This window comes from Corvus hawaiiensis, chromosome 9, assembly GCF_020740725.1.
Source record: "Corvus hawaiiensis isolate bCorHaw1 chromosome 9, bCorHaw1.pri.cur, whole genome shotgun sequence".
NCBI classification, from domain to species: Eukaryota; Metazoa; Chordata; class Aves; order Passeriformes; family Corvidae; genus Corvus; species Corvus hawaiiensis.
The window spans coordinates 8,640,651-8,928,211 of record NC_063221.1 but is presented as its reverse complement, the minus strand read 5'-3'; the positions used below and the strand labels follow the sequence as shown (position 1 = coordinate 8,928,211).

General features: G+C 47.8%; 5 protein-coding genes and 1 long non-coding RNA gene across 12 annotated transcripts; 1 reads left to right on the top strand and 5 right to left on the bottom strand.

The window, feature by feature from the left end:
* Window positions 1-2,537: 2,537 nt before the first annotated feature.
* TMEM121 (transmembrane protein 121) lies at window positions 2,538-37,622 on the bottom strand. The gene is made up of 2 exons (XM_048312984.1): window positions 37,520-37,622; window positions 2,538-5,090 (listed from the first exon to the last, which is right to left on the bottom strand). Exon 2 carries the CDS (start codon window positions 4,453-4,455, stop codon window positions 3,517-3,519), a length of 939 nt encoding a protein of 312 aa, XP_048168941.1. The 5' UTR covers window positions 4,456-5,090; window positions 37,520-37,622; the 3' UTR covers window positions 2,538-3,516.
* A 320-nt stretch (window positions 37,623-37,942) lies between these two features.
* On the top strand, window positions 37,943-47,068 carry LOC125330125. 2 transcript variants are annotated; one of them, XR_007205375.1, is made up of 3 exons: window positions 37,943-38,362; window positions 40,721-42,155; window positions 42,541-42,614. It is a non-coding gene; the product is annotated as an uncharacterized LOC125330125 (long non-coding RNA). The 2 variants fall into 2 exon arrangements; XR_007205376.1 differs by lacking the exon at window positions 37,943-38,362 and adding an exon at window positions 46,798-47,068 and having other exon boundaries at window positions 41,177-42,155; window positions 42,541-42,909.
* A 49,389-nt stretch (window positions 47,069-96,457) lies between these two features.
* TEDC1 (tubulin epsilon and delta complex 1) lies at window positions 96,458-164,251 on the bottom strand. Its single transcript, XM_048312928.1, has 8 exons — window positions 164,093-164,251; window positions 163,091-163,169; window positions 157,535-157,737; window positions 145,261-145,431; window positions 139,601-139,699; window positions 120,527-120,613; window positions 117,302-117,514; window positions 96,458-97,705 (listed from the first exon to the last, which is right to left on the bottom strand). The coding sequence occupies exons 1-8, from the start codon at window positions 164,249-164,251 to the stop codon at window positions 97,346-97,348; spliced, it is 1,371 nt and encodes a 456-aa protein (XP_048168885.1). The 3' UTR covers window positions 96,458-97,345.
* A 7,550-nt stretch (window positions 164,252-171,801) lies between these two features.
* CRIP1 (cysteine rich protein 1) lies at window positions 171,802-175,792 on the bottom strand. The gene is made up of 5 exons (XM_048313027.1): window positions 175,682-175,792; window positions 172,844-172,938; window positions 172,677-172,734; window positions 172,503-172,550; window positions 171,802-172,155 (listed from the first exon to the last, which is right to left on the bottom strand). Exons 1-4 carry the CDS (start codon window positions 175,719-175,721, stop codon window positions 172,510-172,512), a joined length of 234 nt encoding a protein of 77 aa, XP_048168984.1. The 5' UTR covers window positions 175,722-175,792; the 3' UTR covers window positions 171,802-172,155; window positions 172,503-172,509.
* An 8,660-nt stretch (window positions 175,793-184,452) lies between these two features.
* On the bottom strand, window positions 184,453-199,011 carry CRIP2 (cysteine rich protein 2). The gene is made up of 8 exons (XM_048313026.1): window positions 198,889-199,011; window positions 189,280-189,374; window positions 187,369-187,426; window positions 186,771-186,911; window positions 186,536-186,604; window positions 186,056-186,150; window positions 185,716-185,773; window positions 184,453-185,553 (listed from the first exon to the last, which is right to left on the bottom strand). The coding sequence occupies exons 1-8, from the start codon at window positions 198,929-198,931 to the stop codon at window positions 185,486-185,488; spliced, it is 627 nt and encodes a 208-aa protein (XP_048168983.1). The 5' UTR covers window positions 198,932-199,011; the 3' UTR covers window positions 184,453-185,485.
* An 8,215-nt stretch (window positions 199,012-207,226) lies between these two features.
* Window positions 207,227-286,366, bottom strand: MTA1 (metastasis associated 1). Of its 6 annotated transcripts, none has more exons than XM_048312328.1 (21): window positions 286,202-286,366; window positions 270,730-270,797; window positions 268,228-268,321; window positions 260,635-260,761; window positions 260,403-260,466; window positions 255,028-255,145; window positions 253,325-253,427; window positions 251,216-251,315; window positions 249,579-249,767; window positions 248,401-248,475; window positions 239,527-239,585; window positions 233,078-233,193; window positions 232,079-232,230; window positions 230,237-230,426; window positions 229,805-229,894; window positions 227,810-227,962; window positions 226,943-226,978; window positions 221,173-221,184; window positions 216,208-216,239; window positions 213,198-213,349; window positions 207,227-208,910 (listed from the first exon to the last, which is right to left on the bottom strand). In XM_048312328.1, the coding sequence occupies exons 1-21, from the start codon at window positions 286,227-286,229 to the stop codon at window positions 208,772-208,774; spliced, it is 2,097 nt and encodes a 698-aa protein (XP_048168285.1). In that variant the 5' UTR covers window positions 286,230-286,366; the 3' UTR covers window positions 207,227-208,771. The 6 variants fall into 6 exon arrangements, with proteins under 6 accessions (XP_048168285.1, XP_048168283.1, XP_048168284.1 ...); XM_048312326.1 differs by lacking the exon at window positions 286,202-286,366 and adding an exon at window positions 273,649-273,878; XM_048312327.1 differs by lacking the exons at window positions 221,173-221,184; window positions 286,202-286,366 and adding an exon at window positions 273,649-273,878.
* Between the last annotated feature and the right edge of the window lie 1,195 nt (window positions 286,367-287,561).

The window sequence follows — 287,561 nt, the reverse complement described above, 5'->3', positions numbered from 1 at the left end:
CTCCTCCAGGGGTGGTCACTCAGAAGGAGGCATAGCCTCAGCACTGCCCAGTGGGTTGGTAATAGGTAGGACAGCACCAGCTGAGTCCCTGAAGCACCACCAGCCTTCCCCTGCCAAGGGCACGGGCTCCCTTGTGCTCGTGGCCTGGTTCTGAATGGCAGCAAGGGATACCACCCCCATGGATTTTCCACTGGAATACAGAGAATTTGCATCCCTTCTGCATTTTAATTATGCAGCTTTTGCTTCATCAGGTGGGATTCTACAGCTTGCCAGGAGGATTTCACTGTTCACAAAGGAGCTCTTTTTCTTCTCAGCAGAAAGCTGAAAAATTGCTCGGTTCCAGCCTATTTAGTTTTAATTGTTTCCTTTAGTTCTCATTGCCCACAGCAAAATATCACCTTCCCCTAACAACCAGCCAGGCTGGGAGCCAGTCACCCTGCCCAGCCACTGTACCATCCCTCCTGCTGCTCCCATGGCTCCCAGAGGTCTTGTCTCTGCTGGATTTCGGGGCAGAGGCATCACCCTCAGCAAGCACCGGGCAGGGAAGAGCTGCAGTGCTGCCACTGCTGTGCTGTCCCCATGGCCCCAAGGTCTTTGCTGGCTGCTCTGGTTCTCCCCTCTGCTTGCAGACACCCGCCTTTCCCAGCTAGCTCAGCTCTCCCCTGCTTCCCAGCCTTCCTCTGGCAGCTGCTGAGGAGGGGCCAGCTCATAATTCTTGCTTCCAAGGTGGCTTTGAAGAGAAAGGGTTGCGTTGCTGAGGCAGAACATGATGCACGCTGAGCCCTGGGGATGATGAACAGCAGAAGATGAGAAAAGCCTCTTCTCCCTCCCTTCACCAGAGTGGGCTTTGAGCACCTGTGGCTTTTTGGGAATGATGTGGTGCACTGCATCCCAGGTGAGCATCACCTCCAGGACCTCTGCTCCTGCTCCAGCTCCTAATGCAGCCCTTCCACAGGGACACGCCACCCCACAAAGACAAAAACCTCATGTCAGCAGTGGAAAGCAGGGTCTTGCAACATCAAGAAAAACTTGTGGGGACTCCTAAACCTTCTTGGAAGTTATGGGATCAGGAGGATAAAGCAATATTCCCTTCCCATGTTCAGGGAGCACAGCCAGACATCCCCCAAGCAACCTTAGCAACAGATCTGGCTCAAGGGAATATTAACTTATTCCAATATAAGGCAAGGATGCAGAGCTAGCTATGAGGGTGAGACAGAACAAAAACACACCCAACCTGTTCGAGTAACCCACCAAATCACTGGTTTTATACCCAGGATAAAAGATCTCTGCTTCAGCGTTCAGCCTGATGCTGGGCACTGCCTCAGCTGGCACATCCCAGCCCCCAGGGTTCACAGCACCATGCCAGAGGTTTTCCTGAAGGTTTTCATGGAGGTTTTCCTCTGCTCAGTCCTGGGGAAGAACTATAAAACAAAGGCTCATAAATTAATTACCTAAAAGAGCAGCAGAATGTTATTAGATACTTGGGAGTTAATTGCACTGATGCTAATCGCATGTATTTTAAAGGCACCAGCAGAGATGTAATATGTATTTCCATAGGTATTCCAGAATAATTAAGCAATTTAATTAATTTCTGCTAATACCTTTTAAATCACCTGCCCACTTCCTCTCATGTTCCCTGAGGGCAAGGGGGAAGAAACTTTTCCAGTTGGCTAAATCTGTTGCAAACTCACTTTTGTTGGCAAAGATACTGTTTTATTTCTCAGTGGATTTAATTAACATTAGAGTTATCACTGGGTGACAGGGTGGCCAAGCAAGACTGCGATTGCCTGGTCCTAAAATTGGAAGTCTGGAGCAGGGATGGCTGAAATGTTTTGAACAGATTGTGATGGGCTGAGAAGATGAAAACTGAAATGATTTGTGGATTTAGGTCAAATTCAGTGAGCAGAACCAGGGGAAAATGTGGAAGAGAAATGTAAACAGTACCAGGCATTTTATTCCATCTCCTCAAAATGAAATATTTTGTTTAAAAAAAGCAAAAATATCCAGTTTCAGCATGTTTGAGATGCAGGTTTTCTGCTTGTCTCCTTGTGCCTCCCCCCAGGGTCAGGCAGCAGAGGTGCACCCAACCCTGGGGCAGCATTTCGGCTGGAACAATGATTTATTTCCTTTCTGCGCCCACAGCTCAGTGAGTGCAGAGCACAGAACCTCGGGACAGCACTTGCGAGTCCAGGGGAGGTGGATAGGAGACAAGTGATTTGGGCTGTATGAGAGCTGATCCCCTCCCTCCGCACGCTGGCAGAAAAGAGACCACTAGAAACCATTGCTCTCACGGGGCTTTTATTGTCCGGCTAGCCCTCGCCTCCCCCCCTGCTGCCCGTGGCTGAGCCCCTCACCACCACCCACACCTGCAGAGGACACCCCAGCCCAGCTCAAAGCCCAGCCACCTGCCCAGGGCAGCACATCCTTCCCAGTTCAGCCCAGCTGCCTACCCAGGGCAGCACATTCTTCCCGGCTCTTTTTGGGGGTTGGGGTTTTTTTCCCCCCCGTTGTTTTTTTGTTGTTTTTTTTTTTTTTTAAATATTTATTTTAAAAATATAGTAGCTGTGGAAAGCAGCCCTCTTTATAAACGCTCGATGCCGGAGTGAAATGCATCATCGCCATCCTTGTTCCTAATCCCTCCTGGGTGCCCATGCCTGCCAGCAGCAGTGCCAGGGGCTGGGGAGGCTGCTCCGGCTGCTGCAGGCAGGCAGGCTCTCGATGGCAGGGAGAGAGGAAGAGAGAGGGACCCTTCTAAAAATAGAAACATTGTGCTGAGTCGTTTGGAGTGAATGAATTACGTAAAACACCAGCATTAGATTAGCTTTAGCTTGTCAAATATTGCTCCCGGCAGAGTCGGCGCAGTGCGCTGGTGGAGGCTCAGTCCCCCTCGGCCCGGGGCAGGGCAGCCACGCCATCCCCCAGCCCCGCTCCCCACTGCAGGGCTCCCTGCTCTTGCCCACCACAAGGACATCGGTCCCCAAGGCAGCCTGAGAGTCTCCGGAGCCGATATAAATAGGAAACTGTAAACACAACCATTGGGGATAAGAGACATCCACAATCACAGGGTTTACTGCTTCATCCCACCCTCCCCCCCCCCGCAATCCGCATCCCTGTGCCCCTGTCCCTGCTCCGTAAAAAGGTCTCCAGTAACAAAATCTTCGATCCAGGCTTGGAGTAAAGGTGAGGTGCTCGGGAAGTAAAAAGGGACATTGCAACCTTAGCGGTCTTTGCTCGGGAGGGGAGATGGTGGCAGGACAGGGAGAGAGGGTCAGCTGGTTCAGGTCCTTTGCAAGTCCATTTGGTTTGTCTGGAGGACTCCTAGGGCTATACCTGAGATGAAGACGTCTAGAGGACACTCCATAGCTCAATTAAAACGCAGTTGGTGTTTTTGTGCCTAGAAGAGCCCTCACTGCCGGGATTTGTCTGTCGCGCTTGCACCGGGCAGCAAGAAAGCAGCATCATCCCTCTTCCACTCGGCACGGGGCCGTCTGAACCAATGCTTGGCTGGGGGATCCCTCATGTGTCCAGGATCTCGCTGGTGGGCGACGGCTCGTGGGGGATGCCCTGTGCGCTGTGGAGGGTCTGGTTGTGCGAGAGGGAGTTCTGCTGGAGCTCCAGGGCGATGGCGTTCTGCGGGAACTCTTTCACCTGCCGCTTGTACTCCAGGAAGGTGCACACCTTGGTGGCGATCGCGATGATGTTCTTGCCAATAAAGATGGTGGAGACCCTGCTGTCCTGGAACAAGATCATGTTGATGGCCCGGATGAAGATGGTGACGGTGTTAATGGTGACCAGGCTGAGGACAGGGTAGAGCATCATTTTTTGTGGGGCAATGTGCTCCCCTTGCATGCTGATCTCACTGAGGGACACGCAAGGCAGGATCAGGAGGAGTATGTAGCAGTAGAAGAACATGAGCCCCTCTGCCCAGATGGGCAGGCCGGTCCTGTGTGGCTCCCACAGGTTGGCCTGGATGTCTAAGATATCCAGCAGGTCAAGGGCCACCCAGAAGAGGCGTCCCCGCAAGTCCTCTTTCTTCCGAAAGGTCCGTATGTACTCCATGCTGTCCAAGGCCACCAGCACCAGGTAGAGCCCCGGCACACAGATGGAGAGCAGGAGGGTCAGAGCTTTCCTGGCCACTGTCTCCAGGTTCTTCTTGTCTGCTTTGTAATTCTGAAAGATGAAATACAGCTTGATCTCCAGCACGAAGATGTAGAGAAACCACAGGATCATGGCGTAGCCCCGCTTGGCCGTCTTCACCTCGGCCCCCACCCACACGGCCACATAGCGCAGCACGATGAGGAAGCAGATGTCCCCCACCAGCACGATGATGCAGACGCCGATCTTGCGGGGCCCCTGGTTCTGCTCCACCAGGTAGGCATCCATGAAGGCCATGCTGGTCATGATGACGATGGTGGTCAGGCAGACGTGGCGCTTGTCGGGCGGCGGCAGCACCATGGTGAGACGGGCGGCCCTCCGTGCCTCCGCGCCGGCACTAGGGGAGCGGTCCCGCCGGCGCTGCGCGGGGGCACATCCGCGGTGAGCCCAGGGACCGAGGGCCACTCTGTCCCCCACCGCCACCCCAGGAAGAGGTGCCTGGAGGAGCAGTGGCTCAGCTGGCAGCCCCGCTGTCCCAGGGCTCGGGGCCGCCCCTGCAGCCCCCGCCCCAGCCCTTCGCCCCTCAGTGGCTGTGCCCTGCAAGCACCGCGGCTCTGCCCCCAGCCCAGGGCTGGCTGAGCAGCCCAGCCCCAGGCACCCTCCGCCACCAGCAGCCAGGGCTCACGGGTGTGCAGGGCCTCCTGGAGGAATGTCCCTCCTCTGTGGTGGGTCCCCCATCGCTGCCAGGCTCTCCAGCAATCCTATGGCGCTAATATGCCTCCAGGCACCAAGCCCCAAATCCTGGTATAGATCCCTGGAAACACGGCAGGTGACAGGGCAGCAGGGGAGCTCTCCCTCTTCCCAGCGAGACCCCACGTTCTTCCAGGGTCTGGGGGGCTCCTGCTGTATCCTCACAGGGAATCACCTTCACGCCTATCCCCACAGGGCTGTGCTGGTCTCCTGCTGCTGCCAGCTGTACATGCATCCCTCCATTCCTGGAACAGAGAGCAGAGAACAAGTGTTAGGGTCCCTCTGTGTGCTAATCATGGAATGGTGGCAGTGACAGCCCCCTCAGCTCCCATCACACATGGGCTGGGCTCCCACCAGGTACCATCCCACCCCTGGAGTATCCATCACTGTGCATGACGATGCAGAAGAGCTTTTTACGGAGTACAAACACAGCACGGGGTGTCCCACACGGAAACACAGCCTGCTGCCCTTACACGGGCACTCCCTGTCCAGAACTCCTCAGCAAGCTCATGCCCTGGGTGTTTCTGCTATTTCTGCAGCACAGACACAAAACCACAGCCCCGGTGGGGACACACAGCTCACAGCATTCCCAGCTCCAGGTATCCCAGCCTAGCTGGTGTCTCAGCTCCAGCAGGGAGACAGACCCATGTGCTCTGCAGAGGTCCCAGCCTGGGGATGGTTCTGCTTAACTATGGCCATGAGATTTCACCAGTTACAGAGCAGCTCACAAGGGGTGGGGTACGTCCCTCTTCAAGTAGGATGAAGTTAGGGCTGGCACAGCTGTCCCCAGGGTGTCATGAGGTCCCAGCAGCTTTCTGGACTGGTTCAGCTGCTCATGGCCACAGCTCCTCCTCACCATGCTGTGCTTGCCTAATTAATTTGTTAATCTTTTCTGCACAGGGAATGCACTCCCAGAAATGAACAGGTAGGTCCCAGTGCACTCAAAAATGTCATTGAACTGCTTACGTGGAGACAGACCATGACCGCAGCCACAGAGGCTGAGGGGAAGAAGCCAAGCCCAAGGAGGTGTAAGCCATTAAAAACCTGCCCTACTTTGCAGCTGTTTATGTTTATAGGGCCTCATTTAAATAAAAGCTGGATTCTCTCCTGCTTCAGGGAGACAAGAAGAACAAAGAAGAGAAAGTGGGAAGCAGATGAGTCAGAGCCAGCCCTGCCTTGTGCCTGAGTAGGTGGACAGCAGGGATGCGTGTACCTGTGCCCTGGTTTCCAAAGGATGTGGCAGGCAAGGATGTGGTGCTCAGGAAACGTTAGCAAGGGACTTAAAGCTGCTGCCCCACCCAGGACCCTCAGGATGCTCTTCTGAGTCTCCTGCCAGCAAGGAAAACTGGCATGTTAAAATAATTTCTCAAGCAGGAGTTGCTCAGAAAGAAACCAAGATGTGGTGGGAACTCATGAGAACTGCTACATGGTGCTTCCCAGGCAAGGCAGTCCCTGCAGCCCCGCTCTCACCAGTGTGGCTCTCTGCAACAACTCAGAGCTGCCGTTTGGGGCTTCAATTTGTTCTTTCTCGAGGTTTTGGATAAAAATATACAGTCATTGCTGTAACTGCCTTAAAACTCGTGCCAAGTTTTACAGGGGATTTATAGCCGAGGATAGATAATTCCAGATAAATTAGGTCTTTCAGGAGAGAATGGTGGCTTTTTTTCTTTCACCCTGTAAGTATTTATGCCTTCAAAAGACAGTGGTTATTTAAAGGGCAGTGGGTTGCATCACAGCACAGCAAGGTTAGGAAACAGCTTGCTTGTAAATCCTGCCCCCCTGCCCTGTAAGTTAATCGTGTGGTCAGGGGAGCTTGGGGAAGGCACAGCTCCCAGCCCAAGCTCTCCTCACGCCTGCGTGAAACCAGTCAGAAAACCCTTTCCTGCCTCCTGGTGAACACCCAGGGCACCGAAAGGTGTTAACTCACGGTGTTTACAACAGCATCCAGCAAGTCTTTAACCACCGGTGCTGAGCAGATCGTTTTCAGCAAAAGAAATATGCTCAAACGGCAGATCCTTCCCTGGCACCTGCCCCTGAAGGGTTCACAGCAGCCCGGGCTGGGTTTGACAGATGTGTTCACTTGCTGTGGTGTCCTTTCCGAGTGGAGGAAGGGGACTGCGGGGCTGAATGACAGAGCTCAAGCTCTGCTTCCTCCCAGGTCAAATCACGCATTACCCACGGTGAGCACCTCTCTTGCCTTTTGGAAATTGTTTCCAAGCACTTGCTGCAGTGCAAGCTCTTCTCCTTATGTTCCAAGAGCTGGTGTTTTCCCTACCCATTGCAGCCCCGCTGCTGTATGGAAATACGGAGTTCTTTGCAGATCCACGGAGCAGAGCTTGCCAATTTGAGTGATCCCTGACCATCCTGTCAGGGAGAGGGCACATAAAACTCTCTTTGGATGACTATTAGAGAAATGCAGGTAGTTTTTAAACAACCATTACTTCATAACTTTTAAATGACTGCATCTAACAGTACATTCAGAAACTGCCTGAGAACTGTGCTGAGTAAACAACACAATAAGCATGTCAGAGAGCCACAAGTGCACACCTGAGGCAAATATTTGTTTGGACAAGTATTCACAAAACTTTCTTCCTGCAGGAATTCTTGTAAATAAAAGGCAGCCCACCTGAACACAATGAGCTTGGAGCGTTATGGATGTCAGTGAGCCAGGCTGGCAGTTTCCTATGGGAAGGGATCTAACAGCTTTTGCATCCCTTTTGGTGCCAGGACTCCCACGAGTAAGTACTGAAGCGATGCTTCAGTCTTGGCAACTCTGGGCCTCCTTACCAGGACAAAATGCAATCCCTAATTGCTTATTCTCCTCTACTTCTACCCTACACAAACAGCTCCTTTGCACTGGAGTGAGCGAATGCCCTCGGTAACGCCCACAGCAGCATGTCCCCTCTGCATCTCTGGGGTGTGCTTGGGGATACCTCATTTCCCAGCCCAGCCTGCCCTTTCCCAGCTTCCCTGCAGGATGGGAGAGGCTTCAGTGGGAATGGAGGGGGCTGCTGATTTGCTGGAGAGATTCAGGGGTCCTGAAGATGAGTCCAAACCCAACTGAAGGGCAGGGTTTGCGCTCTCACCTCTGCCCTGCTTCCTCTCGTACCGAGGGAAAGGGAGCAGCTCTGGTGCAGCCAGCCCTTGCCCTGTTCCTCTGGTGCCTCTTCTCTGTCTGAGAAGTTATTTCTTGGTCTTTCACCTCTTTTTCCTGGCCCTCCCAGATGCTATAAAGCACTTGTGGTTACCCAGGGATGTGTGGTCACAGACTTGCTCCACCACCAGCCCAGGCAGTTTAGAAGAAAATTAAACAGTGCTTTTCCCTGTGATGCCGGTGGCTCGTTGCCATAATTACCGCTAGCTCTGCCCTTTCCGGCGCCTGCAGCCCGCAGCCACCCATCACAGTGCCTTCCTGCACCCTCTCCTGCCTCTGCTCAGCGCCTGTGCCCGGCACCTCCTGGCACAGCAGCCGGCACCACACCCAGGAGCCGTGCGGATGCAGGAGCTGCCGGTACCCCCCCACAAACTCCATCGCCCCCGCCTGGGGACCCAGAGGCGGCAGACAAGCCCGGAGGGCTCGTGGAGCCATTGGCAAAACACAGCCTCATTAACGCCAGCAGGCGCTTCCCAAAGCCCAGCTCTACCTGGCAAATTAATTTAAATTATTTATGTAATTTGAACTCTATTTTAAAAAAGGGAGTGAGGCAGAAGCATACACAACGCGCTTCCCAGGTAATTAGGATGCCTCATTGTTTAAAGCTTCATTTGCACTTTAATTGCTTTGATTTATTCCAGTTTTCCTGAGTGTAAATCCAAAGCTCCTCCTCACTTAGTCCTTCAGCCCCTCAAGAGCTGCTGCTCCACCAAGCAGTGCCCACCCTGTCTCCAGCGTGGGGACACCCACCTTTGCTGGGGACTTCAGGACAGCTGTGGCAGAGCCACCCAGGTGCTGGCATCACTCCCTGGCAGCTGGCTGTGCTCCAGGGAGCCACTGAAGTGCAGTCAAGTGACCTGCTCTCGGCAGAGGCCGGGGAGAGCAAGCGGCTGTTCATTGCTTACGTGATTTGTGACCCCCTGAATTACCTGTGACTGTGCACCACATAAGGATGGGGCTTGCAGGCAGGGCAAACTCTGCTTTGACTGAGAAAAGCTCTAAATCAGGTCATCCCCAAGCCATTGCATGTTCCTGCCTCACCTCAGTGTCAGTCGGTGCCTGTGCGTGTCCAGCTCAGCCTCACTGACCTGCAGGCTGAGGTTTCACCTTCCCTGCCCCGGGCAGTCCCTGGGGGCTAAGGAGGGAGGGAGGATGCTCCTACCCTGAGGAATAGGGAAGGTTGCTCTGGGCAGTGGCTGTGCCCTGCCTCCTCCAAGGCAGTACCGGGCTCTCAAGTGCATCCTGTCAAGGAAATGAGATTGAGGAAGATTTTTCCGGACCCTGCCCACTAATTGTGTCTGAAGGAGGAAGCAGCCCACTTGCTAATGATTACAGATAATTTACTGTGTAGGCACATCAAGAAATGGGGAAAGAGTTGCAAACTCTTCCTAGAACCTGCTCAAAATAAACAATGCAATATCAGATGAAACCAGCTCCTGCTTATACCAGTGAGTGCATCAACTGCACTCCCATGCTGCAATCCCCCTCAGTCTCCTCTGGGGTTCATTCCAGCCCCCTTTCCCAGGAACAAACACAGGCAGAAGGTATCAGAACTGTTGCCAGAATAGGAAAAAAATAAAACCACCCTCTCAGTTACATCACTTTGGTGACAGGGTGGGGAAAGGCTGCTTGCCCAGAGCAGAGTCCTGCATGGGCTGGCTGGCTGGCCTTTTTGTTCCCAGTCCTGTCCCCCACAGCAATCCTGGTCAGGGCTTTCCTGCTGGCACAGGCAGCTGCAGCTGCCAGGAATATCTCCCCATTCACAAACACACTGAGTTTGATGATATTTGACAGACGTGTCAAAAAGAAAAAAAAAAAGCCTTTTCAGATGTTTCAGGTGTTTAAAAATAGTTAAAGAAGGTAAATGATTCATTTTGACTTGTACATAAAACGTGAAATTATAATACTACGTTTTGACTCTACCAAAACAATTTACCATTTTCCCAGCAAACTGTTTCTGCAGAGGAATTTCTTGGCGTTTCCAGTTGGGTGCATTTTCAAGATTTTGATCTAATCTGGACCAAACCCCAGATATAAAAGCATTAAAATCCCCCACAGTTTGTTGGTTTGTTGCCAAAAAGGGCACATTTGGCAAACATCTGTCTGAATGTATGTTTGCCACGGTGGGAGATGCATGCGGAGCTCAGTGGAATGCAGGTTCTGCTCACAGAGCTCTATCCCCACCCTCCTCTCACTATTGCAGGCTCCTTGCACCCTTTATCACTCTCCAGCAGAGCTTTCCCCACTGGTCCTGGGGCATTTCTCTCTCTGCTACCTCGGGGGTCCTCCTAGGCCTGCTGCTCCTCTGCCAGATCATCAGCATTTTCCCTATCCCCCTGCCCTCCCAGTCCCAGTGCTCCTGCAAATGCTGGGCTCAGCACTGGCTCTCCCAGCTGTGTCAGGACCTGCCCCTGCTGGGGGAATTTCACCCAGCTATACTCTCCTTTTTGTTTGTTGCTTTGGAGTTTTTTTGGTTGCTTTGTTTTGTTTTGTTTTCCAGAATTTCCCCCCCACTTTTTTGGACATGCTGTTGGATTTTGTGTGTTTCCTCCAGCATGCTCCCTGCTCACCCCAAAGCGTGCTGTCAGTAGGTATAACCAACATCCTCACTGGTCCCGTCTGCTGCCTAGGAAACTGTTTTGTTTTCATCTGAAGGAGCTGTGCCACCCTTGTGCTGGGAACAAAAGTACTTCCTGCCCCAGGCATGGCAGGGCTGACAGCGCACCTGCAACTCGCAGTTGAACAAGTCATCTCACTAAAATACAGCAGCACACCACCAGCTCTGACCTCTGCTGGTCCTTCCCGGAGAGGAAGGCCTCACACAAGTGGTCAACAAGTTTCACCTGCACACAAAGACCACAGCTTGGATTTTTCCTGTGTCATCAATAGGCATGAACGCAAACACCAGGAGCAAGCCAGGCCAGGAGCATAAAACTTGGATCTGACTTCAGTAGCCTGAGGATGTAGTTTTGTGTGTGACTCACAACCATGTCCTCAAATAACCTCACACTGTCAGTACTGGGGGAAAGGAAATCATGGAGGCAGAGCAGAGTCCTCACACAGATGCTTTCCCCTACTGCCTGCTGGAAATCCCTACAGATGGAGGATGGAAAGCTCCCTGCTCTTGCTCATCGTTGTCCTCAGTCTCCTGGGTGCTGGCACAGAGGCACAAACTTTCCTGAGTGCTGCTCCCAGCATCCCCATCCAATTCACTAGGTGCCGGAGAGCCAGGTGGGAGAGGGAATCAGCTAATTAAAATAAAATGAAAACTGGAGTGTGAGGCTATAAATAGGACAGTGCTGGGAGTTTCCTGATGCTAAAACATGCTTGTGGGGAAGGAGATGCAGGAAGCTCTGGGGCAGAACTCTGGAGATCTACCAGGGAAGATGCATCTGAGATTTGCAGACACCTCCTGCGTGTGAGAGGGTGTTCAGACAGGGATGACTCTGCACTACTGGCTGGAAGGATGAGGGGCTGGCTTGCAGGCTCTTGTAGAGACCTGGGAGAGAGTCACCTGCTGGTTCCTCTGACCTGAGGCCAGGCTGGCTGTCAGACTTAAAGCAGCAGGTGAGGGACCTCTCCTCTCCTCTCCTCCCTCACCCACACAATGCAAGGAAAGGCTGTGGGCAGGAAGGGCCTGATGCAAGCAGAGCAGGGCAAGCTGCAAAGGGAAGAGTTGGTAGGGCAAAGGGGTCTGACTCTCAAACTACAATCCCAGAGACCTCTGCTCTACTAGATGGTGAAGGTGTTGAGCACTTTCTGCATTTAAGTAGCTTTTGGGAGGTGCTGCACCAGCCCTGTGTTGGGGTGGCAGGACAGCAAGAATGACCACGTGTGTCCTGCTGTCACAAGAACACTTACTCCCTTTGAGTCCCCAGTCGAGCAGAGGGGCCAGGTCCTCGAGGAGCTGGCTTCAGCATCACATGGCTAGGGAGATGCCTCTGGAGGCCAATCAGCTCCCACACAAAGCAAGTGGCATCTCTGCCCTCCCTGGGAGCTGTCTTCAGCTTGTCCCTGCTGCCAGGCTGGGGTGGCACACTGCAGCCAAGAAGAAATTGCACAGAAACTTTTATGCCCCTGTTATTCCCTCTGCCCGGAGCACAGGGTTAGTAGAGGTGGGATGAGCTCAGCAGGCTGCTATTGCTGCCATCAGTCTGGCCTTTGATTAAGAGTGATTGTTCTGCTCTTAATTAACAGGAGCCAGCTGCTGGCTGTTCTGGTGGAATGGAGCAGCAGAGCCCAGTGGCTGTGATAAAAGGAGGTTGTGTCTGCTGGTTCCCACTGAGCCTGGCAAGGCCACTTTCTGCCCAGCCACACAGCTAATCTGTGTGCCATGTCACTGAGGACCCTGAGCCCAGAGAGGGGGATGCAGCCCCACCAGCACTGCCAGGGTTCAGCCTCTGCACGAACCAGCAGCAGACACGGGGGATCCAGATAATCCCTGGGGTGATTTTGCTGCTCTCTGTTCTCCCAAGCCACCCTGAGGTGGTACTGCTGGCAATGCCTGACTGGTTCCCCCACGGTTTAATTCCTGGTCTGCTCCTCAGAGACCTGCCTGGGGCAGAGCCTCTCCTGTGACAACAGGTCTCATCCTTTGGTGACATCTGGCATGCTGCTGCTCCTCGCCCAGGTTTAAGGCAGCCATCTACCCTGCACGAGGCTGCCCTAGGAGCAGGTGTGCTGCTGCTCAGCCTGTTGTACTGACAGCTGAGCCAGCTCCCCAGGAGATGAGAAGGCATCTCCGCTGCTTCTGCTCCGCAGGGCAGTGACTCTTGAGCAGGCAGCAGGGTGTATCCCAGTAAAAGCTTCACCAAGAACATCACACCATTTTTCTGAGTAGAAAGCTCACCTCAAACCTTTGTAATGCAGGGACAGCACACAAGACAGAAGTGACGGGTAACTTGTAAAATCAAGGGACCTTTGCCTTGCCATACAACTGCTGAATTTATTTTGGCAAGGCTGGTCCAATGTTAATTATTGATGACAGTAGCTCGATGCTGGTTGTCATGAACTCTTAGCAGCGTGAGAACTCTGCTGGGGGTGGTGCTCCCCTCAGCAGACAGTCATTAACTTGTCTGAAATCACAGTTGAGTCATGGTAGGGGCTGGTGGTGCCACAGGCTGGAGATGGCCCTCAGTGGATTCTGCTCTACACTTGCTCTCCATCATCTAAGTCCATGCCACTGCCAGTTCCTCCTGGAACAGCTCTGTGGCACTAATCTCAAGGTCATCCTCCTCATCCTGCACAGCCTCAGCCTCTGGGATGGGGGCAACACTGGCATCTGCTGCTCTGGCATCACCTGGGAGATGAACGCTGCACCCATCTGACGCAGTGCCAAGAAAAATAATGCAAGCCCAGAGGTCGCTGGGGAGACACTTCCCTTCCTCTGGTTTCTAGCCTTCTCTCTACCAGCCATCTAATAAATCTAATAAAATCTGTCTTGTTGATGTCTAATTCAATTCCAGCACCCAGAGACCAGGCTCCTTATATCACTCACAAACCTAACCAGCTCCATCCTTGGCACATGAGCCAGGCCAAGGGGCTGCTGCAGGCTACTCCAGAGGAGGGCAATTACCTGGGATCAGGACTCACTCTCCCAATAAATTATATGTTTATAGGTTTTCCTCAGGTCACATCTAATTGAATTTTTAGGTGCTTGAACACCGTGGTCAGAGGCAGCTGATGACTTCGAGGCTGAAGTCTGGGAACTAAATGAGGTGCCCTGAGTGTCACCTCAAAGACATGTCACCACAGCACCTCCTGCTCATACCCTCACACAGCATCAGCAACCTGCAGTGTGTTCAGCCTAATGCCATCTTCAGTGAGCAGCTGGCCTTTGATCCCTGCTCTAAAGGGAAATTACTTCCAAGGTCCCCATATTTGCTGGAGCATCTGGAAGCACCAGGGCAGGATGGTGGCTCTGCTCCATGGTGCATTTTCTGGTTGCTCAGTCACAGAGTCAGGGCTGCAAATGCCTTGATCTGAGCTTCAAGAAGTGCGTCTGACAAAGGCTTCTGGCACCATCACCAGGAGGATCACCCATGCTGTGTCACAAGCTGCTCAGGAACCACAGCAGAATTCCCAGAGGAGGGATTTGGGTTTCCACAGCGCTGCCCTCCCAAAGATCCTCCATCCACCTTCCAGGGATGCTCCAAGCTGTCTGGGAGCCAGACTGGAGTGGTGCTGGGAAGTGCCATTGCCCCTTGCACACGTGCCAGCCAGCATGCAGCAGAAAGGGGTTGGGGTGGCTGAGATGAGCATGACCCAGGGGATTTGAAGTAATAACTTGTGTATTCCAGTATTCCCTCTCCTTTTCATCCATTCCCAGCCAGGTGGGGACACTTCCATGTACCCCATGCAGCTCAGACCACCTGCAGGTGCCCTTGCTGCTGGTTAGACAGCACCCCAAGGTGCAGGAGTGTGTGGTGCTTCTTGGGACTAAGCCATTTGTTTGCACAAACTGTTGGTTTTTCAGGCTTTCTTTGCTAATGAAATTCTTTCCCTCCTTCAAAAAAAAAAGCCAGGAGCAGGGGCCATGCCCATGGTGTGGGAAGCTCCCAGACTCCTCGCTGCCAGATCCCAGGCGAGGAGGGAGCTCAGCATGGAGGCAGCACGGAAATTGGGTGGCTTCCCCATCCGACAGCACGAGCAGGCGTGCTCTCCCCCAGGAGGATGTGACAATTTGCTGTGCTGGAGCTTACTGCCAAAGAGATAAAATATTTATGGCTGCTCTCTCTAGCTTCCCATTTCCAGCCACGGTGACTTATTTGTTACAAATTTACATGCATGTTTAAAGACATCTTTATGTTCCTTCTAAGTATAAAAGGTATATTTCTCCATGTAGCATTTTGCCAGGCAGAATCAGCCGCCCCATCTACTATGTGACTGCATTTGTGCCCGGCCTCAGTGCTCATTTTCCTCTTGGTAATGATTATCATTATATGAAGAAAAATGGGTCATTTACAGCGGTTTCTCCCCAAATGAAAGGCTGTGGGATACAGGATATCATTAAAATTCTAAACGTGACTTCCAACCTCAAAAGCAGGCTCTTGCTATTCGGGGCTCTCTACCGAGGGAGGGAGGAGGGGAGGTGGGGAGAAGGCGCACGATGAATGTGCTTTGGCCATGAAATCACTGGCTGACATCTGCACTGGCATTAACCCGGGCTGAGGTTATCCCTGCTGCTGACACATGGACACCCGGCTGGCCCTGGAGGGCAGAGGCTGCCTCCCAGTCTCTCCAAGACTTTCTCCTGGCCAGCACATCCCCAGGGCTCTGGTTCCAGCCATGCTGTGTGTGGGACAGTGCAGCCAGAGCAGGTGACGGGAGTTAATTCCTACCATAAAAAGAGCAATTTAGCTCCTGCCAGAAGGATGTGGCCGGGTGAGGTCCCCTGCAGAAGGGGAAGCTGGCGAGCTTAAAAACTGGTGCTTGGACAAGGCAGAGAGCAGGATGAAGTCCTCAGACACGGTACCCCTGGAGGCAGCACTTGCCTTGTCCTTACCCACTGCTAGGGCTTGAACATCCCCCCTGTGAGGGTGTCGCTGCTGTCCCACAGGCCAGCTGTCCAGGACCTGCCACCAGCCCCTCCAACACCCCTGTATCCACCACTGCAGGTGTCTGGGGATGGATGAGATGCTTGCCAAAGGACTCTGCCCACCTCCTCAGCCCTGGATCCAGGCTTCCAGCACCAGGGTCCTCGCTAGGCTTCGGCTTGACTCCTTCCCTCCTCACTCCTGATGACAGGAAAATGTGTCCTGCCCACATTCAGTGCCAGCTTTTTATGTGGGAGCAGATCTCCCACCTCCTGGTGTTCTCCACTCCCTGCTCCCCAGCATGCTGCTACCCCAGAGTCCTATTTCTATCTCCTGGTATCCCCAGAAGGGGATTCATGGGAAATGTTTTGCTTGGAAAAGCTATGCAACTTCCGTGCAAGCCTGAAATTGCTGTGTACAGAGCTGTAAGGCAAAGCTAATCCGTTTTGCAGCTTAGCCAGCTGCTGAAAGCTGCTATTTAAGAGTGAGGAACTGCTAACTGTTTTTCTCCCCTCCATGAAATGGGAGGGACAAGGGATATTCAGAGGATGAGAGATGGAGACTGACCCAAAATGGCTAATTTAGAAACATCTTTTAAAAAAGGAGACTTGCCCTGAATTGTTAACTTTTGAAGTCATTCCTTTCAAAATGTGCTCAGAACAGACTTATTTTTCATTCTCTTTTCCTTCATTTTAAATCAAACCGTGCACAGAAAGCTCTCTTGCTGCTGATCCCAGCCAAGCCAATATGCCATGGCTAATGCCAAGCCTCATCATGGGGCTCAGGAACAACCACACCAGCCCATCCCAGTGACTGCATTAACCAGCTCCATGTCACAGCATTGACTTTGCACGGTCACAGCCATGGAGTTACGAGTGTGCTTCCAGGCTGGCCATGCCCAGCTGGGCAGCCCTCCAGGTGAGGGTCCCCAGGCACCCAAAAATCATGGCAAGGATGGAGACAGGGAAGCACAAGTGGGATTTGGGGCAGGGAGAGCATCTCTCCTCCTTGGGGCTGGTCTCTGTTAGGGGTGTCAGAATGACAAGTTACTTTGGTCTGGCAGACAGGCTGAAAACCCAATATAAATTATTTCTGTTTGGCAGTCATTTAATTGTTTTCACTCGGGGTTTTGAGCAAAATAAAAATACTACAAAGAACGGCTAGGAGCAATCCTGGGATGCTTTGTTCAGCCTCAGAAATATGTCCTTTCTCTCTGGGGTCGTTTTACCCTCCTCCTTCCCTCCCCTCTGCTGATAACTTTAGATTTAGTTTAAAGTAGCAAATGGTTTGGACTTTTCAGGAACAATGAATGTGGTTTGCTAGAAAACATAGATTTGAGGGAAGAGGATTCAAACCTCATTCCCAACTGATGCCAGACAAAGGGAAGAGCAATAAAACTCCTTTCTATCCACTAATGGCCACAAAATCATCACTCACTGGGAGGGAAGCTCATGCCTGGGAAAGTGGGGATAAAGTGTGGAATGGAGCAGACATCTCCCAGTTTTCCAGAAAAAACCTGAAATGTGGTAAATGGCAGGTGTTTCTCACTGAATTTGCAACTGTATGAGGCATGGGAAAATTGGTGTTTGCAGAGCATCCCTCCAGTACAAAACAGGCAATGATGAAACCCTGCTAAGGATGAGATTTGGGGAGGTTGGGGGAGACTGGGGGCTGTGGCAGCCAGGGCCACTGCTGGGCTGGCAGAAAACCCACCTGGCTGCAGAGGCACAGTGAGTGCACTCGCAATCAGCTGCTATTTTAATTTGCATTCTGAAACTGCTCCTGGAAGCCCTCCCTAAGCACTACACCAACATCTTGCACTGACTTTTGCACCACCATTTTCCCTCTCCCACCCTTGCTCAGCCTTATCCTTTTCCACCCTCTGGCTGAGACCACCAATGCTCTCCCATAGGATCCGCCGTGGCCTCATTAGGCGACCATTTCTCATTAGGATTCCTGGAAGCCCACGTCCCCCTGGAAGCATGGGAGACCCAGGGGATCCTGCACCACCACAGCTCCAGGGGTGCCTGTCTGCTCTGTGTCCCTGTGCATTACAGTTCTTCCCTGTATTTACACACTTGCATGAAGTGAGGATGGCCCCGCTCTGGGTGCTTAATTCCTGTGTAATTAGGTAGCCAGTATCTGCCACAGTGCCACATCAAGCCTGCACCTTGTAGCCACCACCATGCTCAGCTCCTCCCCGTAGGGATGTCCCCATGTCCTGTGCAGCCCAGAGGGGCTGGGTATGAGCACAGAGGCCAAATATGGGACAGAAAATCATGAATTTCTGTGGTCTGAGGGATGCAGCAGGAATTGTGCAACTGAGGGGGGGATCCTCACAGCCCCTGGGCTGCTATTGTCTGACACCACAGCACTTGTGCCTCCTTCCCCATTAGTGCCATTAGCTCTGTCCCACTCTGCTGCTCTCCCTGACAAGCGCTGGCCCAGGGATGGGACATCACTCAGAGGAGATCTTGGCCAGCAGGGATGTATCCCTGCTTCAGGGAGATGCTCTTTGGCCTGCTTCCCTCAGCATTTTGCTTCAGCTCAATTTTGGGGGTTTCTTCCTGCTTTGGGAGCACTTCCCTGAACTCCCTTCTTTCCATACCTCTCTTCCTGGCCCCTTTGTGTGTCGCAGATATCACCCGACTCCTGTGTGATGGCTGGGGCTGGTGGCTGTCCACCTTGCCTGTGGTGCCAGATGGAGGTTTCCAACCACATCACTAAACTCTGACATCCTGCTGGAGAAACAGAGGGATGTCCTGCCAGAGTGAGCTGGCCCAGCAGGACATGTTTTCCACCTCCTGGACTTGGTTGCCCACAAGAAGTGAAGGCAGCTCCAGCTTGCAGTGTGAGCTGAGGGGAGTACGACCCCCCTCCAGTGCTCAGCCCTGCCTTGTGATGGGGTGGGGGTTCCTCTGACTCTCCAAACCTCCCTGGTGCTGGGCGGATGAGGAGCACACTGGTTTGAGTGTTCCTACAAGAATACTGAGCTACCTACGGCTTTTTGGGTGCATCTTTGTATTCTCTTCCCATGGAAAGCCGATTTCTTTGTGCTGCACTCCAAAACAGCTCAAGTACACTTGTAGGAGAGGCTGCAGAGAGCTGACTTTTCTCTCCTGTGAGCTGGAACACGAGTGACATTGTGCATGATGTTTGTGTGAGCTACACCCTGCAGGATACCCTGTAAGCCTTGGGGCCCGGGCTGTGGCAGGATGGGGATAGCACAGCTAGATTCAGACTTGCACTAATTTGATCTCAGTTCAGCTTTGAACTGATTAGGACACACACAGTGCAATGTTGAATCACTCCAGTTTATGCCTAAATAATAACTATATACAGATTTCTGCTGAATGAATTACACATGTACAAACACACCCGTTCTGTAAATTCAAACAAGGTCTTGAAACACAACTAACCATTCATCACCACACAAATCTGCCACTTCAGACTGCTGCTAATCCTGGGATTCCCCTTCTCTGCTGAGCAACAAGCCAGCCCTCCAGTTCGTACATGGCTCGGCCTACAGCAGCCAGCTGAGCATCAGCGGCAAGAAAACAATGCAGATAAGCAGGAAGGAAAGAAGGAACCTTGTACAATAAACACATGGCACATCTGTCCCCTCCCTGCCACCTGATCGACATGCCACAGCAAACAGCAGCTCCTAGGAAGTCATCACTTATCCATGTCCTGCTAGACAGCATCTGCTGCAGGCGAGATTATGGATGGCGTGTTAGAAGGGGTCGTAGATGGTAAGATCCCATTACAGGTGTCATTTCTTCTGTCAACACATGGAGAGCTTGTATCTGCAGCTTCTGTTTGGCAATGGTGAGCTCCAGGGACAGGGAGGCTCCTCAGTGTCAAGCAATACACATTTCTGTGGGCTGGAGATAACCCACAGCAGCAGGGAGCGTTTTGGGATCCTGCAGCAAGAAACAGCATTACTCATTTTGGGCAGTCCCTGGAAAAGTCTCCATTTTTGGTACAAACACTACGTATCAGGAACATGGAAATGATTCATGAAGTCTAAGCTGAGCAAGGCCACTCCACCTTCCCTTCCTCTACTGCAGTGAAAGTAATAGAAAACAGATTTTTTTCTTTTTTTCATTATCTAGCTGGAAAAAAAAAAAGCCAAAACTAAACAACCCATGCTAGGGTCCTGTTCAGCTGTGGGCCCTGAACCTGACTCTTGCACTGCATCCCCAATTTACCCAGGAACCAGCTCATTGCCTGAGAGCACCCAGCAGCCAACAGGGTTTTGCTGGCAGCAGCTGCCTTTGGTTCTCTATATCCCTGCATACTAATATGAAGTAAAATGGGATGGTAATTTAATCCTATGCCACTAGAAGCAAAGCATCACACAAGCCTGCTCATCCTCTCCTCTAAGTTTAGCCCAACAGTGTATTAAAAAGCTGCTACTGGATTCTCGCCAGCCCCTACTTAGCTAAACTACCTGACTCTGCAGAATAGCAGAAAATTCTCCACTCTGTGTTATTTTTGATCCTTGGGAGAACGACCCACATCTATCAGGGAACTTGACCCCCCACAGGGCCTGCAGGAAGCCAGTGTAATTTGGAGAAATGTGTGGAGTGACGAAGGCTTTCTTGTGACATTGGGCATGTTTCCTGCTGCCTGGAGCTGGGCTGCTGGAATCTCAGCTTGGAGCTCCTTCCATGCCTCCACTGCAAGCCCATACACAGTAATGAATAAATCTGTCCCTGCTCACTTATAAATAGTTTATAAAAGGCTCATAAATAATTTCTAGATGTTTTAATGAATAGTTAATCAATTGTTGCCGGGCCAAACAGGTCAGCAGATTGCTTATATCCATCCATTACAATGGCTGCTGATGAGCTTATAAGCATCAGTAGGACACCACAGATGTCTGTGATGGGCTTGTAGTGTCTATAAAGGGTTAATAAATAATTAATAAATGATGTGGGTGCTCTTTTAATTAAAAGCCATAGAAGGCCATTGCAAAATGCATTCTTGGAAAGCTACGGGCAACACAGCAAACAAACATCTGGACCTGGTTTTGTATCCCTGCCTCTGAGGAGCAAAGCTGGCAAAGAGGTGCCAGCCTGGCCCAGCAGGCAACCTGGCTGCCTGAAGTGCAGCAAATTTCCTTTGTTCAAGGCAATCCAGCTGATTCCAGAGAAGCATGGGCTGTTCCTGATCCCCTCTTTGAGCCTGGATCCTGCACCAGGGAGCTCATCCACCTCATCCCCAGCTGCTACAGAAGCATCCTCCATGCTCTGGCTGCTGTGGGCAAGGTACCAGAAAGGCAGGGGACAAGGATGCTTGGGAAAACAAGACAATTCCCATTTTGTGGCGCTCTGGCCTTGCACCTGTGCTCTTCCCTCCTCGGGGGTTTGGGGTGAGCTGCTTCTCCCCTGGCCTCAGCATCCCCTCTGCCCAGGGGGTGGGTAACACACGAAATGCCACACCGAGGAGTTGTGCTCTGGAGCACCACAAGGCAATAACATACTTGTGGTGTTTGGCCTCTTTAGCAGAGGCTCTTTATTATCATTAAGCACTGAATATTTCTGGATGATAAAAGCAATTAAGTGTAAAAAAAGGTAATGATCCATCCCATATTGCATCCAAAAGATATGAAAATCCCTCATAAAATTATCACCCTAGCACAGAATGGGACATAAGTATCTTTATAATGTAAGACAGAGAACTTTGCTTACAGTCAGAACATTTATAAGGCATTCAATTAGCCACCGGAGGGTTTCTTAGTATTCCCAATTCTCCACGAGCACGGAGGCAATTACAGGAGATTCTAACTTTTTAAAAGAAAGACAAAAGACAGGAGAATTTGGATAAAACCTGTTCCCAGGTTCACCCTGGAACACACATGCAGAGGAAATTTCATGCAGATCAGGCTTAATTTGCTGCACAATTTAGCTCAGAGCCAGAGTGAGACTCTTCCTACTCCTTTGCTGGAAGATCCTTCTGCGTGGCAAGGGGACCAGTACATGATGTACTGTGCCGTGAGCTGATCCTGAGGATGCTGGGGCAGGGTGCCACCCCTCATCCCACCACCTTTGCAATGTCCCCAAGCCCTTCAGCGGGGTCCCAATGCCAGCTGCTCTGGAGTATCCATCATGGGGACCCCCATCCCCTGTTCCTGGCCTGTGGGTGCTGGCAGTGGGTGTCTGTGCCTTCAGCCTGTACTGGCCCAGGGTCACTCAGCCCCTGCACACTCCCCCATGCATGACTGTGCGATGCTGCCGTGTCCAGGGACTCATTTAGGTTGGAAATAAGGTGTGTATCTGTAACGGGCAGTTAATGGTGAGGGTAATCAATCACAGCAGCAGATTAACCAGGGACATGATGGATTTCCTGATTCTGACACCTTTAAATCACGATCAGTTTCTCCTTCCAGAACTGCTTGGGCTGAGCCAGAAGTGATGGGCTCAGTGATGCATCACCCAGTCAAACCTCCCCACAAACTGGTGCTGTGGTGGGAGCCCCCCTTCACATCCACCCCGTCCACATCCACCTGCCACAGGGTACCGGGGCTCTCCTGCCCTGGGAGAGGCCAGCAGCAGGAGGAGAAACTCTCCCTGCACCAGGGGCTTTGGGCGCTTCCTCCTGATCTATATTTTGAGAACATTTCAATGGATCAAGGTGCCAGGTCTGTAGTGCTGCCAGGAAACATTATTTTCTTTTAATAAGGAGAGAGCAGCAGGTCATTTCATCTGCTCTGCTCCTCCAGTGGGGAGGTAGGGCTGCACCTTCCCAGCACCAGCACCTCTCTTCTCCTTTCAGGGTGGCTGTGGCAGCCCTTTCCCCCTCACCAGGAAGGCAGCAGCATCCCAGCACAGCCCCTTCCCTGCAGCTTCTGAGGATCCACACCCCCCTACACATTCCTGTGGGTGCTTGCTTCTCCAGAGCTGCTCCACACCACCATGGCCTCACACAAGCACCAGTGGCTGCTCCCAAGCAGTTGTGCTCTCCATGACAGACGTGTTGTGAGTGGCTTCACCATCAAGGCAATACTCTCTGAAGAGATCCAAAGCCATGCCTTTCACTTTGCTTTTGGCTTCCGAGCCTAGTTTGGCTCACAGGCAGAGCCTTGTCTCCAGCCACCAGCGCCAGACACTCCTCACTGGCTGCCAGTGCAAGCCAAAATCCTCCCGCAGCCGCACGTCAGCCTGGTGCCTTCCCAGGCGGCAGGGACCACAAGGCTCCTGGTGCAACCATGGGGGCCACCAGTCCCACGCTCACATCCCAAAGGATGCAGACAGGCAGAAGCATCACGGGGAGCAGCTGTGAGAGCCCCAGCGTGGCTGTGGTTGTGGGGTGTCCTCAGGGCCCCTCACAGCTGGCTGGCACAGGCCACTGTGAATCACTGCATGGTTGGGAAGGAATGAGACAGGCTCCTGCTGACACCACCCTGCTGCTGCACATCCAAACTCTTCTTATAAAACCAGCACTGGTGGAGGAGTCTGGGCTGTTCCTAGGATAAAGTGTGTGGGGGAAGGAAGCAGCACGAAAAGGTGAAGTGAAAGTTAATACAGCTGCATAAATGAACTCCGACACCACACGGGGAGGATGCAGGAAAGCATAATGCCAGAAAGGACTTTTATTTTTTTGCTGAAAAGCAAAGCTCTCCACTACTTTTTCCAAAGCACTTGGAAAGCCTGAGCATATCATGACTCCCTTAGGGCATTCCCTCACAACCTCTGGCATTCTCCACTCTCTCTCTCCGAGGGTATCAGACAAAGGGCATGCACACTGGTGAATCCCATGCTGCAGAGCATTTTGATGCTGCTGTTTTGCCACCACTGAGATCACTCCAGCAGGGCCGGCTGTGGCCAGTGAGGGAGGCAGGGCTGCAGGCAGCATCCCCTGCCAGCATCCCCAGGGCCTGACACCCATCAGCATTTTGTTCTATCCAGTTGATCCCAGTCAGCACTAAAGCCATGCTTTGGCATTTCTTAGCTGCTGCTGCCCAGACAAATCACTCTGTGTAATATGGCAGGGCTGGGTGCCCGTGCTGCCTTCCCTGTGCTCAGGCAAGGGAGGGAAGGATTGTGAGTGTGCAGAGAGATTCCCCGCTGAGACAGCAAGTTCTGCCTCTTGGGGCACTTGCATTCAGCAAAAAAATAGGGGGGGAAAGAGTATGTTTACAAATATATATATTCATACCTATATGTATGTCATTATGCTAACTCATGGTGAGACAAAGTGGATTGGCCACAGTCTTGACGTGCTAAAATTAGGTTTTATGTAAAATAAGTATTTGCTTCATGTAGGGCATGTTGGTATTAAGATTTATTTTCATCCTGGCTTGTATTACTGCTTGGTATGATTGGGCAAAGCCCAGGGCACATGCATATCGTTTCCATTCATAACATCTGCATGGATTCATGACCTTGCTAGAGAGCTGAATTGCCTTGCAATCTTTTTTCCACTGTAGAAAGCTTAACAACCGTATAAGTCTTAGAGCAAAAAAAGACCCCATGTATTTGCTCTGCAAGAAGAGCTCTTGAATGGAGTTGTAGGAGGCAGGGAAAGCATCACACCAACTCCCTAACACTCATTACCCATGTGGGCTCATTTCCACGAGCAGGTCCCCTCATGTCTGTGGGACTAACAGTGGATGCCAGGGCAGTAAATGTTAGTGGAGTGCTTGCAGAAGCTCCAGGACAGCCCCTGACTTTCCCAGGGAGAAAAAATTCCAGTGAGTTTATTTACTTCAACTCTTTAACTAAATGCCTTTGGCAAAGGCACTTCACTGTTATGAAGAAAGCATAAATTGAATGCTTACAAACGTGTGTGTGAGGGCCCCCGTGCTCCTGCAGCAATAGAAATGCTGTTGCCATCAACAGGTGGAAACAGTGAGTTAAATAATGACTTTTATGTCCCCTGGGGCTTTCCTGAGGAACGTTCCCTCGCTGCGGCTGTCTTGGGGATACAGCGTTTACCTCATGGAAACAAAAGGTCCAGCGCTAACAGCAGCCAGGAACTAAGGCTGCCCATGGGGAGCAAGGAGAGGAGACAAGAGCAGGATGGGAAGAAGCACCTGCTTATCTGCATAGGATGGGAGAACAGGCACAGTTTGGTTTCTGCTGCAGAGGAGCAGGGATGATGAGAAAGGCACTGTGAGCACCAGGACACTGCTGAGAAAGGAAACAGCCCCTTTCAAGAGACTTCTGCTCATCCTTAAGATAAAAAACTCCTGACTACAGATGGGAAAGTCACAGTTAGTTTAGTAGAAGGAAGATGTAGGTTTATAGAAGGCTTTTCTCAGACAGGGAGAGAGATGCATGAAGGACTGGCTAAAGCCCTGGATTTCTGGGGTCAAGGCTGAGCTGTGACACTCTGATGCAGGTGAGAAGATGAAGATGTATCCACTGAAAGAGCCTGGCCAGGCATTTGGAGGAACTGGGATCACTGGCTCAGCTGAGAGACCAGGCAGTTTGTAATAAAAGGACCACACTGAGGGTTTGCTATACATCTCACTGAGAGTCATTTTGGAGCACTGCTGCTGGAGACAGCAGTGCTGCTGGGAGTGGTAAGAGTTTTGCAAGGGGCTGCTTTCCAGGTGGAGGCTGAGGTGCAGATGCTCGAACCAGCTCTGCTTGGATGTGGCTGGAGCAGGATTTTTATGTGCCAGTTACAGAACTGACATGACGAGATGCTGCTGTTGTTTACTTTTTAAGAAGAAAGAATGTTATAAGAAAAGTCACCTGTAGAAAGTAAGCTTCTCTTGGATGCTTGTGGAGCAATCACCACTGGCTTCATTATAATTAAACAGAAAGGTAGGAAAAACAGGCTGGTAAGTGAGGGCTTCATCCTGAAGAGGAGAAACCACATGAAGGGATCTCCAGCCTCTTCCACATGAGTACTTTTGTCCCCTTTGGCTTATTCCCCACTTCCCCAAGGAGATGCCAGGATGCAGCACCCAGGGCACCAGAGCTATGGGCTCTACAACCCCAGAAGCCTTAGCCCACAGACCTGCTATTGCCTGCCATGTCCCCTTCCCCTCACCCCACTGTCCTGGGGCTGGGGGCTCCCTGCAGGACACTGTGCCCTTGTCTCCCAGCTCCGCTGGAACACATAAGCACCACTTCATCTCATACACGTGGCTTTCTAAAAACATACGTGGTGTTCCCTCCCAAGTGTCAGTATCGACCTTCACAGCTGCCATGGTGATGAGCACCACAGAGAAGCCTATAAATAACATCAGTGTGCCACACACTGGCCCTTTTATGAGCCCCACTCTTCTTGATTTACTTATATGCAAGATATTTTACAGGACAGCCCAATTAAGCATGACAGATGGCTGACGACGAATTCCCAGTGATGACTTGCAAACACTTTGTTTTAAACCAAATAAAAGGATGCAGGACACCAGTAGAAGCTACTGGTGTGATTTTGTATTACCCTAAAACCTCCCACTGGAGAATACCCCAGTGGAGGAGGGGGGCAGAGCTCACCAGGCTGCACCAGGCTGAAAGTTTAGGAGGGTTCTTTAACTCCCCTGCGGCGTGTGTAGGGCAAGCACTCAGGGCAAGGGTCCCAGGGAGTTTCTAGGATGCTACAAGAACCCTGCCACCTGATCACACACATTTTGTCTACAACTCGATCTGAGCAGGTGGCTCTGCTGTCGATGGAATGCAAAAGTGTGGTCGGTCACCCTGTGCTGTACAGTGGCCATGAATTTTGTGGGGGGCCACTGTGGAACTGAAAATCCTTGCTCAGGGGTGCTGTGGTGGCATCAGCACTCACTGTGCATCCAAACTCGGTCATTTTGCCTGCAGCCAGGCAGCTCATCCAGGCTTCCACCACTTCTTCCAAGGTACGCACTCCTCACCCAGCATCCACTGAAAGTAATGCTTTGCTTGGCAGCTTTCACCTGACACTCTGCCATCCCAGGCAGTAATTTCTATATTCCAGATAAGCAACCCAGATCTAAAACAGAAGGCCCAGGGCTTGCATGGCATGTCTCTCTCAGCCCCTGACGAGTCATAGCTATCCTGGGAAAGCCTCTTTCGCTCTCTGGACCCGCTTCCATTTTCTCTCCTGAACAAATGAACAGCCATGATAGATGACCCTCATCCCACAGCTACTCGAGCCAGACAATTTTCCCAGCTTGATGGCATCTTTCTTATGCTCTCCCTGTGCACTCCTGTACCTCCAGGTCAGGGGAGAGCATTCCCAGCAGATACAGGTGAAAAAAAAAGGTTATTCACTGTAGAAATTATTGAAGTTGCTTTCTATGTTGCCCTCTGGGAAAGGAAGTGCCTGGATCCTGCCTGAGTTCTCTGTGAGGCAGGGGCAAGAAAGGCCCCATGGCACATGGGGAAAAATACAGGTTCCTCACTTACAAATAAACACAACACCATTTTTTCAGCTCTTTATGGCTGGAGCCCAGAACTTGATTCAGGCCCAAATATCCATTTTCCGATTTTTGATATTGAATGATTTAACAATATTGAGGAAGGCACAGATCTCATAAAATCACATTCAGTCACCTGAAAATGCAATTACCCCACAATTTTTCAAGCAGAGGAAGTTTTGATCGGCTATGGTTTAATGTTGAGTTGACATCTGAACCCAGGTGGCTGGAAGGTTAATGAAGAGCAATGAGTCCCAATAGTCACCTCTACTACCCAGGCTCTGTGATTACTTGGCTTCAGGTTTATAAATTCCCCCCAAGTCCACATTAAGGCTGTCAGTTCTCCAGTCCCATTCAGCATTTTATCCTTTTATGTCTGCAGCATTTTTCTCCACTCTTTACTCCCTTTTCCCTGCATGGTTTTATTTTTCTTGGCATTTTCCTTTGCCAAGGAAATGGAGCATAATGCAACTTCACAAAGTTCTTTTGCAACTATAAATTTCCTATACTCCCCCTGCTAGACTTGGTGTGAAGGAGTTCAAAGCAATGCTACTCTCGTGAAGTTCCCGTGAATTTGAGGCAAGACCCATGTAGGACTGCAAGGATTCATTGCCAAAGCCTGCTTATAAGGAGGACAGAATTAATTACGAGGTTATTAGCCCCACCATGACCTCCACTCTGAGCGAGAGAGGCACAAGCAATGCCCAGGGTCTAAGGGCACATGATGCTACCTGAGGTGAAAAACTGCTGGTCATTAGTTTGGATGAGTTGTGTAGCTGCAGAAAATGTGGGAAGATCAGAAAAGCCAAGAAATCAAAGGAGGAACCAAAGAAAACACGAGATTGATTTCTGTCATGGAAATAAGAACTGAACAAACCAGTGATTATATTGCTGTAACTAGCAGAGGGATGGGGAGGAGTGGAAGGAAGACATTCCCATTACCAGGGAGCCCAAGGTGGTTTGCTGCTGCGCTGCACACTGAAAACCAGCAGTCATGCTCCCCGAAATTTAAGACACGTCAAGGGAACTCAAACAAGAGTAAATGAGAAGCTGGATATTTCACAAAGCAATTAAAAGAAAGCTTCAAAACAGGAGCCAGTAGCTCCACAGGTAAATTAATTATGTGGAAGCTACCCAGGAAAAGGATGTGTAGCAGCAGCATAAACTTCGGTAGCATCCCTGGTGAGCGGTACCAGCAGACTGAGGAGCCAAAGTGCACAGGGCAAGGGGAGGTGCTGCTCAGCAGAGCCACGACGCAGCAGGTTCTCCTGGAAATGCAGAAAACCAAGGAAGCTGTTGCCAGCCAGGATCTTGCTTGCAAAGGCAAACTTCAGCAGGAGCTTAAAATCCAGCTCCAGAAGAGAATCACGAGGTTACAGTCCACAGCAGGGAGCACTCACTTGGACATAGATCTTGACCAGCCTTAGCATGAGGTGCTGCTGGCACATCTACAGGAATTTCCTTTGCTTTTTAAATGCAGGCATGCAAGTCCACAAGGGCCAACCCAGGCTGTCCTACCTTTAATAACTCAAGAACTCAGGACCTTTAATAATAAAGTTGATTTCAGACTACAATTTAACCTTGCTGGGTAAATGATGGGCAAAGGCAAGGCGTGGCTATAAAAAAAGCAAACCTGCATCTCCTGGCTCTGCTGCTGTTGCAGAAATGAAATGTTCCACAGGGAACAGAAAAGTCATCCCAGGGCAGCAGTAGTGGCAGCTGGAGCTAGTTGCTAATTGCTAAGGGCAACCATAGACCTGCCATTTGCTTGCTGCCTTGCTGTGTCTGGTGTGTGGGAAGGGTGAGGGCACGCTCGCACTCCGCCTGGTTTGCAAACAGCACAGGGGGAAAAGTTCAGCTGGAATGCTTCAGCTGGAAAAAAGCAGCTATATATGAGGATTAGTAACACAGCTTTCTTCTTAACTGGAGCTACTAGCAAGACTCCAGAGATGTGCTTGCCTAAGCAAGTAATGCTATGAGCCATTTAATGGTGCTGGCCCAAAAGCACCTGGAGCCTGGAGTGAGCAAGGCCAGACTGCCTCCAGCACACACAGCCCCTGCTCCCAGCTATTCCAGCAGGGTATAAATACCAGGAATATGGCATGGCCTGAAAACACACGTGTTCCCATCTACTTGTGCAACAGCCAGTGCAGTGCTGGGACAAGGAGAGGCTTCTTTCATTGGGGGGGCCATAGTGTTCCTCTGAACCTTCCAGCCCTGAGACCATAAGAAGTCTGCATGTTTCCAAGTTGCTCATCTGTTCACTCCAGCCTCGCAACCTGAGCAACCCACTTCATCCCAGGGAAGCTGAGGATTTGCTCCCTCCCTGGGTACAAGGACCTGGATCTGCATCCAGATGCTTCCTATGGGAGAACGAAAAGGTGTGATGGGCTCATGCAAAGCAACAAAGATTTCCTTATGTATCCCAAACATCAAATCCATGTTCAAAGCAGGTTCTCTGTGGATGCTCTGCACAGCTGGACTCTCACATGGGTTTGTCTGCAGAGCTGTCACAGTCTGAGCCTCTGCTTTGCAGCCAGATTTTTGTATTCTGTGCTGATTTCCCAAGGGTCTTCATTTGGGCTTATCATCCCCACAGGGATCAATAGGACTGCAGCTGCTGTCCTAGCATCTGCAGCCAGCTTTGCTGAGCAGCAGTGTGGTCTGCTGGATAAAGCAGGGGCTAGGAGCCAGGAGCACTGAAAGCCAGCCCAGCTCTGTCAGGAGCCCCCGCCGAGGGCTCAGTCAAGCCAATCGGTATCCTCAGAGACATCCAAGGCATGTCCCAGCTGGGCATTGACACCGGTGACCTCGTGTCTGCCTGATCAGCAGGGAGAGCACTGAGGAGCCCCATGGGCCCAGCAGGCAGAGGAGAGCAGGCAGTGGTCCACTCCCTCCACATCCCACCCCAACTCTTCCCTTGGCTCTGACTTGTTGTGAATCTGAGTGCTGAAAGTCTGCAGCATCCGTGGCCAGGATCAACTGAGAGGAATGTAATTAAAACAGCCAGTGTAGGCCTGCATTGTGGCAATGGGCAGGTGGCTGGAGATACCTTCTCTGCCCCAACTCCACAGCCAGTGACACGCTTGGGAAGGAGTCCTTCTGCAGAGAAGCCTGGTGGCTGCAGAGCCAAGTGCTGCTCGCTAACAGAGCCTTTCCAATCTCCCTGAGTGCCTCTGGTCTTTGCCAACCTCTTCCTCGAATTCCATGGAATTACAGGTCCAACAGCAGGCTGGAACAGCCATACCAGAGACCAGTAGCCATCTAAGATGATGCGGACCCATAACTCTGGGTTAAAATCTTGATTAGCATCAGCTGCATTCCTTTTTGTGGTGATCCTGTGATCCACAACTGGTGCACACTTCATGTTTTGAACACCACCTTCTAAATATCTGTATTAATGCCTGCTTGTCCTCCTTCACGCTCTGCTTTGTGGTCACTGTGCTCGGACATGCAATACAGGCATTGCCCAGCACAGGGATTCAAGCTTGATTAGCAGCAACAAAAGCTCTGTTAATACAACCAGATAATGATGCCATCCTAACCCCTTCGATCTGGAGAAGCCAGACCCACAGGAAAGTACCCTTGTCCTCCTGATCACTGCACAAGCTCAACAACATCACCTGTGGTGCCACTGGAGCCAGACTGACCGGCACATTTCCCTGCTACCATGCTCCTTCAGCTGTAATAACACTCCAGTGGAAAAATTATGGATGCACTTTGCCAGGTGCCTGTGTTTGCAGCGATGGATTCTGCATCTGGTTATTAACCTCTTGCAAAAGCTCAGTGTTATCTTACATGGAAGTAATATGAAGTTAAACAGCTGTTGATAACTTATCTCCCATTATCCACAACTTCATTCAAGGCCAATATTTACTCACATCCCAGAAGCATTGCTGTATTCCCAATGGCACTGTTTGTTGAGTCAAATGAGAGCAATTTTTAATAGGTCTTAGGTATTTAGAGGGCCATGTTACCCAAGTGCCTCCTAATCCTGAATGTGAGACACAAGAAAACTCTGCAGGAGTACAAGGCCTGGACACGGTGCACAATCTGCAGAGGAAACCTAATCTGGAGGAAGAAACCTCACTGGGGGAGGAAACCCAGCTTGGGGAGCATCTCCTGCAGGTACACAGGTGCTGGCCCAAATTTCCCACCTCCTGCATTCTGCACCAACCACTTGCCATGCTGCTGTTTCTCATCCTTCCTCCCTCAGAAGGCAGATCAGCCATAGGCTAGCAGGTACCAAAAGGTCCCAGCCGTCAGTGTGACCCTTTCCCTTCCCTTTTTCATCCTCTAATTCAATCAAGGGATCAGAAGAGACATCCCCTGCCACTTCACTCCATCATTCAGACTACTGTAGGTAGGCTACTCTTAGCTGAAAAAAGTAATTCTCTGGGCTTTCACTGTGGACACTGCCAGGAGTGTGTCAGTGGTTTGCTTCGTGGTATTTTTCCAGGGAGTCCATTCTCTTCTTTATTACTTTTACTGATGCTATAACAGTATGGCAAAGCCTTAGGCAGACTGAGACCCTGCTGTGCTGGACATGGCAGAAGCAGAATTTGCAGAGAGCAGAATTTGCATCCGAAAAAATAAGATCCCTGCAGTATAACTTTTCCCACCTCTATCAAAAGGACTGGGGTGGAGACTGCACATTCTGGGAGGAGTTCCCAAGCACTTCCCATCTGCACAGGAGCTCCCATGCACACAGCTCCTGCTGTTCCTACCTCAAGTTATCAGGTGTGAAGGCAGTTTCCCCATGAGCTACACAGCCTGGGCTCCACTCACGACCTCTCCTCTCCTCCACACCACCACTGGTCCACACTGTAATGAGTAATTAGACCTTGGCGACCACTGGGCTGTTTTACGATGCCACTGGAGTTGGTGGAGTCAGCAGAGCTGAACCCCTGATCTGTAAACAAGTGGCAGCCCTTGGAATGGCCAAGGACTGGCAAGAGACCACAGTTAATGCTAAGTCTAAGCTGCAAGTGGCAGGTACATTTTAAGTGTGTCCCCTGACTCAGTACCCAGTTGTGGTGAGTTTATAGCCTTTGATATTGTTACATTAATCATAAGGAATCTCCCAGTTCCTTGGAAACACAGCGACAAGCTCTCCAGGGCTGGTTTCAGTGGTTTTATTCCTAGGTAATAGCCCTCTCCCTCAGTTATAGCTATGTCTAGACACATAGTGAGGAAAGTGCTATAAACATTTGATGGAAAAACCCTGTCTACCTCCTAATTCCTGCATTTCACATCCCGACCCTGCACTGAGTACATGGTTGTAAAGTCTGTGCTCACACACCTTCCCATGCCACCAGCCCTGTGCGACAGCAGCTTGCTGTCCCTGGCACGGGAACACACAGCTGGCCCAGCCCAGAGGGTTCCCAGGGGCAGGAGGCTGTTTGCTCAAGTCCTACAGTCTGCCTCAAGAAAATGGCCAGGTGGGAAGGCAAGAAGGAAGAGGCGCTGCAAATCCCCTTGGGAAGCTGCAGCAGGAGCAGCACTGCTCCTCGTGGCATTTCTCAGCACTGCCCTTCCAAGCACTCTGACCAGGCAGGACAGTGTGAAGGGGGAGAAATCAAACTCACACACAAACAAGAGGAAAGAGAGGACGTGTCTATTCCTTTGGGGAGGAACACTAATTCCTTATCAATCAAAACCAAGAAAATTAACATAATGGGATGAAATCCTATCATGTGCAAGGCCTCTATGAAAGTCAAAAAAGCGTTTACTAAGTTTAAAGACTGTGTTTAATGCACCCATAATTCCAGTGGCACCGTTCCAGTTATACTGGAACTCTGGGGACTCTGACTACCTATTTTACATCTCCCCGGGGTGCTTGAAATAACTGAGGCCTCTGAGGAGGATGAGAGTGGCCAGGGTGAGTATATGCTGAAGCCTGGGGTTGACCCATTGTCACCTGGCACACATCACAGGGAAGGAGAATTCAATCACAGCCCCGTGGCTGTGATGTTGACCAGGACCAAGCACACAGGGAAAGGGGCTTGGGAAGGCGCTGATAAGCAACATCACACCTCAGCCATGGAATCATAGAAGCATAGAATCATTTAGACTGGAAAAAGCTGCTAAGATTGTAGAGTCCAACCACTAACCTGACACTGCCAAATTCACCACTATGAAGTCCCTAAGAGCCACATCTACACATCTTTTAAATCCCTCCAGGATGGTGACTCAACCACTTCCCTGGGCAGCTGTTCCAATGCTTGACAATCCTTTCCATGAAGAAGTTCTCCCTAATATCCAACCCAAACCTCCCCTAGCAAACCTTGAGGCCATTTGCTCTTGCCCTGTCACTTACTACCTGGAAGAACTGGGCAACTCCCACCTTTTCACACCCTCTTTTCAGGTGGTTGTAGAGAGCCATAAGGTCCCCCCTGAGCCTCCCTTTCTCCAGGCTGAGCCCCGCAATTCCCTCAGCTGGTCCTCATCAGACTTGTGCTCCAGACCCTTCATCAGCTTTGCTGCTCTTCTCTGGACTTGCTCCAGCACCTCAATGTCCTTCTTCAAGTGAGTGGCCCAAAAATGAATCCAGACAAAGCAGAGAGGCAGTCAGGGACCGATGGTGAGTGAGCCAGTGACCTGCCTGGGGTGACTCTCCTGCCGGCAAAGGTGGTGATGCCAGTTGTTGTTGATTATTTTTCAGCTCTTGTGTGCATGCACTGCACAGCACTTGGAGCCTTCAAGATAAAAGGTACTTTCACCAGCACTTCAGTGGCTTGTTTCCTATTATAGGTCTGGTTTTGACACTCCCCCACCCTCTTATCTAACTTTCTCTACAAAGCTTTTCTCACTTTTTCATGTCTCTTCTGTGGTCCCTAGCCAGGGAAAAAGCATAACAACAAAAACAATACCAAAACCGTATTTATTTCCTTTTTGGAAAGCTTGAGTTTAGTCAGACAGTGATCTGGAGACAGGAGACTTTCATAAAGGTGATTCTATAACAAAGAAATATGCATACTTTGCTGTAAACTCCTCTCTTCAAAATGGCTTGGTACTTAAGGAAAAAAGGCCTTTGTTTTGTCTTTTTTTTTATTTTTAACGAGCCGAGTGAATGTTTTAATTTAGTTGGATAGAAATTTTCACGGTTTCTTGATGTGAAAATGTGAGCCTGTAAGAGTCGCCTTTGATGCTTGAGTTACGTTTTAAACACTTGATGAGTCCTGCAGAGCTGTTAATCCTTTTAGCATAGCTAATAGCTGTTGCTGGAGTGCTCCTGAAATCCTGTTTTGTTTCTGTCTTCTGGGCTGGAGGCTCCCTCCGGAATGGCAGCAGTCCACCCTGGAACTGTTTGCAGGAGCCCCCCACACCACTGAGGACACTTGAGAACCCCAGGGCTCGTGGATCTTTGATGGGAGCCACAGGAGTCTTCCCACATATATAACAGGATGATGCTGGACAGCTCCAGCATCCACTTGCAGGAATGCATAAAACCCAGTGTCATTCCGGAGTTGTGCCAGGGGGAGGTCAGAGGAATTTATGAGCCCCCCTTCTCCCCATCACCCTTCTGGATGGGTCACCTGCATGAAATGGTGCAGCAGGAGCTCAGGAATGGCGCCCCGACCCTGCACTCAATAGTGGAGCACAGACCGCAGTCTGTGTGTGCCATCCCCTGCTGTGTTCAGTGTTGCTACCTTAAAATAAGGCTTTTCATTATCAAATATTTTGAGTTCAGCTCTCTCCAGATTTGGCAAGCCACCCCACACCTTGTAAACAGGCTTTCCTCTGCTCTCTAGCTCTGGATTTGCTTGAAGGATAGGTAGCAAACGGACTTTGGGGAAATGCAAATGCCTTCCACAAAGGATGCTGCAGGGAGAGATGAAAGCCAACTCCATTTGCATTAGTTCTGTAACTGGATGTTTTCCCTCTCCCGTTTAGACTGTAGTTCACACACACACATTTTTGCCACTAAGCTATTTGTTGTCAGCTGCTCCTCCCAGGAGTTTTGAAGAAATCCCCATTTACACACAAAGTTACTTGTCAGGGCACCAGCAGTGAGCTGCACAGGTAAAAGGAGCACCCCGGGAGCTGGGATTCAGCAGAGCCCTGCCATGGCCTTTTGGGCCAGTGCCACCTTGCTCTGTACCCCTGTGCACAAAGGAGGACACCCCGAGCCTGCAGCAGGACCTGCCGGACCCTCCTGCCACCACCCCCAGGCAGCATTACTGTCAGGATAGCTACAACAAAACCAGCAGGTTGATGAGCTCCAACCCCATGCACAGGACGTACTTTTAGGTGTCCCACAGCAAAATAGCAATCCATTTGTTAAAACACAAAAGCAGACACGGGAAAGCACTCTCTCTCTGGGTCCATGTGCTAAAGAACAGAGTAAGCAGGGCTGTCTCCCAGGTGGGTGTGTGTACACAGCACTCCTGGGGATGGGTATTCATCCCACTGTTGCTGCTGCGCCTCCACAGCAAGGGCCCAGAATCTCCACCGGGTTTCCTCTGAAGAGCTCCTTGGAGAGCCTGCAGTGCACAGCAAGGCACCCAGAGCTGGATGAGGACACAGGGAAGCAGCACTGGGGACTCAGCGCCAGACTAGAGCTCCAGCTGAGACGCTGTGCCAAGCCATGCTCACTTCCTCAGCACATCACTCTGAGACCCTCCTCCACCATTTGCACGGATTTTTGTATATATTTCCCTTATTATCCTTTAAAGGGAGCAGGGGAAACCTCTCTGGCAGCAACCAGAGCAGTTTAAGAGCAGTTATGCTCAGGCAGCCTTTGAAGCCACTGAGGTAAATGGGATGGGGCTGGAGATCCTAATACTGCTAGTGTCCTAACCAGAGGCATTTCTGGCTTAAACAGGCAGCCAAACATCTGTTTTCATTCTGACAGCAAGAGTCTTGCATTGGGAAACAGATAAAAACCCAGGGAAACCGATAAAAATCTGGTTTATATTCAGCCCCGTCTACTGTTGGTTGTGGCAAAACTCATAGAGAGCCCTAAAACTGCAGAATCTGTGCTTATTTCACCTTATGTCAGTGATGCTTGGGAGAAGGGGATTTCTGGAGGAGGATTTTTGCACACAGCAATCAGACTCTTGTACTCACATCCATTGTTGCAGATAAACCCAGGGCACCCTTTGCCACACAACAGGCACCTGGGGGAAGCCCAGTGCCACCTGTGATCTGTAGCCACAGGGTGGGCACCCCGCAGCCAGGATGCAGCCCAACTCAGCATCAGTGCTGGCACAGCAAGGAGCTGCGCAGGACCCGTGGGGCACAGCAAGCCTGGGAGATGTGGAGGAGATTGTACTGGGACTGTGGGCATTACTGCGGGCCTCTGTGAAGGGGGCTCACAACTAGAGGCATCCAAATTCCTGGCATAAATCACCACGGGACACCTAAAACCTCGTGCCAGCTGCCCGGCTGCCCAACGAGAAGTGTGACAACGGCATGTCCAGAGCGAGGACTCCAGATCTGACATCTCTCCAGAGCAGGAGCACAGGACCGGGCTCCCCAGGAGATGCGCTGGGCTGAGCACACCTTCCCTTTCGCAAGGCAGAGCCACAGATCGATGCCCCCACGCCCATGGGAAGTCACAGCTCAGCCGCACAGCCCGTCTGCACGACCGATGGTGACAGTCTGCCACCGTGCAGGGAAAAGAGGGAAGAGGCTGCAAACAAGGATCTTCCACGCACAGGGAAGCACCCCGGTAAAATCCGCCCCCGACAGCAGCGGCAAGGCAGGACGCCCAGCAGTACCCACGTCCCCTGGTGCACATCAGGGGCGCAGGTGGGCAGCGTCCCTGCCACCGGGCTAGGAGAGGGAAAGTCTCGCTCAGAACATGTTCGGCACTCTCAGGGAAACCTGCCCCCTCCTCACGGCCCCGGCTGTGCCACCTCGCCCATGGGCTATGTCCCCTCTCCCACACTCGCATTCTGAGGTCGACTGCAAAGGGGACGTGTTTCCAAGGTGGAAACGGGAGCATCCCGAGCCTCCCCAACACTTAGCCCTGCCAGGAGGCTGGAAGGACTCCCCGTTCCCTGCGGAGAACCGAGCTCCAGCACGATGGTCATCCTCCAGCCAAGGCCTAGCGGGGAGCATCCCCGGGAGCGGGACGGACCCCGTGGGGCGAGACACCCGCACCCTGAGCAGCGGCAGGCTCTGGGCATGCCCTTCGGGGCTCCCCCGTCCCACGGGTCCCTCTCGGAGCTCCCACCCCGAGGCCAGGTTCCCCGAAGCCAAGTTTGGTCCAAGAGCAACAGAAGCTTCTCCCGCACCAGCCCGAGCAGCCGGCTCCGCTCTCCCCCCACCACTGGCTGCGTACCCGGCTCCTCGCCACTGCGGCCGGTCCCGAGCGGGATCCCGGCCCTCGCCGTTGTCCCGCCGGAGGGCTCGGCGGGTGCGGGCGCAGCGGGGAGCGGAGGGGAGGACGAGCGGCCGGCGGAGGGGCGCAGCCCGGGGCAGCCCCATCCCTGCAGCATCCGCTGGCGGAGTGGCGAGGGGGCGAAAGCGGGAAGCCGGTGCCCGGTGGGACCGCAACGGGGGAAACTTGCGCCGCGTCCAGAGCCCGGCGAGGCGATACCGCGGCGGAGGAGGGGGGATGCTCGGCGCCGCGCGGCGGGGGCGGCGAGGCCCCCGGGTGCCGCCGGCGTGCCTTACCTGCCGGGCCGCTCCGGAGGCTGCAGTCCGCGCCGTAAATCCGTGTGCCGGGTGCGGAGCCGGGCGCGGCGCCGGGCGGGCGGGCGGGTGCCCCCACCGGGGCCGAGGAGCCCCGGCCGCCCGGCGCTCAGCCCCGCGGCGCCCGCCGCCCCCGCCGCGCTGCCCGCCGCCCCGCCTCGCCGCCCGCCGCCCCGCCTCGCCGCATCGCCGCCGCTGCCGTCGGGGGCTGCGGCCGCCCCGCCGCCGCTCGCCGCCCCGCGTCGGCCCCGCGGCCCCGCGCCGCGCTCCGCCGTCCGCGGGAGGCGCGCTGGGGGCGGGCGGGGGGCGGCGCGGCGAGGGGGCCGTGCCCACCGCCCCTCCGCCCCGCGCCGCCGCCGCTGCGGGCACCGGGAGCCGCCGGGAGGGGCCGGCGCCACCCCCGAGCCCGCCGCTCCGGCCGCAGCACCCGGGCGCAGCCCCGTCCCCCGGGACCCCCTATGCCGGGAACCGGGGGTTCTCCACCGCCATCCTGCAGCCGGGGTCCCCCATCCCCGCTCTTGGCACCCGGGAGAAACCCGTCCTCCGGGATCCCGTCCTTTTGTCGCTGGGTCAGGGACTTGTCCAAGACCTCGGGACAGCCGAACCCATCCCTGGGACCGAAGAGCAGCATCAGAATCCAGAACCCTTGCCTTCTTCCTCCTGCCTCCATCCCTGGACGCTGCGGTCGGTCCCTGAACCCCGGAGTCCTCAGCGCCGACCTCTGGAGCTGATGCCGCTCCCAGAGCCCAGGACTCCCTGTCACTGCCCTGGGGAGCTGTCAGCCCCAGAGCCCAGGACGCTGGGTGTCTCCTGGCTGTGCCCCAGGTATGGCTCAGCATCTCTAAGGGGAAATGGAAAGGGGGCTGCCCAGACTTTTCCCACACCACATAGCCTGCCCCACATCCCCCATGGCAGAGGTCCCACAGCATCCCACGGGTAGCCCTAGTCAGGCTCAGGTATCCATTTTGCAGTGCCCCTCCTGCCACAGCTCTGAACTTCCTACCTCTCCCAGCCCTGCCTAGGCGCAGGTACGATGCTTCACCGGCAGCACTGCTGCAGCAGCTCCAACCTCAGAGGCACTGAAACCACCCTGTCATAGGTGGGCTTTGCGTGTGGGTGACGGGGATGGGAACTGATGCTGCAGGAAATCTCTTAACTCCACAGATTTGGGCTTTTGACAGCACTGGCTGAAGAGTGGAGAGCCCTGTCCTAAACATCCAGCTTCAGTTTGAGTGTTTTCCTGGGGTGCAAAACCAGTGATCCAGGAGAATTGACTCCTTGGTTAGCTGTCCTCATCACCAGGATGTGCAGCACTGGAAAGTGAGCAGAGGGACGCCAGCCTGAGCCCTGCTTGCACCCTCTCACCCGCAGGCTCACAGCGCTTCACTGAGAGGGAACCGCTTCACCTTCACACCTTACAGAGGGAAGAACTGTCCCTTCGTGGCAGCAGTGGGGGACCCTTCTGGGATGCAGAATTGTCTGGCCCAGAGGCTCCAACTCCTCCCAAGCTGCAGCTGCCCCTGTCATAGCTGACTGCCCCAGCTCCCTGATGTGGCTGCAGTTCTGAGATGCCAACTACTGGGATGCACTGGGATGCTAACTATGTGAGAATTAGCAAACCCAGAGAAACCAAGCACTTCTGGAGGTAAGGCCGGGAGGCTGCTCTGCACCAGGTCACCACACAGAAGGAGAGTGTCTTCACAGCCTCTTTCCTGTAGCTGAAGCAGCTCCAAATGAACAAACCCTGTGGAGTTATGGATGGGACTTTGTGAGAAGGGAGCCCTCCCAGGCAGAGGGATGAAAGCAGATTAAGGCTCCAAGTGTACTTAGATGAATATGAGCTTAATCCACTAACCAGATCAATCAAAGCTGCAAGTGATGCTTTTCCCCTGGAGTGTCTTGCTGTTCCTGTGCCTGATCACTGCAGGAAAAGAAGCTCTGCCTGGCATGTACAGCAGCTGCCCTCATACATCTGGACTCTCTTTATCTGTGCAAGCCAGCCACAACCCGAATTTCCAACCATATTAACAAGCACTGCTGTAGATTGCCATGAGGGACCTGTGTCCATGCCAAATATGGCAGGCAGGCCTCACTTCTGAGTTGGAGCACCAGCATGGTTGGAATGGGAAGTGTTGCAAAGCAGGGCAATTTGGAGATATCTCTGCGGTTCTGGTCACTTATCACACTTATGCTGAATTATGCTTCACTTACATGAACTCTAATGATGTTACTCCAGCGAGGCAAAGCCAGCTCTTATGCTAATTTGACTATTTGTTAGTCTAATAACTCTTACTTACATTTACTGTGCAGCTTAATATTGTCAACACTTCTTAATTTTGGTGTGAGAGTGCTTTTATGGTGAATTATAACAGTAGAGGTTAAATTGCATAAATGCAACTTCCCAACAGGTCCATAACTGTGGAGTTTATAGCTGAAGAGATTTGTACATCATCACACCTGACCTTATGCACATCACTGGTTACTTCTGCATCAGGCCTTGTGTTTGACTTGGCAATGTCTACTAATTTATTCATCAAGGAGCATGTCTGTGTTTCCAGATCACTTGTGAGCCCTGCTGAACCCCCTGAGACTGTGTCTCTCCACGCCCTTTGCCCACAGGTCTACTCTGCCTCACCTCCCAAGTGCGCTGAGTGACAGGAGACTTTACAGAGCAGGCAGCACACAGGGCATGAGCTCAGAGAGTTTAACTGTGAGTCACAGCTCTGGGTCATTTGAGCCAGTCCAGAACAAGGTTTATGGATCTTAAGGGTCCCTGTTTGGAAACACACATTATTTGGTTGTCTGTGTCATAAATCTCCCCATTTATCCCGCTCGAGCTGGATGAATAATTGGAGAGAGGTTTGTGGCTAATTGATTTGCTGATCAGTGGAAAGGAGTCATGAATAATTTATTTGATGAATATTCCTCAGCCATCCGTAAAGCTGGTCAGTTACTGAAAATAATTAGTTGCAAACACTCAATTTTTCTGCCAATGGCTTCGTTCATTTGCAAGAGCACCTCACAGTTCTTGTCCTCCAGAGTGGGTCCCCACGGATTTCTCCTGGGCTCCGTGCAGAGGCTGTTCTTCAAAACAATTTGAGGACTTCATCATGGCTGTTCTGTCCATCTACTACTTTGTAGCTCACATAACAAAGTTCTCTTTTCCTCCCCGTGTCCTTGCAGGTACCGGTCCTCCAGAGCGCACAGAACTTTCAAAGTGGGATTCTGCTAACACCCTCCACTTGGGATCAGGACATTGAGCAGTTTTGCCATGGAAGGGGAAGATGCAGATGCATGTGTCTGTGACACCACCAGATCCTGGCTCTTTCTGCGTGGCACTTTTGCTGTGTTGGATTAGTCCCATACAAATCACCTGTGAAGCCAACCTTTGAAGCAGAGATGCTGCCTCACCCACACGGCTGGGCCAGCTAAGAGATGGAGCAAAGGGCTGGGACAAGCACAACAGAGGAGGAATATCCTACACCAGCCAAGCCCTAATTCCTTTCTTTAAGCATAAACCCTTAAGCAGACCACCTGCTTACCCTTAAGTGTGTCATTTTTCCCGTATCTGCATGAGTCCTGGTCCTCCGTTTGCAGGCATCCTTGCAGCACCTGGCACAGTAATCAGTCAAGACCTGCATGGCTGCTTCTTCTGGGTTCTAAAAAACAAAGGAGGAAAAAAAGAGACTCTTTGGTTTCTCTAAAATCACTGTTTATTTGCCAGTTCTTGCATGTTAAGATTTCTGAGAAAACAAACAATCTCCAGGGGCTTCTTGACGTTATTTGCCTTCTAGCAGAAATCCTATCAGCTTCTCCTGTGGTTCTCAGATCTGGCAGGGGCAGCTCCCCTCCCTCCTCTTTTTTCACCCCTAAACAACACGCAGACACCCTCCCCATTGAATTAACATCATCTTTCCCCTGCAATATCATGTTGGAGTGACTTCCTTGGCTCACAGTTGCAAATTTGGTCTCTCCCGTGCTGGGGATTCCGAGCAGCAGGAGTCAGGAGCTGCCTGGAGTGTATGCAATCCTGTGCCAGGCTGCACTTGTTCAGGAACGAGAATCTCCTCTTCCCGTTGAACGGGGTTGATTCAGAAACCCCTACAGAAGTCCTGCTGTGTTTAAGTTTAATGGGAATAGGACACTTGAGAGCACATGAGCTGTCCCTGATCGGGCGGGGAGAGCTCCCTCCCTGTCGGAAACCCATGAGTTTGTGCCAGCATCCGCAAGCCTTGTGTGGTTTTGGGGGGCGGTGATTTTTGTGGGAACTCAGCAGCTGCCCAGCCTCGAGCGGGGCTGGTGAATGTCCCGGAAGCCGAGCTGGCACTGCTGCGGGAGCCTCGGAGGGCTGCTGCTGCTGCTGCGGGCTGTGCCCGCCTGCTCGGCAGGAAGTCCACCGCCTGGGACCGAGGGGCTAATTGCATTATGCAATCTTTGTAGCCAGAGTCAGGACTTTAATTATGTCTTTCCTCTCCTTGCTGGCTCTCGGCAAAGTCACGTCGGCTCTGCTCTGTGCGATGCTCAGCCATGCCTGTGAGAAAGTGGGATTGTTACACAGCGGGGAGGTGGGGACGGAGGCTGCACATCCAAGGGTTTGAAGCTTGAGTCCCCGCTTCAGGTGCTTACCCCGGTCACTGGTCACTGACGCCGGGCTTGGAATTTGCATGTGCTCCTTATGACCCAGAGAGAGGGGATGTGCGCAGATGTGCCTCTGGGACCGCAGCTCCCTCTCGGAGCATCCCCCGCGCTAGGCTGCAGCAGCTCTGTTGCTGTGTGCAGCACACAAGGGTGGGGATGCAGCCCGGGACGCATCCCCACTCACAGCAGGTGCCAGGGGACCAGCCAACACCCCTTCTCCTTCCTTCTCTCGGGGCTGTCCTCCCCCGGGACTCTTGTTGCTTCCAGGGATGGCCAAACCCTGGCTGCTGGGGAGGGGGGCTGCCGGGGCTGCTCCACCACCTGGATTTACCGGGCTTTAATGTATTCCTCCCTTCCCCTTGCAGCAGATGCTCCGTGTAAATCAGCGCCGCAGATGAGCCGCGTCGTTCTGCACCAGCTGGGACTTTCGGCCCTGGAAGACTTTGCTGTGGCCTCCAATAAATACACCAAGACATCAATCCAGGCTGAGCAGGGAGGGCAGTAGCTTCCTGCCGGCACACCCCACACACCCAGAGAGGATCCTGCAGCCTGTGCCAGGGTTGGGCGAGCCAGGGTGGTTCCCAGAGCAACGGAGAGGAGCTGTCTCGTGTGTGTGCATCCTTCCTGGGGGGAAAAGGGCTCTGAGAGAGACGTCCTGGATGCCCACCCTGCCTTGTCGCCTTTATCTTTGCAGCACTTTGGAGAGAGCTTGCCTGGAAGCAAAGCACTGATGCGTGGGTATTTTTCACCTTCAGATTTGCTGTTGAGCTTGTTTAGGTGGAGGATGGGCTTAATGGTCCAGGCTTAGCAGAAAGAAAGGGGAAAGTTTGCTCAAGACTACCTAATTGATCTTAATGAGACAGGAAGGGCTTTGTGCTGCAAACACCAGTGTTTGTTTTGTGAGTTTAATGCATTTTCTGTCTGGGTTTGATTACCCTGGGGAAGTCCTCTGGCCTAATAAACGGAGCCATAGGGAATTAGAACTGATAATTTCAGTTGCTGCTCTCAGCCCAAAACAGCGCAGCCTTCCAGGGGGGAAACTGAACTGGGGAAAAGGTAATTGGTATGGATTCAATTAGCTCCCAATTACCAGCCAGCTTTGGCTCTGGTGGGTGAGCAGCAGCCAGGGCTGGGTGCCGAGGGACAGGGCACATCGAGTGGTGTCCTCCAGTGGGGTGACACCGAGCCCATTTGGGCACCCAATAGCGGAGCTGGTGCTCTCAAAGAGCCAGGAAACTTTGGATTTGCTGCTAATGATGAAAACAGTTGTTATCAGAGGGAAAATTCTATTTCAAACCCTGGGCATTTGGATCGTGACTTTCCTAGAGAATGGTGTGATTTCTGCTTTCCTCTACACTGAAAAATGGAGCCACAATGTGGTTTTGTGCTTTTTATTGGTATCTCCTTAAATGGAAGGGGGGAAAATGACTTTGAATCTCACAGCTGCTGCTGAAAAGGTGGGTCTCTAGAGAGCAATGTTTCCACGGAGAGATTTCTTCGTGCCTGTTAACATCTGCCTATCCTCATGGGTTTCCTGGGGGAAAACCATATCCAAATCTGTCCCAAGCAAGAACTGGGACAAGGAGGTGCTGAACTCATGCTAGTGATGCACCTTGCTGCTGCAGCCATGGCTGAGAAATGCCCCTGGAGATACCAAGACCTGGCATGTTCTTGGCAAGAACAGGGCCATGCCATTCCTGGTACCAGTCACTTCACTCTGGCTGAAGAACTCCACGCTCGTCCTGCTGGGCATGGCTGGCATGGGTCAGCAAGGACAGACCCTGCAAGTGAGGGACAGGCAAGGCAAGGCAAGGGAGGGATTGGCAAGGCAAGACAGGGGAGCGGTAGGGGAGTCAAAGCACAGCAAGGAGGGGTAGGCAAGGCAAAGCAAGGCAAGGCAAGGTAGTGGAGGGGCAGGCAAGGAATGGTGCCAGAGGAAGGCAGACACACCTCCCACAGCATCCCTCCAGCCACTGGAGTCAAGTGAGGCCTTCCTATGGCAAGGGAAGGAGTTGGTGGAAACACAGCAGCTTCTTAGTGCTTCCCTTCTACACAAGCAAAACATCACTGCAAGCTCTGCTCGCTTCCATCAGTAGGAGGGAAAAGAAAATGCTCATTTGTCTTCTTTCCTTCCCTTTCTTCCTTTCTTCTGTTTTTTGCCTTTGCAAACAAAGCTCACTTAAAAGGGCCTTCCTCCCTGAAGCTCCTTCCCCTTGCTCCAAATCTATCCCTGTGGGATGCAGCATGCGGCCAATTCACAGCTCTGCACAGCTGTAGGGACAAGGCAAAGCCACCTCCCCGTTGTCTCCAGCCTGTCCTCGCTGCTCAGCCACCTGGCAGAGACATGCCAGCACCCCAGGGATAGGGAGAGTCCCGGGGACAGGGGCTGAGCAGTGCCGAGGGGCTGAGTCACAGGGACGCCATGCCTCTGCATCCCAGGGAACGTCATGGGAAGAGCAGAGAGGGAGAGGAAGATTATTTATAGCCGCAAGAGCAATTATACGGAGCTGGTGTAGAGGAGCTGGCAGGCTGCTGGCTGTGCAGGCACAGTCAGAGCAGTGGGATGGGGGGCTGGGAGCTCATGGTGGGATGGAGGGAAGGGCTGTTCCTGACAGGTCATACTTGACCAACTGGCTGGCTGCACTCTGTAGAAAAACCAGGCATAGTCCCTGTCCATCTCTGCCTTTTTCACCTGAGCACAGCTCTGGGTTCCAGTCCCCAGCACCACATCACTCAACTTCCTTCAGAGCTTGGAAAATCCCCTTTGCTGCTTTCTTGCCCTCTTGGACCAGAGATTTGTTCTGCTCATCGCTTCTGCTTCCCAGATCAATTTGCCGCTTTTCGCATTGGTTGCTGTTTATTTTCCCCCTCTGCCTGTTGGTGGATTTGGGGTTTTTATTGCTAATTACTCTTCCTTCTCCTCTGATGGGGAAAATACTTCCCAGTCCATTTTTAACTGATGTTAAGGGCATTAAACAATATTTATTACAGATAAACATTTTTAAATCAGTCCATCTGGACAGGCTGCTTTAGCTTGCAGCCCTTGTCAGAGGCTAGTGATGCCCTGAAATACTCTCTTGTACCCAAACCTGTCAAGGCTGAGACAAGGCACAGTCTCACTGTGCAATTTATGGTTGGAGACCAAATGGCTGTATAGGGAATGCACGGCTGGAGACCGTGTGGGCGAGACAAAAGCTCCCTGCAGAAGCCCAGGCAGCTGCAAAGTTGGGCTATATTTAATTTCAAATGCCTGGAGGGTTCCCGTTTGATTTCTGGGAGGATTTCAGACTGAGAGCTAATAGGGATATAGTTGAGGTACATCTAAGGCTCCTTGCAAACAGCGTACAGGCACCCGCTGAGCTTTTCAGGAGAAGCTGGGATGGTGCTGACTTCTCTGCTCAGCAAGGAGAAGTCCCAGGCAGGAGGAATGCCAGGGAAAGGGAGGTTGCAGAGGCCATGGTGACTCCAGCACCACGTGATCCCCAGGCAGGGCAATGGGCACTTCAGCTCTGGCCGGACAAACTGCCCAGAACAGCTTTGGAGGCAACTGGTGGCCTTTTGATGCACTTTACAAAGAGACAGATGATTCAGGCCCAGAGCTGTTTGGATCACAAGAACTCCTCTTTGGGGAGAGAGATCCATCAGCTGAGGTTTATTAATCCAAAATCCTGGCTGAAGCTGTGAGGTCAGCCGAGCCCTGGAGCTGCTGGCCTTGCTCCTTGGTCAGCTTGTCAAGGCACAAGCCCAGGAAGGCTCTGCACATCATCACTCCTGTCCCTTGGGGGTTTTACAGTCATTGGAAAACTTTAAAAAAAGAGGTTGGGAAATCTCACCAAACTGTGTTAGAAGGTTGCAAGCCCAAGCATCAGAAATTAGGCAGGGCTAGTTTTATGCTAGTTGGTTTGACCTCTGTTCTTCCCCCATCTACATTACCATGAAGTGTTTAGTTAAATGATCACTTACTCCTTCCTCCTGGGGCTTTTCACTCGTTCCAGTGCACATGGAGCAAAATTAAAGTTGTGCAGCAACCACAAATCTGGCCTTTCCCAACATTTGAGTACTTATCTTGCTGTCTGAGCAACATTTTTTTAACGGAGCTTATTTGTCTGTAGGATCTTAAATAATTTGGTGTCAGTTCCATTCCCACTGAATTCACTGGATAATTAGCTCCTGGTTGTAAGTGAGGAGCACATGGCATCGTTACCTTGTCTCCCCAGATGCGAGGCTTTGCGTGTCATGGGGTTTTTATATTAAAGCAGCCTGGCTGGTAAATGCCTCAAGAGGCTCTTGGTTCACATGCTGCAGACCAGGCTTCTACATTAAAAACCCATTTCAAGTTCCCCAGCAAAATGTGTGAGTCAGAAAAGTTAAATTGTGTTAATTCTGTCTCGAATGTCCCAAGGATAAGCAAGGCCAGGATGCTGCTCTTGGGTTCCATCCCCTGCTCTGTGCTAATGTGCACTAATTTTCCTGGGGAGCTGGAGATATCGCTGTCGAGCAGGGCTATTACAAATAGGTTACTGGAGCCTTGTGCAGGGGAAAATGGGTTTATTTTCTGCAGAGAGAATGGTGAATTTGCATCTCAATGAATGCTTTTTCCTTAAAGGAATTTTCCATTATAGGAGAAATAAATTCTTCTTGTGGGTAAACTGCTTCAACCACCTCACCTGTGGGATGTGTTTTCCCAGACCTTGCAGCCTCATCAAGGAGGTGCTGGCGGGGAAGCCCTGGCCTGGCCAGAAGGTGCTGTGAAGAAGGAGGGAGTGAAGCCAGCCCTCCGTGCTCTGTGATCTGGCTGCACTGCACAAGTGGCTGGGCTGGAGATGACTTCTCTGATGGGCAAAGCTACCTGATGTCTACCTGAGGCTGAAAATATCACAGCAGCTGGAGCCATGGGGGGCCAGAGGGAGGGGGGGTGGGAATTTTAGCTATGGCTCTGGAAAGGAGCAGATAATTGTGGTGGTGATGAACTGCATGAATCATTTAGAAGGATGTAATCTCGTGCCGTATGTTATGTGTGAGTACGTGGAGAATGTGTCACATCCATTAGGACAATGATTGCACAGTTCATCTTTTTTTGGAAAAAAAAAATTCAAAAATCATTCCTAGACTCAGCAGCACTTGCAGGGCAGAGCTAGTGTTCCTGCAGTGGAGAGACTGGGTACCGAGGGCAGGCACCTGAGGAAGCATTAGTCTGTGTCAAAGAAGAAGAGAAAGAAACATCTGGGTGGGAAGGAGGGAGAGGAGAGGAAATACTGCTTCAGTAGGCCAAGAGGGCTAAATAAAACATGAACCTTTCCCTGGGCATCTTCAAGGAGGTCAGGATGGATGCCGAGCCCTGGGTGTAGGAAAGCCAAAGGCTTTGGAAGACTCACATCTTCCCCATTTCCAGCCAGCAATGCTCCAGACTCTGAATTTTGTTAAGGCTTTTCTGTGAGATAAAAGCACCCCTGCTTCTAGAGATGCCCCCCTTGCTAGGTAGGGCTCTGCAGCCATGAGGTGTCCCTGCCCTTCTGCAGCTCCCTGGAGTGCTGTGCTGGAGAGCCCTGGGGAGCAGGATGGGTGACACAGGCACGGCTCTGTCCCCAGAGGACCTCACGTGCTGTGGGGCAGTGTGTGGCTGGCAGCTCCTGTGGGCAGCGTGTCCAGCAGGGATGGCCACGCTTGTGGCCGAATTGCCTTCCCAAGGCGTGCTGGGTGCCAAGGCTCCGGCCAGGAATTAGTTTTCATTAGCAGTTTTCCAGGCTTTTAGGCAGCCAAGCAGCCATGCCTGAAAGACTCCGGGGTGAGCTGTCATTACTGCACAAAGGTAGCTAAGCTCCCAAATCCTATTAGTGCAAAGGAAAGAGACACTGAGAATGACCTGAGGCAAGGCAGAATCCAGCTGCAATGCCTGGGAAGGGCAGCATCTCCTTCCCTCACATCTCTCACCCCACACCAGCAAGGCTGATGGTTCTTTCTGCCTCAGGCAGCTGACCTGGTGCAGCCTGCATCCTTCCAAAACTACCTGATCTCTGTGGTACCCACCATCCACACTGGGACTGCTCTTACCACCCACGTCCTGACACCATTCCCCAGGATCCTCTGTCTGCTCCTCCCTCCACAAGTGCCTTTATACACAGAGGAGCTAAAATCCAGCCCCAGGCTCCCCCATCAAGCAAAGTCCTGGCTCTCCTGCTGACTAACATTGGCTTGGCATGTGAAGGTTACTGTGCAAATTACCTATTTTTAGCCCCCCAAGTTTTTGCAAGACACTTGATTCAAGCATTGCATGACATTTCTATTTTTAAAAAATAATGCTGCCTTATGTCAATGAAGCTTAAGTCAAGAGGCAGAAAAATTGGCCAGGCTGGAAATTGCCATGAGCAGGGAGTCATCACCTGTGGCTGCTGCCACCGAACCAGGGAGGCCTCTGGGATGTCCCAAACCATGGGCAGGGGGCAATGCCAGGCGATGAGCAGTGCCCAGGATGGTCCTGTGGGCATGCACAGGCCCTCACACACACACAGACACACACACACAGATGCTCGATGGGTCAGGGGCACATTTTCACTCTCCAGGAGGCAGAAGGAGGGCTCTGGTGCACAGCCTCTCCTGTCTTGTGCTGCCCATCCCACTGCAGCAGCTTCCTGCCCTTTGTGCAAGTCCTGCCAACAGCACTCACTGAGATACTTCAGATTTCACGGGTCTAATTCATCCCCCCTGCTCCTCCTCCTGTCCAACAGTATAAGCCCATAAGGCTTTTTAAAGTGCTGCAGCATCAAGACACCTTCAAAGCAACACATTCCCTGCAGCAAGCAGGCAACAGCTCCTCTTCCCAAAAATCACAGCAGTGAGAGATGCTGAATCCCTCCCAAAATCCCTCCCTGTGGGACAGGGCTCTGCTGAGCTCCCACACTGTCACCTTCCACTCTCCAGCACTGACTTTTAGGTCCAAAGGGCTGAAAATAGTCACGAAAAGGTATGGTGGGCTGACTTTTGTCTTCAAGCAACTTTCCTACTTCTCAGATTTCCTGCAGTGTCCCTTGGACCTTTAAGTGATAAACTGCCAAAAAAAAAAAAAAAAAAGCTAGTGAGGTTTGCATTTTTGTTTCCCTCTTCATGGCAGAGCATTGCAAAGGGCTTAACAAGGCAGCCCACATGGCACAGTGGAGCAGTGTCTGCCCTGCATCTCAGCTCCTAAACTGGGGAGACTGGGAAACTTTTCATCCACCAGAAATTCCAGCAGAATTTTGAAGAAGAAAATGCCGTTACCCAGGAGGGACCGTGGCTGTGACTGGAGATGTAGAGCAAGGAAGGACCAGCTGGGAAGTTGCCAAGGAATTGCTTGCTTGTCAGAGACATGCAGGGCTTCCTTTTGGGTCCAACACCAGACCAAGATTTTGGGGAGCAGATGCCGATATCACACCACCCAGAGCCCTTTAACTTTGCATTTCCCACCTGACAGTGCAGTTGGGGCTGGAGAGGGGATGAAAAAAGCACAGCCACGTCAAGTGAGCTTTCTGACACTTTCTGCATGTTATACTCTCTGTCAAGTGATTTTCACCCCCAGCAAGCTCGAGGCAGCGTGGTGTGCAGTGAAGAATACAATAAAATTGAATTATTCTGGCGCAAGAAATTTTCCTCCTCCCGTTTGTCAAGCTTTCTGCATCTCATTGCAGAGCAAAGAAAAATCACCCAGTGATCCATCAGGAAGGGGAAAAAACATAAAACCTCCCCAGTTGGATGGCACTGCATCTGAGCAGTCCCTGGGGTGCTCAGGCTCCCTGCCAGGTTCCTGGATTTCCCCCAGCCCGTCTCCCTGGAGTTGTGCCCCTCTGTCCCCAGTGCCAGGTGATTTCTGACAAAGTACTCTTCAGCAGAACATCGGCTGAGTGATGCAGGACAGTCCCAGGCGAGGCTGTTTCTAGGGGCAGGTTTCCATTGCCCCCAGGGGGACTGGAAGTAGGGTGGTTTTGTAGAGGTTGTGCTCTCTGAGCTCCCCCTCTGCATGCAGCGTGCCAGGGAACTCAGCTGCAAAGATGAATTTCATATTGATTTCTATAGCTCTGCCAAAATTCTTTGTTAGGGAGCTGAGCAGCACACAGTGATGGAAAACTTCAAGAATGGCTTGAACTGCTGAAGGATTTTCTGAAAATCCAGGAGAAACTGGAAAAGACACTGAGGAGGAGGAAAGTACTCTGCTCTAAAAGGGACAAATGGGGAGATAAAGACTTTTGCAGGCTACGTGTTTCTTCTTTCTTCTGAAGGGAAATTATACCCAAGTTCACATCTCCAGAAGCTTTTGATGAAATAGCAATTTTTGATTGAATGACTGCATTAAAAGGTGTCCCGCCAACTCTATTCTGCTTTAGCACATCTGTTTTATCTGTGAACACAGACCAAGGACTTTCTTTCCACTCCCTTTTTATTTTTTGGGGACTAGAAAAGGTCAAACTCATAGTCTGTTTGAACTTCATAGAAGAAGCTGTATTGAACTTAGCAGATGTCATCGGGGCGAAGGAAGCAGCAAGACGTGGCTCAGGGGCTGGATGGGTGAAGGGCTGGGGAACAGGACAATTCAGCCCTCAAGGCAGGGCCAGGAGTTGGACTTGATGATCCTTGTGGGTCCCTTCCAACTCAGGATATTCCACAATTCTGTGATTCTTTAAGTAGAATATCAGCGATGCCAGAAAACTTCATCCTTTCCTTGCAAAGGGCCAACTTTGCCTCCTAAGAGTTTTTTCCCTGCCTACCCTTCCAGCTCCCAGTGCCTCCTGCAGTGCAGTTCATCTCTCTTTGAGCCGAGGCTGCCTGCACTCTGCCAGCTGGCAGGAATTCCCTTTGACAGCCCAAACCTGTCAGCAGCCAAATACCTTGAACTCTGGAAGGTATCGATATAGACATTAAAGAAAAATAAAGGGGCTGTCCTTCCAAAGAATTTATTTCCTTAAAAAAAAAAAAGTCACAAGCCTTTTTTCTGTTTAAAAAAAAAAAAAAGAATTTAAAAGTCAGTGGTTTTTGGTTTGGTCTGTGTAATGCTGTTCTTAAAAATTGCCTTTCAGAGAGGTGCTTTGCCCTCACCCAGTGATGGTACCCAGGGCTCTGCCTCAGCACCTCTTTGGTTTCTCTGGGTGCAGAGCTGGACAAGTCAACAAATTTCTGCTCTTTTTCTCCTCTGATAATTTTGAAGAGTAGGAATGACCTGTCATGGTTATTTTGTGTCATCGTCAACAAAACAGAACACTCCTTCTGCAGCTTGCAAATAGCAAATAACTTAATAATGTCATACCATTATGCAGCAAACCATTTCCTTGACTCTTAAATGAAAGAGGCTTTCCAATATGACCAGTTTGTCACTATCCTGTATGGTTTTCTTTGAATGAATTCTACTGCTTCCAGTTAAAAAAGAAAAACAAAAGATTATTGGGGGCAGGCGGAGGGAGGGTGTCACTGAATGCTTCACCATTTTTTTCTCTTTTTTTGAGAAGCAGGAGGCAAATCCAACTTTCCAAATTGTCCTCCAAGACATTTGGCCAAAGCTTTCCCCTGCTCCCGGGCAGCATTGCTCAGGAACCCCTGGCTGGGAAAGCAATACCAGGAGCTTTGCTGCTGCCTTCCATCCCCTCCATCCTCTCCCTGCTCTCTCCCAGACAGCTGTGGAGAACTGCTGCTGCTTCTTGGCAGTCACAGGCACGCACAGCACAGGAACCTCTGTGCCCACCAAACCCACTCTCAGATAAGCAAGAACTACACATTAATCTAATTATAAGTGTCCTGCAGGAGCAAATATTTAGCTAATGAAATCAAGGTAAGGAAAAAAAGAGCTTGTTCAAAATAGAGCTGACCAGGCTTTATAGAAATGACATCCTTCCCAAAAGCAATGTCATTGTCTGAGCTCGTGGAGACGTCGTGTCCCCAGCCTGGCCCCTCTGGCTGGCCAGGTACCTCAGCCAGCTGGACACTGAGCATGAGGGACCTCAACACCCTTGTGCTCACAGAGCAGGACCAGTTAGGCCCACATGACAGAGGTGACATCTGGGAAGCACAAACCTTTCCAAGGCTGCCACAGCCAGAGTGCCCCAGCCCCAAGAAGCCATGACCAGAGTCAGAAGGGGGTCTGCCCTGGTGCTCAGCCCCCAAGCATCACCCAGAGGTGCCAGCACCTCCCCTGGGGTTATCCCTATTGGGCTGTGATTTCTCTGGGTATTTCATGTTTCTCTGCAGCCCCAAATCACACCTCAGTGAGGATTAAAGAACCATTTCTCTGCCACATTCCCTGCAGGTCCAGTTCTCTGCATTCCTCACAGACCCCAGGCAACAAATGAGAGGGACTGTCCATAGGGACAGCAAGAGCAAAGCCTTTCTTACAGAACTGGCCTTAACTGCACACTAAATTTGGGTTAATTATGAACACATGCTCCAAGATAAAACTTGAAGGAAGAGCTGAGCATCAAATACACAATGAATCTAATTAACGTGAACACAGCTAATTAGATTTGAATCTGTTCTCAATATTGCATGTGTGCTCGAAACTGCTGGCTTTATTGGAGTAATTAAAAAAGTTAAATAGGGTTGGATTCACAAATTCAGCAGCCCCAACGATTTCTTTTTAGGCATGTGGTCTTTCCATATATTGTTTTGTTTTATTTTATTTCTTGAAGAAACTATTATTTGTGGATCATTTGTTCCCCCAGAACTTGACAGATTTGAATTCCCGGAGCTGCTACTGCTGCTGCTCTTGCACAGAGAGACAGGGATCTGCAGGAGGAGCCATTTGGCACATCCATTTAGGTGAAAAAAATGTCTCCTGCCTGGGAAATTGCCTGCAGAGAAGCAAGGGAAGGAGCCCAGCAGCTGTTTGGGCAGACAGCTTGGGATGGTCAGATCCAAACTTGGCTCCCAGGGGTTTCCCAAGGTTAGGAATGATGGAGCTCAAGGCCAGACTATCCTCCCTGCCATGAGCCTGCCACACTCTGGAGGTTGGGCCGTGTCTGCTGAGCACATCTGGGCAGCACTGGGAGGCAGTGGAAGCATCCCAGGGCCAGCCCAAATTATGGGAATTGGCATGGGGCAGCATTGCTGGGGGATAAAAGGCAGCTCCAGGCTCACGGGGATATTTTAGTGATGGGAGTTGGGTTGGGAATGTAGCACAGGCTCTCAGGAAGAATCAGCAGCTGCTGTAAGGTCCTCACACCAGCTCTGGGAGGCTGGAGGGGGAGAAGCTGGTGAATTTATGGCTGAAAACATGATGCTTTGCTACTTCCAGTGATACCTGAAATGGTGAGCACCTGTGGGTTAAGCAGCCTGCTGGGATAACCCCTCTCCCCGGGAGGGAGCAACCAAGGGATGAAGCCTCTTGGAGACCCTCTAGGCTGAGCCCACAGATGAGGGTGCTCCTGAAGAAGGGCTGTGTGGGATAGTTAGCAAATTCTACTCGTCCAGCCCAAAGCCCAGTGCAGCTCCTGAGGTCCCTTGCAGTCTGCTGCTAGTGACAGAGAGGGGCTCTGTACGCAGTGGAAGTACATGTGCTAAATACGATGTATCACTTATCTTAGAAAGGCTCAGCCCCCTGATGAAATTGGACTGAGTCCTTAAAGCTGTTTCTTTGACAATTTTTCTGTTTTTTCACATCAATTCTAAAGGTGAGACATTTTTAAAGGAATTGTGCTTTTGGTCTCTGTTTCATGCTTCTTACTCCTGCTGCTGTTTTTCACTGTCACATAAAGACTGGTCTGGTTAAGGCTCCTGACAGTCTCTTTATAGCTGGAAATCCACTGCAGTGGATGCTGTTGGTTAAAGGTCGCCCTTGTGATCTCATCCTCTGATCAGTGGATCCAGCCTGGACCAAAGCCCTGCACAAACAGTGCGCACAGTCCCTGATCTGCAGTTCATGCCCCATTCCTGCTGCCTCAGGAGCCTCCTGTCTGCTTCTGAGGTCTGGTTTTGTTGTGTTGTACCTGGAGGAAAAATCATATTTTTGTTCAAGCGCAGTGTTTACAAAGCAGCAGAAATGAACAGGGTGGGGGAGATGCAATGGAAACTTGCCTGGGAATTTTGGACACTAGCACACCCAGCAGAGGCAGTTGGCTTTACTTAATTAAAATGATCATTGTGCTGAAATACCTAATTAGATTCAGGCACCTGTAGCCAGACAACCACAGTATTATGCATTGGCTCTCATGGCAGCGATGTCGCTGCTGCACTCAGCGCTCCCGCCTGGCACCGTGTCAGACGGATGCTGTGGTTCACTGGGCTTCTGCACGTGGTGGGCCCTTCTCAGGGGCAGCCCTGCGGAGCAATTTTCCAGCGTGGAAAAAAAGGAGCTTGGACCTTTTGTGTGCGCCTTTCAGCCAAAGCACTCGAAGGTTTAGCTGATCAAGAAAGATCTTCAGTCACCACCCTGGTAGCAAACACTCAATGGCCGCTGAGACAGGCCCTAGCAGCAGCCATGGGTTTCAGGGAAGTTGGGGTTTTAAAACTCCCAGCCCCAAGGTCAGAGGCTGAAAAGGTTGGATTCACAGGATATGTGTCTTGTTGGGAATGCTCAGCTCATACAAACATCTCCAGGATGCAAGGAGCTGGGGCGGTGTGCTGGGCTGGTCACACATAGTCCTGGGGATGGAGAGTGGTCTGAAGCGGCCATGGCATGTGGCTACATGCAGACCCTTGGGTTTGTGTCGCTGCCTGCCATCACAGTGCAGAGCTTCCTTCTGCCTCTGGCAGCAGATCCCAGGGCCTGCAAGCTGCAGCAGTGGCTGCCTGTGCAACCCTGTCATTGCACACAGACCTTCACAGCACTCTGTGTTGCACCCTGCAGACCCTCCAGACCTCTCCCAAGCTGGGAGAGGGGTCTCCAGGGCCTGGTTTGAGTGGCTGAGCTCAGCCAGCTCTGTCAGGCCATGTGTATGGGAGCTGGCTGGACTCAAGACCAGGAGATTGCCAAGTGCTGACATGCAGCTTTATCTTACAATTGATCTGGAGGCAGAGGGAGCTGGGAGTTAATGAAGCTGGCTGTGGATTTAGAGGGGTGAGGATTGCTTGTGTTCCGTTAATGGGCATGAATCACCAGTGATGGCTTCCCATTCCTTACTGTTGGAATGCAAAGGGCTTCCCTGCAGCCCCCTGAAGCCCCTCATGAAGTGCCATAAGGTCATGATGCAGCTTTTGGGCCTGGCATGCTGCTGCAAGGAGGACATCCCCATCTCTGGGGATGCTGCAGCAACCAGGGCACAATTTTGTGTGACGGGAAGGAGAGTGACACCCCTGAGCTGCTGGAACAATTTCATGAGTCACCACGTCCTGAATTTCACTCCAGCCCACCCATCTGTCATGACTTGGCTGCAAGACAGAGCGGTGAATGAGTGATCTTCCCACACGGAGAAGAGCAGAAACAGACGGGAATCCGCCCTGTATTTTCAAAGTGGAGGTTTTGATTACCACGGAGCACAATAACTGACAAGCGCACTGTGGAGTAATTATTGTTGTGAAAGTAAAACCACCACCACTTGCCTTCGCACGTGCTGCGAGCACTGCTTCGGCAGCATGAGGAGCAGCCCCAAAGAGGGGATGTCTGCACACACGGGGCAATGAATGCCTTTGGGGGGAGGAACGTGGGGGCTAACGGGGAGAGGGAAACATGGCCATGGAGCATCGAAGCCTTTGTCTCCACAGGGCGTGTGAGCTCCTCCGGGAACGCAGCCAGGATGTGGCAGGGCTCCAGCAAGAGATCCTGTAGATCATTGTAACGTGGCTGTGTCTTACAACCGCACAGTGTGCGCAAGAAAGGGGTGTCCAGATCAGCTGAGCTTTGTCCTTTCCGAGGCTGGGAGTTGATCTATCTCCCTGCTGGAAGCCCTCTGACAGCGTGGTGATGCTCACAAGCCCTGATGCTGGCAGCAGTGCACGAGGAAGCTGTGGTTTGCCCCTCGTGCCCAGCCCTCTCCCTCCTATCAGCTGTGCAAATTGGAGTTATTGCCACAGTATTTTCCAGTCTTCTTGGAGCCAAAAGCACATCAGTACTTATTTTGTTTAATTTACGCTTAGTTTCCTGCATGGAGCTTCTTGCAGTTCTATCCCCAAAAATACGTTCGGAGGAAAAGGTCAGCTCTTCAGGGCCCAGCACTCTATAAAGCCCATAGTAAGGGAACATAATATAGCAGATAGAGCAAAATTGGTTTCTCTGTTACTGAAAACCTCTCAGGTCACTGGCTTGTTTGCTAGGCTCTGAGTAAATAATTTCTCTCCATTTCAACTGTTTCCCAAAGTACTTCCCACAGAGTGCCCAGCACCTCCACTGCCCAGCTCAGAGCTGCAGGGTGCAAAAGCCTTGCTCCCAAGTCTGGCAATAGGATATAACTGGGTTTGGAAATTGTATTTGGCCCTCCTTGCTCACAAAGGCCTTGCTAGAGGCAAAGTGATATTTCTCTTCATTTCTTGGTGAACAGCTCACTCAGTCATTGTTACTGCTTGGGTAGTACCAGGCAATTTTGGAACCAGTCCTTGTCCAAAGTCCATTCCATTTCAGAGAAAATCAAACTCTGGCTGTTTTCTACCAATTGTGTTTCTGGCTTGTGAGGAGGCATTTCCAAACAGAGATCTTTCCCTTGAATGCTGATGAATACTGGGTTTTACAGAGCCATCAGAGACCTTCCCAGAAGGTTCAATGTACTGGGCTTTTTTAAAGGGGGTGGGGGAGAGATTATTTTTTTCCTCTCCTAGCTTAGGCATCCTTTTCAAACTAGCAGAGGGTAGGATGGCTCCCAACTCCCTTATGTTTCTGCACATCATGCTGAGACACCCAAGGGCACCTTGCCTTTCCCGTGGAACAGAAGCTGGTCCATCTTCCAGTGACTGCCAAGCTGGGGAGAGGTGTACAGGGAAGTTGACATGGACCTGTGTGGCTGGGGGAAAAACTGGTTGTCAGGCTGAGTCCTGTCTCCTGAGAGGCTGGGTAAAACCTTGAACTCATATTCAAGAAGCGTCCAAACACAAATATGTTATCAGCCAGCTTCCCTCCCTAAACTCATTTGCAGAAATTAATTTCAAGAAGCATTCTGGAAAAAAAGAAATTCTTACTGTTTCAGTGACCAGAGATGTAGTTAAAAAAAAAAATTCTTATTTCACATTGAATGGAGCACTTGATTCAACTCATAAGCAAACACATTGGTAAGTACTGCAGAACAAACCCATTCTCATTTAAATTTAGCTTGATTTCTAAATGAAACATTTCTAACAGATCGCTGGAGTCTCTCAGGATTGTTTCTATTTAACATTATGACTTAGCAACGACCACATTTGGTGAAAGGAAAAACACTTTGCCAAATGTACAGTCATTTAGGCGAGCCTGAAATGGTGAACAGCCTCTAAACAGATGGCCATGTTTTCTGAGCCTTGTTTGAGGCCCACTGACACTGAGGTTGAGCTGTTGTCCTGGATGTTTCTTCCAAGCATGGAGAGGTCCCCGGTCTTTCTCTCCATCCATGTGAGGTTGGGTGATGTTTGGGCAAGACATGGAGGCAGGGGACTAGTCATGATGGGGAGGGCTTTAAACCTCTCCCCCATTTCTCCCCCTGCCTCCCACATCCATAAATTATTCACTTCATTGCAGAGATCTCATGAATTATTGATCTCAAATTTGGTGTCTCCTAGCAACATGTTTACTTATTCTACTGCCATCCTTGTCCAGTCTCTTGGACACAGGGGATGTCTCTGGCCCCTCTCCCACTGGCTCCCCTTGCTCCCCCTGCCCAGAGCCAGGTGTCACAGCCAGGCTGAGCCCTTCTCTCTGGCTCTGTGGGGGACATGGGAAGAGTTTGCCTGAAGCTCTGAAGTCAAACTCTCTCCTAAGGGCAAAACCTGTGGGCTCTGTGCCATTCCAGGAAGAGTCAGTGCTACACTCCACAGGGGATGCTCCTGTCTGTCTTGATCTGGATCAGCTGCTCCAAAGCTGCTCCCAGAGCCCAGATCACTCTGTTTGAATCTGGAAGTTGCCTCTAGGAGTTTCCTGCCTCTTGAAAAATAGGGAAAGAAGGATCAAGGAAAACAAACCAGCAGGGATGAACCTTTTCAAAGAGTGTAGCCGGAAGGGAAAAAAGACCCCAAAATCACCTCTGTCTTGTAGCAAACTCTTCTGTTTGGTCATTTCCCTGGGAAAGCAGATGAGAAGGAGCTTTGCAGCATCTCCCAGCCATATCTCCATCTCTGCAGCCTGCATGGCAATTGCTGAAAACCTTCCTGCAGCTGGGGGGTGTGCAGGTGGGCAGCAGCTGGACCATCTCTGACAGCCCTGGGGAGCTGACCTCTCCATCCAGCTGTGTGGGGGTTCCAGAGGAGGCAGGGTGAGTGCTGGAGGATGGAGCCAGGCTTCCCTGCTCACTGCTGCTTCAAGCCATGCCTCGTTAGGCAGATCCTTGGCACAGTTCTCTGCCTGGATGCACCATGCTCAGATGAGTGGGATCCAAGATTTTTGGGACTATCCCTGTGCTGCATGAGGCTGGTGGCCACTGAGCAAGGGCAACCTTGCATCCCCATCCACTGATCCTTTACAGCTCCCCTCTGATCTTCCCTGTGCTTTAAGTTTGGGGCTGGTGTGGGTCTGGAGAGTGTACTTGCAGCAAGGCTTTCTTTTCAGCTCCTGCTGGAGCAGTCCCACACTCTGCAGTACCTGACTGAATCCCCAGTGCCCATGATAAGAAGGGGCTGATGCAGCCCCATGCTACAATCTCCTCTAAAATGCCACCTTCTCTCCCTATGTTTCATGCATAATTCAGAGGTTCCTCTAAAAATAAAGTTCCTCAGGTAGCCTCTGAAGACTGAGTAATTTGCCTCCCTGATCACGGGTGAGGTGAAGAGCTCTGCTCTCCCTTGGGGCCAGTTGTTTGAGGTCTGGCTGAGGTCCCAGCCCTGCACTCGCTGCTGGAGCAGCTCAGGGAGCAGAAACCCACCCGGCATAGCGCAGGATCACAGCCACTGCTGTGTGAGGGCATTACTGGGCTCTGCCTTTCTCTTTCTGCAGGGACAGCAGCCCATGAAAAACATCCACTGATCTTTTTTATTTTTTCCCTCGTTGTGTTGCCTTACTGGTGACCTGCAGTGACAGTAGTGCCGTGGGGGTTTCGGAGGACCATGTCATGCAGAGCAAGAATAGCAGAGGTTGTTTGTTAACAAGACAGTGGCAAGGAGATGACTGCATGAGGCTGTTACGTGGCGACTTACATGTGTATACACAAATGCCTGCTACCAAATCGAGGGCTGTGCAAGGTAGAATGCAGGACATCTGCCATGGGAATGTGTTTTGAGTGTGCTACATCACCCCCAACACAGGGTTTAATAGCCCTAGATCAGTTTTAATAAAAAAAGGAAAATCTTGGCCTTCCTCCAAAGCCTCCAGCTCCTCTCAGATATTTTGATGATGTTCTGCTTTACTGAATCCAGGTATGCACCTAGGTCCTAATACGCAGTTAGTGCTTCATCTTTATTCATATTTAGTGGCTCTCAGTAAAACATTTAAAAGACAGGAAACTCTGCTCCCTCTTGTTTGTTGTTTGGTTTTTTTAAAGCAAGCTGGAAACCCACAGGTTACTGCTAGAAATTCTTTCTGATCAATGGACTGATAATGACCTTCCTTATGCTGTCAGTTATGCCAATTATGTTTCCCTCTGCCTTGGAAAAGATCCCTGCCAGTTTGCCTGCAAATCTGCAGCAATGGCAGACATTCCCATGGGTGGGAGTGACAGGTGGGCAGCAGAGTGGATGCCCGTTCTTCCTTTGGTTAATGGCCTTGGTAGCAAATCCCAGGAAAAGCAGAGCATGACCAAAGCAGCCCAGCAGCTCTGCTCTCTGGCCCTTGCTGTTTCCAGGGCTCTCTAAGGCTCACTCGTGCTCAAAAGCACCCTGAGCAGCCAAGAATGGGTGGATTGCTCAGGAATAAGAAAATGATGGGCAGCAGACAAGTGCCCCTTTGCATTTTCTGCTGGTCTGTTAGTCACTTCCTGATTTCCCAAAATAGCAAGCAAAAGAAATAGTTCTTTAGCACTGATATGACAATAATAAATAGGTCTGGAGTGACTCTGTGCTCTGCTTGGGCAGGGTCACAATCCTGAGATCCTCTGAATAAAACATTCTACTGCATGTGCCAGCATTCTACTCCATGTGCCAGGAGTCCGTGCTGCTGAGGGAGGGAAGCCCAGGACAAATCCCTGAATTTTGGACCTTCTTACTCTTTTCCCCATGGCAGGCACTGAAGCAGTGGGCCTCAGCACCACAGAGTGCAGTGAGTGCTAAGCATCTGCATGGCTTTGAAAAGTTCCTAGGCAAGTAACTGAAAAGAACTCTGTCCCAGACACACACCTACTATGGATTCCTCCATAGGAACATGGAAGTGCTCTGTGACAGGCAGGTGTGTGGTGATGTTTCCACTGCAGACTGACAGATCAGGGGACTGTAGATGTAGATGAGAAAGAAGCTGGGGACTGTGTGGACAATGACTCTTAATTTGAAGTATTGTTTTTGGACTGTGTCTGTTGGTGTGGGACTTCTCCTTCTGACACTTTTGAAGTTGACCTCATCTCATTTTTCTTGTTTTACTCTGATCTAACTCCCTGGGAGACACTGGGGTGAGCCAGGGTCTTGCTGGAGGTCAGGGGTCTCCTTGCTCAGCCTAAGCATGGGGCCACAGCCCCACAGTGTGACTTCAGGGAGGCTGGGAAGTGGCTGAGATGTATCTCATTGGACAGGAAATCAATATCTAGTTTTAAGATACTTTTCTATTGCTGTTGATTGCTTTATATTATATTAAGAGCCCTTCAGGGCTCTGTCTTGGAAACAGTGCTCTTTAATATCTTTATCAATGACAGAGACAGTGAGATCGAGTGCACCTCAGTGAGTTTGCAGATGACACAAAGCCAAGCAGTACATGACTCAACAAAAGGAAGGAATGCCATCCAGGGGGACACGGACAATCTTGAGAAGAGTGACAGGAGACACTGAGGTGTGGGAGCCTGTCCAGCAAAGGGCAACAAAGGTGGGTAAGGGCCTGGAGCATAAGTCTGAGGAGAAGTGGCTGAGGGGTTGTTTAGCCTGGAGAAAAGGAGGCTAAGGGGGGACCTTATTGCTCTCTACAAATTCTTGAAAGGAGGCTATAGCCAGGTGAGGGTCGGGCTCTTCTCTCAGGTAATAAGTGACAGGACAAAAGGAAATGGCCTCAAGTTGTGCCAGAGGAGGCTTAGACTGGATACTATGAAAAATTTCTTCACTGGTTGTCAAGCCTTGGAAACAGGCTGCCTAGAAAAGCAGGAATTCTTCCTCATCCCCTAACTTTCTCTGTTAGCCAAAATAATGCTTCTTGCTTTGCAGCTATTGGTTTCAGCATGGAAAACATGTGTAATTGAATTGGAGACAGCTGCTGGGATTTGCAGAGAGCCTGAAAGAGTTACTGCAAGATACCCACAGCTGCGTGCACTTGACTGTGCTGCTAATCACAGTGCAGGCAGCACCTTCATTACTTTCACTGGCATACTCACAGAAGAAAATATCAGATAGGAGAGCTGTAACACAGGAAAACGAAGGAGGTAGAAGGCGGAGATGTGCAAATCTGGTAGATGAAGATATTCAAGAAGTCTCCTTGGGTCCTTGGATGGTGCCAGGGTGGCCAGCACTCCAAGTTTCTCCTTCCCTGCTGTCAGCACAAACCTTGTTGGGCTCTGGCATGGATTGAAGGGGCTGAAAACCAGAGAAGTTCCCAGTCTTTTGTATGCCAAATAAGAAGGCAAACCCCTTGGCTCTAGAGTAAAGAGCCAAAAGCTGCTGTCCTTGGAGTGCTGGGGTATGAGGCGGCTGTTTTTTCCTTTTTAATCCAAGCAAAGCAGGCACCTGAAGGGGATGGCAGAGCACAAGTGCCTTGCTCAGATGCCAGGGGGCTGTGCAAGCAGGAAGACTGTGGGACCCTTGAGGATTCTTTTATCTCAGGAACAGCAGGATTTGCCTATTGCTGTATCTTTCCATGTAATTACTGAGCACTGCTGTCTGAAGCACTCACCGTGGCACTGTCAGGATCCCTCTCACAGGCAGCAGGGAGGGCAGCAAGGGCTAAATGTGAGAGCACAGCTGAGCTGACGTGAGGGAGGAAACAGCCTGTGCAGGTTCAGATCTCCACAGGCTGTCAGCCCCCCACAGCCAGGAGGGGAAGGCAAATTGTGGCTCACACAGGCTCTGGGCTGCATCTCTGCTCTCCTCCAGCAAGACACACCATGGGCCAGGCCAGCACCTGACCCTGGTTCACATGTTTTACTTCCTGTGAAAGTGGCCAGCTCAGAATAATGCTGTGGAATAGGTGGAGAACGGGAAATTTTGGGGACACAGACAGCTCCTCCCCATGTCTGTGCTGGGTGGGAAGAAGGTAATTTGTGCAAGCCCAGCTCCCTGCAGAACGTTTCTGGCAGGGTTGGTAAGAAGCTCTCCCTTTTGCTCAGAGACTCCTTTGGGCCTTTTCCGAGATGCAGACAAAGCCATCCCCTGTCTCGAGAGCATCTCTCTGCTACAGTGGGAACGTGCAGCGCATCAGAAGAGCCTGCCCCCGCCACCACACCTCTGCTGTGCTGTCCCTGCAGGAGGAGCCCCAAAGCCAGCATGTTCTCCTCATCCCTGTGCCCCCTCAGCCCTGGACATGCTCACTGACCCAGTGCTGGGTGGATGGCACCTGCACTGCTGGAGGGGCTGTGTCAGACCCCAGCTGGCTGGCAACTAAACAGGCTTATCTGGCCACTGTTGAGAGCCTCTGGGAACATGACCTCCCTTGCCAGTGCACTTGTTGCCTTGCACAGGAATTTGTGCTGGCACTGGCACCTGATGCTGTGGCTGCCAGGGACAAAGAGGCTCCAGATGCTGTAGCATTCCCATATCTGTCCCTTTGCATTCATAAATGTAGGTTGGGGATATTTGTTTTAACAGCATGACCCATTTAGCACATTCGGATGTCTTCTGCTGAAGTGACAGGTTTAACATTTCCCTTTAACCAGTACAGATTGTGCCACCCCTGGGTAATGCGTGAACAAATCACATTGTTAGCGCTGTGCAATAAACCACTTTTATCTCACATTGGGAGAAGCCACCGAGGCCTCACTGACACCACACTGTCTTTGAAAGCTGGGGGGCAGACTTGAAACCAGCTGATATTGGCTGCCCAGCCCTGTACACACAGGCTGAGCCCCCCTGGAGGGAGGTGGTGCTGCCTGAAATGGGAGAGGGGGTGTCACAGCTCCCACGGGTGCTGTACAGTGCTACAGACATGATCTTGGCATCACCTGAGAGTGGAACAACTGGCACAGGCCTAACTCCCCTTTTGCCTGGCAGCAGCAGTGAACACCAAATTTTTTGGTGGTGGCATTCCTGCCACCCCCATGCTTCATCCCCACATGCTGAGTAAATCCTGATCTGCAGTTCTCAGTCAGAGTAAAAGTCACCATTTGATGTTCCTTTCAAGTTCTGGTGGTGAGAAAATGGGACAAGGTACTCAGTATCTCACCAGAGAGTCTCTTGCAGGTCTTTGGGACAGAGGACCCCAAATGAAGCTTGGCATGATATATTTATTATTCCCATAAAAGTGAATCTTTCAGGGTTTTTTGCCAGATGGCTCCTTTGATACAGACCTGTTTATTCACTGAGGTGGTCAGATCTATGTAACACCATACACTGGGAAAAAGAATAAGCACTACAGCAGCACTTATGCCATACATACCAGTTTGCACTGACCCTAAAAGCCACAGGGTAAATCTGCTGTTTAAGAAGAGGTTTCCAATGTACTTTGCATGCTTTAGCATCATTAACGGCTTAATGAACTAGGCTAATAATGACTTTTGAGTTGCATATAGGCTTCCATGCAGATGTTTAGCATCCTCCATGGGACTGAAAAGATGATTTCGCTTTCCTTTGAGGAAAGAAGGGAGGAAGAGGGGATGGGAAGAAGAGGAGATTCTGGGAAGGAGATGCACAGCTGCTGAAAGGAGCTGAAGATGTGATGCTGTGTCAGCAGCACTGGTGAGTACCTGGCTGTCTGACCAGGAGAGCTCTGCAGGTGATGGACCCAAGAAAAGTGGGCTGAGGCTGATCCAGGGAAACACAAAGGGAGGGTGTTACCTGCCTTTTGGGAGGGAGAGGGAGAAAGAAATGGGTGGGGGGGTCCAGCAAGAGAATAAATGCAGGAGACAGTGCCTGGGACAGGGTGGCTGGGAGAGGAGCTGTGGTGGCTTCAGTTCCTGCTGGAAAACCACTTGGATAAAGCTGCATGCTCTGCACCAAGGCTGTTTCTGGAGCATTTAACCATTAATATCCTTGCACAGCTGGCCACAGTCTGGTGACCTAGCAGCCACAGGTTGTGACTCAGATCCAGGCAGGTTGTTGAGCCAGCAGCCTGTCCTGTCCTGTCCCTACCAGGGTCCTCCAAGGGGACTTTGAACCCTGTCCCTGCAGAGCCTGGAGCTTCTTGATTTGGCTCTGTGCCTGGGGATGCTCAGGGCTGTTCTCATCTCGGGAAGGACTTAGCTGGTGTCTCTGCCTAAAAGTACAGGACACTGCTTCCAGGTCTGCTGCCTGCATGATATTTTCCTCATTAAGTAAAAGAGAGGAGGAACTGGTGCAGTGTAATGATTTTCCTCTCCTTACATTTGGCTGCTCATTGGTACTGGCTCAAACACAAGGAAGCACATCAATGAGAAGCAGCAGTCACAGGCAGACTCTTAGGATAGCCTTTCATCTCCAAACTGGGCCTGGCTCCATGGCTGCAAGGCTCAGAGAGAAGCAATTCTGCCCTGGAAACACAAGGAGAAGGAGCAGAACGAGAAGGCTGTGGATATACTGGAGTCCAGCGGAGGCCAGCAACACTTTGAGGTAGACTGAGCACAGGTGAGGAGAGGTTAAGACCACCAGAAGGTTTGGGGGATGTTACTGCTGGCTGCAACTACAAAATAGGAGGGTTATTGACGGAACAAAGGAACGCAACATGAAGGAATTCAGAGTAAAACTTCCCAAGGAATAGACCCAAAGGAAATGCAGTGCTTTCCATCATCCCCACAGCTCTGTGCTCCCTGCCCCTCCTGTGCTGGCAGAGTATCTCATAGGGGGTTTTTCTCCATTTCTTTTCTCCTGGTGCAATCTCCTCCTCTTTAAATAGCACTCCCAGCAGCCACCAGGTGGGAAGCTGAGTTATGTCTGGCTTGCGAAGCTGCCAGCTGGAGTTACGATGAACTTTACTTACACCATAAATCGTGTGCCCGACCCCTCTCTCAACCATGGCTTGGCTACAACTTCTCTATTGCAAAAAGAACTCGAAGGGTTGAGACAGCACTTTGTCCTGGTCAGGAAAAAGAAGCTCACAGCTTCCAGCTGGTACTTGGGTGAGCATAGGTTAGCCCTGACCCCCTCTTAGAGGCTTATCCCTCTAAAAATATCCCACTCATGATTCAGCGGGGCATTGATCCTGCAGGCTTTTATTAATGATTGAGGACTGTGTTGATCAGCCAGGTAGCAAGTATGGTGTAATTCTTCTAAAGTGCTGTGCAGTTGTGGATGAAGACACTGTCAGGATGCAGAGGAATTATGAGTGCTCATGAGGAGTTTAATGCTGTGCACAAATGGACTGGTGAGATCCTTGGATGAATAAAAAGGAAAAAGCTAAGGAGAGATATTGCTGGTATTGGCATTTACTGATTTGCCTACACATCTAAAAGCACATGGAGGAAAACCTGGAGAGCTCAAAGAAGGGTCATCTCTAAAAGCCACTTCACAGAGAGAAACGTAATGGTTTCAACCCATTTAGTTCATCCTGAAGATTGAGATGGTTTGAACAGAGTTTTGTAAAAATCTGTGTGAGGCGATTAAACTTCCAAGTCTATTTATTTAAAGGCTTGTTTATATATAGGGCTTTCAAAGCAGGCAAAGCCATAAAAAAGATTAAGGACAGGAAGCCCTAATGTTTTTTATGCAGGGAGTGTAATTGACCCTCAGATGTTCCACCACAACTCCAATCAAGCTGTTTCATCATGTGGCATTTCAAAGACAGATTTTGATTACTCTTCAAAGAGCCAGGGTGTAGCTGGAACAAACTGTCTGGAACAAGTAAATGATGCCCTGGGATGGTCTGAGCAGTGTCCTGTGCTGGGTCTCTTGGAGCAGGTGTCTTTCCATGGAACAAGATGGATGGCTGGGGACTGTCCCCACACCCTGCCAAGGAGTGGGCTCACTGCACAACAGGAGTGCTGGGGAGGAGGACAGGTGGTGGCTGATGGCCCAGGAGAGGCACCAGTTCAGGACAGGCACCCTTGCACCTGCACGCTGAGCCCACCAAGGACACTGGGGAGAACACAGGCTCTGCCCCTCTCCCCCCTCGCCTCCTGTTCCCTTTATTCTTCCCTGCCTTGTCGCTGGGTAACTCTGTTTGCCCAGCATGGAAGGACTCTGTTTTCATAAGAATTTCAAAGCCAAAGTCTTTCTCCTTCAAACATAAGAAATTATTAATCAGAAAGTTTGTTCAGTTTTTAGGTTTAGATTTTTTGTGCAACTACAGGCAGCAGGGGAAAAAAAAAAACAAAAAAACCCCAAAAAACAAAACCAAAGAAGGAATAAGCTTAAAAACTTTTGAGTACAAACATGAACAGATCTGTTTGCTCCTCTTGGCTAACCCCATCTTAAAATTAAATCCAACTTTGAGGCTTCAAGGCTATCATAGGTGTGGTAGCACTTGAGACAAGCAGAGAGTGAGCACTTGATGTGGCATACAAGGGGAGAGTCCTTCCCCTGACCAAGCAGGGGGCCTTGCCCTATTTTCAGACCACGGGCTGGTTTTTCCCTCAAGCACAACCCTCTTCTGCTGCTCCTCCTGCATCATTTGCAAACTCCCAGAGGTTTCTCTATGTTAAGCATCAAGTCCTCCACAAAGCTTCAATTTCTCTCTTCTTTCATGGCCTGCTCATGGGTCTTAGTGCAGACTTAAAATCATCTTCAAAACTGTCCATCAAGTCAGAACTCCCAGGTCACCTCTCTGCAGGGATGGCTGTGGGAGCCAGCAGCGCCTGTGCCTCGCACACTGCCTTCAGGGACCTGGGCTTCCCCTGGCAGATCTTTCTTTCCCCAGTGCAGATCAGAATAAACTGTTATCTCCATCTGAAATGCAACGGATTTCTCTTCTGCCTGCCACAGCCCACATCAGAAGCAGATATTATATCACAACACAGCCTGTGAAACGCTAATCAGACACCTAACGGGAAATGTTTAGAATAATGAGCTGAAAAGAGCTGTGAAACTCATTCCCTGTGGCAGAAGGGAAGCTGGAGGGAAGACAGTTTGCTGTGGTCCAGGAAAGAGCTGTATTTCTCAAAAAGAGAGATGTGAAGCAGCCTTAAGCCTATCTTCTGAATATTACTTAGCATGCACTAAATGAAGTAAAATGAGCATGACAGGATTTTCATAGGGCAGTGGGTCCCTGCCCAGCTTTCATGGGGGTGTATAAATAAGAGTGTGGAGGGAAGAGTCCATAAATAACAGTGAAGAATGCAGAAGTTGCTGGGATAACTTGCCTTAACCCAGAGAAGCATCAAAATGTCCAGGTGACCTCCCTGAGCTTTGGGGTGCACCCTCCTCCTCATCTTCTGCCTCCTCTCCTTCTGCCTTGGAGCTGCTCCCTGTCCAACCCGCGCTCCCACCACCAGGCACTGCCATGCTGCCCAGGATTCAGCGTAGTGCTCATCAAAGAGCCACAAGTCGAGGGATGCAGCCTCCTTGATCTCATGCAAACTGGTGAGAAATACATAATGCATGGGTTTAGACATAGCTTTTCTTCCCCAGGACATTTTAAAGCCTCTCTTTGGCTGTCTGGGACCTTGGGTCGGTTCAGGCCTGGCTGGATTTGCTGGCTCACACCAGCTGCGGGTGTTTTCCTTGATGTTCATAGGAGTCCTTGCTTTTTCCCACCCACATGCTGCTTGGGCTTCGTCTTCTGCCTCCAAGGCCAAGTAGAACAGGATTGCACTCAGAAAATGTGTATGATTTATCGCACCTCCCTGCAGGGAGGGAAGCACCAAAGGGAAGCGTGATTGGCATCAGTGTACATACCTCACAAAATTGTTTCATCTTAGTGCTGATATTAGCAGCTCTCTGGTCCCAAATTCCTCTCAGAGGCTCTCCATGGGAAGACTTCTCCTGTGTATGGCATGCCTGGACTGCAACCAGCTCCACCAAATAAATGCCTAACACCTGAGTAAAATGAGAGGAAATATTTTTCTCAATATCTAATGCTTCAAAGTGCTGGGTTTGATCCCCACCAGCAGGGGAAGGACAGGGGCCAGGTGAGCCAGCGTTCTCCCTCCATCCTCCCTGCTCTCCTGGCCAGACAGGGATTTAAATCCCTCCTTCTCTTGGGATTTGCTCCTTTGAGCAGCTGCCCTGGCTTTTTGCTGCTGCACAATCACGCTTGATTAGTTCCTGGAAATACAGAGCATTATTTCCATTGCAATTTATTACAGTCACTGAGACGTAAACTCAGGAGGAAGGGAACAAGAGGATACTGCAGGTAAAGGTTTTCAGAAGGCAGAGGAAAAAAGGGAAGAAAATCAAACCCTTGCCATCTAATAGCTCAGAAAAGCTTATTGTAAGGCAGTGCTGTTGAGGAGCCATGCTAGCCTGAAGAGCCGTTTGCAAGGACACTGCTGGGAGGCAATCCTGAAGGAAATAAATTGCATGGCAGAGCAGAAGAGGGGGGCAGGACAAGCAGGGCACAGCAGTGGGTGTCATGAAAGGGCTGACAGGAGGAGAAGAGCTAATTGCACCTGGAGTGGGTTTAGCCACTGCCTTTGCTCTCGTGGGATGCACTGCCCTCTGCACCCCCTTGGAGAGAGGGAGAGAGGAAACACATTGCTGGCTATCGAAAATCGATGCTTCTGCTGGTATTTAGAGAATTACTGCCAGGCACCATGTGCCAGCACTGTGTGACAAAATGGAGCAAAATAAGGCAAGAGTTGACGCTTGCTGTGGCAGCCCCAAAGTGCTCATCTGGGACCACGTGCCCATCCCAGAAGCAGCATCCCATCCTGGCACCATCATTTTCATCATTGCATGGATGTCTGCTAGAGCAGTCCTTCAGTGGGAGGAGGAGGCACTTCACTGGCACTTGGTTAAATTCAAACTGAAACCAGCCTGTGGGTGGCTGCTTGAATCCTTGCCAGTGGGAAAGAAGGTGGAAAAAATAAAATTATTGCTTCACAAATGACCTTTTTCTCTTGGGTTTATGTAGATTCTCAATGCTACTCTTGGTCAGCCAAAAAAAGACAAAATGAAAGGAAAATTCATTTAATTAAAACATGTCCAAAAAAGAAAATGTAATGATAGTGCAAATGTCCAACACAATTAATTTTGCAAAGCCAGGAGGTGAATGTTCCCTCTGCTGTCCCTGTAAAAACTCCAGAAATGGAGAGACACCTGAATGAGGGAATCCCAGGAACAGACTGAGCCTATTTTGTCGTGCTTTGTGAGTGAGTCATGTCTGTGTGAGAGAGAAAGGCTGCGTGGGACATCATGGGAACCTTGTAGCTGTGCATTTCCAGCAGACATCGGCTGTGCCATGCTGGCCATCCCACTGGGGGCCAGGAGAGCATTTCCACACTCCAAATTCATCTTCTCCACAGAGTTCAGCCAGGCAGGACAAGGGCTGAAGCATGTTGATTGCTTTGTGCCAACAGATTTATGCAGCGAAAAACCATGGGGGTTTTGCTCAATAATGAGCACAGAGGGAAAAAAAAAAAAAAGCTATGAATTTAAAATTATTTGTGATTGAAGCACTGAGCTCCTTCTGCCAGGCTGGATCTTCCGGCAGGTACAACTGTGACAGGCAAGCTCCCTTGCTACTTCAGCAGCAGCAGCAGCAGAGGCCAGGGATGAGGAGTGTCCTGCAGGAGGGGTGTGTTTGTCAGCAGCTCCCAACACCAGGGCAGAATCAGCCCTCAGTACCTCGGGTTTAAGTACAGGGCTGTGTGCTGAAGACTCAGTCAGAGAATGCATGAAAGGGCAGAGGAATGTGAGGGTGAAAACAGCTCCAGCCACCAAGAACATCTCTGCAGATCTGTGACCAGGTCCTGGAAGGGCTGGGTTAAAGAATGGGGCTGGAGATGCTGAGGTTTTCATGGGCTGACTGAGAATGGGCCACGTGGCAACCAAGCAGCTTAAGGGAAGTGCAAGTTGCACAAGGTCCTGGCACAACATCCTTCCCTTGCCACAGAGAGCCATGGGGAGAAATGACCATGGAAACAGAGCCAGGGAGGAGGGAGAGGGAAGGAGCCAGCAAGTGTTACCAATATTCCCCAAAAACTCCAGCTAGGCTCAGTAGGAAGGTGTGAGTCTCTAACCAGAAGTAAAATAAGAAATGTGATGAGGATGGAGATGCCAATGGAGTAAGCTCCGTGCTCAGGTGGCCACCAACGCGTGTCAGTGGCGTATCCTCAGTGTCTCTGTGGCTTGAACCTCCCCTGAGTGTCAGGAGCCTGGATGTGAGGCTCAGCCTGCACAGAAAGGCTGTGAGCTCAGTGCAAGTGGACAAATCAGGTGGGGCGAGGGCCGTGTGCCCGTAGTGCTGGGCACAGTGCCCTCTGGCAAGGGAAGTCAGAGTCAGGGGTGTGAGGGAGGAATCGCCAGCGGCCTGCAGCACCCTGGGCCTCAGGGTTCTTGATGGAGGCAGAAATCTTTCGAGCCATCTCTCTGAAGGGTGAGGGGAGTGGATATGGGTAGCCAGAGCCTGCCATGGCAACAGGGCTGGTGTTGCAGAGTCGGCAAAGAGTGATGGATTTAACGCTGTGCTCCAGCCCCACGGGAGAAGCTGCTCTGCCTCACAGAAGATGAGCCTTGACACGGGGCTCTAACCAGGCCGGGCAAAACACCACAGCGAGAAATGCAATCAGAGATGGTCCTGCTCGTGTCAGCACCTCACCCAGGAGGCTGTGCCAAAGGCAACGGGGCTGAGAGGCTTGGAAAGCCCGGGGGACTGTGGTGCCCGGGCTCACAGGGCTGCAGGGGAAGGTGGGCAAGCCCAGGCTGTGGGCAGGGTGATGGCTGGCATCAGCAGGCAGCGCCCACAAGTCCCTAGGACGATGCTTCTCCAGGGATTGAGCTTGGCAGGACAGTTGGCTCTGCGGCTACATGCAAAACTCATTTATTCTGAAAGCTGAGCTCAGACCCTCTGTGGATAACCCAGCCTGCAGATAACATCTCGAGCCCTGTGAAGGGCCAAGGCTGATTTACATGCTTCCTTATAAATTTAGTAACTCAGAGTTAACAAGAGCAACAGGCTCTAACCATAAACATGGGCATGCGGATGACAGATCTCTCCTCCCTCCACAGAAGCAGAAGCCTCTTGTGGCTGAAATATTGCCTGAAATGAGATTTTCTGTGGTTGATGGGATATGCATTTGGGGCTGCACTTGGGGAACCAGCTCAGAGCTCCTCAGTGCTTCCCCTTTGGCCCTTGGGGAGCTGGCAGGGAGGGAGTTCCAACGTGAGCAGCAGCCAGAGGATGCCCCATGAGGGCCCAGAGGTGTTCTCTGCCAAATAAAAGGGCCCCAGAGTTAAGAACACACCAAATAATTCATAGGAAGAAATGAATTATTAAATAACTTCTCATTATTGCCATCCTAATTACAAACCGTTAATTTCATACCTAAAAGGTGCTACAGTATTCTTGCTGAATCATATCTTGCTAGTCTCAGATTTGAGGGTTTCAACATGTCTGCAGTGTTGGAAGGTAAAAGCAAAGCTGGGGGAGTCAGGGCAGGAACCTCAGGGGCAATTTCACCATTCACTCTGCAATAAAAGAAATAATTTAGAAAATGCCTTTTCCCCAAACCCCGGGCAATTTCCAACACCTCAAATCATCTTGCTGTATGCAACTACTTTATATTGTAACAGAAGGAGCAGTTTGGAAGCCAGAGGGTTGGTCTGCAGGACAGGGATCTGTTTGTGGGAAGCCAAACTTTGTCCAAATGATCTTGTGGTACCAGGGTACCCGTGGGAGCAGCCAGGCTGCCTGGGATGCTTCCTCAGCCCTGGGGAGCTGCATGTGCCGGGTGAGCAGACACGCTGGGACCTTTCCCGTGGTGGGCTGTGTGCTTTGGCAGTTTCCCCAGCATCAGCCAGCATCTCCTAGGAATGCTGCTAATGGTCTCCCCGTGGGTCAGAAAGAAGAAAGGATCATTCCGGGGAAATGGCAGTTTTGCCTGATTTGTGTGAGTTTCCTTGTGCTTTTATGGCAGCCCATAAAATGGATCATCTGTCTTAAAAGAGATGGGCAGGTAATCAGCAGCTCAGCTGAGCTCTGCCTTGCGTCCTGGTGCAGGCTGGGGAGCCTGGGAGCGCCCGGGGGGGCTCCACGCTTTCACCTCCATCTGGGCCGTGTCACGGCTGCATTTTTCACCAGCAGGCTGAGCTGTCTGGGGACTTTTAGGGAAAAGCCCCTGGGTGGGGGGAAATGCTCCTTTCTCCTTAGGAGAGCAGGAGACAGCCACAACTCTATTTTCAGCTGAGATTTCCAAGGCACTTGTTTACCAGCACTGCCAACGGAAGCTGTTATCACATTGGCACTGCTGACAGCTCTGTCTGCAGCTGAGTTTCCAGGGGAAGCACCTCAAAAGTGCTGGAGGCAGCGTCGAAGGGAGACAGCAGCTGCATGCACTTGAAACCCATTAATCAGTGCCTGAGTCAAGGGACACTGCTCTCCTTAGCCTTGCTGGGACAAAACCTGCCCCTGCTGACCAGTGCTAAGGGGTCAGGGGGGCCCGCTGGGGTGCTGCCTGCTCTGGGAGGAGTGCCTGGCAGCTGGATCCTCACCAGCCACCAGCAGGGTTAGGTGTCGGGGGGTGGCAGTGCCATGACGATCCCTACTGAGCATCACGCTCTGAGCCTGTCACACCAGCTAGATCCAAACCTGATCTTCTTGCCATGCCTGTGATGTGCAAAGTCTCTGGAGCAGCCCTCCTGGAGACCGTGCTGTTCTCCATGCTGTGTTTCTCTCAGCTAGTCATTAGGTAATTACCTGGGAAGTCAATTGGGCTTGCCTGGATCGATTTATTTACTGCACAGCCATGCTGCTGATTTCTCCCAGGCCCACAAGCTGTGAAGAGCTGCTTCCAGGCACTGATGCAAGTGGCCGGCATCCTCAGGATCTGCGTCAGGAGACACTGAGCTGCTCTGGTGGAGCAGAAAGCAGCACCCACCCTCCCTGTGCCCTTTTACAGGGTAGCATCTGTGTAGGGGTCTTGTCCTGCTCCAGCTGCTGCTGTTTCTGCCAGGACCCCCATCCTGTGTGTGAAAAACGAGGTTCACTCTCCTGTTAGAATTTAAAGAGTTTAATATAAAGACAATAAGAGACACATAAAATAAAGCAAAGGGATAACGGCCGGGTGCCTTGGCGCTCTGCCAAGAACACACCTGATGCTCGAGGTGAGTCCTTTTTATACCATTTTTACTGTCTGTTCTCTATTCATATTAAAACTTTTCTAGGAATTGATCTGCATGGCCACTCCTTGGGTCCGCCTTTTTAGAGCATGCGTAGTCTTCGGCCCTGTGGTTTTATTTCTTTTGATTCTTGGGGTTGGGCCCCCTAGGTAAGAGTCGATGGTAGGGTGGATCTCTTAATTCCTCAGACAGTCAGGGCTGATTGCAGCTTTGGGCCTCTTTGCCCCCCGGGCAGAGCGGTGATAAGGGCTCTCGGACCCTCCTGGCCGCCCGTTCTCCGGGCGGAGTAGCCTTTGGGCCCTTTTGTTCTCTGGACAAAGTGTTGATTAGCAGCTCCTTGGGCCTCATCTTCTGCTTGCTTGGAGGTTATCTTACTTGCTCACACTTGCTAACATTCTTGCTAAAACGAGAGAAAACTACATCCACACAGCAAAAAGCATTTCTAACATTATATAATATCTACTTTAATACTTTGCGAGAAGCCAATACTATAATACATGTTTATAACATGTGCATGCTGAGTGCCTGCTGCCACACCAAGGCACACTTGGGAGATGGCATGGGGCATCCAGCCCTGGTCTGGCCAGGGTCTCCATCCCTGCAGAGTGGCCACACCCAGGGGAGCAAGGGGACTCTTCTCCTGTAGACAGGGAAATGCACTGCGGGGATGCAAGAGACCCCAATGCATATCTGGGGTGTGAAGTCCAATTCAGCCCCATTTCAACAGCCCTTGCAGCGTGGTGGGGGAGGCAGCTCGGGGAGCATCCAGTGAAGATTCTAGCCTTACGTCAATCTCCCATCAATTTCCTGGAGTAATGAAGAGGTAATTAAATTTTGCAGTGGAAGGGAAGCTTCTCCAATGGCAAGAGCATATTGTAGCTGCCGAGCTCATCAGGGGAAATGCTAGGCTCCAAATTAAATGCATTTGCTGTTTCATGTACCCTCACTTACGAACGTTGTAATGAATCTGGGAATTAATTGTTTGCCCATTTAAAACAAGTCCCCTCTTGCACTGTGCCGTGCTCCCCTCCTCCCAGCTCTCCATAATTTGATATTTCAGTTAGAAAACAAATTGACATTCATTGGAAAATCAATCTTTTCATTGTTTAACTCTCATTTCTCTGGGGAATGTGTGGGAATGGAATTACATCCTCTGATATGAACCCTTCCTGAATGCGTAATTGAGGCTGGGGAGCAGGGTGGCTGCCTGTCCCCCAGGAGCCACCAGGACCCCGCACTGGCAGCATCCATGGTGCTGCCTAAGGAGGAGCAGTCCACACCAGAGAATAGGAGCCAGTTGCCTCGGTAATGAGCTCAATAATAGAGTCTGTCATTTATTAGCTGGGATAAAATGGAAAGTGCTTGTTGTGGCGGGGAAGACAGCAACAAAGAGTGTGAAGAACAGCCTGAAGACATACCGCCTTGTATTTATCTGGGCTGGGGAGGGGAAGAACAAACAAAATACGTCATTTTGTGTCAGTTTGAGAAGAGCTCGGCATGCAGCTGTTCCTGCCACCAGCATCCCCAGGGACAGGGCTGGCGGGTCCCCAGGCTGGCCCACAGCCCATGCCAGCCATCCCCTTTGCAGGGGGACAGAGCAGTGCCCACCCACGGCTTCACTTTTGCCTTGTAAGTGGGCACTTTCTAAGCACCTCATGCAGCTGGCCTGGCAGTGATCCTTCTGCTTCCCACGGAGACACTTGCTGCTGGAATAAACTGCTATTTTTATGGGTAACATTGGTTGTCTTTTACACTTACTGCCGGAAAATGAATAGCCACTTTTATGCAAAAAGGTTTTACTGCGATATCAGAAAGTGCTAATGAATACACAGAACCAAACTATACGGTACCCCATGAGTCAAAACACCCGGACAGAGATTTACAGCAAAACGAGTGGCAGGCAAAGATAAAAGCCTGCAACCAAAGCGGGTCATATAATTAATATTGGGGACAATAAATTTCTGAAAAATTGAGCTGTCAGTCCCTTCCATCCGGACTCCCAGCTCCATTTCAAAGGTAAATAACTTGTAGTCCCAAGGAGTTAATGCAGCAGATAAAGCACCACAGCTAAAGCAGCTTCTGCATTTGCAAGGGACGAGGTTTCCTCTCCCAGAGCATCACCTCCTGCCAGGGCACAGGCAGCAAAGGGGCTCCCTGCCCACCTACCAGAGGTGCAGTATCTGAAGGGGGCCTCCAAGCAAGCCAAAGAGGGACTGCCCATCAGGATCTGTAGTCATAGGACAAGGAGTAATGGGTTCAAGCTGAACCACGGGAAATTTAAGTTAAATATACGGGAAAAATCTTGACTGTGGGGGTAGTGAGGCACTGGAAAAGGCTGCCCTGTGAAGTTCTGGCTGTCCCCTCCCTGGTAGTATTCAAGGCCAGGTTGGATGGGGCTTGGAGCAACCTGGTCTAGTGGAAGGTGTCCCTGCCCATGGCAGGGGGTTGGAATGAGATGATCTTTTAAGGCCTTTTCCAACCCAAACTGTTCTACGATTCTATTTCAAGAGACTGCCTGGGAGCCACCCCACAGCCACCCAGGGCACTCACTGGTATCTCTGGGGGGAACCAGTCCATATCCAGTTGCTCCTAATGGCCCTGGCAGGCCAAGAGGGAAGACTAAAGGTCCCCAAAGGCGGGTGTTCAAGGTGCAATCCTGCTGCTGGCGCCCATATCCAGCCTGCCCCTCTCCCAGTTCAGCCCTGCTATGCCTTTGGCACAGGGAGCAGTGGTGGTGGTGCTGTGAAAGACAGCATGTCACTCTCTGCAGCCCCATAATCACATTCCCTCCCTTTTCTCATATTCTCACTTAGCAACACCATATGAGCATCTTTGTCAGCCGCATATTAGGAACCATTCGTCATAAAAAATTAAGGGCTATGAAAATAAAGTGACCTCTCTGAGGGCTTCAATTACACAGTAAGGTAATTGTGTCTTCCCCGGGCCTCCATCAGGGTGTTTGGGAGTCTTCAGGAACAATTTATGTATTTATTACAGTTTAAGTATCCTTAGCCCTCAGCTCTTTCCAGTAATGAAAATATATAGCGCAAAACCCAGCAAATACAGACTGAGCCATGTGTAAAATATGATGGCAATGGTCTCAGCCGTCACAGCATGGAGAGGAGTGGCTGTAACCCCCACCACCCCCACAGGCCTCACAGCTGCTCCCACAACACCTCCACAGGGCACAAACAGGTAGCAGGACAAGAAGAATCACAGCAATGGGTCAGGGGCTAAAACTATCCGGTCTGGGACTGGTACCAGGGTAAGGTAGAAAGCCTCTCCCAGGAAAAAAAATACAGATTCATTATTGTTCTTGGCACTAAAGGTTGCTTGGAATTGGGACAGAAAGGCAAAGCAGGCTTTATTTTATTGTGGGTTGTTCGGGGTTTTTCTGCAAAGCCTTTTTTTATGTGCAAACTCCTTTGCAGGGAAGGAGCAGTGAACAGCTGTAGAGGCTGGAGGCAGGTTCAGCTCGTTGCACACCAGGAGCAGGGCTGGGGCTGAGGCACTTTCTGCCTGGGGGTTTATCTGAAGCAGAGTCAGGACAGCAAAGCTTCACCTCACCTCTGAGGTGCCACGGGTGGGGTGCGGGTGACCCCCTGCAGCCATGCCCCAATGCTGACATGCTCCCACAGGAGCTGGTGGGTCTGAGCACTGCTCCTTCCCTGCCTGGGACAGACACCATGGAAGGAGAAGAGATGCTGTGAAAAACAAGGTAATTTAGGTCCTCCCCCACTCATTCCCACCCTTGAAGGGAACTGAGCATGTTGGCAGGGAAAAGTCATCTGAAGGGCCCAGGCTTTCTCTCCACCTCAGCTCTGAGGAGCAGGTCTCCCTGGACCTCCACAGCCAAAATCTGTGCTGAAGATGCAACAGAAAAAAAAGATCCCTCTAATATGCCGCTGGAAAAAGAAAGACAAAAAGCAAATTTTTTTTTTCCTTGTCAGAAAGACACCGAGTCCTACACCTTGGGTGAGAAAGAGATGATTTAATGAGAAAAAGATGTCACTAAATCTCTGGGCTATAAATCATTCTTCTTACAGTCTTGCAGCAAAAACACTTAACAGCCGTTCTGTGCAGTACGAGCGCAGGAGCCCATGTGGGGGATTGCATCTGATCCAGGATAAACGGGCAAACGGGCCCAGCCACTTGTTTTATAGCTGTAGAGAATTATACAGCACCTGGGAAATATTTCCTGCTCCTGCTGAGTTGCAGGCTAATGTCACGAAGATGATGCAGTTGGCAATAGATGTGCCTGGAAGATTCAAGGACTGTGTACTGGGGGCACCCTGGGAGGAGGGTGTTGCAATAAAAACCTTTTGATCACTCATGCAGGTGCCTTCATCAATCAATTTACAATTTATTTAATTTCTTGTCAAATAAAAAGAAGGGAAAAAAGTCTGCTGCATTAAAGCAGAGATTGGTACCAGCAGCCTCCCACACACAGGGTCGGGATTGTGATGCTGTGGGGAAGCCTCCAGTGGGGATGTGTGTGATCACGGCAAGCATCAGCAGAATTTCCAAAGGGTTCAGATGGACATACCCTGATACAGAAACCATTAAGCCAGATGCAAGAGGATGCTCTATTGTTGCATTGATTTAATTGCTAAAGAAGAGGTAATTGCTTGGGGAGTAGTGCCCATGATCCGATTATAGTCAGTAGGAGCAGAGAGCGGCCCCAGCCAGCAATAGGGCCTCTCACTGCTTCAAAAATGCTGAAATAAATCAGGGGAAATTACCAGCAAAACTGACTGGGTGGAAAAAAACAATAACTAAATGGCTGTGAATGGAAAGTGAAAGAGCTCTTTAAGAAGTGTTGTAGAAACAGTGAAGGAAACAATTTACCCAGAAGTTAGCCTGACAGCTGATAGAAATCAGAGAACAATAGCTGGGAAACAAGAAAGGGAAAGGTGTCTGAAGAAGACGCTATGAGAAGCACGGGAAATTGGGATGAGAAGCAAAGTAATAATAAAATTTTCAGCGTTGGTATAGATGCCACTGTTCCAAGGAGGAGAATTTAAACAGAGTGAGAAAAGAGACAGCGGATCCTCCTGTGGGCAGGAAAGGCTGGCAGTTTGGAAAACGCAGGCAGGTGTGATTGAAAGAAGGAGGGCATGCATTTATACCAACTGAAGGTGATGGATGCTCTCTCTTCTGTTTTCACCAAAGAAGCATATTTAAAATTGGCTGACCTACCTAGCTGCCTCTCTGGAGCCTGCAGCACTGGCCAGGTCACTCCTGCCCCATGTTTAGTGGCTGAACCAGGCTGGAGCCACTTTCCCCTGCCTGGAGCACATGGAAACAGTTGGAAACTGAGGGGGACACCATTAGGAGGTGGAAGGCAGTGAGTATTATGCCCAAGCCATGATGATGCCACCCTCCTCCTGCCCCCTGCTCCCCACATCTTTTGCAGGGCTGATCTCATGGTGGTGATGAGAGGCACTGGGTGCCCACCAGTGCCTGAAGACTGGGCAAAAGGGGGCCAAAAGCAGCAGAGAGCTGAGAAGATCACACCAGGCTCTCAGGTGCCAGCTATGGTCCTGATACGACTTGCTGGAACTGAGCTCTACTTCTGCTCCAAGGGCATGCGAAGGGAGCCTTCAGGTCCTGGCTGCAATAGGCAACATCTCCCTGGGGAAAGTCCAGCTGGTTCAGGTGAGGAGCAGCATCCCTGCCAGGAGAGGCAGGACCTGCTGTGGATGGTGGTTTCAGAAGTATCCCTGCTCACCCACTCTTCTCCCAGCAGTTTTGCTCATCTGAGGGAAACCACTGTTGTGGTGACTGCTCAGTGTCCCACTGCCCTTTCTGTCTGGCAGAAAGCACCACAGACACCCTCTGCCCTGATTTTCAGGTTCCTGTAACCACCAAAAAGCAGATCTACTGCCTATCCCATGTGCATTTGGAGAGCTTCTGGCATGACTGAGGACATCCCCTCCCAACAGTTGCTCAGCAGAGTCACCTCTCAGTCAGCCTCCTCTGGTGTTGGACCAGAACAACTTCATCATGTTTTACTTTTGGTTCAGATCTTTCCATAGTGATCCCAAGGAGAACAGCCACGAGTTAATGAGGGGTCTTTGTTTTCCTGAACTCTGAATGTGCCACAGCAGAGCAAGTGCAATTATTGACAGCTGGACATTAACCTCCATATGAGCCTGGTCTCGCTGCTTTTCATTCCTTCAGTTTTATTGATCCTCTTTTCTTAACTTGTTCTTGCTTCCTCTTTTTTAAAGACTTAGAAATTAATGGGCAGCTCAAAGGAAGCACTGTGCTGTAATGAAAAAATATAGCAGTTCAGTGCTGTAACTTTCTGGCCGTTCTCTTGGGCCCTTGTTACGTTTGTTTCCATCTGAACACCATTTCCGTACAACAGCTCCAAACAATATTGTATTAGCCTTAATTCTGACCTTGCTGCAATTGCTACCAGAAAATTGTTTCAGCTCGGAAATGGGCAGATTTGCTCTTCAGGCCAATGAAAACAAGTCTGCGAGGTTGAAAAGAGGATGTCAAAAGCAGGCACTAAAGATCACTTAAAATGATAACAGTTGTACTTGAAGCAAAAATAATATACAAAGCTTTCATCTAGCAATTTTCATCCTCAGACAGCAAAAGTGCTTTACAACAGAGTTCACTGTCAGCAGCCCTGTTTATAAAGGTGATCAGAAATATGGTTTTTGCTTTCTTTGGTGTGTTTCTCTACCCCAAACCACCTTGTTAACCAGGCTCAAAGGCTTTCCTTCTCCCCAGGACATGTCAGTGCCCACCTGGCTGAGCAGAGATAATCCCAGTGATTGCACCGCAGGGTCTGGCACCAGGGACAAGGAGAGGTTTGTTCTTGCCTGATTAGCTGAATCCTCCTTTTTTCCTTTTGTCTTCCCACTGAATAAAGAGAGTTGGCTTTAATCAGAGAGGGGTAACACAGCTGCTTGGTAACTGTGCCCTGTTGGCTCATCCTCGTGCTGCAGAGGTAGCTAGAGCCACCAAAACATGTCCTGTATCCCCAGGTCCTCAGCTGTGTGGCTACCAGGCACTTTCCCCTTGTTTCTGACTGAACCTTGTGCTCATTTTAATGGAAAGGTTTCCTCAGCTGCCGGAAGTGGGTGGATTTTTCCCAAGCTGAGCACTGCCCGATGGCACCCTGACACCTACCCACTGGTTTTCCTCACACCTGCTTACTTCTGCAAAGTATCTGGTGTACCAGAAATGCTGCTGCAATGGCTGCAGAGGGGTTTTTATTTAACTCTGAGAGCTGGCCAAGGGGTAAGAGGTTGCACCTTTGGCTGGGCTCGTGCTGGGCTTCCCCTTTGCACCTCCTCTCTGCTGTAGAAATGCTGGCACCACAGAGTTTGCTGCCAAGTAAAGTTCGGCAAGGAGATCATTCCTGCAGGAAGTTTAATTGCAGCCATTAAGCCTTTAATCTAACCGTGGTGTGCATCTCTAAATGGCGATGCCATCGCTGAAATACAGGCACACAGCCACATTCCTGCTCGCCGCTGCCTTAGCATTGTGTTTGCAGCTATTTTTAGTGACCCAGAAGCAGGTAGCTCCACACTTACTTGGCCAGAAAATTAATTTTTAAAAAAATAAATAAAACACACACACACACAAGCAAACCTATCTATCCTTGGAAAATATCCTCCCCCAGCTCTCAGTTCCAAGGACCGTGAGCGCTGTTTGCAGCTGGCTGTGGCTGGGGGTTTCTGCTGCTGAGCCCACCTGGGACACAGAGCCCCCCCACCCTGCTGGCTCAGCCCCCTCCCTGCTACTGCACAAGGCACGTGGGGAGAGGGAAGAGCCCATCAGGTCTCTGCCCTCCCTCATCACTGCAGCCCGGCCCAGCCTGACCCACCTGCTCCCCTTCTGTGCTTGTGACCCCAACCTCCCCTCGCTGTCCCAACACCCTCCCTGGGGTCCCACCAACATGCTCTTGGGAGCTCCCATTGATCCTAGAGCTCGGGATGAACACATGCTCCAGACCTTAACATTAAAGTGATGCATTGTGAGGTGTTAAAAGAGGAGGAGCAGTGTCACTCCCCTGCGAGGGCTGGGGAAGGCCATGCTGGTGACCACCATGGGCTTGTTCACCAGTGGAGGCTGATGCTATAACTGCACGGCAAGTCCCTTCCTCTGGCTCCTCGAGGTCTCCATCCACAAGGAAAAGCCCAGGAGATCCCAGCAGAGCCCTTTGGAGATGCGTGACAGGAACGGAGCTTCCCCACAAAGAGGTGTGGCTGTCAGAGACACACAGGCTTCCCAGCCCACCTCACAACCAGGGCTCAGGACTCTCATCTGTGAGGCAGAAAGAGCTTTGATTTTTGTCCAGCCACATCTAAATGAGCTGTCCTGTGAGAAAACAGATGCTTAAAACTTTTAGACAAACACGGACAAAGTGGGATACCCCCCAAAAGGCTGCTTTAAATAGAGATTTCATTTCATCTGGATGTCTTATTGCAGTGAAATCTTATCTGCAAGTTTCAGGGCTGCCTGGGAAATCTTGCTGCCTCACCAGGGAAAAGGATATTTAAAAAGGATTAAATCTGACAGTCTTCTACTAAAAGTGGATTTTTAAGACATAAGCAAAGACTTGAGATGGAAAGGTTAGTGGGCTGTTGAAAATGCATCTGCATTTAAGCTAATAAAACTTAATTTCTAGCTGGTTATTAACAGACTGGATGTGATGGGCCGTGTGGCTGCTGGGCTCAGGTACTGATGAAGGCAGGCAGGTGCTGTGGCAGTGATGGGAAGAGAGGGGAGTCAGAACTCCCCTTTTCAGCACAGACCCCCCCCCCCCCAGTCTCCCCAAATGCTGCGGAGGTCCTGGGAGGGCAGAAGCACATTATGGGGCAACAACAGGAGGCCTGTGAAAGCAGGCACTCAGAAGTATTGGTTGGTATATCAAGACCCCACCAGCAAGAAAAGTTATGACCCAAATTTAAAGCATATTAGACACCAAAGAGCCCACTTCTCCTTCCAGATGGGAGGTCTCACTACCCTTCCCCTCATCCCACAGGAGAACTCATGCATCGATTAGTGCTTGGCTCACCCTACAGCTATGAAGTAACTCAAATCAATCAAACACATCATCTCCTTGGCCATTAAGGCTTGCTCCAATTAGCTTCAGCTTTAAAACAGAGCAAGTAAGATATAAATTCTGTTTCACAAAGCTCCCACCTATATTTCTCCCCAAATGTTGAAATGACATTTCTGCCCACTGAAAATAGGACCTTGGAAAAGACTCTCTGGATAGTTCATTTGCTAGAAAATAGAATTGACAGCCCAATTAATCTCACAGCCTGTGACTTTTAAACCAGGGCTGTCAGTGTAGGCGCTCTGGGATGAGAACAGGAGAGGCTGGATAAATATCACAAGATGCTGCTGTCCCAGAGATATCCAGCCTCTCCCTGGTGCCTGGCACCATGCCCGCTCTGCCCATGGTCTGTGTGGCTGCCCAGACACCCATGGGCTGCCCTGAGCTCAGACCTGGATCCTTTGTGCACAGCTGGCATGGACCTGGCTGGTGGGACAGGGACCATTGTCCCCAACCCAAATCAGCACCAAACTTGCCTGGCACAGCGTGAAACCAGCAAGCTGAGCCGAGTTGTGCTGTGCCATAGAGGCACCACAGAGCCAACAATTCTGTCAGTCAAAGCTACTGTCCCACACATGGGACCCAGAGGCAGCACAGAAAGAGCCCCAAAAAGGAAATGCTTTGCTTCCCATTTTCCTTTCCAACTAATGATCCCACTGATCTCCGTACCACAGCCCTCTGTCAGCTGCAAACACAAACACCCTTGGTAAATAACTGGGCACCTGCTTGTGGAAGGGCTTGCACTGCCAGTGGCTCAGCCTCACCAAACAAGCCCCCCAGGCTGCTGGCCATGGCAGCTCCACCTCGCCGGGGCCAGGGCTCCATCACACATCTGTGTTCCAGCATGGATTTAGGGGCACAGCTGACACCACTGTGCCTGGCACCACACCAGCCACACTTAAGGGATGTGGGCAGAGGAAGGCAGTGACGGCTTTGCAGGCAGCTGGATGTGGCTGTGACCTCACCCCGAACAAGCCATCCCTTCAGCTCCCACACAAATTATAGGATCAGCCTTGTAGTCCATTTAGAGCATTAAGTACCTAGGTCCTTGTGTTGCTTTTGTTATCCTTGTTACTATTTATTATCATCATCATCATCTTCTTCTCTACAGGTATAGAAACACCTCAGGCTATCAGGTTCTATTATGGCAACAGCTCAAATCCTCTCTGACTCCTGCATGGAATCCTTGCCATAAAAAAGGCATCTAGCGGGTGTCACTTTCCTCAGCTCCATCTCCGTGTGCCAGAGGAAACGGCAGCACTTTCCCACTGTTTTGTTCTTGCTGCTATCTCCTGATCTGCAGATTGAATACATCACACTGTCATCTCCCAGCCTTGATCCCGAGGCAGGATCAATGGGATTAAATTGCAGCTTTTCTTACAACCTTTCTTCCAAGAGCTGACTTGAATAGCACACCGTGATGTCCCTCAGCATCCCATGCTGCACCCCAGCAGCCACAAATGTGCCCTTGCATCCCTCCCTGGCAGCAGTTTCCAGGATGAAAGTTGTCCTAGGAGAACAGGATGGTCCAAAGCCCGATGGCACAAATGCTGCTGCAGTAGGACTTTTGACCCAAGCCCCAACAAGTGCCATTGAGAGCCTGGAAATTGCTGGGAGGTGCCTGTTGTCCCCCATTCCTGCCTGTTTCTAAATTTGCCGGGAAAGGGAGCAGCTCACTCCAATGCAGACTGAAAATTCCCAGTGTGGCCCACACCACAAATGAGCAAGCCCTCTGCACTGCCCCCAACATGCAGGAAAATTGCATTTCAACCCTGCACTAACAAAGAGCAGCCATGCACACTCACCAATATTGAGTTCCTTTATAAAAACACAGGTTTGCTCCGCTCTAATTGCTCCAAATGAAGCAATTGCATTATGCTCCCTCCCAGTCATTGCCGCTTGCCAGTGGACGCTCTCCACCAGCTCGTAAAGCTTGCCCTCAACACAGATTAGATCTGAGTGCTCAGGAGGTGGAACAGTGTCTGCCCTGCCTGTCATACCTTGCTGGGAAGGATGGGTACAAACAGGCTCTCACAGCTTTCCCAAACTCCTGATGTGGGCTGGAGTAGGGGGCCAGGAACCGACCAGGCTGGGCAGAGATCCTCTTCCAGCCACACCAAGGGGTTAATTTAGGGAAGAGAGAGACCAGCAGACCTTCTCTGTTAAGCAGGGGTGCAGCCACACTACTTTGCTCAATCTCAGCTCCTAACCAGGGCTTTGAGTGCTGTCTCTGTGTCCTGAGGCTCAGCCTGGCTCTGCTCCCATCCCAGCAAGTTCCCAGGTACACAGGGGAGACCTGGAGGCCTGCAAGCTCCGGGCAGCACGGTGTCACTTGGGTGCTGTGCTAGCACTTAGGGAAAAGAGCAGAATAGATGTTCTCACAGAGCTGGCATACTAACATATCACACAAGCTAGGCCATAACTCACCTGACCTTGCATTTCGCATCATTTCTAATGACATCTGTCATTAATAAAAAGCCTGTCACTTCCCTCTGCTCTCAGGCTGCTGCTGCAGAGCACAGGGTGTCCCTCCTCCAGGCATTTACCCCTGGGAGATGTTCCCTCCTGCCATCATTTTCCCATTCAGCAGCCAGCAAGGGACAAAGGACAAACGGGACTGGAACCCTTCTGCTTTGGGATGGCACTGCTGGTGTGATGGCTTGGAAAGGTCCAGGCTGTGGCCCAGGGCTGGTTGTTCCCCTGCCCACCCCGTGCCCCAGCTCCCATGCACACACACACTCCTGCCTGCCTCAGGAATTTCCCATTGCCATGGAAACAGTGGTGACATCAGGCACTGCTAACATTATTCCAGTGACTAATTGCTTTATGAACGGGGACCCAAATTACTGGAACAATTTCCAGGCCCCAGAGATCTGTATTCAACACCCAGACAGATGCCAAAAAGTGTTCCTCACCTGCAGGGATGCCAGGCAGGACTGCACGAGGACAGCTGGGGACCCTTGCCCAGGCTTGGACATGTGGCACAGAGGGGCTCTTTGGGCTGCAGCCCACTTTGATTTTAAATCCTATTTTTCTGTGCTTCTTGAGAGCTGTTTTGTACCTGTTTAAGCTGCCTGGGTAGTGCCTAGACTCTAGTTCAGGTGTACTCCTGTTCTGCCTTCTCCCAAGGACCTGTGATACCTGCTGCTGCTGACAGCAGGCTGCCCGGCCTTTTTGCTCTCTTCTTTTTCCTTTTTTCCATGTCTTTTTCCTTCTCTGTGGCTCTTTTGAGCCGAGGGCCCATAGAATGAGGATCCTATCATCCCAGAAAGTGCAGCTTTCCAGCACACTGCTTCGTGCTGCCCCTATGGCCATTCCTATCTCTGGCAACACAATTGGAAGCTGCACTCATGGCAAGTGCCTGCTTGTCCCTGTCCTTCACGGGAACTGCTTCTTATGCTCCTACTCCGAGAACCCTTCCCAGCTTTCACACCCACTGCTGTGCCCAGAACCCCTTCAGGCAGGGCAGCTGTGTCTGTGCAGCTCAGAAAGGCAGCAACAACAGTGCACACCAGGGCTTGCATCCACAATGGCTAACCCCAAAGATGAAGAAGAAACCGCTCAATTTCAATGGCAAGACTGAAAGCTGATGCACTGCTTGCCCTGCCCACTCCTAATGCTCAAGGATGGTGCAAGAACCATTTCTGTCTCTGGCAGAATCAGAGAATGGTGGCAGGGACACCTTCCACTAAACCAGGTTGCTCAAAGCCCCATCCAACCTGGAACACTCCAGGGATGGGACATCTGCAACTGCTATGGGCACCTGTGCCAGGGCCTCTCCACCCTCATAGTGAACAATTTCTTCCTGACATCTAATCTAAACCTGCTCCCTTTCAGCTGGAAGCCATTCCCTCATCAAATGTTCCTCTCCCTCTTTTTCATAAGCCCCTTTGAGGTACTGGAAAGATGCTATAAGCCTGAACAACCTACAGTGAGGTCAGACATCCTACAGCATGGTGAGTGTCCGGGCTGGGGGATGCTGGTTATCTTATCAGTACATCATTTCAGAGAATTCATCAGACTTCTGAACAAGGCAAAACTCTAGGAAGAACAGACTTTGCCACAAGACCTGATGTGAGAGGCACTCAGGGGGTTGGCTGTTCAATTATTTGGTTTTGAAATAACAAACACCATAAAAAGGCCCCAGTCAGAGACAACACCCAGGACAGGACAGTGAAGCTCCTGCCCTCAGCAGGAGACAGACAGCTGTGGGTGCAGGGCTCACACTTGTGGACTGCTTTTCTCTGAATCTGATGGATCCTGGAGCCATCTGATGGGAAAAAAAAAAAAAGAAAAAACCAAAAAAACACCAACCAAAAAAACCCCCAAACAAACAACAACAACAAAAAACCAAAACAAAACAAACCAGGCCAGCTCTGTATGTGTATTCATTTAAATATTTTAAATCCCTTCCTTAAGGATATGTGATAGCTTCTTGCATCAGCAATTTATAACCCCTGGCTCCCTACAGCATCCTAACTGCTTATGGCTCTGCGTTATTTACTGCCTGACTCCGAAATGAGAAACATGATGAAAATTTGTTGAGGAGTTATTCGGGCGCCCCAGATGCAGCGCAGCGGCGCTGGCACAGCTGTGGAGCATCCAACCCTCCGTGCCCAGCCTGCAGGCGGGCCAGCAGCGGTGCCTCCCTCCCTCCTCCGTCCCTGCAGCCCGCTCGCTGTGCCGCATCCGCCTCCAAGCGCTCCGGGATGCCGGAGCAGCCGCTGACTGAGCATCATCACCTTAATGAGTGGCAGACACTGATTTCACCCCGCGCCGCGCGAGGAAGCGCTAATTACAGCCGCAGGCAGCGCCGGGGCTGAGCCATTTGTCCCTGCGCCCGAGCCCCCGGTGCCACCGAGCCACGGGGGAGGGCAGGCGGTGCGGCAGTACCTGGGAATTATCGCGGTGCCTTCTCACCGGACTCCGCGGCTGCATTTCGCACAGCAGCCCCACTCACAGATCCCCATCCATCACGAAATGTCAGGCCCTCCTACAGGGATAAGTTAAGAACAAACCGGCCTTTTTTTTTTCCACCGGCAGACAAAAATATTAGTATTTCTCCTTTTCTTTTTTTCTTTCCTTCTAGATACCAAAGTGCACTTTCCCGTGCTGGACGGACGCACGGCTTTCCCCGCGGGCTGCCAGGGCCTCTGGCTGCAACCCGGGCGGCCACGGCATCAGCTCTTGCTCATTAATAGACTCATTTAGGCAGCCGTCCCCCGCAGCGCCCATTAACACACATGAGAGAGTGCCCGGAGGTGAGAGCTTCACTAATCAAATGTGCTATTAAGATCCTAATCCATTTCATTAGCCCATTTCATTTGACACTTAGTGAGGCTCAAAGATGCTCTGTGTAACGGGGCTGAAGGCACACGGCCTGTCCTGTGGAAAAATAATCTTTTTTATTAGCCCCATAATTCCCTTTTATCTTGTATTAGTTTGTTTCCCAAGCTGAAGGGCGCCAGGGATGTGCAGCTCCGGCAGAGATGCCGGGGATTTTCCCTTCATGTGTGAACGCGTCATCACACCGAGTGTGAGACTGGGAGGGATCAGGGCAGCAGCAATATCCAAAAATAAAAGAAAAAAAAAACAACTGGAAACCAGGCTACCTGATTATTTGATTACATATTATCGGACTGTATTTTGGGGACATTATCTAGATGACCCTCCACTGAATATTTCAGAGACCGAAATGATTAAAAACTTCAAGCCCATCTGAAATAATTTCCAATTTCTCTCTTCCTTTGAATGTCAGCCACGTGAGGTCTCCAAGTTCAGCAGAGGGGCGGGATGAGGAGTGAAATACAGATTGTTCAGGAGGCTGATGAAGCAGCGAGCTGAAGCTGCAGGTGTGTGTCAGGCAGAGAGGCTGACACTGCCTCATTCTCTGCACAGATCCTGTGTCTCCTCTTCAAAACAATGAACATGACACTGCGTGACTCTGCCTGGGAGCTCCACACGACCATGGGGATTTTGTGCGTGGGGAAAGGTCCTAAGTTATCAGATAAGCAGGTCTTCCTTATCAAATAAGCATTCCTAAATATACGTACTTCCCACACAAAAACACACTCGGAACTGCATTAAAACTTCATACTATTAAAGAAATATTTTACAAAACAATAACTTTGTGGGTATAATATTCATCTCGAGGAGTAGGTTGTGGCAGTTCTTCAGGAACAGCTGAGGAAGATGCCTACGTATCACAAAATGTTCCCACTGAGTAAAGATGAAATGTTCCAACTGCAGGATAAGCAAGCTCCTACCTGAATGCAGCCTTCTACCTGGAGTTCCAAGGGTTCTTTGGGAGCAACCCCATATGCCAGCAAGCCTTCCAGGCCATGCACTGGCACCAAAACCTCCCTGAGCTCACCCCAGATTGCTGCCGCTGCTCCCTGGCAGGAGAGAGGAAACACAGGTGGCATCCAGGCTGGGTGGCAGCTTCTTCCTGGCTGGCCCAGGCTGGTTGGGCATGAAGCAGGTTAATGCACCCCTGGAGCAGCCTGTGCCATCCTCCCCAGCAGCACACACCTCGGTTCCCATCCCCAAGCAACGTGGGAGAGGACAGGGGGTACAGCCTGGTGACATCCTTCTCGCTTTTTCTCACTGGGGTGGCTCCTTGAGATGGGTAAACAGGGACAGGCCACATCCCCAGAGCCAGAGGTGGCAGTGGAAGGGATGAGTGGCAGCCATACCATCTCTTACAGCAGGACGCTTAGGGGGACACGGGCCCTTTTGATAATTTATTAGCATACAGAGTCCCTGCAGCCAAAACAGCAAAATCCCTGTTCCTTGCTCTGTTCTAACCCACTTTTTCAAGACAATTTCTGAGCAATTGATGGAAAAAAAACTTTAAAAAGCATCTTTACTCTTAGAAATTCAGTGCCATCTGCTCCCTCAGCATTGCCCAGGGCATTTGCCTCCCCCTGAGCAGTCAGTGGATGGAAGCTGGTTTCCACCTGCGCCCACCCCGGGCTGCCACAGACACTGCTGTGCTCTGTAGGGTCCCTGGCAGAAAAACAGCTCAAAGCCTGGTGCCACATTCCTGTGCTTGGGAAAATGGTGTTGAGGGAGAAGGAAACGCACAGCACTGCTGGTGGGCAGGGAGCTGCCAGGGGCTGCAGTCCCACCAGTGCTGCCCTTGGCAGTAAAGCCAGGCACAAGTGCAGATCTAGTCAGGGCTCATGTGTGAGAGCAGCAGCAACACAGGATGTAGGCAGCAATGCTGGGCTGCAGCTGGAACAGCGGGGAACGTCCCTACAAGATCCTCAGGGCAGGTTCAGCCCAGCTCACATTAAATACTCACAGCTGACTGTCGTCAGCCAGCCAGGCAGCACCGGCAGACTTCTGCCCCAGGTTCTCCCTTCAGGTGTATGGGGAGAGAGATGTTTTTATTGAAAAGCACCATCATCTCCAAACAAAATTAAGCAGAGGCACGTGAGAAATCCCTGCTGTGGGAGCATAAATCACTCCCATCCCTATCCCCGCCGGCCGTAGAGGCTGGAGCACAGCCGTGGCTGGTGGGTAGCAGTGTGCTCTTGCAGAAAGTGTGTTCTCCAACCCCCTTGGGGCTGGCATCTTCTCCCTGGGAAGCTTCACAGCCTGGTGAGCCTGTCCCTGTCCCCACTGCAGGTCCCAGGGGAGCAGCAGGGCAGCGCATCCCCGGCTGGCTGTCCCCATAGGACCCTCACAGGGATGGCACCTTGGGGTGACACTGTCCCTCCCCACTGCAGTCCTGCCCTTCCCATCCTGCAGTCTCCCTTTCCCCACAGCACTTACAGTACAAATCATGGCATTTGCCTTTCCACCATGACACAAGTCTGTGTTCATCCCATGCCACCCCCATGCCCAGCCCGGGACGTGCAGACCCCAAGCATGTCAATGAAAAGCTCTTCTTGATTTAGCAATATAAATTACAGCGTGATGTAAAGGCCTATTAAAGGCTGATTTCTAGAACAAATGCTGCCCCCGTGGCTAATCAGCAGAATATTTCCTTCATGGAGAGACAAAATTAATATTGCTGTTTGGCAGATGCAATGATGCCAAGCAAATAACTTGCAATCGAGCTTTATTGTTATGACGCCTTTGGTTGCTGGCCTTGGCCTCGAGAGGGTAGCAACAAAAATGGGAGAATACAAATGGAAACCTCTACAAGCCTGAAATAAATGCATGCCCTGAAACTGCAGGGAACCAGCGATTAATAGGGGACATCAGTGTGCACAGCACAGGCTGGGCATGCTGCCCTGTCCCCTGTGGTGGCACCCAGCAGGCAAAAAGACAGACACACACAGACTTGGCCAGGACATCTGCCCCAGCCCCCAGGCAGCCTGGACTGCTGACTGGGGGCTTTAGAGTGTATTTTCATTCTTAAAAGGGGTTTGGGAAGTGAGAAGACACTGTGTCAACACCCTGAAAGCTGGCATTAGTCAAGGGTGATAGTGTTGTCTCCTTGGCAGTAGTTAGCACTAAAAAATACATATTAGCATTTTTAATATTAATCAGTATAAGCAAGAAAGATACTTCTATAAAAATTACTTAGAAAGCTCCTTTACTTAGAGGACACTAATGAATTAATATCACATCTCAGGGCAGCGAAGCATCCGTACAAAGTGAACCTCCTCAGGCTCGTGGCTCGCCCACACCTCACACAAGTCAAGGCTCATTGGCTGGGATCAGAGGCTAATCCCGCCCCCAGAGTCACAGAGCACCTTGTGCCAACCACAGGATGAACTGTGCTTCAGAGCTCGTGGTTAGTCTAAGGCTTCTTCCCACTCCCTGCTGAGCCTGTAGCAGGAGTGGACTTTTTATGGCATTAATGGTGCAACCTGGATAAGCCAAGTCATTCCAGGGCCTGACGCTGTCGAGGGATGGGGCTGAGCCAGTGCAAGAGGCAGTGATTCCCATGCTTACAGAAAACACACAGGCTTTTACCTGCCTTTCATCCCTCCCTGCCCAGGAGGCCACAACAGCAGGAGACTGAGGGCTGGGTGACCCACCAGCTCCCACCCCACACTCCACGGCCAATCTGGCTCAACAAATTCATGTAGTAGTACCCCAAGACAGCCTCTGCCCCCTGCCTTTCCATAGCCAGACCCCCATGCTGTGTCCTCCTGGGACCTGGCTGTCCGCACAGCCCTGGCACCCATTGGTTCATGGCCCAGGAAAGCTGCGAGTCCCACGTGGAGGACAAGAGGCTGGTAGGATTAAGCAAAATTCTCTACTTGCCCCCGCCAAGTGCTGGAGATTTTGCCAGCTGAGCAGTCAGACTGGCAGAAAATACCAGCTTTTTACCTGGGATTTTTATTTGTATCGTAAAGGGTGTTTGGTGGCTCCTGTAAGACGAGCCCAAGGGCCAGCACAGTCCTGCTGTGCCAGCTCATCCCCCACATCCCGCTCCCTGACGGCACTCCGGTCATGCTCCACTGAGCCATGAGGTCTTTCCAGAGGATTCACAGCTCTGTTCCCTCCAGAGCAGCTGTGGGCTGCTGCAAGGCACAGGAGGTGCCTTGTGAAACAACCAGGCTGATTTAATAAGGTCAGATGGGAGAAGAAGAGCATTAGCAGGGGCTGCTTTGACTCTACCCCAGTAAATCCCTTGTTTGCTTCTCTCTGAGGCAGGCAGCCACACTCAAATATTTTTTAGCTGTACTTCATGCTAAATTAAAGCAGGAGCCACCAAGAGAACTCAGCTTCTTCCTGGCCCCACTGTACCCCAGCCCGGGCTGGTTGACGGGCCATGCCTGTCCCCCTCTTCCTGCTGACCCTCTCAGTGCCCAGGGAACCACAGGGGGTTGCTTTCCCCAGCTGCTTGCATTCCCTTTGTTCAGGTTCAGTGTCTAGGTGGATCTCCACAAGGAGCGTTTCTGGGTGAGTAGAGGGCTCTCCAGCCCTTCAGAAGGAAGCAAACCAGCAGGATTGGATGCAGACCCTAAGATTCACACTGGGAAATAAGGTGGCACAGTTGACAGTGAAGGTACCTGCTGGTGACAGCTCCTTGGCTTAGTGGGACACAGTCACCTCATCGCTGGGGGATGATGGTGTGGCTGGCAGAGCCATCTGTACGCACAAATCCCATCAGAGACAGAAGCTGGGACTGCGACAGACATCCCCAGCCCGGGCCAGGAGCTTTCATGGGAGACTGGATGCTCACATGAGGGTGCACACCTTTGTTTTCCCTGCCTCCCATTTCAGAGCAGCAGGGGAACAAAACACTTCAGGGATAGGAATAGGGATCTGGCCATGGCCTGATGGCTGGGACACAGGGTGGGCATGAAGGGGCTGGAAGGACAAGAATCCTCCCAGCCTAAAGGTGAGACACTGGCCACCAGGGCTTGGGCTGTGAGTTGAGGAGCAGAAGCACCGTCAGACTGCTCCATATGAGCTGTTGGCTCCAGGAGGCGAAGCGTGAGGGTGAAAGACCTGAGGCTCTCGCTGGAAGAGGCTGAGGGTCAGAGGAGAGGGAGCTGAACCATCAGGCATGTGTTAACTCCCACTGAGCTGCACCACGCTGCAACACACACGCTCACACCAACTGCTAGCAGCTCATCCTCCAGCAGGAGCTGGTGGAGGAATCCCACAGGGAACCCAAAACACTCTAGGCTGGAAATCACTACTCGCAGCAGCTCTTATTTTTAAACATAGGTTGCAGCCCTTATTTACCAGCAGGCACAATGTTGTCGGGAGTGGTGACTGCGGATGCCGCGCTTGCCTTTCACAAAGTGAACCTCCTGTTTTGACTGCAAGCTAAATGATGCTCAGTTATTTGGGGAGGAATATTTCCAGCTACACAGTGTGAGCCAGAGTTATCAGCCAATTAAGTATTTATGGCCAATTCCATTTTCCTGGCAAGATACTTGGAAAGCAAGCACCAGTCACATCAGCGCAATGGGTTAAACTGTGCTCTTCTACAAACGCCTCCATGCTGACCTACCAGAGCCTGCACACACACAAGGCCTGTAAAAACTTCTCTTAAGGCTGTGCTTGAAAACAATCCATCACCAGACAGTGTGGTTTAAACACTGCAGCAGTAACTCAGCCTGTCTTCAGGGAAGCATCAGCAGAGCATGAAGCAAAAGGCCAGGTGCTCCCAGCCCCGCAAGGAGGGTTAGCTGTGATGGGGGCTTCACGTGGACAGGCTGTGCTGTCAGCTGTCACCAGGTGAACATCTGGGACAGCTCTTCACTGCCTGACCCTTGCCAGGTGGATCTGACTGACAACCACATGCAGCATCTCTGCCAGGTGCTGATTTAACCCTGGTTTCCTGCTTATCCGGCATGGGCCTCTAATATGCTCCTCTCTTTCCTTAGAGAAAGACTTAGCTCCAAACTGGATCCAAACCCAAATTACACCCTTCAGGATGCACCAACAAAAGCAGAAACAAAAAAAAGCAGAGACCAAACCAAACCCTGCTGCCTACCCCAGATGTTTGGACAGCATCACCACCAGCCTTCCCCCACCACTTGAGTTCAACAACCAGCTGCACACAGTGTGACACTCACTCAGCTTCCCCAGCTGACACCCACCCACTCTTCTCTGGTCAACTCCATCAACAATTTTAGGGCAGACTCCAGCTTTCACAAGGAAATGTCAAACCAGCACAGTGGTATGGCAAAGGACAAACCTCTTAACAGCTTCTGTCTTTGTTTTGAGCCTGTAGTGGGTTATTTACAACACTCTCCAATTTCTGTGAAGTAATGCTTAACATTTAGGGAGCATGCAGGAGCCCATGGATGGCATGTACCGCTTGAGTCACCCTCCTCCTGTCACAGCATCTGCCACAGACCAGCCAGTCACTTGGATGCTGGTTGTCATACATCTCCCAGGGCAGCTATTCCCCCTTCCGGAGCATCCTCAGCTGCTGACACAGGGCCAGGCCCCAGTGACCAAGAGGGTCACTGCAGCCTTGAAAACTGCTGGGCTGTGATAGTGGGTGAGAGAAGTCAGCCTAAACAAGGAAAGGGAAATACTTCAAATGTCACGGTAACAGTGGGAGGTGAGAAACATCTATTTGTTCCTAGGTTATACCACATTAACTGTGGTCACTCAGTTCACCTTCCTGCCCTCACTGCAGCTGGTGTTAATCCAGGGATATTTTCTTAGGCTTTTAAGTGGTGTTTATCATCGTAGTGGAGAGACAGCTGATGGGTCACCAAGCTCATGAGGACGGGAAAGCTGTATTCCAGATGCATTGATATGCCTCAAACGTTGTGACCAGTCACCAAGGCATGACCACAGCTCAGCCCCTGTGTGTCCAGCTCCTGGGGAGGTGCTGTGATTTTTAAAAGGAATACAACCTTCCAAAAACTGGTGTGAGAGAGCACCAAGCCCTTACAGAATCTCCTGCTTTGTGCACACTGTACACAAAGAAGAGAGGCAAAGGAAAGAGAAGGTGCAAGTATTTGTCTTTAAAACCACTGCCAGCTCAGAACACGCTGCTGACCTTCAACAGGGACCGCAGAGTAGCTATTCTGGTTTAAGCTAATTGGTACCTGAAACAAAAGACAGTGCAAAACTGGTGCCAAGAAATAAAAACGGTTCTCTCCGATGCTCTTAGCAAGAGCCTGCAGCGCGTGACGCCAGCACAGCACCGCAGGTAGGAAAGGTGAACTTTTCAACTGCCTCAGCTGCAGCCTCTCTTGATGGACATTCCAGGACAAGAAGCTCCAGCTCCAGCCCACTGGCTCTCCTGGCAGCTCCCGTGTGGCCACTTCAGCACGGTGACTTGTGCCGTGCAGTTGTCTGCAAGCCACTGTGGGCGCTTCTGTACATCACACACACATTGTACAGACACACTGAGCACTGCCATTCTTGACATTGAGAAAAAATTTCTCTCTTGACCAGAGAAAAAACCACTTCTTCAGGGGCAAGGGGCTGCCAGTTGCAGTCTCTGCTGAAGGGGGCCCTCAGCTGAACACTGAAGCACAGGGCACTAAGTGTTCCTGATGACAAAGGGCTGATCCCAGGAAATGAGTCATCCCCTGAGTGACTCCTGTCAGTTTAAGTGCACAGCAGGACAATGCATCCTGGCATCCAATATTGAGCCAGCCCTGATAAGCCACAGCGAGGCAAGAGCTAGACCCGCACTTGAATCCGAGGGCTCTTGCCATACTCAAGAATATTTGCCCACTCTTCTCTGCTGAGTATCCCAGGAGAAGAAAAGATCTTTTGAAGGAGATATTTTAAACCTAAATGTGATGCAGTATGAAAATTTCCTTGTATAAAAACTAAAAGAGGATATAAAATGCTCAAAGAGAGAGAGACTGGTGCTGCCACTCTTGTTAGTTCTGGGATATTCTGCTTTGCTCCCATTCATGAATAATTTTCTGTGAAACCTGTGTCTGAATGAGTCCTCTTGTACATTAAACATCAGCAGTCCTGGAGCCAACACCTGCCCAGAGTTGTACCAGCCTAAAGCAGGTACCCTGCACCTACAGAGACAGTTTGGAAAGCAGAGGGGTGTGGTTAAAAAGCAGTGTGCTTTTTAAGGCCATGGAGATTCTTCCAGAAGAAGCAGTCTTGGGCCACCTGCCCCAGACATGGATCTTACCAGTCCCACTGGGTTCTTCTGCTCCAGGACCGTGTGTCACTCCCGTGCCAGCTGCCAGCAGGCAACACTGGTTGTGCCTGACAGCCTTGGACAACACACACAAACACCCTGCTCCCAGGGGCTGCTCTCCCAGATGGAGGAAATCCCACTGCTCACAGCAATTCACAAATGAAAAGCAGACTGGTTTCTTTAAATATTATTTATTCCTCAAAGTGTACAACTAGAATACAAAAATATTCCTCGGTGAAAGCAAACCAGGAAAGGATAGGAAATTAAGGCCAAAGGAAAAGCATTTCACTGTTCCAAGGGAAGAAGCCTTCAGAGACAGAGCTTGAAGACTCCTCAAGCTTGGAAGTTAAGGTCGTATTTCTGTATCACAGAAACTTCCTATAGCAGGTCCATAAGTCATCGACTTCATTGTGACTCATAACCTGATGGAATGGGTTTCTAGTTTGTTCTCTTTGAGAACCCAATTACTTCAAGTGCATCACACCAGTAAATGAAATCAGTGCAGTGCTTTATTTATTATTAGGCATTTGTTTTTCTTTATTGTGACTACATTACAGCTGCTACAAATACTCCAAGCAGCTGAATTAAAACAACACACTTTCTTGAATATTTCCAATCTCTCTAAGCCTTGGTATTTTTCATGTTCTCCAATACTTGGATTTTTCTGACTAATGAACTCTTCCAATTGCTGGAAAATGTTGAATGCAATTAGTACTTCAATGCACAGCCTCAATGTACGCCGTGCCTAGCAGCTGGGCACTGTAAAAGAGTCCAGTGCTTGGCAGAAGAACTAGAAATCCAGAAGATAAAAGGGAGATTTATGCACACTCCCACCAAGGCCAAATGCAGAATTTAATTGGCAAGGTGAGCAACAAAGGGGCTCCAGAGAGAGCACTGAGGTTATGGCCCCAGTACAACTCACAAAGCAGTAACGAGTTACGATTCCCAGGCTAAAGAATTACAAATTACATTTTGTTCCTCAGCTCGCACTCCCCCATGCCAGCCTGCACAACGTGATCAAGCCACTCTATTCCTTTGCTCCTCTCAGTCCAGTTTTACCTCTTCAAGGGGAGATACAAATCACTCCCTCCAGCCCTTCTGCAATTTCATCCAGCCTCTGCCGGCACTCCTCCCGCAGCTGCTGCAGCTCTCTCTGCAGGCTGGCCTCCCTCATCTGCAGTTCTCTGATCACCTCTGTAGCACTGACAGCTGAAACAGGCTCCTTGGATACCTGAGACTGACCAAAGCCCATTTTGCTGGCAGGATGTTTGTTTCTCAGCACCAGCCTGCACGAACCATGCATTTTATTTTTCTTTGGAGCATGAATGAATGCAAGACCTCTCAGCTTCACTTCAGCGCTTTCCTGTATCTTTCTAGTGGCGGCAGAGAACCCTTCCTTCTGTAGTTCTTCTCTTGCTGCCACCTGTAGAGGGAAGAAAAAGAACAGGAAGGGAAGAGTAGGGTACATTTCTGTGAAAAAAATCCTCCCGCCAGGAAACAACACAAAACATCATGCTCAGACTAGGACGTACCAGAAAGAAGAGCCAACTGTTAGTGTAAACTAAAGTGTGTGGCAGTGAAAACTGAATTAAGCTAACATGTGCTTTCAGTCAGGCAGCAGCCTCAGTAACCAGAAAGCTGCCTGTAGTCATTTGTTTGCCAGTCCAGCAGCCCCTCCAGTGACGACTTACTCACAAGGCCTCTGCATGCATCCTTTTTACTGGGGAGTGGGTGGTTTGGCTTCAGAGCAAAACACACGCAGCAAAAAGGGACACCCAGCAGAGTGACCTTCATCCCTGTCGTGCTTTAAGCCACCAAGCTGTCATAACAGATTAATTGCCTCGTGAATAACAGCATTATTTCAGTTTGTAAATGCTTTCTGCACTTGGCAATGCTGAAAAGTAGGGGTGACAATCGTAAGCTAGCCATTCCTTAACTCTCAATTCTCATTATGGGGTAACAATTAGGAAAAGGAAAATAATGGAGCAGAGACAAAGAGGCAGAGGCCAAGACCAAAATGAGTACCAGGCAGCACACTTTCACTGAAGACAGGCCCCAATTAAATAAAGCTTTTTTCATGACAGCATCACACTCTGGATGATAAAAGCAATTGTATATACTGGGATTTTTCCAAAGCATTTGATTTAATGTTCTCTAACAATATGATTTGAAGAACTTGCAAGATGGTAATTGCCCTGCCAATTTTACTAGTGGATTAAATATGAATTCAGTGACTCATCTCAAAATGCACTTGTCAGTGGGGAAACATCTGTAAAAGAGGCACCCTGCTAAGGCCTTCAGGGAAATGGCTCTTGGCCCAATGGGATTTCCCATTTCTGCTATGGCAAAAAGCTGCCAACTCAACTCAGTCAAAAAGCAGCAAAGTTTCTCAAAAGCGATGCTGCCTCTGCAACCTGCACAGATCCCAAAGCTCTCCTGAGACTTGTGTGCAGTTCTGGACTTCACGCCTCAAAAAACCACAGGGAAACAGAGAGTAGGATTCACAGCAGGTCACCCAACGACCCACAGGCCAGAAAACTAACCTTGGAAAATGAAACTTAGAGAGTTCAGAATATTCCATTCATGAAGACAGATACGTAATTTGTTTTAGTTCCTAAAAGAAACTGGAAAAGAACGTGGTAAAGATGAGACTTTGCTGACAAAGCCATAAGAAGATCAAATGGATGAAAATTCCAGTTAAGATATTCAGCCTCAGAGTAAGACATTGTTTCCTACTGTGAGGATAATGAACCATGAAATACTTCACTGCAGCTCCAGGGATGAATCCTTTGGCCAAAGCTCAGCTCAGGTCAAGCTCAGAGCTAATGATAACCCTTCCAGCCTTGAAACTGCTCTGCAACCCCTCCCTTTCCTGCCTGTGGGTGAAGCTGAACAACTCCTTGGGGTTTTAAATCTGCAGATCTGCATTAAGATATCAGTACCTTACAGATCAGGGCTTTGACAAGTTCCCTGTAAAGTCAGGGATATTCTGGCAGCTCTCTGAAGCACCAGAGATCAGGCAGAGCTCAAAGCAGCACCAGCTGCAAGGATAAGAGTCCTAAGGTAGCAAAGCACCTGCAGCATTTCCCACTGTCAAGCTACAGCTGTTCAGGATCAGACCAGCTGCTGTCTGTGAGAAAAAAAGGATTTTTCTTCCCCAGATCAGTGGGGAAGGTTTTATTACTGAAAAAAGTTCAGAAGGTTATGACATACAGAGGATCAGTCTTCATTCTCTTACAGTGGAACACTGCAGGTGCGATGGCTGCAGTCACAGTTAAATTTCCCCACTGACACCAACTTCATCAGGGCTTCACTCACTCATCCCACATCTTCCTTCAGAATATCTTCATGAGTTTTGCAGCCAAGTAATTAATCCTCTCCATAGTCTTCTGATGAGTTATTCTCACCCCTCAGCCTCCGCTTAAAGAAGATTAAGAAAATCAATCACATCAGAAAAGGAGTAAATTCCTCTGAATTTTTACCAACACATTAAAGGCTTTATCGATGCAGAACCATCTGCTAAAGGAGACCTCTGTTGATTAAGGCATTTGAACAGAGAATTGAAGCCGAGAGAAGTCTGTCTTTGTCCTTGTCCAGGAACCAGGGGTCCCTCTTTATCATAATCCCCGAGGAAGCCCAGGGACATCTCTTGCTGTTGGCTGTAAGAATAACTGAGGTGCAATTCTCTAACACCACTTTAGAAGGAACAAAACTGAAAAAATAAATTCAATGTTATCTGGTCTTCCCACAGCCAATGAATAAATGGAAAATGATGTTTGCACAAAGTAGATTTAACAGTGGAATCCAGGATGGGAAAAATTTCCCGTTAGTTACAAACAACAACATCACTCAGCAAACAGAGCTCACAAAACGTTATTTATTTTTCACATTAAACTCAAGCAGAAGCATAGTAGGGCTGTAAAAAAGCATTCCTAATGAAACATAGGTTTTCATATCTCCACCAGTCAAAACTGGAGAATTTTATTATCCATTAAACAAGGCACATGATGGAGGAGCAGCATGCTCCTCTCAGCACTAAGTGCGTTGAGTTCTAACCCATAGCAGGGTCAGGAATTACTATAGGGAAGCAGGAGCAGTTGTAAGGACAAGGACAACAGCCTTACAGGAAGGAAAACAGAAGTGTAACAGAACCTACATCCAAGTATCAGAAGGGTGTTGCACATGCTATCTTCTATAAAGAGGACCAGCATTTCCTGGGATAACATTAGATAAACTGGAGAGGGGAAATTTTTTTAAATTATCCATATTAAATAAGATAACAAGTTCAGCAAAGCACTATTTATTTCCTATCAGCACACTCTGGAATTGGAAAGCTAACTCCAATTCTGTTCTTCTTGGAAGGCTCTGCAAACATATGTATGGCCACAAATACTCTTGTTGCAGTTTATAGATTTCAATTGCTAAAAATCTCTGAGGGTTACTTTCAAGCAATATCCTCTACTCTTCACATCCTGAATGCTTCTGAAAATACTCAATAATCTCCCCCTGTATGGTTAATTGATGCACCTTAACAGCTTGCTGTCTCCCATTAGTCAGCACACAACGATTATTCTACTCTGCAAAACAATCTCAATAGACCACTTTGTATTAAACAAACATATTGTAAAAGATTAGGAGCCTCAGCATTTTGTGCCTGCCCATTTCTATCCCACAGCTCTGCCTTTCAGTCTCAATCTACCAGCTGGAATTTGAATTCCCAATTAGGTGCGTAGTGCTGTCTGAAAACTGCTGCACATCCTCTCCAAATAAATACAACAACATGATAATCATCTCTTCCACTTGTACAGAACCATCCTCATCCCAAAGGAACCCAGTGCACTTTGAGAAAATCCACTCCAAACACAGAGGGAATCAGCATCTTCAAACTGACACATCCCCTGCTCTGCAGCAGGTTGGGTTCTCCCTTCCAGCTCTTCATCTCACCACGTCACCGACTGCTCTTTGGGACAGGACAGGGGCCAAACTGCCCTGAGCACTCCCAAATGCTCTCCTTTAGATAACATCAGTCTTCAAAAGGTATTAGGAACTGAAAGCTAACAGGAAAACTGTAATGACTTTCATGTTCTAACAAGAAGCCAACAAATAAGTGGAGTTGCAGGGAGCAGTACTGCATCTTAGGTCAGACTGAAAAGGGACTTAAAGTGACAGCCAGCCTGTGCTGTCCTCCCCAAACCTGGCACAGTGCAAAGGGCTGCAGTGTGCACAGGCACAGATACTGCCAGCATACCCACAAGCAGGAATGTACAAAGGAATAAGCACTACAATAAAACAGATCTCTTCAACACTGGCTGGAGGGTGGGCAGAGAGAAGTGGCCTCTAGTCCCCAGCATGGTGGAACCAAGCCTGGCAGGACATCCATCAAGCATGGAAGGGATTTGCCATCTCCCTGGGACATCCCTGGGATACTGCGTTTACAAAACCATTCAGGCTGGCATCTGACTGAGGAAAACGCCCAAGTCAAAACAGAAAAGGATGGGCCCAGTACAGAGCTGGACAGGGGAACATCCAAAGGGGAAGCACATCCAAAATCCAGGCTGAGCAGGCAGCTTGGTTAATCCACCATGGTGGATTAACTTTTGCACCAATGCACAGAAGAGGCTTCAAGCCTGCAAACACCATGATTAACTTCCCAGCACTTCTTCAGCCCAGCCTTCTCTGAAATGGCTTCTAACCAAAGACAGTTGTCTGAATGAAAAGGATAGCCAGTACTATCCCAGCTATTTTCAGTCCTGGGGATCCTCTGGCTTCGAATAAATTTCGTAACAACGAGTTCAGTGGGTAAATCATGGCATAGGTAACATGTTGCATATTTTGAGTAAGCTGCCTTCCAGTTTCATTGCATCTTCCACAGTTTTGAGGCCAGAACAGCGTTACCCAGATTCACCTCCCCTGGACGAGTGACAATTTGCCATGTGGACAGCCCCAGTCTTTCTGCTGCCCATCTTGTGAAGCTCTGCTTCCATCAACTGCTTAGATGCCCTACACACTGAGCTCACCTGATCCCTCCTCAAAAGGAGACCTTCCAGCCCCTCAGCTCCCTCACATTTGCCTGCACCTTTCTGGTAATGAGCTTTCCAGAGCTCTCCATTTCACTCCATAGGGCTTGGAATCATGCCAGAGAGGCTGATCTCTCTCACATTTTTAATAACTCACTAATAAAAAGTGCAGTAAAAATTACACACAAATTGGTTCTTTTTCTGCTAAAAAGCAAGCTGAACATGAACTTCTTCAGAGAGAATGTTACCAACACGCAAGACATCCCAAAGAGATGCTAAGAGATCTAGATAACCACATCCTGTTACTTAAATCATTTCCAGTAATGGCCTAGTGAAAGTGACAATCTTCCAAATGCTGGAAGTCAACGTTTCAGCTTTTTAGAACTTCACATGGCAACCTGAAAGCCTCAGAAAAGTGAATGAATGCTCTGCCTCTCAATTACATCCTTGAAGGAAGCCACTAACAAGAGATGGAGGTTTAAAAAGCAGCAGCAAGGAAAGGTCCAAACATCCACTTCCAGGAAGAGGAGGAGGACTCATAGGAGCATTTCCATTTTATGATTGTATTGTTGCCAGCTTCAAAGAAGGAATAGCAAACCAAACAGCTGGAGTTTCTTTTGAAGTGGATTATAAAGACCAGAATCATGTCATTACTTTTAAACCCCAATCTCTTCATATTATTCTAGGAGTTTTGCAGGAACAGCTAGGACAGCATTGTTCAGAAAAACACTCTGCAAAAGCCTAGAAATGGCACATTTTCTGTCTCCAGTCCTATCTGTCCACTCCTCCTCTCATATTTCTCTGATGAACAGGGAGAAGACCCCACATGCATACATGATGAAATACAAATAATCCTTGCCAAGCTGTATGGATACTACACACTGTGATGACTGCCTCTGCCAGAAAATACAATGAGCCTGGGAGCATCCTTTGTGCTCCTAGATGCAAGGAACAAACAGAAAAATCTCAGATCTTGTCTTTTGGGGTTGGGGAGTGAAAGGAAATTAGGAAATATAAACAGATACAATATCCAAGCCACCAAGTCATGCTCCTTTGCCATCAGGGCATAATAACCCAACACATTTGATAAACTCTGAAAACACCAAACAGCATTTGACTTGCAGAATTTTGTACTCCTAAAGGATGCTCATTTCCGAGTTTCATTTTAAACCTATCACGTCTCAGAAGGCCCCTGTGCCTGGGGAGTTGAAAGGATGAAGTGAAATACTACATGCTTGGCAATATAAGATTAATGAAGGGTGAGACTGCAGGAGTGGAAGAGACCCGCCAAACCAGTCGGTGCACTCACCACGCCCTGGCCCCAAACAGCTCCCCAGCACATCACAACATCTCAAGCATGGCTTCACCAGCCTGGAAGAGCTACCCAGAGCTCTCAGTCTCCATGTAAACTGAGCAGACTCTAATTCAACAGACAAGCATCAATTTTAGATAAAGATCTGTAAGTAAAAAATGAAAGCGGTATAAGCACAGAGATATTGCCATCTCCCCGAGGCTGCGGGGCGGAAATCCTGACAGCTGGGCACTAGAAACCAGGAATAGCAAATTAACACTGATTTACGAGCTTTCTGTTTCCAGAGTGGAATCCAAATCAGTCCAGGGGCTGAGCCTTACAAGCACTTGTCTTTAATCAGTACAAACACTTTATAAAGGATCATTATTTATACCTTGTATTGCCTTAGTGTTTTTTCCCCTACCACCCCCTAAGAAATGCCTTGCAGAGCTGCAATCCCAGCTGACAGTCTATCTGGGATTCAGAGAACAGGATACAGAAAACAGGATAAACAAGGATTTGCAGACTACTTTTAGAAAGTCCTCCTTGACAGCACTAAAAAACCAGCAGCAAGTAAAAAAGAAAAGAGCAAAAGGAAATAATAAGCAAGAGTACCAATAACATAGTGGAGGGAAGAGCAGAGTTCACTCTAAGCACAGCAGCAATATCTGTAAGTATTAAATAAAAGTAGAATACAATCAAAATAGTCACAGGGATCCCACAATTCCCACCCACAACCCCTTTGTGTTCCTATACAAGGATTTCCTCACTGTACAACACGCATTCTGCACCTTGCTGCACATGGAGCAGCACTGAAAAGCAGCACCCAAGAAGATGCCCAAGCAGAGTTTGCCTCAAACATCATCAGGGATTGCAGGAACTGAACATGCCAGCACTGCTTCTCCTTGTACAGAACAGAAATCAGTAACTTAAGGGGTCTGTGTGACCCCCAAAGACATAAAACCAAAGCTTTTTTCACACATAAATAGGGTGAGGGCTTTAGCCTTCTTTAACAAGAAAGAATAATTTGGCTGGGGCACCAGTTTCTTTTAACAAAAATGTTTGCCTTTTTTTTTTTTTTTTTTTTTTTTTTGGAACAATGATAGTTAAGGTTAAATGCTTTCCTTCCTTAGCTGTAGACAGTGACCCATTCAGCCTCAGAGGAGCAGAGAAAGGCACTATTTCAAGGGATGCTGTGAATGCATAATTGACAGAAAATCAAGTCCTGCAGCTCCTACTGCTGGGAAAAATTATAGAGCAGGGGGGACAGGACCCTGCAGGCCCTATGAAGTTCAAACATTTGCTGAGAAGGAAAATCAGGCCTCCAACCTTCAGAAAATAATCTGCTGCTTATGTACAAAAGTCCACAAGTTAAAGCAAAAGCAATATCTGAAATCAGCTGTTCCGGAAACACCACAACACTGAGTAAGCAGGTGTTTTACTACAAAAAATACCTTACCCTAATTTCAAATTCTTGTCTTATAGCAACTTGCCCAAATGTAATTTCAAGCCTCTAAGAAAGTTACAGTTAGTACTGCAGCTCTATAAACCTTGTCTCATTGAACCAAGCTTCTCTGCTGTCAGCTTTCAAGGGTTTTAATTTTCTGCTGCAATTTCTACACACTCAAGACTAACCAGTTTCAAAAAGCTAGAAACCATCACTTTCTATTTTAATAGCTGAAGACTTCCCACACTGTCCTGCCTAAATAAGGTTTCTTTCTTCTCGTGAGATCCTTGATTGTACACAAAGAGACTTGAAATAGCCCATTTAATGCCAATGCTCATGCATTTGTGGATTAAAGTCATAATAAACTGTTTGAATAGTCTATCTATCACAAAGCACAGGCTACAGTCTCTCACCTGGTAATTTCTGCAATGTTCTGCTACATTTTGGTAAACTACGGGGTCTCTTCTAGAAACATAGTGTTGGGTTTCTAAACACAGACTCCAGCAGATCAAAATACTACCCTATCACTGCACTACCTCAGCAGTGAAATCCAATTATGATTAAAAACACGCCTTTCTCAGCAAGTTCCACCTCAGCCACTGGGTCTGCTTATACCATCTTTCATCTAAAGTCTAATACCCTCAAAATTCCACTTCTGCCTAGGAATTTGCAGAACACAGTCCAGCTATGAACTTTGCCTTGGTAATTACACTTTTCTCACTTCTCAAAAAGCCAGACCAAATGAATTCCTTTATTACCCTTCCTTTAATCCTTTCTAACCTTTCAACCATTTCCCACCTGTGATGGTGGTGTAAGTGGTGCCAACACATTTCATTAAACTCTGAATTGTGATCTGTATCTTACCTGCCATTCAATGGCCAGTGGCAGATCGCAACACTTAGCTGCCAATAACCCAGCAACTCTTCCATGACCCATTACCCACTATTTCCTAAGGCCATGAAATGGAAAGGTTTCCATATAACCAAAATCAAACTGGCTTGAGGTACAGGAATTGGTACTTCTTACTAAACCCACCCCCCAGCAACAGGAAGAAACTTAAATAATGTCTTTTGGCTTAACAATAATTACAGCAGCTAAAGCAAAATTGCACCTTAATAAAACCACTAATTTTTAATATTCGTTATTAGTTCAGCATGAGAAAAAAATCTCAGGCCTTTGGAACTGGTGGTGAATAAATGAAAGGGGTGATCCCAAAGTAATATCAGTGGGGACATTATTTGTCCCATAAACTATGAAGATATTTTAGAAGGGCTGTAAAGCTAAGCTATAGCAACTGACAGAAGATGTAATTATACAAGCAGCTGCACTCCAAATTTTGTCGGGATCTGCAATTTCCTGCAATTAGGGAGGAATGTATGCATCTCCAATCTTATGCATTTTAAAGCAAGACATTCACCATCAGAATGCTCCTGGTGCACCTACTGTCATTCCAACACAAACTGACAGGGAAGCCATGGAGAAGCTGGTTACCTATCTTATCTAGGAATAGATGTTATAACTACAAATACAGTTCTAATGCCCAGAACGCACACAGCTGCATCTGAGGAGAAGAGCTGCCACAGCCTGGCAGGGCACTGCTGCTCCCTGCTTCAATTAAACATCAGATACTGCAAAGCACTTCCTAAGCCTTCAGATCAGCATCCACACTGTTCTCTCCAATGGAAAGATGGTGAGGAAGCACAGTAATGAAAAGTTAGATGCTAATTAAAGCATTTGACTCAGATAATTTAATAACGAGGAGTGACCTGATCTTGTCAGAACAGATAACAGATTTTCTTAGGGTTTGCTTGGTTTGTTTTGGGAGCTTTTTACTTTGGTTTTTCTTTAAGATAATCCAATGGGTCTGTACTTAAGACTCATGTCTCTAAATTCATTGATGGGAGTCAGAAAAGTCAATTTAGCTTAAGATAAAGGAAAAGGATACAGGATGAAGAAAAGAGGAGAGAACAACATTAATATTTTTCAGAGTCTTTACCAGAAAAATACAAATATCCCTCCAAATATCAGTACGAAAGCACACAACTGATAAAAGCATTGCCTGTGTGCTGAGCCTACAAATAACTACGACAGGGGCAAAGCCAAGGGGAAATGAATCTTGTTAGGCCTGAGAGCAGCTGAACTCTGTGAGAGCTGCACAGTGAGCCCATGTGACAGAGCTGCTCAGGGTCAGGGCTGCACCCAGCTCTCCTCCTGCCATGGAGCTTCACTCCCTGAAGAGATGCATCGAGGCAGCTCCTCCAAGGACAGCCCTTGGGACAGATCCCTAAAGGACATACCTGAGGCAAGCAGCTCAGAACTCAGGCAGCTATGCTGAAAGCCTCATGAGATCCATCCCTCTTCCACAGAGCTATAAAAAAGTATCCTTGCTCAGGGGACACCTTAGCACTCTCTAAAACTCCCCAAGAAGAGGTTGTAGCTGGGTGGGGATCAGCCTCTTCTCCCAGGTAACAAGCGATAGAACAAGAGGAAACAGCCTCAAGCCTGGGGGCGTCTGTGTTGGATATCAGGAAAAATTTCTTCACAGAAAGGGTTGTCAAACACTGGAACAGGCTGCCCAGGAAAGTGGCTGAGTCACCATCCCCAAAGAATTTAAAAGACATGTAGATGTGGCATTAAGTGACATAGTTTAGTGGTAGATTTGGCAGTGCTGGATTTGACTCCGTGATCTTAGCAGGTTTTTTCAATCTAAATGAGTCTATGATTCCAAGATTCTGTTCCATAATATTTTCTGTACTCTCTGATTTTTTGGCATATGAAATTCGCTTCCCAGTGGTTAACTTCTGAGAAGAACAACTGAACTCAAAGAAAAAAACAAATAGGAGTCAAAAATGTAATTATACTACTGCAGCAACTCTGCAGATCCAGACAAGGACAGATCTTAAAATAATAAATGGTCTTCAAAGAAATTTCTGCACCACCTCTGCTCACCTGAAGAGGATGCCAGCACAAAAAGAGCAGACATGAAACTTCAGCAAGAGCATCCAAGCTGACCAGAATCCCTGTGCTCTGGAGCCAGGAGCTCACCTGAACCTCTTCAGCTCCTTCCCAAGAAGATATGCAAGCCTGCCCCTTGGGACAGTCTCTACTCTGAGGAAGTGGGACAGCTCCTAGCAGGATCATCAAACCTGCAGACTCTTTACCAGCAACTACACTGAGACACAACCCAGACTTGTGAAATTCTGAATGCACACCACAGGAAGTAAGAGGGAAAAAACCCCCTATTTTCTTCTCCAAATTAGAAATCTTGAGCATTTACAGTAATTTAAAAAGTTCCATTCTACCATTCCAGCCTTTCATAACTCATTTCTTTCTAACTATAGTTTTATCTCTAGACTTTCCCAAATCTTTGAATTCAATTAGAAGATCACAGAAATTAAAGTAGGAATAGGCACATACTGAAAATATATGATATGAAAACCAGAATATGCCAGTATAAGTAATTTAGACACTTGCAAAAAGGCTGCAATGCTACTCTGAAAAAGACCCTGACAACTACAAATTACAAAGGAAGGCAACAGACAAGTATTGCTTTGGATAATAAATTGCTCACTTACTTTTCAATTTGTTCTACCAAACTTTTATCTTGGGCAGCGGAGACAAACACTGATGACAGATCATCTCAGATCTAAGTGGCCTGCAGAAGCTTGGAGGGTCCCACTCTGCTTTTAGAATACTTTTATCACTGTGCAACATGAAAGCAGCCACTTCAGAACGAGTGCTGCTTGTGCCTTGCACCTCTCTATATTATCCTGCTTCAAGAGAACAGGATGTGAAACTTGAAATTCAAGCAGTGGGGTCCTTGTATAGACAGCCAGCAAAAGGCATGTTGATACAAACCACTCCTAAAATATAGAGATGAGAGGAAGGTATTACCACCTAGTCATACAAATTTTCAGAAAAGGGTTTTTCTTATCCAAGAATTACAAATAAAAAGAAAACAAAAAAATCCCCCCATGACTTACAGGGAATTTTTTCACCTCCAAACTGGTTTCATTTCCAGTTAGAAAATACTCCCTTGTCCCTTCCAGGGGCTTTGTATGACCACTGCAGAATCCCCCAGCACCCAGCCCTGTACTCTTCTCCCTGCTTTTAGGGAAGGCAGGAGTCATGCATCCAGAGCAGTAAAGGTCATTCCAGCAACACAGCCTATCCACAACTATGGCATGAGGAAAATGAACTTTAACTCCCAGGTGGAGATTTTCTACAGGAAACATTTTCAGAGTTTCAGTGCAGACATTTTCTAAAGCCACTACTCTTCAGATGCATTCAGCAGTGTCTATTATCTCACAATCTGAGGGTGAGTAGCAGCTGTAGGTGGATGTGAGGCTGCTTGGGTGGCCCCTGTGACTCTTGCCGCAGTTAAAGGCCAGGCCCTGCAAAGGGAGACAATCAAACAGCTCTCAGGGCTTACAGAGAGCCAGTAAAATGAAGCAAAATGATGAGTTTGGAGCTCAGAAGCGTACTAAAGCTTTATTTAGATGCATTTCTGGCTGGAGAGAAGATATGTGACAACACTAAATTACAGGTTTACTTTTATGTCAGCTCTTCTACAAGCACAAGGGACAAAGACAGAAACAAGGTGGATACTTTTTTCTCTTATGATCAAGTAACCTTGATTTCAGGCAGACAACTGAGAGAACAAGGCCAAGGTTTCAAGAAAAAAGGAAACAAAGTTAAGCTTTGAATGCATGAATGCAAATAATCCTTCTAAAAGCACCTCTGTCAACTCACCAAAAAAACCCCAAAAAACCCCAAGCAGTGCTGCAAAGCACTCAATGACCCCAGCTCCCGCTGGCAGAGGGGGAACCCATCCCCACAGTCTGCCTAGAGCTGCAAAGCAAGCCAAGCACCTCCTGGAAGTTACTGTCCCCAAAACCCACTCTGAAAGGTTCAGTAAAACACACTAATAGTGTTTCAGGGAGAGCTATCTAAAATACAGCCTCTGGCTGTGGTGTTTAACATGGCCTCTGTCAGCCAGAATTAGCTATGACCCCACGGTGCTGCCCTTGTGGAGGACAACATGTGTTGTAGTGGCTCACCATTGGCAAGACAAAATCCAGCAACCTTGTGGCTTCTGGTACCTCAAATCCCACCCTCAGCCTCCAAGCTTTTCAAAAGATAGTGGTGCTGGGACCTGTGCTTCCATATCTTGTACATCTGAGCCCTGCAGACATTCCTAGTCTTCATCCTTGTTTTATTCGGTGCTTTAACTGTGAGAACCTAAGTGCTACACTTATTTCTTTAAAATGCACTAAAACATTTACAGTGGCTACAAAACACATTCTCTCGTTGCAATGGGGTTTTTTTACACTTTATCATTAAATAAAGCTCATCTAAAATTTATTGGAGTATAATTCTCCAGCTGCATTTATTACATGTTTCATTGCCTTGGTCAGTATCCAACATCTTCATAAATAATGCAAGTAAAATATTAACACTGGTTATTTATTATACTTTAACTGATCCTGTCACCTAAGCAAACATTTTGGCAAAGGAAGGGAAAGCAGCACCTTCTGGGAAGCAAGAAAAACTTTCACCCACGCACACCTAAACCCCAGAGTTCTGCACACAGAACAGGAGACGGCACTCAAGTTTTTAATGTTCCACTCCTCCCTAAGGAGCTGGAGTCTTTTAGCATACATAAGCCCCATGAAAAATGTCAGGCTAGGTAATTTATTTTCAGTTACAGTTTTTGTGTGTGTTTGAAATCAGTTTGCTGATTTAGCCACTGGTACACGGAGTGCCTCTGTGTCTCACACAGCTCGGCACTCATTCAGCAATCTGCACAGTGAGTTGCATCTGCAAACGAAGAATAAATACTTATCTTTCCAACCCTTTGTATGCTGCAAGCTTAACATTGACTATTCAAGTCTGGCCAGCCTACACAGAGTTCTCAGAAGCAAGCAAGAGTCTTTCAGAAAATCTCCCAGCTCTGCTTATGTGCAGTAACTTTCCTCATGCACACCAGCCCTAAACCAGGGTAACTTGGGACTTCAGGTCTAAAGCAGGTTTTAGATCCTGCTGTCAAAAGGAGAACTAGATGCACAGGCATGATTCCTTTCCTCCTTCCATCACAAGAGAGAGCACACTGCCTTCCATGAACAATCACTTGGATCTCTACATGCACTTACCAGAAACAAGCAGCCTCGGATCTCCTGCTAGGAATATTGATGAGTGAGAAATAAACCAGTGCAAGAAAATACAAGAGCAAAGAGTGAATATAAAGATCAGGATTTACTTCCTACTGTTTACAGCAGATTCATGTTTTCTAATAGCCTAAATCTGCCAGAGCCACGGCAATTCCATCAGCAGCAAATTAAATCCTACATTTAACTAAGTAAGAACTGCACATAAGAGCCAGTAGACTTGTCCCTCCTTGCCGTCCTCCTGCCCACGTCCTCCACTGCTCCCTTTGATGGATGTTTTGGTTGATCTCTGTGGGTTTCCTCCCCCTTCCCAAACATCTGGGCCCAGCCAACCATGCACTTCCAAAAGCTGCTCTTGTGGTCTTGCTAGTTCTTCAATTTCTTTTCGCATGAGGAGCTCCACTGACAGCTGCTCAGTGCTCCAGATGGAGGTTTGCAAATACAAAGTGCAACACAGAAGCGTTCTGGGACCAGGAAAGGGAATATGCTGACTGAGGAAATAAACCAGCACTGAACCATTCCCTACCACCCCTCCACTTCCTCCACCCCAGACAGCATGGATAATTAACTGCTCACTACACTAACATCTTCATATTAGCAAAAAGCCCAGGGAACTAGAATAAACAGCAGCAACAGCAAAGATGAAATGGGAACAGTGTGCTCACAAAAAAAAAAAAGAAAAAGAAAAGGTGGTTTTGACAAGCCCCAGAGAGTTCTTCAGCAAGAGCCCAGCTCTCTTCGCCACAAATCCCTGATTTAAGGCAACAGAAACACAACCCAGCCCTGCACCAGTGCAGGAAGGAACTGAGCCCACTGGGAGCCAGTCCAGCCCCACCAGTGCTCCTCACCATTCCCATGGTGCAGAAAGCAACAAGAATTCACATTTTCCTAGCAGTGGCTACTAGGGACCCACAGCTCCTCACCCCCTCTCCAATCATTATGAGGCATACAGAAAATCTTTGGAAGTGCATTTATCTAAGTAGGTACAATTCAAGTCAATTTTGGTAAGAAAAACAAAAAAACTCAACCACAACCAGAAGGATATAGGACTATGTTCCAGCATCAGCTTCTGGAGCTGCTCCCCTGCTTCAGATTTTGAAGACTTAAATCAAAAGTAATCAAAAACCATTTAGTCTTTTATAAATGTAAGAACCTTAGAAGAAAGGGCTCTCTTTTTAGACTCTACAAGGTCTGCAGCAGTGTGCTGTGATGAGCTGGCAGTGGCAAAATGTTGAAGTGAAATCACAGAACTCTTGGGATGGAGTGAAAGTCTCTCTATGCTTCAGTCCCTACCACCTTCACCTGATTGGGTGCCCCAGGCCATTCCTGCAACCCCTGCACCCGCCCTGTCCCCAGAAAGAGAAAACAAAACGTCCCCGTCCCATGTCCCATACAGCCCCTCCCCAACACACTTGAATTCAAAGGGCATCTCTTCTGACACAGGGCAGCCCTGCATCCTCCCATCCCTACCCGGGAGACAGGTGCAAGGGTTTGGGAGGGTTAGGGATTATTGAATGGAGGGGAGAAGATGGATCAGGAGAAAAACACAGAAACAAACACAGAATGTAGGTTTCAGTGCTCTCCCACTGTGATTAAGGAGGTCTGGTATGGGCCAGGGATTCCAGTCTCGCCTGGGTACTCAGACACACCACTGGCCAAGCACACAAGCACAGCCACCAGTATTTCTGGGGAGAATTGGTGTGTGGAAAGAGCATGTTCCAGCTCAGATTAATGGCTCTAAGCCTTTCTGCTCTGTGCCTCAGAGATGTATGCATGAGCAAGCTCCATCCCATCACACCACCATCTCAAAGGAGTCTGGCTTGCTTTTAAAGGCAAGAGAACACAGAGGGTCCCAGGATACGATATCCCAAGTTTCAACAAACGCTCAGAATGGTACAAGCATTTACGTGATGAAAACTGAAACGATTACCATGTGGAGTCAAATACTCTGCATTCCAGCTTTGTGGATGCCAAATGTTTTAACACAGACTGAAATCAAATCCTCCCCTCTAATAGAGGAGCAGGTAACAAAATATTCAGAAAGGAAAAAGCAAACAAACAAGTTCTCTTCTGGGATTAGGAGATTTCATCTTTTACAGTTAAGTTTGTTTCTGAGAGGAGAAATGTTCTTAAAGCTTAACGATTTCCCTCCCCTTTTTGATCATTTCCAGATCCCCAAAATGTCACCAAAGAAATGATTATTTGCCCAGTACTGCAAAGAAAAGAGCAAAGCTAACAAAGAAAGCCCCATATTCAGATCACACCTCTGTCATATGCCTTTTCTCCTCCAAGATATTGAACACACTGCTGCCTAGAGATGGGTAGCAGTTAAAATGTCCTATTAATCAGGGTTTCACAAATCACCCAAATCCCACAGCAACATTCAAATGTCTTCTAGTGAATGTCCTTGAAAGGTGAAACGGTTTCACGGTCATTCCAAGCACACAACCAAAGAAACAGCTGAGGGTAAGTAGAAACAAACAAGAGAATAAGGAAATGAAAAATGAAACAAAAGAAAATAAGTAAAATAATTTTCTTAATTTTAAGAGACTTAAGATTGATAGTTTTAACTACCAGAATCACAGTGCGCAAATGATCAAACTTGCAACAAATAGATTCATTGCCCCTGAAACCACATCTTGAATTGTAAGTAGTTATGCTTAGTGGTGCAAACCAGGCATCGTGGCATAGCAATGACTTTAACACATCTGAAACACTTCTACACAGTCCAAAATAAATAAATGAATCAACTGCAGGCTTTCCGAAATGAAAGACGCTTCAACAGGTTTTCAAGCCCAATCCACAGCCTTAGAGCAGGTCAAGTAATTTCCTTTAGGTTCACCCTTCATGAAAACCAAGGAGCATCAGAAGAACAGTAAAAAATGCTTCCTCCTGCTCCATTGTGATACCCCTCTTCAATCTCTCCTCTTCTTGTGCAAGGAGCCCAGTAAGTTTCCTCAGAGAAACCCTTTCACAGCTTGGGTCATCACTGCATCCCCTCCCTGTTCCTTTCCAGCTCAAACACTTTTTTTTAAATTTATGAATGGGACTAGCACCACACATCGCATTCCAGAAACAGACAGGAGTATTTTAAGTTTTGCTTTTTTCTGCTTCCCTAACAGTTTTAGAATCCGGTTTACTATTTCTGACCGCTGACCTTTCCACAGAGCTCATTCACATGCCATGACGATCCGAAGAAACACATGTAAAATTACGATGCTCCCTTCAGACGTGTTAGCCTGGATTTATCTCCACGCAGTTGTAGCTGACGTTTTACCACTCAGCACAAGGACCCTCAATAATCCTTTGCTGTTGTCCTTCACGTCCTTTCAGGGATTCGATCTCCTCCCTCCACGTGGGCACCTCGCCATGCAGCTCCTTTCCCAGAGCTGAGGGTGGCTCCCAGGCCCGGGAGGCTCCACCAATGACCACCTCCACAAACCCATCCCAGCCGCCTCCTCCCGGCTTCCTGCTCTGCTGTTTGCTCAAGGCAGAGAGGGAAGACAATCACATGGGCAGTTTATTTTTGCTGAGAATCTTTTCAGAGCCTTCATCAAATACCATTTGCAAATGCGATTAAGCAGCATCAATCCAGCTGCCCCTGCCCACATGCTCACTGCTCCCTTCAGAGAGCTCCAACAGATTTCAGAGTCATGATTCCTCTCTGCAGGAACTGTGCTGTCTCTTCCCCAGTATATCATGTTTCATCATGTGCTCTCAATTGTGCTGTTCAGAACAGTTTCTACCCAGTTGCCTGGCACAGATATCAGGCCTACTGGCAACAACAGACACAAACACTCTGCAGATTATCAGGTTCTTTGTGAAGTACAAGGTAGTGGACATAAGAGCTGTAATAAACTGTGCTGTCCCTCAGCTGGGCATGACTGTAAGAGCCAAGATAATTTCCAGATGTCTCAGTACTGCAAGATACAAAGTTAGTGATAATGACTTCAGCTACCCTGTATCTTCTCTTTGTTTGATTAAAGAAATAATATAGAAGGAAAGATTTGATAAGCTTATTTCTCCAGGGAAAAGAAGGGGTCAGAAACATACAATTGATAGAGGAGCCTGCATTCAGCAAGCATCCTGGCTGTGGGAAAAAAAGACAGACCACAGGAAGAAAGCATCACGCAAGCAGCAACACTATGCAAAGCAAGGCTTGATATAAAGAGGATTGATGGAGAGTCATCTGACCCCAAGCATTCCAAAAAAAGCTGTCATGTAGCATTACAAAACAATTCTGTTTCAGGGCATATGTAGAAGAGAAGGCATTTGTAGTAAACCAGCCTTTTAACAACATACTTAAGATGCACTCCATTTATCAAAGTCCCAAACTCATATGACATCCAGAGAATCTCGGAAACACTGGAACATGACCAACTGTCATTCAAATCCGATCAGTGCATCTACTTCAAAGAAGAATCATCAGTTAAATCTTTTTGGACTTAATCCCCAAATGTAAGCATTAAAGAAAAAATCAGTGTGATATTATGTAATACCTAACATCATATTTAACAGCATATATATTGTTACATGTAAGAGAAGTCAGAGCATATCTTGCTTTAGAAATCATGCACTGGAAATTTTATTTTTAGAATTCAAGGTCTGAGCTGTCCCACAATAGTAGTGTCCATTTTGCCCCAGGAACAACAAAATCTGATGATTCTAGAGATCTGCCTAGTCCAGTACCCTGTCACTGACAGTGATCGACAGTAAGTGCCTAGAGAAGACTCTAAGACAAATGTAAATACATGGAGATACTTCCACAGAGCTCAGCCTCCAAAGACTTGTTCTCCCACTAACTCATAAGGTTGCAATTTGTATCTGCATATTTTATGGTTTGATGGATTTCAACTTCCAAGAATGTGTACAACAGATTTCAAATCCACGTACCCTGCTTATATCCACAGTGCCCTGTGGGAAGAAGTTTTGTACTCTGTGTGAAGCCACAGCTCCTTGTGCCTTCCCTATCCAACTGATCCTAATTAGTTCCTTATGCTTAAGGTAGAAGAGAGCAATTAGCTCTCCACACACTTTTTCCATGCCAGATGCCTTTTGAACTCTTGGGCAAATACTTTTTGATCTGACAACCTGCCATTTTCCATTTTGGCAGCTGATCTACAATCCTGCCTACCAACACTCCAATCTAAAACCACACACTCCTCTCTGTCCTGAAAGAAAAAAAATCAAACACCCTGGGCAAAAAAAAAACCCTCTCCTGAGTTAACACAAAGTGGTGATATAGCAGTTTTGTTACTGCTCTGTCTGTCCCAACTGTTTCTTTCACTTTTTCTCCATCCAGAGGTAACCTATTTGGTATCCTTGTCTCCACCTGATGCCCGGAAAGAATCACTAGTTTTTTATGCCTGCCTCTTCATTGTTCTCCTTGTGCCAGTATGTTGATACTCAGATTCACCTTCTACATCTACATTAACATCTCCTTTATTTATGCCCCACCACCCGCTCTGGGTGCTTCCCAGTGTCTCCCCATCCTTACACAGCAAATACCACGCACACTTCCTTCATATCACCTGCTTTCCTCCACAGCCAGCCTCCCACAGCCAGTCTGTTCTTCCATCAAATCTTGTGCTCAGTCTCTTCCCTCACTTCGCAGGTTTCAAATTCCTCTCATTCCTTCCCCCATCAGACATTTCAAAGACTCCTAATTCAATGAAAGATGACAAGCTCAGGCCTCTTTCCCTGTAAATACTTTTCTTTATTTTCTCACTATAACCATTACTGCTGCTTTCAGCCTGCTGCATCCATCCCCTCTGGGGCTGCCATGATTTCCTTCTCTTTCTCTTTTCTCCTCTCCTCTGCACTGCCTATCTTTTGAAGCCTTCCCTTCCAAAAGAACACTTGTTTTGTTTCAGCGCGCTGCCTCTCCGGGACAGATGCCTACTTTGTGTTTGAAAGAGCACTTGCCGTGCTGTGGGCATAAACAGATGAGGAACTGCAGATCTGACACCGTGACTGCAGCAAGGTTGACACAGAACAGCAATAGGGAGGCTGTCCTAGGATGGGCCATAGAGAGTGAGATGAAAAATGCAGGATCCTAAAAATCTCCAGTGGACATGAACACCACCCAGAGCCTTACCTTCTCCCACCACGCAGCCTTTCGCTGAGTTACGAGCTGGTGCAGTTGGTCTTGGAGAGCCATTAGATCTCTGGATAATCTGTCCATTTGCCCAGTCAGCTTGTCAGCCCAGGGGCAGCAGGAGGTCACCTCTGGCAGCCTTCTTTTCTCTCCATGAGCGTCCTGGGCCTCCCATATATTTCCCTCTTCAGCCATATTATCCAACACAGTTTCCTAAACAAAAAACAATAAAAGTTACTTTTCAGCAGGAGCTAAAATGGCTCCCCCCATCCTCCTGGTAATTCATAGCTAGGAGTTCACTGCTGCCATCTCAATATACGGTTGCTCCACAATTTCAGAGTTATTTTAAGAGAGAACCTCCTCAGTTCACTAGAACATATTTCCAAGTTAACAGAAAACTTATGTTGCTAACCTAGTTAATTTTGGAAAGCACTGCACAGTCAGCTACTCTCCACTGCACTAAAGTATAAAGTAACACTCATGAGATGGAGGTGATCAGCACTGCAGCAGCTCTAGGTATGCCCTTCCTCTCAAATTCTGAGGTTGGATGCACTTCTATGGCTTTTTGTAACAAAGTGATGACCAGGACGGAGGTACATGCTCACACTGTTTGGGAGAGCCCCACCTGCTCTAACACCCACAGGTGCCCCTGGAAAACTCCACAAGTTGAGGAACATCCAGAGATCCCTGCTCCAGGCTGATCAGGAACTGGCAGCTCTGCTTGACCATGACCATCTAGCTGGTTTGATAATTAATTGTGCAATTGCCTTCTGAGATAGCAACTGCCATTTCAAATGCTCAAGGAAAAAAAAAAAACCAGAAGCATTTAAACAAAACATTCAGAGTCCATCTATACAGTCTGGTGCACAGATTGTGCAGAAACACAATTTTCAAGCCAGAGTAGCACAGCATAACTAAAGGACCCAGGCCTCACTCACAGAGTATTAAATATTTATTTCCATACTGTTATCAAGAAGACATTCAATAGGAGAGGTCATAATCTCTTTTAAGGACATAATTTGCATTCAAAATTATCTTTAGCAATTGAAGAAGTAATTTAAGAACACTGGCAGGAAATTCAGCAGTTGAGCAGCGTGGTCTATACACGAGCAAGGAAAAACCAAGTGGATAATTACTGGCACAGCAGCAACATTGCTGGATGAGACGTCAGAGAGCCAGAAGTCACCGATGTCACACTGTTAAAGTCAAGCACCATGTCACAAAGTATAAACACAAGTCTCCGTGACAGAAGAGTGCTGACTGTAATGCTGACATACAGGTGAGGCACTTGAAGTTAAACACAGACAAATGGGAGGGAAAGTCCCAGATGAGAGCAGCAACAAACATCAAAAGCTGGAATGAATGGCCTACAAGGACACATAAAGACATCAAAACTTTTGCTTAGCCTAGAAACAGGGACTGGGAAGGCAGTGACATGCTAACAGCCTTCACTTATATAAAAGACTGCTATAAAGAGCATAGGAATTTTTATTTTTTCCCTTCTTTCTCTCTTTTCTCAGAAGGTAGGTTAAAAACTCTAGCTTAATTCACAGCAAGAGATTCTTAGGCTCATGCAAGAAAAAGCTTCAGAAGACAGCTACAAATGGCATAAGGCACCCTGCAAAACCTCCTTTCTAGGCAAGCGTTGGTACTGGGAATTGGCACAAAGCAGCACTAAGGGCAGCAGCTCCTGCTGACCCATGGCCCAGCCCATGAGAATGCAGACATGGTAGGGACATTGACAGGATAACAAACTGCATGGATATAAAGCAAAGGCGTGTGGTTTTTTGGGAGGTTGGGGGTTCTTCTGTTTATGCCTTATTTTGAAATTCATTAAATGACAGAATTGTAAAGTAACATTAACATTTGGACAATGTTCTCAGGCACATGGTGGGATTTTTGGGTTATCTTGTGCGGGCCAGGAGTTGGACTCAACGATCCTTGTGGATCCCTTCCAATTCAGGATATTCTGTGATTACTGCAGTCATTCCAGCTCCTGCAGTGATGTCATGCTCTGTTGTGTTCCTGCCCACCACCATCAGAAGAACTGGCAGCAGCTATGCAAGAACCATCCTATCCCTCAGGTCAGCAACACAAAACACAAGTTTGGTAGAAAGAAAACTACAGTCTTTTCAAAGCACATCTCATTCCCATACTGTATCTCATTCTCATCCTACTGCATCCAGGAACAACCACCATCAGCAGTGACACAAAAGGCAAATTCACCATCCAGCACATTGAATAGTTTAAAAAGATGTGTTGGTCAAGTATTTATTTAGGACTTAGCTCCAGAAAGCAGGCTAACACTCTCCACACTCTTCAACATGTCAAAGGCAAATGTTTTTGTGGATACACAGAAATACTTGCAGTTGTATTTTATCTATCGGGAGCCAGGCCTGTGCTAATTTGATGCTTTCCAAAAAACCCTAAGATGGTAAACATGTAAAGCAAAACCCATTAGATAACTAATGAAAATTGGAAGTACCCTTCAAGACAGGTGAGGTAATTCCACACTGCTCTCTGCCTTGCTTTTAGTGTAGAAGGCGGCATATGGGTAATTAGCAGTCAGCTCACCAATTCTCAAAATTTTGTAAGCTCATACAGCTAATGTGGTGTGCTAAAGAATTATTTCAGCAACACTGAGTGGGCAAAAGTCGTAGAGAGAAGTGAGATGGATGGCATCGTTTGCACTCACTTGAGAAATCCTAAGATGCGCAGAAGAAAGGGTTATTGATTTTCTTATGTTCATTCAACACAGTTCAAGGGGAAATCAGCAATGTCAACACACTATTTGGCTGGGAAAAAATGAAGTTGTTTTCAATATCAGCTGCCTGCAAATTTAGTTGTTCTCAAGACTGCAATAAAGCTTAGAGTCCCTCTTCTGAAAAGCCATTTAATTTTACCAAAGTGTGCGACTGCTATGTTTAAAAACTATTAAAAAGATGAAGATCAGACCTTTTAATTTGTGTTAACTATATGAAATTCTGCCATTCTGCCCTGCAATTTCTCAACTCTGCTGGGTGAGTCCTACTGAAGAAAACAGGAATGAAAAAGAACTATGAAAAATTTCCTTACTTTACCAAGACTTCTTTTTCCCTTTTTCTCAAGTGCTGTTGAACAGCTGGTTGCAACATTTAATTTTGTGGGACTAAAGAGCCTTTGGAAGTAGTCAGCTATGCTGAAGTCAAGAAAGCTGCACCCTTCAAAATCAGTTTGATTCATTACCATCCACTGCCAGTAAACTGGTTCCAGTTGCTTCCACTCCAAAAAGGCTTCCAGCTGCATGGTTTCAGACTCCAGGAGATGTAATAGCTACAGGAAAGGAGACAAAGGAAAGGAAATCAGGTAATGTTGGTCACTTCAGAACTACATGAAATGTGTACTGGGCCTGAAGTACAAAAACAGTGTGAGTGGTACATGGGACAACTCTGGGTGACTTTACAAGAACATTGTAAAAGCAGATGGGGAAACATGAAGTGAAACACTTCTTCCAGCATCACTGATTGATATCCCTCACGCCAAATGTACCAACTTCTTCAGCTTTTCTACACATAAATGTGAGTTTCCATATTGTTTGGAGGTATCAAAGAGACGTGCTTAGGTGAATGACCAGCTTCAAGTCTTCTATGCTTTTTGATTACCAAAATAAGCTGTTTCTCCAAAAGTATTTTTCCGCATCTATCCCTTCACTCTGAAACAGCATGGAAGAACTCACTCTAAAATGTTACGTATTTTATAAACTGTCTGATCTGCTGCATGAGGTATCCCTCCCTTTGCCTGAGAGCACTCAAAGGAGAGATGTTGCATTATAGCCACGCAAATTATAATTTTTTCACAAATATATACATGATACACATATATGTACACACATATGCGATGAAGGAGACATTCCAAGACTAAATATTTATATATCAGAAAAAAAAAAGTTCTTGTAAAGAATGATAACACGAACAAATTTACTATAAATCAGAGCTCACCAGCTTTAACAATTTTTGTTCTGACCATATATTTGAAATGAACAATTTTAACACCAATCTGACACCAAAGGCAACTTCTTAAGATGACCACAAAGAGTGTAGTGCCTTGAGGAGCATGGAAAGGACCAGACCAGTACCAGCTAAATCCATCTTGATGCCGTGATGATTTTTTGCCTTTTCTTTTATACCCCTTTTATACCTTTTTATAACTTCTGTATTGGTAGGTTTTTTAGCCTACATTCTTAGACTTATTTGTCAAGCTAGGAGACTATTAGAAGCTTCATAGTTAGGGATCAGTGTGCCCCAGACCCCAAGGTCCTCTCCAGAACACATTCTATAAACTAAGATAGAACCATCCAGGGGAAGGTTCCTCGGGGAGGGGGAGGCTCATTCAAGCCTCTCATTGGGGAATCTTTGATAGGTATGCTAATTAGTAAGACCTATAATGTTAGACCAGATCTATCAGGTGTGTGCATTGCGGGGTGCATTTCGGCGCATTCCACCTGGATGTGGTGCACCTAAGGTTTCTCAAAATAAATACCAAGGTAAAATCCCTTTTTCCCTTCTAACTGTGTTTGATTCTTGATTTTAAGACCAGGAAAAGGCATCAATCTAATACAGACAACTAACTATCTTCTGCTAGCTTTGTTTGCTTTAGTTACTTAGTACATAACATAATTTAAGTAACTGCAAAGTCTGAGTTGACTTTGCAATTTTATTATGCAGGTATTACTGGAAGATAAAGGAACCAAAGAAAGGAAACCACTTTGCAAGAGTAACTGCTGGAAATTATAAGCAGTTTGCTCTAAAACACGGCTGGATCCAAAATACAATTATTACACATTTGCTCACACACCAGACACTTGGCATTACGCTTAATGACTCTGCTAGTTTCAAGCTCAGCTGGGATATAAAAGGTGGAAGAATGGGGTTCTGTCTCCTTTTTTCTTTTCTCCTTTTTTTCTTTTTCATAGGTACATCTACAGCACAAATGGCTTACATTATGGAATCTGAAGCTTGCAATAAAACCCAGCCAAAAAGTTGATTAAATATTCAGGGAACAGCGAAGTTACTTGACTTTAAAGTAGCTTTGTAATGTGGTCACGAGCTGCATGTGAATGCAGTATGAACATGTCTTATTACAGCTAGAGAGGGCTGAAAGTTGGAATGGGGAGTTTTTCATTCTGAGCCTTCAAAAAAAGAATGATCTTAATAAAAACACAGTCATCATCTTTATTTTCACTAGAATGTTAGAAGCGCCATATGCCACTTGGTTTCACAGCACAACTGAAAGGGTATGGTTCTGAAACTTCACCAAACCTCTGAAGGATCTGCTGGAGTTAACTGACTTTAACAAGAATCAAAGCTTCCTGAGCAGTCTCCTAATCTCAAACCCTTTGGGATCTTTTGTATTTAGGGGCTTTTGTTGCCTTTTTTTTAACTGCTTCATTAGTTACACAAAACTTGAACAGCTTGTGTGAAAGCATTCATCTGACTCACCTACTTACAGCATCCTCACCTTTCACTAAGGTATCAACACCCTCAGAAATATCAGGCCAGCAACTGTGTGCTAGATTGCTTCAGCCATAAATCAGTAAAGGGATGACTACAGCCATCCTAGGAGGACAGTTTCCAGCATAGCTGGAATACACCGTGGCAGCCTCAGGCAAGCCTGCAATAGCCAACATTTGAGTTTCTACCCTGAGGGACTTTAGGCACTGCTCCTGAATGCCAATATCCTCTGCCATCCTCTGTATGGGCCTTGCAAGGCTTTGATGTTATTGCAGCACAGAGAATAAAGCAGAACACAATAAAAAATAATGTACTACAAATATCCTTGAGACACCCTAGCAAAAATCATAAAAACAAATAAATGTTCAAGGTTGGGAAGGGACAATGGATTGTATGTCCATGTGCCTTGAATTTGGTCACAAGGACAGCCTCCACATGACCCAGGGGTGACAGGTTTTCACTCAGACATGCCTGCACTTGGGAATGAACATTTCTGTTAGGCAGCTTCCTTCCCCCAGCCTCATCCTCTGCACAAGCTTCTCACAAGCACTTCGTGTTCTTTAACAAACTCTGCTTTTTGTGACTTTGAGGTGTACATTTTCTTAGGTCACACATCACAGTCATACCAGAGCTGGTATTTCAGAAACCAAAGCCCAAATTGTACCTCTGCATTTCCCCCCCTCCACAGTACCTTTACTTGTTCATTTACCACCAACAAGAGTTCACATATGCCATGAGCAGTTCCACTTCTGCTGCTACATGAACCGCTCAAAATGTAAAACAAATTCCTGAGCTGTAACTAAAGCTACCTGCCCATTTTCAATGAACTAAGAACCCGATACTGTCATGCCTCCTAATGAAATTTAAAGACTGAAGTCTGTAGAAGAGCATCAATATTTTTTCATTAAGAAAGTGAAGCAGGAAGTCAAAAATGTGCCTCACGTGGGTATCTAAGTGATGCTTAAGGATAATGCCTGAAAATTGTGTTTCGCTCTACACAAAATTAAGACAACAAAATCCATTTCCTTCATTCTTCTGGAGGAAGTTATTGCTCTAAAATATTTACACTGACTGAAAAAGTAATGACAAATTCAAACTGCTAATCTCTGTGGCAAGGCAATTCCATAATGACTGCTGAGAGCAAACACTTTGCAGTAACAACTTCTTTAAGCCATTGTAAAGAAACCACCCCTGGTGCAATCAACAGCTTTGCTATAGAGGGTAAACTGTGCCTAACTGAGCTGCCCCAGAGCAGGCTGCCAGGAAACCTCAGTGTGATGCAGAAGAATTCTAGCTCTGTAAAGAGCATGCCTTGCTTCCTCCGGCACGTGGTTGTGACCTCCAAAGCCAAATATCCAGCATCCAACCCAGATCACAGGCCTCAGGAAACTGTGGGAGCTTCAGCTGCAAAGTCTGAGATGACAAGGTGGTTTTGGATACTTCTCTAGAGATATTCAAAAGCCATCTGGACACAGCCCTGAGTAACGTGCTCCAAGGGACCCTCCTTGAGCAGGGAGGTCAGACCGGCTGGCCTCCAGCGGCCCTTTCCAACCCTACCCATTCTGTGATGCTCAGCAAGAGGCCAAAGTTGAATCTTCCTCAGGATCCACAAGTATAACTCATATGTTGTTTAAACATATTTGTAATTACTTTTTCTGTAGAGATATTAATCTCTTTCACATTATTTACCACCATATTACAAAAATCATTAGTGCCTGTAGACTGTTACGGAAATCAATATTTAATAAATTTGCAGCATAATGCTCCCTTTTCACGGGCTCAGTTCCAGAGAGCTCCCCACAATAAGTATTTAATCTCTGATGCCCACAGCTCATAATTCAACTACCACAGCACTGACGAAACTATTTTTAATCAAAAATTGCTCTGCCTAAATGTTCAGAAAATCATTTTATTGTTAGACAGACAAAAAATGGTCTTTCAGCAATAAATTCTGTTTCTTGGCTCAGAGACAAAACCCTGCTAATTCATCACCATTCACATACGTCTGTACACAGTAAACTTGCATTGGACTCCTGAGCCCTGCAAACCTCACTCCAGATGCCAACATCTCTGGAGAATTACTCAAGGCTTGAGACAGGGTTGGCTTAGTAGGAAAGCTTATATGGGGAAACTATCAAGACTATTCAATGATTATATTTGTTTAATAGGAAATTGCTTTATTCACTGTGCACTTGGGTAATTTGAATTCTAGTTCTGAATATCTCACAGCCACAGGAGAGAAGCTAAGTGGAGAAGTTCATTCTAAAAAAAATGCAAAGAAAAGAGGTAAACAATCATGAAAGTGACACAATTTACACTAACAGAAGTAAATCATAACTGGGACTAAGGCTTTAGAGACCTAACTGAGCATCAAATGAAAAAAAAAAAATTCAACACATCTTCTCCTCTACCAATAGAAAACTCCCTTAACTGAAAAAACATGCAAACCTTGACAAATGAGAGTCTCTCAGCAGGCAGGCCGCTAGGTGGATGGCATTTGGTTTAAAATGGCACACACTGCCCAAATTGCCTTTGGCAGGGCTAAGTTTTGAGACCCCCTTCACCAAAAAACCCCAGAGAAAATCTCAGTATCACAACCATCTCAGGCTGGGACAAACAAACAGTGTAGGTGGACACACTCAGTGCTCCAAGTTTCAGTTCCACATTGTGATTCTTCCAGAAGCAAAGCTGGTTTAAGACATTGCCACACATCCCTTGGAGGCTAAAGCAAAAATAAACAGGCCTGAAAACTAGAAAGTCACGCTGGAGTAGTGTGAAATACAAGCAGCTGAAGAGCAAAAACCTTCAGAACAATAAGCAGCCTCTAGCCACAAGGCAAATAAAGACTGTCCCTAATTTGTCTGCCTGTGAAGTATCATGAGACCCAAGACACAGCAGGAGAAGCATTGCAGCCCAACCATCACGAGGCAGTGGATCTGAAAGGCTCTTGGAGAAAAGAAGTGGATGAGAATTTCTTCCAGCACCAGCTATGGATCCCATAGGGACCTTGACCAACATCCCAGCAGGGATAGGAAAAGACCTCTGGCTCCAGAAAATAGTATTTCTGTGTCTGATGAGCACCACCTCTTTTGGAGTTGTAATTTTGGGGGGTGGTTTTGTGCTACAAGGGCAAGCGGGACTTGAATCTTTTGCAGAAGACACAATACATAAAATACAAAACACAGCAGCTTTGGGTGCAGGAGTATAATTCCAGATGCTTTGATATGTGCAAGATCTCCAACACCTAAATCAAAATATGTAACTTTTCCACCCACCAACGCCAGTTTTATGCCACCACAGCTCAAAATTCAACTGAGCTATCTCGGTTTCACACTGCTGAGAGCAGGAAATCAAACCACTAGTTAAAAACTTAAATGACAAAGATCATCATTATAAAACATAATTGCTATTTGTGGAGGGATTCAGAAAACAGCTGTTTAAAATGCAACTGAAAGAAAATTAAATTTAAAACAAACAGAATGAGGCATTTGGCAGATAAAAATTGTATTACAGCTTTCACATTGGTAGGCAATGAAGTGGGATGCATTAATGGCATTCATTTGCAGAGGAACGGGTCAATGAATGGACTGCTTGGCATTTTCCCTATGGAAACGGCATGTATTAAAACATGGCAAAAATACCAGGAAAAAGAAGACTGAAGTTTTATACTTCAGCAGCCAGGATCAATACATGTAAGAATGATTTTCTTACCCTAAATGTACCGATGATTTTGGGTGCCCAACCTGGCATACCTGAAATGCCAAATTTTCAGGCAGTACCAAATACTTTTAGCTCAGTTAAAGCACATCCAGTAGATACCAAAACTCACAATTTACTTTAGAGAAATCTCAGCGAGAGGATTTCAAAGAAAAGCATCAAATTGTATCACAGTACTGCCTGACAGCTGTTATTATTGTACTGCCAACCAAAACCCCCATGCAGCTGATGTCAAAAAAAGACCATTATTCTTCTGCTTTTATTCAGACTTTCTGTACACAGAACAAAGCATTATCCATACTCATTTCTTTCCTTTCCTCCCCCCCATACACTCACCCATTTCCCTGTATTTTTAACAGGCCACAGAAACACACATAGAAATCAACAAGAACAAGCAGTTTCTAACTTGTTTAACTGTTCTGAATTCAGAATTGATGCCACGCTTCTGAACAGCTCCAATATCCTGGGTTCCGTGCACTTCCACACAGGGTGTAACTACACCAAGAAGTGCTGGTTATAGGAGGAGCATCCCTGTGTGTGTACCTGCCTTGTTTTCCATGCACCTGTTCCATGGGTGTCCTGACCTTCCACAAGCACCTGCCAGCTCTCTGCCACGTTCTTTGCCTGCACACCTGTAAGGACCAGGTGGGCCTTACCCCAGGACTGGATGAGCAGCGACATCCAGACTTCCCCAGCTGTGCCTCAAGGGAGACAGGACAGAGCTGCACAGCTGCACCTGCACTCCCAGGACACCTTGAGATGGGTATCATGATGAGGACTGGCTTGTACAGCACCCACAGCAACAGAAACCCAACCTCTAAGCACCAACAAATATAAATGTTAAATAAAATTGAGGTCTTGCCCAAAGACAGAAAAAGAAACAAAGACAAATGGTTTCTGCCATCAGACACCCAACAGCACACAGAATTATCACAGATGTTCATCTTTGTTAAACAATTAATTTAAAAATTTATTCAATATGCGGATTAGTCTAAGCTTGCAGCTTGATATGAGTTACAGTTTCTCCCAGCCTAGCTCTTTGACAAGCCATCATAGACTATTTGTGCATGCAGGTATTTTCACACATTTTAAAATGTTACTGACTAGAGAAACTACTAATTTAAAGTCTGCTATAGTTTCTCATGTCAATTAATTTCTCTTGCTAGTCTCTTTCACACTTCTTTAAATTAAGCGACAAACATTTAAAAAGAATCACAAATCCAAAATCTCTCTCAAACCATGAGTAACAGCTGATTTTAGAACTCTATTTCCTTGGCTATTTAAAAAAACAAAAATACCTGCCAGTAGAGCTGAGTTAACATTATGGGCCAATTGCACACAAAGTTTAATTTTACAAGGCTGTAAAAACAGCTCTACCAGTCTCCTCACAATGTGAGCTGCAGTCTCACATCCAGAAAAACAGTTCAGTTCAGCTTTCCAGTAACAGTTCAGTTGTGGCCAAAGCCATTGTAATATATGGATTTAACTGCAGTCTGCTTCTTTAATCAGCAATGAGGCTGGAGAACACAGTGGTCCTGCCTTGCTTGACTTTCTGGATGGGTTAAGTGTATTTTTGATTCCGAGGTGGATGCAGGACAACACAAGGTCCCAGTTAGGGATCACAAAATGATCATAGTTCTGGGGCACTTCAGGATCAGCCTTCATCAATAGCTGTACTGTAAGAGAAGAGTGAGAAGCCTGGGGTCCCTTTTCTGTCAGAAGTTGGTAACTCATTTCTCTTTGGCATGAAAACAACAACAGTGAGTACTCCACAAGCAGCTCTGCACTATCTAGCGGCTACTGTTAGCTTCAAGGCACAATTCAAGAGATGAGTCAGGAGTCTTTAAGGTCCTCACCCCAATTTTTTTCCTGATATTTTATTTGTTCCTTCAGGGAACAATCCAACACCCCAGTTAAGATCCACTAGGCTGCACCAGCAAGACCCTTTCTGACTCCATCACCAAAAACTATCAGCAAGTAAGCCACTCTCACTCTGAGGTCTCTTCCAACAGAATGTTAAGAGGCAGCATAGCATGACCAGGGGATTTTGATGTGGATACAAGACACACCTCTCACCACACCAGCCTCAGCTGCTAAGTGGCAATTCCATCTTCAGCTTACAGGCATCAAATATGATGCTGGTACAACCTTTGCTGTAGCACTGTGTGAGCCGCAGTGCCTGCCTGTCCTCCCTGTGTTGACCCAAAGCATCACCTGAGCTGGACAGCTTGCTCCCCACACTGGGTTTGCTGGCCCTTCCACCAAAGAAAAAAAAAAAAAAAAAATCAAACACCGACTGATGATAAAATACCTCAGCCTTGTCTCTCCAGCTTATTAATTCCAGCTGCATTGTCTCAGGTGGAATTATATTATAGTATATCACTGTCATCGTCACTGTCACAGCATTCAAATTATGTTAAGTATGGCATGAAACAAGCAAAAGCACAAAAGCAGCAGTGATGCTCAGTATCATTCCATCGGTTCTGCTGCTGGCAATCACAACCAAGCGTTCATATCAGTGCAGTATGTATAGACTGTGTGTCAGAGACACCTTCCTTTCTTAGGGTGTAGGAGTCTAACATATTGCTGCTACATAGTCCAACAATTTATGGAGTCCATGATAAACCACTGCATCATTTTTCAAGGTCCAAGAACTCTATAAGCTTGGTCAGTAAAATGTACTAAGCAATAACTCATCCCCAAAAAAATGGTGATGGCAACTACAGAACTGCAGCTCTATTAACTCCTTTTTTTTTTGTATGGATAAGTTTAGCTGAAAGCAATATTAGTGACAAATTGCAGCCTGGGGAAATTTTCAGATCAAGGTAATAATGCTATGAGGTAGAATGATTTGCTTTAGTGTTGCTATATAATGCTGCCAGCTCCCTCCAACTGGACACTAACTGCAGCCAGAGGCCACCTTGCTTAAAAAAATATCTAAAGAAATATTTTAGCACTAAACCTGTCTGGAGTAATAAAACAAAACAGAGCGTCTTTCCCAAGAAGGGGCACTGGGAAAGTGAAATTGGGTAGAAAGTTCAACAACTAAATGATTCATGGCTGGTGACAAGCTAGTGCCTGTGAGATGAAGGAGCTGGTCTCCTGCTAACACTGCTGAACCACATTGGTGGGAAGGAACCTCTGGAGGTCTCTAATCCAGTCTCCTGCTCTAAGCAAGGTGCTCAGGACTCTGCCCAGCAAGTCCTGAACATCAACAACGCAGCAGTCACCCCTGCTCCAGGATCTGGTTCCAGAGTCTGATCAATTCATGGCAATTTTTTCCTGTTTTACCTGGCCAGAATTTCTTGTGTTCCAACTTGTGCCTGCTGCCCCTTCTCCTGTCCCAGTGCACCTCTGCGAAGGGCTTCATCCATGCTCCAGCTCTGACCACCTCAGTGGCCGTACTGGATTTGCTGCTGGTGTGCCACTGTCCTTGTGCTGAGACAAGGACACCAAGCACTCAGGCTCACGAGCACTGGGCAGAGGGGCAGGATCCCTCCCTTTGCCCTCACAGCATTCCAGCTAACAGCCAGTTTGAGCTCAGTGGCCCAAACAATTTTCCACTTGCACCAGCGCTCACTTGTCCAGCCCACCTCTAACCAACTTGGCTATAAGGATGTCAGGATTTTCCTCGAGTGATACACAAACACAGGCACATTCTCTGTGCCTACCTGCCTTTCTCCAAGCTCTTTAATTGCATGTCTTTGCCTCCTCCTGGGATGGGATACTCCATACTGCTTTGAAAGAGAACCAGCAGCAGGATCCGAGGGGACTGCAGAGATGGAAAGTGCCTATCCCAGAGCAGGTGGAACTGAACCAACTGGGAACAGCAGGCATCAGAGGAGCAGAAACCATCTGATGCCACAGCCAGTTGCAGGGAAGGAGGATTCTTTTGATCACATTCACCTTTTGAGATTTAAAGCAGGTTAGCTCCTGTAGAGGTTTCTTTCTACAGCATGAGGAAGTGTCATTCATACATTCCTAGCCTCTCCAACCTCCCTAAATTTACTCTCCCATAGGTATCCTTTCTCCTGTCATCAAGCCTGAACTTCCACTCTGACCTCCACCTACTTCGTGGCTCTGGATGGTGCTTGTCCATCTTCCAGACAGGATCTGGAAGCCAAGCCCCACTGCTTCTGGAGGGTGAGTAAAACCTCCAGCAGCAGCACAAAAGGGATCAACAGGGAAGTTAGGAGAGGAGTTCCTCACCCAAAACAGCTGGTCCACTGCCTGCCCCAAGAGGAGACCACACAGAGCATTCAAAGGCAAGTCACTTATATAAAACTTTTTTCAGCCTTCCCTTCTAAAATTGACTTGAATCTGCTTTAGAAACTCCCACTACACATTATCTCACACAATTTGACTCCTCTTGCTTCCACAGTGCACAGCAGGCCAAAGATTTGCACCTTCTTAAGAAGGATCAGGAACTTGGCTACAAGCAGACAGTGTCTAAAAGCAGCTTTGAAGCCATTCGACCTCCTGATTTTACACGGATGACAAGGGTTGAATCTGTTCTGCCTCATTTTTGCAAATGAGTACCTCGATCCACTGTTGTCAAGAGGTTTTAATAACTCCTACAGCAAGCTATGTTTTATGTGATAAATGTCAGGAAATGAACTGAAAACCATTTGCCTACAGCATTTCGGAAGGAAGATGACATGGCAGCCTACCCTCTCCTGCTGTAAAGTGAATCATTAAAAAAGGCAGGAAAAACATTCTTTGTTCCTGCCATGTAGCACAGGGTGGGCAGCACATACTGTCACTGACAGCTCCTTTGCTTTCTTAGCACTTATTCTTGCCTTGTGAAGAAATGTGAGGAAGAAAAATTATATCTGAATTGCCCAGAGTTTTTTGGATTTCTGTTTTAAATTGTTTTCTCAGTAGCCACTCTCCTAGTCTACAGGAAATATATAACAACCACCAAACCACCCTTTTGTAAGACAGTACTCACTGCTGTTCCAGTAAGCATCAGCCAAAAGGAACAAAATACACCAGAGCTTTTTCCAATTCTAACAATCTTCAACATATCAAGCTTCAAACCAACAGAGCCTTCTCACAGAAAAGAAATGAGTAATAAGTATTCTGAATTTTAAAGGTGATCAAGGCAGTCCCACTAAGAAGACCACAACACTTAAATGGATTGTGTTGAGCATCCTCACACACATGTAAATGTGGATTTCCAACAGAGTTTGTCCTCCCTGGAGGCTCTGAAACTCTACCTATCCCAGCACAGCAATTTTGCCGTGCCCAGCACCACAGCACCACTCTGCTCCTGACATTACACCAGCAAAACACCAAACTAGAGACAGCTAGAGAGAAAGAATAAACCTTTCAACCAACACAACCCACAGAGGTTTAAAGCCAGTTTTTGCTCTGTAATTCAGCTTAGCAATGCCAGGCACCAAGGAGAAAGCAGCAGCCCAGGAGTCTCCCACAGGGTCAGAAAGTCAGCTCAGGAGAGGGTTGCCAAAACAGTCCTGACCCTGCTCATCATAAAGCAGCACCAAGGGTATATTTCATTTTAGCCTGCAGGTTAAACCCATCCTTACAACCTCCACTCCTCCTTTCAACAACCATCATCACAATTTGAGTACTCTGGATCATTCAGCTCCCTCAAGCTTTCTTGTGTGAGCCTCCAGGCCTCCTGTATTTAGGTGCTGGAGCCCCATATATAATGCAATACATCATCAGATCTGCTCTCCTCTGCAATATTAATGCCAGCTCCCATGTTATTTCTCACCAACCTGACTACCATGCATGTAAAATGTCTAAAGTAACTGTGGTTGGAAGAGCAACACAAAACATTAAGTCATTGAACGGGGGGAAAAAAGCATTGCCTTTCACTGGCAGTGCTGTTCAGAGCACATGGCAGTAAGCGTGCTTTACACCTCTAATGCACAACCCAGCAGGAAAAATGCTAAAGTTGGAAACTGTAGCATTCAAAGTTAAAAAGTGCCAGAATTCAAGCTGCCTGAACAACACTAGTTTGACCCTCCCACATGTATAAGGTCTAGAATTATGCAACCAAAATGTTTCCCTTCATCATCTGTCTCACCAAGGGCACAGACTGGCTGGTGCTCACTCCACATGCTATTCCTTTTCCTTTCAAATGGCGCATTATTCTGTTTGTTCTTCAGAGGGAAGCCATAGCCTTATTTGTCACACATCATTCAAAACCCATTCTAAAGGCAGAATTTTTATCTTGAAGATAAACAAGTTATCTTCCCTAATGACCCATGTGAGACGAGATAATAGCATTGCTGTCGTGCAGCAAATGGGAAATGAAAACAAGGAGGTGTAAGTAAAATGCTTCCATTGCTTTTGGATGCCTTAACTGAGACTTCCAAGACATGATTTTCAGGAAATTTAAATGTTACTGTAAAGCACTTCATGGATACATCTACCCAGCATAGCTCAACAACTTGCAGGGATGGTTCGGGTAGTTGTCACTGAGATCCTGAGCCAGCCTTGACCTTCCTGTCTACATTCAGCCCCTTGTGCCTCAGTCTGTTTCTTTTCACGTGTACAATACGAATTCTTTCACATCAGAGCTACCTTGCTTCCACAATGCCCTCATTCAGGCTCCTTTTCCATGGGTCTCTCCCAGCTCCTGACTTCATTGAACAAGAGCCAGAGCAAAAAGGTTCTTCACTATCCATCCCATCCCCTTCCAGAGTCCTGCTTCAGCTCCCAGTCTGCAGCTCCTAACACAGTCCACATTCCCTGTGTTCTGCAATGAATATTGGAATAGTTCAGTAAAATCAAGTTAAAGACAGGAAGAGAGGAAAATACTTTAAAAGGGCAAAGCATTTGCTATTTTTATTCCAAGTACTGTGGCGAGCATAATTATGCAAATTCAAAAAACTTGTCATAATTGACCTTTTCAAAACATGTGTGTCCATAGGCCTAACATACAGTTCTTTGGTGAACCTTGAAATTTATTAAAGGTCAGCAGCTCTAGAACCTAATTTAATTTCATCATTAAAGAACTTATTCAACATGCAGCCATCACCAATCATCAAGGAAAAACAAATTTGCTTAAAAACAGGTAAAAATTTTGATGCATTGGACTAGCAAAACCTGTACCTGTAAAAAGTTGTACAAGAAAATAAAAAAAAAGACGTTCTTGCTACAGAACCTATCAGTTTAGTTGTTGTTCTGAAAATTTAACAATGCCAAAATCCAAAGATTCTGGTCATCTGAAGCCCTGGAAGCAGCTCTGGTAAACGGTCAGGAGCCACTACTGATTCAAACTAAGTTAATTCTGGCAGTGTATAGAGTAAGATTAAAATCTCATTGTGTTTAGATTCTCCAGGGCTTGGCCGTCTCTTCTGTGCTACTGCTCCAAGAACTGTCACAGACCTTCATGCTCCTTTGGGGAAGATTGTTCTCCACCTTTACAATCTCATTTGCAGCGACAAGATCTCTCTCCACCTCGAAAACTGGTTCTTTCTGTGAAGAGCTCACACAGACCCTGGCACAATGCCTGGTAAAATGAAACTCCATGAAGATTTCGGTGACATCAGGACTGGCCAAGGAAGGATTTTGGACAGTACAGGCACAAAAAGAAAACCAAAACAGGGAAACCCCATGTTTTCACAAACACTCACAAGCCCCAGTGCAGTTACTCTTATGCTGTATTATTTTTTATGCAGGATCCACTTGAGAAATTTCAAGTACTTTTTTTCTTCCAGGAAAGTAAAACACGATGACAAATAGGCAAAGCTGTCCTTAATTAGAACAGCAGTTACAACACATAATACTGATCCTGTTCCATGACAGAAATGACAGAACTATGGCTTTTACCAAGGGAATGAAACAATAAACATATAAAAACCTGAGGGCCAGATCAAACAGAATTAGTTGCCAGAGCACCACAGACATGAATCTATGACAATTTATACCAATGAAGGCAGTTTGTCCTTGAAGCTCAAGGTCAGTTTTTCACTAAATACCAAATCTTTTTTCTGGAATTTACATGCAGTACAAGCCTTCATTTCCTGGCTTAAATCTTCTACCCAGCAGCATCACAGACTATAGGATGCATGTAATTTTTTTCCATTGGTATCTACACTCCAAGAAATGTGTTGCTTCAACTGCTTCTTGTACAACAGATGGAAGGACATCATAAAATATCAGATGGCTCCCTAACAGGCTCTTTGAAATTCAAATAAGGTTACACATCCTTCACCTCACCATACAAGACCACAACAGGGTTGATTACAGAAATACTAGCACGGGTCTGTGTCAAATCAATAATGTGACACGGTGTCAAGCTTATCAGGGGGGTTTAACTATTTATTTTCATTTAGCACCTGCCTGCAGCGCCTGTCACCACCAGGAACATTCCAGGAAGTCCCAAACAACCAACACAAGGACACCAAATATAGCCTGGGACACAGCAACTGGAACTATCTTGCCATAGTTATTCCATTTTCATCCAAAAGGGTGAACAACCTGGGATCCACTTCTGCAGATAATGCAATAGCACAGTAATTATTCAGCAGCCAGACAAATAACGTGTATTAGCTGACAGACCTCACTTTTGCAGCTCTGCCCTCACACACATTCCAGGAGATGGTGCTGTCCCTCGGATGCACTGAAATCACTGGTTTCTCTTTGCAGATAAAAACTTCAGCAGATCAGGGGCACTTTATGCAAGTGCACAAGCCCAGGACACCAACTGAAGACTCAACTTTCATGAAAAGTAACTGATAAATGCACATTCAGCATTTCTGAAAACTCCAATTCTATCAGCTCTTAATGCTTCCAATCAGAATGCACTTGTTCTGGAAAGAACAGCAGCTCTTTAGTGCTTTGCATGAATTCAAGCCATGGGCTATTACTCACAGAGAATAAACCTGTTGTGTCACCCATCTGTAACAGCCATCTGGGACAGATGTTTTAAAAGGAAACTGCCACAAGATTTAGGGTTCACTATCAACTTACCTTACATCTTGATCAGTTACCCCCTGAATGACACAGTAAGAAATTATGGACCCCACCTGACTGAAGGAAGCAATACAGATTCTTTACATTGGTGTCCTTCCCTGATATATCAACAGTCCAGAAAGCAGATCAGTGCTATGCCTGTACCATCCTATCCCATCCTACTCAATCCCTGCTGCTTGGAGAGCTAAAGCTCAGTTCAATTTTTTATGGGCATAGAATTGACCATATATTATGTATGCAAAGTCAGACAGCCCATTTGTTTGCTCTTTTTTACTTGCTACAAAAGAACCTTAGTTTCTTAAGCCAAATAAATCACCTTTAAAACATGTTAATGATCAACAAACATAAACATTCTTCATAAATTTCTGAAACAAAATTATTAACTATTCACATCCAACTTCTATAAATTTCATTGCATGTCCATCTGGCAGACAGCTGCATTATTTATTTGCTGTCACACTCAGTAAATTGATTTACTGGCATTTAAAGGTGTCATCTTTACTCATTACAATTTCAATGATCACTCCAGCACTGCCAGCATTGCACCAATGACCTGAGTTTCAACTTTTAATCTCTACTACGATTGAATTCCACGTACAAAACAGTATATGAAGAGACAGAGGAAACTGAAGGACTTGGGTGCTTTGATTTAAAGTTCACTGATCTCTGTACAGTAACAATTTGATGAGAAAGTTAATTTAATGACTCAAGTGCAACATACACTTTTTTGAGCCCAAGGTAAACTTCAGACCTGGCAACACTGCTGTGCAGAATTAAGATAAACGGACTTGATAGACAAGAGGAATGAGGCCGCATGCTTGGAAAGGATTACTGCCCTGGAAAGCTTGGGGCAAATGTTGCTTACCCTGAGCCACATCATCTGCATGCTCTCCCAAGTATGCTGCCCAGATATATCAGCTACAGTGCCAGAGACCAGAATTCCATTCCTGCTCTGGAGATATTTCAGGCAGGCAAATAGCAGCAGCCCCCCATCTCACCCCACCTGGCAAGGGGAACCATTTAAAAACAAGCAGTACCCATCAGCTTGGAAAATGCATCAAAACACAAGATATTCAAGATGCTCTAGACTGTGTTCTAGGACACTAAGTGATAAGTACAAGAGATTTTCCAGAAAAGACACAATGACCCCCCCCCAAAGCTCCCTGTGGCTGTCCCCAGTTTGTGTGCTCTAGCACAGCCTCAGGCAAGCAGCTCCAGAACCATCCCCACTGACTGAGGCACTTCCAGTGCTTCCACTGGAAACTGAACTCCAGCTGAAATAACACCACCTCCCCTTCACTGACACCCCCAGGCAGCATAGGAACTAAACAGAGCAGTGACCTGCAACTCACAGCCACACACATAGATATAACCACAGCCAAACCGCAGGGAAAGTAGGAGTTTTGATCATGCCTCACTAGAGAAAAATATAATTAAAACCATTAGCTTTGGAAAACTTCCAGCCCTATGAATCTGACAAAGACATTTATGATGATAGAAGAATAATAATGTCCAGTAAAATCTCTGTACATAAAAGCACTAGAAGTGTTTTATAGTCAAAAATCCAAGGAAAGAACATTTTAAATAAGTTAATGTGCATCTCCTACAGAAAAGGAGCAGCGTGACTTTCACATTTCATAAAGTAAAGCTTGACTTCACAGCTATCTGTATCCTATCACACTTTTCCTGTCAGACTAAACATCTCTTGTTTTGATGCAAGTAGAGCAACTTATCTCACAGGGTATTTTTAATGAAAATGAACTCGAGGCTTAAACAAGAAGAACCCAAATCCCTTCTGTGATAGCAAATTTCTGACGCTTCGATCCACTTTGCATTGCTATGCTTTGAAGGATGCCCAAGATGAGAAGGAATTCATAACACCATCCACCAAGAGGGGGGCATTACAGTAAAGCATATTGACATGCTTGCTCTTTTTATTGATCCATGCAGCAGGTTCCTACTGGAGGTAACATTAAGAGAAATGTCTCGTTTACTTGAAAAGAAAAAAATAATTTCACAGTTTTTGGATAAAACATTTGGCAGAGTGCTGCCATCTGCACCAATATTTGAAAACCAAGCTATTCAAATATGCATGATTTACTTAATCTTAGCAAGATATTCGAAAATTAGAGGCTTTTTATTACACTTTCCAAAGCTTTTTATTACACTTTGCATATTGAGTATTAGATCCATCTGGAAAAGTGACACTCAAAACAACAATGCCTTTTCAAGTTCATATCACCTTGTTGTATCAGGCTCTTCCTACATACTGAGCATATGAGTTCCAGAAGCTACTTTTGAGAAATAAGGGTAAGGGGAGACAAAATCTACAAAGAATGTTCAAATGGTGACCCTAAAAATTAGAAGGCTCTCAAAAATGTGTATATTCAAGTGTTGTGATGATTTCCTGCCAATTTCTCCTGTTTATTTTAGAATCAGGCACAAGAGAGAAGCTTAGAACTCCTTTCCTGAATAGGTTTGAGAGTTTTAAGAGGTTAAGAATTTCACAGCTGATTATACTGACAAACAATTCCAATTTTGGATCAGTGCAAGCAGTAAGCGACATAAGAAAGGAATTTCCAACACACATGCGCTGAAGCTGAAGCCTGTTTGGGATTGCACCTGTCAGAGCCCAGAAACTGGAGACAAACTGTGGCCATTCATACTTTATTTAAAGAAAACATCTTCTGTCACCCTGCCTCTCAGTCATCACCCTGGTTTTGTTTCATGTATTTGCTGTTTAAGCCTGGGAAAGGGGGAATGAAGACTTCATTGATTTTAACTAAACAACACAGCTGCCCATTAAACCTTCTTGACTACAGCACTCTACTGAACCCCAATGCTTACAATACAGAAAAATTCCTTCCATTTTATCCTGAGCCTCCCCTGAACAGAACACCTGGAGCAGGCATCCAGGAAAGGGAGCAGAATGCAAGAAAAAACTCCTGGACTGATTCATTAACAAAGTCATCAAAACCAGATACCAAGAGTATCATTAAGCTTTATTGTAACAGATCAGTGACATACTCAGGGTAAGGCTTTGGGATAAAGGTAGTTGCAAAGTCCTTCTGCACAGCCTAGAAGTTTCTAATAGCAGCCTGCCAGACCTTTACAGACATTTGCTAAGATCTGGAAGACTACAGACTTCAGAGCAATGTGCTGCTGTGTTCTGAGCTGTTGAGCAAACCACAGGAGGGGGACTGCAAAGCACAAGTGAAAAAGAAATCTCAAGCTGACTTAAAGCCATTTGCTCCAGAAAAACAATAGTTTTCCCAGAAAATGTTCTAAGATGACTCTTACCAAGAGGCTGGATGTGACCCGTTCATCCAAGAAATGCTCAGCAATGAAAGATTTACATGCACTTTACTTTAGGGGCTTTGAACATAAAACTTTCCTCCCACCTTCAAATCTACTTTCCTGAATTTCTTTGTGCGCAATATTTACAATGCCCACTTTCATTCTTAAGCAAGCAGCAGGAAGAGTATCTTCTTTGAGCAAACAGGTCTGGACAGACTGGAGAAATTTGCCAAATATTGATTTTGCTAGGGGTGAGCTTGAAATTTCCATCTCATTTCAGCTTCACACAAAATGAACTTCTAGAAACTGATTTTTTAAAACAAATGTGTTATACTGTATTAAAAGAAGTTAATTAAACTACTTCAAATAATGAACTACCTATGATAATTGAGTAATTGAGAGGAGCAGGAATTTATACTTCAGGGTAAAACAGTACACTGGGAAAAATGATGTTGTCCTAAGAGGTTCTGTCTTGCTCGGGCAAGGCCACAGGCAGACATTGTGCCTGACTGGCCCAGATGTGGTTACTGGCAGGAGACAACAGCAAGTCAGCCAACTTATCTAGAGTGTTTTAGTCTACAAGCCTTTTCTCCAGTGGCACTTTCAGACAGGGTTCTTCCCACTCCTTGTCTGTCAGGTTTTATAAACTTAGCTTAATACCTTTGGGTTTATGTTCTATCAAACCAGACTTGGTGAATACAAATAAGTGAAGAAACTGAAAATTCAATATATAAGCCCTTATTTCTGCTGGAAACTAAGTTTAAAAAATGTTATAAGGAATGCAGTCTTCACAGTGTTTGTGTAAAGCATACTGAGCATCCAAGAATTACAGGAGAAGCATTACCTGCTTGTAGTTCTCTGGCTGTCTAATGAGATCTGTTTCTGTGACAGAAAAATGTCCGAGGATCTGGTCCATGTGGGAGCCACTTGTGAATAAATGGATCTGGAACAGATTAATTAAAAATATTATTTGTCAGTGCAAGGACCAGATCATTAACATCATTAACTACCATCCAACAGCTGCGTGGATTGGAATGTGATGTGACCAGTGGTTACAAACCATTGCCAATGGACATGTACAAGTGTAACTACTATCACGAATACAGCAGCTCTTTTTAAAGCAGCCAGAATGGGAAGGATGAACATGCACCACAATCATCTCACAAAATGGTCCATCTGGTAGTGTTGCCAGAACGACACGCAGCAATTGCAACCACTGCTGCCACAGTACTGTGCTGAAGGTTTCTCTTTTCATCCTGTCTTAAAAGCCTCTTTCCTTACAGTACACATGGTCTTGTGCGTGGCATGAAAGGAGAAACCATTTACACCGACAGCAGCAGTCTTAAAAGAGCTAAAGTGTACTCTCAGAATAATTCCTATTTCTTTCTTTAAAGCAGAAAATGCTACCTAGTTACAGTAAGGTTCTCTTTTGCTGCTCTATACTGTTGGCTTTTGCTTACCAAGACCTTGTCCCAGCTGCACTGGTGATAGTATGATCAATTACTGGATGAAGAAGCCTCCCAAGTTAGTCAAGGGAACAATAAAAAGCAATTCCTCCTATTCAGAGCTGATCCCTTTGTTACTGTAATAACTGCAGCTGCCAAACAAGATAGCAGTGCACATTTGTCAGACAATCACTCATATTTCATTAATATTTCTGCCAGAAGACAGAGAATGTTTCCTGCTTTTCTTCCTTTATTCTAATACGAACTTTTTATCACACACTTGGGTATTGACAACTATTTTAAAGTTGACAGGCACTGGGTAATTATCAACCCTTCCGTGAAACTTCAGAATATTTTAGCGTTCCTTTCCCAAAACTCACTGCTGGTGACAACCATCTGTCACATGTGCAGAGCTATGCGAGTTTAAAAATAAAAGAGCACCTCCCCACACAATGTTCTTCCTTTCCACTTGCCACTCCTCTCCCTGCTGCATTCTTGCGTAACTCTGGCCGCCAAACCTTTGGGCCCCCAGCATCAGCCCCTTTTCCAAAGCAGGTGGCAGCAGCATCCCTGACCAAAGCCCAGAACAAATACACTAAAGCTGTAACAACAGAGGAATGAGGTGTTCCCCTGAGACCAGACTAGATGGACACTGGAATAATCCAGTATTTGTATTTTTGCTATCTCTTACAGATAACCAGGACACACTGCAAATAAAACAAGGTTTAAAGAGGGAAAGAGCACCAAGTTAGAAGTAGCAGGTGAGAGGGTGAGAGGCAGAACATGCATAGCTGTTGCTACTTGGCACTGGAATACCCCCAGGTGGAGGCAGGTCTGGTCTAACCTTACACTAAGTTTGCAAGAGAGCACAGGCACAGACCCCCACTCTCAGCACCACTTCTGGGGAGTTCCCAGTACCAATTCCTAAATGCCCCTGAGCTCAGACAAGCTGCTCTCCCTGCAGGGCACCTAATTCACCTATGAGAAGATGAAAAGGGGGCTTGCTCATTGGTCACACACATTTGCATGAGAGGGAAAAAATTCTACTGCATTAAAGAATGTGCTTCTGAGATTTAATGGCAAATTCACCTTGGGAAAAAAGCAAAGATTTTCAAACCAAATAGACAAAAAATATATAAATAAACAAGGTAGCAATTCCCAGAGCAACATGGTAGATTTTTTTTTATGTCAAGATACAGATGCACCTAACAATTGCAGTTTAGCTCCCTCATAAATTACTGACAATGAGGTAATTACCCAGCACCAGTCCCTGCCCTCTATTATTCAGAGATCAAGACTTTGTCCTTGTCCCTTTACTCATACTACATCAGATATATAGATACAACCCATCCAATCCACTGCACCCATCTTATTTTATATTGTTTATCCTAGAGGGGGCACAAGAAACCACTCCATTCATAAGTGGTAATTCCCAGTGCTGCTCTGCATTCTTACTGAAAATCCAACTCTTGCTTTTAGTTTCCAACCATATTAAAACCATTATTGTTGCTTTACCATGATCTGATAATTCCAATTATGTTAAACTCTTCTTCAATCATCAAGAATTCCATTTAATATCATTTTGTTCTTACTAACCCACACACAGAGCCCATAATCAGATATTCACCTGCTTAAAAAAAAAAAATCATCTCTGAACCTGATCTAACCCTCCACTACTTCAGGATGGAAGATAGCTGGAAATAGCCCCAGGAAATCCATCAGTTTTGCACAAACTCATCTGTTCCACTATTTTTCATAACATGCTGATTGTGGCACAGTGCATTTAACAGAGCCCCCCAAAAATGAAAGTTTTAAACTACACAGGTTCCTACCTGTTTCGCTGAAACTATGCAAGGCTTCTCACTCATATTTTTTAAGGCAAAGTGATAACTTGAAGAGTAAATAAAAACAACTGCTCTCTCCTATGAATTCAAGAGAGATCAAAACCAGGCAGACAGATATTCTTCTGGCATTTGAAAGAAATAGGAAGAAAGAGAAAAGAAGGAACCAAGAGACAGATCTTAACACAGTAATATTCTCCATGTTCCCATATATTTGAAGGTATATCAGGTAAATATGTACCACTGAGAATTTCAAGGGAATTATAATGGTATTACTACATTATACTTTCAAAGCGAGCCAACCTGTCCATGTTAAGAAGCCATTATGATGTTATTCAACAGCTCATAGCCTCAGGCTGCAAAATTCCTCAGAAACAAAGAGGTTAAGATTTCCCTCAAGAAGTCTTCCTCCTACAGCAGGACACATGTGCTTCTGTAAGCTTCAACGTGCCTTCTGGGAGCTGAAGTCACTGAAAAGCAGCTCACCAGAACAGCTAGCAAAGAGGAGCAGCCAGGGAGGCCAGCTAACGAGCGATTCCCAGCACAGAACCAGCTGTAGCTCCAGGGAGGCTTCCCTCTCTTGGGTACTGCAGAACTTCATCCCATCAACCTTAGGTGGCTGCAGGCAGCACAGAGTAGACAGAGGACCGACCCAGCAATATCCATACTGAAAAATACAGACTGGAAGAGCAGTCATCTTCTGAGTAAGAATGTATTTTCCAACTGTGCTGTGTTCTTCTCAGAAAGGCCCAAAGAGAGAAAATGGTATTTTAGAGCCCGTGTGAGTCACAGAATGACATCTGTGGAAGTGTCGTCACTAGTTGACAAAAATTACTGATCAGCAGTAAATAAAATTGTTCCACAGTTGAGACACATAACCTGGTAAGTTATTATTTTACAGAGCAAGTAAAACCCATAATTATCATTTTGAAGAGAAAGCCCTCTGTAAATCTGTCAGCATAATTAAAAAACATAACACCCATTAGCCTTTTGCATACTGTGTTTGTGGTTTATTAGAGAAAAGCAGCAGCTCATATAGAGGTCACACTGGGTCAGTTCAGTCTTCTAACACATAAAATAGTTTAAAAGTTTTAAAATTAATGCAGTAGTAAAAACAATTTCTCTAGAAAGAGTCAGGAAATATCAATTATTGTTTATACAGCTGTTAAATTGTGTTATATTTTGTGTTACCATAAATGCTAACATTAATGTGGCACTGTACTGAAGTCCTTCCAAAGTCACTTCTACCTTTCTAGTGTCCTGCTTTTAATTCAGACTAAAATATAAACCAGAGCACTGCACTTTATTACAGCTCTGAACAGAACTCCCACAGCTGCACACATAATACCAGTGTGGGTTCACAAATGGAGTTGGAGTAGGGCTCGGTTCCATTCTCCTTTCTGTGCCCCCATAGAAGCAGCCCTGACTGTGAGAATCATCACCAGCATCACTGTTGCTTGCCTTCAGTTTAGCCCAGCAATGACTGCTGGAGAAGGCAGTAATGGCAGCTTTGGGAAACTGGATGAACAGGAACATTCTCCCTCCTGCTTATTCCTCCAGATTCTGGAAATTGTGGTCCAGGGACCTGCAGCATAACTAACCTGTCTCTTGTAGTTGTCTGACTGTCCTAACTTCAGCGAACATTCTGCCTTAGATAGCCACAAAGGGGAAAAAAAGTCCAAGTTTACTTCAAAGTACAACTTCCACAGGAGGGTCATCATCTCTCATGGCCCCTGTCAACAAGTTTAGCATGTTGCCCGATCAGCACATTTCTTCACTACTTCAGTGCCTCACCTGGACCATTGAGAATATCTCTCTCTGTACTTGAGCTCCCAGGTCTGACCTGCTCTCAATTCTTCCTTGGACTCATTAACTGCAAGCTGAGGCACTGGAGCTGCCTAATGATTTGTTACTGTCAAGTCTCACATAAATCAGAGCACTGATGATGAGTTATGGAGGCATTTGCCTCACCTACTAGAAAAACCAGCATACCCTAAATAGAGGTAGTTTATCAGGAGGAGGAGATGCCAATCATTTCACTTGAGATTCACCTCTCCCAATCTCATCATGGTCTGTAATCACAGTCCAAAAAGCCAAGGACTGCATGGGCACTTAGAGGGAATTGCTACCTTTGTTCCCAGATCAGGGGAAGCACATCAGCAGTGATCAATGAGAAGCAAAAGGTTATTTTAGATGCTGCACACCCAGCACCTGATCCTTCCTCCCTACGGCTGTCAATCAGACATCCTCCCTAGCAATCAGTTCACAGAACGAACAAAAGGTAACCTCATTATAGTTTTTAGCACTGCTCTGTCAGACACAGGATTAAAACCAAGAAGGCATCTTCATTCAAAGGTGAAGATGATTCTGACAACTTTCTGATGTGTACTTTGAGAAGAAATTTCCCCAAACCACTTTTAGTCTCAAAAAAAGGTTTTCTGTGAAGATTTGGAGTACAGTAATAGCTGGCTCCATTTAAGTTATCCAAAGAGATATAAATGGAGAAAGGAGACCTAGGTAAAACCATACTTAATAGCTCTTAGGACTACCTTTAGAACTACATTTTCTAGGTTGTCTCTGGAGTCACCATCACTGTCAACTTTGGGACTGAAGGCTGGTTCCATCCTAAAAAGACAGAATGCTTCCATACGTAACTGTGATTAGACAGGCATCTAGACATTCATAAATGGGAAAAGAACTGGAATCTAAGCAGTGTAGAGACCATAACTGATTCTTGATTTATAAGCAGGTAGATTTTGGGTTTTGCTAAGATGTCCCCTAGTACTTTGGAAAGAGATCTTGCATTTTATTTTGCTATTACTTTCAATATTTATGCTTAACATTTTGAATCCACGTTTCCAGTGAACTTATAGCTCTGCATCGCTACTTCTTGTCTGGGCAACCAGAATGCTGTGTCTTGTTTCTACCAGGCATTTTCTGAGAAAAACAGCAGCAGCCTATGGTTGCAGAAGTGACTAATGTGCCAACCTGCAAAAGAGACTTTTATACAATGACAACCTTACAAACACTGTACATGCTACATTTTCTCAGGGTTCTGCCACACTGGGGAAAGATGGACGTGCTTATATTCAGAGTAATTCACTCTTATCTACAGAAAATGCAGAACTAGCAAACAACAATAATTTGTACATTTAGCTCTAGCTGACAAGGCTTTTAAATAATAAACTATGTCATAGTGAGTTAGAAGAATCATTTACCTTGTGCAAAAGTTTGCATTGCTCTTGGTGCTGAGCGTGCAAACTGTGCCACTGGAACCTCAGTCTCCCGTTTAACCACTGAAGGTATCGAACATCCACTACGCCTTCCAGCCCACCTTCAGGTCCTGCTTCAGTTGTACCCTCTTGCCTATTAGGCAGATCATCTTCACACTGAAAGCAGAAAAGAATACCAAACTGGTTTTAATTAAAACTTCATTTAAATTTTTCAACATTTTCGAGTCATTCAGTAGCGAACATACAAGATATATATAGGCCAAAGAGGAAGAAAATCGCCCTAAAATGAAGTCAATTCCAGCAGTACAGAGAAATTAGAACACAGGACTGGGAATAGCCTAAACAAGTAGAGAAGTGTGGAATAAATATCAGCTTCTCAGCTGTGACGTGGTGAGCTGTCTCCTCTCCCATCTTTCATTTTCCGTACCCAGGAAGACACAGTGTTCCTGAGACAGCAAGCATGTTCTTTTCCCAGATGGGAAAAATCATATTTTGACTAGATGCTAATATGTCAAAGAACATAAAAAACAGATTTAGCTCCTGCAGTGTCTTCCTGAGACCCGATTTTGTAAATCAATAACTTATATAGGAACAAAATTGTGGGCCTGTGCTTACCCAGCTATTTTCTTTTCTCCATCCAGCATTTCCCATCTGGCAGGATAGAGGAAAAGAAAAAAATCATGCAGCTGGCAATGGCCAGGAGTCCACAGAGGCACTTCCAGCTATAGTTGTAGCATCTGTCTTGCTTGTTTTGCCTTTTTCTAGAGCAATTTGGAAGGAAGAAGAGAGAAGCAAGGAGTTCCCATTTGTTCATCTTGTCCCACTTGCCTTCTGCTGCAAATAAAAAACCAACAACAACCAACACCTTCATCTTCTGCTCAAAATTTCTGCAGCACGTTTCTGTTGTATCTCTTTCCCGAGGAACACGGGGAATTCCACCTCCCCCAGCCCCTTGCACAAAGAGATCATTCACATGTACAAACAGATCTCTTCGTTTTCAGCTAAGACACCCGCAGGTTGTAAATTAAAAGGGGAAGAAGACATGGGTAGTTTTACTTCTGATGCCAGTAACACCATTTAAAGTAAAGCTTTCCATTTCATGCAGTCTATAGAAATTACATACAACAAACACAACCCATCATTCCAAACGTTTTTACTACAACATGTCGTAAGAAGTAGAAATAACACAGAACTGCAAAGACCTGGTTATTCAGAATGCCATTCTGAACGGAAGTGTCTCCCAGTTCTTAGACTCTCAAGACATTTCTTTAAAGTGGAAATTTTAAAAGCCTACTTGAAACATGACTGTTTTCAAGAAAACACTTAGGCAGATATTTGGACCCATAGACCTTGACAGTATTTAAACATATGTGCTTCCCTGCTTCACAGATTTCCATGTTCAATGACATCTTAAAAAGATCCAGTTGGCAGGCAAAGCTTGAATGTAGTTCCAATTTGGATCCTAAACTAACAATGCAAACTGTAAAATGAAGAGATTTAATCTTGCCTTAAATGCAGATTTCAACAGAAGTGTGTCTACAACCATGATCAAATAACCCCCTAACACTTGTTTTAACCTAAATATCTCCAGCTGACAAGGGCCTCTATTACAATGAGCGCTCTTATTATTTATAAGCACAAAAATGCTGTTCTGGTCACATACCAGAATGTATCAATATTACAGGTTTGTCCCCTTTGCTCTGTGGCTCAGATAAACACATGCTATAAATCACAGAGGCGCAGGGCTGGTAAAGGGCTTCTCCTTTCAAAGGCACAGATTCATCTTTAACAACAACAAAAAAAAAAAAAAAAAGGAAAAAAGAGTTTGTGCTAACTCCAATGTCCCTCTTTTTCCTCCGCTCCTTCATCCCCAGGCTCCTAAACCAAGGCACTGTGTCCTAGGACACTGCAGTCCGAGCTAAGCATCTCCACAGTTCAGACTGTTTTGCCCCAAACAGGATGGTTTCTGGACCAGGAAACCATACAGATATGATTACCAAGCTGTCCATTAGCATGATTAGCCAAGCAGCTGGATATTAGTCACTACAGCAGAGAAAACCCATGTGTAAAGAACATTAAAACACCTCACATCAGCAGCCAGAAAGCCACATGGCCGAAGACAGACTTGGGAATCCCAGATTAAAATCTGCATTGTCCATAATTTACAGTTCTACTCCAACTTCCCTGGTTAGAGGTTTCAGAACGCCACAAATACTGCTCTCCTGGGGATTTATTTCAGGAAGGAATGGCATTAGACTCGATTGCTTTGGCAGTACAGTGACAAACACCATGCAGAGCTAATTTTATTGTAGCAACCTGCCTTATTAATATTAAAATAAGGAACTCAGCCAATGCATTTTTAACAGGATCCCTCCATTATTTATTTCACAAACTGCACAAAAAATTTACTTTTGCTATGAAATACTTAGCCTGGCATAAAGTAAACAAGGTAAAAAAAAAAGGTCTTGCATATTATACTGTGACCTCAATTTCCAGTCCCATCTTTACAAGCTAAGACTATTTACTGCTCTCCCAGTGGGTGAAAAATCACTATAATACCAGCCCAAGCTACAGGCTTTGCTTCAAATATCACTGTGAATTTATCTAATCTATGCAGCAATCCAGGTACACACCCACATTCACTCTGAAGAGAGCGTATTTTTTAGCCCAGTTCATAAAGAGAGCAGCCAAGGCAACTACCCAGAGACCTCAACGGCCTTCCCACACTTGGAATGCTCCATGCCAGTTTTGGAAGAGATCATTCCATAGCCACTTACCAGAGGAGCATTTTGCTTGTGAGCTGTTTGCTGCAATTACTGTTTCTCTTTGATTCCATTTCAGAGGAGGGATGTGCTTGGATCAGCTACAGGAATGGTGCCCCAGCCTTGCAGCACAAAAGCCACACGAACAAGTATCAATGCCCTCATCACCATGTTGAGTTTTTTCCCATTACTGGTGATGATGCCTTTTCTTGGTCTTAAAATCAAGTGTCAAACACGGTTAGAAGGGAAAAAGGGATTTTACCTTGGTATTTATTTTAAGGAGCCTTAGGTGCACATGTCCAGGTCGAATGCACCTCCATGCACCTCCATGCACACCCACAAAAGATCTGGTCTAACAGTATAGGTCTTAGTAATTAGCATATCCATAAAAAATCCCCCAATGAGAGGCTTGAATGAGCCCCCCCCTCCCCAAGGAGCCTTCCCCTGGATGATTCTATCTTGGTTTACAAAATGGGTTCTGGAGAGGACCTTGGGGTCTGGGGCACACTGATCCCTAACTATGAAGCTTCTAAGATGTTTAGTCTCTTAGCTTGACAAACAAGTCCAAGAATGGAGGCAAAAAGCACTAGGAATACAGAAGTTGTAAAAAAGGTATTAACAGGGGTATAAAAGAAAAGGCAAAAAAAATCATCATGGCATCAGTGATACCTGAGACGGTCTTGTCAAACTGGGTGATGTGGATCTGCCAGAGCACTCCTGATCAGTGTAACTTAAGAAGACTGATTAAGTAGAAGATAGAATGAAGCCCCTCAATGCCACCATAACTCACCCCAAAGGAGCTTTCTATCCTAAAAGCTGCTGCTAGAACATTTCAGTATCCACTTATTGGCAAGACTAAGAAAAGAAAGCACACACCTGATCAAAGTGACAAGCATATATTTACACGAGCTCTCTCCAAGCCAATTTCTGAACTATCATCCTGCCCACACTTCAGCAGAACCAGCTCTCCTGGGGTAAAAGATCCCGGAAAAATAAACAGCTCAGCCCCATAACAGCTACACATTCCAGGACACCACCCATCACAGTCCCACCTAAGGTAGCTCACAAACTGCAAAACCTACCCCAGGCTCATAAACACACCTCAGGCCTCATAAACACACCTTAGTCCGACCTAAATATGATTAGTCCCAAAAACATGTATTTAACAATTTTTGCAAGGCAGCCTAGAATTCAGTCTTTAACACACAAGTTTTGCCCTAAACATTCCATCCCATGCTATTTCAAGTCAAATTACAAAAACAGGTGCCGGATCATTCCCAAAAGTGTGAATGGACTTGTGGTTAGACAATGCAGCAAGTGCATGAAAAAAACCCAACACTGCCAATGTCCTCCTGTCAGAATTGTTCTGAGCAGACAAGTCAGAGTCACGAAATACAGTGAACTGAAAAAAGCCATCAGATATGGAAGTAGTCAGAGGAAAAGAATAAGGGGTGGGAGAAAGGAGGGTGTGAAAAAAGACATGGTGCTATATCAATTTTCTGTCGCATTCCATACATCTGAGGAAACAACTTGTATGCGACATGCTCAGAGAGAAATTAAAGATTAAGAAGTTTCAACTTCAACAGCAGAAATGAAGCTGTTCTTTTTGGTTTGAAATACAAAGCAATCCCGTATGATCAGAAATCAGAGAGCAGGTGTACCAACAGTGGATGGAGATAAATTAAAGAAATACTTCATCATATAAATACTTTATCAAAGAACAACACAGGCATCAGTGTGTTTGCAGACATGAGAAGGGAGCATTTTTTCCATGACTTGCTCTATTTGAGGATTTTAGTGACTTGGTATGGAGTTAATCTTGCTCTGTTCATACACCTTGAATTACACAAACTCCAAAAACTGATTTAATGCAAAACTCCTTGCAGATCTGGCGATACGCCATAAGCAGGACTGCAGAGGAAACCCTCTGCTGTGCAACTTCATCTAGATTTTCTATACTATTCCTACTGATACAGGAATCTTTAAGGCTTATAAATTCTTACCTTAATAAATTTGCTGTGCCCTATACAGGCAATGGAAAAAAAAAAGGCTGTGCTGCCTGCACTTCTGGAAAACAAGGCGATGGCAGGGCTGGCTCCCCCAGAGATGCTCTTTTCTGACTATGAGCTGCCACCTGTCGGTCCAGGACAGACCCCAGCCACCTCCAATGCATCCCCAGCAAGCTGTGGCTTTTCCCAGGCATCTTCCAAATCCCCCCAAGCACCAGCTCTCTGCTTCCACACCTGGACAGCCAGCAAACAATTTGCTGTTCACACTACCCATGGAGAAACAAGTCTGCTGGAACATGGATAAGACGTTTAACCCATGGATAGATGCACTAGGTCAGCTCCCTGACACTAATCCTTGAGCAGAGCAATACAAAGCAACTGCCAGCTGAAACCTCCAATGCCCACTCCCAGCCCACTCCTCACCTGCACTGGAGTTACTCTGGGTCTAGACAGAGAATATTTACTCCGTTACCACTCAGATCTTAACTACACTAAGCACACAACCTGATATCACAAAGGTGGGTAGGAGCATATTTAGATCCTCACTGCAGGGCTCAGGAAAGGCAAGGCAATCACAAAAATCAAGCCAATGAAGTGCTTCTGCAGCTTTTACTGAGTGCTCGTTCCGAACTGCTCATAAGTCAGACAATGGTTTTGATGTGACATAACATATGTTAACTTCTGTAATTACACATCTTTAAACAGAAGTAGTTGGTTTTTTTTTTTAATTAAACACCATAGCCAGAAATAACAGCATCAGACATGCTTTCTTAATTAATACAGCCATATATCTATCTGCAGGAGGGGAAAATGTGAAAAGGAACAATCTGAACAGATGAATGAGAAAGGGACAGCACTATTTTCATTAATAGCACCATAAACAACACTAATTGGATTTCCTCCTAGACAAGGCTGGATCCAGATTAGATTTATGCAGGGAAAGATAGATGGTGTAAAAACCCACTCCCACATGGTGCACATACCAATTAAATCTCCAGATATTTGCATGGAAGAGCAAGTTTTCCACAAACATAGGTGCTCACAACATCAAAGTTACGCTCACGTCGCATTCAGCCATTAAAATAAAAAAAAACAAAGTCCTGTGTTTCCGCAAGGCTTTTTAGCTTTTAAGTTTCAATGCCTTTTGTAAAAATTACTACTCACAACAGCACTCCCAAGAGCTTACTCTTGGCAAAGAGTGAAAAAGAGAAGGTGCTGAGGGAAGACAGAAAATGTGAACACAGCTCTTACCCATGCCTGCCTTGTTCAAACAAGCCTATCTGGCAGTAGCCACAGGCCTGAGGCACTAGAGCAAGTGAGTTCTTTATCCCATCCCTCCTCACTCATTTGGGAGGTTCTTTAAGAGCTCTGCAATACAGCAAAAGCACTATGCCTTTAAAAGAGCTTGGCAGCACTGCCTAATCTTTGGAGCTGCAAGGCTTTAAAAGAACATTAAAATCCCAATGCTCACTGCATTACATATTCAGACAAAACACGGAAACTAAATATACTAAGACCAACACGTGACAGGGTAGACCTTAACTGGGAGAGCACAGCGTTCTGCAGGGCTCATGAAATGCAATACACAGATAAAGCCTTGCAGGGCTTCTCCTCTGCCTGCAGCTGCAGCTCCCCTTGCCCACGGCCATTTGCTCCACTGTGGCAAGAGAGGCAGCCCTGGATAAAGATGTAGCTCCCTACAGCAACAGCACATCTGGAGCTAGAGGAAAACAGGGGAAACAGCACCTGCCCTCCAGGAGAGAGGAGGCAGAGCTCTGCCATGGGTAGGAGCCAGCCAGGCCCCTCTTCATACACGAGAAGTCCTCCTGAGAGAAAAGTGCTTTATTTCAAAGGATCCTCCCACGTGAGTTAAACCCAGGTCGCTTACAGTGGGACACCAAAGCAGAGGTTGACCACATTTAAATCAAAAGGCTGCAAAGATAATCAGGACATACCACAGGTACTGGCTGCTCCCTGTCACTGGAGGGCAGGAGAGGCCCTGAAACATCTTAAAATCCCTCTGTTTCACCAACTGCCAAGGAAGGAGCTCCCTATGCTGCATTTTAGCAGAGTACCAGAATGACCATGGTAAACCTTCCTACTAGCAGGCCAGTCCTCATCATCTTCTCCTCACATAGCTCAAGTGACTCCAGTGCCTGTTGCTGAACCCCATCCAGAACACATCAGCTGTAATGTCAGGTTCAAGAAATTTTGCAATTCAGACATTACCAGAGACACAGCAGATTCAATAAATTATAAGCCTTTCTGATCAGTTCAGACTTGTCTTTTAGAGTGTTTTACTTTGACATGCTGTCTGAAAAAAAAACCAAACACCTCTTAATTGTGCATTCACTGTGTCAAGCAAAGACAAATGTTGGTAACTACACATCCTCCAGTGCAGCACAGGAAAAAGGTACCATGACAAGTTCAAAGTATGCTACAACAGACTTGTCAGCCACACTGAGGTGAGGAAAATTCTGCAGGAGAAACTTCAGGGATCCTGCGCCCTCTGTTCAGGTTTCACAGATGGCTTTTAAAAAAAGAGTGTTCCTTAGCAGCTACTGAATCCAGCAACAGTAATAGCAGGAAAAGGGCAAAAACATAAATGGTGAGAGTTACTAGGAAGACAGCACGACAAAGAGAATAGAAGTGTAAGCTCAGGGAGTAAGGGAGGAAAATCAAAAAAATGAAAGCTGACAGACTAATATAGCCCATAAAGATCTGGAAAGTAATTATGCTTCTGAGTCAGAATCAATAAGGTTAATAAAATTCCCTCCTCTATCCTCACTGGAATAGATGAAGACATGGAAAAAAATGCAGAAAACTTATTTTCACTGAAACTAGTGCCAAAGGTTTGCTGGTTTTCTGCTGGGGGGAACATCGAGCTTGGCTGCTACTTTAACACTTTCTTCTAATAACATGGTTTATGGAACAGCAGTGACTGTCAAGTTTTCTGTAAAAGAAAGGCAATTCAACAAGATTAGACCAAGCATAAGCCTTACACTATACTGGAAATAGCCAGTGAGCCAAACTAGACCGTGACAAACAAGAGATTAATCAAATTGCAAACCTAAGAGTCAGAAGGCATGTTTATCTTCATTTTTGCCCACCAGAAGTAATTAAACTGAGTTCACTTTGGCATGCTAGAGACACATGCATGAATTCCAAGTATAAGAGACATAATAGCTCTATTTGTTGATTACTGTAAATTCACAAAAGGGGAGGGGCATCCAATTTCACTCAGAGGGCCAGAAGCAGACAGAGGGAATTAGTGGAAACAAGAACCAGTGTTTGTATGACATCTCCTGATGATCATGAGGGATATAACATCACTACACCCATTTAAAAAGCTCAACAGCCTCCACGCATAATTAGATCACAGGGCACACAGATTAATTTCAGCTGTAGAAATAAAGGCAGTACAGGCAGTATTCCTCCCTGGAAACAGAAGGAATATGTGCTCACAGAGTACTGCTATTACCTGCCCAAACCATCACAGATTTGGAGAAAGCTGGGATGGTATCACTAAAATGTAAAAAGCAAGGTAAATATAAATTAGTCAAATACTGAATGTGCTAAAAAGGGAAGTTTATATCAATTACCTGCTTCTCAGAGACAATGAGAACTCCCCAGGTGTGCCTTGCAAGTTCAGTGAAGGAGAGGGTTTCACCTACAGGTTTTCAGCTGTGTCTTGTACACCAGGATTTGTTATGTGTGAATAGGAATCAATGAACAGCATTTGAGAATAATGTGCCTGTACACGAGCACCAAAGGAACAGAAGACATTGAGACAGACACAACAACACTGCCTATCTGAGATGGAAATCCACGAGGGCTGTCACAAACCTTTGAAAACCAAGTCCATCAATTACTGGCCCAGTGCTTTAAAGCAATTAACAGGTGAGAATTCCCAAGCAGACACTTTGGTAAATCAATGTGAGCCTCCAATTCAGATTGTACTTAAGTCTTTATAGATCCAACAGAGTTAGTGATTACTTCCTCTAAAGAGTTGGCCCATGCAAGGTTTGAACTTTCACTTACTGCTTCTGGAGTCACCAACCTGCTGACAGATGAGAACAATAAATTCAGAGAACAAACTTGAACTACTGCAGCCCAGCTCTAGACTTTACCATGGATCCCCTCCTCCTTCTCCTGCTCCTCCTGCCTGCACAGCAACACAGTTTGCTCCTTTAACTGTTTCCCCCTCCAGTTTACAAACTTCACATGCTACAAGGATCCTCCACTCCTGCTCACCAGGGCAACCTGCCACAGGCACCAGGATCCTGCTCAGGAGACTGCACCATTGCCAAAGAGTAGGAGCTGGAGGCCACGAGAAGAGGTGCCCTGAAGGAATCACATACCTAACACACAAAAGCAGTCATAGAACCCATAGAAGCACCCCAGGCTACTAACCACGCCTGTCCTGACCTACACCCACCTCACAGTGAGTATTGATTACATTGGCCACACTAAGCACCACCTCTTACCACCTTTCATCATCTTTGAGTTTATAATTTCAGGAATCACTTAACTTTTGATTCTGAAGATCTAAGGGCATGTAGAAGTAAGCTTGTGGAAGCTTTTCCCAGCTCAGGATCTAAAGATTAAGAATTCCATGCAGAGCTTGAGCTCTTTGTCCATCATGTGTCATGAATACCCTTGCACCTCTAAAAATCTCTTAGAGCTGATGGAAGTGTTCAATTTGCAGGGAAGAAAACTGTGTTGCTAAGGAACTGCAAAGGAAAAAAAGGCCAGAGTGTGGTATCTGAAATGAAATTAATTAATTTAATTGGCCCTTAATATGTTGAGTATTTGGCATAATAACAGCAATTTAGCAGGCTTTAGGCTTTGTTTCAAACTTAGGCTGAAAGAATAGTCTGAATTTAGATCTATAAATGATTGCACACTTAATTTAGGGATTAGCTCCATTCTCTTTTCTCACACAACAAACCCTGTTCATTTTTGTGGATTTCACACAAAATTTTAAAAGCAAACCACACGAATATCAGTTTGAACTACAGCTATGCCTACGGTTATTGAGACTCCTCTTCTTTTAAATGAAGACAAAGGGTCAGGATTCTCTCCAAGTTTCTTCTCACTAGCAGACCAACAGATGTACTTTTCCAGCAAGTACTGGCTTTCATGCTTTGCTCATTTTGGCAGAGATCTCAGCCATGCACAGAACCAAATACTATCTCATGGATTTTTGTTTTGCAACATTCCACTTCAGGAAAATATTTTCAATTGTTTGTAATCATTGAAGATTCCGTACCGTGGAAGATTTTTCAAGTTCTCAACCGAGAATTTCATTTCAGTTGTTTTAAAGAGCATTTCCTTTTCTCTCTTCTATTTTTTGAGACAGATCTTTCCTGAGTGAAGGTTTTTTCCTCTTCTTTTACCTTTTTCCTTCACTTTACTTAAATAGAAGAGTTAAGACTGCAGAGACTACATCTCTGGTGTGTTAGCTTACAAGATGTCAGGTAGCAAAGTAAAAACCTCACCTTCCCCCTCTCTAAGATTTTGGGGCTCTGTTGCTGAACACTGTCTGGCTGATAAGCAGGCTTTGCCACATGGTTATCTCACAAAATAACAGCCAGCAAATAATAGTATCTAACAACAAAAAAACTGTGACAGGTTTATGAAACAAACAACAGGCTTTCATGAGTGGCTTACAAGGAGCTGATCTACTGACCAAAATGAGGTGTGTTACCCACCTATCTCCTCCTCATCCACCACTGCCGCCTTGCATCCTTGCCAGTGCATTCCTAGATCTTCATTTGGTTGGCTCTTAAAGGTTGAATTTATTGGTTTTGCAATGCCTAGTTGATCAAATAAAAGATAAGACCTCTCCCTCAAAATTCCATTTGTTTTAACTTTCTTGTGATGGAGAATCACAAAACCCACTAGTTATGCTGTAACTCCATTCTTTTTTCTTTTTTTTGCCTTGCAAATATCTATTTTTTGGAGCATGAAAACTGCTGGATCAACGCCATACAAGAAATGTTTCCATTAATACAATGAGCTTTATGTACACAAGCTAACTCCAACTTCCAGTCTATACAATTTTTGCCTGGTCTATTGAAAAAAGAAATTTCAGACTCAAACCTTTCCCAACACCGTTTTGGACAATTATTGGGTAAAAACATTTAACATGCATTCCATGCTTTTTGAGAAACACAAGTACAGGAGGTGAGAATTGCAGTGAAAGACACACCAATATGTGTGGCTGTAAGAGATAACATTGTATTACCATAGTTCTTTCATCCCTTTTTGGGAAATGCAAAACTTAAAGCCTTCAGAGAAAATAATACAGGTGCTGCCCCATTCCCTGAATTCATGTCACATTTCACTTGTCACTCTTTTGTAATAGAAATTAATGACACAAAAAAACCTGCCACCACAGATGAAAAACAAGTAAAAGGTAAAATAGAGGTCTGAAGTAAAAAGTTCTCCAGCACTATGTTTTTTTCTGAAATCTCAAGGCACCGTTCACATAAGTGCATGGCACTGCCACTCACAGCTCAGCCTCTTGTGCTCCCTCTTGTGTGCAGCAAATAATTGTAGTGCAGCAAGAGTGGTCCCTTTCCTCAAAATACTGCTTATAATGTTGTTACAAAGAGGATTCTTTCCTTTGAACTGTCTTCCATTTGTACAAGTGTCTTCCTTCTGTTTTTATATTGCAGCTTTCCAAACTTCTGTTTTCCTGCTTTGCTGTCCCCTAAAAAGGCTCTAGAAAACCAGGCAGCCTACAGCCTAAGGGAAAAATGTATATGGGGTCATGAAAGACCACAGGCCTTAGACATCACAAGATTATCAGCAGGTAGGGTTTCTGACCTACAGTGTCCTTTACAAAAAAACTAAAAAATTCTGTGAGCCTGTCATTTTGAACCAGGCTGATAAGTAATGAGTGTCTGACTAGAAGATGGTTACTTAGAAAAGACTTTCTATGTACTAAGAGCTTTTTACTGATGGAAAAAACATACTCCACTGTGCTCTCAAAGAGGTTAAAATGTCATTAGTTACCTCAAGAGCAGTAGCTGCCATCTGAGATCCTGTTGTTTGTAACAAGTATTATTTGCCTTACCCTTACTTGCTCTACCCAGTGCCAGCACAGCCAGCATTCACTGCTAACCTGTTTGCCTGCCCTGCAGAACCATTCATGGTTCAGTCTGGGAGCTCAGAACTCAGAAGCAGAGAGATTAAAGACATTCACTTACTTGTACTCCTCCACAGCGGTTTCACCTAGACTGGAAATAGAAATCAGGGAATTCAGGCAGGGGTGGGAGTTTGATAAAGAACCCAGATGACCTGCACATAGAAAGCTTAGAGAAGGGAAAGAAAACAGATGCTGGCTCCTGTAAGACTTTTTTAAAGCTGAAGTCACTTACCTGTCAAGGTACCACCCATCACACACTGGTGATAACACAGCTGCTGTCACAGAACGTGACTCATGGACAGGGTAAGGTGGAAGGACACAACCATGCTCACCGTGCACACAGAGGTTTCATCCCCAGTCTTTACTCTGTTCCGAGCCAGAAGCTGCTCCAAGAGGCCCAGTCTGTGCAGCAGCCAGGAAAATGCCAACAGCAGTTCCCGACTTCCCATGGAGCCATCGGGGGGGAGCTGATGGAGCTGTGGCCTGTCATAGCCATGGTACCACAGCGCTGACTTCACAAACCTGATCTGGGTATCTGAAAAGAAAACAATTGAGAATAACACACTGCACACAATGCATTTATCCACTCAGTTCCAGAAACTGCTGCCTCCTCTGAGGGTAATATTTTTCATCCAGCCTCAGGAAGACAGTGGGGACTCAGTCTACATCAACAACTGGTGAAGGGCAGGAGGTAAAGGGTAAAAGCCTTCTTTATGCTGCCCCATTCTGATTACAGGAACTACTGCTCAGGGAAAAGAAGAAATTCAAAGTTGGGATTAAGACCAGTAATGGCCTCTTGGAAATTAACAAAGGCAACAAAGGTAACTAGCCAACCCCACTACAACAGGACTCCAATTCACCTATTCATTTTTTATGAGTCACCAAGCATACTATGAATTAGTAAACACTCTGAATCACTTTACTCCTGAACGAAACAGGAATTTAGAGATAGGAGTTTCACAGCCTGCTGCAAATCTCTGAGCACCAGAGAGCAGAGATAATGCAGCACAGCACATGGGCTACTAAATTCTCAGGAATGCTCTGATCCATATTCCTTCACACCAGCAAATGTTACCTGACAGCTACAAGACAGGCACTGCAGGACTGTAAAATACTGAGGAAACACAGAGAAAGTTGTTATTAAAAAAGGTTCTGCACAGTAAGCCGTGGCTCTGTCCTAAGTCAAAAATAGAATAAAGAGCATAATTAGGAGGACAATGAAAACAACACATACTGGCTAAGAACCAACAGTTGTAAAAGGAAGACCTGCTCAGAAAGTTTCTGGAATTCTCCAAAGGCAACAAGAAGCAAGTGATTAAGGAAGATTCAACCAATTCAAGACATTTAGACTTCCCACTGGGATTCAGCTTGCACAAAGAAACCAAGGCACTGCAGTGGAGGGAGAGGAAAAGCCCTTGAATCAATGACAAGTGCCCAGCAGACAAGAACCAGAGGGCAGGAACAAATAGTGGTTTCACATGAGGGCTCTGTGCTAAACAGCTGCTGTTCAAACAACTCAAAATGACACTTAGACAATGTGACACTGACAGAAAACTTGCTGCTGATGTGATATTAGTAGTAAAGAATGCAGGCAGATCACGAAGGACTGCAGAACCTTGAGCCCATGCTTTAAAATGACAGATAAAAAGTATTTTTAGAAAAAATGAAAAATTACGCGCTCAAAGAAAGAAACGTTCCTAACTTTACTGACATAAGAATGAGCCTGGAACTGATCAGTGGACTCAGGAACACAATCTCACATGATAAAGTTTTTAATGACAGTGTCACAATTGGTTCTGACATGCATCCAAAGGCAAACTCGATGTGAGAAACCTAGAAAGGACACTAAACAGAACACAAATACCCACCGTGACCCTTATTTCTTCACTCCCACAAAGGCTACAGAAGATTTAGAAAGAAATAAAGAGAAAGGACAATTACAGAACAGCTGCATTGTAAGAAGCAATGAAGTAGGACAAGAAGATGAGCAAGAATGGATATGACAAAACTCTTCAAAATCGCGAGTGCAGTGCAATGGGTCAAGAGTGGATAATTTATTTGCACAACATTCAATACAAGAACTGTGAGCCATCAAAGCAAGTGAGTCAAACCACAATATGAGATGCTCTTCACACACGCAGCAAAATTCTGAAATTGCTCACTGTGGGACACTGTGGACTCTTAAGAGTCACCCAGGCTCAAGGAGGAACTGGATTTACAGAACAGGACTTCACGGAAAGTTATGAAACACAAATGTATTCTCTCTGGATTGGAAAGTCTGAGATGCAAACTACTAGAGGCTGAAGGAATATTCCCCCACCGCGTGAAAGCATCCATCTAGATTTGCTCTTTTCTTTCCCTTGGGCATTCACTTTGACAGCTGTCACAGCTGTCACAGCTGGGTGGAGCTAGAGGAATCTACAGTTTGATGCAGTTTAGGCATTTTTACAAAGCAAAAGACCTAAATCACTCCATTTGCTCTTTCCACAGAACCTGTGAATGAAACAAGCAGCTTCCCTTCCCCACGTTATGGTGGCAGAAATGCCTATGGCTTGCTAAAAATCCTGCCATAGATGCACACTCCAATCCCTCAAGCACAAGAGGAGCATGGAGATATTACAGATTTTATTTTGATCACTCTTGAACATTCTGATATGAGCAGGGTTTTTTTCAGGTTGTCCTGTCCTTTTTTTGTGTGCACTTGTCAAGAAAGGAACTGCCATAACAGGTAAAGGCAGAAATACTCCAAAAGGAAGGATGATCAGTTCATGCTTTCCTCCTTTTTCAAAGCAAACAAGCATCCCATGCTGCCATCTGCAGTTCAAGGAGCTCCTCTAAAAATCACATATCAAAGTGGCGGAAAGGAGAGCATGTCAGGTGTTTTTTTTTTTTAATCGCCATTTCCCTGCTCTGATATATCACTCAGGCAAGATCCACCAAGGCAATTCACCACCTGAATTTCTGTGTTCTGTGTTTCTGTTCTGGTCCTTTATCTCCCCCTCTTTCATGTCTCCCTCTGCAACACACTGCCCTCACAGGAGAGGGCATAACTGGTGTATCAGTCAGGAACTGGGAGTGAGCAGCCAAAGCATGGATCTGGAACTGGGGCTCAAAGAGCCTTCCCATGACCTTAGAGAAGTCACTTTATTTTCCTCACATCTGGAGTGCTCTACTTAAAAGGCAACAGTGATAAATGGCAGTAAAGGTTATGTAAGCACCCAGGACCAAGATGGATTCCTCCAGAACATGAAACCAAGAGACAGGAAAAAACATCACTCAGATAGAAGATAACACCACTCAGACACCTCTTTGACATCTTCTTATGGCATTAGGATTAGGTAATTTATAGACAACGACCTACAACAGGCCTTCCAACTAATCTCCATCTTCACATTTATTATTTACAAAAGTATATTCAGCAAGTGAGACCAAGCTGGGGAGGAACCTCAGGGTTCAGCTCACTTAGAACTATACTCAAGGCTGTGCTCTTCCACTGTGAGTCCTGACAAGTATTTTGAGTGATTTCCAAGATGATATTCAAATAAGGGCTATGGACTATCCTAGCGGGCTAAAATGGAAAGGAACTATAAACCAAGTACAAGAACAGACACATACATTACTTCATGCACTCAGACAAGAAACACCTGCATAGGCAGTGGTATTATGGGAAACTACTGCTTCAGAACAACATTTTCTGCTACCTTTGTCAAACAAACAAAAATATATTGCAGCTCCAGACCCCTTTCCCATGCTATAAAATCTGAGCAGCAGTTCCAGAAAAGAAATGTTTCCTCCAACTATCAAAATGCATACTGCACTGCTACCTGGTGTGGCTGTCAGGTTGTTAACCAAATTCATCAGCCTCCATGAAGAATGAACAAGCAGCATGAAACCATTAATCATGATTTCATCTGCAAGATTATGCCTGGAGTACTATCACACAGCTTACTCTGACTCTCCACTGTCCAGAGACACACTGCTGTGACATGTTTAAGGGGCTGGAGTTTACAAACAGTTTACACCTAAGTTTACAGTAAGTGCTTTTCACTGTGTGAAGAAAAAATTCTCCCAGAACAAGAAACCAGGAGCCAGTTGCAGAATTTTCTAACCACTGACTGGCAGGCTTCAATGGGATTCCTGAACCGGCCAAAGATCAGTGTTTCCTTTGGAAAAATAAAGGATACAAGGCCACTGGAGAATGGCTTCTCTTTTCCAGAAAGCCGTTTCTATGCACACAGTAACCCTTACACCAAAGGAGTCCTCACAGCTTTCCCCTGGGATCTGGCAACTGCTGCTCTCCGTGCTCTAACCAAGGTAATTAAGAGGTTGCACAAAAAGAGCAAAGAAGAGAAAAGCTTGATCTGTGGACTAAGGCACTCGACTTGGATTAGAGGAATCTGTTTCAATTCTCTACTGTACAGCAGGATTCTATACAAACCTGAGAAAGTTATTTAGTGCCTATGCCCAAGGCTTATTTCATTTGCATTAAATACACGAGAGACCAGAGCTGGGGCAGAGAAGAAAAGCAGTAATATATTGATTGTGTTCACAGCAGACAACTCATCCACTTGCCAAGCAAAAGTAATTAGTGTCATTTGAAAAACACTACAGCTCTCCAACCTGAATTTCAGCTTTAATCACCAAGTTGTGACTAAAAAGGTTTCTAAAAATCAGCTGAGCAGTTCTGAACAGAACCACACATTGCTACCTCACAATACAGCAGTGGAGGCTGTGTTTGCTCTCTCTAGAGCCAGCACCTGCCACATGCACTTGGAAATTCCATCCCCAAATGCTACAGGCAATTAGTATGGGAGCAGCCAGGATCCAATAAGGTTGCACATGTGCAGGACCACATCCACGATGCTGTGGGAGACAGTCAATAAACAGACTTGCCATATACAGCAGATTGTGGATGACTGGAAAAATAAAAACAGCCAAATGAAAAACAGAAGTCCTCTGAGTAACAGGACTTCCTGCTGAACCACCAGCAAAACTATGCTGGTTCTCTGCATTCCACAGTTTGTAACCTTTTTTAATTCCATTTACAGAGCCAGCAAACTCTCAGCTACTCAGGGGCTTATATAGTGCTGTTTAGGGTGTTTTGCTTTCAAGGGCAAAAGTGAATTTTAAGTGGTTTTGGTATGAGGAGACCTTGATTAATCACAATACAATTCTCATATAATGCAAAGGCCCTAGATAGACATGTTTTATTGAATTCTCAATGAAAAGGCCCTAGATAGGCATATTTCAAGAGACAAGATGGGGACTGGTGGTGTACTTGGAATAACATACATTTAAGACGTAAACAGTCTTCTGCTATTGTGAGAAGCCAACCTACATTCAGCTCCTCTCTGGAGTAGTGGCCCTGTCCATAAAGACATTACTCACAGCCCCCCTAGAATAATCACACACACTCTATTTCTTGTTCTGTCTAGAACTTCAATCCAAAACACTGCCTTTATGGTCCTCATGTTGCAATTCATGGCTCTGACACAGGACTGGATAGAAAAGTACCAACAGAATCATGCATGGAATAGGAAAAGAAGGAATCAAAGGAAAACCAAATCTATTCCTCTAACTGTCTTTGCAAATACTGAGAATGCATAACATCATTGCAGAGATTTACCCGCAATAAAATGTCAGAGGGATGCAAGAGCCTGGGGAAACATCCACGTTTCCAGGACAAAGCACATCAAAGAGGAGCAAACCCACCTCACAGTACATTTACTCATCAGTAAACCTGGTGCCCAGTACGTCGGTGGCACAGGTATTCAAAATGGAGCACTCATGACAGGGAGCAAGGAGCCACATAAAAGGCGCTACAAAACTAGTCCCAGTCCTTCCCTGGGACAGATGGAAATTGCAGGCAGCCAGACTGACCACGTTACCTATGGCGTCAGACTCTGTCCACCTGCTCCCGTGGATCTGTTTCAGAAGCACATAGAGCAGCCTCCAGAAATCCAGGCTCTGCAAAAGACAGGGGTGGAACAGGAGATCAGCAAAGTATCTGCCACATTACTTACTCTTAATTAGGCAATTAAGCCCATATCTGAACATCATACATGGAACAGCACACCTGCATCCAGCCAGCACCATCTGATTACGTAGGTTTAGGTACTACCTGTTGCATGAACACAGAATCTACAGAAAGGTGCACCCAGGAAGAAAAGGGCTAATGCTGGCTGTACAGCAAGACCCAGCACTTCTACAGTGAGACACATGTGTAGAGGAGCATGGATTCCAAAATGTGCTCTGACACAACCACATACGGCACAACTCACCAGTAGCCAAACAAGCACTCGAACACTGGTAAGATCTGACCATGACAGTGTCAAAAACTCACAAACAAGAGGCAGCACAGAATGGGCTGCAACTAGGAATCATTTCTTGGCCATGCAAGGACAGCATGGTGACAAACTCAGTGATTCTTGCAGCTGGAATTTCAGTCAACACTCGTAAAATCCTTAAAATAGCTGAGGAAGGGAGGTACCCTGTGTGCGAGCTGGAGGCCTCGGAGGCAAAGCAGCAACACCCAAGCTGGGGTACAGTAAAGGGCAGCAAACCTCAGGTGACACTGAAAGGTGTTGCAGACCAAGGTGAAATACCAAGCCTTAAGTTAAAACCACAGCAAGACAAAACCCTTCCCAGAGCAGCGAGTTTGCTGAGAGCTCCCTAACACGTGTCAGCTGGGCCCACACCGAAGCGGGACCACAGCGAAGCCCCGCACGCAGGTGCCTGTCCCAAGGCTCAGCGCCCCTCGCGCTGCCATCCAGACCCCGTCCCCGGGCCCAGCCCCGCTCGGGGCTCGCTCCCCGCTGCCCTGTGCCTGTGCCCCGCAGGAGGCGGCGCGGGGCGGGCGGGGGTCTCCGGGCGGAGCGGCCGGCGCTCACCGCCTGCGGCCGGTCGAACCTGGCGCGGCGCAGGGTGTCGGGGGCGGGCCGGGCGCGGGGCGGCAGGGCCCGGCACAGCGCCCCGACGGCAGCGGGCAGCGCCCGGCCCCGCTCCCGGCCGCGCTGCTCCCGGTGCTGCTCCCGCTGCCGGCCCCGCATCCCGCCGCTTCCCGCCGCTCCCCGGCCTCGGCGGGAGCGCCCTTCCGCCCCGCCCGCCCGCGGCGGCGCCCCCTGGCCGCGGGGAGGGGGCACTGTCCCTGCCGGCGGCTCCCGGACCGCCGATGGTCCCGGTGCTTATTCCGCCTGCGCGCGTGGCCGGGGCCGAGAGCGCTCCGGGCCTCCTCAGGCAGTGCCCCCACACATGTCACCTCCCACTGCTCACACGTGCCCTGAGCCATGGACGCGCCTCCTGCCCCGCCAAAAAACACGCGGGGAAGCCCTGCGAGCTTCCCCCACCCTTCTTGGTGGACAGAGCTGGTGTAAAACCCGGCTTCGGCTCTTCCAAAAACAGCTCTGCTGCAGTCAGAACAGCTTCTCGGACGATGGGAGAGCGCAGGGTTTGGCAGCAGCAGGTCTGCAGGTATCCCTGCCTGCCTCTTGCTCAGCGGGCTGTGATGCGGCCAGCTCGAGTCCCCAGGCATATAACCCCTTAAATGAAGCAATCCCGGGGATTAATCCTTGGGGGCCCGTGGGGGAGAAGCGGGTCTGCTATTTGGGAGAAGCCGGAGTTCCTGAGAGAAGTCCACCCTTGGCTAGAATTTACAAAACCAAAACCTGGCATAGAGATGGATTCCTGCTGCGGATTTACAGAGGGAGCACAACTGGTCTGTGCCAGGGACACCGGTCTGCTCCGCCAGCACTGCGGGGATCCTGCCTGTGCCTGGACATGAGACCTGCTGGAAGCCCCCACTGATGGTTTCTTGGCCAGTTCCCCAGTTCATAGTCCATTTAATGTGCTCACTGTGGATCTAGCGTGATGCCTGTACTTTCTTTTCACCAGGATCTGAACAACATGAAACAACATGTGAAATTCCTTCCTGCTACAAAACAGGCTCTTGCAGCCAAATGGCTGCTTGCAATGAGGAGAGAAATCACAGTGGTCCGAAGAGACCTCCAGCCAACATGAACTGTGTGTGCACTCTTTCCCTCTGGTTGCTCCTCTCCTGCCTCCCACCCCTGTGCTGCAGAGCACAGCCCCTTCCAATGCTGAGCGCTGCTTTAGAGCTCTCCCAGTCCTGTGGATCCTGGCTCCTGCTCCCGCTAGCCCTGAAAGGACCCCTGGGTGTGAGTTATCCAGGCTTAAGGATTTTTAAAATATCTTCTCTAGCAGCTGTTGTCTCACATCCTCCTTTCCTAATGGTCTGGAAAGCATTTTCCTTATCCCTTGTCCAGTTCTAGCTCAGCAATCTGTATCCACTTCTTTGCTCTCCTTCCTCACAGGCTTGGCATTTCCACATGGTTCCTTGCCTTTGGTTTCCAACAGCCCATAAAGTCCTTTTTTATTGCCCAGAGCCTTATCGAACCTGGACAATCCTCTGCTGTCTTTGGCATCCTTCTTGGCTTTCCATACCTTGCTGCTATCGGGCGCTGTCTAGCCCCTCCATGACACATCACTTGTCTGTTTTCCCGTCCCTGCTGCAGTCTCCAGGCAGGAGGACCTTCAGCTGGAGCCAATTTCCTGTGTTTTCCTGACCACTCCATAAACCCTGCTCAAAGCTATCCCTGTCCCCACACACATTCCTCTGTCTAGGCCTTTCCCCCCCCGGGGCAGCTGCTGAGACGAGGGCTCTCCTGCATCACCCAGTGCACACACAGTGCGTGGTTCTGTCCATCACCCCTCGTCTGGGCTCCTGTCCCCCAGCCAGCACACCAACCCCCAGGGCCAGCAAACATCACCAATCAGCATGGGAGCAGCAGCTGGGATTCACACCATCCCAGCACACCGAGAGCCCCGTGCCACCTCTCCATTCCGCTGGCCAAGCCAACCCCGTGGTACCCCAGCACGGGCTGGCTGCCCTCCTGGCCAGCGTCCCCTGGTCCCTTGCCCTGTGGCTCTCCCGGCACGCAGCCCCGTGGGCACAGCTGACACAGGACGCCTGGCGCTGCAGAGGGCTGGCACTCGGCCACGGGCAAGTTGGACGCCAGGCAGATCACTCCAGCCTCTCTGGCGCGGCACAGCACAGCGGGTTCTCAGTCCCGGCATGTGAGGCCCCACTTATCTGCTCTACCAGCTGCCTGGGCGGTTTTCCCAGGGTGGGAGAAGCCGATGGGAAGGCAATGGTTTCCTGCTGCAGAGATGGACCATGTGCGAGGGACAGACTAAGGAGGTGACGGTGTGACAGCCCCCAGTGTGCTGTCCCAGCAGGGATGGTGATGGCACCCCACTGGCAGCAGAGCCCCTGCCCTGCTGCATCCAGGCCACCCTCACCTCCCCTCTCTCAAGCACCAGTCCCGTGAGGACTGGCAGATGGAAACAAGCAACGGCTGGCTGACTTCAGCACACAACCCTGATGTCATCGTGGAGATTGGAAGCCTCCAGGACCCTCTCTGTGGAAAGAGGAAGCAGGACAGAGCTAGCTTATTGGCTAGTCCCCTGGGTCCCAGGCACTGAGGCAGATTCGGGGCGAGCGTGGCAGCGGGGACCACAGTGGGAAGGGAAAATCCGAGCACATACTGAGGGGCCAGGGATGCTTTACCTCGGAGAGGCCATTGGACTTTGCCCTCTCTGGGTTCCCGGGCTCGTGTGGTGCCACACAGCCGCCCATTTTTGGCGTGATGCGTCAGCTGTGGTCATTTCTGTGCCGGGTGACTCAGTGGGGCCAAGGGCGCCTGTTTGCACCCGTGCCATGGCAACTCGCCACCACACATGGCCCTGCTGTGTGTGCAGGGTAGCCAGAGATGATGACGGGAGCCCTGTCCCATTGCCTCATGCTGATTGTATGTGATAGCAGCCATCCCTGCCCGCTCCGGCAGCAGCACAGCTTCCTGATGTTACCTCAGCCCCACTCTGCCAAGGGGAAGGTATGAGCTCTCCTCCTGGAAAAACAACTCCTTTGGTCTTTTGAGTTTTGTTTTTTTTCTTAATGCTTTTATCCCCGTGAAGGCGTGGGAGGGAGCCAGCCTGTCTCCTGGCCAGGCATCAGTGCTTCCCACGCTCCACCGACAGCTCGGGTGGCCGGAGTTCCTCACTTCTCTCCTTCCCCTCTCCTTTCCCTCTCGTTCTGCAGTGTGGTGTCTGCTGAGCAGCCATCAGAGCAGAGCACAGCTTCCCTCCCTACCCACTCAAGGGAGGCCTTGGGTGGCTGGAGCATTTCACACCCTGAGCAGGTCAGGCAGCCTGCACCACTTTCTACTGCAAACATTTCCAGCTCCTTTCCCGCTCCCAACCCAGCTCTGTTATACACACTCACTCTTCCCTCACTGGGACATCAGGTAAACCAGAGTGGGAAAGGCATGACCTGGCAGCATGGCCAAGATGCTGGCAGAAAGGAGCCAAGCAAGCACAGGGGCTGTGAACACAGATTGCCTGCATAGATGGGCTGCAGCAAAGCTGTAATGACTGTAACGCTCTAGTGCAGGTTTTCCTGGACACAAGCAGTTAGTCAGCAATAGGCCTGTGTGTGGGCTGTAGCACCAAAATTCAAGGTCAGCTCCCAGCAGTTGGATGTTTAAGAAAGGTGGTGGTGTTTCAGGCCTTCTGATGCAGGGCTTTCAGTATAAGTGAATTGGGAAGGATTAGAAAAGAGATCTGAGGTCTCAGCAACTCTCTTCTCAGGAGTTTCACCCTTTTTACTTTAATAGCCAAGTTCCTCTGCACAGAGAGAAACTCCCTCTGACCTCTTCCCCCAGGGCCTTTAACATAATGCTCACCAAAAGAAGACAGAGGCTTCAGTGGGAAGTTCTTGCACCATTCCCTCTTGGAAACTCTCCCTGTTTCGTTGAAAATAACATGCGAGGTGTGAAAGTAAAAGTCAGCTCTAGGTGCCTGATGTCAACTTTTCTGCTTCCGCTCCTTGCTTAGGCAAGCCACCCAGGACCTGGCAAACAACCCCAGGGCTTTCTGCACCCAGCTCCTCTCCAGCACTGGATCACCAGCAACAGGAATGGGGTGAGGATAGAACAGCCTGTGCCCTCCTCTCCCTGCTCCCTAGCTAGACCTCAGTTTCCAGTACCTCAGTTCATGGTCCCATTCACTTCTCATTACGCCCCTGGTTGTCATACCCAGAGTCCCTCTGCCTTCAGTATTTTCAATGTTTGCTGGAGATGTTGTTCCCCATCTGGAACAAGGTTTGACCCTCCTTTTCTCACCTCTGCAGAGCTGTTTCCGTTGGTGAGATGGGGTTCCCCAAACCACTGCTTTGCAGCACTTGACGGGAAGTCCCATCTCACCACACAATCTTGCAGAGCTCCTGCTGCCTGACATCAGCTGCATGCTCCCTCTTACCACATGGTCTGGATAAGAAGGCAGATTTCTGAGGTGTTAGGAGATGGGCAGACACTTTTCTGACCTAAAAGATATCAGAGCTCTTTGAGCTTAACACAAATCAGCCTTAAAAATACCCGAAGCAGCGGTGCACTGGATACCACCCAGCTACAGACTGGTTTCATCCCCATGAACCATGCACAGCAAAGAGCAGGAAGCCACAGCCCCTGTGCCACTCTCTCCCAGCCAGGGGCTGCACAGATGAGACACAAAACCACCTCAAGGGAAGTGCTAGCAGTGTCACATCCATGTCCCCATCAGCGCTGGTAGGAAAGGGTGAGTGGCCCTGTTGGTGTCCCAGCGAGGTAGCATTGAACCAGGCACCCGGCACGTGTTAGTCCAGATGTGACCCAAAGCCTGCAGCCACGCTGCCAGAGCACAGCCCCATCCAGGGGCCGAGCCTGCTGCCTCCCCTAAGGATGACCCTAAGGAGAACCCTTCTGTAAGGCTTCCAGCCCAAGCTATCTTCCTTGCCAGCTGCAGGCACAGGGAAACATCTGTCCCCTGCTTCAGATTGAGGTCTGTCAACCTGTGCTGAGAGAAGGACACAGGGTCAGATGACCCAAACTGGCCATTCCTGCCTGCACTGTGCCCCCATGGCTGAAGGGCCCCCCAGCCCCCTTTCTGCCCCCCTCTCCTTTTCTCTTCTGTACAGAAAGTCACAAAGCCAGGATTGAAGAGCAGCAGCAGTTAAGTTTTTAAACCCATCCTGTTTTCCGTCTTTGCCAAAACCTCTTCTGCTTCCCTACCCAGGGCGTTGGGGCTCGCCCACACCCAGCTGCCAGAGGAACTGTGATGTTGTTTGTTTTTTTGTCACAGTGATGAAGTGTTTATAGCAACTATCACTCCACAACCCACAGACTGATCTCAGCCCAAACTCAGGAAATAATGGCAGAGAAAGCGCAGCCCCTTTCTTCAGGGTCACCAACAGTGGTGTTTCAGGTCACCAGAGCAGGGAAGCTTTGTGCTGGGCATCACCATGCTGTCAATCACCCAACAACTTTTGCTGTCCCAGACAGGCAGAAAGCTGGGATTTGCCCTGAGTTCTTGCTCTCCCTGCTGCAGGAGCAGCACAGCCAGGGCATCACCACACTGGGAGGGAAGGACCGTCCCTGCCTGTCCCAAGCTCCTGCCAAGGCTCAGACAAAAGCATCACAGATGAGATGCACTGGAAACCACACCGCTGCCTGTCTGTGCAGTCATACTCCAAGCCACAGAGATTTACTGTTCAAATGGAGAAAAGATTGTGTCTGCTGACAGCCCACCTCCCTGGCCGCTGCTGAGCCTCGCTGAGCATCCAGGGGAGGCCTGGCTCGGGTGTGGATTTTCCATCCAAATGAGATACAGATGTTTCTGCTTCCTCTCCAAAGACCAAAGCAAGTTTTAAAAAAATCAATTTATCATATATTTTCTTTGACCGAGGCTCCTTGCGGATGTGACCTGTGCCTGAACTGCCCAACCTCACAGCATCAAGGCTGGATCAGGCAGGGAGTGTGGCTTGTACAAGCACAGCTCTTGGAGGGGAATATCCCAACAGCAAGTACTGGGGCTTAAAGCCATCTCAGTGGGAGCTCTTACTGTGGAGCAAGCAGAGAAACAGGACTCTAAGAAGGAGATTTTGGGAATCAATACCCAGAGGCTTGTGCCCAGACCATGCTTGAGGAACCCCTATTTTTTAACACATACATACATACCCCTGTGCAGCAAGGAGTGAGGCACCTGCAGGATCGGGCTTAGCTGCAGCTGCACAGGCCTGGCACAGCCCAGTTCCTACATCCCTCCACACACCCAGGACAGGGAGAGATGTCCTCGGCTACCACAAGTACACTGCAAATCCATGGCCAGAGACCAAAGTAAAAGGCAGCCCTGGGCAGCACACAGAGCAAATAGCAGCACACAGCAAACAGCAGGATACTGCCTCCTGCCCCAGCTGCAGCCACTGCCAATGAAAAGGGCTGGCATTTGAAGGGCTGGATCACCCCAGCCTCTTCCTGTGCTATCCTTGCTTTTCCATACCTCTCACTGCTTCCCTCCTCATCCCTGCTGGCCTGGCCCCTTGTACTTGGAATAAGCTGCTTCTGAAATTGTAGCACAGGGCCCTGCTGGGAAGGACCCTGAGCCCAGTTCACAGCCTCTTTTCCCAGCTGGACACACGCAAATCCCAAGGATGACAAGGCTTGTGTTTGCCATTACTTTAAATGCTTGAGGGAAAACACTATCTCACTGGCACACTCAAGGCTGCTGAGATTATATCACTAGTTTGCTTTGAAGCTCAGCTGACAGGGGAAAGCCATGCCCCAGTGCCCCAGAGGCAGGCTGGGTGCCAGTGGCTGTGCAGAGGAGGACCAGGTGTGGATGGCCAGGAGCCACGGGTCCATGGGTGCTGGCACCCCCGGGAGGCTGCTGGCAAAGGCAGCAGTGGGAGCAGGAGGTCCCTATGAGCCCTGGCTGGCTGGGAAGTCTGATGACAGCCAAACAGCAGTAGCCAGGGTTTGCCTTTGACACAGACACCTGTGTTATCGGGGTGGGAGGTGAGGCAGCGCCTTGTAGCAATAAGCAAGTTTAATTGGAAGTTTTAAGATGCTTATCAGATCAGGCTGCTTCTGACACCGAGGATTTTGACAGTGGACATGTATCTCTGACCCCTGAGGGTTTTGGCCAAGTCCCAGGAAGGCTGATGTGACAGTAAAATGCAGAGCAGTCTCTAAGGAAATGCATGCATAAACTGTAGACAAAAATATCCCAGTGGGTGATGAGGTATCTCTGAATATGTAAATGGAGTTGTTCAGGTTACAGAAAGACATGGTTAAGAAACCATTTTAGAAACATCCCTCAAGTTGACATCTTTGACATCTGTCAGTGCCGTTTTTCCAGTAGGGCAAAAACACTGAAACACGAAAGAGCAAAGCTCGTGTGAGCCAGCTCTTGCTTTCTAACACCACAGCTCTGCTTTCCCTGCTGAGGGAGGCTGGCTCTGCTTAGATGGCAACCTCCCGCCTCCCTTGGCCTTTCTGTGTGGCTGTTCAGAGCAAAAGCAGCAAAAATCAAGTTATCCTGATGTGACAGTCAACCCCCTCCCAGCAAGACACCTCTCTGCCCCACCTGAGGGCACGTGGGGCCATCACACAGTGTGGGGCTCAATCCAAAGGCCACAGGGGCCTCAAGCAAGTGGCAAGCGCTTCACAAACGAGTCCCGTGGGACTCCTGTTACAGAGAGCACAGCTGCTACAGGAGGGAAGCATCTTTTCATTTATTAAAGACTGAGAATACAACTGTGGGCCCAGCCATGAGAGCTGGATGCCCAAAGCAGAGCTAGGTTTTGGCTGGAAGGGCGCAGTCTCCTCTCCAGGCAGCCTTCAGCAGTATCAGCCAAATTTCCTACCCGGCAGGGCAACCCAGCATCCCCACCCTGGCAGCACTCCATCTGGAGCAGAGCCTCTCTCCACACCAGCCCAGCCTTGGTTACTTATTGCTTTGAACGTGCTAGTCTAGTACAGGGTGAATTAAAAACAAAAATGCATGTCTGCTGCGGTGTGTTTGTGGTATCTTCAGGTTGTTCTGGGAACCCTGGACATCAGACCTGGAGAGGGATGGAAGAGAGGAGCAGGTGAAGTCAGGCTGGGCTGCGAGCAGAGATATCCCAGAGACAGCAGCGCTCCAGGACGGATCCTCTCTTTGCCAACGGGCCACAAAGCAATGGCCTTTGGCATCTGCTGCCAGAACTAAGCGAGTGCTGCCAGTCAGCGGCGGCTGGTGGAGAGGAGCAGCTGGCACCCAGCTCCTGAGCCCCGGAGCAAGGGCTGGGAGCCACAGCCAGCCCAGAGAGACGCTGTGGCAGGCCTGCCTTTCCCACTGGCCTGAGGGAGGACAGCCCCAGCCAGCCCTTGGAGCCGGAGACACGAGGGGAGCTCCGAGGGAAGGACCAACCTGAGGTTTATTTGAAGGTGTGGCTCTCAGCTCCTCCCCGGCCGAACCCTGGAAGAGATGGAGCGGGGTCAGCATTGCCATGGGATGGTGAGCACACCGGCGGCTGCAACTCGCCGGGAGACAGGAGCCCTGAGCCCCCTCAGTCCCTCCACAACTCCGTCACAGACACCCTACCTTTGGGCCCAAACAAGGCAGCGTAGCAGGGGTGGTTGCAGTAGGGTTTGCCATCGTGCTGCAGGGAGAGAGAAAGAGCATCAGCCCCACCAACCCTTCAGCTCCACCTCTGCCTGTCCCAGCCCTCAGTTGCAGGGGACAGGGACCTCCTGAGCAGCAAACCTCACCTCTGCATGGCCTCCAGATGTCAGGGTCTTGTTACACTTCTCACATCTCAAGCAGGGCCGGTGCCAGTCCTTCCCCAGAGAAGTCACCTTCTCGGCTGCCATGGAAAAGAGGTGGGTTAGTTGAGGCACCGAACAGGCACGAGTTAGTTTTGGCAGATTGGTTGCCTTGCCATCAACCCTTGGGATGACATTTTTGGGCATTTTCTGAAGTCTGCCTGCCCAGGACAGAGGGCACAGTGTTCAAACCCAAGTGTTCGCTGTGTACACACAATGCCATACACATCCAGGAACACGGATCTGCAGCAGCAGTGCCACGCCCAGGGTGAGCATGGCTGCATCCATGAGGATGGACTGACTTCTACTCCATCTTCCAAAGCTCTGAGGACCTACCTCCTTCCAACAACAGCCTACACGGGGATTAATTTCTCTGCAATGAGCTGGAGCCCAAGAAATCACTAGAGCTGGCAGAGGTGAAAGGGGATGCTGGCGAGGACTGAGAAGGCAAAGCCATTGCCACACCCTGCCAACACAAACCAGTCCCCTCCAGCCACAGCTCCGATTCTGCTGGCACCATGGCAAGCCAGAGCAGAGCTGGAGCCTGGCCGGGGTTCAGGCAGCCATGGGAGGGACAACATCCCGGAGCCAGGACATGTTTACAGAGAGGGGGGGAAACACAAGGGTGGCTTTTAATTGCAGCACAGCGGGGGAGAAGGGTATTTTCTGCAGACGTGTGTGCTCTTCGTATTGGCAGCAGAGCTCCTGGGAATTTGTTAAGTGATTAAACAGGGCTGTCCACAGGAATCCTGTCAGAGTCCGGTCAGAAAACTGTCCTCATGCCTGCAAATGGGACCAAGCCAGTGTGGGTAGTGCGTGCCCTAGGGGGCCCTTGGCAGCCTGAAGCACCTCTTCTTTGCAGTCCAAATATGCCCACAACAGCCTGTGCAAGGAGCAAGCTGATGGCTGCAGAGGTGGGAGCGGGGGCAGTGCCCAAATGTCACAAGGCAGCCCTGCTGCCATTCTTCAGTGGCACAAAGGGCCTCCTATGCCCGCAGCCTGGCAGGGGCAACAGTGTCCTCCCCCTGGGCACCCCTAGGAGCCCGAGCCTGGCCCGTGGCAGGACCCTCCTATCACAGGGTTTCTGGAAGGAGCACAGCCTCCCCATCTCTTGCACACGCATTTGCACCAACACTTGGGCAGGAGCTCTGCTAAGGCTCAGTACAGCACTCAACCATGAAGGCAGAATTCCTGCAAACCCCATCCCTACCCCTCTCAGCACCACCTCCTCCCCTCCCCTGCTCTCTACAGACACGATTTGGCCCAAAGCAGCCTGAGGCACGCCCAAGCAGGACTGCCGGGCTCTGAAAGCCTCAGGGTGCCCCAGAGCAACGCTTGCTCTGCCTTCTCTGCCAGCACTTTGGATAATCTGCAGGCACAGAAATCAAGCGTCAATCTTGGTCCTCCAACAGCTTTTGAACCCTCCTCAGCCTCTGCATCAACAGAGACATTTCGTAATAAGTGCAAGTGTGATAAGTGCAAGGTCAAACCCCTCCTTGGTCAAACGGTCCCGTCCCAGCTCCTCCACGGCCGCACCTGCAGGCACAGCAAACCCAGCTCGCCCTGAGCGGGAATGATACAGACCCATAGGGAAAGGCACTCACTGACACCAGCACCTTGGTGGCTCCTGATACCAAGCCACATGGGTGGATGAGGCACCCCAGGATCCTGAGTCGCAGGAGGGAGCCACAAACTGTATTGTGCCAAAACCCCCATCTCAAAGCCTGGCTGCAAGCAGTGAGTTCAAGGCAAATCAAAGTTTCCCAGCCACAGGAACCACAGCCCCAGCAGCCCTCTGGGCAGCGCCCACGCCAGCCCCGGCACAGCTCCCCAGGGTGGGCATCGCTAACAGACAGAGAGCAGCTCCTGTGTTTGAGCCCCCAGCTCCTTGGCAGAGCACAAATAGCTGGGGCACATGCACAAGCAGAGCAGAAATAAAGCAGAGAGAGAAGTCAGTGATGGCACCTGGGTTCCAGATCCCTCATCTCTCATAAATTAGAAAGCAGGGAGTGTGTGTAAGCTGCTCCCAGCAAACCCCCTCCAGTTCAGCTATGTCAGGCAAGTGGGGAGGTCTGGCAAAGGAACCTGCCCATTCCAGCAGCTGATAGCAGAGTGAGAAGCTCAAACCCCACAGATATCCTCAGACAGGATAGCAGGTCCATGGCCCCAGAAGGGGCAGGAGCTTTGGGGCCCCAGTTTGGAGGGAAGATATCTGCGGGAAGCCCAGCAGCAGACGGCAGCCCAACAGGGCTCACACCTACCCTGCAACAGCGGCTTAAAAATACCACCCCAGAGGTGTCATCCTGCTGTGCTAAACCACACAGAACAACATGTGGGTGACCCCCTGACCCAGGAACTTGCTGGAGGGCAGGATTTGCCATTGGGGAAGGTGCTTGCTTCACCTGCCCAGGCTTTCAGAGCAGCAAGCTTTACCAGCTGGGCCTTTAGTCTCCAGACTGGCTCAGGGCTGCGGGCTGTGCTGGGAAGGAAGTGGGGTGAGCACCCATGCTGCGCTAGAAGCACCCAGTGCAGCCTGCGCTCTGCAGCCAGGCACCTCCTTGGGGGTGGATCTATAGGATCATCCACCCGGGGCACCCCGGGGACCCGCAGCCCTGGGGTGAGCAACTTTGGGGTACCCCAGGAATTTGCAGAGATGGGGTACGCAATATGGGGGCACCCAGAAGCCGGGGTGCCCGGAGGACCCACAGCGCGGCGAGGGGCAGCATCGGTGCCCGACAGGTCCCCCGCGGTGCGGGCGGCTGGGGAGGGGCAGGAAGCCCTTACCGAAGTAGACCTCCTTCTGGCAGCGGGGACACTTGGGCATGGTCTCGGCTCGGCTGGGCTCCGGACTCCGCTCGCACCGGCTGTGGGATGCTCCACGCCGGCCCCGCCGAAGTCACTGCCCGCCCGCCCCGCCCCGCCTCGCCCAGCGCCGCCCAGATGTGCGCTCCGCCCCACCCAGATGTGCGCCCCGCCCGCAGCTGGAGGAGCCCGCCCGGGGCATGGCCCTGCCAGGGCTCCCGAGACGGGGTCCCGCACCCCTCCCAGCCCTACACCCCCTGCACCTCTTGCCCCCTGCAATCCCTCCAACTGTACCCTTTGCACCCTTTGCAGCCCCACACCCCTTGCACCCCAACCTCCACTGCCCCGCACAGAGCCCTGTCCCCTCTGCGCACCAGCTCCCTGCCCACGCTTGTGCTGTGCGGGTGGCCGAAGCCCCGCTCAGAGCGGGAGCTGTGATTGGCATCTGTCAGTTAACCACACTCCCAGATAAGAATTCATGGGGTGCTGGCCATCTAGGCTCACCCCCTCTGAGCACAGACGTGTTTTCTCCCAAGGAAATGTAAAAGTCAACCCTCAGGCAGGGTTTCCTGCCCGTGGGGAATTCTGGGGTGCGAGATGGAAGCAGGAGGGAGCTGCAGGGCTGTAACCCCCCGCTTGCAGGACATTGGGAATGGCGTGGGTGCAGGACATGGCTGCACTCGCTGTGGAGAGCCAGCCTATCTGTGTCACTGACTTTGTCATTTTATTAGGAGGGAGGACTTGTTGTTCCTTTGTGCTTGGCTGTGAAGGAAATGAAAAGCCTATCCAAAGGTCTGTTTTGTATGAAACAATCCTCCCCAGGGCATGTTGCTGTGCTGGAAAGGTCATGAGGGCTTGTGAAACCCAGCGCCAGGACGCCTAGTGACTGCCTCCCGAAATGCGAGGCATCCCTCGCCGGCACAAACAGGGCCCTGCTGACACCGGATCCCACCCGTGGGTGCAGGAGGAGAGGCAGCAAGCTGTGTCCAGAGGTGAAGTTTATGTTCAGCTGGGACTGCTTTATGACCCAGCCTGGCTCCAGCACCCTCCCTTCCCAACACAATCCCCCTGCTGATGCTCCCTGCTGCTGCTCCCGGTCTTTCACCCCACATTTGGCAGCCCCACTGCAGGCTGGGGAGCACCATCCTGCTCCAAGGGCAGCACTGGGCTCAGCAGGGTGGGCATCACCCACACTGGCAGGATGTCACTGGGATCAGCTCCCAGCTAAGGCGTGAGTCATGCTGAGATGCTGAGACAGTGTCTTACAGTATGGGAGGGGAGACTGTCCTGCAAGGGCCTCCACCCTGCCTCCTCCCCATTCTTCCTGCCCTGAGGCACCAATACATGCAGGCACCCATATTTCAGCCACATCACATCCCCCTGTACCCAGACACAGCTTTCGGTGAGCACCCAGCTGGGTTACCCAGGCCAGGACCCCTTCCCCACACCACCAGGGGTGCAGCTGGCACCCTGATGATATAGGGGACAAGGCATGTCCTCTCCCCTCTCTGGTGGCCCTGCTTCCCCTCCTACATGGTGCCAGGCTGCTTTGGGGCCACTGACTGGCTCGGACAGACGCCTTCAGCTGCACTCCCTTTTAAGGCAGGTTTTGTGCCCGCCGGCAGCTGAAAACTGCCTTCCTGCAAGTCTCCTCCAGCTGGCCAGCCCTGCGGCCAGTCCTCATGGACCACTCAGCCCAGCTCCTCTTGTGGCAGGAATGCTCCCACCCCTGCTGGGGCAGCAGGTGCCTCTGCATGGCAGCGCACACTGAGTGACCCGGCTGAAGCAGAGCCCAGCTGTCCCCTCCTCTCCGTGTCCCCATGGACTTTCTGGAGATTGTTTTGTTCACTCAACAGAGCAGGCACAGAACCAGGGCCACTCTCACAAAGTAGGTGCCACCGAGCCACATGGTGCTCTCTGCCAACCCTCCCTGCATGGGGCTGTGTGCCTGCTGGCCCCTCGTGGCTCCTCAATTATCCCGGCTGGCCCTGCTGGGCTACCAGAATCCATGGACCTTGGGCTAGGCCCAGCCTGCTTCACAAGCAGTGAGCCAGAGCATGGTGTTAGTGTGCCCTGCAAACCTGCATGAATCCCCCTGAGCCGATGTCAGGGGGAAGGCTGCTATGGGACACAGCCCTGGATCCTACATCCCATGGGAGCCGTACCTGCACCCTGCTCATGGCTGTGACCCCGCTCCTGTCCACCTGATTAGCAGGCATGCACAGGGCTGGGGCAGTGCAGCAAAGCTGTCTGGCAGAGGGCCCCAGCAGGGAGGGAGGAAGGGCTGCAGGTGCTCCCAGAGCACAGCAGCATCTCAGGCACCCACAGGATACTGTCTCTTGCTCATTTTACAGGGAGTGAGTCCATAAACACTTGGAACACCGGTGTGCGAAACCCCTCAGCGCTCTGCGATGGAGCAATACACTGAGGCCCCACTGGCCTGTGCTGGAGAGAGCTGGCTGGAAACACTGCAGCAGGCTGACATTTGGGGTCACTGCTCCTTCTGCCATCCAGGGTCCCCCCAGGACACAAAACCATGTGTGCAACAAAAACAAGCTGCAACTGTGTTTGTGAACCTTCTTGGAGTGGCAGTGAGCAGCAGCCAGCTCATCCCTCTTCACTGGGGTGCTGCCCATGGTGCCGTGCCCACACATACAGACGAGGTCGTCCAGTGGGCAGCTCCAGTGCTGGGCAGAGACAGCACCAGGGAGCAGCAGGAGAAGGGCAGGGGTGACATTTTCAGCAACCCCGGGTCCCACCCAAAGCATCATTTCAAATCAAGGTTCATAGCCTGACAGGGAAAAAACCCAGCCAGTGCCAAGAGCAGTCTCTTCAGCAAACCACAGCTTTATCTTATCTGGAGACCTTGTTCCAGCTAATTTAACCATTAGACTGAGCATGCCTCAGCTGTCAATGCCCTCTGATAAGAATCTGTGGGTGAGGCTCTATCCTGAAGCATCAGGCGCCAGCACTCCCCTATGGCATGGCAACAGCCCTTGGAAAACCTGGGCTGTCTCATGTGTTTGTTTGGGTGGTGTTGTTACGGCCAGGGTTATCCCCTCCCTTGGCAAGAGTGAGCACCCATTCCCCAGCTCCATCTGTGGTTTTTTTTGTGCAAGGTCCTTGCAGACCCCAAGAGTTTCTTGGGCTCCTGGGGCAGGGCTACAAGTCAAGACCTCCTGGGTGTGCCAGAGCTGCCTGCCCAAATATCTCCATCAAGCATCTTGGCCTCTGGTGACTACGGCAGAAACAATTGGAAAAGCCACTGGCATTTTTGCAGGCAGGGCGGTGACATAAGCCAATTTGGGTTTGTTTTGCTAGCACAGCAAGAAAAAACAGCTATTTCCATGTAGCAGACCAGCCCATCTGCCCAGACAGCAGCTCCAGGCTCTCCCTCCTGTCCCCCCCTTACTGGAGTGGGGTAGGGGCTCCCACAGTTCTCACAGCTCCCCAGCACACTTGCACAGAGGGGAGATGATGCACCAGTGAGGGCATGACCCAGGGGCCAGTGGCACCCCCGTCCAGCATTGTCCCAGCACTCTCACAGCTGCGAGTCCTACAAAATCTCCCTCCCTGGCCATATTTCAGCCCGCACTTGTGCAAGTCAAAGGCCCTCTCAGCCAAGACTATTTGTCGTAAAATATGCGCTACACAACCCGCCATGGAACTCTAATTTGACAAGAAAATTATAGGATGGCTTAAAACAAGCCCAGCAGAAGCTGGGGGGAGCTGCCAGGCACATGATCCCATGAAAGGCCCGTGAGCTGCCGGTGCCGCAGCGCAGCGAAGCTGCTCGGTGTGCCCTGCAACGGGCTGGCGGGCTCTGCCCCCACTGGCCCTCCAGCACCTCCGGATTTGCACATGGCTAATCCCATTACCAGACAGACAGGAAAACAACAGCACGAAGGCGGCTGTCAGGGCAAATTACACCCTAAGGAAAACCTCTGGGATACGTCTTCATAAAGCTGACAGGTGACTGCTGGCTGGGAGTAATTGTGAACAAGATGGCAGTGGGAAAAGCCTTCCAGGAGTGGGGGGCTTGGGGAAGGGGCTTGGAAAGGAGCACTCTGGGGGTTTCTGGCACACCCACCAGCACACTGCCATTGGTGCTGTAAAGCCCCAAATGGTTTGAGCCTGTGAAATACGCTCGCTGCCACGCCAAAATCTGTGCTCAGTGCCCTTGGGGACACAGTGCAGAATCGTCCTGCCGCGGGCATGGGCAATCACATGTCAGCTTCCAGCTGAAATTGTAAAAACACTTCCAGGCCAGTTCAGGCAGCTGGCTGCCCCTGCAGCCCCATGTCAGGTCAGCTCTCACCCTCAGAGCCAGGGCGTGAATTATCATCACGCAGTTAATGTTACACTGCACGAGCAATAACAAACAAACAAACACAGAGCCACGCGCCAGCTCCCGGCTCAGTGCGGATGGAGCACGCAGGGCTGCCCACGTGGGGACACAACATGGACACGGCTGGGACTTCCATCCATGGAACAAAAGGGTGTGGTAGCCCTCGTCCGCCTTTCCAACCCTGCCAAGACATGGAAAATCTCCTCCAATTTCATCCAGGCTCTCCTGAATACAGTCTGGCCAAAGTCTCCGCTACCATCTGCGCTTTTCTGCAAGCTTTCCATTAGCGGCAGCCCCAGGAAACCTCCTGGCTAAATCCTGCTGGGGAGGATTTGGTACAGTTTCCTGGCGTGGCCTGGCTGTTTCTGTTGTGGCTATCAAATGGAGCCAGGATTGTCAAGGAAGCAAAATCTGCTGCTTTGGAAAGCTGCCCAGTGCCCAGGAGGCATTGCCTCTGCCTGCCAGGGAGAGGCACATGGGTGCTGGGGGTTGTCAGAGACTGTGGACACTACTCAGAGGCTACTCACAGGGGATCTGTGCCAGGGATCACCTCCCCAGCCTCCCTGGCAGCACCGGTTGCCCTGGGCTGGGTCCAGGCTGTTGACGCCACACCTTTTATTCCTGGTTAAAAATTCACTGGAGGTGAGGCAAAGGGATGCAGAAGTGTTTGCTCTCTCTGTGAGCACACTGCTCAGCGTGGTCATGCCATGGCAGTGGAGCAGGAAGGTGAAAAGGATACGACTACTGTGCTCTGACATACCCAGGCACGACAGAGGGCCAGGACAGAGCAGGAGAGAGAAGAGGAGGAGAGGAGGAGAAGTCACAGGTTTGCACAGCCATTATCAGCCTGCACACCTCCATCCCATCAGCATAGGTATTCCTCCCCCAGCAGTCTGCCCCAGGGCACTCAAGGTGCCCCTTGAGCTCCCCGGGATGGTTCCCAGCTGCTCACCCTACCTGAAAACCTAAAGGCTGGTGCAGAGCTCAGCCTGCAGCCTGGGGTGTTCCCTCGTTGATGCCCCCAGGCAGGAACCAGCTGGGGAGCCAGCACCATCCTCACCAGTGTCACAGCCAGAGCCTGCACCAGCAGCTCTCCCTGCGTGACAGCCCAGGGCACTGCCCGGGCAGGGGGGTTTACAGCCCAAATCCTCCTCTGCTTGGTTTTGTGCCATTCCTTCTTCTTCATCCCTGCCTGCTCTCCTGCACCCTCTCCAGTATTTACACCCAGTTCTTTAACCTCCTACTGGGACCAAGCCAAAGCTCGGCCAAGCCAGGAAGAGCCCCTCTGCTGACTTCAGGGAGTATCTGAGCCGGCTCTTGGCCCTTGTGGAAACAAGCTGTGCTTACTGGGTCACTTTTAATATCCCATCTTAAATCACATCTTCCAGCACTTCATCCCTTTTGGCTCCTGTTTATTGACTTCCCAGCAAATGCTTTAAATCTGTCTGGCTTCACTGCCTGGCTGTGCTGCTCTGGCCCCCAGCATATCAGAGCTGTCCTGTCCTGCCATCTCTCTGCATTTCAGGACCCCTCCACACGTGATGGTTGCATCTCCCTCCCCTGCATGGACTGGCTCAGATGTACCCAGGGCTGCCCTCATCATTCCTACCCCTACCAAGTCCTTTCCTGGTGTTTTCCATGTGTGTAACCCGCTGTGCCTCTCTGGGACCAGCCTTTGTACACTCTCCGTCCCTTTTCTGGGTCACAAAGAACAGCACAAGCTGTGCAGCCCTGTTTCTGATGGCACAGGCACCCTCAGCCTTCTCTTGAGAAGCACCACTAGGTGACAATCCTGCTCCTCCCACAGCCTGGGGACACCCAGGCTGGCACCCATCACCCGGACTGCCCTCAGAATAGTTTGACCAGCTGGTGAGTTCTCTACTGAGCTTTGCTGGCTCCCAAGAAACCTGGGAGCCAGCAAGTGAAGTGGCCCAGGACAAATTCACAGGGCTTGGGGGATTTCCAAGCAAAGCTGCATCTACTTTGTTCTCTATTTTCATCTGTACCCTGGAGAGCATGTCTGTAATCACCAGAGCCCTCTGACTTTTTTACCCCACTAGCAAGTCCAAGCTGAAAAAAAAAAAATATTTGACATCCCTGAGGGGAAGGATGTTTTCCAAGCCTCAAGAGAAGGAGCACTTTCAGCTCACATAGGCCTCCCAAAAATAAATACAAAAATGCACCAAGGATTAGAGGCCAGAGCTGCCTGAGCACAGTGCCCCTCTGCTGTGCCTGTGCCCTGGTCCCCACACTGACCCATCAGCACAGGGCCAGCTCCAGCCCCTCAGCACATACAGATAATCCCAGATAGGACCCCAAAGCCCTCCTACAGCCTTCAGGTTCCTGCTCTTAACACCCACCCTGTGGGTATCTGCTGTACCTGAGGGACACTTTCTGTCACGAGGGATGCCCAGTCCCTCCACCTCCCTGCGGGTGGGTGAACACTGCCCACCCAGAGCCTGAGCAGCCAGGTTGTGCCCTTCGGCGTAGCAGGATGCTGTGATATTTGCAGGCTTCCCAGCACTCCCCTGAGCAGCAGAGCCGAATTTTGTCTATTTTTAATTTCATTGCATTCCTTCAGTAAAACTCTCATGGGGAGAAGAACATGTAAGGAGGAAAAACAAAAAAAAAAAAAAAAAAAAGAAAGAGAAAGGAGTTGAGGGGAAAGCCAACCCCAAATCAAAATAAAATCCTGTGTTTGTTACTGCCTGGGAGCAGGCAGCAGCTGGGATGCTGTACCTGCCCTGCCCCTTATCCCTTCACACCCAGAACTAGCCCAGGAACAGCAGGGCATGCCCTCCCATCCCTGCCGCCCCTTCCCTGTCTCAACACCACTGGCTTAACCGGTCCCAGCAGCCCTGCATCAGCTCCTGCCATCCCCCCAGCCATACTCTGGGTCGCAGGTGAGGTCCCAGGTGTGCTTGGCTCCCTGCTGCAGTGAGCATCCCACTGAAGGCTCCCATCGAGGGAGCAGGGACAGTGCCCCTGGTGGGATCCTGTTGGGATTGCTGGGCACACAGCATGGAGCCAGATAGGTGCTGAGAAGGAACATGAGCCTGTGCAGTCCATCAGGGAAGCTCCCTGCTGCAAGGGATCGCCACAGGCTGGCAAAGATATTAAGCTCATTAATTAATGATAGGAAATAAGAGTTGCAAGGAGATATGGATTCATGTCAAGGGCTTTGCTGGCAGCTGTACTGGGCCCTGAGTGAGCGATGGGAACTCCCCACTTCAGCACTGCTGCTGCTACGTGGGGCAAACTTGGCAAATTTTGGCTGTGAGGGCCCAGCTGCGGGTCAGGGGAGGAGCCGGCAGAGCGACACTGCTCTGATTTACACCGCAGCCTTGTCCCTAAAGCATCCCAGGGGTCAAGTCTCTATAGAAACCCCACCAAAACATGAACACACAGAGCCCAATTCCCGACCCAGAAACTGCGCTGCCGAGCCCTCTGTGCCTGGGAAAAGGCTCCACGCCGCTGGGATCACTGCCAGGACGGAAACAGCACTGCTCCGCCGGCTGCCTGAGCCCGGGAATGCCGCTGCGGCCGCAGCCTCCCTGCTGCCGCTGCTCTGCAGTTGTGCCCGCTGCATTTCCCAGCCGTGCCCGGGCCAGGAGCAAGGCCAGGGGCTGTGGCTGGCAACCAAGCCCGTTCTCCTGCACGGCAATGGAGCAGCTCCAAGGATCCAACACGTGACGGGGGCCACCCGGTCTCTGTTTTCCCCAGCAGACGGGGCCAGTGGGAGGCCGAGGTCCCAGGGGGGCACGGCCAGCAGGCAGCCCAACGGGGTTCTTGCAAGAACGTGACAGAAGGGACGAGCCGGAGCAGCAGTTCCCAGAACCGGTGTTTGCCTTGGCAGCCCCAGGCTCCGTGCCTCACTCTCCAGACGCCCAGCTCCTCGGGGGAATCGCTGCATGTCTAAAACCAGGGCTGGCAGCGGGGTGGCATCTGGCTGGGGACAGGGCAGCTCACGAGGGCTGGGGGTGGCCAATGCCCCCACAATGCATTCCTGCCCCGCTGCTGCCAGGCTGAGCTTTCCTAATGGCAGCCCCACTCAGGCACTGTGCCTGCTCAGCAAGCTCAGGCTGGGGGGAACAATGTCACCTGCTCTATAACTTCTGTCCATTAGTTTTCCACTTCCCAAAGCTGGCAAGGACCCCATCCCACCCCATCCCATCTGCATGGCCAGCACAGCTTCCTACAAGCCTGTTGTGCTCACAGCACAGGGAACAGCTCCTCAGGAGGAGCTCAGGCCTGGGCAGCTCAGGCTCAGCTGGAACGGTTCAGTCTGGCCTCAGGAGGAGCCAGCTGGGCTAGGACCATAGCAGCCGGGTCCTGGGACCAAAAGGATGCTGTGTAGTGTGCACAGCTTCCCCCACCTCCACCTGGAGCTGAGCTGCACAACACATCTCTCAAAACCTTTATTGTCAGCAATAACAAAAGTCAGCCCTGCGGCAGCACAGGGGGCCCAGAGAGAGTGGGGTGCTGGCACCCAGGGCTCGCTGGGGTCCCCTGCACCAGCCCCCTCCCTGTTCTCCTGGGCAGCAGCAGGGCTGGGTGTGCACGGGGGGACGGGTGAGACGGGGGGCACGTGTCATTCTCCAAAGCAAGGAGCACATTTACAACTGCTTATAAATAAACAACAACAATGAGAAACCTCCAGCTCTGGGAAGCAGGGGGAGGTCCTGCTGCCCAGGCCACCAGCCCAATGCGCTCTGTCCTCCAAAGGTGGGGAGAGGAGAGCCCCCTCCACCAGGGCTGCAGCTGCCAAGTGCCCCCTGGCACAGGCTCTGCCTCCAGGGGGATCATGCTGGGGGGGCACCAGCCTAAACCAGGTGCCTGGGTGCACCTACAGGGATTCAAGGATGGGGGGTAGGGAGGTGCCAGACCTAACGGTGGACAGAGCCAGCTGTGGGACCCAGGGAGAGTGAGAGCCAGGGCATGGAGCCTGGGAAGGGCCAGGAGAAGGGCAGTGCTGCCAGGTGTCACACATCTCCCGCCACTGGTGAGGAAGAGGACTGGGCACCCTGACCCCAGCCCCAAGCACTGAGGGACAGCATGGAGCACCCTCCCACAGTGGGACTCCTGCCACCACCTTCCCCCCATCCTCAGCCCTTCGGGTGCCACCCACCATCCCCTGCACCCAGGGACATCCCCACACCTGCCCTGCTGCCTCCCACGCTCGGGGGGCTGGTGGAAGGGGTGGGGAGGGCAGAGCGCATTGGGAACCACCAGAGATACCTTCTACCTTTGCCTTTAAACACTGAAGCTTATATTAGAGACTACGATATATAACCCAGGGGCAGGGCTGTCCTGCCCGGAGTAGACAGCAGAAAGGGTGCAGCTCCGTGGCCAGCCTGGTGAGGGTCTGCTCCAGCTGGGAGCAGGAGGTTAGTACAGGAGGGGCACAGAGCGTGCGGGCAGGCGGGCGGGGACGCTGTCTAGGGCTGGTTCTTCGCCTCAGGGTCTTTGTCGTAGATATAGCTTCCCACAGCTCCGGTGTTGACACCTGCATGGGGCAAGAAACAGGAGGGTGAGGACACAGACAGGAAGGTAGCGTGCTCCAGGGAGATGTCCCCTCTGGGTGGTGGCGTGAGCACCAAGAGTGGCAGCCCACGCAGGGCCCGTGTCCCTGGACTGGGTCCCTACCCCACGTGCCCCAGGCACTCACCCTTTGGCCCAAAGAGGATCCCGTAGCAGGGCTTGTGGCAGTACGGCTGTCCATCGTGCTGTGCAGGGCAGAGAGAGAAACCTGTCACCTGGGCTGGGGGCCAGGGAAAATCCAGCCCCCAGGACATGTACACGTGGCTGGACACCTCTCTCGCTCTGCTTGTCCCCTGCAGACACCCCAGCACCCCCAGCACTTCCCCGGGCTGAGGGGCTGGTCCTCCCAGCTCTACCCTCCTGCAAAGGCTGTGGGGGCCCATGGGGATGGCTTGGGACATCTCAGCTATGCCCCACTGGCATCCCCAAGTGTGCAGGCCAGGCTTCCAAGGCTGGGACACCCTTACCTCAGCGTGGCCCCCCGGGGTCAGCGTCTTGCTGCAGCGCTCACAGCGTAGGCAGGGACGGTGCCAGTCCTTCCCCAGTGAAGTCACCTTCTCGGCTGGAGTGGGACAAGGAGGGAGGATCACACCAGCCCCCTGCACCATGCTGAGGGGAGCATTCCCCATGGGGGTATCACAAAATCCCAACAGAGCACTCAGGATCTCCAGCCTTCTACATCCCTCCCACCCCTCTGGTGCCTCGCAGGTGACAGAGGATGGCTGAGGACAGCCATTACCACGTGGGAGGTGACAATGCAGATAAAGCCCTGCACCCAGGAGTATATCCACGAGGAGCCATCCCTGAAGGCCCTTCAGGCACATTCCTCTGTACCCACAACCCCCTCCCTGATCCAAAGCCCACTCCCAGCCCCATGCATGCCCCTGCACACCCCATGGGGCCATGCCACCCTGAGGCCAGCACCCACTGCCCACTCACCACCTTACCAAAGTACACTCTCTTGCCACAGCGTGGGCACATGTTGGGCTCCCCGGTGAAGGTGGTGACACTGGAGGCTGGAAGAAAAGAGGACATGTGGATGGGAAGTGGGGGGACATCTCTGCCAGGACACACCTGAGTGGGGTGGACCCCGCGCCCCACACCATCACCAAATGTGGTGGCTCTGGACTGGCTGCCCAGCAGGGCAAAGGGCCAGGCTGCCTGTCCTGCCCGGCCCCTCACCTTTGCTGGGTCCCTTGGGAGGTGCAGCATTCACCTTCCTCTCCTCCACCTTCACCGGGTGCTCGATGGGTCCCGGAGCAGTCTGCCCCTCGATCTGCGGCTTGTCATAGATGTACGAGCCGGCACCGCCGATGTTCACCCCTGCAGAGGGGCACAGAGGGGCTGTGGGGGCCTGGGAGCACTCGAGGTCTCCATCATCCCCCCAGCCCCCTGTCCCACCTCCCGCAGCCCCGCTGAGCCAAGGGCCACTGCTGCATTTCAGCCCTGGCTTGCTTTCTCCTGACCCAGGCTTTCTCCAGCCACATCTGGGATAGGAGAGTGACTCCACCTTCTGTCGGAATGGGAATTTGTTTTTTTAAATATTAAAATGTAAAAAAAAGGGCAGCTGTCAGAATAGATTCCTTCCTCCCTCCCTCCCTCCAGCAGCTCTTCTCTCCCTCTGCACAAGCAGACAGCAGGCCTGGGACTGCAATTTGCTGGCTTGATGCTCAGCCCATGCTAGCCTGGCTTCTGCGATGTTGTTGAGGCCACAATTGGGGATGAGGGGACGTGGCCCCTCCTGCAGCCCTGAGCAGGCAGTGGTGGGGCACAGACATACCTTTGGGGCCAAACAGTGTGGCGTAACAGGGCTTGTGGCAGAAGGGCTTCCCATCGTGCTGGGGAGAGAGGGCAGTGTTAGGATGCTGAGTGGTGACCACAGTTCGCTCAGGAGCACTTCCATCCTCTGGTGTTCAGAGACCACCACGGCCATGCATACACCCTAAAATGCTCCCAGCTGTGGGTCTGCAGCACCAGCCTAACCCCACCTGAGCACTCAGGGGTTTTGCCTGCATCAACCACTCGGGCTGTTCTGCACATTGTGCCCTAGGCTTGGAGCACCAGCACCCCACGGCAGCTCAGCCAAGAGGCACCTCCACACCCCGGCCCAGCCATGCGGCACCAGACCCAGCAAGGCATCACCTCACTCCCTCAGCATCCCGTGCACAGCCAGGCCATTCTTGGGTGCTCAGAGCACCGTGGGAGCCCTGAGCTTCGCCTTTCCCTCGCCTTGGCCCAAGATCAGAGGCCCCACATGGGTGCTGGTCCCAGCCCAGCTGCTATCGACCCCACTATCGTCTGGGGTGATTATCACAGGAAAGCATGAGGCAGGCGATAAGCCCCGGAACTCCCCACAGACATTTCTCATGGGCCAGCTGGAACCGAGTCCAAGAAAAAAGAAAGAGTGTTTGTGGCTGGAGCAGGGGGCCAGCAGGGCTGCCAGACACACTGCCCTGGGTAGAAAACCCACTGCAAGCCCGTTCTCAGGCAGGATCCCACCTCATTGCTTGCTTGGTTCCACTCAGCATCTCAGCCCTGCTCCTGCCCTCCATCCCTCTGCTGCAAGGCAAGGCCTCCTTGCTCACAAAGGGCAGGGTGGCAGCTGAGCAGCGGTGCCATGCCAAAGGCAAGGGCTGGGACAGCCAGAGGTAAGGCCAGGGGAGTGAGAAGGCTGTGGTCTGACCAAAGGCAGCTGCAAAATACTGCAAGGCATAAATATGAGTGTGCTCACAGCGTTGCCATGCCAGAGGGGAGGGTAAACATTTAACTGGTCTCCCCGCGACACCTTTCCAACCTAGCCTCCTCAAAGGAAGGGAGAAAAAGCAGGGAAGGGCCAAATCTGCTGTCAGCACAGTCAGTGGGGCTTGGCTGCCATCCCCTATGGGAACAGAATCCAACCTTATATGGAGAAGCAGCAAATCTTCTGGGCTTAACCGGGCCTGAAGCACAGATCCACCCGCGCAGCCCCGTCCTTGCCGGCAGGACAGGCCCCGCTTCCCCACCAGCTGGGGGCAACCAGCACAGCTGTCCCTGCTGCTCCCCGGCTGTGCCACCCGCTAAAGCCAAGCTAAGGAGCTGGTGACACTGTGGAATGACAGGTGCTGCCCAAACCCAGGGCACCGGGTGTCATGCTGGGACACTGCACAGCAAAAACACAGTTGCTCCCAAGTCTGAGCAGCTGCCACCACCAGCAGGGTGCCTTCACACTCCCAAGTGCTGGGTAGTGGCAGTGACATCACACTCCAGCACAAGCCCCAGGGCACAGAGAGCACCAGTGGTGAGCTCTCATCGCCATGGCAACCCAGGCATTCCCCATTCTTGCTGTTTTTAACCACAGGTCAGTGCAGGCTCTCAGCACACACACGCCTCCAAAGCCTGTGCAATGCCCAAACAAGTCTGCCCAGTGCATGCCAAGCCCCACCACAGCCGCCCGGGAGCCCAGGGTGACGGAGGAGGGACACGTGGTGCCAGCACCACTCTGTGGCTTGCCCAGGGCTGTGCACAAGAGCACCCTGAGTTGTAGCAGCAGCGTTTGAAGCCACAGTGTGTGTTCCTGGGCTTGCATGCCGCGGGGACAGCGCCTCCACATGGCATCAGATATCTGCCCCAGCCCTGTTCCTAGGATTCCCATCCCACCAGGCCCCCCGAATGCCAGCACAGCTCCCACCCTGCCCGCCCTGGCAGCTCTTACCTCAGCATGCCCACCCGGGGTCAGGGTCTTGTTGCAGCGCTCACACTTCAGGCAGAACTTGTGCCAGTCCTTGCCCAGGGAGGACACCTTCTCGGCTACAGGGGACACGAGAGAGGGGTGAGCCACTGCCCAGCACCTGCTGAAGCCCCCGGGGAAGCCAGGCTGCGGCAACCACGGGGGGAACTCACTCAAGGGGGGCTGCTCACACTGCACACATCAGCCACGCTGCAGGAAACAGGGACCACTCTGCTGCTGCCCCCAGGGTCCCTGCAGCCCTGTGGGACGTGGGCACAAACCCCCCAGTCTCTGCCCCCCCCCCCCCCCCCCCCCGTAGCACTGCACCAGCTATTAAGGAGATTAACCCTATCCCAGCTGAAAGCAGGACACCGCCCAGCTGCCATCCCACAGCTGCCTTTTCCCACACGCCAGTCCAGCAACGGTAGCATTTTCTTTCCCACTCCCCGTGTCTATTTTTACCCGCCACGTTACCCGGAATGACTTCACTCCCATTCAAATATTTGGCGTTTCCATGCCCACCCCGCCCGTTCAGTCACACTCCCCCCACGCACACCCAGCCTCTCCCCGGGGAGCCTCAGCTGCAGCTCCAGAGATGCTCCCGGCGCTGCTCCCAGGAGGACGGGATGACAGACAGCCTCCACTGTCACCCAGGATGGACATTTGACCCTGGAAAACACCTGTCCCTTGGGCGTGCGGGTGCTCCTTAACCCCAGCCCGGGAGCAGGCACGACGTGCAGATGGGCGCATGGCCACAAACATGTCCCAGCATGACACTCGCTGCCGGCACTGGAAACAGTATCAGAGCATCAGTGGGCAAATTCGGGGAAGGCAAATGCTTTGAGACTGGTTATGTGAGTACAAATACAATCCTTCCGTCTGGCACGGAGATGCAGGTCTCCAGGAGCACCCTGGGAGGCAGCACAGGCTGCCACTGCTCGCCTTGCATCCCCAGCCTTGCACCATCCCTTCTCCCTCCCAGCTCCTGGGCGGCCCAAGGCTGCCTTGTGCCCCCCACGGATTCCTGCTGGCCCTCCCTCTGCCCTGCACATGTGCAGAGACAGCTGGAAAACGCTGTGAGCCCGTTAAAGCCACCGTAAAACTAAATCAGGAGAGCCAAATAAAATATTTAACAAGCAAATAAAAGCGTAACCAGAGCCGGCCCCACTCCACGAGAAGACCTCCTCCGCGATGTCGGGTTTCCCCCCGAGGACCTCAGCAAATGTCACCTGTTTGCATCCACTCCAGATGGGGGTCAAGAGCTCCCCAAAGGGCAGGTCCTGGCTTCCAGAGCCACCCTCCTCCCAAGGCAAACAGCTGCATCCGGGGCATGCCACAAGGCCAAGATAAGCCGAAACAATGCCATCACCACCCAAAAATTCAATCCCGGTGCAAAGCAGGATGGCCGGTGGCGGGAGGGGCAGCGTGAAGGGGCAGAGCCAGAGCCATTTAACCAGGGTGCACAGGAGACTCCTGAGAGTATCCCCAAGCAAGCACGTGGGAGAGGGACTGCGGGGACTCGCATCAGTCGGAAGAAACTCCAAATCCACCTCCCGGTGATTCACAAGCTGTTTAACCAAACACAAGCAGGAGCAGACAGCAGGGTGAAGGGATGCCCCACCACAGCCAGGGGTCTGTGCCTGCCTGCCCAAAGCTGCCAGAGCAAATCCCTGCTGGCTCCAAGCGCAGGGGCTCAGGGGAGCTCATGTCTCCCCAGCCCCTCACAAAAGGCAGCACACAAGGAAGGCGCCAGGGCCAGAACTGCGCTCCTTTTCCTCTGCAGCCCTCATCTGTCTCTGAGAGCAGAGAACCAGCCGCAGGGTAAACAGCCCCCAGGCCCTCCAGACCCCAGGGATTCCCCAAAAGCAAGGGGAATACGGAGATCCCAGCACCCCACTGCCCTGGGAGCATCGCAGGAGCCCTGCATCCTCCCAGCCCCCCTGGCAGGAACGGGTGCCTCCCCGGGGTGACCAGGGAGGGAAACGGAGCGTGATGGGCTGAAAGCCGAGCCAGGGGCTCGGGGCCAAAGAACCACTCGGCTTTGTCACAGTGGATGCACAGCCAGGCCGGGCTGTGCTCCGGCTGCGTCACCCCCGGCTCCCCCCGCTGCCCCGACCCAGCGCCGTCATGGCCACGGGTACAAAGCAAGGAGGAAGCTACTGGCGGATGTTTTCCAGAGGCCATTGCAATCATAGCTGGCCACAGCCCCCACCAGCTCCTTCCTGCTCCCGCGATACGCGATGCTCCCCCAATGACCCCCCCCGCCGCCATTATATTCCAGCAGATGGAAATCCTTGCTCCTCCCTGACGGATGCACCCCTCTGCCAATGCATCCCTCGGCCATGCAGAGCAAGAGGGATGTCACTGGCACCCACAGCGCGTGGCAGGGGATGGGGCAGGAGGCGGGAGGCGGCCGGGTGCACCCGGAGCACAGGGACAGCCCGGGAACCACGGGGGCTGCCCCGTGCCTCCAGATGGAAATGCCGCGCAGGCGCTGGTCAGGCATCCTCTGGCTGCAAACAAGGATTCCCGGGGGATGCATCCGGGACCGGCACAGCCGGGATGGCTTTCCAGAAGGCATTGTTTGCAGCGAGCAAAGGAAGCAGCTCGGAGCCACCCCAGCCCATTTCCAGGGCAGCAGCCTGTGGCCACACCATCCCATAAATCACTGCGGAGGGAAAGAACCAGCGCCCAGATTTCCTGTCACTCGGCCACAGCTGCTCCGCTATTGCATCAGCCCCAGAGGAAAAGTCTCTGGCCACATCCTCCTGCTGCTGGGGGGGGGAGCCCCGCTCCTCACCCCAGCAACCCCAGGGGTCACCCCAGCACCGGCACTGCAAGAGCAGCCTGGGGCAGAGCAGTGCCGAGGCTGTGTCCAGCTCTGTGCAGGGAGCATGGGATGGCACCGGCTCGAGGGCAGACACGTCACTGCACCCTGCCTCTGCCACCAGATACGATGCCCCCTCCTCTCCGCATCACACCGAGTGCACGCACACCCTGCTCTGGTCCCTGAATCCCACGCTTAGACACTCAGCCCTCAAGCCAGCCGGATTTAAACCAGCTGTGCAGCACCCCCTGGAAGGGCAGAGTTAAGGGTACTTGACTGCAGGAATTTGGCCTCTGGCACACGTGCGTGGCTCAGGGGTTTGCCAGCCCTGTGTTACCCACACTGCCGTGGGCGGGCACTGCGTGCCCATGGATAATAAACCTCTCCCCAGGGGAAACACCCCCAAGGAAAGGTGGAGCACAGCCAGGTCCGCGTCTGGCTGCAGGACGTAGCTGTGAGGTGGGTTTGCTCTGTGCAGGGGGTGCAGCTCACACTGCCGGGGGACGCCACCAGAGCTGGCAAAAACCAGAGGCCAGGAGCAGGCAAGCAGCCGCGGGGCTGTCAAGGCAGACTGATCCCATGGCTCCACAGCAGCCCCACCCCAGAGACAACGCGGCTCAGCCCTTAATTACCGCCGTGCCCAGACAAAGCAGCTGGGTCAGGCCAGAGGTGGGCGCATCCTCTCAGGACGGGAAGAGAGCATCCCGCCTCCCAGTTTCTGTGCCGCCGGCCGCGCCGAGCCTGCTCCAGTCCCTCGCACAGGTATTTCCACAGCCTGACGTCAGTGCTGCTCCCAGGCGGAGGCTAATTCAGCAAAAGGAATTGTAGCTGCAGCTGCGTCTCTGCAAAGGGCTGCGCTGTGCCCCGTCCATCCTACCAGAGCCCTGGGAGGGCACGGGGAAGGGCTGACAAGCCCAGTCTGGCAGTAAGGGTGCCAAATCCCCACAGGGGTCCAGCGACAGGCATCCCTGGCAGAGAGGGATGCTGTCAGACTGTAGATGCGCTTCGAAGCAGTTGCAGACACAAAGGAATGAAGAGAGAAAAGTGCAGGGAAACGAGCCTGGTAAATGGCTGGAAACAAAGCCAAGAGCCGTGAGCCAGCAGCCTCATCCCCTTCCCAGTTCCTCAAAAGTGGCCAAGAGATGGAAAAGGTGGAAGGACAGGTTGAGGATTTCCTGCCATGCCCTGCCGGGCCATATCCCAGCCATGCTGCCCTGCCAAGGGTCTGTGCTGCCTTCCTGTGCCCCTCACCCCATCCCCACCCCTGCCCTCCTCAGGCACAGCCAGGCAGCTCCTCTCCCCCATCCCACAGCCGGTGCTGACGGTTACACCGCACCCTGATTTGTGGCCAAACATATATATTTAGCTTCCCTGCAGCAAGGCAAGGCAGCCCTCCAGGCCTTGGGCTCCCTCCAAGTGTGCAACAAAGCCAGCTCAGTACAGCCTTGCTGCAGAGCAAGGGGGGAACAAGGAATATCCCAGGCAGGGGCTCCCACTTCCAGCCAAGGGGAGGGACAAGGTCTTCCCTGGGATCCAAGCCCCCGCATAGCCGAGCCACTCGGGTGCAAGCAAAGGTTGTTTGATTTCCAGCCACAGCCCCAGTGCACAGCATGGCTCCCATCCACCCTGCTGCTCCCTGCCTCTCCTCTGACAGAGCCTCGCCTCCTGCAGGCACTTCCCTGGCCAGGAGCCTCCAATCTCCCACTCCAGTTTGCAGGGCCAGCAAGTCCCTCACCATTTTCCACAGGGCTTCATCAAGCAGCATCTGCATGGGATGCGTTTTGAGGTTGGGCAGCTTGACAGTGTCTGCGGGGAGAGGATCAGCAGGGTTTCCAGCCAGCCACTGGGTTCAGCCAGGGCTGAGCCCAAGGAATCAGCTGCTTTCCAGCTGCATAGCAGCCCCACATGTGAGGCAAGGCAGGCAGGACCCCGACGGATGCAGGAGATGCAGCCCACACTGCCGAGGGGCACCACCAGAAAATCAGAGTCCAGCCTGCAGCCCTCCCCTCACTCGCCACACAGCCAGGAGCAGAGTGGCCAGTGAGAGCCGGGCACGGGCAGGCCCACACACAAACCATTCCTGGGTAGCTGCTGGTTCAGAGCACAGTGCTCCTTCTGCACACTGAGATGTCATCTCTGGCAGGCAGTGCCGGGAGAGTAAGACAGTTTCCTGGCCCGTTTCAGCAAGAGCAGGATTCTGGGACATGCTGGAGCAACTAAGCCTGTCAAAGTGCACCTCCTTCCCCATGGCTCCTTACCTCCCCACCCTGCTGGGCCCCCGCAGCTCCAAGCAGGGTTTGGCCCAAGGCCGTGAGCAACACAGTGTGAACAGAGATGGCAGTGGGAGAGGATGCTCAGCATCTCCCTTGGGGCCGCAGCACTGGTGCTCCCCATGGCCAAGTGCACAGCAGGATGGTGGGACAGCTCTCCCCATCCTCATGCCAGGACCCATCTCCCACCATCACCTCTCTGGCAGCTTCAGGGCCCTTGGCAGGAGCAATGGGCACCACCATCCCACCACAACCAGAAGTGGCACCACGGCTCATGCTCCAGGCTCTGTATTTGATTGCAACGCTGCGGTGACAGATTTTCCATTACTTCTTGCTTGGGCGTTCCTGCTCTGCCTTTCCTTGCCTTTTCTTTCCAGTCCCATCACCTCACCTTTCCCCATCCCTGTGCTCCTGCCAGGGATAGGGAGGGAGGATGGGAACAGGAGGATCTGTGTCTGCCTAGAAGCTGGGACACAGGTGCAGGACTCTACAATCCAGACACGCAACTGAGTCACCCAGGACCAGCCCTGGGTTTGCAGGGAGCTGCCTGCCAGCTCCAAGCCTCCAGCACCCAGAGCCCCAGGAGCAGCACCGCTCCCCACAGCTGGCAGTGGCGGCACCACGCTGCCGCGAGCCCCAGCAAAGCCCAGTACACAAGAGCAAGGGGACCCAGCCCTCACACCACCCTGTTCCACACTCCCACAGATCATTTCCTGTAGCCCGTGCTATTTTCCTGAGGGAGAAACTAATGCTAATCAGCCTGTTCTTCAGCTTCCCACAGAGGTATCCCTCCCCCCGGCAGGGCCCTGCATGGGGAGCAGGGAAGTGGAGCATCCGTAGTTACCATTCTGCAAGGTCCACTCACACTCCGAGACCTGGGGGCAAGCAGTTCCCAAGGAGCCCAGCCCGCTCCGAGCTGGGAAGCCAGGGCTATGCCGACACGGACATGCCGACACTGCACTGGCTGCACTTGGAGAGCCACTCCTTTGTTAGGGACAGCTGTGATGGAAATCAAGCCCTCCTGCCTCTCCTGCCCCACCGTCTCCCTGCCTGGAGCCAAGGACAGCAGTTACTTATTAATTGCACAGTGGCTTCTGCAGCTTGAATTTCGCCGGGCTGACCCGCCGGGGCCGTGCGCTGCAGGGAGAGCACCCCACACCTGGCTGCACCCCGTGTCCTGCTGCGCTCCAGCCTGACCGTGGCGTCAGGCATCTGCTGCAGGCCCCTTGCAGCACACGGGGCTTGGGCCCTCCTTGCTTCCCAGATGGATGTGTCCATGTCCTCAGTCCATTCCTCCTCTGGAATTCCACCAGCAAACCAACCCTGGAGAGCACCTTTAAGGCTGGAGAGCTACTGAGTGACTCCCACCTGCTTTTAGCATGCACCTTTCCAAACAAATAGAGCAGCAGCCTCCCACCAGCCTTCACACTCCCCAGCACGTGCAGCGAGCTCCCCAAATGCCGTCTGCAGCCGGACCCCGCTGCACGTGTGCTTGCTGCATCCCTGGAGCTTGTGCCTGCCTCGTGCTTGGGATGGGAAAACAGGAAACCCCCTGCTGCCGCAATCGCCTGCTCTTCTGGGAAGAAAGGACGGGAGGCAGAAAGGCTTGGCCAGGGCTCCCGGTGACCCTGCAAAACTCATTTAAGGCTCAGCAGTGCAAAAGGGAGCTGGGGAAGTGTGTGGCTGTTTGGCTGCAGGAGACTCTGGTCCCTCCAGAGCCTCCTGCCAGAAGTGATAACCCCAACCCAAGCCCAAGGCCAGCCCACTGCCACCTGCCAGCGCGGGATGGGAGCTGGCCCCGCAGCTGCCAGCAGTGCTGCTCCTCCAGTTAAACATTCACTTCATCCAGCCAACCTCCCAAAGCAGGGAAGTTAGCCCCAACCGTTTGTGGAAACAATGTCATAGACCTCAACCTCCTTTAAAAAAAAAAAGTGGACAAAAAGCCAAAAAACTATTTTTATATTTCCCAGTGCTTTTTAAAGGAAAAAAGCTCATTCTGTAGCTCAGGAAACGCCCACATCCTCCTGACTGCGCAGGGAGGAGCCCACTGGATTTTTCCAGGGAGCATGAAGCAACAGGCATGCTGGAAATGAGTTTTCCATCGGTACCCGGGAGCGCCGGCGCTGGGCAGCCGCTCCGGCACTGCGCGGGGCCGGGAACAGGACCCGGCGGCATTTCTCACACATAACCCACGGCTGCAATCCCAGGCATCCGAGCAGCCCGAGCTGCCAGCGTTCATTCAGCACAGGCAGGGAGGCTCCCGAACAAGCGGGGCTTTATGAATCACCTCCCCGCTAAGCTTCGGGCCAGCCGAGGAATTCAGGAGCGACACCAAACCCCGGACGCGGTGCTCCCATTGCCTTCTCACCACACCACGCGGCCTATCGGGAGGAAAGCCCGGGATCCGCATCCCGGAAAGACGGCTCAGAGTTTGCACGTAGCTTTTATGCATTGAATAAACGGACTCAGGTTTATTCTTCCAGAGCCTGGGCGGTTCCTCAGGGAAAAGCTCAAGGCATCAACAGCGACATGCTCCAGCCTATCTCAGCTCTAAGCACAGAGAAGCTTGCTCCCGTTACAACTCACCTCCCCCCCACCCCCGAGGTTTCTCTCAGGGGCAGCATTCCCTGCGGGAAGGTGTGGGATGGGGGCTGGCACTCCCCCGCTGCCAGGCACCTGCCTCCCCCTGCCTGTAGGGCAGGGTGTCCCCACACGGGGCAGGAACGGGGAGCCACGGAGGAACAGAGACCGGGACAGGGACCACTGCACCTACAGAAACCCTCCTGGGGAGAGAGCTGGCACGCAGCTGGGCACGGGGTACAGCCCTGCTCCCCCCAGACCACATCCACGAGTCCCCCAGCAGATGGGGAGAGAAAAAGAGCACAGACACTGCTGTGGGCTGGCGCTTCTCCTCCTGGCACAGGCTGGCCTCCTCCTCCGGCAAGGCAGGGGTCCCTGAACCCAGCCCCAACCCCCCCACGCAGGGCAGGCTCATCCCTGGAGCGAGAGGAGCAACTCTGACCCCGGGTCAGTGCCCAGCTGGCTGGGCAGGCACTATTTTCTGCTTAAAAAGGAAAAGATTCACACAAAGAAAGACATCCAAGGGGCCAAGCCCTTCCCACCCACACACAAATAGGTTTATTTAAAGGAGGAAGACAGCAAATTCCTATTTCCCTGTGTTTACTTGGAGATGGCCGGAAAAGAATGAAAGCACCAATGCCTCCAATGCTCAAACATCATCAGGACCCTTTGGTATTTCTCCACCAAACAAACACACTGAGGCAACAGGGGCTGGACCCTGGAGCAGCGTGGGGAGATGGGCAGGGAGGGGTGTAGGGAGGCAGTGCCAGCCCAGCTGGACCCCGTGGTCAGCAGATCCCCGGAGGCAGCTCGGGCTGGAGTTCTGGATCCATTCCCAGAGCCACCCTGAGCCCACAGAGCAGTTCCAAGGGTGCTCACCCAGGGGCTCAGGGCACTTGCCGGGGAGGCTCCCGGCTGGGCACTGCCCCGCAGGGGGAAGCGGGCTGGGGCAGCTCCTCGGGGAGCTTCAGGGAGGCACCAAGTCCAAGGATCAGCCCCTGCTTCCACCTCCACTCACCCCCGGCTCTCTACGAGGCGCTCAGCCCGTGCTGCCTGACAGGAGACACGCCAGCCCCGGTTCCCAGAGATCCTGACCAGCCACAACCCCAAGCAACGCCCTCGGAGACCTGCAGGGACTCGCTGCTGCCCTAACCCAGCCCAGGCGGGCTGAGATGGACCTCCGAGCCCCGGAGCTGCCTTTGAAAAAGTCCCGTGGAAACCCCAAACCCTTCATTAGCTCGCCCAGCTGGGAACAGCCTGCTGAGGGCTGGCTGCGAGGCCAGACGGGGAGGGGTGAATGGCACACCTGGGGCCAGGTTTGCAGGGAATCAAAGAAACCGGCTGGAAGAAGGTTTTGTTTGCACCTGCCACTGCCAACTTCCCTGCCCCAGGAGATCCCCCGAATCATGGGAGCCCCCTGCCCAGTACCGGCCCTGTCGGGTGGGCCGCGTTCCCCTGACCCGAGCCAGCAGGTACCTGGGGACAGGAGCCACCCCACTCTCAGCACCCCAGGCTGAGGGCATACCCCAACCAGGGCTCCTCACCGCCTGCTTCCCCTCCTCAGCCCGGGATCACCCACACCCCCTGTGTCCCCTGTCCCAGGGCCAGCCGGCAGCAGTCCCCAGCACAGCCCGGGGATGCGGGGCAGGGCAGAGGGGTCGCGGCCACTCCGGGGGGCCCCGGGGGAGAAGGAGCTGCTGCCGGACAGATCTCGGGGCGAGCCCCGCGGGGAGCTGCGGCGGAACGGGGACCGGGGGGACACATCCCGGTGGGGGAAAGAGAAGACGAGGCGGGGGCTCAGGGAAGGGGAGGGCAGGGATGAGCGCAGCTCTGGGCTGGGGGACCGCTTTGAGGTCCCGGGGATGCATCTCGGCGCGGGGAAGGGAATGCGGGGCCGGGCCCCGGGGATGCGCTCACCGAAATACACGGTCTTGTCGCACTTGGGGCACTTGGATGCCATGGCGGGAGAGCGGAGCCGAGCCGAGCCGTGCTGTGCTGTGCCGAGCCGTGCTGTGATGTGCCGCGCCGTGCGCCCCGCTCCGCCCGGCCCCCGCCTACCGCCGCCCGGGGGGAGCCGGGGCGGGGCTGCCCGCCCAGCGTCGGCCGGGCTCGGTACGGCCCGGCTCGAGCCCAGCGCAGCAGGTGCCCGGTCCCGGCCGTGGAGAGAACTCTCCCTGCCCTGTCTCCCACCCCCAAAGATTGAAGTCGGGACGCGAGTGCTCCCGATTCCCTTGCCTGGGAAAAAACCTCCATAATAAACAGGTTGTAGTTGAGCGACGCGACTTGTGGGTTTTTACCGGCCCCAAAGGCATTGGCCTGGAGCCCCCCCGACTGAGTCCGGCCAGCAGCCGCCCCTGGGACATGAGTGGGGGGTGGCGGTCCCGGGCCAGCCGCCCCAGAGGGGCTCGGGCATCTCCCACCCCCCGCGGGACCGGGCAGCCCGTCCCCGCCCCACCCAGCTCGCTGCCCGGCTCCAGCGCCGGCATCCTCCGGCTCCCGGCGCCATTCCGCTCCGTTGCCATGGAAACTCATCTCAAAAACCCCTCCGGCTCAAAGGGATGCTCAGGGAGCCGTGAAGCCACGGCGAGGATACTCAAGGAGCCACGATGCCATGGCGAGGCAGGCGAGCCCCACGGTGGGCCGCAGACCCCCTGCGCCCGGGCGAGCCCCTCTGTGCCCGCCCGGCCGGATCCTGCCCCGCGACGGGGCTGCGGTGGGCGCAGGGTGTACCCGGGTGGTGGCAGCGGGGGCAGGGCCGGGGCTGGGGAGCTGCGCCCCTGCACCGCCAGGCCGCCGGCTGGGGCCGGTTGTTGGTAAACAGGACATCTGCCGCTCCGCAAGAGCAGCCTTGCATTATTCATCAGCCCGCAGCCTGGCTCTACTCCACCGCCATTGTCACAGAATTCCTTTCTCTGCCGGCAGCTGGTGCAGCTGCCAAGCGCCCGCCTGGCCCCCGGCGCACAGGCAGCCTTGGGAAGGGAACCCGGGGCTTCGGGATGGGGCAGAGTGACGCGGCCAGCGAGTACATGGGGCCGGGGATGCTCGACAGCGGGCTTCTCCATCGCCCGTGCACCCTCCTGGGTTAGAAGGCCCAGGCATCCCTGTCACTCCTCGGCCAGCTGCTGTCACAACAATGTGTGGCTTTGTGGCCGGCGGGGTCCCTGCGCAGGGGCAGGTGGCAGTGGTGCCTCCGGGGCGCCCCAGCCCCACACGGCCCCCGGGAGGGGCGGCTCAGCCCTGCATGTCCCACCACGGAGCCAGCATGACCCAGTCCAGGCCCGCAGCCACCAGGGCAGGGCAGGAGCTGGGGATGTGCAGAGCTGTTGATTTCTGGAAGAGCAGCTGCCTGCCCCAGCATAGCCCCACAGCACTCATGTGGGTCCCTCCGTGGTACCCAGTGTGTCTGCAGCCCTAAAGCACCCCATGGCAGCAGGCAGGTGCCAGCACAGCACCAGCAGCATCCCCGTGCCTGCAGCAGCTCCTGTCTCATGCACTGAGGGGACATCCTGGAAAGGTCTGCTGTCTAAATCCTTCACATGCAGAGGAAGTCTCAGCTGGTGCCCCAGCCTTGGGAGCTGAGGTACAAGAGAAGGAGGCAGAAGGCTGCATCCACCAACAGCCTGTTTGGAGTGGCCACAGGAGAAGGCCTGGGCTCTGCCATGCTGCAGAACCACCACCCAGAAGATGCCAGCCAAGGGCTTTCCACACATAGAGCCTAGGGGGAATTAAGACAAATCACCTAAAGGTGTGAATCCCTGCCTGCAAATGCGCTAAATCCCAAGCGGATATGCTAGTTCAGGAGCAAAGTGGCTTTAGCTGGTCATGTCTTAATCTTCCCCGATTTAGGCTCGGCATGCTCCTGCACGGAGGGCAGGGATGTCCTGGCACCTCGGGGACAGGTGACTCGGGTTGCCCAGGCTGAGCAAGCGGGGATGGCCGAGCTTCTGTGGGGACAGCATGCCCAGTGCCAGGCAGGGGATAGCCTGCTGCCGGGGGGACACAGGATGTGGGAAGGGATGCAGTGGCACATGAGGGACACCCCTGACCTCGCTGTGCCTCTCCCCAGACAGAACGTTAATACCCGGGCTGGGGAGTAATTTTGTCCAAAGGATGCATTTTCCACCAGAAATTTCTGGGCCCCATCTCTGCCCAAGGGCTGAGCTGGAGTCTCCCTGGCAGCGGGTGACAAAGCCGCCTTTCAGCGGCCAGGGGAGGTCTCTGGCATGGGCCGTGCCCCCAGCAGCAGTGCCTGGGGGTGTCCCAGCCGAGGGGACGGTGTCCCAGCCCTGGCACCCGCGGCGGGAGGTGACCCATTTTCCTCAATGGCGCCGGCCCCGCGCAGCCTCGGGATTTCCTGAGCTGCTGAGGGCAGCTGGCTCCCCGGCCCAGCACACATCCCTGGGGGGCACCGACGCTGGATCTGCGCTGATCTGGCCGTGCCCTCAATTAGCCACTTCGGGGGCGTCAGGGGGCTTTCCTCCAGAGAGCGCCCTCCGTGATAAAGCGGGGGCTTTTAACCCAGCCACTTCCCTCAGGGGCTGCGTGGAGCGGAGCAGGAGCCGCGTCCCTGCAGCCTCCCCTTCTCGGTTGGAGCTGAGGCTGAAGCAAGCCCACATCCTAAAGCTGGTGCCTGTAGCCCTTCTCTGGGCAGCAGCAACTGCCCCAGGGCCCAGCAGGGGCTGCGAGACGTGGGGGGTGCTTTGCCGAGCGTGCCGGGCTGGCCCTGGCCCTGGAGCTGGGATTGCCTCCACCGGGAGCCTGCAAAAGGTGCGAGGCTGGGACCTCTGCCTAGGGCAGGTCAACCAGAGAGCTTTGTACAGAGATTAAGGGAAAGTGAGGAATAAATAAGGAATAACTCCCTCCAGGCTGCCTCTCCTTTGGCTCACCTCTCTCCCCCTCCCTGCACCAACTCCCCTCAGCTCTTTCTTCTTCATTCAGATACAAATACCACAAAAACTCATGGACCCAGACAGAGCTGCTCCTATGGGGAGCTGGGGCTGGAAAGCCTTCCTCTGCTCTCATGTTTTCTGGCACCTAGGATCCTTTGGATTTGTTACAGGGCAAGAAGAGGCTGGGGGAAAAAAAAGAAAAGAGGTTACAGGAAAAAACCCTGCTGCTGGCTTGGTGTCCCCAGAGATCAGTGATCCATACGTGGCCTGCAGAGCCTTGGCTGGTGCACTGTGTGCACCCACATGCCCAGGGCCCTCTGTCCCTCATGAGAAGGTCACCCCAGGGTGACACGCTGCAGCTTTCTCTTTTTTTCACTCCTGAATCTCCTGCAGACACAGCCCACAGCCAGGGGCTGGAGGTTACAAATGGCTGCTGCCCATGGCAAGTAACAGCCACCGCCCATGGGCCACCCCATCTATAACCGGGTTTGCCTCAGATCCTTGCATTAGGCAGGAGTTCCATGGAAAAAGTGGTTGGGCTTCCCTCCGTGGACTGGGAGCAGTTCCCTGTGATGGGATGCAACAGAAAGAGCCTTTCACAAAACCTGGCAAAGCACTTTATTTCTTATTTCATTTATTCTCCACAGCCCTCCTGGGTGTGCCTGCCAGCGTGGATCTGGCTGTCCTACATCACGAGCTGGGGCTGCACGGGAGGGTGAGCAGGGCAGTACCCTGCCTGGAACAGGGGACAACTGTCCCTCAACACAAGGAGCCCGGGGCTGGCTGGGGTGGGGAGGAAGCCACACAGAGAGGGGACAGCCCACACATGCTGGATACCCAGCCTTGCTGCCGAAGGGCGGCTGCAGGATCAGTGCGCGGCTCGGGAGTACAGAAGCTTAGGAAGGATTAGCAAGAGACGGGAAGATGGAGGAGCAGAGGATAAGCGTGCCGAGGGCTGGCAGGAGCTGGGTCTCATCAGGCAGCACATGCCACTGACCAGGGCTCGGCACGTCAGCGCCCAGCCCCGGCGCCCGTCGTCGGCAGCTCCAGCGCCCGTCATCGGCAGCTCCAGCCATCCACTTGTCGCTGCTCTCCTTTAAAAGGCATCAGAGTCCCTGCTGTTATCAGCAGAGCCGATAGCGCTGTCACGCCTGCAATGAACAGGTTTACAGATATCCCAGTTGTCCTTGCCATCTGGAATGGATGTCCCCATTGTCCCCGCAACCCCTTCCCGAGGGGCCGAAGCTGCCAGCCTGCCCAGGGCCGGTGAGAATCCCAGCAGGCTGCAGGCAGATGCCGTGGATGCAGACTCCATGGGGCAGGTGTGATGCCTCCGTGCAGTGGGATCACAGTGCCTGAAAAGCAGTGCTCCAGCTGAAAAAAGGCAGGGAATCAGCTGGAGAGACCTGAGCACAGCACTCAAACCCACGTCAGAGCTGTGGTGGGACTGCAGTAGGGAGGCTGTGCAGAGAATGGCCAGGGGTGGGGGTAGCTGGCACTGGTGGCTCTCCCCCAGGTTTTCCAGGGAAAGAAAGGGTGTCCCAAGAAATGGGCTGTGCTCAGACCCAGGCTTCAGTGGCAAAGTTCAGCTCAGGGCAGTTGGTCATTAAGCCCTCCCAGTCCCATGGCCCCCCCAGACATGCTGGGGCCAGAGGTCAGGCCGGCCAAGGTGCAGCGTGGCTCTGGGAGCTGGCACAGCAGCAGGGAAAAGTGTGCACAGCAGCTGCCCAGCTTTCATGTGTCTGTGCCCCACATGCACACCACCTCCAGGACACTCTCAGTGAGCCCCTGGGGTAGGGAAGGGGCTGGACATACATAATCCAGCACCTCATGAATGCTGCGATGTCCCCACGGCACCATCTTCTCCTTTGGCATCACCCCCCCACTAGAATGCATTTGGCCCTGGTCCCCACCACACATTATGGGCATCTGCCTGGGATGCAGGGAAACCCAGCTTGGCTCCTCATCCACACGCTCCACACACTTGCCTCCCTACTGTCCTGCCTGGGGGCAGCCAAGGCACAGGCAGGGGGAACAAACTCAATCCTGCTCAGATGGAAAATCTCTGAAAAAGTACAACTTGGCTGAACCCTTCCGACCAGAACCTGTAAATCTGCTCCCCATGACGCTGCCAGCATCCCACGGAGCACTGGATCCAGGTGGAAAGTCCCCTTGCAGGAAAGAAGGGAGAAAGCTGTCTGCAGAAAGATGCTGAATTTATGTTATTCATTCTCGTTCCAGGAATGCAGTGAATGAACTTGCAAAGCCCAGGGCAGGAATCAAGTGTGCTTCAACCCTGACCTGGCCTGACTTTCTTCCAGGCTGAAGAAGAGGTGGAGACAAGCCCCGGCTCCACAACCCATCTGAATTTACTGTGTGTCTTTTCTTGAGGCAGTTCTCCTCCTCCTGTATGGGTGAAACGTGATCATCAGACACTGAGTCTTTCACCGGGTTTCAAAACTGGTCAAGCAGGGCAAAACCCTTTTGTCAGTCTCCAGGATGGGAAGCGAGGGCAGGAGAGACAGGGGGACATGGGCCACCCCAGCCTCCTCCTTTGGGGGGGCAACAAACACCACCCACACTCAAGACGTTCATATTCTGAAGATGGGGATCACGGCAGATCCCATCACTGTTGGCTCTTGCAGGCTCACCTTGAAAGGCACTGACTAAAAAGTACATTTACAGGAAAAACCCCAAACCAACCCTCTCTCACCAGCTAGAGAGGGCTGTCATGTCTTGACTTGCCTTTCCGCGGTGATTGTTCCTTTCTCCCTCTAATGCTGCTGCCAAAGCTTATTTGGGTTAATGGTGTTTTTAAGTCTGTGCCCTCTTGATGGATTGAGGAAAACAGAAAAGATTCAAGGTCCAGTTTCTGTAAATGAGTCGAATTCCTTCCTTCTCACAGTCAAAACCTGCCAGATTTTTTTTTGTGCTCTTCCCAGGAACCCCCCAGGCCAGCACACCTCCCGTGCCACCTCACCCCATGCCCCCTGTGAACAGGTAGGTGCCCTCTCCTCCTGTGGCAGTGGGAAGCAGCTCCACCATGACGCAACCTGACCATCCCAAAGAGCCTCTCCAGCTTCCCAAGATCTGGCTTGTGTAACACTTGCATGGAGAGCCAGAGCCCGCAGCAGAGCTGGCACCAGCTCCAAATTTCCATTTCAAAAGAAAATTTCAGCGTGTATTTTGCTTTACAACTCTCCAGTAGTGTCCTGGTTACAGCCCTCCTCCCACAGCAGGAATGCCAGGTTCAGAATTGTTAGTTTTGGTCATACTTTGCTTTTTTCACACTGTTTCAGCCGTGCTGTTACAGTCAGGGTGCTGCCTTCATGTTACAGCAGCAAAAGCAGAGATCACAGGGAGCTGCTACTGACAAGCTGGTAAAATGCAAAATGCAACACAAAATAAAGCCCCCCAAATACCAAAGTTAACTGAAAAAAAAAGCTGTAACAAAAGCATTTTGGCATAAAGCATTGTAGGAATGTTTGGATTTCTGTTTTTGTTTTTAAAATACTTTCCTGAGCAGCTTCCTGCTTCTTTTTAAGCCTGTAAAATTGTAAGCATGGCACTGAGTCTGGAGGTCAGCATGCTCCATCCACGTGAGCACGGAGCACAGCCTTCTCCCAGGGATCGCAGCTGAGCCTGTGACATGTCTGCTCCCACGTCTGCATGGCAGAGAGGCAAGTGAAGGACTGGGATGCCAGGGACACATGGCTAAGGGAAAATACCCAAATGCATGCGGCAAAACTTATCACATCCCAATAGACCTGACCTGCTTTGGGTGGGTGAGCACTTCCGAACTCCAGGCTCTGCTTTACCCCACAATCTCAGGGGCTCTTTAGGAGGTGGGAAGCAAGAGGAGGGACCTGGAAAATGGGACATTGCCCCAGCTGTATGAACATTGTTCTATTTTGACAAAGCTCTAGAGCAGGAGCGTGAGTAACCAAAGGCAGTTCCTGCAGCAACAGCAGAGGAATGTGAATACAGAGGAGAGGTCAGCACAGGAGAGGCTTAGTGACAGCAGTGGCTTAAGAGAGTGACCCCTCGGGCTTGGAGAGGCCAGTGGCGGGACCTAGCACTCCCTGCACCTCCCAAGAGCCAGCATTTTCCTTTGGTTGCTAAACGGATCTTCCAGCCCCCTCCTCCCAGGCTGGTACAAACATAAGCCAGTGAAACACATGGCAGTGGAGTCTGCTGCCGCATGCCAGAAACCAGCATCTCTATTGAAGGACACGCAAGGGTCCTTCAAAGTTAGGGCAGCACAGGACATGCTCTCTCTCCTTGCCTGGACTCGTTCCCAGAGCAATCTCTGGAGCCGCTCCAAGAAAGCTTTTAAGATGTTGGAAACCGCAGGGCTGGCACCCCCAAGTGGTTCCTGAGCTCTCGGTGCAGCCGGAGCCGCCTCTCGCCAGGCTCATCAATAGCTCATCCACCAGGATCTGCAGCGCAGCAGCAGCTCCGGCACTCCGGGGTGTCCGAGCTCCCCTGGCCCCCGGCACAGCAGGGCCCTCTGCTACCGCGCAGGGGCTGCAGCCAACTCAGACATGGAGCTTGTCAAAGTGATGTGTTCAGATTTCCTTTTGCTACAGGAAAGAATCCACATGAGCGCTTTCCCTCACAGAGAAGAGCGTTACAAAACACTCCTGCAGCCGGTGTTTCTTACCTACAGGGAGTTAATCCTAAAGAGTGATGGTGACAAAATAAAACTGCCAATGGTCACTGGTACCATCCTTCAGCACTGCCAGAGGGCTTCTGTGCCTTTCCTGAGCAGCACATCCTTCTGGAATAGCTGTCCTGTCCCACTTTTAAGTTACAGACAGGAAACCCTGACCTGTAGCACAGGATACTCTTAGATCTGCCGGTGCACAGCTGCTCACAGCCAGAGGAAATCCTGCCACTCCTGAGCAGCAACTGAGACCAAACATGGAATCCATGTTGCTCATCTCAGAGGATGGAGCAATGCAGAACCCAGAACTGCCCACGGGTTGGGCCGCTGACCCCCAGGGATGTCCCTCTGCCACATGCCAGAGGCATGCTCAGAGCAGCAGGACAAGGAGCTGCTGTGGACAAAAGGCTCATTCAGAGGCACAGCCCTGCAGGCACCTGCTGCTGCGTTTCAGAGGAAGAGGAGGGAGGGAGAAGCCTCTCAAGCGCTGGAAATGTTTAAAGTGCACAGGAGAGGAATCAAACTATGAGTGACTCCGACTCTTGCCCTGTACAACGGCACTGCTGGCACAGGGACACTGGAGAGCAGAACACAGCCCTGGGATGGGAAGGAAGGCGCAGAGCTGTGTGCATCAGGCACGTGGAACCTGAGCAAGGGTGGCTGTTTCAGAAGAGACAAAAAGCAGATGTTTCACAAAAGCTCACTTTCCAGGTTTATTAAGTAAAGTTAACTGAATTGTTTTCATTTTGTGGGGATTCCTTTCCGTCTAACCCAGGGGGTTAGCAGAGTTGCACAGAATCACGGTTGGACTGTGATAACCCAAATACAACTTTGGCTCATCTCACCGCTGACACATATGGAATGACTTGGGGGTTATTACATGCTGTGTCTGCTTGAGGCAGGTACATGTACAGATCAGCACAAGTTGCAAATGATAGTTTACATCCTTTCAAAACTGAGCAGGGCATCCAGCAAATGCACTGCCATGAGAAGACATATGAAAAAGAAATGATACAGACTTGCAAATACGTAAGAAGTTCAAGAGATGCAAGAAACCTCAAACACAAGAAATGTCAAGGGGGGAAAAAAACACTTAAATTCAGACACAATGTGTTCAAATGAAAACCCAGCTGTAATTTAAAGTCCCTTCAAAATGGGAAACATACAGTAACGCAATTAAAGAGAAACCAGGTCTCATCCTGGGAAACGTGTCCGAAAGCACTGATGCACAAACAGGTTCAGAGTTCTAAGCAAAATGTCCCTGGGCATTGGTATACTTGACTCTTGGAGCCAGAGCAAAGCAATTCATTACACTTGCTGGGCCTACTGCTGGCTCTTGGTGGCCTAACAGCACGTAGGATCCCAGATGTCACAGAGAAGGCAGCACGCAAACTGCTGGTTACCGGGAGGAATGCCACGGGCCACATCTCCCAGAGAGCAACTAGAGTAAGGACACCTAATTCTGGCAGCCTGGCTCTACTGCACACAACATTAGTGTAATGTTCTGCAAGGTTCTTCAGTTCTTAGCTCACTCCTTTCTCAGCCTGAGTTGGTCTGTCTTGTGCATGAGCACAACTGGCTGTGCAAAATGATCCAAAAAACAGAAGGGACAGGACCAAAGAAAACTGGCTGAACCTGGGGCTGGCTTTCAGCTCCTATTTTCAAATATCAGTTAAAGATTGGAAATTTATCTACAAAAGAAATAATATAAATGAAATAAAAAAATGGCACAGTCCACAAAATTAAAAAAAAAAGAGAAAAGAAAAGGAAAATCTTACAACACAGCCTCATAAAAATGGCTTTGCAACGAGAGCTCAGTCACAAAATGAAGGGTTCTAGCTCTTCATACATCAGAAGAGGAAACAAAGCTAAAAAGTACTAGTCCACATTCTCTTAATAAGTTAAACTTACTTTCCCTCCCCCTTCTACAAAAGGGGTAGAAGCAAAAGGGAAAAGAGGCTACTAAAAATTAAAAAAACAAAAAAGAAAATAAAATAAAAGGAAAAAATAAAAAGAAAAAAAAAAGAGAAGGAGAGTGCGAGAGAGAGAGAGAGCAGTCTGTGGTCAGAGGCTCAGAGCAGGACTGAGTTCCTTTTAAGGGTTTAAAAGATGCAAAACAGTTCCTCAGAAGTTCCCTCTCTTCAACAGTTAGTTCAATGCTGTAGCCATGGAAACTCAAGTAGATACTGGAGGAGAGATTCTTCCCGGCAGATCCTCCGCCATGCGGAGCGCTGCTGGGCGAGCGTTAATCCTCGATGATTATGGGCTCATCATTCATGGGCTGGCGGAGCTGCACTGCCTGCATGGGCCGCAGGATAATAGGCTTGTAAGGGCGTCTGGCGGCTCGCTTGGCTTCGGAGGAGGAAAGCAGCTTGCGGATTTTCCTGCAGACAGCAAGGAAGAAAGGGACGGATTACAGAGGCACCGTACGTTTCTCCATTTCTCCAAGGGAAACCAGGCCTGCACACATCTGGTGGGGTGGGCTGACAATGGTTCCTTCTGCAATGTCTGCCCTGGGAAAATTAAGTTTTCTGATTTATAAACCCCCCAATGAAGAAGAAATTGCATTCTCTGCTCCAGAACCCTTCCCTGGCAGAGCAGAAGGCATTCTGGTCCAGCCTTGTAGGACCAGGGTCTCTTGCTGTGAATAGAACATGTGAAATAGTCAGGACAGCCAGTTTCCACACCACTGATTTATTCTGGATTTGTTTTGATCAGCTGGATGTGCTGCAGGCAGCTCTGGGGGAATTTACAAAGCCAAGTCAAAACCAAACCTCTTCTGGCAACGCTGGTCACTTCCCACCTTGCAGTGCAGAGCACTCTGCCATTGCCAGCCCCGAGCAGCTGCCCACAGCTGCCTCTGCAAGGGGAGCCCATCACCCACGGAGCTGCACCTCAAGGCTGACTGCGCAGGGGAGCTCCATGACAGCCACCAACCAGTGAACCAATACTGGAGCCTTTGCCCCGTGCTGGGAACACCAACAGGGTGTTTCCCCCCCTTGCTTCTCCCACACTGTGTGTGCACAACCCAGAAATGGGCAATATTCACATCTTTTATCTGGTTACGGATTTCCCTATATGTACAAGACTGGCAACAAGTCTTACGAGATGCAGGACAGAAAGCGAAAGAGAGAGAGAGAGACAGAGAGAAGGGAGAGAAAGATACACCAAAGTTTTAAAATTACCAAAAGAAGTTAGAAACAACACTGAATGATTGCTTGTTTCTTTTTGTCAACACCAAGCTTAGAGATAAAGGAAGTATCATAAAATACCCCACCCAAACCCAAAAATCCAGCAACAATGAAAAATATACTGCATAATTAAAATGAGGAATTCTTTTATGGGGATGTTGTGGTGGTCAAAGGCACATTGAGATTAGAAAGGAAAGTAATATAATAAATATTCAGTACCCACTATGATCCTTCAGCTCAGGAACTGGGGCAACAAGAAGGGTCTGGTAAGACAGCACTGCCTTCCCTCACAGGCTTCTGACAGAACAAGGTTTTGGCTTCCCATGAAAGACAAGAGAGGAAGGGCTTTACAGTCCACATTTCAGCCAACTATCCCCTAGTTTTGTTTAGGGAACACTGCTGGGGCCAAAACCCCTTTTTGTTGGTTGTTGGGGTTTTTTTCGTTGGTTTACTTGTTAAGAGAAGAGAGACCTTCTCACTGAGCTGATGCCTATCACTGTGCTATGATTTCTGTCTTTAAGATGTGACAGCTGCTGAAGAAAGTGGTCAAAATACCTCCCCCATTCTCCTCAAAAACTTACCCTTAGCACCACCAGAACTGACAAACCATCAACTTCAGCTGAAAATTTGGAATCACTTCTTGTCAGATTTGGTCCTCTTCACTTGTTTTTTTGCCCACTGAGCAGGACAAGCTGCTGCATGGCACTTACACAGACACATCTTTGTTTGCCCAGTGTCCCTGTTTCTCCAGCACATTCTAAAGCTAAAAGGCCACAGGGTGAGGAGAGGTGAGAACAAGCTGGCAAAGTGGTGGTGGGGGAGAGAAAAAATAAAATCTTGATATAATGACTCCTCCAAGATGTTTGGCTGCAGTTGATCCACTTTTAGCCAGCAGAGCTCCTTGCAGCACCCGCGTGTGCTCAATTAGCCACACTGCCATCAGAAACACATCCTCCAGCATTCTAGATTCTGATCAGGTCACTCACTGCCTCCGCTTGCATGAGTTATAAATGCCAAGTTCCCTACTGTGAGCCTTCAATTCAAAAACTTATTCCTTTCATTTCACCAACTTTTCAAACTGCTTCAGAGCCGTACAGTTTTCCAGCACCATTCTCAACTGGGCTACACAAAAACAAGGAGAGGGGGAGTGTGTAGAACTTCAGGGAAACCTACTTGCTGTGACTGGAAACACAGCCTGACCCTCAGCTGGAGGATGATATGCAGATATTGCAGCTAGATTGATTGCTATGGAGCCAACACAAAGCTCAAATTGTTTCAGAGCTCACAAACAAGTCTGACAGTGGAATGCAGCAGATGGTTCAGGGAAAAGTTAGAGGTGAAATGCCCGACAGAAAACCCGTGCCGCTGACAATGCTCCATCACTCAGGCTTCCCTGCTCTTCACAGGCTGCCAAAAATCTCCTTTCACCACTCATCAGTCAGCTAAGCAGCACAGCTATCAGACAAAGAAGCCTGTGTGGGTTTTTTTTCTTTTCTTTCTTTCTTTCTCTATTTTTAAATGGAAGCAGCAAGATCTTACTGAGATGATGTCTATCACGGAACCATGATTTTTATTAGAGTTGTGCTGGTTGCTGTGGGACTCATCTTTCCTGCCTCACTCAGTGGTTCTGTATGAGCAGAAGATTCTGTGTCTTTACAGTAAACTGTTGTCACAACCAACACCACACTGGATGAATATCGTCTCAGTTCTGTACAGGTCAAAAGCCAGGACCTTGTACTGACACGCTGCCACCATGCACCTGCCGTATTTCATGTGGCTTGGATGGTGAAGATGTCAAGAAGAGCTCCCTAAATGCATGATTATGAAAGAACCCTTGAGCATCTAAGGAGTGAATTAGAGACTGTATACCCTGAGTCCACAGTGGCACGTAAATCTGAGAGCTGCAACAGGATCCCAGGACCTCTTTATCAGAGCAACAGTAGTAATAAGGAATCTGCTTCCCCTGAAAACTAAATCCTTCTCTCACTTTCTTTCAGTTGTATATGGAATTCCACTGGGTTTTTTCACAGCATCTTGCAGGCACAGAAAGGAGAAGGGAAAGACATGACGAAGATATGAGCTGGTGTGAAATGTTGCATAAAAGGTGTCCATAGGAACAAGTCTGACAGGGAAATTCATTTCATGTTTCTTCTGAGTTCTAACAAGGTGTTTCTGCATTGAAATCTGATTTTCCAATAGATCAGTGGTTAATAACTTGAATGTTACTAGTGTCACCTTTTCTACAAAGCCCATCTTTGATACTAGGCCCACAAAATAGTTACTTGACACTTGAAATGCACTGCAAGCTAAGGAGAAGTTTGGAGATGTCAGGACTCTTGACTATGACCTTTGTGCTGAACAAATGAAGACTCAGAGTAGTGCCAAATTTAGTAGTACCAGAAGAGGCAAAGCACTAAAACTCTCCATCTCCTTGGTCACTTGAAGGGTTGAGACATCCAGTAATTCCCAGGTCTATCTCTGCAAGTGGAGGGAAAGGTAAGTGCTTCTCTGCTGTTGGGGCACTGATAATGCACGTGCTGATAACTCCAGGCTTCAGACCAGGATAGAAGCCAGACAGCACCTCTGCTGTCAGAGAGGGCTGGAAAGCAGGGCTGCGGCTTTGCTCTGACCTTCCTCAAGGTTACCCACGAGGGAGGCATCAAGTTCTTGGGAGGAAACCACACAAGCCAATTTCTCTACCTTCTCACCACACCCAGAAGCAACCCTCCCATCCTAGGAATACCAGTACTGGGAACTTTGCCTTAGGGATCAGGTCACATAGCTTCTACCACTCTGTCAGCAGTTTGTAAACAGTTTGAAGTGAAACTCACACAAGGGAAGTTTCTTTCACTATTTTTATCCTGTGGGCAGACCAACAAGGACTAGGATTAGCAGAAGCAGTACCACCAAAGAAGGCAGATGGACACTGCAGGACTAAATCTCACCACTACTGGTGGCAAATATAAACCACCATGAGTGGTAAATGAGTCACCTCAGCCCATAGAAACCCTCTGTCACTTGCAGGTTTCAGGACCCAGACACACGTGGAGATGTTCTGCGGGGTAATACAAGAGAGTTCAGCATGCAAGAGGACATGCAGAGCTCTGTGCACAGGAGGCTCTGCTCCTCAGCATCACTCACGAGACAGGAGGCCCCTGTCCTGTCCCACTGCGATGGGACCTCCAAGAGCAGTGATGGGTCTGAACCATGTGAACTTCCCACCTCAGTCTTCCTTCCCTTTGTGCCCATCTCCTACAGCAACTGCTCTGGAAGAAGAACAAGAATCTACTTTCTCTGGAATGTAAGTGCATGATTAGGTATTTCCCCCCCTTTACCCACCTCAGCACTGGCTGTGGTCCCAGCATTCAGTTTGTAGCAACAGATCTGCTGATGAGATTCCTCTCTAACCACACCACCAGCTGCAGCACCCACAAACCGAAAGACCTCCCCTTAAAGCCTCTGAAAGACCACATTTCCTACCTGGTTTCTTCAGTGGCCATGTAAAAAACATCATCTGGTGCATCAATCCAGTTCATCCTCCTCCTTTTCACTGGAGGCATGGATCCACCACGAATTAATCGGACTTTTGTTGGGTATGATTTCCCATTGAGCAGCAAGTTTCGGCTTGGTCCCTAACGTGATACATAAAACAGCACAGTTATGGACTGCAACAAACCTGCAGCAACATGTGCTAAGCACTCAAAGGAAAAGAGAGTTAAAGTTTTCATATGGCTTGCTGAGAGTTTAAGGTAAATTCCTCCCCCTCTGGCCCAGGACTGAACACAGAATTCACATATAAGCCATTGTTCACAAGCAGTACAAGTCAGGCACCTTTGAGATGCAATAGGACAGCAATACTTCAGCGACAGGACGAGTAATAAATGGAAGGCATTACCAATAGTTTGTTGCTTGTGTCTGAAAGATGACATCAAGTTCGAAAGATTGAGCATCAGACTTAGATTTCAGCTACTACCATGAATCTAGAGCAACTCTATTGATTTCAGGGAAAGAAATCTAGCTACAGAGCAAATCAAATACAAAAATCAGAATTTACATTTATTCTGGAGTACCAAACTTACCCGTGTCCTTTTTGTTCTAGAGAGGTTAATATTTAATGAGGATAGTATAGAATTAAATATGTTGCTGAAAACAAATCTAGTACTACAAAGCTTAGCAGCTTTCATGATAAAACCCTTTTAGTATTGAACACCACAGATTTCCCACAACAACACATTTGCTTTGCGAATCAACACAGGCATCATTTTCCAGACTCACAGTAACCCCCTTACACTCAGCTGGAAAAACATGAGCTGTTATTAAGAGAGGTGCAGATGAAAAGGAGCAAAGTGTTAAGCTTCTCAAATGCAGCTGTCCTTGATCACTGAAGTCCAGTTCTGCTGCCCCTCTTCCTGCTGATCAGCACATTGAGAAATCCCACTGAAATCAGTAACACTGAACAGCTGGGAAAGATGCACAATGAAGGCCCAGAAAATGTGATATGCATAAATTAAAGCTGGTCAGAAAACACCCTGGTATAAATTCAATTCTGGTATTTCACAGGCTAGTGTCCAAGATCAGACCATCTCCCCAGATGCACCAAGGCTTTCCCTTCTGCCCATGGAATGGGAAACTGAGGGTGTACGTGAGAGATGTCTGCCCTGGGAGATCCACCTCAAAAGGCATGGTGGGGACATGGGGTCTTCATATCCTTAAGTGTCAGGTCATTGCAATAGCTCAACCGAATTGTAACACCTTGACTTAGAAAGGGAAGACTTCAGGCTGAAAACCAAGGGAAAAAACCCAACAAAACCCTGCATCTATCTCATTTTGTATCTGAGCAGAAAACAAAAAATGATAATGACTTTTTTTTTGACCAGCCTTAATCAACTGCTCTAGCAAGATCTGCTTCCTGTAGAACATTAGGGCTTTAGAGCTAAACAAACAAAACCCTCCCTTTTAAAATCCCAAGCTCTTTAAAACTGTTGCATACAAGTGCAATAACAATGTAATTTCTTAGTTGCCCAACTCCATGTTACACAAGACAACTTCAGCACCACAGCAGACCACTGAAATACTTCCAACAATTGCTTTTAGATTTGACATTTGTTAAGCAAAAGTTTTCAAATAAAAGCTTTTCTGATGGCTTTTTTTTTTTTTTTACCCCCTCCAGGTTTCTCCAAGAAAATCCCTTCATTACGGTTGCAAAGGATATTTTCTCCACATATGCAAGATATACAGGAGAACAACTCCAGAAAAAGTTCTTGGAAATACCTAGAAAGGGCACCCCTGTGCTTCTAGGTTGCCTTTTCTCTACCTGCATGGTAAAATCTATTTCAAATGATACATCCTGAAATGAGGACCTTGAATTTTTCATTCACACTTGATCAGGCAACCAGAAATCAAGGCAGTTCTGGGAATTTCACCCTAAAACACCTAAAAAGTGTTAAGTCATTACAGATTTCTCCCACTGCTCTGAGTTGGTTTATTCAGCAGACACAAACAAGTAGCCAGTCTTCTCAGTGACAAAAAATGAAGTTGAATTTGTGGAGAAACGCAATTTACCACTTCGGATCAAGGAACAAACCGAAGGAATGCTCTGTTATTACAAGCAGCCCAGCATGCCCAAGTTCTAGCCTCTCCTCAGGCCACTGCACATTACCCCAGAACACTGTCAGGTTTAATAATGCCTGTGGTCACCGTCCAGTGACCATTGGTCACACCTGCTGCTGGCTGACCTGTGTCACAGGGACCCTGCTGACACTAATGCATTGTGGCACTTCAGCTGATGAGGCAAGCTCCACTTGATCAGCATCAGAAGATCATTTTGGGGGGGGGGTTCGGGGGGGGAAGTATGCTTGAAGTTGTTTCCCATAAGCCACGTGCAAGGGGGAAAAGGTATGCACAGCCTTTGGACTGGCCCCTTCACAATTTAGTGAGAAAGCATTTTGCCAGACACATCAATCAGACTGGCTATTTGCTTCTGTCCTTTGACTAAACTCAGCACAATAGATGAAAGGCTACAAATAAATTTTACTCAAAAAAAGAACGTAAAATACAAGCATTCTCAGCAGGTAACTTGCACACCAACTTGCTAAAAAAATAATAAAAAAGAAACTGTTTTCCAAAGAAATCCTTCCATCGTTTAAACCTTTCTCCTTCAGGGAAACACATTCCACCTAGAAACACATCCTAGAACTTTGCTGTAAGCAGCCACTCAGTTTCTGCATGAGGAGAAACAAAATGCTCCATTCAAAACAGGATCTCTTTTATAGCTACATAGATAGATTTGAGGTTTAAATTGTATTTAACCACTACGATGATTCAGATGACCCAAAATTTTTTTTCTTTTACTTTTCATTGAATTGGGAAGTATGACCAGCTGCAAACAGCAAAGGTGGAAGTGAAGCACTACGGTTTAATGGGGTGTTCTATCTAGTGTGGGTTAATAATTCTTCTTTTCCCTGTTTTGGTTAAATGAACATTCTCTTACCATTTGTCTGGTTTGTCCGTGGTTAGGCAGACCTAACAAACAGGAAAGAGAATAGAGCTGGTAAGACCATTGCTTTTCCAAGACAGAAAAAAGTACAAAATCAAAACACACGCAGCTATGATTACAACTGTGTTGTTTTGCTAAGCCTAGAGTTGCCTACTGAACTGACTTCTGCCCTCCTAGAAAGGTGACGGAGAAAAGCTTCCTTGACAACACGGCTTGAAGAGCAGAGGCCCCAAATTACAAACACGTTCCATTCACCCAGTCTCTTCTCCATTTACTCAAACCTTGCTTCAAACTACCACTAGAAGCACACCTCCTCTTTCAGATCCGAGGTTTTCCACACGTCTGGGGAAAAATCTGACGTTCTCTTTTAGTCTGAGGAATTTACTGACGTCAAGAAGGAGAAAGTGGAAGGCATTATTCACTGTCAAGGCAACAACAAACAGAATCTTTCTTATCCTCCTTGGGTCCCCTGGGAACTCCTCAGCTCAGATGTCAGCTACAAGCTGTTAGCAAACAGAGTGTATCTACTGAACCTGCCACAAGTAAACACCTCCTCAGGCACAGAGCACAGCCACTGCAGCTATCACACGGAGCCCTTCCCCAGCCACACAAACAGCACCAGGCACCGCGACTCGGTGTGACCAGGTGCTTTGCTGTGCTATCAGGTACCTCCTCACACTGCCCTCAACTGTACTGTGCATACACAGGACCCTGAAGGACACACAAAGCTCCTGGGATGTGAGGGAAAGGCATGTTGCTAAAAGGCAGCATGGCCTGGCACAGAATGGACTGGGAGACCCAATAAAGCTGTTTGTTAGCACCATTTGGTTTTCCAAGATGCACGTTCCCAGAAAACACCATTCCATTAACACCTGTGCACCAAACCACCTTCCTCAGCCCCTTCTGGCTGAGAACCAAAATGTCAGTGCATCAAATCCAACAGGTACTACAGGACAGGCACCAGCAAATGCTGTTGCTGGCTCCAAAGGTCTCAGCAGGAATTCTGCTTTCACATTCATAGGATCTTTGAACATTCCTATTGCTAGTGGGTTAGCTGGGATGAAAGAGAAAAGCTTTTTAAAGAATCCAGCAAGAATGAACTTTCACAGCTCATGGTCTGTATTCCAGCAGGTTCCTGGAGGTTCTCACTGGTAAAACCAAACACACTGTTCTTCCATGAGTATGACAGGAAACACAGGGCACAGTAAAATACCTGGAGCGAGGAAGGCGGAACAGGGGACATTTTCTGAGCATTGAGTATCACAATACCACATTAGAATCAACAGTTTATATCAAGTGTATTTTCCATCCTGTGTAGATGTTATGCTGTTAGATGCAGATGCTGTTAGCTACTTCAAATGGGAAGACACATGGTTTCAGTTTTTGCTGCATTTTTGTGCCTAAGTATCCACAGAGATGAAGAAATAGCTGCCAAAAAGATTTCCATCAAGTCTGTAGGACAGATGTACCAGGCATCAAATAAGAAGCCCAGTAACAGCCTTTGGATGTTGACAAAGGCAGTGCAGGCGCCAGATAATAATTTGTTTTTACATGGGAGCAGCCATCACATCCAAAACACAGCTGTGAGCAGCTGTTTGGGATGGATGGACAAAGGGCTCCACGGATGCTGGGAAACAGCACAGCCAGCAGGATGCAACCAGAATCTGTCAGCTTCAGAGCTAAGCTCCAGCACTTGTTATTTTCTTCCCTCTTTCGTTTCTCCATTCACAGAGACTCTGAGAGATGGAAATCAACTGATGCTAGTCCCTGGATTGAAGCCACACATTTTGTTTTAACCACACTCCAGATCCGTTCTTTTCTTGTACTAAGAACACCCCGATGCCAGAAAAGACTGTCCTGATAGGTGGCTGCTGCTGCAATGACTATTGCTGGATGTACAACAGACAGCAAACAGTGCTATCCCCAAGCACCAGAATTAAACCAGAATATTCCATGCTGAGAAGCTGAGGGATGCAAACTGAGCAAAGGCTGAGCAGAACTGCTGCTTGCTCTGAGCCACAAAGCTTCAGAGCCCTCAAGCAGCACAGAATCAGTGCTAACAACAGGGACACACCTCACTCCCAAACTGCCGTTTCTAGGATAAAGCTGCCCATGACAACTTTTTGCTCCAGTAAAATAGGACACAAAACAAAGCTAAAGTTTCAATGCCATTTATACCCTTGCTTTCACAGCAATAAGGTATCAATTAGCATATTAATATTAGTGAATTAATCCACGAATTTTCACTTTAGTCACACTTCAATAACTGAAGTCTGAAAGAATGAAAACAGGCACTAAAATGACCTTATTCAGTTTGAAATCTAAAAAGTACAAGCACAGTAAAAGCATAGGTAGCCAAAGCACTGCTATTAAATGAGCAACTTTTATGCACAATCGTCACCAAAGAGAGGCAGAGAGACAGCACAACATCTGTAACCCATTGCAGAACAGCTGGCAAGTCAACAGGATACATCTGTACTGGAAACAATGGATTCTCACCCAAAAGTTTTTGGTGGCTTCTGTGTTAGAGATGAAGCCTGCCAGACAGGCACCTCTAAGAACTAAACCAATCCTGTGTCTCTGGGTGAGTGGTGGGACAGGCAGGGAACCACCATGCCAGACTCACACCTGCCCCATGTGCCTGCTCCACTTTCAAAGATCAAGGTTTGAGAGATGTCTCCCCATGCATCCACGTGCAGGTTAAAAATAGACAGCATACGAATTTAAACCAGGAGCAAAATACAACAGGTCTGGCAGCTCCTCTCCAGGAAAAAAAAAAAATAAAAGTCTGACTATATTTCAGGTAGGAATGTCTAGAGAAGACACAGGGTAGAAAGTGTGATTATCCCTTTTGATGATATCTAAGGTCCAACTGCTTGAATTTACACAGCTCCACATCAGAAACAACACTGACCTCCTCCAAATGACACAAAAATACACAAACAACAAAAAGAAGTGTTTTCAGGATTGACCAAACCTTTAAAACCACTAAGTGTAAAGGTCTACAGTGACAAATCTAAGCAGGTCTTCCACTCTTTTGCAGCCAAAGAAATTGAAATATACACTGAAAACTCCAGATTAAATGTTAAGGGTTTTTTCCATACCACTGAAAAGAACCCAAAGCTGTAGAAAATCTCTTGCCATCCAATTCCTCCTGCCAGTCTCCTGTATACACTGAAATAAAGAGGAAGCCCCAGAGGATAAAATGGAGACAAAGTCAATTGAAGGTATAGCTGCAGAGAATCATAAATGTCCTTTGCCACAGACAATTCTACACCTTACTGAAACAGCAATAAAACAGCTGATCACTGCACAGAGATTAACTGGCACCCTCAGGGCATGTCTCTGCTCCCCACAGCTCAGTGCCAAGGACCTCGGAACTGTTCCTCAAGCTAAGCACAATCACAGAGATTTTGGCTGAAAACCAGTCCAGCAGGTTACTATGCCCTAATGATCCCTTCATTCCTGAAGTACCAAAGCTGCAGGTGAATATACTTTCTCCCAAAGAAGCACAGGAAGGACTACCACAAACGGCAACACAAGTCTGTTACTGCTGCTACTTTACAGCTTCGTTTTATCTTTCAAGGATGGGGAAACCACCTCTCAGCCAACCAAACTGTTCCTTTTCCACCCATCTCATGTTATTTGAATATCACACTTTTGGATTTGTTAAAAAAAAAAAATTGAATGAGAGAATGCCCAAACTTACAGCAGCAACTACAGCACCACCCCAAGAACATGCTGTGGGAGTAGGGGATAGCTGGCACCCAAAAACAGAGTGGAAGGGGGAATCTAATTTCCCAATGGAAAGCAAACCAGCACATCTGGTCCCACAGGATGCCTGATTCTAGATATGCTCTTTGCTGATCCAGTCCCATCCCCAGCGACTCAGCATCTCAATGGCAGAATTCCAAAATTACTCCCACTGCTCCAATTCTGCCTGCTGTTTTGCCAACACCACACAACTGCCATGTGGAGAAGCAAGAGAGCTCAAACCCTCAGCAGTGAGCCTAATGCAGGCTGGAGCACAGGGATATTCCCATGAAGCTACTACAGCAAGCTTCAAGAAGCTGCTGAAGCATGGAGAACTTCCTGCTTGGTCAGAAACCTTCCAATGCTTTTCCATACTTGAACATACACACTGCTGCTGTGTATTTACAGCCCAGTTCACAGTCTGACACAAGTCTGTACAGAACTGACCCTTGTGCCAAGAAGGAAGAGTAGGCCAGCTTCCAGCCTGGACACAACTCGGAGTTGTCAAACTTGTATTTACTCAGTTACTAACTCCAGTCTTCAGCATATCCACCACACACAAAAAAATGGGTCCTTCATCAAGCAATTAGTCACAGATGGCATTTGGTTTTTACTTTGTTTACCCACAAGAAGTATCATACAAAACATGTAATATGTATTAAGATTCAGAAGCACATCTTCAGTCACAATGAATGCAGATAATTTCACGCACTCTTTCACAACCAGTGACGTTACTATTGCTTTCTAAAATCCATATACTCTTCATATGCATTTTCCTTTTCCAAAAGTAATCCTCCTTCTGGGACTCCATCCTTCCCAGCAGTAACAAAAACACCAACAGTACCACATTTGTGAGCAAGCTAGAAAAAAATATAAAAATTCATGCATGAATGAGGCTTGATGAACAAGGATTTCACTTCCAAGTTACTGGTTCACTTGAGGCAGTCTCAGTGTGTTGACATATACACACATACACTTTTTTGCCAGCTTGCAAGAACACTTTAGCACCCCTCCCTCTCTTATAACTACCAAGAGTGTTTTACCACTGTGAGTGTCCACCTGCTAACAATCAGAGGCTACAAACTTTCAGAAATGTAACTGCAACAAGCAGAAAAAAGCATAAATTGTACCAAACACCACCTAGAGTAACATTCTCTTAAAATTCTGCTGTACATAAAAAAAATGTTAAAATTGTAATTTACTTACCTAAGTAAGTTCCTACCAAGATTGGCAAAGGAAAAGGAAAGAAAATATTTAAGGTTAAAAAAGGAGATTCACATAGTTCAGAATACAGTAGCTCAGCTCCATGCAACAAATAGAGAAACACAGACTGGTTTGGTTGTAATGAAACACAGAAGTGATCCCAGTTCTCTGCTGGACAGATAAAACCAAGACGACATTAAACACACAGTAACTCCAAATGAGAGATTTTGCAAAGAGCAGCTTTAATTTTGGATGAGTAAGTACTGGTCTGTACCCACCTCCTTCCACCAACCCTTGCACATTAACCTCACTGGATTTGGACAGCACTTCCTAAAATGCTTGGTCTAGCAGGTCACACTCACTTGCTGTAACCACAGCACCTCACAGATGATGTGTCTGTTCATGCAAAGCTGTACCTCCTGCTACAAGTACTTCAAGGACCCTGCTAATACTTTCTGAACAGTGACATCCAACTGCAGAGAGCCAGCAGCTACCCTTGGATAAGCACATTGAGAAGGGAGAGCTGCTATCTGTCTCAGGGTTGAGCCAATCAATGCCATCCACCCATATTCCAAAAAGAGCATCATGGTAGATTCTGCCTGGCTGTAACACACTACGTGGTTAAAAAAAGGAAACAAAACTATGCACCTCACTGCTTTAGGATTTGCTGATCCAAGCTATCGAAACTAGAAAGCACTGAATTATTCACTGTTCTTAGCATCAGGAATATTATACATCATATACATATATATGTGTATATATATATATATGAATGATATGTGTCACATATTCCACTCAATTACAAATTCAGGCTTTGTACTATCCAGGGCATTTGCAATTCTGCCCTTGTTCTGTTATACATTAATTTCCTCTCACATTAATTACACCTGCTCTCTACCATTGCCTAGGGATATGCACTCTCCTCTCAATCAACATTTGCATCTTACTCCATGCCATCGCTCCTAAATGAAATGGTTTTCACTAGCTGATCCACAGAGCATGATGCCCACCTGCTGATTTTATTTTCAGATCTTTCTTCATAACACCAAAATAACCTAATCACAGTATCAAGGCTAAACTGAAGGCAAGTGAAAATTGTTTCACTTAGCATCTGAATACAAAATCCCACGTAGAATTCTCAAAAATAATTAGTACTTTTGGCAAATAATCTTAAAGCAAGGAAGTTGCACAGCCACATGGTTCTTGGGGTCTCCAAAAAGCAGTTCAAGCAATTTGACATTCTTCCCAGCTGTGCTGCAGCTGGCACTGAACATCTGCTCTCTTGTCACTAGTTAGCATTACTGGGATTTGGATTTCAACAGCTAAAGCCAGGCCTTTTCTCCAGCATCGCACCATTTGTTAAAGGACCAATACTCCCTGCCATTTACATTAATTCCTGGATGGGAAAGTTTCCATTGGCTGGTTATCCTTCAGTTTAGAAAGACAGCTGATGTCACTGGTGATAAAAGGCAGAATTTTAATGCAACTTATGGATACAGGTAAGTCCATATTTTCTGCAAGTCTAAGTCAGCTAGAAAAAACCATGCATATATATATATAAAAAATATTGAGATAATTTTGGTCCCCTAGACAGCTGGTGGAGAACTTCCCTATCTTTCCACCTTTATAGCTGTTTTTGTTCAAAAACAGTATTTTCCACTGTCATGCTCATCTCTTGATAACTGAACTAAGGCTATGCCAGGCTGATGAATGCTTCCATTTCTGGTTCATTCACGTTTCCCAAAAAGGATGTGAGAAACAATGAACCAGAACACGTTAAATTAGACTGACATTCCATTTGGGTTTACAAATCCCTAGCAGCAGAAGCAAGGAAGCAAGGTATTCCAACAGTTAATTAACCTCACTCCAAAATCTGCAGCTTGTTTCCAGCCGAAGTTCTCTACTGTACCTTCTGGCTACCACAGCTCATTATTCCACTCCCAGCTAGACTAAAAAGCCCTCTATTATTATACTTCTGCTGTTCCTGTCAGCAGAGACAAACATCTACAACTTCCAGTTTGATAAAAGCGTTTTCCATTATACAGTGTGTTTTCCAGTCCCTTCACTGTTTTCATGGCTCTTCTATAAACCCTCTCCAATTTTCAGCATTCGATCCGCTACCATGTCATCAATGCAAGTTTGTTGCTGGGAAAAGCCTTCCCTTTATTGCAGCTACTCATTCATGTTCTCCCTCTTCCTGACAATTTTAGAGTGCATGTGATGACCGTGAAAAACAAATTTCATTAGATGAAAGCTAGCATGGTGTAAAAGAGAGAGGAGAAAAATAAAAATCTAACAATGCTCCCTCCCTTCCCCCAGCAGGAATTTGCATTGACAAGTATTACATAGATCCCACCCTGCATGGCTGTAAGGAATCAAGTAAACAGGTTCCTGCACACAAAACATCCTCTCTCTCTCTCTAGAGGAAGTTTCATGGCAAAGATTGTCAGTCAAGCTCCAGAACATCAATGAAAAAGCAATAAACTAATAATTTTTTAACATCTCACTGTATTTGACAGCTTATGAGACTCCATGTACTTTTCATGTTCCAAAAATAGGATTCTGCAGCAATTTGTCCATGCTGATTTAATGTTGAAGGAGAGCTGGGAAGGGTATTGCCTAATGGTGCCTCCAACATGATTTAAGGATGAGGGAAACAAAATAGATGAAAGAACCGCAATCTTCTTGTAAAATAAAGTGGAGGTAGTGAGAACATGAGATTAAGAGTATATTCCTGTTCTTGGAATTCAGTCACTGGTCAAAACTCAAGATGGCTGGCCAGACGAATCATATTCAGAGCTTGAAAAAGTTCAGGTCTCAAGGGTTAAGCAGAGATGAGTCAGAAAAAGAAAAGTTAAAATTGCTGAGCTGGAGTTACAGTAGCAAGAGAAAAAAAAAGTAAACAAATAAACAACAAAATTCCAAAGGAAAAATGTGAACTACTCCTTGAAGTTCAGCAATTGCCATGTATAAACATGTATCTTAGTGCTTTACATTATACAAAGATACAAGCTGCTACCTGGCTCTTTCCCTGCAAATAAACCTCTTGATTATATACTGCTTTACAGCCTGGCTTTGAGGAAAGCCTTACAAACCCATCACATGTCACCAGCTCAGCCATAATTTCCAGTGTTCAGACTTCTCCCCTGTGTTTGGAAGTAATGGCCCAGCACCACAAGGCTTTTATCACCAGCAAAGAGACTTCATCTAAAGCCCCCCATAACAGTGTCCACTGTCTCCTGACAGACTTTGACATGGTGACCTGTCTAAACCCTAAGACATCTTCCAGGTGCCACCAAGGCAGCACATCTGCAGGAAGCAGAAAAACCCCTAGATAATAGATACAATTTTGCAGTAAGTTAACATCTCTTTGGAAACTATTTAAACATACATGGACAAAGCATCTTCCTGCACCTAAATTTGTGCAGAAAGAATATTTTCAGCCTCTCTGAGCAGACATCTTAACACCATCTTTTTTTTGCAGTACACTCCCCTGCAGTGACCTAAACCAGTCAGTATGTAAAGAGGAGATGAGAAACATGAAAATAATGAATAAACACCCACAATTTCCCATAGTATCTATGTAAATGCAGAATCTGACCAATTGCAACAATTCAGGCTTACTCTCATTAATCTTTTTCTACTATTTTAGGTCAGCAATAATCCAAAAATCAGTTATTCTGGATAGATGGGCTTATTTCAGTCCTTTCATACTCACTCACTGGCTCCTGAATTCTGGCCACAAGGCTTCTCACTGCCATTCACCTCTTCTTCACAGCAGTGTCAACTTGTGCCCTTCCTGCCAGCAGCCCCCCCCCAGACTACTAAGCCTGTAGGACTCCATCCACAACCAAGGAGAAGCCTCAGTACCACAATCACAGTCCTTTCACGGCACAGGAAATCAGTTGCATCCATGCCCACAGCTAGCAAGGTTAACCAGTTCACATGCAAGGCAACTGAGAACCTGTGCTAAGAAGCACTAACACACAAACTGGCACCAGGACAGAAAGAGATCCACCAAACTTCCACCATCTGCTTCCCTGTGCCCAGCAGATCTTGATCCAAGTTCTTTAAATGTTGTTTCCTTGCAGGTGGTTCCATTCCCTTCAGGTCCTGGCAAAGCCTCCAGCAACCCAGGGTCAGGAAATATTACAGATGCAAAATTACAGTGTGGCAAACATTTTCCATTCACAAATAAATCTCAACCAACAGGTTTAAGCTGAACTGCTCACAAGAATATGCAGTTAACACTCACTACCCCAGCACGTAAAAAGATTCTGGGACTGAAATGGACTCTGCTACCTAGCAATTACAGGAACAAGTACTACTGCAGGTATTTCAGTGGCTGGCTGAGAACAGACCGAGCAGGTAAAGCAGCAGGTGCTCTGGAAGATCTGGACCCTGCACAGCTACATACACCTGCTTCAGAGAAACACATACTCTGAGGAGCCTGAACAGGTACTTTTCCAAAATCATCTTCTTGCAAACAGATCCAGCAACAGTTATAACTGAATGGAACAGAAATCCTCCATTTCCAGAAAATCGTGTTGGGTTATCAAGTCCAGTGCTCTACACAGAGAGAGCCTTCTGGAGGGAAGGATCCGTTCTTTTACTTCCCTCCTTTGGGCCACAACATCTCTCAGCTTCCCAAGTGTGTTATCTGCTGAGAAGGACATTTAGCAGGGAGCAGCAGGTGTGCCCATAAGCAGGTAGTCACTAGGAGCTGTGGAAATTCAGTGAGCTACTCTGCATCTACATCCCTCATCACTGGACGAAGCTTCTGAGGAAGCCAAACTGACCAATGCAGTGGGGTTTTGGTATTCTTCCCAAAAGACAAGTTACAAAGAACATGAAAACTCAGCAACAGAGTATCAAGGAATAAATTCCCAAAGAGAGCAAGACAGTAGAACAACCACTGTGCTCACTGCTGTATTCTCCACATGCACTCATATTTGCATGCATGTAAATACGGGTAACAGCCATCCACTGCCTCAGCCATGAAACACAAAGATTATCATCAGGGCATGCAGTGCTGGCCAGTTCACGGGAACATGTAAGCTTAAGTTTTTGTGTTTGCCTGTTCACAATGACGTTTTGTGGTTGTCTGTCTCCTAACTATTCAAAATTGGTCTGTTCTATTGAATTTGGTGAAGTGACATCATATATATGTTTCCTGCATTATCACAAATGAAACAGTCTGACATCTACTCAGTACTCAGAACAGATTAATTTATAACCAGTGGAAATTTTGAAAATCATTTTCTACTGCCAGCAGAGAATGTGCAGACAGTCTCTCGCCACTGCGACTGTCCACTCTCACTGGAAAATACAGAGGGTTAAACTTGAGATTTGATGTAAATACTGTCTTCTATTCCTTTTGGTCCAAGTGAATTCAAAGCAGTTCAAGACACATGAAACTTTGGTTTCTTAAAAGTCAAACATTGAAACAACACCTATTTTCAAACTAACCACCACAGCTTCCTGCAGTTTCACAGAACTGCTAGAAGACTGTTCTGTCAACTTGAGGAATTAGGAATCAATTCTGACCACAGGACTTCATGTCTTCAGTACGGTTGTACAACTCGTTGCCTGCACGTGAAAAGCCTGAAAGGTGAGCAGCAAAACCATGGGTGGAAGTGGTTACCCAAGGAACACTTAGACATCAACACAGAAGGTGCACACAGACTCATTAGCCACAAAGCACAGACAAGCCAGCAGATGAAACTAAAAATCACTCTCCTAGCATAAGCTGAGCGCAGCTTCAAGGTCTTACCCCTGCTAGGCATCAACAGGCGCTTCTTCATGTTGCCTGATAGAGCACAAGTGAACAGAAAAGAGAAAAACATCACATCAGCAACCTGAACAGCAGCAGTTTTAAAAGTTCTTAATGTTAAAACACAATCAGATATCAAATGTTTGCAATTATATTTCAGATAAGCTACATATAAAGTTAAAATTAAAGGTAAAAATGAGAAAGACTCTGGATCTCCCTCCCTGCTGAGTCACCATTACACCAACTGTTGTTTTCCCCAGTTAAGGAGAGCTACCCTCTGTGTTCTCACTCCCACTAAGACCATTTCAACAGACACTTTTCTCCTCATCCGAGATAGAGACTGCCCTTTCTCTTCCCTGACACTCTCAGGCAAGAGTTATTCTTCGGAACAGAGACCTGGAGTCCACGCCAGGAACATCCTGCTTTTATCTCCCACTTCAAACACCTTTCCCTTGCCTTCTGTTCATGAGGAGGTGAAGCCCAAGCACAGAGGTGGTCAGTAACAAGGCCAACAAGGGAAACACCACTCCAAAAGTCTATTAAGGTAGTCTTCACACTACTAATTGAAAAACTGAAGGAAACTTTCTCCTTCGCTATCCTGTTTGCGAGGTTGGCCAAGCCAGGCAGAGTTTCACTAGCACAGTGACTTTATGTGCATGCACCTCCCAGGCAGTACACATCATGTGCCTCACCCAAAAGGAGAAATGGGACAGGTGACTTTAACAAAAGTTAAAAATAACCTCCCTCAAGAATAAGGAACTCAGAATTTATATAAAGGACTATGAGTTTACATAATCTCCTTGTATACAATAAAGACAGAAGAAAAAGCCTATAGACACAACATAAATTTTGTGGAGAAATATTTACCATCCATTCCATTGTGTTGTTCATAACTTCTTTTTCCCAGGATAGTTGGGGACCCATTATTAATGACAGGTGTAAACTTAGCAGGAGTCAGATTGTTGAGAGAACTGGACAAGCTCTTTGCAGGATCTGGTTTCGGAGGACATGGATGAGACTCTGGTGGAAAACAGCAAAGTAGTATTTTTTCATTAGCAAAGATACTGGAATTATAAACCTGAAAACAACCTGCAAAATTCCAAGGTGACCAAGTACACCTCCTCTTATATACAATCTATCTCAAGTCAATAGTTTTGACTGGAGATTGCTATAAAGCATTTCCATATATTTAGGAACTCACCACTACTAAAGATGTTAAAATCATTATCATAGTATTATCCTAAAATAAGATTTGATAGCAAAAGCACTTTGTATCTATTTCTGTAATACTGTTCTCCAATAATTTGGGGTGATTTTTGGGGTGCTGTATACTAAAACCTAACTTTGGACATTCATGCAACATCCCTAAAAACTCTGGGGAAATTACAACTTTGCCAGTTTGCCAGAAATGTTTATAAAAAATACAATTTCTCAAATGGCAAAAAACCCTGAAGATTCAAAAACCCACTATAAAGAACAGAACATCTGAATGCAAGCTTTGGGCCAAGGCAGAGTTCAAGCCCACCATCTTCAAATGAAAAGACTTTGAGAACGTTACAAGCAACAGCAAATGGGAGCTTCAACAGAGTCTCTCTCTCGCAGACCCAACAGCAGAGTAACATATAAATTCAATCCTACTAACACCACCAAAAAATCCTTCTTGCCAGTCCATCAGCCTCCCTCCATTTCCATCACTCTTTTCTCCCAGCTCAGTAATCCAATGACACAGCGCAAGGAAAACTCAAAATCTACTGCTACGTTCTGTACAATTATTAAAGATTTTATCCAACAGCAAACTTCTCCCTTTATTTGCTCTCTTTTGTTGCACTCTATGTGAATAAAGGTTTCTCAATCCAGGTATCCCATTAGTACACAGCAGAAGTACAATGCTCAACAGAGAAGCAGTAAATATTTAATACACCCTCAGCCTTACAATATTTCATCAACAAAAACGTTCAAAGAAACCTAAAATCAACTCCAGTGTTGCTTTATCTAAATAAAAAAGCAATCAACTTCCCTGCTAAGCTGGAAGCCCTCAAAGTGCCCCTCCCCAAGACTTCCATGAGGCGAGACTGGCTGCCAGAACAACCTGAGGGATGTCTGCAGGGCAGCGGGGAATGCTGGGGAAAAGGATTTGGCATTTGTCTGGAGCCAGCATTGGCATGTCACATAGCATCACTCTGGATGCTTCCAGCACCTCAAACTTACACCGAAGTCCTGGATGGAACTACTCAGTACTGCCCCACAGATCAGCTGATGAGGCACAAGTCCTCAAGAAAAATCGTAGTTAAAAAGATAATAAAAAACCCACCAAAACCCACTAGGAAAGTAAAAAAATAGAAGTATGATCCCCTTGTCTAGGTTCAGCACAGAACAGCCAGTAACTGATTCACAAGGTCTGGGACACAGTGCTGTCCTAAACTCAACTGTACAAACTGCCTCCAGACAGCCCAAAACCAGAAAAAGTGAACAATCAAATGTTCCTGAAACATGATGTCAGTGCCCCCATTAGCAGATGGTAACTTGTCCACATATACATCAGAAGCCACAGCAAACACATCCCTCCCTTCACTTGAAAAAGTTTCTGATACAGCTTTATGACCCTGCAGTGGACTGCAGAGACACTGGGTCTGTCAGATTAAGTAGGAAAAGTAAAAAGGAGACATTACTGGGATGGGTTTTGCGTTTTGTTTTGTTTGTGGGGTGGGAGTTCTTTGTGGTTTGTTTTTTGTTTGTTTTTAATCCAGAATGAGCATCTACACCTAGAGTCAAATGGAAAACCCAAATGGTCAGCAGCGTAGGTAGGAGGGTGTTTCCTATATTTGGGGGGTTTTGCATGTGGTGGTTTGGTTTGTTTAATACCTAAATACCGGAGTACTGCTTCTAAAGGCTTTCGAACCACTTGCTTTAATAGCAATGGGTTTTCTGATGCCTCAGGTAAACGTGCTGTGCCTGCAAAACACAGAAAAATAATTAGAGGGTGAAGACATTCAGCTATTATAGCAAAACTAAGTGAATAACTCCAGTGTCCTGAAAGAGCCTTCCCGTTCACAAACACAGGAGAATGCTCCATGTAATACCAAACGTGAATGTTTTAAAACAAACAGCTCAAGAACTTTCAAAGGTATTTGCCCAGCCTACCATCAGTTAGAAGGCTCTGCAAGTACAGCTAGATTTTGTGACAGCACTAGCTACGTGCAAGAGAATATCTCAGCAAGCTGCAACTCAAAACTTTATAGGACAGGAGTCTCAAAGGGCTCCTTGGCCAAGAGGTCTCAGCTGCAGCACACTCACATTCTGCTTTGATTGCTGCACTGTTAATGGGCAGATAGGGGTGTCTTGCAGCGTGCCAAGGGCGCAAGATATCTCGACATAAACGTCTGGCAATTCTGGTCAGTTTTGTTGTATGGAGATAGAAAGCTTGTCGTGTCTTCATAGCAAACTTGGGACTCCCACTATTTCGTACTGGCACACCATGAGGACTCTAAAGGGAAAGAAAAATAAAAATGTTTTCTGAAAAAGTAATTAAAAAGTATGGTTCTAAAGAAATGAAAGTATTATGTAAAAACATTTGCAACTACTGATTCTCAGGCATAAGAACAGAAGTGGTATTACAGATGAAAAAATTTTCAGCCCAGCTATTCCCCATTTCCTAAATCTTATTCAAAATATCTCAAAGGATAAAATGAAGGTAAACCTTTTCACTTCACAGAGAAGTATTCATTTCTGTGCCGTCCCAAGTTTTAAGTCAGGGATCCAAAAGCCAGCCATGAAGAAGCTACCTGGTGCTATCACATAATTTAGAGCTTATACACTCAAGAGAAAAACTCTCCAGTTTTGGGCACTTAGGGCTGCTCTGGATGTACAATGCAAACTCCTTATAAGAAAGCATTTGCCAGAAGGAGAGAAAATCAGAAGAGCTTCATGACAAAAATACGCACCACAAACTCACTTTCCAAAGAAAACGTATGGCATGCAGGAATGGTCTTGGCTCAAAGCCACAAGAATTTGTTTTAATTCTTACTCTTAACTCAGAAATGTACTCATAGATGTCAAATATTCATTGCATATAGTAAAGACTACTACTGGAAGACATTTATCAGCTACTGAGAACCAACACGGTTATCTTCTTTATGAAAAGCAACTAAGTCAACCAATGAAATAATGCAAGTAGTATCTTGTTATCTCAAGCCAACCCACAGCTGGAAAACAGGAAGACATTTCAATTTGGGGAGAACAAGGCTTTCCCTTCTCTGACTATTTACATACTTTTAATTAACAAACAAGAGGGATAAGGTTGATAAAACCTGGAAATTATCTCAGCAATTAGGAGGCTTCAGAGGGCAAAGAGAAGCCTGGAAAGGATAAAGGTTAAACAAAAGAAATGGAAAGAGAACGACAGCAAAGAATAGGAGAGGAAAGAAATTAACCAGAGATAGAAGTTCTGTGTGTGCTACCCTTCTATCCATGACAATGATAGTTACTTTTTCCAATCAGCTTAATGTCTAATGCTTCCAGATCAAACTTTCACCAAATTCAGAAAAAAATCTGAGAACTTTGGTTTTCAAATAACAGAGGAAAAATGAAACAGAAACAGTTCATACAATGCTTACTCAAACCTATCCAAAAAAAGGATGATTATTAAAAAAAAAACAGAATTAGGTAGAAAAACAAGATAAAAGATCTCTAAAAAGCCACTAGCTATTTGGGGTATATCTAATTTTGACTATGCCTTGGGAAAGTAAATTGGTTTCAGGAAATAATTAATTCATTTGGAGAGAAAAAAACAGTGCTGTTTCCCCTACAGCAAAAATCATGGAAACCAAATACCAGAAACACTGGGTGGCATTTCAGTTTCTCCCATCTCCACTAAGTCATTTCATGCATTTGAAGGCTAGTTTGCTAAACAAATGATGTTGGTTTTTTTTCTCAGGGCAGTACTTTGCAACAGATTACTTCTAGCCGAGGCGAACGCGCCAACTTCTGCTTGACATGAAATATCAAACCCAAGGACAACGATGAAGGCTGAAGGCATTCTTTTGGTGGTTAAATATTTAAGAACAGCGAGCAGGCAGTTAGGTATCATGACACTCAGTTTGCCAGGCAGAGGCACCAGTCTGCCTTGTGGATACCCACCAAATTATTGCGGTTTGGTCCAGGCCTCTCCCCATCTAACCGTGTTGGCATTTTCAAGCCACCGTATTTCTTCCAGTAGGTCCAACAGGATGCACAGAGGCGACACTGCATGTTAGGGGGACCCCAAGAATACCACTGGTAAGACTGGGTGGCTAGAGATAACAAAGGTGGAAATTATATATATCCTTACACAGGATCATTTTTCAGATCTTATTCTCTTTAGAAGCAGCAGAAGCACAAAAGAAAACATCCCCCCCCCACAGAGCAAAGCTCACACAGACCTTAGAAAACTAATGATGGCTTCACTGTCATCAGCACTGCTACACATACTTTTGATTTCAGCAGAATTGATTACATTAATTAATCTAAATCCCTTTTAAAATGCAAACAGAAAAAAACAATTATCAGGATGAGAAAATTTCCTGCCAATGGAACTGAACTCTTTTTGCTAGAGAATTTCTGCAGAACATGGGAAACAGCAAAGATTGTCTTCAGGAACTTCCCATACATTAGTTTTACAACTGAAGAATGTACAGTCTGTGACTGGACATCTCATACAGTCCTACATTCCAGCATCTCTAAAGGCTCCCCATAAAGGAGCACACTCATTAGAACTCAGTATTATTAGTATCAGCAGCAGATCAAATACAGTGGTGTCACATATTTTCAAATCTACTAAAAAATGATGAAAAGAATTGTCAAATTCACACACCTTGATTTAAATATTCACTCAATAGTAACCTGCAATTATGTAGAACATTTACTAACTCCCCCTTTAGTACTTCATAATTCTATTTACAAATGTAACACCAGTAGTTAAAAAACAAAACAACCTGAAACAAACAAACAAAAAAAGAAACAAAAACAAACTCAAAAAAACCCTGCTTAAACGCTGCTATATCCAATTCTTCCCCACACCCCCAGCACGAGACAGCTTTTACTTTAACATTTACATCTCAGCACTCACTCTGCACACACAGCTGCTGTTCTGGCACTTACTGTAACAGCTCTCACAGGCCCGTCCTGCTCCCGCGTTCTGTGCCTGGACTCCAGTACCATTTACCACTCCTGGTTTGACATTATTTACATTGATCTGGTTGGGGTTTGGCTTGTTACTTAAGACACAAAGCAAAAAGAATGACAAGTGTTAACTGAGGCATGCAATTCTTTATTTGACTTTTGAAAGTATGGCCCAAAACGTTTGAAGACTCAAATTTCATTCAGCACGTGGCTTCCAGAACCAGCTGTAATTACCAGCAATCTGACTTTTATGAACACACTGTCTCCAGTAATATTTTAAAAATACCGATAATGAAAATAACTGATAGTTGGATGCCATTTACAAGACTTTAAAACCTTTTAAAAAACAATAAACCAGGCCACATAGGTATCCCTATTGACTATCCCAGACATTTGAATCTAGGTAAAAACAGATCTCACTTACAGGTCCTCAACATGAGAGGTATTTTACTTAAATCTCCAAAAGAAGGCTGGGGGCTGGAGCAGGAGCAGTAGGCAGAGAGAGGGCAATGTCTGCTTTATTTAGGGAAATATAACCCTAGACTGCAGTCACAAATATTTCCATGTTGTCTCACTGGCCATTATTCACACAAGTACACCCAACAAGTAACAACATCTGGGTCACCTCAGCTCATCCCTATACCCTCTTTAAAATGATGATTCAGGAAAAACTAGGAGCTAAGAGCTAAAAAATAGCTACTGGCAGGAGCTGAGAATGGAAGGCCAACAAAACCTTGGCATGGAGAGCAGGATGAAATAGCACATCTCTGCAGAGGAAGAAGTGTCTGAGGGGGAAAATGAGGCCTTCAAAAAATCCTTGGCATGGGAGGGAAGGAGGAGGACAGAGTACTGCTATTGCAAGGACAGGACTTCTGGGGAATGGAGAAAGGTGGAAGAAGTCATACATGAAGTTTCAAACAACAGTACATGAGGAGTTTACCAAACATGCAAGGACTCTAGGGTGCTGTTAGGAGTTCACACTATAGAAGCAACAAAGAGCAGGCAGGCTTTGGAGCCAACTGCTGAACATAAGCCTGAATTGCAACGCTGATTTACATTCCTATCATACTCTCTTACCTGAAGATTGAAGGGAGTGGGCATATTCCTTTTATTTCCAACTAACGAACCCATTATTTAAAAGCAGAAATATCTTAAAATGGCTTTCTGCAATCCCCTTTTCTTAGACATCAGTTGCACACTGACACAGGAGTCACAGTGACTTCAGTAGGCCAGAGTATTTGCTATGTTTCACCCTGGCTAGTGCTACAAAACCAGCATTGTGGGAATAGAGCCAAATTAAGTTCTTTCTAATGGGGCACCAGCATCAGGTTTCATGTTCTCAGCAATGATCCCTGGAAGCAAAGGAGTTCCAAGTGACAGAGTTCTGCAGGCAACTGAAAAGCTGATGCTGCCCTGGAAGCCAGAAAACATCCTTCTTATCTGAAAATGTCCAATCACGTCCTGAGATACACAGCTCAGTTAAGCTCCATTTTGACAGAGACAAAATAGGTTCTGCTGTGAATGAACTACAGGAACCACACACAGGTTGCATAAAGAGGCAAGAGTGTGTTTCTCTAGACCAGGAAAAACTTCCAATAGTGTTCTCACTGTAAAATTCAGAGCCTTTCTGCAACAGAGAAAGCTCAGGAGGCCAAGTGGCACAGGAACAGTGTAAGGAGTTTGTTCCTACAGTGCACTGAGCAGCACACACAGAGCTCAAAAGCAGCAGAGGAGATTAAAAAAAAAAAAAAAAAAAAAAGACATTTAGATTAATTCACAAGCCTGAATATGTTTTCGTCTCCTTCTGCTTATTAATTTGCCCACCTCCTACGAAGACTAAAGTGTTTCAGGGTGCTTATCAGAAAGGCACCAAGTTCTGACCCCACAGATGGCAGGAGATCCACAAGCAAGTTTAACAAAGGGGCAGTTGAAAGAGGGAACATTCACGCTCCCCTGCTCTGGGACGTCACTATAGTAACCTGCTGCAAAAGAACTTTTGCCAATGATTCACGAGCAAACTCCATGTGCAAACATGACCAAGACGCTGCAAAACAAACAGCCCTCACAGATGCACACTGCTACAAGGGGCATTGCTCCACTGAGAAAAAGACTGAAGTAAAGAAAACTAAGGCCTTACAGTTCAACATCAGGCCTGTTGCTTCCTTTCTCTACCTTGGATTTATCCTCCAAAAAGGCAGCGACATAGTCTGAAATCCATCAGTAAAGCCCAACAAAGCACTGGGACCAGAAAGGAGGATGATGGCCTGACTCCTTTATCCTCTCAAAAACCATTATCAAGCTTGTATTTAAACACAAGTGGAAAAGATGCACTGGTGAAAGCCGATCACCAAAACACACTTATCAGCAGGACTAACATGCTGTAGTTGTGGCAAACTCCAGGATTCTGCAGCACTACAATTAATGAAGCTGCAGCAAGCATCGGAGAGTGTCCTGCTCCAAAGCTAAGGTCAAGTTTCACAGTGGCAGTAACAATAAAATTCAGGCAGATAATGTTTTCATCATATGAGAAGCAAAAACCTCTTAATTGTTGATGATATGTTAATTAAACTTGCTTGATATGACCAAAGCCTGCTACAGCTATTAACAAGAGAATCAGATGAGTAACTGGATGGATCATTAAGCAATTAATGAAGCTGAAGCTAAAGATGCAAATAAGGTAGTGAGAATACTGATGGTGTGGCAAACTGTCATTTCCAGTTCTTGTATCAGGAATGGAAGTCTCTTAAAGGGGTTTCAGTTGTGAAGGAGCAGTCAGTTATGCTAGAAAAGGGATCACGAAGTGCAGATTTCTGGGCTGTACTCTTCAGATCAATCGCAATGGAAGAGGTGGAGGCAATAAAGCAGGTGCAGAGAGAAGGTGCTGGAAGCCTGTCAACATGGACTGAAGCCCCTGTACAAAAAAATCCAACCTGGAGATAATCTTGATCCCCACAAAGGACTGATATGCCCTCAGTAAACAAGTAGACAGCATTTGACCCACAGCACGGTGATAAAATTTTTGTTGTTAGAAATAATTATAAACTTAATACCACCCAGTGAATGTTTCCTGTTATTGAAGAACCCATGTGTGCTGGATGCAACTGAACAATTAAGAAATAAAGCCTCAGAAATAAAAACAATTTAAAATCCTTTGTAAGGCACATTTGTGCCATTTACATCTAGACATCTAATAGAAGTGTCTGGATCCAGGCAATGGAGGTGAGCTTTCCTCACAGCTCTCCAGCCTCCTGTAAATACCCACTTCTAACAACAGGTCTAATGACCATTAAACAATGCTTTTTGAAAAGGAGCAGATTTCTCCAACAAAATGTTGGAGATTGCCATTTTAATTACCACAGCTCCAGAAGGAAGAGCAGCATTACACCTTTAAGTTTTCCATGTTGCCATGAACCTCTGTACAATGAAACAGGGAAGAAAAATAGTCTTGCTCTTCAAGCAGAGGACAACCAAGCAACAGACAAAGGAATTATCTTCAGCTTGTTAAGCAGCTGCCCCTTGTAGTGATCCAAAGCTTTGACCTATTCCTGAAGTTTCCCTACTGGATTCACAAAAGGGGCACAGTAGGGAGAACAGTATTTCCCTGCTTCACAGCCTTTGAGAGGCAGCTTGACAAAGTGCTTTGAGATTCTCAGATAAAATACTGTAAATAGAATGTATTCATTAACACATACAGATGTAGAGTTAAAAGTTACATTTTTTACCAGTACATTTTGGACTGGAAATTGTGTGGAGCAGTTCATTCTTCCCTTTCTGTTCTTACCCCTCCTGGTATCACTTAGATCAAAGCAAATGAGAGAAAAGCCACACAAAACTGGATGTCTCAGCCTTCATGATTGCAGATGCCCTAATCCCAAAAAGCACAAGCTACACAACCAGATCTTTACCAAAAAGAAGCAAGTAATTGGTACATATGATGCCTGTAAGATTAGTAAAACTAGAGCATGACTTCCACAACAACCTGAAGAGTATGTTTGGGTACATACTAGAACACGAAAGAGTCTGAGACTACACCTGCATGAAGAAGGCCTCCAAACACTGCAATCACTTCAGAGGATGGCAGGATGAGGCATGTGAGAATGTGGAATCTCTTTGTGCATTCAGATATCTATTGCTGCTTCAACACCACTCCCACTGACAGAGACAGTGCTACAGAAGACAACTAAAACATTTGTTTTTCAGTATTTCCTGAGTTTAACTGATTTTGCACTTTTTCCTTTCACCAGAAAAGCACATTAGTGCTTTTCAGCCAAAGGGCTGCATTGCAAAGCCATATTTATAGACATTAGGTTCTGTCAAGTCAACTACAAATGTCTGTCCCGAAACCAGGGTTATTTTTTGAAGACGTATAGAAATGTTTGTTCAATCTAGGTCAGAAGTGTTTTTCTAAGACGTTGGCTTAGGACTTGATAACCTCACATCAATTACCTCTATGACCCTCCATGCTTCAGTTACCCATGTTAATAAATTTGGGGCACAGTCTCAAGTTAAAAAATATCAACTCTAAAGCTTTACATTGAGCTGTTATTTTTCATTGTGTTACATGTATGTGACCTTTGAAGACAGCTCCTATTCTTTTTCTTATTATTTTCCTCCTCTCTGCTAGATTTTCCGATTAACATCGGAGAAACAAACAAGAGACCTATCAACGGAAGACAGCCAGAGACAAAAAAAAAGATAAAATTGTTTGAGCCTGGTATCCTCCAGGGTCTCTCACTGCCAACAATTTTACACCAGTTACTGTTAAAATGTGTTTCAGTCAATCGGCAGATACGCTTCTGCATAGGTCTTGTGACAGCCTACACCAAGAAATTTATTTTTGAGGTGACAAGTGGATCATTATGGCTCAAGCCTAGGAATAGGAATGGGCTCAGTAACATGATAAGGACAAATCAATAACATTGATATTTAGATCCCTACACCGTGCATTGCTATTGCAAACCAAGAATATAATCTTCTTCTAGGTCACAAGATAATGTAGATACCATACAGTCCCTATATGCCAGACCTTGTACTCAAGCTTGTGTAGAAGTAATACAAAAACCTTAGAAATATTTAATTGCTGCCACATTTGGAGGTATTAATAGCAAGAAAACAGCAGAAGCATTCATATGGGATTAAGTAAATCAAGTAATTGCTACTTTTCCTGATACAAATGAAAGGATATTGAAAGAGAAGGAAAACATTTTATCAAATAATATGTAAGTTAAGGTATAACACTCATAAAATGAACCGTGACTGGAAATCAAAGCCAGAGACAAGAAGAACAGGCACGTGGGCAGAGACAGGTCTGTTCCTGAAGCAGGGAGGTAAGCTGCTGATTTGATTATGTGTTCTTTAGATAGGAACAAGAATTACCTTGCTGAGGGATAAGATGCCACTCCAGGCAGCCATTATCAAATGAGCACCACAACCTTCCAAACACAAAGCCCTCCTTCCACACATTATAATCCAAGAGCAACAGCAGGACTGTCAGGCTCTCTCGTCTGCAATATCCTTTTGCATCTGCAGTCTAAATTACACTGCCTTTTGCTTTACAAGCTTATTACATTGTGAATTCATGTTTAATTTGATGTCCAGTGTCCCCCTGCAGAGTAACACTGTCCACAAAAAGCAATATTGTTGAAAGACTGCATGACAAGAAATCTGTTTGGCTTCACTCTGAATATTACACCTCACTTTTAGTAAATTCACCTGAGAGGTATTGAGGTATTTCAAACCAAAAAAGAAATCATGGATCCTCTATTTTCAGCAGAAATAAAGGGCTGCCTTGCAAGCTAAATATATAAAAATTAGTTTTATCAAAAGTAGCAGAACAGATGGTAGAAGTTCATAAATATTTAAAAGGAGACAGCATAAAAGAGTGAAGGAGTTATTGGGGATAATACACAGGGGAACATATCAGAGTGAAAGTTGAAAAGTGAAAGGAAAGGGTAGACTAGAAATTCTGCATTATAACAACTATTGACTAGGCTATGCAGAGAAAATGAAATAGAAGACATTTTAGTAAGAATTTTGTTTTAAAATACATGTACACATATCAATAATTATACATTATTTTTAATATATAATGATATATACATTTGTTAGGAAACAAACATGCATTGGTGATCCACTGCTGAGAAAAACTAATAGAAAAACAGATAGATTATTGAACAGTTAATTAGCTACCCTTTTGTTCACAACCATGCTGACCTGCCAGCAAGTCCCCAACTCCCAAGTCCATATAAAAATAAAAATTAGAAGATAAGTAACAGTTGCTTCAGGATGGGAACATTATACAGGATGAAGCAAATGAGCAACATGAGACCACAACATCCTAACCAGGAAATAGTAATATTGGTAGGCCATGGAAACTGCTACACCAGTCCTCCTGTAATGAGATAGAAAACAAAACAAGAGATACTTACTAGTTGGGTATATACACTTGTTTTAGCTTGCTTTCTGCTTCTGCTGCTTTCAATCGTTTCTTTGAATAGAAAAAAGAAAACAATTAAAATAAAAATAAGACCCACCTTACCTGAGTCAAGTAGCAAACCTATAAGGACTTCAGCAATTATTTACTGAGCAGCTCCACTAAATCTTCCAACAAGAAAATATTCACTGAAGACAATTGTGGGCATCAATTGACTATGCAGCTTTGCAAAAAAGTCGAAGAGATGCCAAGCTACTAATAATGAGGACAAACTTTTCATTCCCATCTACCTCAATTCAAATTCCTTTTTTTAAAAGGCTTTTATTTGTCCTGCAGAGAAAGATCTGACATGTCAGTGTTGATTCTCTATTAAAACATTCACCAACTGGACAGTAACAGGTACAACAATGCAACCTCTCCATCACAGCTCCTCAACAGCTGAGCCAATTCATTCAAAGTTTCAAGTAAGACTTTTGTGTCGATACCCCTAAACTTCTGAAGGCTCAGTGACACTGAAGATTTTTCTTGAGACATTAAAAAGGTCAAGAACACCTTTTCTAACTCAAACCTTCACCCCTTAAACAGTAGGAGAGGCACACTGAGATTCAAGTTTTCTCTTTATTACATTTGCAAAATAAATTTTGGGTGAGCCTCTGGCATCTCTAGTTCAACCCCCTGCTCAAAGCTGGTACCAGCTGTCTGCATAAAGCTGTGACAATGTTTTCCAGACAAACCAGCAGCATGGGGATATTCCAGATAAACAGATTAGCCAAACATTTTCTATGCAGCAGCCTCAAGGCATGGTCTAGGAAAATGTAAAGCTGAAGTCAGTATCTTCATAGAAGCAGGAAGCACCAGAAAACATAATAAAATTGAAGAGTGTGTCACTGAAGAGCTGGACAAACATAAAAATTGTTTTTACAGACACACACAGAAACAACAAAGTAAATGTTTCCTGTAAGCATAAAGCTTTTATCAGGACAGTTTTAAACAACAATTTTCTATATGACAATCTGCCAGTTCCTCACCAAAGCTCTCTAGACTCCTAAAGAATTCCCCTCTTCCCTTTTCCTGCAAATAACAGTCAACCTATTTTAGAAATCAAAGAATGAAGTTGTCAGACAAGAGAGCAAGGAAAGAGAAAACAGAACCTCTGAAAGTTATCCTGAGACTATGGCTACACTTTCAGAGCTGTACTCCTGGCTGACTCCGTTCTGCTGGAGCGGGCCAGCTTCCCAGACTGCTTCTGTTAAACCTCACCTAGGACAAGAACTGCTGCCTGAAAACTGGCCTCAAGAAAACCCAGATGAAGAAGACCTTGTGGAGACAATCCTTATCAATCCTACAGATGTGCAGGAATCAATCACACATTTTGCTGCCAATCAGTGATGGAACTGAAGAGGTTCTCCTGAATACAAATGGCATGTCCAAACTGAACGTTTTCAAGCCACCCTAACTGAGCATCTTTATGTAAGAAACAAAACCACCCAAAGAGGGGCCCCAAGAAGTGTTGTCACAATGGTTCTCCAAACATCATCAGAAATCCTCCTTCACCTTCCAGAGAGACACTACACAAAAAAATCATCCTTTAACAAAATGCATGCTCAGGTGCCTTCCTGCTCAGGAACTGGAGCCTGTTCCACACACAGCCTCAGGCTGAAAAAGAGGACTTCATCCTCGAGGCACAGATTGCCACGGGCACTTACACTGGCAGATGAACAGCTACAGAGCTCAGTCTCCCCAGGAAATACATGGAAATCCAACACCAGATACTGACAAACAGCTTAAAACACTCTTTGATGACCAGTACCAGAATCCAATTTCCTTGAGAAAGGAAATTCAGGAAACTTACACTGGTAGAGAACTGTTGTGTTTTTTAAATTTCTACATTATGAGAGGAAAAAGCTGCGTTTTCTTGACAAAATCTCCCATGGGGACTATCTGGCATCATTATGTTATGACAGTTTTGGAAATCTATGAATGCAAGAGCTTCATCCAAGCACAAAGCATTATCAGCAACTGAAATATTCTCCTGTGCACAACATAAAGTCATCTGCCTTGGGGACATGGCTAATTTAGGGTATTAAGCAGTATTTTAGTAAACAGGTGATGAATGTCAACCTCACCCCACAGATTTCCTTTGTGACTGATGACCATGGAGCAAGCCCTGAGCTAACAACTGCCGTAAGTCACCTGGACTCCACCACAACCCCCTCTCCTACAGCTGCCTGGGAACCAGCACAGCACACGACAAATAGTACACACCCCTATTACAAACAGCAGACCAGGAAAATTGAGGGTTTCCAGAAGGTACCACAATATCCTGGGTAAGAAGAGGCTTTGCACTAAGTACCTGTGGCTGTGGGCAATCAATAGACCAGGTATGATGAGTTTCCTCTTTCCTTACAGTGACTGATCCCAGAAGGTACAAAAGAAAGATGCTTGAAATGTAGTCATGCACAATTTCAAAATAATCCCTTCCCTGAGAGAGTGCTTTGCTAGGTCCTTTGTCAGTTATTAATTGATATGTGCCTAAAGCATATTTATGCTATAAATTCTTAATGCTATCTGATGTAGTTAATAATGTCCTCACTCCCAAGAAAAATCCAGAACATTTGTAAGTTTTTCTAGCAGTTTGGCCTAAAAAAAATCTTTTCTCTGAGTTATTTATATACACAGATCTTAAGTATATCCTCTTATTTACCTCATCATATTTCCCCCATCTATAAAAGGAAGATATTTCCAACTTGTCTATCCCACAGGGACCAAGGGATTAAAGTACTAAGCACTGTATATCCAAGTTGGTGCAAACATCTGTCCATTATATATCCTCTCCCAGATTTGACATCCTATCCACTGAGCTTGAAAGAGTTTTATAATAGGTGACGTATCAGAGCAAATGATTGTGGTCATTTTCTAAAGAGCAAACATTTATAAAGAGGAAATAACAGAAGAAATCCAGGAACACTGTGGATATTTCAACATCCACAACACAAGAGTTGGGTTGATGGACAGCATGAGGATGCCTCAAAACATCCTCAAATATCGAGCCTTTATTAGTTCATGATAGGGAAGACAAATTACACCTTCTGGATTCAGAGGAGAACTTTCACAATGTTTATTCTTTTTCAAACCTCTGAACATACAACAGAGGTCAGAGAGGTGGGACAGAAGAGAGAATTAGTCTATGATGCATTTGGGAGAAATGCTCCCAGCTGCCTGTGCTCCAGCAACACACCTCAGAATTGATGGGTTGTACCTATGGTTCTAGCAATTTTGGCAAGAAAGTGACTGAGTTCCATATTACCATAGATTCAACAGGAGGTGTTTGGGGATAAAACATCCCACAAATGTGGAAAAACCTTTCATTGATGTTATTTCTACACTTCAGCACACAGGACTTTATGAAGGCTGGTACATTAAGACATCATTCATAGCTCTGGGCTAGGCACAAAGCAAGCTTGCTTCTCTTAAAAAAGATGTTTTCTATCCGCATCAAGACTGACCCAGAGATCCCTACCTCATGGAGTCAAATCTAAGGGCACTTCCACTTTCCCCAGTATGTTCTCACCATGCAGACCTTAAAACCAACTTTCTCTGTCTATTCCTCCTACACTTTTCTAATGGCACTTCCACGTAAGAAATAGAACAGTAGAAATTGATAGTATTTGATCTTCCCCTTGAAGTTACCTGCTCCTCAGACACAAATAAAAATGGAAAAAGTAAATTAAAGCCATTAACTCTCAGAAAGAAAGTGACTAATTCAAACAGTCATCTGCCACTGCCATGCCTCAAGCTTGTCTCAACCTTTGGAAAGTTTTAATGTTTTAAAGTTTTTAGGACTTCCCCTAATGATAAGCACAACAGTAGAAGCATTTAGTCTTTAAAAAAAAGTCACCCTGGAATTCACAACTATGTAAGAACTCAACCTCTACACTGAATGAAAATGTAGGCATAGCCACACACCACATCAACCCTCAGAGCTCTCAAATCACTGGAAGAAGCCAAAAAACAGCAGTTAATCAGTCAAAGCCATTTCAAACCTTCCTTAATCAGAAATATACACTCTTGTGTACTGACACAGAAAAACTGTCCCAGGAAAAGAATGTGTTTGAAGGAGACCCAGGATACTGAATTTGGAATGTATCACCTTAATTTTCTTCAAGACAAGTCTGAAGGGGTGTTACTGACAGGACAGCTCTTGGGATCACTGTGGACATTCAGGAGCCTGCACTAAACCACCAATTCTGTGTTGACACTGTAGTAGAATTAGTCCTTCTAGCAGCTCTGTTCTTGGAGGGTCATTCCTTCTCAAGATGACTGAACTCCTACTTATGCTGGTAATATTCAAAAGCACGGTATAGCTAAAGCCAAATAAAAATTACTGGATACGAGATCCAAGTGCATGCTCCAAAAGAAGTCAATTTGCACACATCTCCATCTTGGTGTCCTACTCACATGACAATGCAGCAGGAAGTGCTGCACTGAGCCTTTTGATCTTAGGTACACCAAGCATGAGTACAAATTACTGTTCAGTTCTCAGAACAGGCTTTCTGTTGAAGGCAACTCAAAATGTCCCTTCCTCAATGGCAAGAAACAGGGAGATTCTAATTCAGGATTATGGCAGTGTTTTCTTATGCCAAGAAAACGTCAAGGGAAATATAGGAGGATGTAAACAGCTCCCAACTAACTGCTGCTTCTTCATCCAATTAGTTGGTGGCAAAAATCTTCATTCCTGTGTTTTGTAACTCACAGAAATATAGACAATTTAAATGCACTTTTAATGTTCATTCAGACAAAGATTTTACAAGAATAAGTAAGTTATTAATACTTCTATTAAACCCTCTAACATACAGACTTGGAATACAATTTAATCATCTTCTTGGAAAGAGGGAAGTGTGTTGCAGTGGGGATACTGCAACATACATATATCAAACCAGGAGTCCCGTGGAAAGGAAATATATAGGACAGACAGATTCTTGGTAGATGTTTCAGAGATGTTTATTTCTCCAGCCGCATGGCCGGGATCTGCCGAGGAACTGTTCCAGTCACTGGACCCGAGGGTCCTTTGCCCGCGCAGGGAACACAAACCAACCAATGGGAACGAGGCTGAGCAGGGACAGGGAAACCCCGTGTCTGTGCCCTCAGGGCCCCTCTCCCAGGGCTACACGGCAGGGGAGGGACCCCAACACCTCACCCGTTTTATTTTAATAAAAGGAGAATGAAAACAACTGGATAAACATATCAAGAACAGTTTCAAAACAAAACAAGCCACCCTCCTGAGTCTTTAAATGTCTAAACAGATTCTGTGGAACATCTTAGGGCTGACAGAAGGGAGACAGAACTCTCTGAGCATGCTTTGTGGGGAAACTGAGGCAGGAGAGGGTTTAATTTCTTCCCTCCCCCTTTTCATCCCCCACTTGGCATTGGAAAGGGATTTTTGGGGAAACAATTGGCAAAGGTATGGTTTTGTGGGGGAAACCATGGATGAAAAAACGGATTGGGAACACACTGGGGGTAATAGGACATAGGGTAAAAGGGAAAGGTGGGATTAGGAAAGGGAGACTGTAGGGGGAGCTTACAATGGAGATATTGTCTAACATGACTACGATTTTTTGCATATATACTGCCTTTTACAGGAACACCATCAGGCCCAGTGACCTGCGATGCTTGTAACCCTTTTCTACCTTGTATAATTTTGAATTCCACCACCTCTCCATCTCCCAAGCTTGGGATGCATTTTTCAGGGTTATTCTTTTTAATAGCAGCTCTATGCACGAATATGTCTTGCTGGTTGTCACACCTTGTTATAAAACCATAATTTTGCTTAACATTATACCATTTTACTATCCCTAAGATCTTAGCTACTATGATTTTTTCCTTTTTTCGAGTAGCTGCTGTTTTCTGTCTCTCTGCATCTTTGCCCTCTCTTTCGGTCACTCCCGTGTTGGAATTGTCGGGGCTGCTGGTGCCTGTGCGCTCTTCCCGGGGTCGCGTTCGGGGCTGCGCGGGCCGGGCCGGGCCGCGCCGCTCAGTTCTCCGTGCGTCGCCTCCTCTGGTCGCAGCTTCGCTGCCGCTGCCAGGCGCTGCACCCACGTCTCAGCCGGGCCCCCGAGCGATGACCCCCCCGCGCCCCGCTCCAGCGCGCGTCTCGGCTGGGCGCGGCTCCGCTCCACCGCCACCGCCGCCTGTGCGCTGCCCCTCTCGGTCGGGCGTTCCCGGGGCTCGCTCCACCACGCGCTGCGCAGGGCCGGGCGGGCACCGCCGGGTCCCGCCGCTCCTCGCTCCGCCACCGACACTGCGGCTCGCGTGGCTCCGCCCGCGCGCGGGAACTGCCTCGCTGCTGCTCGCAGAGCGCTCGGTGCACGTGGCCTGGGCCGCACGGTCCCTGCGCCAGGCTTCCCTTCGCCAGGACACAGCTGACGTTGCTCAACAGTCTCGGTAACTAAATAATATTAATGAAAATATTCTTCCATCGGCATATATTTTGACTCCAGTATTAACTGCGTCCAAACGGTTTTCCAAAAGCCCTTGGTAAGAATTAAATCCCAAGAAACATAGAAAAAGTTCTTAAACAACCATGCCAGGAAGTGTTTCAGTTCTTTGAGTTTGAATCAAGCTAAAATTTACAAATCGTTGTTCAAGAATCATTTTAAGATAAATGTCCATATGCGGCTCTGAGAGCCAAGAGTCTTCCCACGGTTCCTCCATAGTTTAGATATGGAATAGCAAAGCAAAACCAAGAAGAGGAATCCAAAGTTTCCAGGGTTTACTCACACAAATCAGTCGCTTAGGGATCAGGGATCGTTCTGCTCTCAATTCTCCACCATTATTTTGCAGTGGGGATATTGCAACATACATATATCAAACCAGGAGTCCCGTGGAAAGGAAATATATAGGACAGACAGATTCTTGATAGCTGTTTTAGAGAGATGTTTATTTCTCCAGCCGTATGGCCGGGGCTGTGCTCAGGAACTGTTCCAGTCACCGGACCAAGGCTCCTTCTGCCCGCGCAGGGAACACAAACCAACCAACGGGAACGAGGCTGAGCAGGGGCAGGGAAACCCCGTGTCTGTGCCCTCAGGGCCCCTCTCCCAGGGCTACACGGCGGGGGAGGAGACCCCAACAGAAGTGGAAGTGCAACAACTTGAGATACACTTTGCACATCCTTACTTGCGATACTTTCAATATCTTATGCACAAAAATGCTGTCAGCCTCAGAACCATTCTGTGGTATTAGATCAAGGGAAGAGTCTACATAGAACAAACACTATGAAGAAACAGATGGAAAAAGTGGCAAAGGATGTACTCTGCCAAAGACTTTGCACTCATCAAGTAAAATATAAATGTAATATACCATTATTTGAACTACAACTTCCTATGCGTTCTCTTTGTGGTTACATATAGATGGTTCTCTCAAGCTTTTTATAAATGTTTCATGGTATCATTCGCTTGTACAAGCTGGGAATCTGAGATGAGGTCTTCAGCTCAGTTCAGACCTATTTGATGTAATTATCTCTGCACTGCAACTTCTACCTGTTCAGCTTATACTGTCTCCTAAGTGCAGAGTGTCTAACTGGAAGTTTTCCCCAAATCTCACTCCCTGGTAAACTCCTGGGCAGCACATGTAAGGTACAGCATAACCATGAGAGAAAACCCAGTGCACAGGAATAGAACAAACCGTAAGGTTTGTTGTGTTTTTTAACTGCTGCAAGAACAAATAATCAAAGTCTTCACATAACTATCTCCTCTGCAATTTTGCCTATGTAAAAAACCTTAGGAAAATGGAGAAAGCAATGGGGAAGGAAAAGCCATGAGCATTATTCTTCCCCACCATGTCAGCTTCCATCACCATCATACATTCCTACCACCCATTTCCTTACTGGAAGGAAAAGTTTCAGTCAAAGAATGAACTTGGGGAAATAGTGGAATAGGGATGCCACCAATATTTTTATTGAAAATAAAACATAACTGATGCAAAAAAGAGTTTCATTTGTCGTGACGGTGCAAAGAAAATGGTAAAAATCACATTACAGCACATGCCAAACACTGGTCAGTGCCTCAGGCGTCTAGTCTTTTCCCCAGGCTGAATTTCCAAGGAACCAAGTTAAGGCAGGACATTTTCACAATTCCACTTTTTCTAATACTTCAAATAGATGCTTCAGCTTAGGACGGATAATTATAATGAAAAATCCATTCTATATTTCTCCCTTCTTTTACTTAGTTTTCCTGTTAAATACTGTAGGTAGTTTTCAGCAACTGATACTCTGCAAGACTTTGTGTGCTGCTTGCATTGTGTTTGCTTTACTTCAGGGACCAACCAGTCTTCGTATTTAAACAGAGATAAAAATGATTGTAAACACTACTCAAAGTTGATTCTCAAGTATAACGAGTCTGGGAATTTGAGCCAGTGACACTTCCCAGATAAACACTTCACTCACAGAGCTTACATGGGGCAGCCTCATGCATCTGCCATCCAAGTCATGGGCAGTAGTGGTGGGGAATCAGCGTGGGGGCCCCTTGTACAGCAACTGCACCCCCAGAAAGTCACTGAAGTTAACGCTGACCTTGAACTCCATAGTCAGAAAGTAACTGCACTGCCTTCCTTCCTTTGCCGAATTCCAAACCAGACATTAGAAAGCTCCAAGCAAACAGGGTAGCAGCAAACATGAAAAGAATGCACTCTTACCAATGCTGTTTGTATCTACAGAAGGGCTGATGAGTTTAGTGACAAGAGATTGTTCTGATCATAACAGAATGCTATTGGAAAGGCTGAACCCCAAGAGGGAGAAGAGACAAACAAAGCTTGGTTTCACAGGCAAGAAAAACAACTTCTGTTGGAATGAAAGAGGTAATTCTGACTCTCTTACCTGCTGAACGTATCTGTCTGTAGTTTTCCACATATAGTAATATTCTATAATGCTTGTTAAGGACTTCCATGGGAGCTGGGGACACAAAGGAAAAGCAGCATTTATTGAAGGAAGCTGGCACACAGTCTCACTGAAATTCACAGGATTCTTCTGACTGACGGTTTGCAGCAGAGTTTTGCAACTACTAACCCTCCTCAAAAAAAAAGTCTGAATCTACAAAGGGGATTGGATGCACAGGGGACCCATATTAAATTAAATGGCCTTTCAAAAAACCCTGAGCTTTCAGTGTAAAAGTGGAACAGGCTACAGGTAAATCTTCATGCTGCACTGGCTCCACAGCAAACCATTCAAGAGAGGCACAATGTGGAAGGGAGCCCACAGGCTCAGACTCTCTGCTTAAACAGGAGAGACTCAAGCAAGAGTCACAACTACAGTATCACAGTTCTGATATGCTTTGCTTCAATGGAGCTGGCCCATTAAAAAAAGAAAAAACCAAACCAAAACAAACTGCTAACAGAACTGTGCCCTGCCAGCTCTGTTCTCCGCGTGAGAAAGAGGAGGATTTCAGCAGGACCACAGAGTGTTGCTGTTTCCAAGTCCCTCTATAAGATTAGAGCACAGGACAAACAACACTGAAACTACTTGTTTTGTTCCAGAGGACTTGAACAGCAACGCAGTGAAACTTGGCTCTCCTTACAGCACTCCATTCAATCTGCAGGCTGAGCACCGAGGGTGGAGCTTTGGCCAAACTACAGGACACTTCCCTTGGATGCCCAGAATTCCTTCTGAAAAGGCCCTTTCTGAAACCACACTGTAAAGGTTACTACATTTTCATGTTTCAGAAGGCCCAATACTTATTCTCCTTCAAACACAAATTAATCTAGAGCAGCTCAGCTGTCACAACACTTTTGTACATCCTCCCTTAGCCGTAGTGGAACAGATGATCGTAAATTAACGTTTCTAAAGGAAAAGCGATCATCTGTGATTTGAAATTCTGACTGTACACCAGGCTGTCACCAGTATGAGGTCTGCCTTTCCCCACTTTACAGCAAGACGCATGCTCCAGTTCAAAGCTCCCTTGTTCGACATGATGAAAAACACAGTTTAGACAAGCTGCAAGCCAGCTCTGTCACCAATCAGAGCCAGTTGCCACAGGGGCCCCCGTTTTATATACTCACAAAATCTTGCTGAATGTCAGTGAAATCTTTTCCGTATTTTTCTAGTGCTTCCTCGAAGAGGTTTGCCTCTGAAGCAGACCACTCCTCCATCTCATCTCTGCACAGGACCGGCCCACCTTGTGGCACAAGCGCGGAGATTGCCTTGGAAATGTCATAGACATTTTTGTGCAAAGTGTCCATAGCATGGAACTAGGGGGTGGGAAAGGAGAAAGAGAAATGTAAGGACAAGTATCTGGGGGGGAAAATGTTTAACAGTGAAGCAGCAATGACAAATTCTGCACTGAGATTTGAAGGTGCAGTATTCTATACCTAACACGGTCAGTAAAAACTTGTTCCAACCTCACACTGTAGCTGTCAGTGTACAAACCTAACACTCACTAATAGTGAGGTTTGTGGAACACAAGCCCTTGTGTATCAGTAATTCCTATCAGCTCCTCACCAGCACCACCACTGCAGCACTACTGGTAAAAAAATGCACAGGACAGACACACTCCCCCCAGGACTGAGTTACCATCCACAGATGGGGCAAGGAGATAGAGGTACAAGGGCATTTCCTCACAGACATAGCCATGCACTGTGTCAAATAATCCACAAAAATTTCATATATGAAAAACAAGAGCAGCAACAGATGTATACATCCCCCCCAAAGGGCAGAAACCTCAAAAAAAGATTCAAGTTAAGTCACACATCACAGCTGAGTAGGAAAAAGAATGACTCTCAGGGGCAATTACTCCTCAGAAAGCCGAGCCATGGCTGTCTGCAACTTGTGATTTACAAGGGCTGAGAACGCACTGCAAGGAAGAAATTGCTGTTAGTAAATGAAAGCTTGGCTTTATTTCCCCATTTCTGCAGTTTTAATCAGGATGTTATTTGTCTTTCATCATACCAGTTCTGTGCACGAGAATAATTAACCTACACTGTTCTACACTAGAATTTGTTCTACAGATAATGTAAATATTTGTTTACATTATTCCAGTTACAAGGTGAGGCTTTGATAACAGTTCTCTGAAGACTTCATAAATCTTATTCAAATTTTCATTAAACTTTCTGTAGCATAAAAGTTCAAGTTTTTTCCCTTTCCTCAATCTACTCAGCAACATTTATGATTATAAAAACTTAACAATATCACTACTCCTCAGGTACTCTAAACTGGAGCTCATCAAAGAGAACAACATCAACTGACATTTCTTATCTGACCACAAGCTTTTCCCCCAGACATCCTTGGTCAATCTCACCAAAGGATGTCAGTGAGTCTGGTGTTGGGGAAGTGATGAGGAATGGCTTTCTGGCACTGTAACATTACAGACAGGCAGACAATAATTTGCATTCTTCTCAAGAGAGCTACTGAGCCCATGCAAGGGATGGGCTGTCAAGCACGTCATCAGAATATTTTAATAAAACTAAGCAAAAAAACCAAAAAATTATCTCATAGTATTATCCATGATGGATCGTAAGAGGCACAAGGCCAGAAAAAGTTCCTTCATCTGTAACTAAAGGATTCCTTTCCAAAGACAGGGTCTGCTTCACAGCAAGCCACAATTACAATCCATCTGCCCCTCTCTCTTTGCCAACTGTTAATGCTGAGGTGAATATTTTGCATCTCTCACAAACTTAAGGTCCTCTAAAAAAAATCTTACCAGTGTGATGTCCCTGGAGGCTGCTGCAGCACTCATGTGCAAACTTGGCTGTCTGACAGAACTACTGCAATCCAGGGCTCGGGCAAACGTACCAACAGACCTGAAAGAAATTAAACACAGCATTAACTTCGCATGCAAACCCAGCATAAATATAAACACCCAGCCAACACTTTCTGAGATGAGCAGACTCCATTTCCCAGTTACAAGATTACATGATTTGGCGTTCATTCTGAGCCAGAGACCGCTCTCTCCAAATGTGGTTTGTTATTATGAACACTTTACTTAGTTCATATGACTGAAGAGGCTTGGAATGGGAGAGGAAACAGAGAAAGACTCAAGGGTCACCAACGCGGAGTTCTGAGCTAGTCTCTTATCCCTTATCTCCCAAGAGATTTGAGCTGCAACAGGAACAGAGCACAAGCAAGCTTTATGAATGACAATAGTCTGCTCCACAGTGGCAAGAGCAGTGCTGCACTGTCCACAGGTACAGACACAGATGCCAAGACAAGACACAAAAAATGCACCAATGCAAGCATTTTTCTAAAAGTTTCAGAAAAATCAAAACCAATATTTTAGAACTTAACATTGTATAATATATATCATAAAGCCTGCATAGCAGCAATTTTCAAATACTTCACAACTCATCATTTCTGCATCTGAGACCACAATCCCCAAGCTCTTCATCTTATTCCTAAAGAAATGAGTTGGAGAAACCTGTAACAAACATTGGTTCTCGAAATTCCTACTCCCCTGCCTGCTTGCTACACCACATGGGTGAAATATTTGTGCTCCTGCAGAGTGAACTGGAGCTGAACTCCTCTGAGCAACTACAACAAAAACAGGTGGGTTGGGTTTTGCCCCCTCCACTTGGATCACTTCCCCAAACTAGTTGAGAGCACTGAAGAACACACTAGTGCCAAGCAGTGCAGGAGTAGGAAAGGTAAACGTTTAAGCAGTAGTTGCCATCAAACATCTAGTTTTGGCCAAAATCCAAACCTGCCTCCCCCGTCCAAGTGTCTGTGGCGATTCACACTTCGCCCTCTTCCCAGCCGCCCAGACACTATCCCCATCCCTGCCTCACAACTCCCCCGTGCCCAGCTTTAGCTGAACTGATACTTCTGTGTGTGTGTGTGTGTGAACTAATTATAAACTGTAATGCTTTGCTGATTCTGAACAGAAGCAATTCTTGTACTCATCTTTGCAGTGATTCTCATTATAGCCGCACCTTGCAGCGGCTGGATCGGCAAACCCAGTGGGCAGCACTGAACTGCCAGAAAGAACCACTAAAACCAACTCTGCCACCAGAAGCCTACACAAGGTGGAAACTCCCATCACAAAGCAACTCTATAGTCACTACAAACCAACCCACATGAAAAACCAAGGGGGGGGAAGGGAAAAGAAAAAAAACGGCAGACAGAATCAGAGTTCATCCATAAAGGTACCACCTAAAACACACAGAATTTGGAGAGTTACCTGTTTATTTTTCCCCCAAATTATTCAGTCACCAATTGCTATGAGAGCCTAAAATTCAACACAAGCTTCTGTTTACATAAATGCATATCAATGAATTAGTTCGAGAACCTTTTAAAAAGAGAAATTTGATCACCAAAGATTGCTTTGGGCTTAAATAAAAACATCATCAGTACAGATTTGCAGGGGTTTATTTTATTGTGCTTACCTTTTGGAATCTAGGTATTAGAAAGCATCCTCACTCCATCATCACAAGCATTTACCAGAATTTTTAGCAAACCATTAAATATCACTGGTCTTGAAAAAGGCAGTTAACGAACAGAGCTAAGAACTGCCAAGAATTTAATTCAGTAAGTCTTCTGCATGCTGACCAAAGTATTTGAAAAACCCCACCAATTACAGGATCACTTTTACATGCAACTTGCTTTGCTTTTATGAAACTAAGTTGTAAATCTGAGAAGCTGTTCCTAAAGTCATGCTATTCCCAGGAAGGCATGTAAAATATCCCTCATTTCAAAATGGAGCAAGTGAATCAAGCAACCAAAACCAGCATTCATGTTAATAAAACAAAAAGAATGTAAAGTGCTTGGAAGAGTTACTAACATTTACTTCTTCAAAGGAGAGGTAAAATACTCTTACCGTGCTACCACCAGGAACTGGTCTATCTGCTTGTCTACTAGTGGGTTAAAGGCTTCCCAAACTTTTGTTTCAAGTTTTGACTGATCTCTTCCATCATCCTCACCTGGTTGAAAAACAAATCAGAAATATTTAGTATGGCTCTTTTAAAATAAAAGTACTTTCTAGATACTTTTTTTATCTCACAATAATGTCACTGTTAGCCCATCTCAGTTACTCTGCCTGACAGGCCACTGTGAAAATTGCACTCACTTATTTGTATGTGACAATTTTAACTTGACAGACACAGTGACACAGCTCATCCGAAATGGGCAATCAGATTTTCACAAACTGGTGTCAAAGGATATGTCATGGGAAACAGAGTACATCTTTCTCCAAACTAGACAGTTTCTTTTCAGTTTCTTTCCCCAGCCCGTCTGTCTTCCTCCTTTATCTTGTGGCAGTTCCAGGAAAACCGACACACTCCAAGCTGCTCTGAGCAGGCAAAGAGTAGCTGGTTCAACCCATGTCAGCTGCTTTCTAGGGGGAAATCATGGGATCAGACACTCTTTATTTTCCTGAGTCTAGACAAATCAGAATACCCTGGTAAAATACAGGAGCTAGTGAGACTGTCTTCTTCTTTCTGCTTCCTTTAAAACATCTGGCAATTATCCTTCTCTGAAGCCCCATGTTGGCCCACTGAGGGAACAGGATGCCTTTCAGATTAGTTCATCCTCGCTTAGGAGACTTGCCCAGCTGTTGAATAAATACCAGTTTCATAGACAAATTAAACGAGAGTCCTGACCCATTTTTCTGCCTGTTTTAACATGAGACTAACAGTGTCAGCAGAGCTTCTAAGCAAAGAGAGAAGCAACTCATTGCTTCCACACCGTGGCCCATCCAGATTGGATACGGTCTTTCCAACACAGGTCACAACCCTCTCCCTCTTAGGAGAATTTATGGATAGACCTTTCCCTCTGCATTACACAGGGCTCAGGAAAGAACAATTAGATGCCAACACTCCCCATCCCTCCCAGTTTTTCCACCCACTTTTGGATCTGTAAGGTAGTGCAGAGACAAATCTAAAGTTACTAACTATCTCATAAATATTACTGGTTCCTGCTACTTCTCCCTCGTTCTCAGGCCAGTGTCCTCATGGTCCCACTGCTTCATGACACTGTGGGGAGAGGCTGAAGTCTCAACACACACTCCAGGCCAGCAAATTCTTCCTCCTGCCTATTCTGCAGGTGAGAAGTCTAGGCTGGCAGCCAACACTGGGATGGGGAGAGGGCTCCAGGGAAAAGGCACCCAGGAATAATGGGCAAATTGATGAGGGAAGACTGCATTTAATTGGCAGTAATTTGGGAGGGGCTCTTATAGGGAAGTGAGGCTTGATTAAAAACACAAAAGGCTTCACAGATGTGATGGAAATTTTTATTTCCCATGGAAATTCTGAAATCTCATAATAAAAAGAGTGCAAGCTCTGAGAGAGCCCATTAATTCAATTTATTTCAACAACTTTTATGATTTGGATGAATGCCCATTTAAAGACCCGTTTGCAAGAGAACTAATTGCCTTCAGTGGGCAACAGCCTCAACAAATCCAACCATCATTGTACACATGGCATGGCAGTGGAAACCACCTCCCACACCTAGGCAGGCCTCACACAGAGAAGTGGCCACATTCAACGTGAACTTTTGATAATTTAAATAAATTACAGAAATTACCCTCTTTTAGTAAGTCTGTTATATCTGCCTGGTATCTGTTTCCAACTCGAATCTCTCCTTTATCAGCGAGCAGGGTCTTTTGTTGAGGATCATACACTAGTGAATAAAAGAAGAAATCCTAAAAATAAAACAAGCAAAAAGGTAAACAGTGTTATTAGCTTTTACTTTCAGCGTTGCAACCATGCTACCAAGTTTCTACAGTTTAAGTGAGGTTTTATTACCTACATATATATTTTAAAATTGGGTGAACAAAAAATTAATGAACCATCAGTTTTAAGGCCCCATTTAAGTGCTGCCACTTTCTTCCACATTCCAAGTGTTAGCTCTCAACAGCAACCTCTCTCTTAACATATAGCCTCTCAAACTGAAGTAAACAAAGATCCTCTCACACAGTCAAGGCTCAGAAGGGCCAGGAGACAATTTTTAGTCACATCAGCTGTTTCAGAACACGAAATTGCCATATCCCATACAATTGCCATAGTCCAAATCAGCAGGATTAGACGCCAGTGGCCTATCCACACAGAAATACCAATACAAATTGAAGCATAACTTCAGAGTGTCACAGCCAGATCAGTGCAACCCCACAGAGACATGAAGCCCCAGATAAGCCCTGTGGCCTCTGCTGAGCTTGCTCCAGTCTGTCAATGTCTCTCTCATGCTGGAAGGCCCAAAGCTGGACACAAACCTGCACAAGTGGTCTCACAAGTGATGAAGTGCGGGGATGAATCCCTTCCCTCCATCTGCTGGCTACACTCCTGGTAAACAGACCAGGATGTACTCAGCCTTCCTTGTCACTGCTGACCAACTTCTTGCCTGCCACCATTGAAGCTTAAACCACCATGTTTCTTTCTGCTTGTTATTAGGAGAGGGGCAGCAGATTTTGCAGCAGCAGTAATTATCTGCAGGTGGCAATCCATTAATTTGTTGCTTTTGTTCAAGTAGATGAGGAAAAGGCTAAAATAGCTGCTTGGCTTCCGCTACCTGGGTGTGTAAAATTAAAGCAAGAAGGCATTCCAGAATGAGAATGTTCTGCCAGGGCAGAGAAAGAAAACAGCCAAAATTTTAACTACTTAAAACTGCACAGTTTAAGTAATTAAACTTTTCTGCATGGGTAAGTACTTAGCTATAGCTGTTGAGTGACACACTAGAGGCTAGGTATGTTCCATCAAAGTATAGCGTGCAGTACTGGGCAGGATTAGAGCTCTGGTAGAACATGGAATAACAGACCTTTTGTAACCTCTGTCCACAGCAACATGGTCACCAGGAAAGAGAATTGTGTCTGAACAGAAACAGGATGCGCAGTGTGCCATTTTCCACATCTCAGGTTTCTGGCTCATTTTTCCTTTCCCCTTATTTCTGCAGCACTAGCAGGCACCCTGTTCAAATACATCTCATTTCATGCTCACCTCATTTTTCCCTTTCCCTATATTTGTATGTGTCAACAGCATGCAACAAAAATTAGGACAAAACCAGCATGAGTTTCAAGCCCTGTTCAGCTTTATGAAGAGGTGGCAAAGGAAAAGAGAGTCTCCCAATCTGTCATACAAAGCCCCAGAAAAAGAAGAATTGCTATGAGTTTCCACAGTAACATGGCAAAAATTCTGGAAGAGAACTGAACTTCAACTGGAAGGGTTGTCTGTAGTTGGGTTTGGGGTCAGACGATTTGATTGCATCCTAAGCAAACGATACTTCTGAAAAAATTCCTACTCCCACAGGCACCAAGGTCAAGTTACATCAACCTACGGGCAGAAGGCAGCTTCAGAGTAGATGAACACTCATTTATATTACATGTATGTAAAGAAATCTGGGTCTCCTGCTCCCTGACACACTCAAAGCTCAAGATATTGCAATATTTTGAGAATGTATCATTGTAGAAATAAAATGTACGAAAAGCTTTTGTCTCACAGGCTTCCATGTTATAAATACAGTGTTTAATTTGTTCCAGCTCCAGAATACCTGACTGCAGGACAAAGTATATGCAGTGCAACATTAATGCTTTTCAGGCACGTTGCCCAGCAAAAATGCAACGCTGTAGTGTAACAACACAGTAGGCCCCAAAGAAGAACAATTCCACAGGCAATTTCTTTAGTCCTTCTTGGCCAGGGAAAGTCATACATTGTGGAGAGGGTTTCTCATCTAAGTGTTAGATGCTCTATTGCTTTTCTTTTATTGGTTATCACTATAAATTTTCTCTACAAAATCTCTGTTAGTCTCAGGTCATCCATTTATGTCTTGTCCAGTTTTGTCTCAAATCAATCAGATTGAACAAAAGAATGAAAAGCCTCTCGTCTCTTCTCCCCACCCAGAGCCTCCTCAAGAGAGGAAAGATGGAAGTCTGTGGGCCCAAGTGTGAATACGACGGAGACTGCAACTCCTAGAGGTAATTCAATACCACTACCATCTTCCCTCATAGATGAGATTCATTCTTGCAGACTGAGTAGGACTGCTGAAAACACTAATAAATGTCAGCTTAATGCCAATGCAAACTAAGAAACAAACCAGATCCTTGTGTACTCTAAAGCATGTGTGAACTCCTGACCACCACAATGTGATGAGAACAATTTTTCACAAGGGTCTCACAAGAGTGATGCTCACAACAAAACAACACTGCTCTTCAAAATCCTCCACGCTCATCTGTGCTGTCAAAACTGTGTATGCTGGGTTTGCAGCAGTCAAGAAAGAGAAGGGTTTTCTCTGTTCATTTCAGACCCCAGAAAACACTCAACGTGCTCAGAAAAAATGAACATGACCTGCCAAGAGTTAAAATCGAATCATGACTTTCTGCTTCTCTCAACTGTTAGACAGACACATATGCTCAGAGCTTCCCTATCCAAGCCCCTAAGCTACCTATAGCTATAGCCAAGAACCAAAGTAACCAAGAAAATGGAAAAAGAAAACAGGCTCAGAGTAAAAGTACACTACAGAAATAATGGTTACTTCATTGCAGCCTGCAATCTTACTTTCTTGTATTTGATATATTTTAACTAGAGAACATTTTATTTTTAGGGCGGTACCAAAAGGAACAGATATGCCAGACATCTGCTCAGCAGGCAAATTCACACATGCCTCTGGATATATCCAGGAAGAGCAGTAAAATAGAAGGTACATATAAAATAGTTTCCTGCAGAACAGGGAAATCTAGTGCTTTTGCCATAATTGGCTATGCCCTTCTCTTGATCTCCACGGGAATTAAGTGTCTATAGAAAACTCAGGTTTTCCAGTAGCTTTTTTTTCTCTCTTTCCTCCTATTCCTCACTCCTGCTACAAAAACCCAATTTTACCAGGCACAGTAAAAAAGTCAGCGCTGGTCCCCTTCAGCCTGCTTTCCAAATGCAACAAGGCAATCTTCCTGAGGAAGATGACAGAGAGAGCGTGGAGGAGGAGAACAGAGATAACAAAAATGTAATTTTGCTATGCTTACTATCTCCCTAAAAATTTCTGTCTGGATGTTTAACCTGCTTCAAGGCAGACAGCCTTGGGCTGAAAGCCTACTTTTACTGGTCATAACATTTAGAAAATCAAATACCAGATTCCCTAGAACTGCTTAGGCTTTATTGACAGAAGCCACGTAAGAAAAAAAAGAAACAACCCTGAAACAATCTGAAAGCAAAGGATGGATTAAGAACAGGAGGCATGGGGAAAGAAGAAACAGTTCAAAACAATACCATCCAGTGTTAGGAACCCATTGGGCAACAACTATCTCCTTTTCTTAATCTCTTTACCCTCCACCCAAGCACATTTGTATTCCTGAGCTTTTAACTTCTTTACCATCTGTCCAAGTTAGTTTGCACCACAGCAAAATGCCACACTAAGTGACAGGACACATTCAGGGAACTCTCTCATTCTGTGAAACCTCTTAAGTGCCTGCTCAGTTTTAAAAATAACCCTCATCACTCATCTTGCATTTTGAAAGTTCAAAAGGATGGAAAAAAAATTTCTCTGTTTGTGCCTACATCTGCAACTGAGCATTGCAGGTTCAGAGGAAGGCATGTCCCTTCGGTTTCAGCACACCTACCTGTAACACCAGTGATAATGAAAACATGTTGGGAGCAACTGAGGACAAATACTGCTTAAGAGCTGGGTACTAGAAAATCTGAAATAATTTCAGTTTGATTAACTTTTGCTTTCAAACTGGCATATCCTGGGCAGCTAACTGGTTACAAGCACTGCTGAATGCCACGTCCCTTGTTTGATGCTCTGCCATTTGGCAGCCTTCAGCAGACCCGACATTTTTTGGTTTCACATTCCAAAGAGAAACTCAACTATTTAATCCCTGTGCTTTGTTTAAAACTCTCTTAAACTAAAGTATCAGATTAAAACTAATCTTATGCTTAAATAAATACTGAAGAAAGCTACAAAAGCATTTAAAAAGAAAGCCCAGCTATGAGAAAGACTACAGTATGCTTCTTGCAAAAAATGGCCTGTTTTCGCCTTTCTTAAGGGCCAGTAATGGCAATCACCCTACTGTTTTTAATTACAGATTTCCTCTCTTGTATAACATTTTAATGTTTTCAAATGCAAATTGTTTGCTTGCGGATGTGTTCAAATAATAATATCCTCAAATTCTTTGCTAATCTCCACAGTAAATCTCTCACAGATTGTCAGATTCCAAGATTGCCTAACCCAGCCAGCAGCCAGAGGTCTAGCCACAATTAAAGGTATACAAATACAACTTTAAAAAAATACAATAGTAATTTTTTTAAATCACAAAATACCTAAAAAAGTAAAACTCAGTATTTATTTTCTGAATGGTGATTAATCATGCAAGACAATTCAGTTTCAAGTGCTTGGTTTGAGATACCTTTAAAGAGACAGACTGGGTAAATTTCTGTCAGATGTCACCTGACAAGCAGATTTTCAAGGATTTAAGTGTCTGTGGTGGCATATGAAGGACTCCAGATAAGTACTTTGAACAGTGAACTCAAAGAACAGGCAACTAAGCGCCTCAAAAATCTGAGGCAAGATCAAGCTTAAAGCATATTAGCATAAATCTGTGTGATTTCAGAATAAAGCAAATACAGAGAACCACAGCTTGCTGGCTTGCTCCCTCCGCTGCAGTTACTGCATCTCCCAGGGCATCAGCCTCCAGGTTTGAACTCTCAGCCCTGCCACACTGATGAGCAAGTTGGGTTCTCTTTACAGAAGGAGAGGCAGCTCGGCGCCACATAGGGATGTAAACACAAGATCTGGCCCCTAGGTCCACAGAGTCTTATGCACAATGAAAATTGTACAGAGCCTAAAGCTCCCCACTGTCGATGTCCAGTACATGTAGAAATGAAAAAACTACCCTCTTAGAAAACTTGCAAAAAGGGACCAAACCTAAATTGCGCCAGAATAAACTGTTCAAGCTTTACAATGCACAAAATGGTTCCTACCTCCCGTTCCAGATACGATTTAAGGGATTCTGTCTCATTTAACAGAGTAACGCTGCATTTGCCTCTAAAAAAAGAGAAACATGTCTTATGAAAAAAACATCTTAAATGCTCGTGTGATTCACAAGATGGTATTACTGAAGTTGTACACAGAACTTGATCTTACATTGAAGAGTACTTGAAAAATAACAATGCTATGTGATTTTTGAATAAAATGGAAGAGGACAGTCATTACCTAATGTGTGTGGCTGGCAGAGATTCCAGCTGTCGTGAAAGAAACAACTCACGATGTCGTAGCTGATGCTTCTGTTTCTCTGGTAAATCAACCATTTCTGGATTTTCCATCTCCTCTTCCATTTCCCCTAGTCATAAAGAGACAAAATTGATCACGAACAGGTAAAGTATTGACTTTGAGCAAGTCAGAATGACTTGCTCCAAAACCTTTGCTAAATAATAAACATTAATCAGATCAAATGTAACATTTCAGCCAATTGAACAATTACAAAATTAGTACAGATCCTTGAAATTATGCCTGTGAAGAACTGTATTTATTCACCACCACAATCAAATCATCCCAGGCACACACAGGTCACACCAAGCTGAAAGTCACACAAATCTGCCACCAATACAGAAGTTCTGGAGAGAGGGAGCTGCTTTTGGAGACTATCAGTGCAAGAGATTCATCAGGTAGAAGCTGACATACGATGAGTGAGGTAGCCAAAGTAAAGTCTTTCCTCTTTGCCAGGCATCAGTTATCATCTTAAACCCTGCTCCTCTTTCAGGATGTCATACTTCGACAAGCCCATCCCAGCTTCAACAGCTTCTGCAGAGAATGCCCACTGGAAAGGGCAGTTTATTTAATTAGTGTTATTTTGTACTCTCCTCACCCCAACCACAGCCAGTAGATCACAGCCACAAGATTAACTGGAATGTAACCAAGTGCCTGAGGCCACTCGGCCATCTGCCCTACCCTACCCACACCACACACATCCAACTGCAACACTCCTGCATTTCAGCAGTCAGGATCCCCAGCTCTGCCTTGGAGCTATCCAATCTCCGTGCAGCCAGTTCTCAAACATACACCGAAGTAAACACATGAAATCACACCCACGCTGATACACAACTGATCCCAAACATCTCCAAGCATCTTTCTTTTAAGAAATAAATTGTATGTTTTGTGTTCGTCAACAAGTATCCTGCCAGTTAAAGCTGTAAAAGGCAAAATTCTCAACGAAAAAAACTCCAAAGATCCTCCATGATGAATGACTGAGAAAGAAGAGATCAGACTTTTCCTTCTCTAAGAAATTAGTGCAGTTACTTGTACTTTGCAAAACCACAGAAAGTTTCCCAGACTGTAGTAGAATGAGCTGTAAAGTCTCATGCATGAATTGTAAAACTCTAATTTTACAGCATTATTATTCTCAAAGAGCAGACTTATGCCTGCAGCTTCAACAGTTGTTGCCAAAAAACATTTCTAGTGAGAAACACATACAGGCAGAGTTATGATTTATATACCCTTAAGATTAGTTAACTAAAATCCCCATAGTTTTCCCCAAAACCAAAGCAAACAGAAAGGAGTGATCTCCATTTTATGAAACACTAAAATTGCGTTTAGTTTTAAATAGGCCACCATTATGCCAAAGGCGGTGACAAAAAATTATGTACCCTTCAGGTTCCCCACAATTTATCACTGTTTTACTGCCCTGAAAAAAAGAGCTGCAGTTTATTTGCCCGTCAGGTAGGCTGCTCCAACAAGGAAGGGAAAAAAGAGCAGCATAATTAAACCAGACTGCAACATACAATAGCTGCTACACCATATGAACTGTTAACTGTACAGCAGCATGCACTTAGATTTTAATATTTTCCTGGGAACCAGAACACCAAATTTACATTTGTTGCACAGTTTCATGGGTCTGCAATTTATTTACTGAAGTGGATTCTGTTTTAGTTGAAAATTAATATTGTGACTGCTATCCTACACTGTAAATATACCAGCAGCAATCCACAAACAAGTCAGCAAGTTCCAAGCTCATTTGCGTGAAAATTCAAGGATGCACAAATGAAAAGGGAATTCATGCCTGCACTTACAGCAGCTTTTGGAAATGACAGTAGTGCACTGTGTAATGCAGGCAAAATACTACACGGAGAAACATAAAATACTTAGTATCTTCAGTATATTTGATAGCCTACAGCTTTTAGAAATTACATTTTTCTAAAAAGTATGTCAACCCCTTTGTGACAATCAAATCTACAGACAAAATGAAACCACCCAGCACAACCAAACTCATCCCAGGGACTGCATCTCTTCAGGTAGGCTCGCCTTCCAAGTAGTATTTTATTTAGGTGTCTAGCTTTTGTAATAAAATACAGAAGGTGGAGAGCACACGTTTTCTTATGGCAGCTCTGCTATGAACAGCCTTTCAAAACCAAAAAGCACAATAACATTTCTTCTTAAAAACAGACAGACATTTCTACACGTAACAAACAACACCCCCACACACAGCAGTAAAACTGTCATAGCACCCCCAGACAGAGGTAGGAACATTCCAAGAAATAACAAGCAAACAAATCTATATAAGCATTGTTCCTCCTTTTTCACAGCCATGACTTAGCACTGAAAACAACAGACGTGACAAATGCATTTGGAACCAAGGGAAGGAGAGAAGAGTGGACTGGACCCAGGACAGGAACCTCTCTCCCTCACTGTGGCCAAAGCAGGCAAAAGCTGCTTGGACAAAAACTAACCAGTAGCACCTCAAACCCCACTAAGACCTCACCACCTCACACAGACAGCACAGGCTAAAGTCAGACTGTGAACCGCAACAGGGGCTGTCCCAGCCCCAGCCCAAGTCTGTCTGACATACCTGCATTTCACCTTCCTACAGCTCACCCACTCACACTCTAACTGAAGCAGACTCCACCCTCAAGAATGGTGGTCGTAGTCTTAAAAAAATAGAAACACGTATTTATAAAATATCCAAGAAATCTTTTTCAGAAAGATTTGCCTGCATTTTTTACAGTACTGTGGAATAAGTGGTATGGGAATACAGGAGGTGCAGTACATTGGGACTTCAGTGCTCTCATAAAGCCTTATTTCAAAATTAATCTCTCTGCTTGATAGATGTGCTTGTGCAGATTTGAAACTACACGTTTAATCTTAATACAAACAGTAACATATCAGCTATGCAGCAGTAGCCAGTGGAATGCTGTAAGAAGCATATTAGAGTAAGTATTATTTGATATTTAATGGCAGAATCATTAATAGCACATTAACAAAGCCTGAAGATGACTTATACTGGGAACAAGAGATAGGCAGATTACGCACAAACAGCAAGACTTGTGTGAAAGCTAACATATATGGGGAAAATAATTAGAAAGAGTAAACTTTGAGTTGCCAGAAGAAACCCAAGAGGCAGTAATTGTAATTTAAAATGACTGGGTGTGTGAGATGTGAAATTAAACATCAATATTTGCTAGACACTAGAAAGAATAGCAATTTGCTATAGATCAGATTGGGCTCTCCAGAGCATCAAAAGCAGAAAGCACCAGCCCTTTCTCTGCATTATGGGTGTCATAGAAGTAGCGACATGACAGAATTCAGAAATGCACAAAGGTAAACAAGACACAGAAATTAGGTTTAGAGAGCACCCAAGGTTTACCAGCTTGGGAAACAGTCTGCAGTAACAGAAGAACTAGTTAGCATGGTTACAACTAACAAAATACTGTAAATAATAAAGAAAAAGAGTGGGGCCAAATCATTGGGAAACACAGGAAAAACAGTGCTAGTGACCTGCACAACAGCTCCTTCAGAAGCAAAGGAAGCTGCAACTCTGGCTGCTTCAACAGCTTAACTAAGGACCCTGGAGAAAAATTCTAGAAATGCTGCATTTGAACAAATTAAAATACAACACCAGGTTCCTTCTTCCAGGTTCAGTTTCAAATGGTTTGTATGAAGCTGTAGCCTTACTCATTTTTTCTCTATCAAAAACCAGATATTGACTTGTAGCTGTAGAAAATATGGAGAAAGTTTAAACAGATAGGAATCCTTATACCTTGACACTTCAGAAGGAGTTTACTACATTATCAAGACATCCCACTAGGATCCCTGCCACAAATTTCTGGTGGTCATCTTTTGCAGCCATGGCCACTATTACAGGTAGCAAGCAGACACTATTTTGGACACTTCTATCCTCCCTCACTGCACCACTCTCAAAGAGAAAAAACCACAGTTCCTGCCTCTCAGCAACAACTGAGCCAAGGTGTCATTAGTGGATATATGAATTGGACTCCTCTTAAATCTGCATGAGGGGTACTGGGAGAAAATAGAGAAGGGGAATAAAATGGAAGAAATAAAAAGAGCTAATTTGTGAAGCTATTGTCAAACTTCATTTAGATTGGTGTTATTTAAAATGTAAAAAAAATTCTCAATAAATTCCCTACCTGTTTAGGCACACAGGTATCATGCAACCATTTATTTTCAGAAGCTTTGGCACTTCCAGAACCAAGCTGCCACGTGTGCCTGGCACCCAGAGAGCACCTGCTGAAAACCAACCATAAAACTGCCAATCCAGCCAGCACTAACTGGTCAGTTCTCCAACCAGTGCCAACTCACTGATGGAAATATTTAATTATTAAAAACTGTGTAAGACATTTTATGAAGAAAATACATAGTGACAGCATCCAACAATAGGTTGAAGAGTCAAGTATCTTTCCCATTTCTCTTCCATCGAGTCCTGTCTGCAATCTTGTTTTCAAAGTCTCTGAGCAAGAACTTAAAATAGTGTCTTACTGGTGAAACAAGTTCATTTCGGAAACAGCTGGAAAAATTCCCTGGAATAATTTGTGAGGTGATTAAAGAGGCTTATGAATAAAAAGCACTAACAATGTATGGAAGACATCATAAGGCTGAAAGATTTATAGGACAGCCCAGACAAGCTTAACATCATATGACAAAAATACTGAGATCACAGATCAAATCCAAGAAACAGGTTACATACATCAGGTACTAATTTATAGTCACCAAGTACAGAATAAGGTGCTTCCAACACATTTCTCTGTATACAGACTTATGAGAAAAGACAACATTTCAGACTTGCCTGTTTCAGATAACTGATGGATCATCCAAGCTAAAGTGGCTTTTTTTTTTTTTAACTTCAAAACATTAATTTCACAATTACATCTTTTTCCTTCCTTTATTGGAAGAGTAAAAAAAAAAATAAAATATCCATACAAATTTTCCATTCATGTCCTGGCTGTATCTCCCCATTACTTAGCTCTCTCACTGCACTGATCTCAACAGTGGGTCTGAAATAAAGGCATCTTAAACAGAAGACTGTGTGAATCCAGAAATGTCTGCAGTCAGAAAGCTCCATTAATCAGCTGAACAAAGGCAGTTAAAAGATCAGTGATGCAGATACGTACATCTACTGCAAATGCATCAAAATGAGGCAACAGGAGACTTTATGGAAATGAACTCAAAGTCAGTGACAGTGTGGAATATCTGAACTAGAATCTTAACATCTACAGAATTTGATTTTGTTATATCATGCAGGGTGTTGATTTTTTTTTTTTCAGAGTAAAGAAATAATGGCTGTCCAAAAAGCTTAATTTTTCTCTCTTCTCCCTTCTTATGAGGAACGGAAACCACAGAGCAGCACACCCATCTAAATAAATGGAAGTCATTCAGTAGCAATTTTATTCTGCATCAGAAAGAAACATCGTGGAGAAAAATGCTAGTTACTAATGAAATTTACCCTAAGAGGCAGACTCAGTTGTCTCTGGTAGCTCTATTAATAGGGTTGTGCTATACAAGAATTTTCCCATCTTTCAAACAACACATATGAACAATGAATTATTTGTTTGCATTAAAAAAAACCACTTAGATTTCTTATCACAAAGAGAAATCAGCATTTGCAGGTTCAAAGAGCATTTATGTGGGTTCAAATATTTTTCATTTTCAGTCTCAGATGTGTGTTTCTGTGAACCCTTCCTACCTGCTTCCTTTACTAAACCTAGTGAAGTGAGACACAGATGAAGGAATCAATAGTCACGTTGCTTATGGTGAAGCTCCTATTAAGCTTCAGGATTCTCAGATAAAATGAATACTGCTGCACTGAAGAGATCTCAGAAAAGCTTTGCCTGCCACCACAATTCTGTAACACAGCCAACTCTCCTCTCAATGCCACATGACCTCTTTTTTCAAGGTATGGTTGCAATGGAGGATTATTTGGATAGACTCCAATCTACACCAGAAAATACTCAAATTTATCAATAAGGGACTAGTTTTGCTGCATCCTTCCCCCAGTGGCATTAGGGCAGTGAGAACACAGCAAGCCATTATATTCATTGCTAAAACGCAGTATCTGATTTAATCAATCCCCAGATCACTCTATTGATACACACACCAAGAAGCACATTAAAAGACAGTGATGCTTGCCAGCTAAATCATAGTTCTGACATGCCCATATCTGATTGCTTCTCTCTCATTTATGGATGTGCCCTGAATTACAGGGATTCATGAGGCTGTCCATGCTTTTTGTTACATTTTAAGCAATCTGAACAGCTACATCTCACAGACTCCATTGTTTACAACAGAAAAACAGTTTAGTTACTCCACCTGCTTAGTTTTTTTTCCTCCCTTTCAATGTGTCTGTTTTGGTAACTGTTCTGTTAGTACTGTGTCCATCACCTTGCAAGGATGGGACAAGAGGGATGTTGAACTGGCAGAAGAAGGTGTAATAAACCTAAATCTAATCCTCACTGGCAATTGGAATGGAGTCAAACAGGCTGAAAACACCTCAGATAAAGTGCCCAATGCCATGTAATAGGTTGCTCTACTTTAATACTGTTGTTGTAATTGAAATGAAATGGTAACACCAAATTTTTGTTTGCAAATAAGCTTCCACCTCTACTCAGCCAGGTGTCTCAGATGCCTCTGATTGCCCTGGGAGAGGAGCACATGCCAACACAACCTGACATATTCTGTAAAATAATAGTAATAATGAAGAAAAAAAATCAAGGAATCAGTTATACAATGCATACACACAAGGGAGACTGATGTAAGGTAGCATGAGCAACCTGCTGCGTTTTATGATAGTTTAGGTTTATGCTTTTATTTAATCAGAACATAACTATAATACTCAGAAAAAGTTCTAATTTTCAAGTCTCCCCTCAGCATACACATTTCTTTTCCCAACAAAAGGGATTTAAGTGTTTAAAATAGTGATAGGAGATTCTCAAACTCTCTGTGTTCAAAGTGTATTTATTGAGCATGTTCAGACAAAAGCTGTGTCACTACAAGAAATATTATTAATATTGAAATTTAAAGAGAAATCCTGTTAGTCAGGTTTCAAGCTGGCCATGTTTCAAGTTGCTTTCCCATAATCAGTTTATTTGATTCACTCAAATAATGTTTGAGGGGTTCTTTTAATATACAAACCAAATAATTAATGAGAAGTAATATTAGACAGGGAGAATACTTTCTCTCACCCCAAAAATTAAAAAATACATTTCTGTGGAGCAAATAAGATGTCTTTACTCAGCCCTAACTGAAAACTTCTATCTTGTCCCCACCATAATCAAACCATACACAAACAAGGTATTAAAAGCGTTAGGGAAAGGGGAAAATTAAAAAAAAAATAAAATAAAAAAGAGGGTCAGGTAGAAAGAAAGAGAAAAGTCAGCCAAATAAGTAATGCAAATTGCTAAAGATGACTACAGAAAAGACCACATTTAAGAATAGCAATACTGATAGTTGAAATATCAAAGTCATACCCAAGCCTGACAATTTTGTGCAGAAGCAATTTCATTTGAACACAAAGCAGCTTACTTGCATGTTTGTCTGCCAATACAATGAGTGTGCTTGAGATGTCTCTTCTCCTGTAGAAACACACCACCTTCGCTTCCACATTTCCATTGGCAGTCTGAAACAGGGAACAAAAGGAAAAACCGACCACTAATCAAGAGCAGAACTGTACACTCTGAACTAGGAACTTCATCAATTATTTGGAATTTTGCACAAGAGCTACACAGAGTCTACTTTTAGCACCTCCAGCTGCACCCATTATCTAACACCCAAACTCCAGCACGATCCCTTCCAGGGCAGGGAAATTCCAGGTAGTTTGGCCTGCCCTCCTAATTGTACCTGAGGAACCACCTTTTCAAGTTACAGATGTTTCAAGAGTGAGAACAACACACTTACCTGCAATTACAACATATTAACAAGCCACTTTGCTACTTTTGAGGTGATTACTACATTAAGTAGAATTCAAATGAATCTTTAAAAGCCCAATTAAAAAACTGTGAAAAATAACAACAGAATTCAGATCTAGGCTGTTCTCCAAACTCTGCAGGGCAGTAGGAAGGCAAGAAAGAACCCAGCCATTATTACTTTTGCAAAAGACATTACTTAAGATTCCCTTTCTCTGACAGCACTGGTAAGGTGAATAATGACCAACACACAAAAAAAAAATCATTACAGAAGAACCAAAGAAGCTGCACCAGGCAATAAAATCTATATCAGTGACAACATACAAAAAAAAAAATCAGAATTTTTGAAAGACTATTTACTTAACACTCTTAAAATGAGATAGGTGATCAATTTTAAGATGGCACCTGTCAAACGGTGCAACTGGCTTTTTAGAAAGGGGGAATATACAGGGGAAATAAACCTACTGGATTGTAACAGCCCCAGCCAGTTTACTATCTCTAAAATAAATTAAATAATGCAAAAGCAACTCAAGAGTTGCATCCTACTACTGAAGACTCTTTGAAAACCACAATGAAGGCACAGTTCCAGAAAATAGAAGATACTAATTCCCTGCTAGGAAGTCTCCAAAAAAGAATAGTGAAGCAGCAATGTGTCCACAAGAAAACAGAATAAAAATTTATGTACATGCTCGTTTCTAAGATGTGAATGAAGGGAAAGTTTCAACTTTTGTAATACCAGTTTTCCTACACAAATTTTTTTAAAAAAACAGACACCACATACATGCACAAATACTTCCCTTACAGACCAGAAGTTTCTCCTACGGTCTCAGAATTTCTACCCTTTTCTGCTAAATAATTCAGAACTTTTAAATTTTGAGGAACTAAAATACAAAGGCAGGAACCATCTTGTTCAAACACAGACAGCTTCCACGTAAATTGATCTGATTTATTATATTGCCCAAATTTCATTTACACTCAGTTAAAAAGGAAATAAAAGATCTAGGATTCATTTCAATCAGAAAGACACATTTTTGAAGTGTAGGTCAGAGAAATCACAGCTCAAGCAAGAGTTGCACCAAGACGGGAGGTCCAGGCTGAAAATTCATCTTTTTTTAAGGGTGAGGAGAAGAATGAAAAGGAAGAATAAGAGAAAAAACAACACTTTGCAGGAAAGTGATCAACAAATCTGCACTCTGTAATGGGTGGAATACAGACAGTGATACCTCATGGATACAGATCCACCGGGAACATTTTAAGAACTCACTCATGTTTCTTTAAGGCAAAAGAGAGGAGGTATTTCTGTAAAAGACCTCCACTAAAAACAAGGGGTTACAAGGATGTCCTAGCATTCAGATTCTTTATGAGTCAAGAAATTGATACATTTTCTCTTCCAAACAACTGTTTGAGAACTACATGCTTTTCCATCACTGGTGAATGAAGAAAAATACTTGATATTAGTCAGTTAATGTACATCCAAATCCAAACCAGCAATGTTACATTCCTTCTGTATGGGCTGCAATAACGTTGGTATTAAACCTGACAACGTGGCATGTTTAGGATACAGCTAATGGCTTCAGAATGGTCTTCCCCCCTCAATTAGGTCAAATTTCAGCGCTGAGCACTTCAGCTGGCTTTCCACACAGAAGCCATCATGCTTCCCTTCTCGATCCATTGAAAGGGAATTTGGCAGATGAAAGAGTACACTGGCCCAAAGGACAACCAGCAAAGACAAAGTCTGAGCAAGCAGATCATAGCTGTAAACCTTTCTCTTGAACAAGAGTCTCCCCCAAGAAAGATCAAATTAAAGCTCTCCATCCACTAGGCAAACTCTTATATTTTCTTCATATCCTGTGACCCTGGCACGGAATTGAAGAACTGCAGAAACCTCCTGCCCTAAAGGTGGGCATAATCACCTTGAGAATGACATGCCATTGATACTCAGTCCTTTCATACCAAAGGAGAAGAAAAGGTCTTAAAGCATTCCAGAAAATTATCAGAGAACAAATGTATTTTTAAGCTTCTAATTACCAGAGAACTGCTAAAGAATTGTTTTGATTTTAATCGAATCAAGCAGATCATAAATCCAATTAACTTCAAAGACTCAATGGAAAAAAATGTTTACCTTATTGAGTTCTTCTATTCTTCGTATCAAATAGGGGTTACTTGAAGAATTTTCGAAGTAGACATAATCTGACAAAAAGAAAAAAGACTCTTTAAAATATGAACTGCTAAAAATCGAATCAAAACCTTTATCAGCCTGGAAAGCAAAGCACGTGATCTTCCTTTTCTCTCTGATCAGATTATTTCCACTTAGACCACACTGTTGTCTTTACTTGCTTCCTCTTCTTATCAAAATCCAGCCACTTCTCACCAGCAATATGTGATCTTTCTCTTCCCCCCTCCAGTTTACAAGTATGGCTCATTTACTTTAGAATACAAATAGTTTCTTTCTCTCATCTTTTTCTCTACTTCCTGATCTTTTACGGTTATGCGATCCTAGAATGCCCTCAACAAAATTCCATATAGCTGTCCAAACTGGTCAGTAATACTTGTATTTTCAAGCAGGATAAACATCTAAAGTTAAATGAAAAAAATTAGTTCTTTACCAAAGGTAGTGCCTTCAAAAAAAATTACAGAAACACGCATGAGTGCCATATAAATTATTTAGTATTACGGAACTCCAAGCTTAAGCAGTCCTTAAGAAAACAGATGCTCAGGAGCTCGGAATGGACTGGTCTTTATCTCCCAAAACTCCAGTAGCCAAACCCTAACCCTGAACTGAGGCAAAGAGGGGGCTGAATCCACCTCCCCGCTGACAAGGTGCTGACCTTGCATACAGATCTGACAACAATTCCTTCCAGGCCTAACTAAGACGATTTCCCTCCAGATTTCCCAGCTCATTTGTGTTTGGAGCAAAACACCCGTAGCCCCCGGGCACGCCTCAGGTGATCTTTCACAATGCCTACATTAGCGTGATGCTCCGGGATGAATGGTGTTCAGTGGTGCTTGCCCTCTGTAAATAGGGACAACTACTGAGGCTGTTACCCTCAACCTCCCTGAAATCCTTGTTAAAAGGGCCGTGGAAAGCACAGATACTGTTCCCTCCTTCCCAGCCCAGAGGAAGGAAGACACCCCCATAGGTCTCTGCTCCTGAAAAACTGCACCAGGAGAGTTGAGGAGTCCCCTTTTATCTCCAGGGTGACCAGAGAGACACCAGAGCATTTACCCATCACAGCCCTTCCGCTTGCCCGTGTAACACAACCCGAGCTCCAGATGCATTTTTTCAGACTGCTGCTTACAGCCCCTGTTATCCATAGGTCTCCCCAGATTTACAGACAGACCTACTTGCTGCATGGGACACAAGAGCACAGCAGTGACCACCAGGCAAAGGACCCCAGGGAAACTGCTGCTTGCACTACCTGCAAACAACCAAAGTGCCCTCTTGCCCCTTCAACACAGCTGGGCTGCCTTAGGAGAGATTCACTAACCAGGAATCCCAGGGGTTACAATCCCAAGAGCAACAATTCTTAACAAATATATTTTCCAAGCTTTTGTCTTTTCAAAAAGTGTGTTGTCAAGACACCTTGATAGCGAAGTCCCAACCTGGTCTTGGTTGAAGTGACAAGCAAAGAGTTTTAATGCCTACACTCGCACAAGTCTGGGGTATTCAAACAGAGTGTAACCAGGGCTAAGGAGCACTGAAATAGCACACCCAATTTTTGACATTTTTGTGCATTCTGCGCTCCAGACATCTCAGACTGACCATCAGCCATCTCCACACACACTAACATGCATCTGAGTGACTCCAAAACTTTCTTCCTGACTGCAAGGGTCAGTTTCTCTTAAATACCACATCCCTGCAGGCTTTAAACTGGTGAGAGATCTCAAGTGAGGAATACAGTTTGGACATCTGGTTTGTAGAAAACTTTGTGGGTTGGTAACAGAAATGGTTAAAACACCCAAGTAAGTAAAGATCCTAATTTTCCATTCCCGAACACCAGCTCTGTGCAGCGCATCAAACAGGAAACAACAGGCTCAACATTACTATGACCAACTCTACCAGAAGTCACAAAACCAAACAGATATTTGGCAGCTTCAGCAATAACAACTGCTGACTGAAATAACAATGGTGGGCATTAAGCAATTTACTGATCAGCAGAGTAAAGAGAAATTATTTCTCCCACAGCAGAACCACCCATGCCCTACAACGGCACTGCAGTGGAGGATGTTGAAGCTTTGAGGTGCCTCCAAAGTCACTGGCCACTGCTCACTGGAAGGCTCCAACGTGTGAAGAAAGGACGAGTTCTTTCCCTCCACCCCTCCAATAATCCAGCTACTCCTCACTTCAGGTATTTTGACTGAGGTAGATGCAAAAAATATTACTTTTGCAAACACTGTGCCTGAAAATTAAAAATTAAAACCAAAGGAAACGTCTATCTGTGTCTTGAAAATATAACCTTGTCTTTAATCCCATGGGTTTCAGGTGGCTGTTACAAACGTTCATAGTTCACATAATTTCTAATCAGCTTTTTTGTGTGCATGTACATGCATATATTCTCAGAGACACATTTTATACCTCAAGTGAACATTAACTTGATTTTTCACATAACTACAGTTTATTGATTGTAAAATCCGGCATGGATTTGAAGAAAGCTTATCACAGATGAATGGTTTACCAAAGAATAGCTCACAGTGGTATCCAACAGTACAGAATAATAAAGCCCCCAACATTTTCTCGGTCAGCAGCAGGAGCATCCCCAGACCAGCACTGTGCGACCAACAACTGCAAACCAAGCTCACAGGAACCACCACATTCTGCACACTGCTGGCAGAAAGGCAGAACCAAATATCAGGATGCTTCAAGAGCTGACATATGACAGTGCAGAGGTGCATTCTCAGGCCAGTGCTTGGTGACTTCAGCATGTCTAATCCCCGGCCCAGTACATCTCATCCATGTTTTGGACTAATTCCACAACTATGTTAAACATTTCACCAGTAGCTATGCAACTAATGGAGACATACGTCCCATTGCTCAAATTACCTGGAAAAGGGCTTCTTCCTCCCTGTTGCTTCCAAGGAGGCCTGGGGATGGGCAACCCGGTGTGCCACGACCTTCCTAGAGAGAGCATCCTGCAAGGAACAACTCTTCCAGGAGCGGTGGCCGGCTTCCCTGGGCAACAAGCGATTTCAGCAAGTGTAGCCATTTCCCAGCTACAAGTGATTCCAGTTCTTGTGATTCAGCTCTTTGTGAAATCACCCAAGGCGAACTCGGGGATAGAGAGACAGGAGCCTTGTACAGCAGTTCCCCAGAGGCAGCTTTCATCGTCCAGCAGCCCCTGTGAAGGGGTGGCCAGGGACAAGGCTCCCTACATCAGGGCTAGGGGGCAGAGGTTATATGGGGTAAGCAGGGGGTGGGGTAGAAACCAACTAGGCCAGCTGGGTACTGGGTATTACCATATAGAAACAAGGCGTGCTGGGGGTGGTTCACTTTCTCCCCATGACCCAGAGGAAGATTGCTTATATCTGGGGAAGATCATCTTGCCCCCAGGTCTCTCTTCTACAAGGGAGAGCAGAGGGCTCCTGTGCCAAGGGCTCCCAGCCCTCCACACCTATCTGCAAGTCATGCAGAGCACACTGCAAATCACATAACACAAAATAAAGCATATCAGAGGAAAGTGTTTGCATTTTCCATAGAGATTTTAAATACTAGAATTAAAATTAAAATGCTGTCCTGCACAGAGAATTGTTTGAATTCCTGTTCCACATGTACAACACGGAAATTTTAAGTTCAACAAACCGCTCTCCAAACTGATGCTTGGGCTGGTGAAAACACTGCTCCACAAGCAACAAAGCCGAACAAGGTTGGTTTCCTGCACAGGAGGTTTAAAGAAGGCACACCACTGGTCCCTACACTCCAAAGCACTGCCTTTCTCCTTGAGTAGCTCTTCCACTTAATCTCCAGCTTCCTCCCATGCCATGGAAGTGCACCCTTTCTCATACTGCCTACCCAACTAATATTATTCCCAGTTTGCTTTCAGGGCAGTATCTGCAATGGCAGATGCATGTGCACACACAATAACAGAGACCTTCCACATACTCCCAACAATCCAGCTGTCAATGGGAGACATCCTGTACGCACACAACTGCCAGGGTGCCTGCACCCTGGGCTGAAAGAGGGGATGGGGAAGCAGACAAAATTAGCAGATCTCTAGACAACAGGGAGATATGCATCTCAACTCCCACTAAGAACAGGAAGGAAGAGTTCACTAGAACAAAAAATAAGGTCTAGGGAAAGAAAAGTAGAGCCTGATAGCAAACAAAACAAGTCACACCCTTCAAACACAACTATCTATCCTTGCTGATTTATTTGCCTTCCTACCCAAAAATAGAAGAAAAGGACTAGTCCAAAACTGCTCTGCATCCCACAAGCATGACATGCCCTCTCACCACCATAAAAAGCACGTGAAGGCAATCCCTCACCACCCAGCCACCTGAAGAGAGTTTCAACCCCATACCTTCACAACAGCTGTCAGCTTCAGCTTACCATCCCCAAATTAAACAGCCATGCATCCATACCACGGTCATAACTAATGGCACCACTCATGCATATTACAGTTCTCTGTGATCAGGCTACAACAATGACTGAGGAGTGTGGGAATACCAAAAGACAGTAAGGACCATCACACAGATCATCACCTTCTGACAAACTCAAGATGTAGTTCTTCTTCTTGCCTGTGTTGTTATAGAGCAGAAGTACCCACATACATAAATCTATCCAAAAAAAGCCTTTATATCCCATAATACTTTTTCTGAATATGCACAACAACTTGCTAGAAAACAATGAACTGCTAGAACACAGAGACACAAGTACATTTGCAACAGTACAGCAGTTAAAACTAGAATGACAGCCTATAGACTACAGAAGATGAAAATCTTCCATAAAGGCAGTAAAATAATTGTTCTCAATTGGCAATTAACAGAATTTCTTTTTGCTCTCATATGCTTTTAAGACATTATTGCAAAAGAGCTTTCCTCTCTGCCTTCTTCATGTCACCTGTTGCTTATGTCTACATCAGTCCATGGAAAAGAAAAAAGAAAAGGGCGTACAGCAAAATAAATAACACACACTGTCTAGAGGTCAGATATTTATCAGATTAGACATGTCTGAGCTACCTAATAACCTTATGGGCTTTTAGGTGATCAAGTTGCAAAAATGCCCAAAAGTATTTTTATCCTTCCCAACGCACACTTGCCTTTCCAGCTACAAGTGCTTCCTGAGGACTGACCTCGCTGAGTATTCCCTACCTTACCCCCCGGAAGTCTTACACAGCGAGTACTGCACCAACCTACAGAGGTACTCAGGATATGAGGGAGGCTGGAGCCTTCCTCTTCCCACACATGCTACCACTGCTGGGCACAATGTGCAATTCCAGACATGTGATAAAGAAGTTAACTTCACAGTTGTAAATATTTCCCCTCCCCAATGCACAAAGCTGCTGCCCTGAATTAAAAATGACCATCAAGAGAGTGCATAAACTTACGATGACCTGCTTGTTTTATGACTTCTTTTACAGGAAATATGCGCCTCCTCACATTCTGGGCTCTCCAATTCAACTTTGGGCCAGTTTCCTTCAGTAAGTTCCAGTTTTCAAATTATTCACCAGCTTTGTCCCCAAACTATCAATCATTTTACATTTTGAATAATACAATCCCTCTTGGTGTGAAAGAGGAAGCTGGAGAGGCAACACTACTTTCAGCCTTTAAGTCCTGCAATCTCACCTGGCAGAACCCAGGTCCTACTGCCTTCTGGCTGTTCAAAAAACACTCACAGCAACACTCACAGCAGCAGTCACCCGATTAAATGTTTAGTTACAGAGCAGACGAGTTTCAACACAGAAAGCTTCACCAGCACAGTATTTTCATCACCAGAAAGGCAAAACTGAAACAGTTCTTTCTACTCCTAAACGAATTATGGGGTCTAATACATCTGGCAATATACACAAACCAGGTATTAACAAATTAATGTCTTTCGTGGATCAACAAAGGTATTAAGGATATACTGTCAGCACAGGCTCCATTTGTATTTGCAGGACGGCAGTATTTGTGGCTACTACATTACCACCCAACTCCTTAAATAAAATGTGGAAATGCCAAGCACACAAGCCTCTGAAATACCTAGAGCCAAGTAGTGAGGGACATGGCAAAAGCAAACATCTCCTGCAGAAATCTCCCCTCCATACAGTTAACAACAAACCATCACTAAATTTAGCAGGGATAAGTTGAAGTACCCCAGTTAAATCAAGCCAGCTTTGCTCTTGTTTCTTGAGCAAGGATTATCTACACACTCACGTGGTGAACAAAATGTTCACGTTATATTTTCTTCCAAATGTGCAGTACTAGAAAGGGACAGCCAATGTTACTTGGCTGTTTTGAGATGTAACCTATGGATCCCTTTTCTGACAGGCCTCCAAAAATCCAGGTTAAATATTACCCAAACCATAACTCAAAGGAGAAGCAATTCACAATAAGGTCCATGTAACAGGACTATGGATTATGCACGGACCTATAAAAAAGTTGAGACAGTTGTTTATCCACGCCAGCTCTTCTAGCAAGAGTTACTGCAACAACAAAAAAAACCCACCAAACTTTGAAGAACCTGTAACAGTTACAAACAAAAACTAAAGTACCTTCCATACAGAAACCTACTCAAGACATAATCTATCTTTTTGAAGTAAAAAGAAAAATAAATCGAAGTTAATGACAAGCAACTTGATTGGACAAACTGTCAATTGCTTGATCCAGTTTAAACTCTGAAACATTATGGTATTTGGAACTTCCCAGAGGTCTTCTGCTCTTTGTTTTCTATCATGTCAAGGGAATGGGCAAGAAAAATTCTTGTCCAGCCATCTCATATCATTTTTTGCCTGATTCTTAGTGAAACAAGGTTTATGCAACTCCATTATCCATGCATTAGTTCTTCCCTATTAACTCCTGAACCCTTTGTTCAGACATTTCACAGAGGGACAGAAATCTCAAAGATAATTAGGTTCTGATCATTGTTCCCTATCTTAAAGACATAGATACAAAAACTACAAGAGAAAGTGAGAAAGGTAAGACCGAAATATGAAATGGTTCCTGTTTCAGAAACAATTAATAGATTAAGTTTTAAAGCAAATCACTGGAGATTCCACAATGTTTGGAGGAATTATTAAAAGTCCTCGCTTTCTTATGCACCTCTCAACACCGCTATTGTCAGTGCTGCTCAAGGCAGGTCCTGGGCTCAATTAACTTCTAATCTGATTCACGATGGCCAGGTGTGCTCCCAAATATTTACCCTCTCTGCCAGAGAAGAAGGCAGGTATTCTGCCTCACAGCAATAGCCTAGGGACTGAAGACCTCAGCTCTGGACAAGGCACAAAGCTCATACAGATGGTACCTTTGCCAGTAAAAGTGTAACATTCCAAAGGAGGGGGAACAGAAGAAGGGAAAGAACCACCTCATGGAAGAAAAACCACAACTTTTAGATTGTCAGTATCCTTATAGCACTGTTGGCTGTTTTCGCTTACAGACATCTATGGAAAAAAACCAAAGGACAGGAGTCTGCTGGTACTTTTGACAAAAGAGGTTATGGGTGTCAGCTGTTCTTCATGGGTCACTCTTAGGTAAGAGCTGAGCCACACTGAGGTAACTGCCATTAGGGATGCCACCTTAAAGTACACCAAAAGTCGGTACAAACAAGACTTGAAAAGAAACTGTGTGAGAATCCTGGAAATAAAATTAAGCTTCTAAAGCACTACCCTGAGGACAAAGAAGCAATTCTGATGTTAGAAATCAATTATATGGCAATTCAAGGAAACTAATTTCAATTCATCCACTCCCAATATTCCAGCTACAGCTAAGGCACATTTGCATGTGGGACTGACACTTCAGGTTCACTGAGTCAACTCCCTTCAGCTTCCTGCAGGACAAGCACACACTAAACGTTCATGGAGAACCACTTTTTTTATTCTGCGCTTTACAGGAGGTATCTAAGCATGATTTAAAGGCCTCTGGACACAAAGCCTGTTCTGCATTGCCTCTTCTGCCACTTCACTTCCCAAGAACATAGCCATATAAACATTTTCTGCAGTAGCAAAGCCATAAGCCTATGTAATTTCAGCTGCATCCAGTGCCATTCTTTGTGCGTCAATACCATGGAAATAGTTCAGGCTTAAAAAAAGAAAAACCTTTCCCCAAAGGTGTGTTGTAAGGGAAGACCAGGACGGTCGAATTTAGAGAAGAGTCACTTACCAGAGAAACACTCGAGCAGACAGAGAAACTAGTAAGGGTTTCTTACTTAAATCGTGGGGGAATACTTGGAGTGGGTAGGGGGAATGGAAGAGGAGTATCCTCAAGCTACACCCTAACAGCAATCACCATCTGTAGCAGCCAAGAAAACAGCCTGTTCCGTTGTAATTCTCATTGCTAAGGACAGATAAGAAAAACATTACTTTCCAAAAGATATTTAGGCAGCAAAGAAGATAACAAGAAATTAGCATCGTGTCCCCTGCAAGAATCTCAAGAGTTGCAAAACAAGAACCTCTGCAGTACTCAAGACACCAAGTTTGGCATCACCCTCAAGAAACAAACTAACTAAAAAAAGTTGTGTTTCGTGTTTGGGTTTGCTTGTTTGTTTAAGAGCAACGCTGAACTTCAGTTTGCCAATGTGAATTAACTGCTTAGGCCACACTATGACAATATATTAAGTCCGGAGGTAGGGGTTTCAGTGCCAGATCAGAAACATCACGGCTTCACAATGTAAAACATGGACAAAGTGTGAACTCCTGCCAGCGTTTTTGCAGATGTTTCTTCAAACAAGAGTGCCAGTGAAGCTGATTCATCCCCCGCCCTCTCATACCACCCCCTCAAGTTGTGACAGCCTCTCCTTGGATGGCAGGAGGCCTGCACATGGTAAACCCAGTTAGGCACTCACACAGGTCAAAAACTGTCTCCAACCAAACCAATTCCTGCCCTGCTCCACCGAACAGCCAGGCCAAGCTGTGTAAGCCCAGCAAAGGAAGCAAGGAGAAGATAGCAACAATCATTTAAGTGGACACCCTACCAAAAGAAACATCTTAAATCAACACTATCAAAAGAAACATCCACAGAAACTGTCTCACTTGGCTGGTTCAAATTTGCTCAGATGTTGACAACTTAACTCTGTAAGGACAAGTCCTGTGCTAAATCAGGAATCATCTGTTCACGCCACACTAACTTTATGCTTGGTCAAGTGTCATCTGTCCTCCTACATCTTGCATGAAAGCATACAGTCCCCAAATCAACCAGAGCACGTCGTGTGCAATTTAACAGAAACATTACCATGGGCCACATCTGACACAGATCATGATCTGGCAATGCACAGAACCAGAGCCATGAAAGCCCAGGCACCGTGAAGACTCAACAGCTTGCAAGTAACGCACGTGCAAAAGACCGGAGAAGCCCAAATCTTTCCTCCACTTGCACACTCACTTTAAAGCCACCAGCTAACCTCTTTGCTTTGCTTCACTGATCAACATCAAGTAAAAATTATCTCAAACGCTTCTCCTTCCTAAAGGTGGTCCAGCCAAAGAGCTGGAAAAGAAGACCGTGCACATGGTTTCTTCTGGGCTGGGCCAAAGCCTAGAAGTTCGACTAGTACTTTGCAGGTCCTTCCAGACTTGGTTTTACAAGTTAAGAGGGGACAAGGAACCCTTCCAGACCTTCAAAGACACTCTGAAGCGGGGCCTCTTTGTATACTGGATTTACGGTGATGAGCTCCAAAGACCTAGGACCATAATAGCTTACAAGAGCACCTTTCCCAACTGTTCCAGTTATCCAAACCTCATGGGAAACTGAGGCAAAGCAGCTGCAGGGCTTGATCTCTTACCTGCTTGGGGATTTAAAAAAAATAACATGCTTGGAAAGCAACAAGATAGAGTGTAAAAAAAACCTTACTTGGTGCAGAAGTAAGACTGACTTCACAGGTTACCTTTTACCAGCAGATGCCCAGAACTACCAGAAGCCAACCTCCTTTCCAGCAACCCCAAACTGCTCAGGAGTGGTTTATAAATAAAAGTAAAAACAGTAACAGCAACCACCTCATTCTCTTCTCATCCTACTGGGGAGACACTATGCACACTATTTATTTAAAGTCAGGATGCTCAGACATCAAAAGTTGCTTGGAAAACAACTAGATGCATGTGAAAGGAACATCTTTTACATTCACCAAAATCATACTAGTTAAACAAGACAAGTTTTAGGAGTCCTTTTTCCACAATTTCTTATCAAGTGTTTTTTATTCACCATCACTGAAAGGCAGAACACACAAGACTGACAGACCCTGAGGGCTGTTAAGGAGCAAAACAGTCACTACCAAGGAGTGACTCAGCCACTCCTCAGACTTCCAGCAGTGTCCCCCATCCCAGCCGTCCCAGAAGGCTGCCCTGGCACAGTCTCCCACTCACCAGCCCAGGAACTGTCTAAACTCTCACTAACAGAGCAGAAGGCTGTCTCTGCTTCTCTGCTGACTTTTCAACGGGCCAGTGACACCAACCTGGCCAAAGAGGCAGCCAAGAAAAAATGAGAAAAGGCAGGAGGTGAGCACCACCCTGCTGGGACAAGGAGGGGGAAGCCAGCTTACCCCCTTTGGCAGAAACAAGCTTAGTCCTTTCATTCCACTGTGCCAGCTGCAAATGGTTTGCAGCTATTACAAATGCAGAGTTGTCACAGCTCTAGCCCCCAAACACACCTAAGCTGGCTGACAACACTCTCCTCCATGCAGCGTTTCCCAATAAAAAGCTAACAAATGCTGAAGCAGTCCGATATGGGGGAGAGGGGAAAGGGAAGGGAAGGAAAGGAAGACTGCAAAACATGCAAGATAAACCTGTGTAACTAGAAACAATGAAAGGAAAAGATGAAGAAACCCACTGCCTAGCTGTTGCTGAGAGGTGATAAGCTAGAAGCTGTCCTAAATTCATTAGGGCCAATGACTGCAGAAGCCTGTAAGTAATTTTAAAGAATAAACTCTCATTTTTATCTTTACAGGTTATTTAATACTTCTCTCCACTAAACCCACTCTCAGCTCAGGTTACCTGCAAAGTTAGAAAACAAAAACCCAGCAAACTCAACCAAAATAAGGATATTGCACAGTAAGCCCTTCTGCCACCCAAAACACGTGCACGCTGACAACAAAGCAAGGGGACAGGAGAAGGTTTACAAGTGATCTTGCAGCTAAATTATCTGAATTTGCTCCAGATTCGGACTCAGCAACATGTTCTAAGCAAGCTTCCTTAAAAGCTCTCAGTTCTTTACCAGGAAAGCTCAAACAATTATTATTGACATTATTGTGATGTCAAGAAGACTGATGCACCATCCCTGTGCTCACAGCTCTGCAGCAGCAGTATGGAAGAGCTGCAGGCTGCCACAAGAGCCTGGATGCCAAGTGGGAGTATGGAATAGGATGGGGGCAGGTCAAACCACAGTCCCCAACCACACATTAATAGCACCCTATAGTAACAGAGAGATGATGCCATATTGCCATTCTTAAAAACTTTGGGGACTACGCTGAAATAAGATGTGTGACTGCAGCAAAGGCAGACACACCACCAGCAGCTATAAAGTAATGAACAACATAAGTAAGTTCTGGAGCTTCAGCCTCCAGCACACTGGAATAAAGCTGCTGTGAACCTTAGGTGCCTACATCAGGCACTGAGGGTCATCACTTCCCTCACTTTAAAGGTGTTAGATGCAGCAAGTACTTCTGTGCCTGAGTGACTTGCGATCAGATCTCCCAATGCCATTTAAACATACCTTAAATGTACCACAGAGTCAAAAACAGTGATAATTTTGTAGCCAAGCATGCTCTCAAACAAGACGGTAACTCGTAAAAGTCAAAAGCATGTAAAAGATTCCATCTAAACGCATAAATTGACATATATCTCAGCAGAAATATTGTCTTCAGTAGTTTTTCCTCCATCCTTCCTATCCTTTCTTTCCCCATCCCCTTGTTCCCTGCCCTCCCACTGAGCCCATTCAGCTGTTCACACAGTCCCACAGTGAACCAGATTGGGTAGCTGATGCAAGATTAAAAATAATCCAGGAAAAAACAAAAAGTGAGGAGGAGGGAGGTGGAAAAAATTAAGTTCCTCAAATCAGTGCAAGATGGAAATGCAAAAAATCATTGTTTCACTGCATCAAGGGAATGCCATAGGGGCACAAACCTGCAGTGGGGCTCAGTCAATTGCCACCACTAAAGGAATACTTGTCGCACTAGAGTTAAGCTCTCGTGGAGAAGGCGGAGACAGAATAGTCTCTTGATACCAAGACGACCTGTTCTCTTCCAGGCAGCTGACACAGCACTCTCCTGAAAGCAGAGCCTGGCACTAGCTAGAACAATGAACATCTCTCTCCCACATGCATTTTTTCATTAGAGGCCCCAAATTCCAGCTCAGAGGTCCCAAGCTTCTCCGATCTGGTGTTTATCCAACATTCCCATACGGTCTGTGATTGTGCAGGCTGCCAGTCCGCGCTCCATGAAGAGGCAAACCAGCCCACCGTGACTCCTTCCAAGTGAAAGCAGTCCACTTTCTTCATGCCGCCATTTGCTTCATGGCTGTACAGCAGCTGCTAAGAAAATCTTCACTTCTGCTACACTGAAGACAGGCGATTCCAGGATTTCCTTCTGGCCAACGACTAAGATCCCCCATTTCATTTTGGAACTTGATATGCTGGCATTCTTCCCCACACATTTCCAAAGTTTTACATCCCTCCTGAACTGTGCTGGCTTGTTACAGTCCCATTTGTATTGGAAACCAACTCCCTCCCCATCAGAAACCTAGCAGGAGAAACTTGGCAGGATCCAGGAGAACCAGTTGCTCTCTCCAAACAACTGATGCCACCAGTCAACTTATCCACAGAGCCTGACAACCATTCAAGGGGCAGCTCCTAAGCCCCCCAGCATGGTCACTCTGCTACTCAACACAACGGGAAGACTTCGGCCACCACAGTGCAGGCTCCTCAGCTCCTCTACCCAGAAATACATGAAGAGAACAACACACTTCATGTCCTCTTGTTGTCAAGACAGCACTGGCTTCTGAAAACAAAAATTTGTGGTGTTTCATGACCAGGCCTAAAGCAGTGACCATGCTTTCTGAGTGAACATACACTTCCAGGAGCAGTATTGATCTGTAGTGAGCAAGCTGCTTTTGGCAGCTGTTAGGTCTGGAGTTCATGTGGTGCATCCGGTAGTCACAAGTGTAATAAGAGATTATCTGCTGAGTATTTGTCTTCCAGTAGGAAGCATATGAAATGACTATGCACAAATCCCATTCCGGATTTAATCCTGCCCTGGAGTTCACACACAACTTCAGTACACAAAACCATTAGTGGGAGATAGCAGCACCAGAGGTCAGAAACAATTCGATAACACACACTCCTGGGCTCAGGCTGAACAGAGCTCTCACACAGAAACAGCTGCATCCATCCATATGTTGATCTTGGTAATACATCAAATCAGGACTTCATCCATATGGACCATAACAGAACACTGTAACCTTGGCTATCAGCCAGCTGTCTTGCCCTCTGCCTAGAAAGGCCACGGAGCAAATCCTGGGCACCATTTCCAAGAGCAGGAAGGACAAAAAGGTAACTGAGACCAGCCAAAATGGATATTCCAAAGGCAAATCATGCCTGACCAACGTGACTCCCCCATCTGGGACAAAGAGACTGGCTCTGTGGCTGAGGGGAGAGCAGGGGGTGTCGGATACCTTGACTTTGTGTCAAAGGCCATGTTAAGTCTCCCACAGCATCCTTCAAACCAAAATACTCAGAAAACTGGGCAATAAAGGTAGGAGGAAAACTGTAACATCAGGTTCAAAGGATCACAATCAGCAGTTACAACCTTCACCAGGCTGCTAGTTACTAATGGCATCCCTCAAGGGTCAGCCAGCCCTGCTTAGAAGCAGGGATATGGTGAGGGATAATAGGAAAAGGGACCCCAGCTGGAACAAGAGAAAATCCATCCAAGCACACAGAAACAAGTATTTTCTATAAGCATGGTCAAATACTGGACAGGGCCCAAAGTAAGAGTGGCATCACCATTCTTAGAGCCTGCGATGAACACAGCCCCAAGCACTCTGATCTACCAGGACATTTTCTAGCAGTATGTCAATCTAGAGACCTCCAGAGATATCTTCCCACCTTCTCTGGGATGCACAGATATAGCCATACAAAATGCTAAGAGATGACACTCACCACAAGACTTGGCCATTCAGTGCTGAACAAAAATTTCCAGGAAACAACTCCCTTCACAAAGCACACCAGGGTGAATTTCCTGAACTCCTCTTGCCTATCATCCTACTCTCAGCATCTCCAAACAAACATAATGCTACACGCGCACTATCTGCTTGGGGCAACCCAAAACAAAAAAGCGGGACAGTCAAGAGTTACCTCCTATACCTCTACGAAACCAGGTGCAACCAGAAAAAAAGTACAAATGTGACAAAAGAAGTGGTGTTTTTCCGGGTAAAAAGTAATGGTAGGCCAGAACAGCAGAAAGAACAGAAAGTAGTTGTTGATGGAGAGCAGCCAGACAGGATGGCTTGGCCACCTTCGCTATATTTTTTCTCTTGTTTACTTTACTTCGGTTTTGCATAACTCCACAAGAAACAGGACATTTTGAACAGGAGGGAACTCCACAAAAACATCTTCCTGTACAGCCTATAGTCCTGGGGAGAAGGAAGCTCCACAGAACAGCTTTTATGAAGGAAAATGGCCGAGCACAAATTCATGCCAGACCACCCTCAGTTTATATTCCATAAAACACAGTCCCAAACCCCGTTGCCTCTCCTTTCTCTTCACGTGAGCCAAAACAAAGGACAATCAGACAGGAGCGCAACCCTGAATAGAAGACTAATGGGAAAGCATACAACGAAACAGCAAGAGTGGAAGGGGAGGCCAAGATCTGCAGGACGTGCCTCACATCAGCCCCCTGGTCTACCAGCAGCCTCTGCCCATCTTTGTGCTCTTTATCTCAGCAACTCCTCCTGGGTCCCCACCCCGACAACCCCGCATGACCCCCCATCCGAGCAGCCTCTCTCTCCACGCCGGGCCCCATCCCGGGGCCTAGCCCCACGGCTGCTCTGTTCCAGCCCCGCTCACCCATCCCACCCTGCCCCAGTCCCGGATCTGCTCCAGCCCCCGAGCCCCCGCCACCCCGAACCTCACATGCCTCGTCTCCCTACACCCTCGTACCCCGTACGGCCCCACGCGGCTGTTCCCCCTCACCTCAGCCATCTCGCTGCGCCCACCACCCCGGCTCACCCAGCCCCGGGCACAGCGCCCCGGCTCGCCCCGCGCCGGGCCCCGCAGCCCTTCACGCCGTGTAACCGCACGCCAGGCCTCCCCTCCCGCGGGCAGCCCCCCAGGCCCTTGCCCCACGCCCACGCCCGCGGCCCCCTCCCGGACTGCCCCGGCCGCCGCCCGCCCCGCCCCGGGCCTGCCCCGCCGGGCCCCGAGCGCCGGCCGCACGCGGGAGGCAGCGCGGGGCGGGTGGGTGGCGGGGCCGGGGCCGCTCTTACCTCCGACCCGGTACATGTTGGCGGCCATGCCCGCGACCGGGCCGGGTGCGGGGCGCGGGCCGCTCCCGCCGCCTCCGCCTCCAGGTGCCGGATCCGCTGGAAAATGGAGGCTGGAGCAGGCGGCGGGGGAGGGGAGCGGGGGAATTAAAGGGGCCGCGCCGGCGGACGGGGAGGGAGCGAGGCGGAGGGCGGGGCGGCGGCCCGGCGCAGGGGGCCCGGCAGCGGCGGCGGCGGCGGGAGCGGGAGGGAAGGAGGGGAGCGAGCCAGAGCCGCCCGCCCGCGGCGTGTGAGGGCGGCGCTCCGGCCTGCGAGGGGAGGGACGGGATGGGATCGAGCTGGGCTGGGGGTGGCACGGCCTCCTCACACACACAGAGGGAGGGAGTGAGTGTACGTACACAGAAACACACACACAGGCTGCCTGTACACACAGAGAGTCTGTACACAAACACAGAGAGCACCTCTGCTCACACACACAGAGTACACACACACACGCAGCCTCCCCTCACACGCAGGCCGCCTGCCCTCACACACAGGCGCACACAGACTGCCTGTACACACCACAGTGGCACACACACTGACCGCCTGTACACACACACAACACCCCTATCCTCACGCAACCCTCCTCACCCAGATCTCCGGTCCCCACACTGGCTCAGCTCCCCTCATGCACCGGCCCTGACCTGGCATGGGCAGCCCTACACACACGAACACCAGACTGTCCTCAGGTACAGCCTCACACACACACACACACACACACACACACAAACGTGGTGCTGTGCTCACACATATGTGCCTGTACACATAGCCCTTCTCCTGCACGTGCACCTGTATTCACACACAGCCTCCATCATGTACAGGTACCACCTGTGGTTTTGGACAGCCCTCACGCTGCCTTGCCCTCACACACACACACAGAGTCTTCCTCGCACACACCCGACAGCCACAGGCCATCCACACCCTGGGCAGGAACAGCAGGTCCCTGCACAGACACAGCCCTCCTTGTGCACACCCACAGCCTGCTCACACCTGCTCCCCATGTACATCCCTCCAGCCCTACACACTCCCCCCTCCTGCACTGTCTCACTTGGGTCCCCTCTGCACTCATGTCCCCCAGTGCCGTACTGGGGCTTTCCCCCCTCCTCGGGTGTCAGCCTGAGAGGTGAAATGATGGGTTTAGCTTTCCCTTGCTCACTGACCTGCTGGTGTCACTGGTCCTGGGCATGCCAGGGCTGTGCCACACAGGTACATCCCTTCTTCAGCCCAGCACAGTTCCTGTCCAGGTGTCTCCTCAGCAGCCCTGCAGTGGTTACACAACTGTTGAACAGTTGTCAGCTCCAGATCACTCTACAAAACTTGCACG

What these genes read in the sequence shown, in the direction of transcription:
- TEDC1 (XM_048312928.1), bottom strand. Translation starts at nt 164,251, where the DNA reads ATGCGGGGCCGGCAGCGGGAGCAGCACCGGGAGCAGCGCGGCCGGGAG. An exon ending in GGTTCGACCGGCCGCAGGCG is followed by an intron (nt 163,170 to 164,092) that starts GTGAGCGCCGGC and finishes TGTCTTTTGCAG; the next exon opens with AGCCTGGATTTCTGGAGGCT. An exon ending in CAGTTTACTGGCAGTGGATG is followed by an intron (nt 117,515 to 120,526) that starts GTAATGAATCAA and finishes TTTTTTGTTTAG; the next exon opens with GAAACTGTGTTGGATAATAT.
- CRIP1 (XM_048313027.1), bottom strand. Translation starts at nt 175,721, where the DNA reads ATGCCCAAGTGTCCCCGCTGCCAGAAGGAGGTCTACTTCG. An exon ending in CCAGAAGGAGGTCTACTTCG is followed by an intron (nt 172,939 to 175,681) that starts GTAAGGGCTTCC and finishes TTTCCATGGCAG; the next exon opens with CCGAGAAGGTGACTTCTCTG. An exon ending in CATCTGGAGGCCATGCAGAG is followed by an intron (nt 172,735 to 172,843) that starts GTGAGGTTTGCT and finishes CTCTCCCTGCAG; the next exon opens with CACGATGGCAAACCCTACTG.
- TMEM121 (XM_048312984.1), bottom strand. Translation starts at nt 4,455, where the DNA reads ATGGTGCTGCCGCCGCCCGACAAGCGCCACGTCTGCCTGACCACCATC.
- CRIP2 (XM_048313026.1), bottom strand. Translation starts at nt 198,931, where the DNA reads ATGGCATCCAAGTGCCCCAAGTGCGACAAGACCGTGTATTTCG. An exon ending in CCCCGGGTGGGCATGCTGAG is followed by an intron (nt 187,427 to 189,279) that starts GTAAGAGCTGCC and finishes CTCTCTCCCCAG; the next exon opens with CACGATGGGAAGCCCTTCTG. An exon ending in TGGCAAGAGAGTGTACTTTG is followed by an intron (nt 186,151 to 186,535) that starts GTAAGGTGGTGA and finishes GTCCCACTCCAG; the next exon opens with CCGAGAAGGTGACTTCACTG.
- MTA1 (XM_048312326.1), bottom strand. Translation starts at nt 273,811, where the DNA reads ATGGCTACACTTGCTGAAATCGCTTGTTGCCCAGGGAAGCCGGCCACC. An exon ending in CTGCCAGCCACACACATTAG is followed by an intron (nt 260,467 to 260,634) that starts GTAATGACTGTC and finishes CTCTTTTTTTAG; the next exon opens with AGGCAAATGCAGCGTTACTC. An exon ending in AATCGTATCTGGAACGGGAG is followed by an intron (nt 255,146 to 260,402) that starts GTAGGAACCATT and finishes TTTTATTTTTAG; the next exon opens with GATTTCTTCTTTTATTCACT.